This window comes from Leopardus geoffroyi, chromosome C1, assembly GCF_018350155.1.
Source record: "Leopardus geoffroyi isolate Oge1 chromosome C1, O.geoffroyi_Oge1_pat1.0, whole genome shotgun sequence".
Lineage (NCBI taxonomy): Eukaryota > Metazoa > Chordata > Mammalia > Carnivora > Felidae > Leopardus > Leopardus geoffroyi.
The window spans coordinates 38,282,391-38,570,748 of NC_059328.1; the positions used below are offsets into that span (position 1 = coordinate 38,282,391).

Genomic DNA, 288,358 nt, shown 5'->3' on the forward strand with positions numbered 1-288,358 from the left:
CCTCTCCAAATTATGCAGTTTCTATGCCAAAACACATTCTTTATGTGGCACAGTTGTAGGATTATATCGCATGTGAACAACTGCTGGGCCACAAAGGAGAATCAGGATAGCTTATTTTTGCTATCCTTTAGGAAAATGTGAAATTAAAAAAATTTTTTTTTAATGTTTATTTATTTCTGAGAGAGACAGAGAGAGAGTGAACAAGTGGGCGGGGGGGGGGGGTGCACAGAGAAAGACAGAGACACAAAATCTGAAGCAGGCTCCAGGCTCTGAGCTGTCAGCACAGAGCCTGACGTGGGGCTTGAACCCACAGACTGTGAGATCATGACCTGAGCTGAAGTTGGATGCTTAACCGACTGAACCACCCAGGCACCCCAATTTTTTTTTTAATTTTTTTTTTCAACGTTTATTTATTTTTGGGACAGAGACAGACAGAGCATGAACAGGGAAGGGGCAGAGAGAGAGGGAGACACAGAATCGGAAACAGGCTCCAGGCTCTGAGCCACCAGCCCAGAGCCTGACGCGGGGCTCGAACTCACGGACCGCGAGATCGTGACCTGGCTGAAGTCGGACGCTTAACCGACTGCGCCACCCAGGTGCCCCTGCACCCCAATTTTTAACATGTCCTTGTCGAGTGGTAGTTTCCTTTTCAATTTAACTTCTTAAAAAATTTTCTTAGCTTTTATTGATTTATTGATTGAGAGTGTAAGTGGGGGAGGGGCAGAGAGAGAGGGAAGAGAGAATCTTAGGCCCAACTTGGGGCTTCACCTCACGACCCTGAGAGATCATGAACTAAGCCAAAATCAAGAGTAGGATGCTTAGCCAACTGAGCCCCCAGGCACCCCTCAATATAGCATTTTTATTTAATAGGACCATATTATTAAAAACAGGGAAGAGGGGCACCTGGGTGGCGCAGTCGGTTAAGCGTCCGACTTCAGCCAGGTCATGATCTCATGGTCCCTGAGTTCGAGCCCCGCGTCGGGCTCTGGGCTGATGGCTCAGAGCCTGGAGTCTGTTTCCGATTCTGTGTCTCCCTCTCTCTCTGCCCCTCCCCCGTTCATGCTCTGTCTCTCTCTGTCCCAAAAATAAATAAACGTTGGGAAAAAAAATTAAAAACAAAAAACAAAACAAAACAAACAAAAAAAAAAAACAGGGAAGAAAGGACCTCTACTAATTGTTTTAGAAAACATGTTTCAGATGAGTTCAACTGTTAGCTAGCATTATCATCATAGTAAATATCATTTATAGAGTCCTTAACATATGCTAGGCAGGTTTTAAGCCCTTTATATTTGTTAACTAACTTAATCTTCATAATGACCCTATGAGATCGGTAATATTATCTTCATTTTACAGATAGAAACCTAAGATGAAAAGAAATGAGGTAATTTTTCTAAAGTAACACAGTTATTAGGTGATTGAAATGGAATCTGAATCTAGCAGTGTGACTCCAGAGACCGTGTCTAACCACTAGACTATTTTTCTGGGCAGTGAATAATTCAGATGCAGTTAAGATCAACAGCAAAATATTCATTGGCCAGCAATTCCCCAAAAAAAGTATATTTAAAAATCTACTTCATTTATATCTTAGGTTGAGATCCCTAAAGGAAAGTTTTGTAATTAAAAAATTTTTAATTTAACACTTCTAAAAAAATATCTGGTAAACCTAAGATGGGTCTACTTAAGAAAAGTATGTTGTATGTGTATGCATGTGTGTGTGCATACATACACCTCTGTGACTGGTATCAGTGCATCTTCTAAAGATAACTGCTCAATCCCATTCATTACAATTTTTTTAAATTTTTTAATGTTTGTTTATTTTTGAGAGAGAGAGAGACAGAGACAGAGAGAGAGACAGAGTGAGAATGGGGGAGGGGCAAAGAGAGAGGGAGAAAGAATCCCAAGCAGGTTCCAGGCTCTGAGCTGTCAGCATAGAGCCACAGAGTTCCAACTCATGAACCGTGAGATCACGACCTAAGCCAAAGTCGGATGCTCAACTGACTGAGCCACCCCGGCACCCCTACAAATTCTTAAGAGCTATAGAGTTGTTCATCTGGCTGAGATGATCTAGGGTTCCTTCTGTTGAATTAGGGTAATTTACTCAAGCTTCTACCTCTAACATCCCCCAAATAAAAAAATATAAATGTGGTTAATTTATAAAACATATCTGTGCTAAATCTAAAATAAACAAAGGACAAAATAAACTTCCTAGGATCAGAACTAGTTTTATAGAACATACACTCAAACTAAATTTATTCTTATTTCAAAAATAATACCTTAACAAGTGAGAGAAGCCACACATAAAGTTGAAATGGGTAATACTGTCAGAGACTGAAGTCATGTGTTTAGTTTCATTGTTAAAGCCTCATAAAACCTTTACCAAATGCACATTTGTATACAAGGTTAATAGGATTTTAGAAAATAGAAATAATGATGCTAAGGCAGCTGTCTATGCCTGGACGGATTTATGCACAAAACAATAAAATAATGACAGGGAAAGGGTACTAAATCATTTTTAAGCATCTACTGCTTGTCAGGTACAATGCTAGTCACTTTGCATCATTTATCTAATATATTTGCATCATTTACTTAATGTATTCTTCATAGTAACCATCCCAGATAGGTATCATTCCCATTTTATTAATCATAAAAATAATACCTCCAGATAGCATCACAGTAGAGAATTCAAACCCACGTATATATGGCTCTTTCCATATAGTGTATAAGTTACATAAATTAAATGACTAGTAAATTTATAAGCCATGCCAAAAATCTGAGAAATTTGGTTTCATGTCTTAAAATAATTTTGAATATTTTTTTTACATTTATTCACATAGCTCGTATTTTACTTTTTTTCTCCAATCCAATCAAGATTTTTCAAAATACTACCTGTATATATATTGGCTTGGAATTTTAGTTATTATAGTTACTCCTTTTGAACACCATGCATTTTATAAAGGTACGCTACACGCATTCACTCTTTAAATTATCGTAACAACTAGGACACCTAGCTGGTTAAGTCAGTAGAGCATGCAACTCTTGATCTTGGGGTTGTGAGTGTGAGCCTCACATTAGGCATGGAGATTACCTTAAAAAATTCTTTTTAAATGATCATAACTCTATGAAAATATCTTCCATTTTACAAGTGAGAAAACGAGTTCAGAGAGGTTAAGTAACACAGAGGTGACAAATTCAAAGAAAGACATCTAAGGTCTGTTCAACTTTCAGACCAACAGTATTGCTATTATGCTGGACGGAATATTTTTTCAAATTGCAAATTCCTTTTCCTAGATCATTTCCAAAAAGCAATTATGATAGTGCTTCAGGTATGTCAAAGAATGTCCACACTTATTTTCCTATTTAATTCTAACACTTCTCTGAGGAGTGGAGGGCAATGTTTATTAAGATTATTTCATAGGGGGAAAAAAATGAGGTTCAGAAAAAGTTGTACTATGCAATGTTGCTGTGAATCTCCTGGAAATAGATCTTTCTGAAAGCATACATATATACCCTTCTTCAACACTTTGCATGTATCACTAATTTTACTAAAAAATACACAAAAAACTCCAGTGAACAATGAGTTTCATTGATAAAAGTCTCTAACAGAATACACCTCTTCTCAATTCTATTACATATGCTCAAAGACATTAAAGGTTTTTGCTCATCTTATTTCTGAACTGGATCATAAACTAAATAAACATCTTTAAACTTCTACTGCAACAGAAATCTAGTGATGCTCATGACAGTTTTTGACTTCATGTCTACTTTGTTCCTCATATTAATATAACCACCTATGCTCTATTTTGTTTAGTATTTATTTGGAATGTCATTTCATTTCTCCATTCCTTCACTTTTAGCCTGGGCGTGTCCTTAAATATAAAGTGGGTCTCTTGTAGGGGCGCCTGGCTGGCTTAGTTGGTGGAGCATGTGACTCTTGATCTCGGGGTTATGAGTTTGAGTCTCACATTGGGTATAGAGATTCCTTAAAAATAAAATCTTAAAAATAAAGTGGGCCTCCTGTAGATAGCATATAGTTGGGTCTTGTTTTATTATCCATTCAGCCACTCTGCCTTTTAATTTAAGAGTTCAATCCATTTATACTTAAGGTAATTACTGATAGGAAAAGACTTTGCCATTTTGTTCATAGTTTTTTTATTCCTTTATTCCTCCCTTGATGTCTTCCTTTGTGTTTTGCTGATTTTTTAAAAATATATATAGGGATATGCTTTGATTCCTTTATGTGTATATTTTTTTTGTTTTTGGTTACCATGTGGCTTGTTAGGATGTCCATACCACCTAAAGTGATCTACAAATTCATTGCTATACCCATAAAAATCTTAATGGCATTTTTTACAGAAATAGAAAAATAATCATAAAATTCTTATGGAACCACAAAAGACCCAGAACATCTGAAGTGTTCTTAAGAAAGAACAAAGAGAGGCACTTGGGTGGCTCAGTCAAGTAAGCATCTGACTCTTGAATTCGGCTCAGGTCATGATCTCATGGTTGGTGAGTTGGAGCCCTGCATTGGCCTCTTCATTGATGGTGGTGGAGCCTGCTTGGGATTCTGTCTCCCTCTCTCTCTGCCCCTCCCCTGCTTACACTTGCTCTTTCTCTCTCTCTCTCTCAAAAATAAACTTTTAAAAATAAATAAAAAGAACAAAGAAACTGGAGGCATCATACTTCCTGATTTCAAACTAAACTACAAAGGCACAGTGATTAAAACATTATGGTATTGACATAAAGAATACAATAGAGAGCCCAGAAATAAACCAACACATATATAGTCAACCGATCTTTGATAAGGATGCCAAGAACACACAGTGGGAAAAGGACAGTTTCTTCAATAAATGGTTCTGGGAAAACTGCATATCCACATGCAAAAAGAGAGAAAAGAAAGAAAGGGAGGAACTAGAATCCCTACCTTACAGTAAACACACACAAAAATATTTAAACATAAGACCTGAAACTGAAAAACTCCCAATAGAAAACAGGGAAAAATCTTTCTGACCTTTGTCTTGGCAAGGATTTTTTTGTTTTAATTTTTTAAATATTTATTTTTGAGAGAGACAGAGTGCAAGTGGGGGAGGGGCAGAGAGAGAGGGAGACACAGAATCCAAGTCGGCCTCCAGGCTCTGAGCTGTCAGCACAGACGTGGGGCTTGAACTCAAAAACCATGAGATCATGACCTGAGCTGAAGTCGGATGCTTAACTGACTGAATCACCCAGGCACCCTGGCAATGATTTCTTAGGTATGACACCAAAAGCACAGGAAAAAAAGTAAAAACAGACAAGTAGAACTACATCAAATTAAAAAGAATCTGCATGGTAAAGGATACAGTCAACGGAATGAGAAATACAACGTACAAAATGGGAGGAAATATCTGCAAACCAGTTATCTGATAATATCTTTGGTAATAACAAAGTTTCAGTTGTAAAGATCGTTAAGTCCAAGAGAAATACTGTATGGTATGGTGCCTACAGTTCACACATAAAGGGACACAAGGAAACTGATACGCGCTGGACACGTCTATTACATCATGTTGATGGTATCATGGGGTTCACATATGTCCAAACTCATCAAATTGTACATATAGGTGCAGTTTTTTGTATACCAATTATACCTCAATAAAGCTATTTAAAAAAAGGGAAATGTAGTGATGCTTGAATGCGTGGTTACATGATCAAAGAGGGTAACTAGTGCTCCACAGAAAGCACATCGTAAGTCCTTTACCTGGAACTATTCCATACGTCAACTCTGGTTACCATGAAACCTTGGATCAGTTAAAAATCAATCTTTGGTTGTGTTCCTTTCATACATTTCCACCAACTTTTGCCTTAGCTCATGAAATAATCTCTTTATTTACTTTCAGTGTTTGGATGTTGGAAATTTGCCCTAGGTTTTACTGCATTAATATTAAATACATTTGGGTTATAATCTACTGCAGTTAGTTCTCTCTGAAGAGACTCTAGCTCCACCATTTAAAAATGTTACGGATTGTAACAAGCTGAGTTTTTTAAACCACTTGCGAGTTGAAAGGCAGAATTGGATTTAGATTCAAATTCAAGCTTCACCACTTATTGGCTATGTTTATCACTAGTCAATCATAGCAGTTTGATCCTTGGTTACTCAGTCTGTAAAACTGAGATTGCTCATATCTAACCGAGCTCACAGGGTTATTGTGAAGATCAAATAATACAATGTATATAAATCACCAAGTACAAATGGTGGCCCTAAATAAGTATTACTTTAGTTTCCTTGTTTTAAGACCTTTAAAGATGACACTTAGGTGGAGATGAGAAGTAAAAGAACAAAAAATTATCCTCATCCTTGCCCCCTCCCTCCACCAAAAGACCGTGCAAACATTCATATAGTATACAAATTAGAGCAGAACACGTTTTCTCACATCAGGCTCATTTACTTGAATTAGCATAACTTGAATGCAACATACTAAGTTTAAGGTATTAGTTTTAAAAAACTGCATTTCATTGAGATAGTTTTGCTTAAATATTCATATAAACACCTTACTTATTATATTCTTAATTAATCAAGAGAGCCAAAGTTTCTAGATTGAGTAGCTTGGTTACATCTGAAGGCTAGAAGACGGAGAATTCAATCCCTTGGTCAAAAATATACTGCTTTAATGAATGACAAAACATAAGACACTGGGAAAGAACATTTAAGGCTCTTCTTGGGAACCATGAAACTTGCATTTCATAAAAGGGATTTTAACTCCACTGGAATAGAAGGTGCTCGAAACAATTGAGGCAATTGCTCCCTGGGTCCATTGCCTAACCCTGTATTCATCATCAGCCCTTGCAGGAGCAGCACAGGAGCTGGCCCTCGTCACCTGAACGTTGTACATCTCAGTTGGCGAGCCAAGTAACAGGTAAAGAGACAGACCATCATAGGATCTCTTTTTTCTTAATTTAAAAGTACTTTATGAAAACTAGATTGCACTACACAAAACACTTTCTCAACTGATGACCCATTTCTTTCTTCTTGAGGACTATTGTACAACTAAAATTTTTCTCTTCTCTTTTCTTTTGTTATCTTTTTTGGCTACAGGTATAAACTAGCTGAAAGTAACAGTCTTATCAGGTCTTCTTATTTCTTCTGTCCAGATAGTTAGGCTTTGTATTGTTTTTAGTAGCCTTTCATGTATTTTTTCTTTCATGCTGTCACTCAACGAATGTTGTATATCTACTCTATGCCACAGAAACAGAAGTAAACAAGGCCCAAGACCAGCAGAAAAAGACACACGAGAAAGGCACTGACGATTTAGTTTGTTAAGTGCTATAATAAAGATATGCCAGGGGTGCCTGGGTGGCTCAGTTGTTCAGGCGTCCAACTCTTTGATTTTGACTCAGGTCATAATCTCACGTTTGTTGAGTTTAAGCCCAGCACTGGGCTCTACACTGATAGCTCGGAGCCTACTTGGGATCCTCTCTCTCCCTCTCTCTCTCTGCCCCTCCCCTGCTTGTGCTCTCTCTCAAAATAAAAACTTAAATAATCATAACAAAAATATGTTCAGATTGTTCTGCTGGAAACACAAAGATGAAGAAATACTCCTGAGCTAGAAAAGCTTACATCAAACAAAAGAGAGTAAATATAAGGAAATCCAAAGATATTGTACTATCATTGTTTGTTTGACCCTCCATCAACAGTTCAGATAAGCTCCTTGAATTCAGGAATCCTGATTTATCTCACAAACTCATGTTCAGTACTTTTGTGGAGGTGGTCTATAGAAATATAGCAAAATGCACTTGAATATCTTACACACACACATTTTCCCCTCAAAAGTAGTGTTATTTTTGGTAAAGAGAATAAGGCCTTAACTAATGTTATTAGGGAACAAGGTAGGTGTGGCAGGATATAAGCTCCTATCTTTTCTGTGTTGGGTTATTTCCCTCCTACTTTAAAAATCCTAGTCATTTTCTAAGGCTTATGTTCTCCAGGCCATCTAGATAGTTACCAGCTAATTTCAGTTGTCATCCCTGCCTGAAGCATATGACACCTTTAAGAATTGGGACTTCCTTTTCATCTTTGGAGCACTTCTGTCATCTATTACAGTGCATACTTCTCTCAGTGTAATAAGTAAATGTCAGTACCGCCCCACCCCCCAAACTCAGGTCAGGAACTGTTTTTGTTTATCTCTGAACAAGCAGTCAGTGCTCTACGGATTGCATGGAACAGAGTTGACCTTCAATAATATTTGTTAAATGGGGTGCCTGCGTGGCTCAGTTCTTTAAACATCCAACTCAACTTTGGCTCAGGTCTTGATCTAACGGCTCAGGTCTTGCTCTGTGCTGACAGCTCAGAGCCTGGAGCCTGCTTCAGATTCTGTGTCTCCCTCTCTCTCTGTCCCTTCCCCGCTCACACTCTGTCTCTCCCTCTCAAAAATAAACATGAAAAAAATTAATAAAAAATAATATTTGTTAAATGGATGAATACTCACCAGTTCTGGTTGTCTAAGAAACTTCATATAATTAAATGAAGTGTATTCAGAGATAAATCATATACTCATAGTAACTCATAACAAAAGTTGGGTTTCCTCTTACCACTTCATTTTGTTGTTGTTGTTGTTGTTGTTTTTTACCTCTTCATTTTGTTTCCGAATTTCTAGCTAGTTAGAAAATCTGGGAATGGGAGAAGGATATTTTTCTTAATTTCTAAAAGGGTGGCCCTTTAACACACTAACCATCACAGCCTCAACAGTAAGCAAAAAGTGCAATTGCTCAGAGCCCACTCCCGTCAGGGTGCTTATTACGGTCATGAGCAAATTAGGACAAGGACAACATAGGGCTTTGATTTGTTTTTCTCTCACTTCATTATTTTTATCTGACTTCAAAAGTCCACTTTCTATTCTTGAGTTCTCTCAAGTTCTAGATCTTTATTTTTAACTGATTACTGGATATTTCCCTCTATCCCACCTCCACCCTCATAAAACCTGATGAGTATTTACTTTTTCCATCTTGGTTTCCTATTCTCAAGTCATTCCCATCATTCAGTGTCCGGCTCAAAGGTCACCTCTTCCAACGCTGCTCCAGGCAATCATTCTCTTTGCAGTTCTCGTATGGCATTCAACATATCCTCTCCAAACTTTCGCATCCCTGCGCACAATCTCCAGTGAAAGCACTTGAAGTTCCTGAACAATCATGCTCTCCCCCATTTTCATGCTTTTGCAAGTTCTGCACCAAGCTAGAATGTCCTATTCCCATTCTTGTATTCCTACACCACAGAAGTTACAATACTGTAAATGTGGAAATACACTGTTACCTGTCTTTTTCAATAGACTCTTCACACTTGTGGGAAGACACATTTAAAAAACTTACAGGCTTTAAAAAATTTATACACTTTACATGTAACACGTGCTCAATAAATATGTGACAGATGGGTGGATGAATGTTTGAATGTGTAACTAGCCTAAGATCCTAAGGTAAAATTAAAAAACACACACACACACAAAAATTGTAAAATGGCAGAGTCACTTTGGAAAACAGTTTGGCAGTTCTTCAAAATGTCAAACATAGAGTTTCCATATGACTCAGCAATTCCTTATCTAGGTTTATACTTCAGAGAAATGGAAGAAGTCCCCACAAAAACTTGTACACAAAAATTTATACCAATGCTTTTCATAATATCCCCAAAGTGGAAATGATGAAAATGCCCATCAAATGAATGGATAAACAAAATACTGTATATCCATGCAATGATTACTATTTAATGAAGAGGAATGAAATACTGATACACATTACAACATAGATGAACCATGAAAAAATTATGCTAAGTCAAAGGAGCCAGGAACAAAATGTCACATACTGCATGATTCCATTTATATGAAATGCCAGAATAAGCATAGAGACTGAAAGCAGATTAGTGCTTGCTAGGAGTTGAGGACAGAAGGGAATGAGGAGTGACTGCTAAGGGGTTCAGGATTTCTCCTGGAGTCATGAAATAGTTTACAATTAGCTGGTGCTTATAGCTGCACAACTCTGTGAATATACTAAAACCATGCAACTGTATACTTTTAAAGGGTAAATTTAATACTACATGAGTTATTTCTCAATAAAACTATTATTGGTGGGACGTGCCTGGGTGGCTCAGTTGGTTAACGGTCTGACAGCCCAGAGCCTGCAGCGTGCTTTGGATTCTGTGTGTCTCTCTCTGTCCCACCCTCACTCGTGCTCTCTCTCTCTCTCTCAAAAATAAATACGGATTACAAAAATTAAAAAATATAAAGCTATTATTGGAAAACGAACACAATAATGAGAATGTTGTATCTGCTCCAGATTTTTATTTTATTTAAAAAAAATTTTTTTTAACGTTTATTTATTTTTGAGACAGAGAGAGACAGAGCATGAACGGGGGAGGGGCAGAGAGAGAGGGAGACAGAGCAGACAGAGCAGACAGAGCAGGCTCCAGGCTCTGAGCTGTCAGCAGAGAGCCCGATACGGGGCTCGAACTCACAGACCGCGAGATTGTGACCTGAGTCGAAGTTGGACGCTTAACCGACCGAGCCACCCAGGCTCCCCTGCTCCAGATTTTTAATCAGGGGCTTAATCTTTGAAGTCACAACACAACTCTGCTGCCTAGAACTTTCTTACCCTCCATTTTAATCAATTAAACAATCATACAAATGTTGGAACATTTAAAAGAGCCTTCTCAATTAACCCCTTCCTCACCTTATAGATAAGAAAACTGAGCTCCAACAAGGACAAATGACTTAAACAAGGTTATGTAACTGGTAGTGGTGCCAGGGAGACCTCGCTCTCAGTCCAATCACACGTCTTTTTTTCTTAGTTAAATTGACATCTTCCTTCCTGAAACTCCCAGTTTTTTTTTTTATTTAAAGAACAAAAATACATTAAAAAGAAGATCCATTTATCTTTCACATTAAGTCCTATAACTATTACTAGATTGTAAGAAATGTTTTTAAAAGGCTAAAAAAAATAAACAACTGCATCTTTCTGTTTCTTAGTGAAAAAGATAATTATTAGTATTTAAAGGTTTTACTCCTCAAAAATAATACTACATGAGAATTCATAGTAAAAGAGATAGCAACAAAGACCATTCCTTCCCCCAGGAAATGGAAATAGACAGTCAAAATACTACATATCTGGAAACTTGCATCTGATCCTTCAGAGAGAGGTCAAATGTAATCCACAAGAAAATGTCTTTCAGAATATCATATTCTGAAGTTCCCTCTTGGGACCCATTTTTTGTGGCCTTTGTCATAGCCAATGGCAGATATAGGTACAATAAGGTAAATTTTTATGTACTTATTCACTCGGGAGATTTTCTATGACAGTGAAATTTCCTTTGAAGTTCATATTTGTTCTTTTCACAACAAGCAGGACCTTTAAAAAAATTTTTTTTAAACATTAAAAATTGTTAATGTTTATTTATTTTTGAGGGAGGGAGAGAGAGAGAGAGAGCGAGCAGGGGAGGGGCAGAGAGAGGAGGAGACAGAATCTGAAGCAGGCTCCAGGCTCCAAGCTGTCAACATAGAGCCTGACGTGGGGCTCAAACCCACCAACTGTGAGATCATGACCTGAGCCAAGTTGGACTCTTAACCGACTGAGCCACCAAGGCACCCCCAAGCAGGGCCTTTTAAATGGAAGAATTTTTCATTTGTTTCCACACATAAAACAAAACCAAAACCAAAACATACTAAGTTCCACTGATGATATATATATATATATATATATATTTTGTTGTTGTTGTTGTTGTTGCATTTTTAATGCATTATTCAGTGTTGACCTTCAAAAGCTCATTGTACAAAACATCATCATACAACTTACAGCCAGAGGGTTAACTCAGTGATTGTGTAGTGTACCATTTCCCCAACTGGCGTCCACATGTAGGCTGCGGATGGCACTTTTGAAAGGGAGTGTGGGGAGCTAAGGATGCAGAATTGGAGGAGAAAGATGGCCATGATGACAGATACTGCTACACACTCAATTTAATTTAGGAAATTCTGGGCCCACATAAACAGGCTTATGCCAGGATTTCTCAGAGCTTCTAACATGCTAGTGTTTACTATGACTATATCGACCATACAAACTAGTTTGCTCGGACAGCTCCAGTTTGGAACTGCTGTCGATTGATGTTTCAGCATCAATAGCACTGTCCTTCATTTCTGCCATCCTACCTATGGTTCTCTCAGTCGGGGAGTGTGAATATAGTGCAAAGATTTTCCTCAACTTATATGACCAAGGAAATACCTGTATCTACATTCCTATATCCATCTCTTAGAACAAGTGCACAGAACACACAGTTCAGGAAAAGCTGATCCACTCCATTCTCATTTGATAGGCTGAGGAAACTAGGGACAGAGAATTGAAGAGACTCAGCCACAGAACGGCAGGACGGAGCTAAAGCCTAGACTGCCTGGCCCCTTTCTCTGATACACTTTCCTACATCACAGGTTGCTATACCAGAACACTCTTAACATGAAGTTTAAATGTCCCATTATTAGATAGCAAGTATTATATATTTTCTCCTAATACAAAAGCAAGTCACCCAATTTCACGTTAATTTTTTTTTTTTAATCGTAACTATAGAATGAACCACAGGTGCAGCCAATGAGAAAACAGTACCTCGTAGTCAACTCTCCAAGCCTGTAAGCCAAGTTCACTTATTTCCTATTCTCTGCTTTCCCTCCACTGACTGGCAAATATAAGGTGACCGATTTCTTCATATCTTCAAAGATTCACTGGTCTCATAGGTGTGTCTATGGGGGCTAATTTTATCAACTACCAGACTTGCCGGTACAAAGTACTCTGTATACTGTTTTAGTCCTATTTATGGTCCCAAGTGTGCTCTAACTAAGGATACTACTTTCTTGGGCCATTTGGTACCTATGACAACTCTAAAGAGTTTAAAATTACAACAAAACCCCTTTATTTTTTCTGAGTCTCTACTTGCTTACTAACAAAAGCTATCTTCTGATTCTGGTTGCACCACAAGATATGGCCTTAAGTGAAAATCATGCAAAGAATTCTATCTTTAAAAATCAGTTATTCACACTTTGGGTCACACATGGCCACTGCTATTTCTAGCTAACTGTTATATATTGTAGGTAACTTAGGTACTTGTTTTAGAGAAGAGGAAGTGAATGATTATATAAACTTTAAAAATAAAGTTATTTCTTATTAGCTAAGAAGTATAAATTTTCTGCAGGGAGAAGTAAATAAAAATACTAGTTAAAATGAGGTTTAAAATCAGGAAATTCATTTCACTTCTATACAGTATATCATTTTGGTCATTATCAAGAAAAGGGAGTAATATTAATCTTAGACAAGATAACTAATCAAACAGATGAAAATAAAATCATAAGGTGATTAAGGCAGGAGAGCATTTCCAGAGGGAATCTATTCTTGGATGTGTGGGTGGAGACAGGAGGTTACGGGGCAAAACAGCCTTTTCTCATAACCAGATTGGAAGTTGTGATGCAGTGTGGAGCTTTGACTTTTGGGACAGAGCACTCTCTTCTATGATGAAGAAAAGGATTGCCTACAATCATTTACCACATGAAGTAATGAACTTACTCACATCTAACTACTGTACTCAGAACCACCTTTAAAAAAAAAAAAAAAAGAATACAGATATTGATCACATCAAACGTTTTCATTGAGAAGTTGACACAGACACCCACACAGTTTATCATGGATGGTCTCAGAAGCTTTCCTGGGTATGAGAAACAGAACTACAGGCCTTTTTGTATAAGTTCCTGTATATCTTGTCCATGCTGTTCTCAAAGAGGGGTCGGTGGGATTTTCCTTTATAAGACGCTGCCCTGTTGGACCAGTATTCACCGTCATCCAAATGGAGAGTGTCATGTGGCTGCTGAAATGAGCTATAAAAAGGATATAAAGTATTAAAACTGGTGAAACACAATGAGAGGTAGTATTATATAAATCAAATATTTACTGAGTACTTTACAGGTGTGTGATACTCTGGGCTATGAGAAATAAAATACAATAAGGTCTGCGGCTTCAAAGAGTGACCTATTTGTATGAAACTATTACAATACAATAAAATGAAAATTGTGCATAAGAGACAGAGTTGCAAAGAATTCAGAGGAGAGAGATAGGTGTGGTGTGGTAAAAGTAGAGTGCAGATGCTGTGGTGTGGCCAGTCATGAGAGCACCTGGCCTCTAAAGTCAGGCACGCCTAAAACTGAGTAACATCTCAATCCTTTATAAGCTGGGGGACCTTGGGCAATTTATTTAATCATCCAGAGTCTAGGCTTCCTTTATTTTTGCAGTATTCGTTTAAAAATCAAAGATAATATGTGCAAAGTGCATAGTACAGCACTTACTTTGCACATGGAAGTTATTAAGTATGAGGCACTAAACTACTAGGTACTTTATAGATATTTATCTAACAATCTTAGGAAATGCTGAAGTTGGTAACTGTGGAAACTAAGATTCAGTGAAGTCAAGTTAACTTGCCTATGACCACTCAGCTAGTAACTGGCAGAACAGAAAGGAATATCATGTCTGTGGCCCTACGGCCCCTTCCACTATGGCATACTGCTACTGTCTTCAAGGAGGTGTAGAAAATTACCCTAAATATGAACCATTTTTGGAAAATGGAAAACAAGGTGGAAGAGTCTGTATTTGAAGTGATAAGGATCCAATCTTGAGGGTCTTGAAGAAAAAAGAACAGATAGGAAGCTATGAAATAGACCAGGACTAGGCTAGTTTTAATAAGAATAGAGAAGAAAAAGGCACTGCTTTCGAAGGTTTGATAGTGCTTTTTAAAACATACCAAAGTTACAATTTTACTATCATAAACATTAAGTTCTGGGCTTAACATATTATTTGCTAGGAATAAAATGCTGACTTTTTCAAGGACTGAGTTTATTTTTTAATAAACAATTTACCTACTTCAATAAATTAATTGTTATAGATGAGACTCTCAGGCATGTTAGAGATTGTGACATTTGTGTCATATAAAACTGTATGTTCTGGGGTGCCTGAACTGGGGCTCAGTCAGTTAAGCGTCTGACTTAGGCTCAGGTCATGATTTCATGTTTCATGAGTTCGAGCCCCGCGTCCGGCTCTGTGTTGACAGCTCAGAGCCTGGAGCCTGCTTCAGATTTCGTGTCTCCCTCTCTCTCTGCCCCTCCCCCACTCATGCTCACTCTCTTTCTCTCTTAAAAATAAATAAAACATTTTAAAAAATAAAAAAAAATTTAAAAACCTCTATGTTCTGGTTATTAAATGCCACAGATATATTTTCTTCATAGATTTGGAATCTCACTTCAAACAATTTCTTCCTTGACTTAGCAGTCCAATGATGTTACTTCTATTGTCAACTGTGAAACAGGAACTCTTAGGGCTATATATCTGCAAGAAGAATTGGCTATTCTACCTGAATAGCACCAGGTTCTAACACCTGAACACAAAGTGACCACAAAAAAAGGCATGGAGTAACCGGGTTATCATTTTTGGAACTTGACATGGTGTCAGTGAGGATGTAAAGTCATGAGAACCTTTACACACTTACTTTGGAAGAGTTTGGCATGACCCGATAAGGTTGAATATGCAACTTCAAGCCAGTAATACCACTCCTGGCTACCCCAGTGAAATTCTTGCACATGTGTACCATGAGACATGTGCAAACTTGTTCATAACAACACTCTTTGTAACAAAGCTAAGAACTGGAAGCAACCTTAAATACCCATCTACATTAGAACACATGTGCATACCATGGTATATGCATACAATGGTACAGTATGCAGCAGAGAAAATAGGGAAAATTAATGATCTATAGCTACATGCATCAGTTGGGATGAAACTGAAAAACCGAGTGGGGGAAAAAAGCAAATTTCACACAATTACAGTTGTACTTACATTTATATAAAGTTTAAAACAAGAAAAATTAAACAACTTATTGCCTAAGGATAGATTCATGTGTGGTATAACTACAAAGGAAAAAAAGGATTAACAGAAAAGCTACACTAACAGTTATCTCCATGGAAAGAGAAGCAATTGGTTGGGAGCATAAGGTGGCCTTGTAGGTATGGATTGTGTTCTATAAAGCTGGATGGTGAGTAATAATTCATTTATTATTATTACTATTATTATTTATGATGCACAAACCTTAAACATATTTCTCGGTTACAGTTACTGTACAAGTTCTTAAAAATTCACTTCTGTGAACCATGACAATAGGTTTCTCTACTTCCTGATGGCTTTGCTAAAATGAAATTCCACCTCATATCTCCTAGTAACATTTACTAGGTCTTGTGAAACTTTCTTTATACTTGGTGTAAAAAATTTCATGCTGGAAAATTTTGAAAGTGATATAGTCTCTGGGATAACAAAGGCATTTTAAAACATGATTATGATTACTTCTATCTTGTCCATTCAGTTAATGAGGGGTAATTAAGACAATTTTTAATAATGTCAGTATAATATTTAAAATTTTTCAGAAGGCTTTAGCCAAGTCTTAGTGCTACTGCTTTGATACAGAGATCACATTTCTTTCATTAGCTCTGCTCAAGAAATAGTCTACCCACTGAATACAATTTCTGATTTCATACATTTTTCACCAAGCCTAATTCCTGTTGTCACTTACAACTTACTTTTTTTTTTTTTTGACAGTTTGAGTCAAGTGATAAAGAAATCACACACACAAATATGTTACCGGAAACATTTCTGCATCTCTTGTGCCTCTGCAACTGTACCTCCCAGCCTAGGCCCCCACATTTGCCTGTGTCCCCTCAGACTATGTTAGGGGTCCCACCAGGTTTTGTTCTGTTTGCTCGGTTTTTCTTTGTTGTTGTTTATTTGTTGTTTTGTTTTGCAACAAGTCATGAGCTAATTAAAATTTCACAAAATGCAGGTCTGTCCCTTATCTCCTTGTCCACAAACATCAACTTTACCACATGCTGAAGGCCAGATAATAACGTTTTTTTCCAAGCTCTACATTGTGTTTAGCAGCCAGGCTAGCTCACTACAGAAAACCCACTCAACAGAAATTTGAATTTCCGACACACACCGCTACCTGGCTCTCAGAGGGTAAGCAGTGGTAGGACCTGCTAACTTTAAAAATCATTGTGTAGACTATTTCTGAGATTGTAGACCAAATTCCTACCCCGATCATAAATTACTATATTTAATGTTATCTGGCATAGATCTGCAACGGCGGTGGTTCCATTAGACGATACTTTTTTTTTTCATGTCTCAAAGTTGCCTTAAAGTATCACCTCAGTGGCTTGCAATGAATAAATAAAATTCAGAAAGCTTTTTAGAAGCAAATGTGAACCCGATAAGGGTTTGTAAAGAAGAGCTAAAGCAGCCAAAATACACATTCTAATGCTTTTTGATCTTGTAAAATTTGGCAGGGAGTTTATTTCTATTTAAAACTGCAAAATTTTCAATTTAGTAAACAATATTGTGATTGTATGGAGAGAATGTGGGAATTAGTTCAGTTTGGGAGTCTGCACTGCAAAACATACATATGAACACATAATAGGGCCTAATACGGTCCACAGGTGCAAAAAGTATCAGAATCCTAAAGATGATATTTACTTCCAGACATGAAAGCATTAGCTTTCTAATGAACTATCAACATACTGAGTCAATTCTGATTTTCCATTACTGGGTACATTAATAAGTTTAAAATGTGTAAGTGACACTAAAAAGTTTTATTATAGTAGTAGGCTTTTAAAAACTATACTTCTCTATTTTACCATGAGTATCTTCAGCATTCATTCATTCGAAGCATTTAGTGAGTTCCTACTAAACTCTAAAAAGTACTGCATTAATGCTATAGTAAAATGGTTACTTTCAAAGTAGCAATGATATTTTATTAGTGGAGTGCATTTTGTTTTTATTAACTTACTCTTGCTACTTAAGTAGAAGCCCTGTATTTAATTATGACAATACTATTAAGAAAAAAAAGACAAAAAACAACAGACCAGGATAATCCAAGAACTGGGCAGTTTCAAATCCTAAGTGTTGACAGAGCCTAGTTTATATGCCAAGAACAGAAAGGTCTTAGGTAGTTTAACATGAACTAGGAGACAAAGGACATTACTAATTTTTTGCTTAGAGAAGGGTAAACTCACTTGAAACCCTGATGTTTTCTACGTCAGTATCAAATGAAGACCAAGCATATACTATTCTACACACAGTCTTCATAAAAAGTATCTATAAGGTGATATTCACTGAAAAGAAGGTCAAAGGTAAGATGGACATGCTACCCCCAAAATATTAATTCTAAGAAATAAATGGAAGGTCATGAGAATTATAAAATTTGCCATTTATACTCAGAGAACCAGTGTTAAAAGTGACTTTAGGGGCCCCTGGGTGGCTCAGTTGGTTAAGCGTCCGACTTCTCAGGTCATGATCGCACGGCCCGTGAGTTCGAGCCCCACGCCAGGCTCTGTGCTGACAGCTCAGAGCCTGGAGCCTGCTTCAGATTCTGTGTCTCCCTCTTTCTTTGCCCCTCCCCTGCTCATGCTCTGTCTCCCTCTGTCTCTCAAAAATAAATAGACGTTAAAAAAATTAAATACATAAAAGAAGTATACTCAAAGAAATTTATTGAAGACTAATTACTTATAGGTCACTTATTTCTCTCCATGACTAAGAATGTGTAGAAATGAGCCACTGACAACAAATAAAGTCTGACAGCTTTCACTACTATTAATTCCTCTGTTGATTCCTTATCTAGAGATGCTATTAAATATCACAATCAAAAAATGACTTTACTTAAATAATAGTTTTAGCAATGTAACTGATCACTTTAATTAAGAACCCTATCTTAATATTTGAACTATTTTTCTAAGTTCAGCTCCTACTACACGTCAGAAACCTTGACGGCCAGTCAAAACCAAAGATAAGTAACATATCTGTGCCCTCAAGGAGCTCACATTTAATAAAAGAAGGCAAGATAAACACATAATGAAATAGTTATCATGAGAAAAATATTGCTAATTGAAATGAAATATATGAGAAGTAGTGGCAGCATAAGGAGAAAATGCCTAACAGTCTGCTGAGGTCATGAAAGATACCTCAGAAGAGAGAAAGACTTGACCTTAGTTCTAGAGAATAAGAGAATAAGCAGGCATTCACTAGATAAAGAAGACAGAGGTTACTCCAGGCATCATATTATATAACAGAATCAAGGCATAAAACAGCCTGGAATATCATGAAATGCCAGGCATATCTGGAGAGGTAAGAATAAAGTAAGATTTAACTGTTAGAAGTAATACAGAATTTTGTCCTAGAGGGAATAATCAGCCTATAATGGAGGGATACAGAAGGGATTTCTACTATGAGTGGGAGATTGAATCAAGATTACTCTAAAGTCTTAGCCTCAAGTATTATTTTTTCCCAACTATTATTTTTAATAATATGTGTATAGGATACAAGTGGTCTTTATTTAAACACAAAATATAGTATTTTAAACTGATATTTTAAGTCATCCCTGTGGTTTCATGAATACAGGTTAAATTCAGTATCATTATCATGTCCATAGAGAATGTCTCACTTGTTTTTATTATTCTTTTCTGAATTCCTCCCCATACTTTGAGTAAAAAGAACTAGACATAAAGTTGATCTAATGTAGACAGAGTACAGCTGTAATACTTTAGGATATTTGCATGTTTTGCCCTGGTTAAATAAAATAATGAACATATTTTTTACTCCTAAATTATCACTAAAGCTTAAACACCTGCAATTCAAGCATAATATGAAATACTACTTATTATGGCTCTCAGACCTAACTTGGGATTGCTGTTAGTGATCTATTCCATGTCATCATTCGGTCAGCAGTACACCTATCTAACCTTATCTAGTTAAGACCATAATTACCTACTTGTTTATGAGAATGTCATAAAATCACAATTCTTACTGAAAGTTATATTTAATGTATTACTTTCTTATGACTTATTTAAAAAATTAAATTAGTCTGCCAAGAATTGCTAGTCACAAAACCATTCTAGTTGTTTAGTAGTATTCTTTAAGGGGGCAACAAGTTGAACTCTGGGCATGCCGTGGCATCAATATTAAGTCCAATTACCAAGGTCATATTTTTGTTTTAAAAAATGAATACAGGGGCGCCTGGGTGGCTCAGTCTGTTAAGCGTCTGACTTCGGCTCAGGTCATGATCTCACAGTTCGTGGGTTTGAGCCCCATATCGGGCTGTGTGCTGACAGCTGGGAGCCTGGAGCCTGCTTCAGATTCTGTGTCTCCCTCGCTCTCTGCCCTCCCCGACCCATGCTCTGTCTCTCTGTCTCTCAAAAATAAACATTAAAAAAATAAATAAACATTAAAAAAAAGTTTTTTAGATGAATACAACACTGCCCTGTCCTAATCATCAGAAACTTTTCTAGACCCCCTAAGCTACAAATTTTACACTTTGAAAAATCACATAAATATGCGGCACCCCTAATATTTCTGAATATAACAGAACTTCTAGACAAAAAGAAATTTTAAAGAAAAAGAAAAATTAAATTTCAAGTATTTAATGAAAAAGGATTTTATGATCCTTGACTTAATAACACAAGATCCAATGAATTCAAATTAGATCAAGCAACATTTTCTCACTTGAAAATGAAAGCTTGTTCTTATTTAAGAGATTTTAAGTCTGTATATTATTTAGATTTTTTTCTTCCACTTGTTAACACTAAAGATAACTTTTTGGCTATTTATTACATCTTAGTAGATGCATCAGATTAATCAGAAAGTGACCAATAGGGGAGAGATGAAAACTACCGTCAAGCCTGTATTATTTAAAAACATATAGTCAACTGATGGTTACCAGAGGGGAGGTGCTAGAGGGGATGGGTTAAATAGATGATGGGTTAAGCAGTGCACTTGTGATGAACACTGGGTGTTATGTGGAAGTGTTCAATCACTATATTGTACACCTGAAACTAATATTACACAGTATGTTAACTAACTGGAATCTAAATAAAACCTTAAAATATATACACATAGTCAAAATTTACTCAGTTCTGTCACAAATAATTTCACAATTAAAACATTATATTGAGCATATTTCTGCTGTTAGTATCCTGAAAAATATGCAGAAGTAAATAGAAAACAGCTTATATCAATAGCTAGTTCCATAAAAGAAAAATATGGTTAAAAATGTCAGGCGATAGTCATAAAAGGCCAATTCATATTCTAACCATGAACTTAAAATTATTTTTATGCTTACTTCTCTCTTTTTGTGACCAACCCCCATCTATATGAAACATCATTTATGCTTGGTCTTTAATTAGGATTAATGTTCAAATAAAATAGTGATGACAGAAGTACACAACAAATATGGAGAATTTTCAACATCCTGAAAACTGAAGAAATTTTAAATATACATAGCAGGTACTAAAAAACATCCCAGGACCTTGGGAACTGGCAAGGCTACCATTGCGAATGTCTAAAATTTTCTTAAAGACAGGTAATATGCAAAAGAGAAGGAAGCTGGCACGGTAGTAGATTGTTTCCAAAATCTAGCTCCAAATTCCAAAGAACTTAAAGTAAAAGGTCACCTAAACAACTCCCTGATAAGAGATTTCTTCAATATGAATTTCATACTCAAAGATGATGGAAGATATAGGACAATGAGCATGTATAGGCTGATGTGTACAAGGTAACAGCACTCCAATTTCCCATTATGCTTTTCCTGCAGAAAACACTGAATCTCTGCTATACTCCATGGATGATAATCACAATATATATCGGATCACAACACAAAGTATTGAGTCCTGGGCATAATTTTTAGGCAAAACATGAAAGAAATTATTTTTATCTATCAATATTCTCTATTTCATGAATCCCTATCATTATATATCCCTTTAATTCTTTTTTTAACATGATTTTATTATTATTATTTTATTTTTATTGTAAGTAGGTTCCACACCCAGCATGGGGCTTGAACTCATGACCCTGAGATCAAGGGAGGCATGCTCTACAGACTGAGACAGATAGGTGCCCCTCCCTTTAATTATTTAGACATGATTTCCTTTAGTTCTTTGAACATAGCTGCTAAATCCAATATCTGGGTCTCTTCAAAGTCAGTTTATAGCAACTTGTCCTTCAATTGTATGGGTTAGATTTTTCTATTTCTTACGTGTCTCATAATTTTTTGATGAAAACAACATTTTAGATAAAAATTGCAACAACTCTGGATTTTGACCTTACCAGGGTTTTGTTTTTGATTATCTGCTGCATGTCCTGTCTGGATTAAGGCTTGAAATCTGTTTCCCTTGCCCTGTGTAGTTTCTGGTGTTCCTTGTTACTTTTCTTTTTTTAAAAAAATTATTGTTTCAACTTTTAAGCCTGGCCTCATAGGAACTGCCCTTGGGTCAGCATAGCTTGGTGACCAGCAAATGATTGGTCAGAAAGGCTTCCATCCTGGGGCGCGTGGGTGGCTCAGTCAGTTGCGCCTCTGACTTTGGCTCAGGTCGTGATCTCCCTGTTCCCAGGTTCGAGCCCTGTGTCAGGCTCTGTGCTGACAGCTCAGAGCCTGGAGACTGTTTCAGATTTTGTGTTTCCCTCTTTGTCTGTGCCCCTCTGCCACTAGTGCTCTGTCTCTCTCTCTCTCTCTCAAAAATTAACATGGAAGAAAGAAAGAAAGAAAGAAAGAAAGAAAGAAAGAAAGAAAGAAAGAAAGAAAAAGAAAAGAAAGAAAGAAAGGCTTCTATCTTTTTGCCAATGGATCTATGTGTGGCTTGGAACATACATTCAAAATTTATCCAGTTTACAAGCTTGCCCTGGGTATTACTTTCTGTCTTCAAAAGGGCTCATATTTAGCTGTGGACTAGTGGCTCCCTAAGGCCCCTCCAGTTTCTCCTGAACATATTTGCAGCCTTATACATGCACATAATGTTCCAGACTACCAGGGATAATTACAACTTTATCAAGACCAATCTGGCTACCTGGTCGCTGGATCTTTGATGTCTGTCCCCACAAGTAGTCAGACCTCAAGTCTTCTCTTATTGTTTGCCAGTGGGATAATTATTGTTTATTAACCTCCTTGCATATGGGATTTCCCATGCTCTGCTTCATACAGTTAGTCTTCTCTGGCAGCAGAGATGCTGGTCTTTCAGCATGACTGCCCCAAGGAGCTAGGGACTGGGAGTTCCAGGCAAAATGCCACTGAGTCCTACTGCCCTTATTGAGACTCAGTAGATTTTCTTGATAAATGCTTCTCAATTTGTTATATATGCCTTTGGTCAATTTCCAGAGTCCTAAAATTGTTGTTTTTGACAATTCTGTCTAGTTGTTGTCTAGATGAGTTGGGGAAAGGATTTGCTGAGCTCCTCACTTAGCCATTCCAAGGGTCCATGCAGACTTCCTCTCAACCTCTGTGTCAATGTGTGTCTTCAAAGGGGTGATATTAAGCCAAGACCCCCAAACTTCCTCTTGATATCTGCTGATGGAAGCCTTAAGGCAAGCAAATGGGTGATTACTTTGAGTGTGGGTTCTCTCATCTTTGAGATGGAAAGTAGAATGAGAGGGACACCTTAGCCTAATATATATAATATGATTGAGGGATAAAACCAAAATAATACCCTGATTGTTTCAGTAGCTTCTGGAGCTAATATCACATATGTTCTTATAAAAGACCTTGAAGGCCTGATAACTCTGTCCTATCCTATCAGTCTAAATGTGTGTGTATATATATATATATATATGTGTGTGTGTGTGTGTGTGTGTGTGTGTGTGTATACACACACACACACACACACACACACACACACACACACACACACACATATATATATGAGAAGTAACAAGGAATATAAAGAAATCTCCAAAATGTGTAAACAGAACTTTTCTGATACTCTGCTTAACTCTTTCTTGAGAGGTACCAAAACAATCTCAGGTATTCAAAAGCTTAGCCATTAACATTGCTTGGTGAATTGGATAAAGAACCAATATGAGGTTTACAGCAAACTTTAAATAGACCACTGTTTTTCAAAATGTGGTCCTTACACAAGTTGCATTAGAAGCATCTATGATATTTCTTAAAATGTAGATTTCTAGGTCTCACCCTCTATAGGTAAGGAATCAGAATCTATGGGGTATAAAGAAGAAATCTATATTTTAAAGAGGCAACCCAGGTAAATATTGTGCATACAAAAGCATGAAAATCAGGTACTTTTCTTTATCAACCCTATCCATTCTTACCCAAATTAGAATTAAATATATGGATTAAGAACCAAAATTGGGATGCTAAATACATATAGTAGTAATCTAGAGCATAGAACTTTAAGTAAATAATAATAACAAAAGATAAAAATTCTTCTTTCTCAAGGTGTGGACTTTCTTGGATCTTCTTTTTCCTGTTTGGATTGCTTCTCCAAACTCACCTATAATATACTACTTCCCTTGATGAGATGTCCAGGTTGCCTCTTGGTTGGGAAGCAGTAGCTTTGGGAAAGGAGTTCACATTTATATTCTGTGTAATGGGCAAAAGAAGTCCTCACATGTTCACAGAATGTTTAGCCTAACTTACCAGGGTAAAAATCAGAAACTTCAGTCCAAAACTCAAATTAGCAATAAAACATATTCCATTATCTGGAGCTTGTTTCTTATACTGGCTTTTCAGCAAACTCAGGAAGGTAGAAGCCATATGGTAATCAGTGGTATAACACCAAAGGATTCAGAGAACCTTCAGTTACATAAACTCACAATTTACATTCAATTTTTAATAGCACATTCTATGGCAACTGACATAGAGATTTTAAAAATCTTCATGAAATTTGCTACCATAATCTTGCAAAAATTTTACTATTACTAACACTTCTGAAATATTAGGCTAGAAGAACAACTTTTCTTAGGTTATTAAAAAAAAAAGCTTAGTCATTTCCCAAAATTATGGAAACTATTGTTTGAATGAGAATGTGCTTGAAAATAAGTCCTGGACAGACAAATATACTATAAATCTTAAGTAAAATGGAAAATATCACCCTTAATAAAATATATTTGTTTTCCTTGAAAAGTTGCAGTAATGCAATCATTAAAATATTTTGTTGTTGTCGTTAAAGAGAGAGCATGCATGCAAGCAAGGCAGGGGCAGAGGGAGAGAGAATCCGAAACAGGTTCCATGCTCAGCACAGAGCCAGACATGGGGTTCAATCCCACGACCCCAGGATCATGACCTGAGCCGAAATCAAGAGCTGGAAGCTCAACCGACCTAACCACTCAGCCTCCCCAGTAATTTAAGTATTTTAATAAGTTTTATGTAGGTAAACATAAAAATAAATAATAATTATCAATTTATGTCTAAGTTTCCCACAAATCCAGCAGATTAAAAAGCAGGTTATTTTTATAGAAACTGTGAGAAAGATCTCTACATGCTGCATTAGTCCAGCTCATACCTATACTCTGGGTCACTGTCATAGGCAGAGTCTCTGTATAAAAGACCTCTTTTCAGCTCCAGTTCATCTTCTTTCTCTGGGTCTCTCTCATCCTGAAAAATTTAAAGATTTCCATTAATTCATTTTGCAATTAAAATGATCTCTATGTTTCTTTGGGAAATGCTCTCCCTCTCCCCCATTATAAGAAATGAATTGAATGCTTGGATTTCTTAAAAAGAAACAAAAGGGGAGGTGAGAATTTGTTATTCTGTCCAATAAAACAAATATGATTTTATTCTATTTATGCTAATATGGCTTATCAAAGACTAGACACTGGTAGATATTTCTTGCATCAATAAATGAACAGGAGTGGGTACTGTGTCAAGATATGTAGTAAGATATGTAGTAATGTCTTACATATTGTCATGTGAACTCCTAAAAGATTGCACCTGCACTCTGAAGAATAAGTACCTGGGAAACTTATGTAGATGTAAGCATTCTAATACGTACCTACTATTCATAAGCCAAAATGCACTAACAAGCCACAAGAATAAAAATGAAAGTCAAGGCAGTTAGAATCAACATACATAGCTACTGCGGCGCCTGAGTGGTTCAGTCGGTTAGGCGTCCAACTTCGGCTCAGGTCATGATCTCACAGTTTTTGAGTTCAAGCCCTGCATAGGCTCTCTGCTGTCAGTGCAGAGCTTGCTTTGGATCCTCTGTCCCCTTCTCTCCCCCCAACTCCCACCTGCTCCTGCTGTCTGTCTCTCTCAAAAAATAAATAAACATTAAAATAATAAATAAAAAAAAAGACATCGGGTTTTGAATCCCAGCTGAGCACCCAGGAGGCACAGGAGAACTGTGGAGCAGGACAGGATCACCATTGGCACTACTCTGCACAGGCTGCCTGAATAGCATGGTTTGAGACTCCCAGTCCGGGGAGGAGAGATTGGGGTGTCACCAATACCAACACAGCAGGGCTTCAAGAACAGGACAGTGGCCCCCAGTGGAGGTGGGACCCACTTACACCAAACCCCACCCCTCCATGCCTGGTAACTGCTTATCTACTGGAGCAGGACTGACACTGATTGAACTAGACAGTCTCTCATCCAGACCAGCACAGTCGCCAATACCAGGTACCAATAGACAAGTGTCCTATAGTTTTATATATTAGTCTGTTTTTTTTTTCAATTTTTAAATTTTTTTCTTTTCTTTCCTACTCTTCTATTTTTCCTTCTTTTTCTTTCTACCCTCCTCTTTCTTTCTTTTTTTTCCCCTTTGGAATCGGACTCATAGTTTCTGGTCAAGTCTTACTTTACATATATATTTTTTTCTTTCTTTCTTCTTTCTTTTTCTTTCTTTTCTCTTTCTTTTTCTTTCTTTCTTTCTTTCTTTCTTTCTTTCTTTCTTTCCCTTTTCTGGTTGTTTGTTTCATCAGGCATTTTTACTCTATTCTTTTTATACCTTTTCTGTAACTCCTTCTTCTTCATTTTCCTATCTCTCACTGGATTAAGCCTTCTAGTTTTTCTAATTCTCTGACTGGTCTTTTTTTTCCTTCACCCTCTTCATTTCTGTCTTTGTATGAGATAAGGTTCCTCCCATTTCCTTTTTTCCAAGGTTACTTCAATGAACAAATCAAAGCACAGCTGGTGGAAGGTCCAAACAATCCACCACTATGAGCAGTGGGACAGAGCAGACAAATTTGCAACAACAAAGTCCATGCCAACACATTCCAAAAACACTTCCTGAAAGCCAGGTGCTGGATGGTGTATGACCCCTTTTTAATACAGCAGGACTCGCAGGTGCAGGACACATAACAAGCTATTAAAACATGTAAAAGACAGAAACCTAGCCAAAATGATAAAACAGAAGAATTCTCATCAAAAGAAATTCCAGGAAGAAATGACAGCCAGGGAATTGCTCAAAACAGACATAAACAATATGTCTGAACAAGAATTTAGAATAAAAGTCATAAGACTAATAGATGGGCTTGGAAAAAATAAGCATAGAAGAAGAGATCTACTGCTGCAGGGATCAAAGACCTAAGAAATAGTCATGATGAATTAAGAAATGTTGTAAATGAGATACAAATAAACTAGATGCAGTGACAGCAAGGATGGAAGAAGTAGAGGACAGAATAGGTGAAATAGAAGATAATATTGTGGAAAATGATGAAGCTGAAAAAAAGAGGGAAAGGAAATTACTAGACCATGAGGAAAGAATTAGAGACCTAAGTGATTCAATGAAACGAAATAATATCTGTATCATAGGAGTTCCAGAGAAGAGAGAGAGAAAGGGGCAGGTTTATTTGAACAAATTATAGCTAAAAACTTCCCTAATCTGGGGAAGGAAACAGGCATCCAACTCCAAGAGGCACAAAGAACTCCCTTCAAAGAGAGAATTCTGAAAGCAGCTAGGGACAAACAGGCCTTAACCTACAAGGGTAGACACATAAGGGTAGAAGCAGACCTGTCCACTGAAACTTGGCAGGCCAGAAGGAAGTGGCAGGAAATATTCAATGTGCTGAATAGGAAAACTATGCAGCCAAGAATCCTTCATCCAGCAAGGCTGTCATTCAGAATAGAAGGAGAGATAAAGGCTTTCCCAGACAAACAAAAACTAGAGGAGTTCATGACCACTAAACCAGCCCTGCAGGAGATCCTAAGGGGGGTACTCTGTGAGTGGAAAGCAGCAAAGACTATAAAGGTCCAGAGATATCACCACAAACACAAAACGTACAGATAACACAATGGGACTAAATCCGTATCTTTCAATAATCACTCTGAATGTAAATGGACTAAATGCCCCAATCAAAAGACATGGGGTATCAGAATGGATAAAAAAACAATATCCATCTATATGCTGCCTACAAGAGACTCATTTAAGACATGAGGACACCTGCAGATTGAAAGTGATGGGATGGAGAACCATTTACCATGCTACTGGATGTTAAAAGCAAGCTGGAGTAGCCATACTTATATCAGACAAAGACTGTAACAAGAGATGAAGAAGGGCATTATATCATTAAGGGGTCTATCCACCAAGAGCAGCTAGCAATTGTAAATGTTTATGCCCCCAATGTGAGAGAACACAAAAATATAAATCAATTAATCACAAACATAAATAAATGTATAGAAAATAATACTGTGATTGTAGGGGACTTTAATACTCCACTGACAACAATGGACAGATCATCTAAGCGGAAAAACAATAAGAAAACAATGGCTCTGAGTGACACATTGGGCCAGATGGACTTAACAGATATATTCAAAACTTTTCAACCAAAAGCAGAATATACATTCTTCTTGAGTTCACATGGAACATTCTCCAAAACAGATAACATACTCGGTCACAAAACAGCTCTCAACAAATATAAAAGGATTGAGATCATACCATTCATATTTTCAACCACAATGCTATGAAACTTGAAATCAACCAAAAGAAAAAATTTGGAAAGCCCCCAAATACATGGAGGTTAAAGAACATCCTACTAAAGAATGAATGGCTCAACCAGGATATTAAAGAAATTAAAAAATATACAGAAGCAAATGCAAATGAAAATACAATAGTTCAAACTCTTTGGGATGCAGCAAAGGCAGTCCTAAGAGGAAAATACATTGCAACTTAGGGCTATATTAAGAGGCAAAACAATTAACGTGATTCATCACATCAATACAAGAAAGGACAAGAACGATATGATCTTCTCAATAGATGCAGAGAAAGCATTTGACAAAATACAGCATGCTTTCTTGATAAAAACCCTCAAGAAAGTAGGGATAGAAGGATCACACCTCAAGATCATAAAAGCCATATATGAACGACCAAATGCTGGTATCATCCTCAGTGGGGAAAAACTGTGAGCTTTCTCCCTAAGGTCAGGAACAAGACAGGGATGTCCACTCTCGCCACTGTTATTCAACATAGTATTGGAAGTCTTAGCCTCTGCAATCAGACAACACAAAGAAATAAACAGCATCCATATCGGCCGGGAGGAGGTCAAACTTTCACTCTTCGCAGATGACATGATACTCTACATGGAAAACCCTAAAGATTCCACCAAAAAACTGCTAGAACTGATTCATGAATTCAGCAAAGTTGCAGGATATAAAATAAACACACAGATATAGGTTGCATTCCTATACACCAACAATGAACTAACAGAAAAAGAAATCAAGAAATCAATCCCATTTACAATTGTACCAACAACCATTAAATACCTAGGAATAAATCTACCCAAAGAGGTGAAAAATCTATACACTGAAAACTATAGAAAGCTTATGAAAGAAATTGAAGAAGACACAAAAAAAATGGAAAAATATTCCATGCTCCTGGATAGGAAGAACAAATATTGTTAAAATATCAATACTACCCAAAGCAATCTACACAATCAATGCAATCCTAATCAAAATAGCACCAGCATTCTTCACAGAGCTAGAACAAATAATCCTAAACTTTGTATGGAACAAGCAAAGACCCCGAACAGCCAAAGCAATCTTGAAAAAGAAAACCAAAGCTGGAAGCATCACAATCCCAGACTTCAAACTATACTACAAAGCTGTAATCATCAAGACAGTATGGTACTGGCACAAGAACAGACACTCAGATCAATGGAACAGAATAGAGAACCCAGAAATGGACCCACAAACATATGGCCAACTAATCTTTGACAAAGCAGGAAATAATATCCAATGGAATAAAGACAGTCTCTTCAGCAAGTGGTGCTGGGAAAACTGGACAGCGACATGCAGAAGAATGAACCTGGGCCACTTTCTTACACCATTCACAAAAATAAACTCAAAATGGATGAGAGACCTAAATGTAAGACAGGAAGCCATCAAAATCCTTGAGGAGAAAGCAGGCAAAAACCTCTTTGATCTCGGCCGCAGCAACTTCTTACTCAACACGTCTCTGGAGGCAAGGGAAACAAAAGCAAAAATGAACTACTGGGACCTCCTCAAAATAAAAAGCTTCTGCACAGTGAAGGAAACAATCAGCAAAATTAAAAGGCAACTGACAGAATGGGAGAAGATATTTGCAAATGACATATTAGATAAAGGGTTAGTAACCAAAATCTATAAAGAACATATCAAACTCAACACCCAAAAAACAAATAATCAGTGAAGAAATAGGCAAAAGACATGAATAGACACTTCCCCAAAGAAGACATCCAGATGGCCAACTGACACATGAAAAAATGCTCAACTTCACTCATCATCAGGGAAATACAAATCAAAACCACAATGAGATACCACCTCACACCTGTCAGAATGGCTAACATTAACAACTCAGGCAACAACGGATGTTGGTGAGGATGGGGAGAAAAAGGAACTCTTTTGCATTGTTGGTGGGAATGCAAGCTGGTGCAGCCACTCTGGAAAACAGTATGGAGGTTCCTCAAAAAACTAAAAATAGAACTACCCTACGACCCAGCAACTGTACTACTAGGTATTTATCCAAGGGATATAGGTGTGCTGTTTCAAAGGGACACACGCACCCCCATGTTTATAGCAGCACTATCAACAATAGCCAAAGTATGGAAAGAGCCCAAATGTCCATCGACGGATGAATGGATAAAGAAGATGTGGTATATATATACAATGGAGTGTTACTCGGCAATCAAAAATAATGAAATCTTGCCATTTGCAACTACGTGGATGGAACTGGAGGGTATTATGCGAAGTGAAATTAGTCAGTCAGAGAAAGGCAAATATCACATGACTTCACGCACATGAGGACTTTAAGAGACAAAACTGATGAACATAAGGGAAGGGAAACAAAAATAATATAAAAACAGGGAGGAGAACCAAACATAAGAGACTCATGGAGAACAAACAGAGGGTTACTGGAGGGGGTGTGGGAGGGGGGATGGGCTAAATGGGTAAGGGGCACTAAGGAATCTACTCCTGAAATCATTGTTGCACTATATGCTAACTAATTTAGATGTAAATTTAAAAATAATAAAATTTTTAAAAAAGTATGTATGATGGATAATTATATATGTCAATTTGGCTCAGTCTTGGTGCCTAGATATTTGGCTGAACATTATTCTGGACATTTCTGTGAGGCTTTTATGGTTGAGGTTAACAGTGCATGAATGGACTTCCATAATGTGGGTGGGCCTCATCCAGTCAGTTGAAGGCCTTAATGGGCCAAAGACTGCCCTCCCCCAGGGAAAAAGGAATTCTGCTAGTAGACTGCCTTTGGATTTGAACTACAACTTCCCCGAGCATCGGGCCTATCTCATCAGATTTTGGACTCACCAAGCTCACAATTGCATGAGCCAATTCTTTAAAATTCCTCTTTGTCTCTCCATATATGCACATATGTATATACATATGTATATATATGTCTACACACACACACACACACACACACACACACACACACACACAATGTTCTGTTGTTTCTGTTTCCCTGGAGAATCCTGATTCACACACTATGAGAATGAGAAACTCCTACAACATACTAGTTCAGAGACTTCAGTACTTTACTTCCACCATGGATAGAACAGTCAAGACAGAAGATCAACAAAGAAATAGAAGACTTGAATCAACTAGACTTAACATCTATAAACACGCTACCAGAGAATAGCAGAATATACATTTTTCTCAAGTACACATGAAAAATTCTTCAGCAGAGACCTTACATTAAACCATAAAGTGAGTTTCAATAAATTTAAAAGGGCTTAAATCATACAAAGTATGTTATCTAGCCATAGTGAAATAAAATTAACAAATTAAAATCTTTATTGAAAACTCTCCTATAAAGATGGGCTTATTTAAAATAGTTAAGATATGGGGCACATAGGTGGCTCAGTCGGTTAAGCATCCAACTTTGGCTCAGGTCATGATCTCACAGTTTGTGGGTTTGAGCCCCACTTCGGGCTCTGTGCTGACAGACAGCTCAGAGTCTGAAGCCTGCTTCAGATTCTGTGTCTCCCTCTCTCTCTGTCCCTCCCCGCTTGTGTGCTCTCTCTCAAAAATAAATAAACATTAAATAAATAAATAAATAAAATAAAATATTTAAGAAATAATCTCACACAAACTCTTCTAGAGAATGATTAGGAATATTTCCCAAATCAGTTTTATGAGGCCAGCCAAAACTTAAGGAAGACATTACAAGAAAGGAAACTTACAGACCAATCACAATCACTAACTTAGATGTAAAAATACTCGGTAAAGCATTAGCAAATTGAAACCAGGGATATATATATTTTAAAAAGTTATGACCAAGAGTTTTGTTCCAAACATGCAAGCATGGTTTAACACTTGAATAATCAAGTAAGCAATTTACCACATTTAAATAAACCTAATTTTTTAAAACCTTTATTTATTTATTTTGAGAGAGAGACAGAAAATGAGCTGGGGAGGAGCAGAGAGAGAGAAGGAGACAGAGAATACCAAGCAGACTCTGCTGAGAACGAGGAGCCCAATGTGGGGCTCGATCCCCACCATGACCTGAGTTGAAATCAAGAGTCGGATGCTTAACTGACTGAGCCACCCAGATGCCCCTTACCACATTAAATAAAGAGGAATAGCATATAATGACTCCCACAGATGCAGTGTCATAAAATCCATATACTTACAGTAAAAAAAAATTTTTTTAACTTACAGAAAACAAAGAATAGAAGGAACTTCTGTAACGTGGCAAAGAATACCCACAAAAAATGTACAGCATGCTTCATACTTAATGTTTAATTATAAAAAGCTTCCTCTTTGGGTGGCAAACAAGAAAGGATGCCCTGTATCACCACTTCTGTTTGATATTGCTTTGGAAACCCTAGATAGTGTAATAAGGCAAGAAAAAGAAATAAAAAGCATTAAGACTAAAGAGGGAGAAATAAAAATGTCACTATTTACATTATATATATATACACATACTTAAAAAACAAAAACTACTGTCTATTAACATTAATATGTGAATGTAAGGTCACTGGATACAAGATTGCTGTATAAAAATATAATATAGTCATTATACCAAGAACGAATGGAAGATACAATTTTAAAGTATACAACTTATAATAGTATTAAAGTATCAAACATCTAAGAACAAATCTACCAAAAGAAATATAAGAATTCTAAAACTACAACATAATCAGGAGAAATTTAATATCTAAATTAATTTAAAAAGACACCACTATTGGAAGACTCAATATTGGTAAGATGTCAGTTCTCCCCTAGTGAAAGCACACATTCAATAAAATCCTAGCCAAAATCATAGCATGTTTTTTAAAACAGACCAGCTGATTTTGGAATGCAAATGGAAATTCAAAGAACAAGGAACAGTAAGCAAGAACACAGCTGAAAAACCTCTGCTTTAGATATCAAAAGTTATCATAAACGTATAGCAATTGAGAGAATATGATGTTAGTACAAAATGAGTCAAATGAACACAACAGAAGAAAATCCAGAAACAGACGCACATATATACAGTCCTAATGGAATAGACTAGAATCCAGGACCATCTCCCTGTAAACAGGGTAAGGAAAAAATGGTCATTTGAAAAAAAGATGATGGACCATAAACATAGGGGAAAAAAATAAACCTTCATCCAAATCTCACATTATACATACAAATCAAATCCACATGCATTGTAGATCTAATGTAAAAGGCAACATGACAAAAGATTTTTTTAAATAGGGAAATATATTCAGAATCATAGTTGGCCTAAGTTTTCCTATACGAATGTAAAGAAAGCACTAATCAAAATACGAACCAAAAGGAGAGGAAAATTGGGCTACATTAAATTAAGAACTTCTAATCACATAAGGACTCTTACTAAGAAAACTAACATACATGTCACAGACTGGAATATATTCATAACATAGCACATGCCCATCAGAAAATGTCCAGGAATTAAAAGACTTTAAGAGGTATATGGTACACAGACAACAAGTCTAACATGTGCTTTTTGAGAAGCACTACAAAGGCCAAACTGGATAAAAACAAGAGACAATCACAGCTAAGTGTATAATAGTAAACTGTTGAAAAGAAATGACAAGGAAAAAAAATCTTAAGGGAATTCTAGGAAGATGCTGGTGACAATGTGTGGTATGCAGAATAATGGTTCCCAAAGATGTCCATGCCTTAATTCTCAGAATCAGTAAACATATTACCCTATGTAACAGTAGGGAATTTTGCAGATTTGATTAAGGTTAAGGATCTTGAGAAAGGAAGATTACATTGGATCATCTATGTGGACCCAATCTAATCAAATGAGTTCTTAAAAGCAGAAAAATCTTTCATGGTTATGGTCATACAGAGGGAGATGTGATTAAGAATAAGGGTAAAGGATGGAGTGCCTGGGTGGCTCAGTAGGTTAACATCCAACTCTTGATTCTGGCTTAGGTCATGATCTCACGGTTCGTAGGACCAAGCCCCATGTCAGGCTCTGTGCTGTCAGCATGGAGACTGCTTGGGATTCTCTGTCTCCCTATCTCTCTATCTCTCCCCTGCTCTCTCACTCTTTCTCAAAAATAAATAAACAAATATTAAGGAAAAAAAGAATATAGCCATTTGCTGGCTTTGCAAATGGAGGTAATGGCCGCATGCCAAGGAATACGAGTGGTCACCAGAAATTGATCCTTCCTTGGAAACTCTATAAAGAAAACAGCTCTGCTGATACCTTGATTTTAGCCCAGTGAGACCTATGTCAGGTCTATAGAAATGTAAGATAATCAATTTGAACTACTAAGTTTGTGGCAATTTGTTATGGTAGCAATAAAAAAATAATACTTAGCACAAATCCCCTCATAAAAACATACAAAAATGGTTTTGGGGTTAGATGGAATAATTCATGACAGACAAATACTCATGCTGAAAACTAGAAAAGACAGAAAAAGGGGCTCCTGGGTGGTTCAGTCAGTTAAGCGTCCAACTTCGGCTCAGGTCATGATCTCATGGTTACTGGGTTCGAGTCCCGGGTCAGGCTCTGTGCTGACAGCTATGAGCCTGGAGCCTGCTTCAGATTCTGTGTCTCCCTCTCTCTCTGCCCCTCCCCTGCTTGTGCTCTGTCTCTTTCTCTCTCAAAAATAAACATTAAATTTTTTTTTAAACAAGACAGAAAAAAATAAAAATTTATGTTTTAAGTTATTAGAAAGGTACAGAATAAAAGAAGGCTAGTGATACATTTCAGAGGAGAGAAACTTTCACATGTGGACTGATGATCTGCACTTCCATTTTTCTTCAAAGCATTTGCACATCCTGAGCATGGGCTAGATGCTGAGAACCAGGACTTAGATTAGATTAGAACAAGGGTCAATGCTGTGATGCAGAAAAACCAATAACATTTTTGATGGTTGTACGAGAGTGGAATGATGTAACTAGAGTATTACAAGGCCTCAGATGCACAATCAGTTTCTCAATTATGACATTTATTGATTTATGAAGCTGTGTAAAACTAGAGGGTATGAAGTTAACCCCAAAATATTGGAAAAGTAGAGTGAATGTTCCTACAGTTTCATGGTACTTAAGAGAGAAAGACCGACCAGAGTTAGAGGCCCTAAAACACAAGCAGCAAAAACCCTGGAGATAGTATGAACACTTAAGAACCTGTAACTGTTTTTAAACTGGAAACACTTGGGGCGCCTGGGTGGCGCAGTCGGTTAAGCGTCCGACTTCAGCCAGGTCACGATCTCGCGGTCTGTGAGTTCGAGCCCCGCGTCGGGCTCTGGGCTGATGGCTCAGAGCCTGGAGCCTGTTTCCGATTCTGTGTCTCCCTCTCTCTCTGCCCCTCCCCCGTTCATGCTCTGTCTCTCTCTGTCCCAAAAATAAATAAAACGTTGAAAAAAAAAAAAATAAACTGGAAACACTTGACAATCTGGGACTAGCTAGGCTAAAAAAAAAATCTGGTCTTGGCTCAGGCAAAGGCTATTTCTGGGGATGGAGCATCCAGCAGAACTTTTTGTAAATCACATCAAGCTCAAGAAGTAAAATTGAGAACTGGAAGAACCTCAAACACAGAAGTGTCTTGTCACAGTATTTGCCAAATTATGAAGCTATGCCAGGTTGGGAGCAATAAGCTAATCCAAAAATGACTGAAAAGTGAAAGATCCATGCCATACATTTAGATGGTAATTAAAAGACAAATATCTGTCAGGAAAAAAAACAACATCATCTATCCTGAGGGCACCTGACTTCTGGGAGGAGCTAGAACCAGTCACAGAGCTGGTGCTGGCAGACAGACATCTTGGTGACTATGTAGAGCTGATGTCACAAACACAGAGATGAGAGGGGACTCAAATACATGAATATTTTCTGATGGTTCCTGGTATGGAAGTACAAGGCACTGAGCCTAAACTTTCTGAGAAGCAGGACACAAATTGCCTCAGTTTTTTGGTACTGAGAAGACAAAGACCTGAAAAACTCCCAACTTGAAAGCACCATAGGCTAATGACCAAAAACAAGGGCTGCTGAAGTGAGATTTAGCAAAAGTTTGATTAAGGATAAACTGAGATTTCCCAAAACATCAATATTGCCTCAACCCAGTTTGATCTCTTTTGAACAAGTTTAGCCCTGATGTTCCCTGCCTAGGAAAGGAAAGAGGGAACCCTCTCATCACTTGGAAAGATCTTAAGTTCTTTTAAAAACTGGGGCACCTGGGTGGCTTAGTCAATTGAGTGTCCGACTTGGGCTCAGGTCATGATCTCACAGTTTGTGTCTTCGAGCCCCACAACGGGCTCTGTGCTGACAGCTCAGATCCTGGAACCTGTTTCTGATTCTGTGTCTCCCTCTCTCTCTGCTCCTCCCCTGCTCACACTCTATCTCTCTGTCTCTTAAAAATAAATAAATGTCAAAAAGATTTTTAAAAATGTCTAGAATTTAATTATGAAATAAATGGTACAGTCACGACAGTACAACTGGTAAGCAAGGGTAAAAAAGACAAAGAAAGCAGATCACAAATATAATCCAGGTACTGGAATTAGGAGATTAAGCACTTTAAAGTAACCTTGATCAATATGTTCAAGAAAATAGATAAAAAACTGGACAAAATAGACACAAAGGTTAAGGGTTTCCAAAAACACTGACATGTATAAAAATTAATCAGAAAAACATTTGATATCTAAACATAAATAGTAGAAATAAAGAATTTAGTAGTTGGGCTTAACAATGTATTGGAAACAGTAGAAGACAAGATCCATGAACTAGAATATATGTTTCTAGGAAATGCTAATAAAAGAGGAAATAAAATGACAAATACAGAAAGAAGTGCAAGAAACTGAGGGAGATAATCAAAAGGTCTAACAGATGTAACTGGACCAAGAAGTAAGGAATAAAGGTATAGCACATTTGAAGAAATAAAGGGCTAGAGTTTCCAAAATTAATTTAAGTCATGAATTTAGATTCAAGAAACTCTGATCAGGGTTAATACATAAACCAAATCTTTCAAAACCAAGGACAAGAGAAAATACTAAAAGAAGCCACAGATAAAAGACATTACTTTCAAAGAAGCAAGAGTAAGACTGACAACAGACTTCTCAAGGAAATAATGGAAGTCATAAGATAACAAAATGATATTTTTATATTTATTTATTTATTCATTCATTCATTCATTCATTCATTCATTCATTCGTTTATTTGTTTATTCATTCATTTATTTATTTAGTGGGCTTCATGCCCAGTGTGGAGCCCAATTCAGGGCTTGAACTCACGACCCCGAGATCAAGACCTAAGCGGAAATCAAGAGTCAGACGCTTAGCTTCTGAGCCACCCAGGTGCCCCACAAAATGTTATTTTTAAAGTAAGGGAAGAAAAACATCTGCCCACATATACATCTATGCCCAGTGAAGAAAAATCCAACATAGATTTAGTGGATATGTAAATAAACAAGTAAGTACTAAAAAGAAGTAAATAAAAATGAGAAAATTCTCCAACAGCAGGCCCATACAAAAAGCCCTAAGGGGAATTCTTAGGGCAAATGGGAAATGATTCAAAATGAAAACAGAATTCAAAACTAAAATGCAACCAAAAAAGGATGAATATGTAGGCAAATGTAAGTGAAGATTTCTATACAAAATAATAGTATCAACGCACTGTGGAATCTAAAATACATATAGATAAAATGTATCACAACAATAACTTTAAAGAAGCAAGGGATTTAAATGGAGTGCAAATGTTCTAAAATTATCAAAAAACTGGTAAAGAAAACATTGTATGAGATTACAATAGAGGATACAAGTATTTAATATATATACATATATTTTGAAAGAATAGTAAGCAAATATATACCCTATGAGTTAAAAGAAGGAGAAAAGGGAATAAAAATATCTTAGTTGAGGGAGACATGCAGGAGATTTAAAAATAAACATGAACATGGGGCGCCTGGGTGGCGCAGTCGGTTAAGCGTCCGACTTCAGCCAGGTCACGATCTCGCGGTCCGTGAGTTCGAGCCCCGCGTCAGGCTCTGGGCTGATGGCTCAGAGCCTGGAGCCTGTTTCCGATTCTGTGTCTCCCTCTCTCTCTGCCCCTCCCCCGTTCATGCTCTGTCTCTCTCTGTCCCAAAAATAAATAAACGTTGAAAAAAAAAAAAAAAAATAAACATGAACAGATCTGTCAAATAGAAAAATAGTAAGATAATGATACAAACCCAACAATATCAGTAATTAAATGATAACAGTAATTAAATGATAAAGGGAAAGACTGACTACTATAAAACCCAACTATAAAAGACACACATCTTCAATATAAGGATACAGAAAGGGTGATTGTAAAAGAGTGAAAAATACCAATTAACATTAACCAAAAGAAAGTTGATAGGACTATAATAATATCAGACTAACTACATTTGAAGGCAAGAAGCTTTCCTAGAGGTAAAGACATTTCACAATAATAATAGGTCGATTAACCAGAACAAAAAACACAATCTAAACCTGTATGCATCCAAAACAGTTTCAGCATATGCAAAGCAAAACCATACTACATTACCAATTCATACCCTCTGGAATACCTATAATGGGAAAATAAAACCCAGAAAATACAGTGTGTTAACAAGGATGTAGAAAACCAGAACTCTCAACCATACTGAGACACTTTGAAAATGTGTTTCAATACTGAAACACTTTGAAAAACTCTTTGGCAGCATCTTCTACAGAAGAATACACATTCTGTAGGACCCAGCAATTCCATTTTAGGTATATATCCAACAGGAATACATATATATGTTCATCAAGGAACATATACAGTAATGGTGATAGCAGTACTATTAGTATTAGCCTCAAAAAGTAGAATTAACTGATAAATTTTGCTACTCTTATTGGAATACTGTAAGGCAAGGGGTGGCAAACTATAAGGACCAAATAGTATTTATGTTCAGCTTTGCAAGTTATGTGCTCTTTGTCACAATTACTCCCCTCTGCTGTTGTAGCTTGAGAACAGCCATAAATAATACATAAGTAAATGGGTCTATCTATGTTCCAATTAAACTTTATTTAAAATTTAAAAGTCTGGAATTCACCAGTGGGCCATAGTTTGCTGACTCCTGCTATACAGTAATAAAAATGAAACACATGCATGTCACAAACATAATAATCAGCCAAAGAGACCAAATATAAAAGAATATATACCATATGATTCCACTTCTGAAATGTTCAAAAACACGTAAAACTAGCCTATATGTTGTTAGATATTATAATAATAGGTTTCGTAGTGACTGAGAAGAGGCACCAGAGGCATTTCTGGGGGGCTGGTAATGTCATGTCTCTGACCTGGATGCTATTCACCCACGAGGGTTCACTTTTTATTTTTTATTTATTTATTTATTTTTTAGAGCATGTATCAGAATTTTATTCCATTTTAAGGCTGAATAATATTCCATTGTTAGGACATTTTTTGATTATTGATTCTTTTTTTTTCAATATATGAAATTTATTGTCAAATTGGTTTCCATACAACACCCAGTGCTCATTCCAAAAGATGCCCTCTTCAATACCCATCACCCACCCTTCCCTGCCTCCCACCCCCCATCAACCCTTAGTTTGTTCTCAGTTTTTAAGAGTCTCTTATGCTTTGGCTTTCTCCCACTCAAACCTCTTTTTCTTTTTTCCTTCCCCTCCCCCATGGATTTCTGTTAAGTTTCTCAGGGTCCACATAAGAGTGAAAACATATGGTATCTGTCTTTCTCTGTATGGCTTATTTCACTTACCATAACACTCTCCAGTTCCATCCACGTTGCTACAAAGGGCCATATTTCATTCTTTCTCATTGCCACGTAGTACTCCATTGTGTTTTTTAAAGACTCACTGTGCCACAAAACTTAGAATTAAAGTACATTATACTGAAATAAAATTTTAAAAATTACCTAGAAGAGCAGTACTAAAAAAATCCATGGGAAACATCTGCAACAAAATTAAGGGACAAGATATTCCCATGAACCCAAAATATCAGGAGACATGCATAAATCTCCAGTAGATAATAGAGATGGTAACACCATCTGTTGAAATCAGAGGAAAGCATTGAGGCATCTGATAAACCAAATAACTTCAAAGTAACAAAATGGAGTATTCACTCAAAAGGCTGGTGGGCCAATTTAAGAACAGAAACTGAAATTGGAAGAGGTTTTCTCACTTTCATAGCGATGAGTACAAAGGATTTACAATAAATTCTGAAGGAGCTGGAGCAGTGAGATCCATTAACTCTCAAAACTAACACTCCAAAGTCACCTTCCAAGATAAAACTTTACATTGAGTATAAACATTTGGAAAAAGAATACACACTGAAAAGGGGAAAAAAGCAAAGGAAAGAAAAATTCTATATAAAAGTTGGGAAGAAAAAGAAAGCCAGGAAATCTCAGAAACTAAGCTGCCATGCGTATTCTAGAATAAATGATGAGACAGAAAAAAGAGCTCTCAAACTACATATTTAGAAAAGTTAATCTAAATCATGTATCTCTTTCTAAAAGTTCAAAATAATCATTATAAATGGTTTAAATTTCATAAAAAGCTTTAAGGGGGGTAGGGGGAGGCCAAATAAGATGCCTTCAATGAAAACATGCCAGAAGACATGTTCACAAAACAGATGGCAGGCAAATGTATTACCTGTATCCTCATAACTTGACAATTTGTCTTCCCAAGAGTAAATGATCTTATGAGAGAAAAAGACAGAAGCTTCAATGTCTTTTTAATCTAGTCTCAGAAGTCATACACTGTTATTTTTGCAAAGGTCTATTATTTACACAGATTAGCCCCATTCATGTGTGGTGGGAGGTAACTACACAGGGGTGGTAATACTAGTAGGCAAAAAAATCACTGGTAGCCATCTAAAAGGTTTATTATAACCCAGAAGTAAAAGAACAAAGCTAAAAGTCCTTAAAAATAGTATATTTTAAGAAATCAGAAAAAAAATTTAATGAGATGATAAAAGTCAGAAAAATAAGAAATTAAAGAAAAATAAGTTTGGAAAGGAAAAGTAAACTAAAAGATATATAAAATGGATGAATAATAATGTCATAAGAGAAAATGATGAAAAGGAAAAAATCATTTGATTTTAAGAAAAATAAAAGTATGAAAAGAATTTGAGACAGGGAAAAATACATATCATTTGCAAATAAGATCCAACATACATATAATGGAAGTTCCAGAAAGAAAGGCGAAAGAAAGAAAGAAAGAAAGAAAGAAAGAAAGAAAGAAAGAAAGAAAGAAAAAGAAAGAGGAGGAGAGGAGAGGATACAGGAGAGGAGAAGGAAACAGAATATATACAAAAAGTTATCATTTAAGAGAATATTCATAAAAATATTGAAAATATAACAAAAGACACATGATGTACAATGGAAAAAAATCAATCCAGAATAATCAACACCATCATGTATGCTGCTATTATTACTAAACTTTAAAAATGAAGGAAGGGGCGCCTGGGTGGCGCAGTCGGTTAAGCGTCCGACTTCAGCCAGGTCACGATCTCGCAGTCCGTGAGTTCGAGCCCCGCGTCGGGCTCTGGGCTGATGGCTCAGAGCCTGGAGCCTGTTTCCGATTCTGTGTCTCCCTCTCTCTCTGCCCCTCCCCCGTTCATGCTCTGTCTCTCTCTGTCCCCAAAATAAATAAACGTTGAAAAAAAAAATTTAAAAATGAAGGAAAAAAAAAAAAACCCTGAATTTCCAGGCTAAAAAACCAAGTCACTCACAAAGGAAAGAAAATTGGATTTTACGTAGATTTGGACAACAAGATTCTGTATCACAATCAAGTAACATATTTATAATAAAGAAAATGTAAGCCAAGGATTTTTATATCTAGCCAAAGTAACTTTGAGGCATAAAGACTACAAACAAAATATTATCATGCAACTCAGGTGACATTTATCCCATGAGCCTTTCCTTAGTAATCTATTAGAGAATGAGTTTCAGACAACTAATTGGAGAAGACACTGCCATAAAAGAGTAAACATTAAGTATTTAGATGTAGAACTCTAAATGAAATATATAAAGGAGAGAATATAGTATATAATGGAATATATATATAATATAATGGAATGTGCTCTGAAAATGTAGATGAGTACAGTTGTGAAAAAGTGGAACGCAGAAAATGTGGAAGGCATATGTAAAAAAATTCTTTAACTGTCTTCAATAATTACATCTTTGATGGTAATTTGCTATTTTTGTTCTGAGATCATTTTGTTAACAAAGTCAATAAGGACTTGGGTTAGATTCTAATTTTATTACCTTGAATGCATCTGAATTCATGACTCCTGGATTCCGGGATAAAGTCTAAATATCTTAGTCTGCCTTTCCATGATTTGGCCCAACAAGGACCTTCTGCTCTACCTGGATTATTCCTTACAATTTCCACATGGAGTTTTGTCTAAAAAAAATGCATTTCTGTACAGGACAGCCTGATAAGATTAAGTCACATTTACTCTTATTTTTTACTCTTATTTCTGCTATTTAAAGCATCTAGGCATTGGAATGGCTACACAGAGTGAGCAAGTGAGAGAGAATATGAATGAATCAGGAATTATGTGCCTGATGATGAAAGACATAGCATGACTCTACCTTTGCTTATATTTAAAAGGGATTTTTAAATAACTACATATTGTCATTTGTACTCAATATGGCAATCACTGTGTTTAATTGTAATGTTTACTTTATTCAATGTACCTACTGATGTGGTTGGGTATTAATTTACTGTTTTCTATTTATCCTACCTATCCTATATTCTGTGTTTCCCTCTAGTACCTTATTTCTGTCAAAAGGCACTAGAGTCTGGAATTTTTAGATACACTAGCAAAAGGACTGGGGTCTTTGTTGAAGTGATCTTACATTTTCTTGAATAAATGTGAAAATCAAAATGGTGGGTGTTTGCTACCTTTTTAACTAGATTTTATTTTCAACTGAATCTTTCCTGATCAGACTTTCATTAGCTTGTTTGAAATAAGTTCTCTTAATTTTTTAATGATTACCAAACTTCCAACACATTATGTTTTACCTCTCCTCTGTACTAGTCAAATGTTTAGTGATTCATAAAGGACTTTTTCACAGTCTCAGAAGAGGTTGATATTTAAATAAAATCTTTGTGAAGTAAAAAAACCAAAAAACACACCCTTTTTTTGTAAATTGTAAAATTCTTTGTGAAGTAAAAAAATAAAATTTAAAAACCCTGATATTTACTTTTAAGATGGTATATCTTTGTCTATGAGTATCCTTCAAGTAGGACCAAACTGTGTTTTGATCTGACCTGTGTCCAGAGTGTGGCCACAATGTCTACGTCTAGTATGTTGGTGTTTATTTGTTTCTGAACATGTATTCTGTTGACAGAGCTTATATTTGCATATTTTACATGTTTATGTTTGGGCATATTATCGAACTAATGTGTGTCAGATTGTATTCTGTGTGTTTATTTCTTTAGATCTTAGTGGTTAAGATCAAAGACTATTACTATTAATCTAGATTCAAATCTCGGTTCCAATCATCTTAAATGGCTACATGACCTTATACAAGTCACTCAACTTTTCTGAGCCTCAGCTCATCTTTAAAATAGTAATTACTTTGTAAGATTATTGTGATGATAAAATGGAAACACATACAGAGTGCCTGGGACGTAGTGAACATTTAGTAAACAGTTATTCCTATGTAATCAATTTATTTCTCTCTGGAAGAACAATGGCATTATTTATTTATGCTTTTTATTCTTATACTTAATCATATACTGTGCCACAGGTTTTTTTACTTTTATATTTATTTATTGGTTTATTAAATAATCATTGGATTATATAAGTTCCTTATGGGCAGGAAATCTGATTTCATGAAAAAGACCCCTAGTGCTGTGCATAATGCCAGACACACAGCATGCCGGTATTTGGTGGAAAAAGCTCGATTATACCATATGAATTAACACAGGCGGAAAAATATGACTAATTTTAAGAGCTTGTGTTCAGGCCACTCTTAGTGTAAAGCAATTTAAGATATTGACATTAGTGCCCAGTTTAAGCCAACATGAGCAACTTTACTGCATATATATTGTTTTTGTTTAAAGGCATTAGGAAGCTGCTTAAACAGTGGTATGAACAGTGCCACTAGTACTTCTGAGAGAAGAGGTGAACTGAAGGTCTGCAGCTCTGCAGCTGGTGTTTTCCTGGGGGCATTTGTGTTCTGAGCATAGAACAAAAATGTTGGGGATCGATGCTTTGTTCAACCACAGGTCCACTCCTGGAGCACAAAGAAACCAGCAGGATTTTGGCAGTCTTACTATGCTAGATGTACAAAACTAAAAGCCTGAGAGGCCAAAATCCATTGAGACATGATGGGTGCAAAACCAAGCTAACTGTTCCCTCAAGACACTAGCAGAATGTGTGAAACAGTGCAGGATAAAAGGACAAAAAGCTAAGCAGAAAGTGTTTGAAAAGCAGAAGAGATTTTCTGCTGTCTTGCCTAAGAAGAATTATACATAGTACCCTTTGAGAGGGAAGGGCCTATAATCACACTAGTTCTCAGTTAAAAGCCCAAAGAGCTGAAATTAAGAACTTAAAACAATTGACCCTTGAACATGGGTTTGAGCTGTGTAGGTCCACTTATAATGCAGATTTTTTACAGTACTGTAAATATATTTTCTCTTCCTTATGATTTTTTTTTGTTTTCTTAGTTAAGTTTCAGGGGAGTCAAAAAAATTATATGTAGATTTCTGACTGTGTGAAGGGGGTGTGGTGCCTCTAACCCCCACATTGTTCAAGGATCAACCATAGTTTAACTTTTTATTTTTGAATATTTAGATATACAACACAGTTGAAAGATAAAAGAGTTCTTATACACAGGAACTTCACCCCTCACCCAGGTTGTCTTAATGTTAACATCTTATGTAACCACCATTCATTTTGCAAAACTAAGACATTAACATTGGTACAGTAATTATCTAAACTGAAATTTTATTTGCATTGCACCAGTTTTGCCAGTGACGCACTTCTGTTCCAGGATCCAATACAGGATATCATGTTGCTTTTAGTCATTATTTCTCTATACTCTCTTCTAATCTGTGACAAGTTTCTGTCCTTCCTCGTTTCTCATGACCTTGATAGTTTGGAAGAGTACTGGTCAGGAATTTTGTAGGAAGTTTCTCAATTTGATTTTGTCTGATGTTTTTTCATGTTTAGGCCAGGGTTATGGGTTTTGAGGAACAACCCTTCACATTACCTGATATCAAGGAATACAGGATATCAGCATGAGTTAATGATTACTGATGTTAAACTCGATCACTTTGTAAAGGTGGTGTCTTCCAGATATCTCCAAGTTACACTTTCTTTCTATTTTAAAAACAAATCATTAAGTTTAGCCCACCCTCAAAGGAAGAGGAATTAAGCTCCACCTCCTGGAGGGGGCAGTATCCTCAATTATTATTTACAAATCTTCTGTAAGGAAGATGTGTCCATTTTCATCCTTGGTCATTCATTGTTTCGCTTATGTCAATATATACTCATGGATATTTATTTTATTCTTTGGGTCATAATCCAAATATTTTATTTATTTTGTTGCTCAAATTATTCTGACAACGGCCACAGGGACTTAAGATTGGCTCCTGTGTTCTTCTTATATGCCCCTATTCTCCTCACTCACTCCCCTCAGCCTTTTCTTTTTTATGCAATTCCTCACTTCCCATACTACAAGATGTTCCATCCTAATCTTGTGTTTTCCCTGTCCTAGCCCCAGAGTCAGCTATTTCTCTAAGAGTCCTGATAACTTTTATTGAGTGTCGGTATTTAGAAACCAAGATCTGGAAGCTGGGTGTGCTCACTGCTATTGGATTGTCACTCCTTTTAGGCCCTTTTGGAGGGCAACACTAGGAACCATGGATGTGTATTAACCCAAATATACAATCAGCTCTGTATTTCTGAACCAATTTCTCTATATATATTAAAATAAACATGAATTAAACTGTTATTTTAGACAACAAATAACATCATGCAGTTCATTCCACCCCTCACCCACCTTGTTTCTTTGTCACTTATTTTCTGACACTGAAAAACCTGGCTGTCTTTATCTATGATATATTTACTTACTTGTCCAACTCTCATATATATATGTAAAGTCTTTTCATAATTGCTAATCCAATACCCTGTATAAAACACACTTATCTAGTAAAATGGGGGTTAGCAAACTTCAATTCCCAGGCTAATTCTGACCCTTTGTCTGTTTTGGTAAGGCCTTAAGATAAAAGTAATTTTTACCTTTAAAAAAATTTTTTTAATGTAAATCCAAGTTAGCTAACATATAGTGTAATAATGGTTTCAGGAGAAGAATTTAGTGATTCATCACTTACATATAATACCTAATGCTCATCCCAACAACTGCCCTCCTTAATGCCCATTACCCATTTAGCCCATACCCCTACCCAACACCCCTCCAGCAACCTTCAGTTTGTTCTCTGTATTTAAGTCTCTTATGGTTTGCCTCCCTCTCTCTTTTTATCTTATTCTTCCTTCCCTTCCCCTATGTTCATCTTGTTTCTTAAATTCCACATGAATGAAATCATATGATATCTATCTTTCTCCAACTGACTTTTTTTGCTTAACATAATACATTCTAGTTCCATCCAGGTTGTTGCAGATGGCAAGATTTCATTCTTTTTGATCGCTGAGTAATAGGCCGTTGTATATATACACCAAATCTTCATCCACTCATCAGTTGATGGACATTTGGGCTCTTTGCATTATTTGACTATTATTGATAGTGCTGCTATAAACATTGGGGTGCATGTGCCCCTTTGAATCAGCACTCCTGTATCCTTTGGACAAATTCCTAGTAGTGCAATTGCTAGATAAAAGGGTAGTTCTATTTAATTTTTTTGAGGAACCTCCATACTATTCTCCAGAATGGCTGCAGCAGTTTGCATTCCTACCAGCAGTGCAAAAAGTATTTCCTTTTCTCCACATCCCTGCCAATATCTATTGTTTCCTGAATTGTTCATTTTAGCCATGCTGACAGGTGTGAGGTGGTATCTCACTGTGATTTTGATTTGTATTTCCCTGATGATGAGTGATGTCAACACATTTTCATGTGTCTGTCTGCCATATGGATGTCTTCTTTGTCTGTTCATGTCTTCTGCCCATTGCTTCACTGGATTATTTGTTTTTTGGGTGTTGAGTTGGATAAGTTCTTTATAGATCTTCAATATTAACTCTTTATCCAATGTCACTTGCAAATATTGTCTCCCATTCTGTTGGTTGCCTTTTAGTTGATTATTTCCTTCACTATGCAGAAGACTTCAATCTTGATGAAGTCCCAATAGTTAATGCTTGCTTTTGTTTCCCTTGCCTCTGGAGACATGTCTAATAAGAAGATGCTGTGGCCGAGGTCACAGAGGTTGTTGCCTGTTTTCCCCTCTAGGATTTTGATGGTTTCCTGTCTTAAATTTAGGTCTTTCATCCATTTTGAATTTATTTTTGTGTATGGTATAAGAAAGTGGCCCAGGTTCATTCTTCTGCATGTTGCTGTCCAGTTTTCCTAACACCATTTACTAAATAGATTGTCTTTTTTCCACTGGATATTCTTTCCTGCTTTGTCAAAGATTAGTTGGCCATACATTTATGGGTCCATTTCCAGGTTCTCTATTCTGTTCCATTCATCTATGTGTCTTTTCTTATGCCAGTACCATACTGTCTTGATGATTGCAGCTTTGTAATACAGCTTGAAGTCTGGAATTGTGATGCCTCCAGCTTTGGTTTTCTTTTTAAACACTACATTGGTTATTCAGGGTCTTTTCTGGTCCCATACAAATTTTAGAATTTTTGTGCTAGCTCTGTGAAGAATGCTGGTGTTATTTTTATAGAGATTGCATTGAATGTGTAGATTGCTTTGGGTAGTATTGACATTTTAACAGTATTTGTTCTTCCGATCCATAAGCATGGAATGTCTTTCCATTTCTTTATGTCTTCTTCAATTTCTTTCATAAGCTTTGTATAGTTTTGAGTACAGATCTTTTACCTCTTTGGTTAGGCTTATTCCTAGGTTATTTTATTTTATTTTTTTTTAAAAAAGGTTTTTTTTAACGTTTATTTATTATTGAGAGACAGAAAGAGACAGAGCATGAGCATGGGAAGGGCAGAGAGAGGGACACAGAATCTGAAGGAGGCTCCAGGCTCTGAGCTGTCAGCACAGAGCCCAACATGGGGCTCAAACCCAACAAACCCCAAGATCATGACCTGAGCCAAAGTCAGATGCTTAACCAACTGAGCCACCCAGGTGCCCCTCCTAGGTTATTTTATGGTTTTTTTGGTGCAATTGTAAATGGGACTAATTCCTTGATTTCTCTTGCTGCTGCTTAATTACTGGTGTATATAAATGCAACTGATTTCTGTACACTGATTTTATATCCTGCAACTTTGCTGAATTCATGTATCAGTTCTAACAATTTTTGGTGTAGTCTTTTGGGTTTTCCATGTAGATTATCATGTTGTCTGGGAAGAGTGAAAGTTTGACTTCTTCCTGGCCAGTCTGTATGCCTTTTATTTCTTTTTGTTGTCTGATTGCTGAGGCCAGGACTTCCATAACTATGTTGAACAACACTGGTGAGAGTAGACAACCCTGTCGTGTTCCTGACCTTAGCAGAGAAGCTCTCAGTTTTTCCCCATTGAGGGTGATATTAGCTGTCAGTATTTTGTATATGGCCCTTATGATCTAGAGGTATATTCCTTCTATCCCTACTTTCTTAATTTTTATCTTTTTAAATGGGAGGGGGAGAGGTTTCATGAATATCATATGAAATTCACATTTTAGTGCACATGGATAAAGTTTTACTGAAATACAGACACATTCACCTGTTTACCTATTGCCTATGTGTGCTTTAGTGCTACAACAGCAGAACTGAGTCGTGTGACAGGGACCCTATGGTACCAAAAATATTTACTCTCTGGCTCTTTGCAGAAAATGTTTGCAAATCCCTGCAAAAGAATATAGTAATTAGTTCTTTTTATCTGTAGCCTCACAGCTTTTTTATTTAGCAAACTGAATTTAAGGCTCTCCATGTTGTTGTATGAATTTATAGCTCACTCTTTTTTATTGCTGAGTTATATTCCCCATTGAGTGGCTGTACCATAGTTTGTTCATCATTTGCTTTTGAGGAGCATATAGATTGTTTCTAATTTGGGATAATTATGAATAAATTTTCTATAAACATTCACATATAGGTCTTTGTGTGAATGTAAGTTTTCAGTTAATTTGGGTAAATACTTTAAAGTAGGATTGCTAGGTCACATAAGTGTATTTAAACTTATACAAAACTGCCAAACTATCCCGTAGCTGTATCATTGGGCATTCCCACTAGCACTGAATGAGAATTCCTGTTGCTCCATATCCTTGACAGCATTTACTAGTCTAAGGCAAAGAGAGAGACAGGGAGACACAGAATCTGAAGTAGGCTCCAGGCTCCAAGCTGTCAGCACAGAGCCCGACACAGGGCTCGGACTCACAAACTGTGAGATCATGACATGAGCGAAGTCGGACGTTTAACCAACTGAGCCACCCAGATGCCCCACTAGAGGACATTTCTAAAGAAAATATCAAACTAGACAGAGAGAGAGGAAAAGAAAAAAATTAAAAATATCAAAATAAGCATAAGATATATATGAGATACAGTCTAAAAATCTTATATAACTGGGAGTCCAGAGGAATGGGAAACAGATAATGGGGCAGAAGCAATGTTGAAAGAAATAATGGCTACAGGTTTTCTAAAACTGATGAAAAATGTCAACCTACAAATTTAGGAAGCTCTGAAAACTTAACATAGATTAACCCAAGAATACCACATCTAGGTATATAATGGTAAAATTACTAAACACAAAGTGGAAGAGTGAATTTTAAATATAACGGGAGTAGGAGGAGAAATACCTACATTACTTCAAAAGTGTAGGAGCTGACTTTTCAAGACATAAAAGAAGCCAGATGATGATGGAATAGCTTCTTTAAAATGACAAAGAGGTTGCCTGGGTGGCTCAGTGGGTTTGGATCCTGGAGCCTGCTTTGGATTCTGTGTCTCCCTGTCTCTCTCTTTGCCTCTCCCCCACTCACGCTGTCTCTCTGAAAAATAAACGTTAAAAAAATAAATAAATAAAAGAGAAGAAAATAACTACCAACCTAGAGTTTTATATCCAGTAAAACCATCCCACATAAAAGTGAAAACAAGATGTTTTCAAACAAAATCAGAATTCACAGCCAGGAGAATGTCATGAAAGAAGAATTAAAGGACGCTCTTCAGGCAGAAGGAAAATGACTCCAGAATCCATATGGGAACATGGAATTGCAGGAAAGAATGAACAATAATAGAACAGATAAATAAGTGATTAGTATGAATAAACATCATATAAACAAAATTAATTTCTTGTGTGTTTTATACATGTAGAATTAAAAGTACAAAATCAAAATGCAAAATATGAAAAAAAGGAGACGGGTTAAATGTTTTTAGGCCCCAATACTGGTAGAGAGGTCAACAAAAAATAATTTGTCAAGTGTACAAGCTGAAATCTCCAGGGCAGCCAATAATAGAAGAGTTAGAAGATGAATTAACAAGTTAATAAAAAGGAAAATAAGTTATAAAAATGCTTGCTAATTCCAACCAAAGACAATCTACATAAAAATCCTAGATTTTAATTCTTCAAAAACAAAAACAAAACGTGCTACTCACAATATATACACTTTAAGTACAATGATAAAAAGAAAAAAAGAAAAAAATATATACCATTCATAGACTAGCCAAAATAAAGCCATTCTAACTATACAAATATCAGATAAAACGTACTACCCTCAAGCAAGGAGATGAATAGGGGCATTCACAATAAAAGGCTCATATCACAGTCTGAAGTCTATATCCAACCAATGACACAGCTTCAAAATACATAAAATTAATAAAACTAGAAAGAAATGTGGAGGCTTAAACCTTTCTTGGGATTTGAGATCTATCTACCATGATACAGAAAAAATAATTTTAACCAGAACATACATTTAAATGTGAAAAAAAAAAAACAAAAACCCATTAGAGGAAAACATAGGAGAAAGTCTCAAAGTACACAAAATTTCTAAAAATGCTGATCAACAAATTAAAAATAATGAAATAGATTCATTAGGATCAAGAATTTTTTTTCATCAAAGACGTCACTAAGAAAATAAAAAGATGAGGCATAGAGTGAGAAAAGACAATTACAAAATATATATCTAAGAATTCATATCAAGGATCTATGTGGAACTCTGAACAAAAAACCAAAAGGAGACAATTCAGTACAAAAATTCACAAATAACCTGAACAAGCATTCACAAAAGAGAATATCCAATGGCCAATAAACATATACATTAGTCATCAGGAAATAGCAAATTAAAACCATTATATGATACACTACCTCTTAGCAAATGCCAAAAGGAAAACTCACATAAGCACATACACACACACGTCAATCAAGTACCAGTGAGGATGTGCAGCAAGTACAACTCTCACACACAGGTAGTTAAAATCACTTGAAAAATTCTTCTGACAGCGCCTTCTAGGGCTGAGTGTACACATAACCCATGACTGGGCAATTCCAGATAAGAATACATACTCAATACAATGATACCTTCATTGCATCATTGTATTCTACATACGCATCAAGGTATACATACAATGCTTATAGCAGCTTTATAAGAGCCCAAACCAGAAACAACCCAAATGTCCATTAACAGAGGAATGAATAAATCAACAGTAGCAGCTTCATAAAATAAAATACTGTATAGCAGCAAAAGTGAAGAACTGTTTCTAAATATAACAAGATGTCTGTAGCGCACGATAGTCTGAATTGCAAAATCAAAGTGAAACAAGTCAGAGAAAAAAAGTACATACTGAAGGATGTCACTTATACAAAGATTAAAACACGTAAGACTAATCTTGCCATTAGAACTTAGGATAATGTTTACCCTTGAAGTGGCGGCAGCTGAGAGGAAATGCGAGAGAGAGGAAATGTCAGATTCCCAACATGACACTCATGATAAATGATTGTTTTTTAAACTGCTGAAACAAAAAAATCACAAAAAGAATGCACTGTAATTATTTCCCAGCTGCCCGTCATATATATGTTTATTTGCCTTACCTCAGAAAATATTCTCATATTGATGGTCTCTAATATTAAACCTAGTAAACCTGACTGGCTCTTTTCCTCTTTTAAACAACATAAAAATCAGCTGGGAAGCTTCTTCAAAATAATTATTTCTCACCCCACCTCCCCTCATTCTACCATTTAGAATACAATCTATTTGCAAGAAATGGAATTGTTTCATACTGGGCCATAAAACAAGAGCCCCCATACTTGGAAGGCAATGAAATAATTATCATAAAGTCACTACTTACTACGAGATGTGATCAATAACACTGTTTAGAGTTCAGATGATGTCAAACATTTTGCACAATGACTCAGGTCAAGAGGAAGTTAGAGATGTTGCCTTTAGCAAAACCACTGACTTCCACCAAATGGAGGTTGTATCTTTTTTTCTTCTCTTTCAGTGATTAACTATTACAGGCTTAAGCATCTGGAGTGGTTCTCTTGCCCAATTAGAAAAGGCCTTCAAGAGGAAATTTTAGAAACTAACATATAAATGTCTTTGATGAGCCTGATGTGATTTCAAGACATTTTTTACCCGGTCATGGATCTCATCGCAGTTTGAAGGTGAACACCAATCAGAATGGAATCTGTAGGCATAAAAAACAAAGGTGACTTGTAGCCAGAGGGAGAGAAAGAAATCTGTCCAAATGCCAGACACCAAAAGTCATTGTTTTTTCTTATCCCGGTGTGATGACACAGAAAGATTTAAATAGCATATTTTCTTCTTTGACCAAAGATGAGAGGCAGATGTAAAATCAGGCAGTGATTCTCCACGGAAATATTACGCCTTCATAATATGTGCAATAATCAGTAATAATAACGTTTGATGTGAATTAGGGAGAGCACACCTAAGCAGTTAATCATTTTAATGATTTCCATACACAATTCTTTAGAGCTTTATCTCTAAATAAAGATACAGATTTTCAGATTAGAACAATAATTCCATGTACAGTGCCTTTAAAATTAGTTCTTATTTTCCAGTAATTTAATCACACTCTCTCAAATTATGTGGATAAAATGCCTTTATGTATACAGAACAATAAAACTAATTTTATGAAACGAAACAAAATGTTCAAATAGATGAAAATATTATTTAGAATACAATCATGCTCTTACTCCTTCAGAAGATAGGGGGTATCAAAATTGAAGGATTCCCTCTCAGCACAGATATCAATCACTTCTCTAGTCTCTCCTATAAATGTGCTTTTTAAGTGAATATTGTAAAAAGAAAGGAAAATGAGACTTTTATGAAAATCTGAGTTTTGGAGTTAAAGAAGACATAAAACAACCATTCCTCTTTCTTATTCCCGCTCAAACTCAAAACTGGCATTAGTATTCTGAAGTTACTTTATTTTATACAAGTAATAATGAAAATTTCCAGGTCCATCTGATTATAATTCATCTATACGAAGTGTTATTGATAATTCCTTCATAAAGGAATGGGTACTAAAATGCTACTAGATTGCTTACATCTTTGCCTTTTTTCCTCCTAGCTTTTTCTTACAAAGTTACAATTTTATATATTTACACAAGGTATAAACTCTTTAACAGGATAAATGATTTACATAACCTGTTTTAAAATTTTTTTTTTCAACGTTTTTTATTTATTTTTGGGACAGAGAGAGACAGAGCATGAACGGGGGAGGGGCAGAGAGAGAGGGAGACACAGAATCGGAAACAGGCTCCAGGCTCTGAGCCATCAGCCCAGAGCCTGAGGCGGGGCTCGAACCCACGGACCGCGAGATCGTGACCTGGCTGAAGTCGGACGCTCAACCGACTGCGCCACCCAGGCGCCCCTTACATAACCTGTTTTAAAGAATGTAATCACTAATGGATGATCAACTATATCTAAATTTTCATCTCCCATATTTGTAAAAGGAAGTGTTATTGAAGCTACACAAATATATGGCCAACTTTGTTATATTTGCTACATATGCAACACATCTTGAAAATCTGAGATCCAAATGTGCAGTTCCAAGAGGGTGTCTTCAGTGTGCTATGAGAGGGTCCACTAGTCTGTGCTGTGGTATAAGAAATGATTGCCTAACAATCTTTAACTTCATTTACAAAATTCAAAATGGTAAGCATGATTAAAAAGAGTATCAGCTCCTTTTTAATTAAATTTGCTAGTATTTCTTAGTCTGTTTTTAGTAATAACTTTACAGCCTAATACAAATTATAAGTCATAATATTAATATTTATACTTTGAGGAGAAAACTGTTTCTGAAATATAAGACTTATAATAAAGATTGAAACCATTTTATGTGTGTTAACTCTACTGAAGATATTTTTTAAATGGGCTTCAAGCAAAAGCCCACTATACACCTTCACTATAAATAAAGAAATTTATTTGCTTACAGTCACTAATAAGAGTTTTATTTTTGAGAGAGAGAGAAACAGAGAGAGAGTATACGGCACGCAGGGGATGGGCACAGAAAAAGGGAGAGAAAGAATCCCAAGCAGGCTCTGCACTGACAGCATAGAGCCCGACACAGGGCTTGATCCCACGAACCGTAAGATCATGACCTGAGCCAAAATGAAGAGTCAGACACTTAACTGACAGAGCTACCCAGGAGCCCCACTAATAGTTTTTGAAAGTCTGTTTATTCATATACATGATTTAGGAGTCAACACTTCACACAAATCTTAAAGGAAAACTTATTTCGTCTTAATGAATATTTAACCCAGATAACTTCTATAGCTTTATGTTTTGTCATGCTCCCAATTTGCCTGGGACATACAATCTATTTTTACATCAGTTTAAATTGTTTATTGATTCTGTTGGATTTTATAAATGCCCTGTAAGTATATTGTTCAGTAATCTAAAAGAGCCATTATCAGAGAATGTCTTATATTTAAAGGTGTGGTACTGAGTGTGCTAAAAAGAACAAAATGTTTTTGTTCCCAGTAATATGTCTTAAAGACATTTTATTTTCCTTTATAACCAAATCTAAATCTTTTGCAAAACATACACTCAAAGTAGAAGTGTTCCACCTTAGCAAAAGTAAAACAGTTTATCTACCCTAAAGAGTACCCCAATAAAGTTATATTACTTTACTTAGATGAATTTAAAACTGAATTGCTATTATATTATTTTAAAAGCACCTCAACCTTGCTCTAGTCATGTAGGTAATGTTTAATATTAGAACCACTCATTTCCTTCTAGCAAAGACCTTACTGCATCTACTACCAAGCATCAGAATAGATGTGTAAATGCCACTTGCTACTGGAAGCCATCACCTGCACTGGGATATGAAAAAGGGACAGTTGAGTTTAGCTGTCTTCAGTGAAGAATTTTTGAATACAGCCTCAGTGAAGAATTTGTCAACTTGGAAAAACAGACTTCAAAAGCCGGGATGAAATTAGACCTCAGGATACAATTACACAAGACTAAAATTTATATTGTACTACAGTGGTAGTCAACTGGAGAGTTCTGCAAAATCTGTGAAAAAGCAGGAAAATAAAACAATATTCATAAAAACATTTCCAAGGAGATATAGATAAAAAATGTCTTGAAAACCTACAGAGATGGCAAAGAACCTAATCAACAAAACCACAAGTGCTTAATTCTGAAAGTCAGCAAAAAGAGAGTATCTGAACATCTGACCACTGGAGCAGATGTGGAAATTAAAGTCCCCTGGCAACTGCGACACAGGTTACCAGACTTCAGCAGAAAAATCTCTCTTCAAGACTTTCTCTGGAACTTTTAAAGCCTATAGAAACATAGGTACATATCCCTCTATATAAACATGGAGATATATCTTTTTATCTATCCATCTGTCTGCGAACTCGATGATCCCACAGGCATCATTCCAAAGATTGGAGGCAACATTAAGCAAAATTCCCTATCTCAGGGTCTCCAGCAGACCTCCATACATCCATTTGAACATTTATAGGGCTACTGGGGAAAGAAATCTATCTGTTTAGAATAGGGACTTTTTTTTCTTTCAGAATAAGGATGGTTTTTTTTTTTTGTTTTTTTTTTTTTTTATTTATTTTTTTTTTCAACGTTTATTTTATTTTTGGGACAGAGAGAGACAGAGCATGAACGGGGGAGGGGCAGAGAGAGAGGGAGACACAGAATCGGAAACAGGCTCCAGGCTCTGAGCCATCAGCCCAGAGCCCGATGTGGGGCTCGAACTCACGGACCGCGAGATCGTGACCTGGCTGAAGTCGGACGCTTAACCGACTGCGCCACCCAGGCGCCCCCAGAATAAGGATGTTTTAATACAGCTTCCAAACTGATACACTCTTGCTCAAACCATCAGTTTTGAGATGAACTTTTGACAGACTATACAGTTAGTGTAAATTTTATCAATTAATGTCTGGTGGTCATAATATGCTATACAAACTGGGTGTGCTACTTCAGATTTTTGACACCACCTAAAGATAGATTTCATTTCCATGTTGTTGATAGAATGTGTGGCTTTCAAATTTCTTTTTTTTTTTAATATGAAATTCATTGTCAAATTGGTTTCCATACAACACCCAGTGCTGATCACAACAGGTGTCCTCCTCAATGCCCATCACCCATTTTCCCCTCCCTCCCACCCCCATCAACCTTTAGTTTATTCTCAGTTTTTGAGTCTCTTATGGTTTGCCTCCCTCCCTCTCTTTTTTTTTTTTTTTTTCTTCCCTTCTCCTCCCCCATGATCTTCTGTTAAGTTGCAAGGACCATGAGGCATTCAAATTTCTATAAAAGTTTTAAACTAGGGGCGCCTGGGTGGCGCAGTCGGTTAAGCGTCCGACTTCAGCCAGGTCACGATCTCGCGGTCTGTGAGTTCGAGCCCCGCGTCAGGCTCTGGGCTGATGGCTCAGAGCCTGGAGCCTGTTTCCGATTCTGTGTCTCCCTCTCTCTCTGCCCCTCCCCCGTTCATGCTCTGTCTCTCTCTCTGTCCCAAAAATAAATAAACGTTGAAAAAAAAAAATTAAAAAAAAAAAAAGTTTTAAACTACCTAGGGTAGGGTTGTTTTTTGGGTTTTTTTCAATTTATGACAACTGTTTTCTATGTTACTATTAGTGAATGAGGCAACGAATTTCCAATTTGAATTCAACAACAACAAAAACAGATAAAGAGGAATTATTTCTTTCACATTCAAATTATAACAAGTATCTAACTTCAGTTGCCAAAGCTTTTTTAGAGGGAGGGCTGGAATCTTTACATGATTAAAATTCTCTTGGGGAGTTGGGGAGAGGTTATTTGAGGAAAATAAATACCATATACCAACAATATATAGCAGCATCATTATCACTAAAAGGAAAGTATAACCTATGCTATTTTTATACATAAGCCATGCCTATAATGTTAAATCCCTATGGATCTATTGAAAATAAACCATCATGCACTATTTTTCACTTTTAAAAACCATAGTATTGAATTAGGGTTAAAGTGATCCTAATTAATAAACCCATTAATAGTTAATAACTCACTTCAAGAGGACTGGGCTCGGGAGAAATATCTAATGCTACGTAATATGTACTATATTCTAAACAAAAACAAGTAAGCCTTTTAAAATCAAATTATAGGGGCGCCTGGGTGGCGCAGTCGGTTAAGTGTCCGACTTCAGCCAGGTCACGATCTCGCGGTCCGTGAGTTCGAGCCCCGCGTCAGGCTCTGGGCTGATGGCTCAGAGCCTGGAGCCTGTTTCCGATTCTGTGTCTCCATCTTTCTCTGCCCCTCCCCCGTTCATGCTCTGTCTCTCTCTGTCCCAAAAATAAATAAACGTTGAAAAAAAAAAAAATTAAAAAAATAAATAAATAAATAAATAAAATCAAATTATACTTGTACAAATAATCAGTTCACATACATTATTTCTGCCTTCTCTTTTCTAATGATGATTATTCAAAAAATCAGTACAGTAGGAAAGACTAAGTATTACCTTTCCCTGAGAGAAGCTCGATTAAGCACAGGACTGGGAGAATGCTTCGGCATTGTTGAGGGTGCTGAATGGACTAGTAGGGTCCTTGCTGAATTCTGGGGCTTGCTACATGACCTTGAGCTTAAATACTCATCACACCTTTCCAAGGAGTCATCGTAGTCTCTCCCATGGGGTGTCCTGATAACCTGTTTAAAAAATTATATTTGTATACACATAATAAATGTGCTATACATTTATTACATACACACACACATATACACACTACCTTAGAACATTTATAAGAATTAAAAAAAAAAACCAAACACGTATAATGCCACAGCCATATATGAAGGTAAATTTTAGAATGTAGCAGTAATCGTTACCACCATAAGAATAAATATTAGGGGCACCTGGGTGGCTCAGTCAGTTAAGCGCCTGACTTCGACTCAGGTCATGATCTCGCATCTCACGATCTGTGAGTTCAAGCCCCGCATCAGGCTCTGTGACAGCTCAGAGCCTGGAGCCTGCTTCAGATTCTGTGTCTCCCTCTCTCTCTGCCCCTCCCCCACTCATGCTCTGTCTTTCTCAAAAATATATAAACATTAAAAAAAATATTAAATACATCTAGATTGTTCATTCCACGTCTAAAATTTACAATTATCAATTCCAAAGGCTTCTGAGTAGTGGTAGGGTAAAGGTAGGGGTGTATATATGAAACAAAGGACAGTACACAGAAACTAATGACAGCCTAGTTTAGCTATCAGGCCAACCAGAACAGAATTCTACCCTAATACTCATTCATTGATTCATTTGTTCCGAGGACAAATGAATGAATCAGGATAAAAACATTATATAACTACCTTTATATGAGGAACTTATATTCTAGTAAAGTTTACATACTACTATGGAGAGGGACTTTTAAACACACACCCTAAGATAAATAGGTAAAATACATAGTATGTTAAAGGATGGTGAATATCATAAGAAGAAAATAAAACAGGAAAGGAGATAAGAGGTACTGATGGGTGGTGTGGGAGGGGTATATAGGGAAGGAGATGCAATTTTATTTTATTTCATTTCATTTCACTTTATTTTATTTTTTTATTTATTTGAGAGAGAGCGAGCATGAGAGAGAGCAGGGGACGGACAGAAAAAGAGGGAAAGAGAGAATCCCAGCAAGTTCCACATTGCCAGTGCGAAGAACGAAAAAGGGCTCGATTTCATGAAATGAACGTGAGATCATGACCTGAGCCAAAATCAAGAATCAGACACTTAACCTATTGAGCCACCCAGGCATCCCAGGAGCTGCAATTTGAAATAAGATAATCAAGGGGGACCTCACGGAGAAAGAGAATATCTTAGTAAAGACCTAAGGAGTAAAGGCCTGAAGATCTTACTAAAGACCACAAGACCTAAGTCATGGGGACATCTGTGGGAAGATCATTCCAGAAGGAGAGAAAAATAAACACAAAGATCCTGTGGGATGGGGTGGAAAGCACGCCTGATGTATTAGAAATAGCAAGGAAGGGGCAACTGGGTGGCTCAGGTAGTTAAGCATCCAACTTCGGCTCAGGTCATGATCTCACAATTCATGAGTATGAGCCCCACGTTGGGCTCTGTGCTGACAGCTCAGAGCCTGGAGCCTGGAACCTGTCTTCGAATTCTATGTCTCCCTCTCTCTCTGTCCCTCCCCTGCTTGTACTGTCTCTCTCTCTCTCTCAAAAAATAAATTAAAAAAAAACACTTAAAGAATTAAAAAAAAAAAAAAGAAATAGCAAGGAAACCAATAGGGCTGAACTAAATAGTAGGTAATGAGGTCAAAAAGGTAGTTTTAAGGATTTAGGATTCTATGCTGTAACTTTTTTTTTTTTTTTAAATAAGATCTCACTGGCTACTTTGTTAAGAACTGTCTATAGAGTGGCAGAGACAGGGAAATCAGCTAGGAAATGATTATAACAAAATATGGAAAAGGATGCTGGCTTGAATAAGAATATCAATGGAGGTGAAAAGTGATCAGATTGAAAAAGCATTTGAAAGATAGGGCCAACAGGATTCGCTAATGGACTGGATGTCAAAGATAACACCAGTTTTTTGGCCTAATCAACCAGAAGAATTGGGTTTATATGATTTAGTTACACCCTTCCAACTGGAAGGATAGAAGAGTAAATATTAGGAGCCTGTTTCTGCACATGTTGAGCTGCTTATACCTATTAATTTATTAATCACCCAACATATTAGAGTAGAATTCAGGAGAAGAGTCCAGGATAAAGATATAAATGGTATTTAAAGATAGGGCACTAGGTGATATCACCAAGGAAGTGAGCATAAGTAGAAAGAAGAATACATCTGAAGACAGAGCCCTGGGGAATACTCCACTACTGAAAGGCTGAGAAGATAGCAAGGAAACATCAGACTGAGGAGTGGGCAGGGAAGAAGGGGAAGAAACAGGAGAATGTGTGGTCAGTTGAAGAATGCATTTCAAGTAAGGGGAGTAACTAAGTTAAATACGCTGATAAATCAAATTGGAAAAGACTGAGAATGGAACTTTGGATTTTAGCAATTGGAGAGTCATCAGTAACATCAACAAGAGTAGCACTGATGGAGTGATGGGAGTGATAATCTGGAGTTGAGTTCAAGAGAGAATGAGAGAGAGAAATTGCACTCATTTAATAAATATTTAATCTCCAGTCATTATTTTAAGTGTTGGGACTACAACAGTGAACACAACTAAGTCCCTGCCTTTATAAGCAAATGTTCTAGCAGTACTATTTGGTAAATATCTGGCCTTTAAGAAAGATACCTTATCTTTCTCAGACTTATTTCCCTCATATGTAGAGTTAATAGTAACTATCATATAGATTTTCCATAATTTAAAGTATGTTATAGAATATCTAGGTGTGTGAATTAGTTATACAATAAATATAAGTCATTTATTATTAAAACACCGGTCCAACACAACTTTTTGCTTCAACACTACCACAATTTTCACTGCTTTCCAGAATTAGAGCAACATGTGGTGACTCAGCAATCAGCTAAGAGAACCAAGCTTTCATCCCAGAACCAAATAGCACATGGTTCAAACGGCTCAGTTACAGTCCCAAATAACTGACCAAGAAATATATGATCTAGATTGAATAAAAATTGGAAATTATTTCAATGTTAGTTGTTCACATAAAGTAAAAGCACAGTCAATGTCAAAAACAAGATCAAAGATGTCCGTAGTCAACAAATGTTAAGCACACATGTGAAGAGACTGATAGGAAAGAAAAAAAGTGCTGTAATGCTGTTTCTAGAATTCTATCCAAATATGAGTCTCTTGGCTTATGGTACAGATTATTTTCTCTTCATTAACTTCAATGCCAACTGAGTCATGTTGGTTAGCAGACCACTTCATTTTTCTTCCCCCCCCCTTTTTTTTTTACTGAATTTTCTCCCCAAACTAGTCAGCAATATTTTAAACACAGCCATACTCCTCTATTTATAAGAATATTCACTGACAATCTCTTGCACCACATGTTAGCTAATACTCATATCTAGAAAGGTATAGGGGTTTGAACTTACAATCCAGATGAGATGGGGCATAAACACAAAGATAACTGACAACAAGATAACCTGCATCAAATACATCATAATGACAACACAGAAGGATATTCAAAGATTTTGGTCTAAATGGTGGAAGTCTCATGGAGAAGGTGGGACTGGAATCAAGGCCATTAGTAGAGAAAAGGAAAAAGGGCAGTCAGAATGGGGGAAAAGGCACAAGGAAAGAGGACCACAGACGACAATAACTTGGCTATCTCTATAGGAAACTAATAGGAGAGACAGTATCTTAGAGGTGGAAAGGAGCACATTGTAGAGAAACTTAAGTGCTGTAACTCAATACTATTCAACATTTTTTAAGCATATTCTATGTACCAAGTACTAAACAAGGGAGGAGACAACAATCACAAATAAATGTAACAGAAGACCTCAAAGAAGTTATAATCCATGAGGGCAGACATGAAAAAACAAGTAATGATAAAATAATGAGGAAGGAAATTAGAACTGAATAGATATATAATAAGTGTGCCATGGGACCACAGCTAGGATATATTCTTTCCATGGAATTACAGCAAATATTTGTTTGGTAAAGTTTTATATCTGCATGGGGGACTAAAGGTATAATGAGGGAGTAAGTCTTGGATAAGAATCCATTTCAAACTTTCAATCTTAAGCCTTAGCTTAAGACATTTCCATAGCTCTTGTGAGTTTTCCATAGGTTACTTATTTACTTCAAAACCACATGGAATATTATCTCTTTGGCTCATTACAGAAGAGTTCCATCTCTTGGACAATTCTTCAAGAACACTGGCTTACAGTCCAAAGACCTGGGTTCAAATCCCTACCAATTATGTGACCCTGAGCAGGTCATTTCTTTCCAAGCTTTAGTTTCCTTATATACAAACTGGGGAAATAACCTTGCAGATTTGCCACAAAAATGTGGTAAAATTGTGAAAACACAAAGCAGAGGGCTTAGTTTATGAAGAATAATAGTTATTTCCTCTGTTTACAGTAATCTTCATATTTCAGCAAAAAGACTTTTTTTCTTTTTCTTTTTTTTTTTTTATTAAATTTTTTTTTTCAACGTTTATTTTTGGGACAGAGAGAGACAGAGCATGAACGGGGGAGGGGCAGAGAGAGAGGGAGACACAGAATCGGAAACAGGCTCCAGGCTCTGAGCCATCAGCCCAGAGCCCGACGCGGGGCTCGAACTCACGGACCGCAAGATCGTGACCTGGCTGAAGTCGGACGCTTAACCGACTGCGCCACCCAGGCGCCCCTCTTTTTCTTTTTACATTTATGGAAATCTTTAAATGTCTGTTCTAAGATCTCCAGTATGTAACAATTCCAACATTACAAATGTTAAAATGTATTGAGATAAAAAATCTAGTATTTTTAAACCACTCTAAAACTGTTACAAGTAGAAAAGTTTCATACACAAAATTCATTGTAATTCCATATATGCAATTATACAAATGACACACTTCTCAAATTTGTGATATATAATGGTTTGGTTATACCATACTTATGAAATAAGATTCCTGAAAAGTTGTTTACATGATAAGCTGATAAGTCATATTTATGGCCATAAAATTTTATGGGAACTTCAAGGTCCAATTAATAGAAGGAATAATTAACTACTGAGTATAATGGGAAACAGGAAATCACTTATCCAACAAGTATCTGTTGAACTGACTTAATGCCTGGTATAAACACCATGCTCTAAAACTTTTTTGTCATGGAGCATAAAATTTAAGAAACAAATACAAATAATTCTAATGGAATTAGCTGGGAAGTAGTTGAGACTAAAGATTGTAGGGGGAAAGTGCAGTATAGGTACTACTTTTAGGATGATAAGAAGAAAGTATGGTTCTCATTCAAAAGAGAGAGAAGCAATTTCTCAGTTTTGCCAAGAACATTCCTTAGTGAATCCTATTTCAAGTGAATAATCAATTCCTATCTTACCCAGTTTAAAAATCCATATGCTCAGCTATCTGGATTGGTTTTAGAAAGATGTACTTTCTTTACACTGGAGAGAATTCAAGAAATTCCAAAAAAATGCAATGAAAATGATAAGTAATTCCTAAATAGATCAATCCTTGTGTGTATGTGTGTGTATGGAGGGTTCCCTTCTTAGACCACTGTTCTATGCATTTATATAAATAACTTGTTTAATCGCCACAACAACCTTATGAAATATTTTGATTCTGTCCACTTCATAGGAGAGGAAACTGAAGCAAAGTTAAATAGCTATTAAGTGAGGGTGTCTCAGGCTAGTGACACATGAGAGATCTACGGCAGATCTCTCAAGTGGAAAACTCCAGAGCCCAAGCCTCCCAGGATGCCTGAAAGGAAAGTCTCACAGAAGATGGTCTCAAAATTTGATTTACTACCAACCCAAACTACAGACCTCAGGAACAAACTGACAAACTGTTCTCAAAGAAGAAAGAAAGCATACCCAATTAATTTTATGATGTGATCATAATAATGCTACCAAACCACTCATGGAAAGTAGAAGGGTAATTACAGACCACCCTCACTAGAAACCATATGTGGGAAAGTGTTAAATAAAATATTAACAAATTAAATTCAGTAATGTTAAAAATATATATATATAACATGACCAAGTTGGGTTTATTCAAAGAATACAAAGATAGGTGAGCATTAGAAAATCTATTAATTCACTATGAAAAAAATCAGTATCAAATCAATAGATGCTGAAAAAAATCCGTTTGATAATATTCAACACCCATTCATAATTAAAAAATATTCTTTGCAAACAAGAAATCTCAAAAGGAACTTAGTTAACTTGCAAAAGGATATTTAACAAAAATCTACTGCAAATAACATTCATAGGTGTGAAACCTCAGACATGATCCTATCTATCAAAGACAGGATCAAGACAAGAAAACACTGTACTAGGCTATGCTGCAGTAGCAAATTAAATTTGAAAATCAGTGGCTTAACATAATAAAGTTCATTTTTCCCCGTGCTTTATGGTAACAGAGGTTAGCAAGAAAAATTACACTTTACAAAAACTGTCTAAGAACTGTTTTGATGAGACACACTGAGCAACTTACAGCTGTATGATCTAGAACGTGAGGCCTCATTGTCACTGAAACAAGAGAGGGTTCAGATCAATTCATCTATGCTTCACCCTGGAAGGGATCCACATAACTTTCATTCATAGCCCATCGGCTAGAGTAGGTCCTAAATAACTGCAAAAGGGCTTGAAAAGCTGGAAGAGGATACGAACAGCCAATAAGCAGTAACTGTCCCTGCCACGTCCCCTATCACCACTTTTATTCACACTGTACTGAAGATATTAGAAAGTTAAGACAAAGAAATATCTCGAATGGCATAAATAAAATTCATTTCGCAAATGACAGTTTCTTCTATTAAAAAATTCAAGAATATGACAAAAATGTTATACAAAATCAGCTTCAAACCTATATATCAGTAAAACACACAAAAAATGTAGTTTACATTACATTCCTATTTACAGTAGGAACCAAAACTATAAGGTTTCTAGGAATAAATCTAACTATGTGTAACAGATTAATGGAAAAGCATACATATCTTTACTGAGACACGTGAGAACTGAGACCACCTGCATTCACATGGCTTAAATATCAGATCTAAGAACTGAGACCCACCTACCTCAATGTGACTTTACCATGAGTTCAAGGAAATTCTTGCCCAAGAAAACAATGCTACAAACCAGTAAATACCATCATTTGCTTCAGGACATTCCCATAAATCATTTACCTGAACAAACGGTCTGCTCAATCATCAATCAGCTCTCTTCTTGAAACAACAGATGCTTAATCTGGGCAAATAATTCCCTTCTCAGAAGAAAAGATCACTCAACTGGACAAATTCTTCCTTATCAAATCAAGTGTTTACTTATCAAGACTCGCTTTAAGAACCCAATCTTTGTGTTCATTAATCCCAAACTTTTATATCACAAACTTTGTCAATTAGATTCCCTCATTAAAAGCCCTACCTTAAAACACTGGAGCTCAGACCCCAAAACCCTATACATATCTGCCCCTAACCCTCTCCTTTCAGAGACACTACTCAGACTGTCCAAGTGGTGGCGCTACCTTAAAGCATTATGTCAGAAACTCAGCTCTGCTTGATATCAACAGATTATTTAGTTATTCTGGTGGTTTTGGTGAGTTGGCAGTTGACAATCCTAACAGTCTACTAAGATATAAATAGACACCCACATGCTGCCACAGCTAAAACCTTCAACTTAGAAATTGTACTCTTCTGAGACTTCGTGAGCTTCCCTACTGTGAGTCTCTGACTGCAGTAGTAAGGTGAATGAACTTTGGTGTTGAGTCTGGGCTCTGATTTCCTTTTGTTAAACTTCCCAAGTGCTTAGTTACTTCGTCTCCTAGGATGCAGAACCCTTTACTAATCTTGTCATTATATGATCGGATTGGAAAATTTGTATCCCGGTGGATGTCTGTCTTTTTATCAACAATACTAATATATCTCTATCTTTGTGACTTTTTGTTGTGAGTCTGTGAGAAGAAGATCATAGGAAAATGAAAAAATGTCGAGCTACCAAATCCATCCTCGAGTTAGGCCCATGGATGAGCAGGCTCTGAAATTCTCATCACACCACAATCCTCATAATAAAAACTCTGCCGTGGGTCACTTGTCAAAGTATCATGAAAACTTCTTCAGTGTTTCCTTGTTCTCTCCATGGGAAAAAACTGCTGTAGAAGAGATTGCTTCCAAACCTTCCATCCTCCTAGAAGTGCAGACTTGTCAGGTCTCCCATTTGAGACAACCGCTAGGTTGGGGCACAAGACACAAAGCATGCAAGCGGCACACGGACCAACATTACCAGACTTGTATATTGGTTTCCATTTAGGTCCATGTCCCCTCCAAGTTAGATTCAAGCTTCTTACACCTATTCACACTATAATTTTAAGTCATACAGTTACTATTCTAAGCAACATAATTTCACCAATGTCTATGCAAAGAAATACCTCTGCTGTCAGGGCAGCAAGGTATTCACAAAGCTCACCTGGCAGGATTCAGCACTGTTGCAGACTGAGAACTCCTCTTTACCCTCTAGTTTTCCCTTGTTCAAGTCAGGGCACCCAGGTCCCCAGCTATCCTGCTCCTGCTCTAACAAAGTAGATTAGAAATGGCATTCAGGTAGGGTGGGAATGTGAGATAGGGGAGAGATCATGCCAATTCACAGGTAACCGGATCATAAGAAGTCCTATCTACATCTGATGGACTAGCCTGTCCATCACCTCAAGATCCTGGCCTTCAAGCTACATTCAAGTGACTGCAGGGAACTCTGAGTGGTCTTTCTCGAGGAGGACATGATTATGTTCTATGTGAGGGAAGAAAGGTATGCAAAGATATTTGGGGGCCAGAGGGGCAGACTGTGTCAGATATGGTTAGCTGTCCACTAAAATTTGTGTCCCCTCTTATGAAGCATAAGATTAGTGGGAATTGGCTGCCTACTCAGGATCCCTACTTACTAGCCACTCTCCTCCCTGTGCTTCTAGATATGGCCACGTGACCAGTTCTTGTCAATGGAACATAAGTGACTTAGAGCACTTCCAGGCTTTTAAGAAACAGATGCACTGGACTGTTAATGAGAAATAAAACTTACGTTGTGTTAAAACATTGTAATAGTAAAGTTTCAGAACATCTGGCATTACCCTAATACATTGAGTGAGTTAAAATCCAGAAGTAGAAATGTAGACATGACCTAGATAAGAAAGACAGTGACGACATAATGGGAACACAAGAAGTAGGAGCAGCCAGATTATAGGCAATACAAAAATCTAAGCAGAAAACTCTGACTTTGATGTGATATTCATTCATAAATTGAAACACGAGTTAAGTATCCACCAGATACCACACACCTAGCTATCAAAACATTAAATTTACTTTCACGAGTTTAGGAAGACATATAAAATCCATATTCTGCCAAATGAAAGAGGCACCCAGTGTAATAAGACAATGCTAAGGCATGTGAGGATGTTAAAAGTGATGTTAAGGCTACCAGAAATCAACCATACATCCCACGTGTATTTCACAATTTTGCCTAAAGCAAGGTCTGCTTCTTCAATTCCACAAAGGTGATTTCCTATCTCTTTTAAAGAAACAGAAGGGCTCTTCAGTTTTGAGAGTTCTCATAAAATTCATTGTCTCCAAATAGTTTAGGAGTAATGGATAAAAAAATGGAAGCAATGTTCACTTGAATGTCTAACAGTGAAAGGAGGGAGAGAGGATGATAAAGACACAGGGGTGCAGACTGAGCTCTTTCTCAGATTTGCAAAATTTGTTTTCTGTCATTTAAGATGGGGGTAAAAATTCCTGTTCAATTTAGAAGTCTGCATATAATCCAATTATATAATAAATATGAAAAGCTTTAACATTGGAACCCATTATACAAATTTAAGTTGTTTTTTATTATTATGTTTTATGGTCAAAATAAATGCAAAGGTGTTCGCATGATTAAGAAGGCAGAGTAGAAGGAAAAACAAAGTGGAGATTAATAGGAAGACTGAAGTAGAGATGAAGACAACTGAGAAAAATTCCATCCACAACTGACATTTTCTTTGACGAAGTAGAATATGAAGTCATGTATAGAAAATGAGAAGTAGAACTTAGAAAGTCTAGACTATGTTATAGAATCAACAAGAGAACAAAATGATCAAGCAGCACTGAAGGCCAAACTGAAGCTAGAAAGGATGTATTTTTAAAGGCCCAAGTAAAATGGGTTCTATAAAGCTTTCCAGAAATATTCTGTTATTAGATATACAGCCATTCATTTATTCAGATACTGATTATACATGGCATCATTGATTTTTCAACCTTTAGTCCAAAAGCCCCTGCAAAGGACAGAACTGTGTCTCCCCAAAATTCCTATGTCAAAGCTCTAACTCCCACTGCGACTGCATTTGAAGTAAGGAATTAAGTAAGGTTCAATGAGGTCACATAGGTGAGGTTCCAATCTGAAAGGATTGGCGCTCTCATAAGGAGACCCCAGACTTTGTGCTCACATGTGCACACACACTCTCACTCTCTCTGCTATGTGAGGATGCAGTGAAAAGCAGCTGTCTGCAAGCTAGGAAGAGAGCTCTCACAAGATACCAGAATGCCTGGCACCCAGAGCTTTTCTACTGTCCAGCCTCCAGAACTGTGAGAAAACAAATTTCTGTTGTTTAAGGCACCCAGTCTATGGTATTTATTACGGTAGCCCAAACTAAGACAGCCCTCATGTTAAAAATGAATACTTTGTATTGCCGTCTTTTATATACCGATATTAAACGTATTAAAAATGTAACTTACAGGGGCACCTGGGTGGCTCAGTCGGTTGAGCGACCGACTTCAGCTCAGGTCATGATCTCACGGTTTGTGAGTTTGAGCCCCGCGTTGGGCTCTGTGCTGACAGCTCAGAGCCTGGAGTCTGCTTCTGATTCTGTGTCTCCCTCTCTCTCTGCCCCTCCCTCACTCGTGCTCGGTCTCTGTCTCAGAAATAAATAAACATTTAAAAAAAATTTTTTTTTAATGTAACTTATGGAGTGCCTGGGTAGCTCAGTTGGTTTGATTTCGGCTTAGGTCTGATCTCATAGTTTGTGAGTTCAAGCCCCACATCGGGCTCTGTGCAGACAGTGTGGAGCCTACTTGGGATTCTGTCTCCCTCTCTCTCTGCCCCTCCCCTGCTTGCTCTCTCTCTCCCTCTCTCAAAAATAAATAAAACTAAACTTAAAAATATTTTTAAAAATTAAAAAAATAAAAATGTAACTTCTTACATACCCGCTTTCCAAAAAAATAAATCAATGAATTGCCTTAATTGTAGTATAGAGAAATTAATGGAACATGACTTAATTTTTTTTAATGTTTATTTATTTTTGAGAGACAGAGTGAGAGTGGGGGAGGGGCAGAGAGAGAGGGAGACACAGAATCCGAAGCAGGCTCCAGGCTCTGAGCTGTCAGCACAGAGCCTGACATGGGGATCCAACTCACAAACCGTGAGATCATGACCTGAGCTGAAGTCCGGCGCTTAACCAATGGAGCCTCCCAGGCACCCCTATGGAACATGGCTTAAAATACACACTTCAATACATAAATGCCAAGTATGACTATTCTAAAAAATATAAAGGATGTTTGCACTCACATAAATAAGTTTGAAGTTGAAAAAAAAATTCTTTTTAACATTTATTTATTATTGAGAGACAGAGAGAGACAGAGCATGAGTGGGGCAGAGAGAGGAGGAGACACAGAATCTGAAGGAGGCTCCAGGCTCTGAGCTGTCAGCACAGAGCCCGACATGGGGCTCAAACTCACAAACCCAGAGAGATCATGACCTGAGCCAAAGTCAGACACTCAACCGACTGAGCCACCCAGGCGCCCCAATAAGTTTGAAGTTTTAAAATGTAAGTAGATCATGGGGAGCCTGGGCGGCTCAGTCGGTTGAGCATCCAACTCTTGACTTTGGCTCAGGTCAGGATCTCACAGTTCGTGAGTTCAAGCCCTGCATCGGGCTCTGTACTGCAAGCTTGGTATTCTCTGTTTCCTTCTCTCTCTCTCTCTGCCCCTACCCTGCTCACGCTCTCTCTCTCTCTCTCTCTCTCTCTCTCTCTCTCAAAAATAAATGAACATTTAAAAAGATATTAATAAAATGTAAGAAGATCATAAGCCATTCCATACAAGAAAACCAGGAAAATAAATAAGCTGCTGTACACTTCATCATGGTATAATACTACACCATATATTTTTAACAAAACAAAGTATAATCTTTATAATATATTTGTATTCCTACAATATATTCTGTATCTCAAAACAATGTAAAGGTACTCTTGTTTTATGTAGAGTTAGACTGGTTCTAATAATTATGAACATGTTTTTCACCTCCATTATGGTTGGTGAAACAGCTGAAAGCCATGTAGGACATAAGAATTCCTCATTGTTTGGAACGGTCCCATTATTGGTAGAATACCTCATGTCCCTGATCATCAAATATTAAGAGTACTTCCCCTCAATGACTGTAATAACAGTCCCTGTTAATGTCTAAAATGCCACCTTGAGAGTGGTACAATGTCTACTGAGAACCAGTGTATTAAATGAATGCCTATTATACACAGGCACATGGAAGTACACATGGGGAGAGAAGCAGCCAATGATTCAGGTGGAATGATGGTAGAACAGAGGAGACATGAAACTAAAAGAACAGGAGTGGTTATGAGAACAGCTGGTTATAATGCATTCAGGGTAAAGAGAGTTGAGTTTGGCCAAAAGAATATACAATGACCAAGCAACTACAAATATTAAAAAGGGAAGCAGCAGATTTAAAAGATAAAGAAAAGTAGGAAAATAGAAAATAAGGATGTTAAAAAGCCAATATCCCTCAGTATACACCTTCCACTCAAACGAGACTAGTAGTTTCTCTTTTCTCCCAGGACACTGCACTTATTCCAAATCCCAAGATGTTTCCGCATTGCTTTCCTTCTCTTGCCTATGCAAAATATAGTTCTCAACAGAATTTAGGCAAAGTTCCATTTTTCTAGAAATTTTTTTGCAAGCACTCCCACATTTATGACATTTTTCCTTGTAGAAATCCAAGTGCTCTACTACCTGAATATTTATTAACCAGCTACTATGTGCCTATAAGAAGAGCCTTTATTCTTTCCATAGAGAAGATAGCAGTGCTCAAGACTATATATACATTTCTATGAAAATCTACCCCTTAAATACGAAAATAATCCTGTGACCTTACTTACCACCCACTGCCTTACAAGGGTAGTATGAATGATCAATTTCTACTCTAACCCTAAAAGTAAAGAATCCAGAGGTGAAAGTGGGACAGAATTAAGAAGTTCAGTTCTTTCAAAGAATTCATTTGGAAAAGAAGATTGCAAACATATACACCCAACTTTAAATGGACCAGCCAACATACAGCTTACTTTATAAGCCAACATATAGTTACTTTAGGATAAATACTGGTAACCTGTAACTTTATCCCTGTCTCTTCATTCTGTATTTTTATATATTTGGTTTGCTTATTTTCTGTTAATAATCCACTCACACAATACACATTTTTAGGAATCCACACCATACATCAGATAATATGCTAGGTACTAGCAATTATCGATAAACTAGATCAATAAGGTCCCTATCATCCTGGAACTTAGAGATTAGTAAAACAAGCGGATTTTAAACAAAGATGCAAATAAAGATGAAAATAAATATATAATTATAAATCGTGAAGCATAACTTGAAGGAAATGTACAAAGACAGGCTTATCCCTTAAGTAGGCCAACTAAAGTGACTTCCCTGAGCCCCATACAAGACAATGAATATTATACTTTTTGACTTACATGTGTGTGCACATACACATATATAACACACATCAGTGTGCATGTACATGAGTGTGTGTGTGTGTGTGTGTGTGTGTGTGTGTGTGTGTGTGTGTGTTTGAATATATTCCACATAACAGAGCAGGTCTGCATCAGGTGAATTATGCACAACTATACATAAATGCTATACAAAGGTCAGTTCCACCAATACAAATGCTATTATATTCATAGTCATACTAGTGGTTCTCAAATGCCAAAATTTGGATTGATGGCCAAGAGAACTGCATCAAAACCACCTGGAAACTTGTCAAAAATAAAAAATGTCCCACTCTCCATTGTCAATAATTTCAATTTAGTACCTAGAATGAATTTTTATAAAGTTCCGTCTACATAATTATGATACTGTTAGATGTGAGCCTTTAGTCAGACAGTGCCTTGACTCATTACTTAACTGTTCCATAGTTCTTTTATCATGCTCAAAGCCTGGCAAAGTACTCAAACTATGCTATTCAGTGCCAGTAAGCACAAAATAAATTATTTTCAAATAAATAAGCAAAGATATTGTAAGGAAAGTTATGATTTTTTTGTTTTTGTTGTTTTCTCAAATACAATGACACGCCTTATCAAGAAGCTTTCACTTAGGAAGAGAAACGACAAACTCTGAGACAATGCTTCTCAAAATGGAGGACACAAACTACGAGTGGTATAGCAGATAATTTAATATGGTACCCCAAGTGATTTTAGATGATATACAAGATTATTTTACATGGCACATGGACATACACTAAATTACACTGAATTACAAAGAAAAAAATGTATTATCTTTTCAATTCTCTTTCAGTTAGTTATTGTTGTGTCTTCCACACCTATCACTGCTTATCTCATTTTAAGAAATAGAGAACATGCCTCCAAGCCTTTGGAAAACAACTGTTATCTAGCCTGAACTTAGTAACATTGTTTTGTTCATTGTATCCTTTAGGACTATCATCCATTTAAAACATAGGATACTGATTTTTCATTTATAATAGTGAGATAAATACAAAAGTGAATTTAAAGAGAATAGCATAAATTGCATGGAGATCCTGTAAAAATTATAAGGATGCTCTACAGATGACTGAAGTTTAGAAACAGTACTGTGTGGGGGCGCCTGGGTGGCTCGGTTAAGCGGCCAACTTCGGCTCAGGTCATGATCTCGCGGTCCGTGAGTTCAAGCCCCGCATCGGGCTCTGTGCTGACAGCTCAGAGCCTGAAGCCTGTTTCAGATTCTCTGTCTCCCTCTCTCTCTCTCTCTCTCTCTCTGACCCTCCCCCATTCATGCTCTGTCTCTCTCTGTCTCAAAAATAAATAAACGTTAAAAAAAAATTAAAAAAAAAAAAAAAGAAACAGTACTGTGTGAGGTATTACTAAAAGTTACAATCAATTTCTCTAGGTCTCTCTCACACACATATATACATATACATACACAAACACATTTAATAAGTAATTAATCTAAATGAATAATCAAAAGCCACAAACTGTTACAGTAAGACAGTCAATGAAAAGTCGATTCTACCACTTAACAATGTAGCCAAAATAATGATATTCCATGATATGACAATTACTGTTTGTATATTTTCTCGACGAAATGATTATGATAATCTTTGACTACACATATAAATAATGTACATATGCTTTTATGTGAAGCCAGGAGAATTACCATTCAGTAATTTATACTACATACCTTATAATCCTTGGGTCGGTAGCAACCAAGATGAGAATGATCTGTAAAAGGGTGTATCAAAGAATTAAACAATAAATATTCCATACTAAAAAGAAGAAAATTTGGGTTCATTTTTGGTTTTTGCAATTCTATTTCTATGATTATAATTTCATACAGCAGTTTTCAGAAATACCTTAAAGTCCATTAACAATGTTATATAAGTACAGGTGATATAACACAAGTTAAAATCTGTATCAGTTCTTGGGGCACCTGGGTGGCTCCTACAGTTAGGCATCTGACTCGATTTTAGCTTGGGTCATGATCTCACAGTTTGTGGGATCAAGCCCCACATGGGGCTCTGTGCTGGCAGCATGGAGTCTGCTTGGGATTCTCACTCCCTGTCTCTTTGCCCCTCCCCTGCTTGTGCATGCTTGTGCTCCCTCTCTCTCAAAATAAATAAACTTTATTTTAAAAATCTGTATCAGTTCTTCAATAATTAAGTGATTTCACAAATACTATTTTCATTAGAGTAGGATATATCAGAATATAGACCGGAATAATTTTTTTGTTGCTAATCCAATTTGCCTATATGAAATGGATAATCTTTAATTGATAAACCAGTTTATGACAAAATATAATTTGAATGTATATATTTGATAGATATTATCAAACTGTATGTGAGTCCATGCTTGATTTGAGTGAGTATAATGGAAACAGGACCGGCTTCAGAGTGTGGTAGCTCATGTGGTAGCATAAGCGTATAGACCTTGCTGACAAATAGATCTGCATTATGGTCCAGTCCCCAGCACCTCTTGCATAACTTCAGCCTCATTATTCAACCTTTCTAAGTCTCAGATTCCTCATCTATCTCATCATAATTTGCTTTAAATATTATATTAGAGATCACATGTAAGGCATTAAAATAAATGTTAGCTACTATTATTAACACCATCATCAACATCATTACTGTCAAATTCTAAGTCAACAAGCCTAGCTGCAATTTCTGACTCTACCACTTATCGAACATATTGCCTTGATCAAGTTATAGAATTAATCTGTGTTTCATTCCTCATTTTAAAAGTATGAAGATGGGGCGCCTGGGTGGCTCAGTCGGTTGAGCGTCCGACTTCGGCTCAGGTCGTGATCTCGCGGTCCGTGAGTTCAAGCCCCCCGTCGGGCTCTGTGCTGACAGCTCAGAGCCTGGATCCTGCTTCAGATTCTGTGTCTCCCTCTCTCTCTCTGACCCTCCCCCCACTCATGCTCTGTCTCTCTCTGTCTCAAAAATAAATAAACGTTAAAAAAAATTTTTTTTTTAAAAAGTATGAAGACAATGGCTACTTTGCTTCACAGAGTCATAGTAATGATTAAATTACACAGTTTATAAAAGTTTCTAGCACAGTATCTGCAACAAAGTGGATTATAAAACTATTCTAAATCTCTCCCAGGGTAAGGACCACTATATTACACATGCAGATTTTGGGTTTTTACTCATTGCTTAAAGAAGTCAACATTTAACTACTATAATCTCTATATATTGACATTCAAGCACATCATGACCACCACTTCTCATACATTCTAGTCAAAAGCACTCTAACATTCTATATTTTACTTTCCCGTGCCATCATATCAAAAAAAAAAAAAGACTATAGAGAGACCTAGTCTATGTTCAGTCAATTAATCACCTATCTTTTACGGCACAAGATCTTGTTTGTTTTCCAAGTGTCCTGAATCATCATAGAGAATAGCTGAAACATCAATGTCTTTCACACAAGGCCAATTTCACCATGTAATTCAGTAAGACTCAACTTACTTCAAGAGCTTTTCAAAATTACAAATAAAATAAATCCCATCTCAACTCCTCTTCCATAAAGTCTAATAATGTACAGCATGGCCACAGGAGCAGGAGAAATAAAAGAATAAGGACATAATGAACCTAATTCTCCACACATGTTAACTTTGAAAATTAAGGTAATAATTTCCGTACTTGGTATATGTTCTTTCTTGCAGCTAATGTAATATGAAAAGTATCAGTGTATTAAAACATTTATAAACTTACCCTAATACGACAGATTTGTAACTTTTTTATTTTTAGAAATCAAGCTGTTACTGAGGTTCCCAATGTTTGCTCTAAATCACTCTTACCAATAATTACTCACTAACTATCTTCTAAAAGCAGAAGATAAAGGACATAAAAAGTCATGGCCCACAGTCCTAAAATGCTTGTACTTTACTTGGGTTAAGTTATACAAAGTTGAATAACAGCATCATATAAGAAGAGGTGAAGTCAGAATGGTACAAGCAATTAATGCAATTAGTAAGTCCTATCAGAGATAAATCTCTCAAAACTAAAGCAATCAGAAAAAAATTCCTAAAGTACGAGAAAGCTAACCTGGACCTTAATGCATGGGCCACACTTAAGAAAACTATGAAGAAAAATTAAAAGCTAATTCAGATTAGTGCGTGTAATGTGATGTGTGTGTGTGATCTTGACCAACTTTGACTTTACTTCTTTAAACCTCTTCATCTGTAAAATAATAGTTTCTAACATTCTTGAGGTTATCTTAACTAACCAATAAAATAGTAGTACTTAAAATAGAGGCCAGCAGAAAATACACATGCAATAAATGTTAACTATTATTTGATTCTCTAATAACCTCATGAAATAGGTGTTATGAACTAAATGCTATAACCTCCCAAAATTGATATGTTGAAGGTGATGGTATGTGGAGATGGGACTTTTGGGTAGTCATTAGGATTAGACTGGTCACAAAGGTAGGTCCCTCATGGTAGAAAGAGTGCCCTTATAAGAAGAGACACCAGAGAGCTTGCACACATGCATGTGCTTGCTTAAGCAAGCTTTGTGCTTGCTTTATTTATTTATCTGCATGTGCAGAGCTTGCAACTCTGTATCAGCTAATTCCTTCTATCAACTTAATTCTTGAGCCCCATTCTGATGGTTACTGCCAACATGTGTTCCCTATGAGTCAATCCCTATCTTGGCAACCTGTATACTATCCTACGTTGAAGGGTACTATCATCTTCCTTTTTCCTAATTTCAAGGAATTGAACTCCATTCTGGTAGTTAGTGCTACTCTATTGCAAAACATTCCTGTTGACAAATATGTGTACCTATGAACCTTCAAAGAGCATGCCCCTGGAGTCCTTTATCAGCAATTACCCTACTGCTATCCCAATGCCCACACAACACCCTAAGGTTGGCTTCTGCTCTCCTGTGAATCTTCATGGAGCACACAGCCATGCATTTGCTATATGCCAGTCTCTATTACTGGAAGCAAAGCTAAGAAGTCCAGCTTTATAAAATAAAACCAGCATTTAATATCCCTCAGGGGATCCAACCTTCTAAAAAGGAAAGACACATAACATGTGTTTTCTATCTCTGGTTCACTTGTGATACATTGACCGGAAACTGTTTACTCTGACCTCTGATGTTCTCATCTTTCTTATTACTAATTTTGTCTGAAGTCTCAGTAGCAAAAGTCTCAGACTTTCCCCCTCACTATTTTTTTCTTGTCTGAAGTTTAGCAAACAGCAAACTTATCAGTGATTGGAAGGGTGATGGTCATCAAAAAAGATAAATAAATACCTAATAAGCACATGAAGAAAACATTAAATGCTATTCGTTAAATATAAATTACAATTGCAGTGAGACAAAGGGAATAACAAGTGTTGTCAAAGATGTGGAGAAATTGGACCATCATACACTGCCGGTGGGAATGGAAAATGGTACAGTCATGTTGGAAAACAGTTCGCCATTTCTTAAAAAGTTAAACATAAATTTACCAGATGAACTGGCAATTCCATTCCTAGGTATCTATTCCAAAGAAATAGAATGATGTATCTATGCAAAGACTTCAATGCAAACGTTCAAAATAGCATCCTCCATAATAGCCAAAAAGTGGAAACAATCCAGGGACTCAGGTTGGGAATATACATTTACTGCCAATGGGTATGAGGAAACTCTTTTGGATGATTAAAATATTCTAAAAATGGATTGTGGAGATTTTACAATGGTGCAAATTCAAAATCCTTCAGTTTTGTGCTCAAAACAGCTGAATTTTATGATCTATAAGGTATAGCTTACTAAAGCTGTTAAAGATGTTTAATAAATAATAGAGAAATGAAGAAACTAAAAAAGGAGTTCCCAAAAATGCCACAGTTCAGATGCCCACTGGTCTATGAGAGGAGGAGGCACACATGTAATTAAAGACAAAACAAAATATTTTGTTAATAAGTATAAACATGATGATGATATGCTATTTTACTCAGAACAGTAAAATGTTACCATTTATTGCTATCTATTCAAATTATGACATATTAGGATTTGGAATGTAATTTCCAATTTATTTTACAAACAAAAACCATCAAACATAGGGATTAGTGAAAGCTCATAAAGGATTACAATTTTAGGTAGAAATGAAACTCAGAAAAGAATCTTCAAATGAAGGTAATAAGAGAAGTTTCCTCCAAGGAGGAGACAGAATCTAACGGCTTTTCAAATTCCAAGCAAATAAAAAAGGGACCAGGATGATGCCTTCAATTTCCTTTTCAAAAACATCAATGATTAGATAAAGCTTAGAAACATTCTTGCAGCACAAGACATGTTGCATCTCTTCAAAGGGACTGCACAAATTACAATTAGAATGATCCACTATGGAAATGCCAAAGAAAGAAAAAATGTGCTTGAAAAATGTATCTTAAAAACAAAACAAAACACCTGAGTGGAAGTAGAGAAAGTAGTAGGAGGGTGGGAGGAAGGAAGTTGTGGTGAGAAGCCCTGGACCCCAGACTGACCAGGGCTGTTCTGGAACTCTTTAATAAGCCACTTAACCTGTCCAGGCCTCTCTGTCATTTTTCTTGATCAAATATAGTTAAATTCATCCTCACGCAATTATTATGATGACTAAAATAGTCAATGGTGGTGAAATGGTATCCTATAAAAACTTAAAAATTTTTAGGCAAGATAATTTGGCAAGAAAATGTTTAAGAATTTCCATTAAAGAGGGGCGCCTGGGTGGCTTAGTTGGTTAAGCGTCCGACTTCAGCTCAGGTCATGATCTCGTGGTCCGCGAGTTCGAGCCCTGCGTCGGGCTCTGGGCTGATGGCTCAGAGCCTGGAGCCTGCTTCCGATTCTGTGTCTCCCTCTCTCTCTGCCCCTCCCCCGTTCATGCTGTGTCTCTCTCTGTCTCAAAAATAAATAAACGTTAAAAAAAAATTAAAAAAAAAAAAGAATTTCCATTAAAGTAATATTAGTCATTAGTGAAAATTCACTCTTTCTTAAGAGACTCTATCATAAGAAATTCCCACATGTATTTAAATAGTGGATGAGACCCCAAAACACAACCACTCAATTGTCAGAAAGGGGGGAAAAAAAAGGCAGTCAAAAGAATAGGGACTTTAAAGTAGAGAAATGAAATGGAAAAACCCTTTCTTTAAAAGACAAGTAATAAATGTACAAAGAATAGAATTTTTAAAAATCACTGTTTGGCAAACTTTCCAGTAATAAATTATTTCAAGCAAGAATCATCAGTATATGCTACAGGGGTCAAAGTTGAGGAGTAACAGGATATAATAGTCTCAGAGTATCTCCCCATTAATTACAAAGAGAAGAAATAGCACCTTTGTGACAGAGAAATCTAGCAGACCCCATCTTAATTAAGTAAGCAAATGAATATCACCAGTAACAAAGCAATGTGACATACTTCCTGGCATGTTGCACGCATCGCTTCTGTTCTATTCTCGGGGGAATGAATAACCTAAATCTAATCATGAGGAAAAATCAAACAAACCCAAATTGAGAGACATTCTATCAAATAACTGTCCTGAACTCTTCAAAATTATCAATGTCAAACACAAAAAAAGATAAGAACTGATCCATTTTAAAGAAAACTAAAGACACACGGCGACTTAAGGCCATGCGTGATGTGGAATTTCTTTTGCTATAAAGATATTATTAGGACAAGCGGCCAAATGTGATTTAGGTTTATAGATTAGCCTATTATTATTATTATTATTATTATTATTATTATTATTATATCACTGTTAATTTTCTGCTTTTCATAATTGCATCACATAAGATAATATCTGTATGAGTCTCCTCGGGCTGCCATGACAAAATGCCACAGACCAAAGGGATTACACAACAGACATCTATCTCTCCGTTCTGGAGGCTGGAAGTCTGAAATCCAGGTGCCAGTGCAGTCAGGTTCCATGAAGAGCTCTGGCTCTGGCTTGAAGGTAGCCATCTACCTACTGCCTGTGTCCTCACAAGGCAGAGAGAAAAAGCAAGATCTCTGGTTTCTCTTCTTATAAGGGCATTGATCCTATCATGACAGCCCCAACCTCCTAACCTTATCTAAATGTAATTACCTTCCAAAGGCCCTATCTCCAAATACCAGCACATTTAGGGTTAGAGTTTCAGCATAAAAATCTTGGAGGGACACAATTCTGTCCATAGCAATGTACTTGTCAAAAGAAAGTTAATACACAAACATACATACAGATATGGAGGCAGGGAGGGGAAGGAGATAGAGAGGAAGAGGGAAAGCAAATATTAACATTTGAGGATTCTGAAGGGTATAATGGGGATCTTTTATATTATTTCAACTTTTCTTTAAGTCTGAAATTATGTCTAAATAGAAAGTTAAAGGAAAAAATGCGGACCTCACTAATGACCTCTCTGATTGTACTTCACATAGGTAGCTGGCTGCGTCGATCAAAAGTCACTGAAACTTTAACAGTTCTGCTGGCAAATATAATTGTCAAGAGACATCAGACGCTTCAGTGCATTCTAAAAACATCTTCCAAAGAAACATCTACATTGGAGTTATTTTCAATTTTCTTAAACCTTATTTTCCATGGCCATAAATTTCTTCCAAGAGGGGAAACAAAGTATAACATCTGTTCCTAATTTCATATAATCTGCTACCATGGTAATAAAAGACTTATTGATTACCACATCTATCTCCCTGTTAACGCTAAAAAAGCTAAATAAATGAGCACAAATTCTGCATGTTCTCAGAGAAGAATGTTTCATTTCAACATTAAAAAGGGAAAGAGAGAGAGAGATTATACACTACAGTTTAGAAACAGAAAGAGATGGGAGCTCACTATAAGTTATGATTGTGTTTTTTTTCACTCTGTCTCATTTTTCTTTTTCTATGCCTTCCTCACTGTGTAATGAATTCACTTAAAGGCTGCTGGGGAATGTTGCTGACTGACCAGTCAATGACTATAGATATGACACTCAAATATCCCTAATTATAAAATACTATTTAATCTTCTTCCTAAAAGTCATCTTCATTATCACATTGAACTTAAGTAGTAATTTATCTAACCCTTAGAACCAGGGCCTACGATAAAAAAGATTCTTACAAATTAAACATAAAAGACATTATCTCTTCCTAAATATAATAATAAATAATTATTATATTGACAGCTGAAATTTACTAAGGCCTGTGTGCTAGGGCATTTTACATGCTCACATTTACTGGGTTATCTTCACTCTTTTTTTTTTTTTTTTTTAATGTTTTTATTTATTTATTTTTGGGAGGACAGAGAGACACAGCATGAGCCAGGGAGGGGCAGAGAGAAAGGGAGACACAGATTCTGAAGCAGGCTCCAGGCTCTGAGCTGTCAGCACAGAGCCCAATGCAGGGCTCAAACCCACAAACCGTGAGATCGTGACCTGAGCCAAAGTCAGATGCTTAACCGACTGAGCCACCCAGGCGCCCCTCTTCATTCTTTAATATACTGATTATCAAAGTAGCTAAAATGATTTGTTCAAGAATGCCCAATCTATAAATAAGTGACAGAGCAAGTATTCAAATATATGTGTAATTTTATGTCTAAAACCCATAACCTTGAACTTTTTACTATGGTGCTTCCTAAATCTTTTCTACAAACTAAGGGGTATATGTTAAGGTAGGAAAATAGTTCCATAGTCAAATAATTTTAGAAATTGTTGAGCAAAACAAAATCAAGTTGTTTTTTTTTTCCACTAAAAGGTATTAGTCTTTAATATGCTACTCTGTATGTTGAATCTCAAAGAGAGAGATTAGTTTATAGCAGCACAAAAATTCTATTATTTTTAAAGTACCTATATGGGTGTCCCACAAGTTGTAAAAAAAGTAGCATATGCCTTACTACCCAATAATACAGCAAAGGTTCTATTTTAGTTCACTGATGTCAAGTTAAAGGCTTGACTGTAGCCAAGGCAAGTAAAGCAATGAAGAGAAATAACTTTTTTTTTTTTTTTCCAACGTTTATTTATTTTTGGGACAGAGAGAGACAGAGCATGAACGGGGGAGGGGCAGAGAGAGAGGAAGACACAGAATCTGAAACAGGCTCCAGGCTCTGAGCCATCAGCCCAGAGCCCGACGCGGGGCTCGAACTCACGGACCGCAAGATCATGACCTGGCTGAAGTCGGACGCTTAACCGACTGCGCCACCCAGGCGCCCCGAGAAATAACTTTTAGCTTACCATTGTGCATCCTGGACCATCCATCTCTTTCACAGTCTCTGCCTGAAGAACCAAATAAAGCATCAGCCCTGGGACTTGAAGGGTCGACCTAGAAGAAGAAGGATTTCATAAAGTCAAAAAGAACTTAAATGTTCTTCCAGTCTCATGGCACCAGAAAATCAACTCAAGTACATAGACTATTAGTCATCAGGTTAATGTGACAGTGCCTATTATGGTTCAGGCATATCCCAAAGCCAGAGCTTAGTTGAGTATTTTGCTGTTCATGTTTAAATAAAATTGAAATTAAACTTCAGAAATCTCTATATACTGAGTCTACTTTCAAACGAACAGATTTATAGCTAAAATGCCCACTACCCCATTGTGTAGGTGGCTTTCCATTACAAAGTTACAAAAAGAGGAATCTATTTTGCCACATTTAAAAATTTGCCACATTTGCTACTTATATAGATGTTGAATCCAAACAGTGTCATTATTTGGCTGTGTTCAGAGCCCAGCATGCGGAGTGCTTCATAGCCTACAGTTAATAACAGTTAAGCATGTTTTCTAATGAAGAATAAAAAAGTCAGAGTGATGTAAATAATAAAAAAGATAGCTCTATTCATCAAAATTAAAAACTTAGTACATTAAAAGGACGATATTAAGAGAGTGAAAAGCAACCCTTGGAATAAAAGTAACTTGCAAATAATTATCTATTAAGGCATTAATATCCAAAATATATGAAGAAACTTCTACAACTTAAAAAAAAAAAACCCTCAATTAAAAGTGAGCAGAGAACTTAAATACACATTTCTCCAAAAGATATACAAATGACTAATAAACACAAGAAAAAATGTTCGATATCACTAATCATTAGGGAAATGCAAATCAAAATCATAGTGAAAGATACTACTTCATGATATAAACATACTTAACACCACTGAGTTATACTTGAGTTTTAACTATGGTGCTTCCCAAATCTTTTCCACAAACTAAGGAGTATATGTTAAGGTAGGAATACAGTTTCACTTAATCACTTAAAAATGATTAAAATAGTAAATTTTATATTGTGTATATCTTACCATAATCTAAAAAAATTAATTTTTAAAAAGGAGAGTGAAAAGACAAATATTTATAAATTATATAAGTATCTAGAACCCTAATATATAAAGAAAATTTACAATTCAACAACAAAAAGATAAACAACCCAATTAAAAATGGACAAAGGACCTGAATGAATGTTTCTCCAAAGGAAATACAGAAATGCCTAACAAGCACATGAAAAGATGCTCAAGATCATTACTTATCAGGAAATTTAAATCAAAACCACAATGAGAAAAAAAAAAACCCACACTGAGAGACCACTCCACACCCCCTAGGATGGCTATAATAAAAACAAAACAAAACAAAATAATAAGTGTTAGTGAGAAGGTGGATAAAGTAAAGCCTGAAACACTGCTGGGGACAAGGTAAAATGGGACTGCCACTGTGGAAAACAGTTTGACAATTTCTCAACAAGTTAGAAACATGCATAGCACATACCATGTGACCCAGCAATTCCACTCCTAGGTATTAAAACAATAGGCACTAAAACAGGTACTCAAGTTGAAACTTGTGTATTAACATGCCTAGAAGCACTATGCACATAACCCAAAGGTGAAAAAAGCCCATCCATCAACAGATGACCGGAAAAACAAAATGCGGTACATGTCCATACGATGAAATATTAGTCGACCAAAAAAGGATCAAGTACTGATACATGCTATACCATGAATGAAAGAAAACACTGTGCTAAATAGAAAAAGCCAGACAGAAAAGTCTACATTTTGTAGGATTCCACTTAGGTGAAATGACAGAAGAGGAAAATCTACTTCCTGATAGAAAGTAGATTAATGGCTGCCAGGGGCTGAGGAAAGGGAGAAATGGTGAGTGAATACTTAATGAGTACAGGGTTTCTGTTTGGGATGATGAAAAAGTTCTGGAACTAGATAGGAGTGACAGTTGCACAATATGAATGCATTTAATGCCACTAAATCATATACTTTAAAATGGTTGAAATGGTAAATTTTATGTTACAAGTAATTGACCACAACAGAAAAAAAAAAGATCCTATTCTGTATAAATGAAAAAGAAAATAATTCCATTTAACTTTTCTGGAATGGTTGTGCCAGTTAGTTTGGGAGCATGTTAGTTGCCTTCTTGAAACTGCCCCTTACTCTTTATGACTATTTTTCACACAATGTATGTAAAACTAGAATGTCTTTCCTAAAAGTATTAACTTTTTACATGTGCATGTATGAAATTAAAATGTTATCAATTTGTTAAAATGCTTTTATTTATTTATTTATTTATTTATTTATTTATTTATTTATTTATTTTAATGTTTTATTTTTGAGAGAGAGACAGAGACAGAGACAGAGTGTGAGCAGGGGAGAGGCAGAGAGAGAGGGAGACACAGAATCCGAAGCAGGCTTCAGGCTCTGAGCTGTCAGTACGTGGGACTCGAATCCATGAACTGTAAGATCATGACGTGAACTGAAGTCAGATGCTTAACTGACTGAGCCACCCTGGCACTCCTGTTAAGTGCTCTTAAAATCATAAATGGTTATGGGGGAAAAGAGACATCTCTATGCAAACACAACTGGAAAACTCCAGTTTCCTATATAATAATGTAAGCAATTTTCTAACTGTAGGCGTAGAAGTATGCATTTTTTTCCTGTCTATTGAAAAGCTGCAAGGGAAATCTCTTAAATAAAAACATTAAAGTTTATACCAAGCAGGATTAGGATTATTCCATTTTGAACACTGATGTGAAAAACAATAATTTAGTAAGCATTTCAAGAGCAGTTATTTCCCTAAACAATTTTGTTTTGTGGCTAACTCCCAATAAATATTACTGGTTATCTTTGTACATACGCATTTTAATTAAAATGCTACTATTCCTTCAGATTAGAATTTTTTTTTAATTTTCTTTTAACGTTTATTTATTTTTGAGACAGAGAGAGACAGAGCATGAACGGGGGAGGGTCAGAGAGAGAGGGAGACACAGAATCCGAAACAGGCTCCAGGCTCTGAGCTGTCAGCACAGAGCCCGACGCGGGGCTCGAACTCACGGACCGTGAGATCGTGACATGAGCCGAAGTCGGCCGCTTAACCAACTGAGCCACCCAGGTGCCCCTCCTTCAGATTAGAATTTAATATATCCTTTCTTTTCAAAATAATTTACAACTGTAAGCAGTCATAAAATTAAAGGTTTTCTGAAACTGCCATCAAACAAGCAAATAAATCTTATCTGGATATTGTTCAAAAAATAACAAAAAATGTGACCAGAACCTATAAACAAATTCTATAGAAATAAGACAAATGTAATCACAATCATCTCAATAAAATATTTGCATTTAAAAGTAACCATTGTAAAATTTAAAAAATCTGTTACACTGGGGCGCCTGGGTGGCTCAGTTGGTTGAGCGTCCGACTTCGGCTCAGGTCATAATCTCACGGTTATGGGTTCGAGCCCCGCATCAGGCTCTGTGCTGACAGCTCAGAGCCTGGAGCCTGCTTAGGATTCTGTGTCTCCCTCTCTCTCTCTGTCCCTCCCCTGCTCATGCTCTGTCTCTGTCTCAAAAATAAATATAAACATTAAAAAAATTTTTTTTAAATCTGTTAGTTTAAAAGAATAAAGGATTCATAGTCAAAATATAAAAATGGAATGAAATGTTGCTTAAATGTAATTCACTTAATTTTTTTTTAGATGTCACACACAAAAAACTAACCTTTCAGGTGGTGTACTTTTAAAAAACCCATTAGACCATCAAAGGAGCATATTTACATGTTTACATTTATATTTACATATTAGAATTAAAAAAAAATGAATTAAAGTCAGAAATAACTTTAGGCACACTGAGGTGGCTCAGATGGTTAAGCGTCCAACTCTTGATTTTGGCTCAGGTCATGACTTCACGATTCTTGAGTCCGAGCCCTGTATCAGACTCTTGTGCTGGCAGCACAGAGACTGCGTGGGATTCTCCCTCTCCTCCCCCTCACTCCCCTCTCTGCCCCTTCCCTGTTCGTGCTCTCTCTTTCTCTCCCTCTCTCAAAAATTAATAAATAAACATTTTTAAAGAAAAGAGATAACTTTATATATAATCCCAAAAGGCATTTTGCTTCTACAGGCACTTAAACCTTAATGTTCATTACTATTATTAGATATATTCATGAGTAATTTTTATTAATTTGTAGGTCTTTGTTAAAGAAACACTTTTAAGATAAAAATTCTTTGCAAAAATTCAAGAAACTATGAGAATTCTAAGAAGGTCCTTTATTACATATTCTGAAATATTACAGACTCTTAAAATTAGCCAAAGTCTACTTAACTATCACATGAACACAAGTTCTAAGCTTAAACCATATCAAAAGGCTTCTGTGCGGAAAGATTAGAACTATACAACCCTAAGTTAACTCTCTTCACTTTCAAAGGCCTTCCCATCCTCATCAAATAATGATTTGCTTCAAAGATCCATTATATAAGGTTTATCCAAGGGACATAATATCAAAGGAAACTTACTTGCCATTATAATTTTCAAAAAGGCTAGAAAAAGGGAGTCTTCTTTTTTCATAACGAAAAGTTGGTCCTCTTTTAACACCCTCCTCTGCCATTTTAGTCCTAATGTCAATTATATCTAAGTTCAATTTGTACAGTTATTACACTGTCCAGTGTATAAGAAGAAAGGAAATGGGTACTTAAAAGACTTAACACGGCATTCATAATGGAACTTGATCTCTGTCAGGTTTAAAGACTGACAAAAGAATGTTCTTTTACTCTAAGCTAATTTTCCATTTTAGATTGCTAGGCTAACAGTTCAGGAAAAAAAAATTATTAATAGAAGGTAGAAGTGAAAGAAGTTTCAAGAATAATATTTTAGTGAAAGAATAGATTAGATCAGTTTCCAATGGAAATGTTTAAGAGAACACATACATGTCTAATCACAAATGGAGGTTTATCTGTTTCTTTTTTGAATTCATAGGGTCCCAGATTTAAATGGGCCAGCCGCCGCCTGGTGTCTTCAGATAGCTCACACATGCGTCTTTTTGTGTAGGGAGATGGAGAGTGTGATTTTGAAGAAATTGTAGGCTGTTCGTAGTTTTTTGCATTTATGCAATATTTATTTCTCTCAGGTGACTTGGATTTTTTCTTCTGTGATCTTGATGTTCTGCTTTGCAGTCTGCCGTGTGATTTTTCAACTGGAGCCGTATGGTAAATAAATTTATCCTAAATATACAAAATAAAAGTTAACTTAGGCAGAAGACATATGTAGAAATATATGTAGATATATCTATCTATATATAAACTACAGGTAGTAAAAAATTTAAAAATTAATTTAAAGCACATATAATCTATCAAAGCCAACTACATTAGTCTTTCCTATCTATCCTAGATAACTCTTTGTCTAGTAGTTAATAAAGTATATGGTATTAAGTCTAGCAAGTCCAATATTTAATCATTTGAAAAATCTAAGAAACAAGGTCAGAAAAATTAGTTTTCAGTATATTAAAAAATGAATGTAAACATTGGTTTATCATTTATAATTAAAAGCATCCAAGTAACTGACTATATAGTTTAAGAGGACTCTCTTTAGTAATGTTACAAATACGCATGGCTAATTAGTTGCTTATGACATCTTTATGGAGAAAACATAAAATAAGTTTCACTTATACTGCTATGATTATATACATATGTATAATGTAAACATCTGAAAAAGAGCTTTATACATGTTTTCATGAAATGTATTGTTTGGATTATACAAGGTGATTAGTATTTTAAGATCTCTTTCAAACCAAAACTTTACGATTTAATGACCAATAGTCATTCCATCTTAATTCTGATTCCATATTTTTATAAATGTAAGAAGACATGAAAGACACATATAAATGTTAATGACTAGTATTCTGCTAGTAAAATTGGTTAGCAGTCTAAGTTTTTAAAAACAAATGTTATATTTCCAAACTTTTTTGTGTTATTAGGATAACATTTCATTTAGTCCCTGCCTTATAAGTCCCTTAAAATTTGGATTACTAGTGGGGCGCCTGGGTGGCGCAGTCGGTTAAGCGTCCGACTTCAGCCAGGTCACGATCTCGCGGTCCATGAGTTCGAGCCCCGCGTCGGGCTCTGGGCTGATGGCTCAGAGCCTGGAGCCTGTTTCTGATTCTGTGTCTCCCTCTCTCTCTGCCCCTCCCCCGTTCATGCTCTGTCTCTCTCTGTCCCAAAAATAAATAAACGTTGAAAAAAAAATTAAAAAAAAAAAAATTTGGATTACTAGTAAATAACATAAGACCTCTTGACTTGTTATCTACAATTATAAGATTTCCAATATTAGAGAAAATGGACAGTGAGAGAATCTTTGTACTTCTAACTTTAATCATTTTAAAAACCTATCAATCCTACCTCCCTCTCTACTTTCTCAACCCCTCCCTTCCCTGCTCGTTAAGGGTATTTATTCTAATAAAATACAAATGTGACAGAGAAGGGAAGAGTCAAATATTTTTAAAAAGTAAACAGGAAAAAAATGTATTTTTCCAACTGGAAAAATAAGCCCATGGGTTTCATACAAACCAGCACCATCCGATTATTTCTTCATCTTCCTTCTGCAGCTATTAATATGCTCCCACCTTCTCCCACCTTGTTCAATGACTTCAACAAGTCATTCAGAATTTTTCTACCTTATCACATTTCATCCATCTCTATGACATCACACTGATGCACAGAAGCAGGAATGTTAGCACAGGCAAGGACCTTTGAGGTTTAATAGAATGTTCAAGTAGTGAAGATTTCCACGACCTTGGACTCAGACTTCTGTTTCGCAGCTTTAATTACTTTTACTCACCTCATCTTAGATTTCATCATTGTGCAGATCCACTGCATTCCAAACTCTGAAATCCCTTGCTGACCAAAACTACTTTTCCTCATGGTACTTCTTTTATTCTCGCTGAATCTGCTACTTGCCCTCATCACGTCCTCACTCCCTGGACTCTTTTCTTCAAATCTTCACACATTTTTAATATCTCTTACCTCCAGACACAGATGAACCATAATCATCTCTTTCAACAGTGCTATAAAGTTGCTTTGATTATACCAAATCTAAAATAACTAACCTCATCTTTCTTGGTTACAGTTTTCGAATGTTGAATACTAGCAGAGGAAGTTATAAACTAAGATATATCTAGTACAGATACATGCTGTCTAACTCTATCCAATCCTTAATGCATCCTGTTCCTTCCCAGTAGAGCTGAAAATAGTGGTTGTTATATGCTGTTAACACAGTGGGTCCCTCTGACCAACAGGGTAATAGCATGTGACATAAGGAGAGTCTTGAAAAGTGCTCAAGTCTTTTACTCCTTTTTGACAACCATCCTGCCTCCATGTGAATGAGCCAAAATTAGGCTACTAGAAGACGAAAGTATTGTGGCCACCATTCCGGCTAAAATCAAGCCAATTACCAGGAATATAAAGTCCTTCCCAGACCAGAAACTCAGCCAACTGCCAGACAGAGTGAAGCTATCCTAGATCAGTCAGCCCCAGCCTTGCCAGTTCAAACCAAAAGAACCACTCAACCAATACACAGAACTGTGAGAAACATTTTATTTTAAGCCACCAAGTTAGCGTTGCTTTTTACACAGCAAAACCTACCCGATATAGCAGACTAACACACATATTAATAAAACTACTACTGACATTTAACTAATTCATAATAAAGTCTACCTTTAGTAAGTAAAAAGTGTAAGTAGAAAACTAGTTTTATTTCAGAAAGTCACAATAATATGCTTAATTTTTTCAATCCATTCAACTGGTGACAAAACATCAATTTGAAAATAATGTGCCAAAAGGAATAGAGATCATTACAAGTATTGGTAAACTTAAATAATTTTATAGTTTCTTTCACTCATTCTCTCTTAAAAACCAAAATGGTTTGTCTTATTCTTATGTTTGAACCTGCAAATGCTGCTTTACAGCCATTAACATTTTAATTTTAACCAATATTCAGTTTTCAAAAAGTAGATTTATCACATTTTCAAATAAGGGCAAGTAAGATTAAAATTCTGGCTGATAACATTCAAAATTTTAATGTGTAAGTATAGACTCTGTTGTGCCTACCAGACAATGTTTTCTATCTTGTATTTTACCTATTGTCTTCCCTCCCAATTATCTTTAAAAAAAACTTCAGTAGCAGTCACCAAATTAATTAGTTATATGTTATGTGCCAGACACACTGCATATATTCTCTAATTTAATATTTAAGGCAGCCTGATGAGGAACTTGAACCCAGATCTGATTCTGAGGCATATTTTCTTAAACAATGTCTGACACTGAAGCCTATCCTATTATATCTGTTCAATGAATAACACATGACAAACACTGAAATAGCAAGTTAAAAAACTTCACAGAGGAAAATGTGAATTCCTAAGTCTGATGAAAGTCCTAATGGGGGGATAATTTTACATTTCGAAAGGACTCTTCACCAAGCTGTGCACTTAGAACGTGTGTACCTTTCTGAGCATATGCTCTACTTCATACTTTTCTACCCACCCACCAGAAGGGCAGACCCCGATGAGGAGAGAAAAAATTTGTCTGAGTCCGGGTAAAACATTTTTAACAATTTACAAAAATGCACAGTACATATCTCAGAACAAGTCAGTAACATCTCTGCATCTGGCAAGCATAGGTTGTTAGACCTCTACTAGCTGCATTTCAAAGACAAATAACTATAGCCATACTATGTATCTTGTCAAACAACGTAAGAATGATCCCCTTAATAATTTCATATAAACCATGCTTTACCTTCTTAGCTTACGTCACAGTTATCATCCTTAGCAAATTTACTCTAAAACTGAGAGTACAGTAAATTAACACTCCGCTCTTGCCACCATGGGCCCAGTCCTGCCTCGTTTGGATCCTCAGGGCTTTATATGCTCCTGGCTCCTCATCCATCACAGGCTGTTCATTGTTACCTAATCATAATGCAACTGCATATGAGTGATGCCTAGACATTATTAGATAATTTGTGGACAAAGCAGTAAGATGATCTTGGGGACTCAGTGAAAAGTTAGACTGGAATGAAATACCAGGTCCATATAACTTAGTTGACTAAAGGCAGTTTTTACAAATATACAAGGTACTTAGGTTGAAGTGTCCAAGCTTCCCTCAGTCTGATACCATCAGTGTGGCCACCAAACTGAGCAAGAATCATTTAAGGAATGAGAGAGACTCAGGAAACCATACTTACTAAACACCAATATCCCCGCATGAAAACCTCTGGTCACATTTGCTAAAAAGAATCCTCTGAACTTTTTGCAGTCATCTGTAACTCCTATAAGATTTATAGAAGCCTCCCATCTAGCTTTCTGTAAGGCTTCTTGATCTCAACATCTTTCTGGCAGACTGATTTCTTTGCATTAAAAAAAAAAAAAAAAAAGGCCCATGGCATTACAAATGATAATTGCATCGTGGCACCACCTATCATGTGTACCAAACTCTTCACTCTCACATTTAAGATGCAACTGAACTGCTAAATACCTTTGATAATTGTTTTGCTTACACTCCAGATTGACTCAAAAAAATGAAGTGAGCTACGGTCAAAATAAAAGCATAATTCTCTCCAAATGCCCATAACTATCAACAAATAAGTTAAACCATTAAATAATTTAAATAAATGATTTGAAGGGTTGCCTGGGTGGCTCAGTGGGTTAAGTGTCCGACTTTGGCTCAGGTCATGATCTCACGGTTTGTGAGTTCGAGCCCCGCGTCAGGCTCTGTGCTGACAGCTTGGCGGAGCCCAGAGCCTGCTTTGTATTCTGTGTCTCTCTCTCTCTCTGGCCCTCCCCTGCTCACACTTTGTCTCTCTCTGTCTCTCAAAAGAAATGAATAAACGTTAAAAAAAAATTTATAAATAAATAAATAAATAAATAGATAGATAAATAAAAGATTTGAACCTGAGTGCGGCACTTCCTCGAGCTTATCAGACATTCAGTTATCACTGAGGTCGTAGAAAATTCCAGCTTTGGAGCAATTCCCTGAGTAAAAAAATAATAAAAAAAGGTATTACTAATTATTTCAATTTCTGAAAAAATAGAACTATTAGTGATAAAACCATGACCTGAAGTAACAAACACTTATCAAGACTTAGCCACTTCATTTGTTAGTTTGACCTTCCTACTAAAACTAAAGACAACACAGTGATGCTAAATGTTAGCAAGTAACAGTTTCATTGCTGATGATTCCCTTACAAGTGATTATATTACCTTTATGTAAAACATAATGCTTTTTCCATTTTCTAGTATTTCCCTGTCAAATTATTCTAAGATTTTTAAACTATGATACAATAATACTAAAGTCAGAAATATATAAAAACACTTAATGGATTTGAGCTCTTTTTACTTTTACAAATTAACTTACTTAACTACACAATCAAGAAATACTTTGGTGGTGCTTAGGTGGGTTAGTTGGTTAAGCATCTGACTCTTGATTTCGGCTCAGGTCGTGACCTCATTGTTCGTGAGATCCAGACCCACACTGGGGCTCTGCGCTATTAGCTTGCAATGCTTGGGATTCTCCCTCTCCTCTATCTCTCTGCCCCTCCCTCCTCCTCCTCCTGCTTGTGCTCTCTCTCTCTCTCTTTTTCAAAATAAATAAACTTAAAAAAAATACTTTGGACACTCTCCTCATGTTAAAAAAAATTACACCTTGTAGATATGCAGTTCTTGAAACAGAAGAGAGATAAGTCTCTACCAACTCCGCCAACATTTCTCCCCTTAATGTATGAGTTACATTCAGATCTATGAATGAATCTGGCTTCTATTGCTTGCAACATTTCAAACATCAGCTTTAACACTGTTTTGAAATAAGTGGAGACAAATGGTAAAATTCAAAGAAACAGTCACAAAGCACCTGCCGAAATATTTGGAAGCACACAAATCACACATTCACCAAAACATGAAAAGATATTGTGTATGCCCAGTGCAACTTCATTCTAATGTAGAAGTCAGATATTCGTCCTCTACAAACCCAGCCTTTGACCTACTAACTTGAGAATTTCAAACATCACACATTACAGAAAAGGTAAATATGAGTTGCCTGACAATTAACCAAATGATTGTTTTTCTGCAATCCTCTTTTATTAATGATGCCCACCATGCCTATTTATTAGTTATCTATTGCTACACAGCATATTACTTAGTAGTTTATAACGAATGTACGTGCTTATTATTCACATACTTTCTATGGGGCAGGAATCTGGCAGAAGCTGAACTGGGTGGTTCTCGGCTCAAAATCTCTCATGAGATTGCAGTCAAGATCTGAAGGTTTACCGGGGGCAAGAGGATCTGCTTCCTAAGAAGGCTCATTCACACAGCTGTTGGCTGGAGGCCTCAGTTCTTTTCTAGTTTTTAGCAAGAGGACTCAGCTCCTCAACACATAAACATCCTGAGTGTCTTCATGACACGGCAGCTAAGTTCTCCCAAAGCAAAGCAAGGAAAAAGCCACAATCGTTATTATGACTTACTCACCTAAGACTAACACTGTCACATCTATCTCATTGTATTCATTACAGCCCTGAAGTACAGCCCACACTCAAGGACAAAGGAGTTAGACTTCCTTTTCAGCAGAGGAATATCAAACATTTGTGGACATATTTTATTTCATTTAAAAAAAACATTTTAAATGTTTATTTTTGAGAGAGAGAGAGAGAGAAAAAGAGAGACAGAGCGAGCAGGGAAGGGGCAGAGAGAGGAGACACAGAGTCAGAAGCAGGCTCCAGGCTCTCAGCTATCAGCATGGAGCACGACACAGGGCTCAAACTCACAAATAGTGAGATCACGACCTGAGCCAAAGTCAGACACTTAACCAACTGAGCCACCCAGGCGCCCCTTATTTCATTTTTAATGTTTTTATTTATTTTTGAGAGAAAGAGAGACAGAGTGTGAGCAGGGGAGGGACACAGAGGGAGGGAGACACAGAATCCGAAACAGGATCCAGGCTCTGAGCAGCTATCAGCACAGAGCCCGACTCGGGGCTCAAACCCACAAACCATGAGATCATGACCTGAACCGAAGTCAGATGCCACCCAGGTGTCCCATGGTGGACTTATTTTAAAACCACCAGTCTACCCTCTGACCACAAGTTACTTAGACTCCTTTCATGTGTAAACTAAACTCATGCCCTACAAAGAAAAAAGAAAAAAAGGAAAGGGAAAGAAAGAAAGCAAAGCAAAGCAAAGTCTCATCCTTTTACAACTTCAGCTTGAAATCCAGGATGTTGGCGTCTAAGTCAAGTCCTTATTCAACCTCCACAGATGTGGTTCTTTAAGAGCAGTTCTGACAATACAGTCCCTCACAGTTGGAAGACTTGTGAACCAAAGAGACAAGATGTCTGCCCCACACATACCCAAAATACACACGTACAGCAGGCACAGGATAACCACTACAGATATTCTTATTCACAAAAGGAGAAAACAAGAGGCAAACAGGAATCACTGGTCCATTGAAATTCTAAAATCCAGCCAGGAAAATGTTAGAAGTTCCTTGATTAGAAGTTTAGCCCTGTTCCTGATCAGAAATAACTATTCTCTGGGCTCCTCTGGGCTCTTGCTTCCATCCTCTAAATTATCATTCCTTCTCAATGAGAGGTAGACCATGTGTTAGAGCTGCACAGTGTTCTGAGTGTGAGTCCTGTCAACAGAATTCTGGGGGTCCAATTTTCATCTTGTGAGGTCTCTCTGCATTTCAGACCAAGCTGGCGGTATTTCCAACAACATAATGCTCTTTTTTTAAAAATTTTTTTTTTTTAACATTTATTTATTTTTGAGAGACAGAGAGAGAGAGAGCATGAACAGGGGAGGGTCAGAGAAAGAGGGAGACACAGAATCTGAAACAGGCTCCAGGCTCTGAGCTGTCAGCACAGGGCCCAACGCGGGGCTCGAACCCACGGACCGCGAGATCGTGACCTGAGCCGAAGTGGGACGTTTAACTGACTGAGCCACCCAGGCGCCCCAATATAATGCTCTTTAAAAACATGTGTGGTTAGGGGCACCTGGGTGGCGCAGTCGGTTGAGCGTCCAACTTCAGCCAGGTCACGATCTCGCGGTCCGTGAGTTCAAGCCCCGCGTCAGGCTCTGGGCTGATGGCTCAGAGCCTGGAGCCTGTTTCCGATTCTGTGTCTCCCTCTCTCTCCGCCCCACCCCCGTTCATGCTCTGTCTCTCTCTGTCCCAAAAATAAATAAACATTGAAAAAAAAATTAAAAAAAAAAAAAAAACATGTGTGGTTCTCCTATGAATCTTACTGCATGCAGTTCACTCCATTAGACCAAAGCTGCACGCTTCTCTCCACTGGGCTTCTGCTGAGACTGCCCTTAGGCATCTTCAAAAAAAACCTGATATTTGATTAAATTATTTTCTAAGACAACATCTTGGATCTTTCTGAGATTTTAATGAAGGATTATATAGTCATACCCTAGGTTTCACCATCAGACCACAATTTCCCAAAAGTGCCTGGAATGATTTTTGCTCAGAGGTCAACCCTTAATTTTAGCATTATCTGCCATTGGGAGAAGTGGGGAATCTTCAAAAACAGTAAGTTCCAACTCCTTTTTGCTAAACAGTCTTTCCTTTTGCTTATCTCTCTCCTCTCATACTTTGCTATAAAGCAGCAAGAGAAAACCAAGCAGACCCTCTAACAATCTATCTGAAAGTCTTAGACCACTCATTTCCTTAAATATTTCTCTACATTACTGCAGATGACTATATGGCTAAATTTTCTGCCATTACATCACAAAGATTCCTCTTTTTATTATTTATTATTTTTAATGTTTATTTATTTTTAGAGAGAGAGCATGAGCAGGGCAGGGGCAGAGAGAGAGAGTGAGACACAGAATCTGAAGCAGGCTCCAGGCTCCAAGCTTTCAGCACAGAGTCCGATGCAGGGCTCAAACTCATGAACGGTGAGATAATGACCTGAGCCAAAGTCAGATGCTTAGCCAACTGAGCCACCCAGGTGCCCCAATAAAGATTCCTTTTAACCCTAATTCCAATAACATTTACCTTACTTTCTGCAAACACGCATCTGACAGTTTCTTCAAGACCTTTCAAGCTTTTACAAACATTCTAGCAAAGCCTTCCCAGCTTCTGCCCTCTCTGTACAGTTGCTTGAGCATCTTCACACATGGCAGTTGGCTTAGCCCAAAGTAAGCGATACAAGGGTGAGTGCAAGAAGAAAGCCACAATGCACTTAAAGACCTGGTCTCCAAGGTCCAATACTGTCACTTCACCACATTTTATCTGTTAGTCACTAAGTATAGTCTGTAGAATTAGCTCCACCTTTGGAAGAGAGAAGTATCAAATCATTTGTGGACATATTTTATAACTACCATAGCCTGGATTGCAACTTACCACTTTACCCTTCCCCATATATTGCTGGTCACATAGTAAATACTCAGCGTTTTAGCCATTATTTTCACTGAGCATTCAAAACCATTGTGTATCAGCTGGGGTTCTCTGGGAAAACAGAACTATAGGAGAGGGAGGGAGAGAAAGAGAGAGAGAGAGAGCGCAAGATTTATTTTAAGGAATTGGCTCATGCAATTCTAAGAGTGGCAAGTCCAAAATCCAGAGGGCAATCCAGAGGCTAGCAACTCAGACAAAAGTTGATATCACAGTCTTGTGTGTGAAATCTGTATGCAAGCTAGCCGGGTAAAATTTAGGTTGTATCTCTACATTACAGTTTTGAGGCAGAATCCCTTATTGTTTGGGAAACCTTAGGTTTTGCTCTTCAGGCCTTCAACTAATTGGATGAGATCCACCTACATTGTCAATGGTAATCTCCTATACTTAAAGTCAACTGTTTGTAAACATTAATTACATCTACAAAATACTTTCACAGTAACATCTAGACTAGAGTTTGACGAAACAACTGGGCACCACAACCTAACCAAGTTGATGCATAAAATTAATCATCACTCCATCTCAAATGTCAGTTCCTCTGTGATGTCTACAAGATGTAATTCATTCATTCAATTCAATCAAGAGGCATTTGAGTACCTACTCCATGCAAAGTACTGTGTGAACAGTTAAATTTAAAGAAGAGAAAGCCACAGATCCTGTTTCTATGGAGTTCACAGTCTAAAGGAGACTATCATCATCATCACCACTGTCATGATCTCCACAGCCATCATCATATTACTAACATTTATTGAGTGTTCTCTGTGCCAGGTACTGCTATAACCATTTACAAGGTTTCATTAATCCACCCAACAGCCTTATGATATCTTAATATTATAGTGCTTTGCTCAAATTCAGTCAGGTAGTCTGTGAGAGTGCCAGGATTTAATCTCAGATGTGATTGAATTCTTGCCACAGCAATGGGTTCAGGAAGACAGCCTAAGACTCAGACAGATGTCATAAGAATTCTGAGGAAGGGTACACTGTTGTCTGCCAGGACAACAAACTACTGATTGGAGTGTTTTATCCATTCACATTTAAAAACACTGGATACGACTAGATTTATATCTGCAATTTTGCTGTTCAGTTTATACACATACCATGTATCTTTTGATTCTTCCATTCATTCTAGAGGTCTCACCTGTATATACATAGCTTAGTGGTCATCCTATGAACCTGTAAGGGTTCCACTCTGTTGATTATCCGTGTGTGGCTTGGGGAATACATTCAAAGACACAGCCAGATCTGTAGTTTCTACCGAGTTTCACTTTTTGCTGGGCTCGCACTGTCTCTCGTTGCATATGCATAGTTTCACAGTCAGCCAGGAATGAGTGGAGAGCTGACCTCAGCCCTCCCTTACTTCTCTGTGAAATTGCTCCCTTACTTCTGTGAACCTTCTGGCAGATGGCTGCTCAATAAAACTGGAACAGCCTTCGGCCTATCAAAACTATGTGGTTTCTTCATCCATTTGCATCCAAATCTACCACATTTAGTTGGTGAAGACACACTGTTTGCCCTTAGGATTCTGACACCAATTCCCATGTGTGGGTTTTCCAACATCAGCAAGCAATTCTCTGTGACACCAGATAGGGGTCCTATGATTTAACTCAGTTCTAACACTACATGGGGATAGTATCAGATCCCACAGGTTAAGGATCAGTCCTACGAGACTGTACCCACCCCAATTCAGATGTCATCCCAACTCTAGGTTGTCGCCTGTGTTTCTGACCAATCAGCTATAATTTGGAGGTCTCCATGCCCTTCTCCCCTGGTTCAATTAATTGGCTAGAGAGGCTCACAAAACCCAGGAAAATAGTTTACTGTTTACCAATTTATTATAAATGAATATGATAAAGGATACAGCTGAACATCCAGATGGAAGAGATTCATAGAGCAAAGTAGGTGGGAAGGGACATGGAGCTCCCATGCCCTCTCTAGGCACACAACTCTCGCAGCACCTGCCTCAGAAGTTCACCTAAGAGCTCTCTAAACCAAACCCCCATGGGTTTTTGTGGAGGCTTCAGTACTATATCCACAATTGATTAATTACTGGCCACTGGTGTTTTTTTTTTTTTTTTAATTTTTTTTTTCAACGTTTATTTATTTTTGGGACAGAGAGAGACAGAGCATGAACGGGGGAGGGGCAGAGAGAGAGGGAGACACAGAATCGGAAACAGGCTCCAGGCTCTGAGCCATCAGCCCAGAGCCTGACGCGGGGCTCGAACTCCCAGACCGCGAGATCGTGACCTGGCTGAAGTCGGACGCTTAACCAACTGCGCCACCCAGGCGCCCTGGCCATTGGTGTTTTAATGCAATCTCCAGCCTCATATATCCTCCCCACAGGTCAGGGTGCTGAAAGTTCCAACCCTCTAACCACATGTTTGTTCTCCCTGGCAATTAACCCTCATCCTTAGGCTATCTAGGGGCCTTTCAAAAGTTACCTCATTAACATAACAAGTAAAACACCTTTATTGCTCCTACCACTTAGAAAATTCCAAGGGTTTTGGAAGTTCTGTGCCAGAAAAAGGATAAAACCAAATATATATTTCTTAGATCAATGAAACAGAATAGAGAACCCAGAAATGGACCCACAAATGTATGGCCAACTAATCTTTCACAAAACAGGAAAGAATATCCAATGGAATAAAGACAGTCTCTTTAGCAAGTGGTGTTGGGAAAACTGGACAGCAACATGCAGAAAAATGAACCTGGCCACTTTCTTACACCATACAAAAATAAACTCAAAATAGATGAAAGACCTAAACGTAAGACAGGAAGCCATCAAAATTCTAGAGGAGAAAGTAGGTTAACAACCTCTCTGACCTCGTCCATAGAAACTTCTTGACATGTCTCCAGAAGCAAGGGAAACAAAAACAAAAAATGAACTATTGGGACCATCATCTGGACAGTGAAGGAAACAACCACAAAACTAAAAGGCAACCAACAGAATGGGAGAAGATATTTGCAAATGACATTTCAGATAAAGGGTTAGTATCCAATATCTATAAAGAACGTATCAAACTCAACACCCCAAAAATAAATAATCCAGTGAAGAAATGGGCAAAAGACAAGAATAGACACTTTTCCAAAGAAGACATCCAGATGGCCAACCAACACATGAAAAAATACTCAACATCACTCATCGTCAGGGAAATACAAATTAAAACCACAATGATGTATCACCTCATACCAGTTAGAATGGCTAAAATTAACAACTCAGGCAACAACAGATGCTGGTGAGGATGCAGAGAAAGAGGATCTCTTTTGCACTGCCAGTGGGAATGCAAACTAGTGCAGCCACTCTGGAAAACGGTATGGAGGTTCCTCAAAAAGTTAAAAATAGAACTACCCTACGACCCAGCAACTGCACTACTAGGTATTTATCCAAGGGATACAGGTGTGCACATGCACCCTGTACATCGAAGGGGCACATGCACCCCAATGTTTATAGCAGCACTATTGACAATAGCCAAAATATGGAAAGAGCCCAAATGTCCATCGACAGATGAATGGATAAAGAAGATGTGTTATAAAAAAAAAGAAGAAGAAGAAGATGTGGTATGTATATATACAATGGAGTATTACTCAGCAATCAAAAAGAATGAAATCTTGCCATTTGCAACTATGTGGATGGAACTAGAGGGTATTATGCTAAGCGAAATAAGTCAGAGAAAGACAAATATCATATGACTTCACTCATATGAGGAATTTAAAATACAAAACAGATGAACATAAGGGAAGGGAAGCAAAAATAATATAAAAGCAAGGATAGGGACAAAACATAAGAGACTCAAATATGGAGAACAAACAGAGGGTTACTGGAGGGGTTTGGAGGGGCAATGTGCTAAATGGGTAAGGGGCATTATGGAGGACACTTATTGGGAAGAGCACTGGGTGTTATACATAGGGAGGAATCACTGGAATCTACTCCTGAAATCATTATTGCACTATATGCTAACTGACTTGGATGTAAATTAAAAATAAATAAATATTTTTTAAAAATTACAATATCACAGTCTTACTGCCCAAACCTGATTCCGACCCCTCCGGCAGCAGAGCTGTTGATTTTTCTGCCCAACCCCAGGACTGGTGAAGCTACAATTTCTCACTGGCCAAGCAGGGTATGGAAGCTGTCTCAGGCAAGAAGGCCACATGTTCCTGCCATTTTTATCCAAATCTTTAGCCATTATTTAAGTATAAACACTTAATCTGTCTTTTTTTTTAATTCCAGTTAGTTAACATACAGTGTAATATTAGTCTCAGGTGTACAATACAGTGATTCAACACTTGCTTATAACCTTAAACAGGCTTAATCTGTCTTAATTGCCAGTTTTCAGTGTCCTAAAACTGGTGCTTATGACAATTTTGTCCAGTTTTATACTTATTTTGTATGGAGAGAGGAATAGTCAACCTCTTCATACCACCATTACCAGAAGTAATTATATATACATATATATATATATATATATATATATATATATATATATATATAAATGTAGTGTCTTAGTAATCCAACATCTGAATGTATGTAAAAGTAACCCAAAGTAAATGAAGAAGATACCTATTAATGGTCCATACTTTTATGTTTATATTGCCAATTTGGTATAATGTAGCCTTTTAAATTTCTTTCAAAACACCATAATTTTTTTTAAATGTTTATTTACCTTTGAGAGAGAGAAAGACAGAGCATGCATAGGGGAGGGGCAGAGAGAGAGGGAGACAGAATCTGAGGCAGGCTCCAGACTGCATGCTGTCAGCACAGAGCCTGACATGGGGCTTGAACTCACCAACCATCAGATAATGACCTGAGCTGAAGTCGGATGTTTAACCAATTGAGCCACCCAGGTGCCCTCAAAACACCATAATGTTAAAATCAGATTTTTTTTTCATTGCAGGCTTCCATACATTTGCTGAAACACTCTTTGAAGGTTTTTATAATAGAAGATAGCTAACTGACACTGAAAATATCTCAAAGGAAGTATATTTTCATAGATTTACTAGTCAACTTTTACACTTCTAGCAAGCTGAAGTTGCTATTTCCAAGGACAGAGTATATCATAAATCTAGACCTACAGGGAAAACTATTTAATTCACCATATTGGCTCATATATCACCCCATTTCCCTTACTCAAACAACTTAAACATTTTATAAAATTAGTAAAAAAATGTTTGCCCAAATTATTTGAACCTATACATCTTTTGCTTTTTTCTTCTTTGAAATAGCAGGGTCTTCTCTCAGCTTCTCTAAGTGGAAGACATTTTCAGGGATAAAAATATGTGTAAATCACCCAACAAAAGTTGAACGGAGTTGGAGGCAAGGATGGAAGAATTGGCTATCACATTGTAGCTTTCACATTTAGTTATATGAATATATATTTCCATGACATGAACATACAACAATCTATCCAAACTCCTACTAATGAACATTTAAATTATTGCAATTTTTCACTATTATGAACCATGCTATCAGTGAACACCCCTAGAAAATCTCTTAGTATACCAGACAGAATACACCCCCCAGGTACACACCTAGAAGGCAACAGGCTATGAGAATCTTTGCCTTTATTAGATAATTCTGAACTGTGGTAGTTTTCACACTTCTGATATGGTCAGATTTTATTAAATTTTACCAATCTTATGGCTACAAAAATGAAATCATACGGTTTTTTTCATTTGGATTTCCCCATATGCTGATGAGATTCAGCACCTTTTCAAATGTTTATTGGTCATCCTTCTGAGGGAATAATAAAGAAAAGAGAAAAGAGAGATAGGGAATGTGGGGAGGCAGGACGCAGGTGGCAGAAGGAAAAAAGAGAAATCTGAATAATACAAGGCAAAATAACACTTGTTAATTCTAGATGAAAGATGCATAGGTTCTGTTATATCATTTTCATTCAGATTTATGTTTAAAATAACATCATAATTTCATTAAAAAATATGTTTTGAACCAAATCAAACTTTGAATCAGCTCTTCACATTTCAGGTATTAAAGGCTATATGGTGCTTTTAACAGTGATACCATATCACAAATTGATTCCGAAAATAGTAAGCACTTACTCGAAGGCCAGAAATCCTCCTCATGGTAACCTGGCGGTTTGAATCATGGTGTCCAGAAATTTGGTTTGGACCCGGGAACATGAAATCTCGTGTATTTTCATCATATGTAGACAGTGTTTCACCCACTACAAAAAAGATATACTATCACTCAAACTATAACAAAATATTCTATTCAGAAGCAAAATCATCAGGTACAAAAATATATAGTGCCTGATGCTTTACTGAAATATCTGCTTCGTGTCATGTTTGTTTGTTTTCCTATGAAAGGAAAATTTAAAGCAAGTTATGTTAAATGGATTCCTTATTCAGAAATGTAGTACATAATGACATTCTCCTTTCCCTTTATAGAAGGGAGATGTTCATGTAAATTTTATGAGTACCTACATGTTTCTAGAGAAAAAAAGTCCTTGTAAACCTATCAAGTTGGTATGACATTTATACAAACCTGAAACTTAATTACTACCTCCACAAATTTTTTCTACCTTCCATTCCTTTCTACCTGACATTATAAGACATTACGGTACATGTTGGAAAAAAATGTAGACATTCTCTAGAATTTATGGTTACCTGAATTATGTATACATGTAATATTCAAAATCTTTAAGATTACTAATTTTCAATAACATATAGTTCTCCATTTTTCACATAAAATAATTATTTAAGGTAGATTTTTCCTATAATCATAGAAGTAAATAACAAAAATCAAACCAGTCTCCATATTTTAATTCTTCCTATTCCAGAGATTTGTAATATTTACTAAACAGTTAAGGTTTTATTCCCCTCCATTTAACAGTCAACACACAAAAAAAGGATAATTACTTTATCAACAAAAAAATAAAGTTTGGGAAAAATCACAAAAACTCAGAAAGAAGTCAGTTTTTATGAATGTCCCAAAATATGCTAGAATGATAGCATGTAATTTTCCATTTTCCATTATTACTATTTATTCAATCTTAGAACAATATGTTCAAATACTATTTATGTCAATCTTTCTGAATATATTATTTTCATCTATTGACATTTTACATTTATGGACCAATACTAGAAACTCAACATTGTTCTTAATTTGGGAAGGAGGGGAAAAGATGGTATTTTTAAGAAGCATTCTTTTAAATGGGTTTGCACATCAATTACCTTATCAAAATATAATACAGTACCTGGTGGAACTAGCTGAATCAACTCAAACAATGCAGTATCATCTGAAAGTTTAAAGAAAAATTTCCTTAGACAAATTAATAATAAACAAAAATTAGTTACTCTAATCACAAGTCTCTAAAAGTCAAAGTAATTGCCATATACATATATATATGTATACATATATTTTGGTTGCCATGTCTCTTAGGGCTTTACTATTCTATAGTGGAGATTAACCCTTCAACCTCTCTGGAGTTTTTCTGATTTTTTTTAATTTTATTTTTTTAGAGCAGTTTTAGGTTTACAACAAAACTAGAGAGGGAAGTACAGAGATTTCCCATATATCTCTGTCCCCACACATGCACAGCCTCCCTACTATCAACCTCACTCACAGGAATGGCATGTTTTTGTTTTGTTTTGTTTTGTTTTGTTTTTACCAAGGATAAACCCCCATAGTTCCATCATAATCACCCAAAGTCCATAGTTTACCTTAGGGTTCAGTCTTGGTGATGTATACTCTGTGGGTTTGGACAAATGTATAATGACATATTCCATCGTTATAGTATCACCCATAGTATTTTCACTTCCCTGATTTTCCTCTGTGCTCTTGCCTATTCATCTCTCTGTTCCACTTCAATTTGCCTCCACAAGCAACCACTGATCTTTTCATTGTCTCCAGTTTTGCCTTTTCCAGAATGTCATGTAGTTAGAATCATATAGCGTTCAGGTTTTTCCCATTGGCTTCTTTCACTCAGTAACACGCATTTCAGGGTCCTTCATGTTATTGATGGCTTGATAGCTCATTTCTTTTTCTTAAATGTTTATTTATTTATTTTTTTGGTCGGGGTGGGGGAGGTGGCACAGCGAGAGAAGGAGACAATCCCAAGCAGGTTCCGTGATCTCAGCACAGAGTCCAATGCAGGGCTCAAACTCACACACTGTGAGATCATGACCTGAGCCGAAATCAAGAATGGGATACTTAACCAACTGAGCTACCCAGGTGCCCTGATAGCTCATTTCTTTTAAGTGTTGAATAATATTCATTGTCTGGATATACCACACTTTATTTATCCATTCACCTACTAGGGGGCATCTTGGTTGCTTCCAAGTTTTGACAGTTATAAAAAAAGGCTTCTATAAACAAGCTTGTGGAGAAAGGAGTTCAGGTGGTGGAGGAGCAGGGAGACCTTCAGCTTGTCTCATCCCTCAAATAAAGCAAGTTATCGAATAACTCTGAACACCCAAGAAATCAATCAGAGGTCTGAGAGAACAAAAAGTGCAAATCTACAGGTAGAAAAATGACCACCTTCTGGAAGGAGAGAGTTTACTTGGGGGAGACATAGCTGTGGGTACAGAGGCTGTGAGGGAGCCTTACAGAGGCTTACAGAGCCTTACAGAGGCTACTGCAAAGTATTATAAGCAGCAGAGTACAAAATCTGAACTTTTAGAAGTCCACCACCATGCAGGATGTGCCTGGATTAAAGGTGCTCAGGTGGCAAACCAGGGCAGAGTCCCAGGAGTGACAGCATGGTCTGAGGATCCGCTGGGTCACAAGAAAGACAGGTCAGGCCAACCTGCTGCACTGTTCCCAAGCATAGGAGTGGGGACTCGGGCTGAGGGCAGTGAGCTAAGGCAGGGTGCTGGCTTTCTGCTCTGTTTTGACATAAACTCTGAACCACTGCGGGGTCTGTGACTGCTTTCCTCACACTGGCTGGCAAAGGGCAAAAGCACAGCAAGATGCTCCCCCAGGGGAACAGCATGGGTCCCTGTGCAGGATTCCCTAAAATTTGTGTAGTTTTGAAACTTAGTCGTGTGCCTGAGATAAAAAAGCTCAGATCAGGCAGGGTGAACGCATGGTTCTCATGAAAACCAGGTACACAAGAGGGGTGACTACTCTTCTGTGAGGGTTTGTTGAAGAGTGGGAGGTGCGAACTTTGATCTCCAGGGCTAGGGAGCTGTGCATCCTGTCCATCTGAACTGAAAGCCTTCAGGGAGCAAAACAGCGCCACCTAGTGGAGGATGGAGCCACGTACACAAAGCACAACCCCCTCCTTTTCCAGTCCCGGCCCATTTTCACTGAAACAAGTCAGCCTGAAAATCAGCGCAGAAGGTCGGTCCCCCAGAAGACCAGCACAAACAACTCAACACCAAGTCTACTGATCATAGAATGCTGCAAAACTTCAGCTCTAGGGGAAACGGGATCTAACTTCCTTTTTACTTTCATCCCTTTTTATTATTATTTATTTTCTCAAGTATCTTCTTAGTTTTTCTCAAGTTCTTTTTTCTGTTATCTATTTTCTCTATTCTGTTCTATTTTATATTACTTATACTTTTGGATCTAGATTCTTTTTTTAAAATGTTTATTTATTTTTGAGAGAGAGAGACAGAGCATGAGAGAGAGAAGGGCAAAGAGAGAGGGAGACACAAAATTCGAAGCAGGCTCCAGGCTCTGAGCTGTCATCACAGAGCCTGATGCGGCGCTCAAACCTAACCCATGGACCGCGAGATCGTGACCTGAACTGAAGTCAGACACTTAACCAACTGAGCCACCCAGGCACCCCTAGATCTAGATTCTTTTAACAAGCAGAACAAAACACACCACGGATCTAGTTTTTTGGTTTTTGTTTTTGTTTTTTTGTCTTGGTTTTTTTTTTTCTTTCTTCTATTCTTTTCCGGACAAAATGATGAGACAGAAAAATTCACTCCAAAAGAAAGAACAGGAAGTAGAACTCACGGCCAGGATTTAATCAGTACAGATATAAGATGTCTGAACTAGAATTTAAAACAATGATTATGAGGGGCGCCTGGGTGGCGCAGTCGGTTAAGCGTCAGACTTCAGCCAGGTCACGATCTCGCGGTCCGGGAGTTCGAGCCCCGCGTCAGGCTCTGGGCTGATGGCTCAGAGCCTGGAGCCTGTTTCCGATTCTGTGTCTCCCTCTCTCTCTGCCCCTCCCCCGTTCATGCTCTGTCTCTCTCTGTCCCAAAAATAAATAAACGTTGAAAAAAAAAATTAAAAAAAAAAAAATAAAAAAAATAAAACAATGATTATGAGAAATAAATAAATAAATAAATAATAAACAAGTAAAACAATGATTATGAGGATACTAGCTGAGCTTGAAAAAAGCATACAAGACACCAGAGAATCCCTTTCTGCAGAGATAAAAGAACTAAAATCTAGTCAGGCTAAAATAAAAAATGGTAAAACCAAGATGTAAACCCAAATGAAGGCCATAAAAATGAGGATGGACGAAGCAGAGGAGCAGAGTAATACAGAAGGTAAAATTATGGAAAATAATGAAGATGAAAAGAGGGAAAGAAAAGTAATGGATCACAAAGGTATACTCAGGGAATTCAGCAAGTTAGTAAAATGTGACAAAATTCATACAGAAGGAATCCCAGAACATGAAGAGAGAGAAAAGGCGGCAGAAGGTTTATTCATAAAAATTATAGCTGAAGATTTCCCTAATCTGAGGAAGACACAGACATCAAAATCCAAAAAGACAGAGAACTCCCATTAAATTCCACAAAAGCCGACCACTGCCAAGGCATACAGTCAAATTCACAAAATACACAGACAAGGAAAGAATCCCAAAAGAAGCAAGGGAAAAAAGTCCCTAACCTACAAGGGAAGAAAAATCAGGTTCACAGCAGATCTATCCATAGAAATTTGGCAGGCCAGAAAGGAGTGGCAGGATATATTCAACGTGCTGAATTGGAAAAATATGCAGCCAAAAATTCTTTATCCGGCAAGGCTGTCATTCAGAATAGAAGGAGAGATAAAGAGTTTCCCAGACAAACAAAAACTAAAGAGGTTTGTGACCACTAAACCAACGCAGCAAGAAATTTTAAGGGGGACTCTTTGAGTGGAGGAAAAAGACCAAAAGCAACAAAGACAAGAAAAGACCAGGGGCGCCTGGGTGGCTCAGTCAGTTAAGCGTCCTACTTCGGCTCAGGTCATGATATCATGGTCCATGAGTTCAAGCCCCACGTCGAGCTCTGTGTTGACAGCTCAGAGCCTGGAGCCTGCTTCAGATTCTGTGTCTCCCTCTCTCTCTGACTTCCCCCGTTCATGCTCTGTCTCTCTCTGTCTCAAAAATAAATAAACATTAAAAAAAATTAAAAAAGAGAAGACCAGAGAATGCCACCAGAAACACCAATTCTATAGGTAACACAATGGCACTAAATTCATACCTTTCCATAATCACTCTGAATGTAAAAGTTCTAAATCAAAAGACCTAGGGTAACAGAATGGATAAAAACACAAGATCCATATATATGTGTGTATGTGTGTATGGGTGTGTGTGTGTGTGTGTGTGTGTATACATACATATATATTCCCTCTAAGCAGAAAACCAACAAGGAAACGATGTCTTTGAATGGCACACTGGACCAGACAGACTTAACATATATTTGGAACATTCCATCCTAGGGCCATGTGGGTGGCTCAGTCAGTTAAGCATCTGACTCTTGATTTCAGCTCAGGCCATGATCTCATAGTTCATGGTATCAAGCCCTGTATCAGGCTCAGTGCTGACAGCATGGAGCCTAGTAGGCTCTTGGCAGGGATTCTCTCTCACCATCTCTACCCCTCCCCCATTCATATTCTCTCTCTCTCTCTCTCTCTCTGTCTCTCTCTCTCTCTCAAAATAAATAAATAAACTTAAAAAAATAAAGAACATTCCATCCTAAAGAAGCAGAATACATATTATTTTCTAGTGCCCATGGAACATTCTCCAGAATAGATCACATTCTGGGTCAGAAATCAGCCCTCAACAAGTACAAAAAGATTGAGATCGTACCATGCATATTTTCAGATCACAACACTATGAAACTTGAAATCTACCACAAGAAAAAAATTGGAAAGCCCTCAAATACATGGTGGTTAAAGAACATCTTATTAAACAATGAACAGGTTAACCAGGAAATTAAAGAAGAAATAAAGAAATATATGGAAGCAAACGAAAATGAAAACATGACAGTCCAAAACCTTTGGAATACAGCAAAGGCAGTCCTAAGAGGGAAGTATATTGCAATTTAGGCCTATCTCAAAAAGCAAGAAAGGTCTCAAATATACAACCTAACCTTTTACCTAAAGGAGCTAGAAAAGGAACAGCAAATAAAGCCCTAGTCAGCAGAAGAAGGGAACTAATAAAGATTAGAGCAGAAATAAATGATATGGAGAGCCTTTCCCCTACAGTGAGGAACGAGACAAAGATGTCCACTCTCATTATTACTATTTAACACAGTACTGAAAGTCTTAGCCTCAGCAATCAGACAACAAAAAGAAAAGAACAGCATCCAAATTGGCAAGGAAGAAGTCAAATTTTCACTATCTGAAGAAAACATAATATTCTATGTAGAAACCTGAGCAATTCCTATCAAAATAACACCAGCATTCTTCACAGAGCTAGAACAAACAAACCTAAAATTTGCATGGAACCAGAAAAGCCCCTGAACAGCCAAAGTAATCTTGAAAAAGAAAACCAAAGCATCACAATCCTGGACTTCAAGCTGTAATTATCAAGACAGTATGGCACTGGCACAAAAACAGACACGCATATCAATGGAACAGAACAGACAACCCAGAAATGGACCCACAAACGTATGGCCAACTAATCTTTGACAAAGCAGGAAAGAATATCCAGTGGAATAAAGACAATCTCTTCAGCAAGTGGTCCTGGGAAAACTGGACAGCGACATGCAGAAAAATGAACCTGGACCACTTTCTTATACCGTACACAAAAATAAACTCAAAATGGAAGAAAGACCTAAATGTAAGACACGAAGCCATCAAAATCCTAGAGGGGAAAACAGGCAAAAACCTCTTTGACCTTGGCCACAGCAACTTCTTACTCAACACGTCTCTGGAGGCAAGGGAAACACAAGCAAAAATGAACTATTGGGACCTCATCAAAATTAAAAGCTTCTGCACAGCAAAGGAAACAATCAGCAAAACTAAAGTCAACCAACAGAATTGGAGAAGATCTTTGCAAATGACATATCAAATAAAGGGTTAGGATCCAAAATCTATAAAGAACGTATCAAACTCAACACCCAAAACACAAATAATCCAGTGAAAGAATGGGCAAAAGACATGAACAGGCACTTTTCCAAAGAAGACATCCCAATGGCTAACAGACACATGAAAAAATGCTCAACATCACTCATCATCAGAGAAATACAAATCAAAACCAAAATGAGATACCACCTCACACCTGTCACAATGGCTAATGTTAACAACTCAGGCAACAACAGATGTTGGCGAGGATGCAGAGAAAGAGGATCTCTTTTGCACTGTGGTGGGAATGCAAGCTGGTGCAGCCACTCTGGAAAACAGTATGGAGGTTCCTCAAAAAGTTAAAAATAGAACTACCCTACGACCCAGCAATTGCACTACTAGGTATTTATCCAAGGGATACAGATGTGCTGTTTTGAAGGGGCACATGCACCCCAATGTTTATAGCAGTGCTATTGACAATAGCCAAAGTATGGAAAGAGCTCAAATGTCCATCGACAGATGAATGGATAAAGAAGATGTGGTATGGTACATATATATAATGGAGTATTACTTGGCAATCAAAAAGAATGAAATCTTGCCATTTGCAACTATGTGGATGGAACTAGAAGGTATTATGCTAAGTGAAATTAGTCAGAGAAAGACAAATATAATATGACTTCACTCATATGAGGAATTTAAGATTCAAAATAGATAAATACAAGGGAAGGGAAGCAAAAATAATATAAAAGCAGGGAGGGGACAAAACATATGAGACTTAAATACAGAGAACAGAGGGCTGCTGGAGGGATTGTAGGGGGGGTGGGCTAAATGGATGAGGGACATTAGGAATTTATAAATAAAAATAAACATTAAAACATTTTTAAAAATTAAAAATAAATAAAACTAAAAAAAAAAAAAGAAACCTGAAAGATTCCACCAATAAATTGCCAGAACTGATACATGAATTCAGCAAAGTCGCAGGCTATAAACCAATGCAGAAATCTGTTGCATTTTTATACATCAATAATGAAGCAGCAGAAAAAGAAATCAAGGGCTCTATCCCATTTACAATTGCACCAAAAAACATAAAATACCTAGGAATAAACCTAACTAAACAGGTAAAAGATCTGTACTCTGAAAACTAGAGAGCACTTATGAAAGAAATGGAAAAACATTCCATGCACATGGATCAGAAGAACAAACATTGTTGAAATGTCTATATTATCCAAAGCAATCTACATATTCAATACAATCCCTATCAAAATGCCACAAGTATTTTTGCAGAGCTAGAACAAACAATCTTAAAATTTGTACGGAATCACAGAAGACCCTGAATAGCCAAAGCAATCCAAAAAAAGTAAAGCAAAGCTAGAGGCATCATGGTTCTAGGCTTCAAGCTATATTACAAAGCTGTAGTCATCAAAACAGTATGGTACTAGCACAAACACAGACACTTAGACAAATGGAACAGAATAGAAAATCCAGAAATGGACCCACAACTATATGGTCAACTAATCTTTGACAAAGCAGCAAAGAATGTCTAGTGGAAAAAAGACAGTCTCTTCCACAAATGGTGTTAGGAAAACTGAACAGCGAAGTGCAGAAGAATGAACCTGGGCCAGTTTCTTACACCACACAAAATAAATTCAAAATGGATGAAAGACCTAAATGTGAGACAGGAAACCATCAAAACATTACAGGAGAAAACAGGTAGAACTCATCATCAGGGAAATACAAATCAAAACCATGATGAGATACCAGCTTACACCTTTCAAAATGGCTAGAATTAACAACACAAGAAACAACAGGTGCTTGCGAGGATGCGGAGAAAGGGGAACCCTATTTGCACTGGTGTAGTGCAAACTGGTGTAGCCACTCTGGAGAACAGAGTTGAGGTTCCTCAAAAAACTAAAAATAGACCTACCCTATGATCCAACAATTGCACTTCTAAGTATTTACTTACCCAAAGGATACAACAACACAGATTCAAAAGGGTACATGCACCACAACATTTATAGCAGCGTTATCAGCAATAGCCTAACTATGGAGAAAGCCCAAATGTCCATCAAATGAATAAAGACATTGTATCCACACAAACACACACACAATGTATATATATGTACACACATACAGTGAATATTACTCAGCCAACAAAAAGAATAAAATCTTGCCATTTTCAACGATGTGGATGGAGCGAGAATGTATTATGCTAAGCAAAAAAGGTCAATCAGATAAAGACAAATACCATATGATTTCACTCATATATGGAATTTAAGAAACAAAACAGATGAACAACATTTGGGAGAGGGGGTAAAAAAGAGAAGAAAGGGAAACAAACCAGAAGATACTCCTTTTTTTCTTTGATTTTTTTTTTTTTTTTTGATAGAAAGAGCACACGTGGTGGGGGAGGGGCAGAGAGAGGGAGAGAATCCCAAGCAGGCTCTGTGCTACAGCACAAAGCCCGGGCAGGACTTGATGCAACCAAAAACACAAGAGACTCTTTTTTTTAATGTTTATCTTATAGACAGAGAGAAAGAGAGCATGCTCACGTGTGCGAAGGACTGGGGGAGGGGCAGAGACAGAGAGGAAGTCACAGAATCTGAAGCAGGCTCCAGGCTCCGAGCTGACAGCACAGAGCCTGACACAAGGGTCGAACTCATGAACCATGAGATCATGACCTGAACCAAAGTGGAACACTTAACTGACTGAGCCACCCAGGTACCCCACCACAAGAGACTTGTGAGAGACTATCTTAAGGATAGAGAACAAACTGAGGTTGGTGGAGGGAGGTGGGTAGGGGACAAGCTAGATGGGTGATGGCTGTTAAAGAGGGTACTTATGTGATGAGCACTGGGTGTTGTATAAAGTGACGAATCACTGAATTGTACTCCTGAAACCAATACTGTACTGTATATTAACTGACTAAAATTAAAAACAAACAAACAAACAAACAAACAAAACCTTGTGCAGGCTATTGTGCAGGTTTTTATGTGGACATAAGTTTTCAACTCCTTTGGGTAAATACCAAAAGGAGTAGCTGCTGGATTGTATGTTAAGAGTGTGTTTAGTTTTGTAATAAACTGCCAGACTGTCTTCTAAATTGCTGTTCCATTATGCATTCCCACCAGCAGTATATAAGAAGAGTTCTTGTTGCTCAGTATCCCCACCAACATTTGGTGCTGTCAGTGTTTTGGATTTTGGCCACTCTAGGTTTTTGGTGATAACTTGTTTTAATTTGAATTTCCCCAAAGACATATGATGTGGAGCATATTTCCATATGCTTATTTGCCATCTTTATATCTTCTCTGGTGAAGTATCTGCTAAGGTCTTTGGCCCATTTTTAAATTAATGTTGTTATTTTATTACTGAATTTTAAAAGTCCTTGGGGTGCCTGGGTGGCTCAGTTGGTTGAGCGTCCAACTTTTGGTTTCAGCTCGGGTCATGATCTCACAGTGGATGGGACTGAGCCCCACGTCAAGCTCTGCACTGACAGCATGCAGCCTACTTGGCATTCTCTCTCTCCCTCTCTCTCTGCCCCTCTCCCTCACTCTCTCTCTCTCTCTCTCTTTCTCAAAATAAATAAATATTGAAAAAAATGACTGGATACAAGATAAACATTTTTTGGTCACTTTCCTGTATATCAACCACACACACACACACACACACACACACACACACAAGAAAAAAAGAAAGAAAAGTGGGTGAAGAGCTTTATTCCCCAAAGTCACATAATATATAACCAGTTAGAAATATAATGTATGGCAAGTACATACACACATACCCCCAAAACCTTAATGTTATACACAAGGAAAACGTAAGTTTAAAAAGTCAATATACATTGCATATCTAAGTGGGAAGAATGAATAACGTAAAAATGCCAATTCCCCCAAAATATAATTGAAATTAAAATTCAAAGAGATTTATTTTAGACCTGAAACATGATTCTAAGTTCACTTACAAAACTAAACATGTAGGAATATGAATATGTGTATATCAAATGAAAATATGGATTACACAAATCTGTGATAATTAACCATGCAATATCAACCAAATAATAGCTACTTAGAATAAACAGACATAATGAAGGGAAAAAGGAATGGGAGACTACACAGAGACAAGATGAGGGTAGAAAGAATATTAATGGGGCACAGACTTCTGCTTCAGATAATGAGGATATATACCAAGCACACCAATCGTCCTACTAGGAACATTTTAAAAATCTGGTCAAATGATTTTTAAAAATCTGCTTGCAGGCACAGAGAAGCAAATAAGACAGTTTAGAATTAGAGTTTAGAATCCTGAAGAAGAAAAAGCCAGGAAGATGAACCAGACATTGGAGCTGTTTTCTCTCTAGGGGCATCTGCTAATTTCAGAAAAGACAAATGAAGGATTGATAAATTTAGCTGAGGTTTTTATGGTCTCACAGACCTAGAAGCAAAATATGACTTCAGGGCCTACCCAGAAGGAGAGATATTCATAAATTCTCCACACTTTAGATAGTCCCCTGAAAGAGCCCGGGAATAGAGATGAACTGTAAATAACCTGGCTTTTACAAGAACTGAAATCTGGCTTCAAATCACCTTAATCTGTAACATTAGACTGACATGATCAAGGATTGCTAGTGTACTAGCAGCCTAGAACAGGCAAATAAAAACAAAATAAAACCTATCTGGAGAACGAGAGCATAATTCCATGCCCCCAATTATTTCTGCAATTTTTCGCATAAAATGTTCAATATCCTGAAACAACAAAGAATGGTTACAATTATTTTGGGGGAACTGTTAACCACTATTAACTAAAGCTAATTATACATGCACTCTATGACCCAGAAACTCCACCACTAAGAATATACCAAGAGAACTGAGTATATACGATTACCAAAAGATACTTATAAAAATATCCATAGTCATGTTATTCATAATAATCCAAGGCTAAAAACAATCCTCATCAACAGGGAAGTAAATAAATTATAGTATATTCATATAATGGAATACCAAAGAGCAATAAAAAAAGAATGGTTTACTGAGATACAACAACACAGGTACTTCTGACAGACATGAGCCATACTCAAATGAATACTTATTCTATGATTTAATTTACATGAAGGTCAAGAAGAGACAAAAGTAATCAATGTTGATAAAAGTCAGAATAGTGATTATCTTGAGGGGAGTATTGACTGGTAGAGACACAAGGAAACTTTTCTGAGCAATGGAAACACTCTGTGTCTTGGTGAATGGTGATTACTGATATACACAAAAGTGACTAATCAATGATGAGCACACAGGGTTAAAATTATACGTTAGACACTTTTGACACAAAAAAATAGCTAAGACAATTTCCAAAAGAAATAAATCTGGAGGGCTCAAACTACCAGATATAAAAACTGAAGTTACAGTAATTAAGAAAGCATAGTATTTATGCAAGAATGAACAAACGGGGTGCCTGGGTGGCTCAGTCAGTTAAGTGTCCAACTTCAGCTCAGGTCATGATCTCACGGTTCCTGAGTTCGAGCCCCGCGTCGGGCTCTGTGCTGACAGCTCAGAGCCTGGAGCCTACTTCGGATTCTGTGTCTCCCTCTCTCTCTGCCCCACCCCTGCTTGTACTCTGTCCCTCTCTGTCTCTCAAAAAATGAATAAACGTTAAAAAAACTTTTTTTTAAAAAAGAATGGACAAACAGACCCATGACACAGAAGAAAGACTAGAAAAAAATTCACATATATGTAGGCACTTAACTTATGACAAAGTAACATTACAGACTGATTATAATAAGGAAAGTCTTTTCGCCAAATAGCATTGCACACAAAGATATACATAAAAAATGAAATTTTATCCCTATTTCATACCATATATAAAAATGAAATCCAGGTGGACCATAAATCTAAATATAAAAATTAAAGAAATAAGGCTTTTAGATTATATAAAAGAGTATCTTCATAACTTGGGGCAGGGAAAGAATTCTTAAACATGACCAAAATTAGCACTAAGCATAAAGAAAAAGATTAATAAATCAAACTACATTATTAAATTAGACTATATTAAAAATAACTTGCTCATCATAAGCACAAGAACCACTAATAAATGAAAAATGCAAGCCACAGAATGGGAGAAGATATTTGCAACACATATAATTGACAGAGAGTTTGTAACTAGAAAATATAGAAAATTCATACAAATGAATAAGAAAGTAACAACCTGATACAGAATTGAGCAAAAGACAAACATTTCACACCCATTATAAAAAGATGTCCCGAAAGATTGATAAACGTATGAATTCTTAGTCTACTTCATTTGTCTTCAGGGAAAAAACAAATAAAAGCATTATTCACCCATCATAATGATAAAATTTTTAAAAATCCAGCAATCCCAGGAGTTGGGAAGGATGTAGAGAATAAAACTTTCAAAGGCAGAATACATATTGGTAGAGCAACACTGGAAACTGTTTGCATTGCCTATTCATGCTGACCCTAAGACTTAGCAATTTCATTTCTATGTATCTACCCAATAGGAATGGGTGCTCATGAGCATCAAGTCATATAATCAGGAATGTTCAGAGCAACATTATCCATAATAGCAAAAACTATAAACAACCTAAATGTCTACCGATGTCCATAAATAACAGAATAAATAAACTGGAGTATAGTTGCATAATGAAATACTACACAGCAATAAGGATGAATGGATTAGTTACTCACAACAACACAAGGCAAATATCTCCAGCAAAATGCTGAAAAAAAAAGTCAGGCACAAAAGATTTTGCACAGTATGATTCCATTTATTTAGTGTTCAAAAATAGGCAAAGCTAAATTACAACATTAGACATTAAAAGGGGAATTCTTTCGTGGAACAGAGAGGAAACAGTGATTAGAAGAGGGTATGGGGGACTTTCTGAAGTTCTAGCAAGGTGTTCTATTTCTTGACGTAGGCTTTAGTTACATAGGTGTTCACACTGATATATTTCAATGAGTATAAACAAATACTTGAGTTAAATGGTAGGTTAAATATGCATTAGCTATGGTCACCTTCCGAACTCTCACTAAAAGAACAAATAATTAAACACACACACACACACACACACACACACACACACACAAACACACACTCACAATGGCAAAATCTGAGAGGAAACAATTTGAACAGAAATGGTAACTTAGTTAACAGGAAAAAGGGTCTTAAGCCAATAGACCGGAAAGCTTAGGAGCAACCCCTTTTGTATTCGAATTCCTAACAGGTTTAGTGATTGGTAGTGCCAGCTACCTCTGCAAATGACAGAAATCAATGGGGCTAAAAGCCAGAGCAGTTGAAAATTTAAGAAGCAGTCAAACCCCAGATCCTCCCTCCAGTTTACAGTGCTAGGAAACTGCCTTTCCCCATACCCAAGCAGGTGGTTGGAAGTTCATTCTCTGGAGGAGGTGGGACAGGGAGAAGCAGGGGGGTGGGGGCGGGGGCCGCTGGGAAGGGAGGGAAAAGGAGGAGAAGAAGGAGGTATAGTAATCTTCATCTTTGTCACTGTTGTCCTTGGAATGGAAATAGTAGGTACGGTTGACAGCAGGGGTACTATATGAAAACAGGGAGATTAAGAGTCTGGGCTACATACTGATACTTTACCACAGCTTCTTCTTCCACAAGGTTCTAAAATCAGTAGTAGCCAAGTTTATAACCTCCAGGAGAAAGATGGGACTGATTTTTCTACTGAATATGATCTGCCGAAGTCAAAATACATAAAAAGATGCTGACATCCTAAGCTTTTCAGTAAGATGGCCCAGAGAAACCACCCTACAAAAAAGTCCATACTGACAATTTCTATCCAAGAGGAATCCCCAATAGATTTAGTAATTAGTAGTGCCAGGCACCTCTGGCACATAATTTCTAAAAGCATTTTAGTGTTCTGCTATTAAATATGAACAGATGGGGGCACCTGGGTGGCTCAGTCAGTTAAGTGTCCGACTTCAGCTCAGGTCATGATCTCGCGGTTCGTGACTTCAAGTCCCACGTCGGGCTCTGTGCTAATAGCTTGGAGCCTGGAGCCTGTTTCAGATTCTGTGTCTCCCTCTCTATCTGCCCCTCCTCCGCGCGCGCACACACACACACACACACACTCACTCACTCTCTCTGTCTCTCAAAAATAAACATTAAAAAAATTTTAAATATGAACAGATGGCCAATAATTTGATGGCATCCTCTAACACGAAAGACAAGCAAAATCACAAAATAGAAAATAAAAGTAGAAACAGCAGAGTTTATCTCCCCAGATCTCCCCTTAAAAACAGACATAGCAATTAAATAGCAAAACCATAAACCTATGGACAACATCTATAATAAAATAAGGGGATAAGATATCCCTACAAACCCCAAAATAAAACATATGGTGACAAACAACTCACAGTCACAGAACCTATGGGTACCAGCATCCACGCAGGAAGAAACAGAAGGAATGAAGAGGCTATTGAATGACCTGGGAAGAGAACTCCAAAACAGCCAACAGTATTCACTAGGAGGCACAGGTCAATTTGAGAAAGGCAGCTGAAACTGGGAGAAGGTCTGCCCATTCCAATAGCAGGTAATTCAAAAGATTTAAGTGAAGTTCCAAAGGTGGTAGTCTGGTGACCTGTAAGAACTATAGAAACTGACCATCCAGGGTTCCCAGGCAGAACAGAGCCCAAGAAACCAGGAAAAACTATAGAGAAGAGAATACAAATTAAACAGGATTTTTAAAAAATAGAAAAGAGAAACCAGAAAAAAGTAGAATGGAACAAAGGCAGAAAATCCCAGAAGGCAAGCCACCATATACGTATGCTAAACACTATAAAAGGAAGCTCAGTGAGCCTAAAAAGTTTTCTTCAATCATGCTTCCTTCTAAACATTTAGGAAAAAACTAAATTCAATTAATAATGAGCAGAGAGGGGTGCCTGGGTAGCTCAGTTGATTAAGAATCTGACTCTTGGGGGGCGCCTGGGTGGCGCAGTCGGTTAACCGTCCGACTTCAGCCAGGTCACGTTCTCGCGGTCCGTGAGTTCGAGCCCCGCGTCGGGCTCTGGGCTGATGGCTCAGAGCCTGGAGCCTGTTTCCGATTCTGTGTCTCCCTCTCTCTCTGCCCCTCCCCCGTTCATGCTCTGTCTCTCTCTGTCCCAAAAATAAATAAACGTTGAAAAAAAAAAAAATTTAAAAAAAACAAAAAAAAAAAAGAATCTGACTCTTGGTTTCAGCTCAGGTCATGATCTCAGTTTGTGAGTTACAGCCCAGTGTCAGGCCCTGCACCGACAGATAGAGCCTTCTTAAGATTCTCTCTCTCCCTCTCTCTCTGCCCTTCCTCCACTCTCTCTCTGTCTCTCTCTCTCTCTCTCTCTCTCTCAAAATAAATAAACTTAAAAAAAAAATAAAGAATGAGTTGGGGCACCTGGGTGGTTCAGTCAGTTAACCATCAGACTTTGGCTCAGGTCATGATCTCACTGTTTGTAGGTTCAAGCCCCGTGTCAAGCTCTGAGCTAATAGCTCAGAGCCTGGAGCCTGCTTTGGATTCTCTGTCTCCCTCTCTCTCTGTACCCCTCCCCTGCTCATGGTCTGTCTCTGTCTCTCTCTCTCTCAAAAATAAACTTAAAAAAAATTTTTTTAAAAGAATGAGTAAAGAAAAGGTTAAAGGTCAGATGTACACCAGGTTCTTATATAAAAAAATAATAGTGAGAAAAGAAAAAAATTCCTACAATGAAAGTAGCCAAAAAGATATTTCAAAAACAGATCATAATTATAATCTACTACTTGAAAAATTTTAAAGTAATACAAGGTATTGAAGAACTAACTAAATCAAAACAAAATCAGAAACAAAAAAGTGAGATGGTATAACTCAGGAAAGAAGCAGAAATAGGGAAAGTCATTTCAGAAATGAAGATTAAACTAAAACAACAGAAAATACCTTAAAAGAAATAAAAGGAGATTTTTTTTAATCAAAAGGAAACCAAAAAATATTTTTAATGAGAGAAAATAACAAATACTAAACAAACAAAAATATCCAACATACAATAATAGCATTATTCAGGAAACTTCACAGGAATGAAAATGGATTAGAAACTACAAATAAGAAACACACACTGTACTTAAGAATAGCAAGTGTCTGGGTGGCTCAGTCGTTAAGCATCTGACTTCAGCTCAGATCATGATCTCACAGTTTGTGAGTTTGAGCCCCACCTTGGGTAAGCATGAGTCTGTCCCTCTTTGGATGAACACAAGCCCCACTTCGGGTAAAAACATGAGCCCTGCTTCGGGAGAGTCCTGCTTTTCTCTCCCTCTCCCCCTCTCTCTGCCCCTCCTGGCATTCTCTCTCTCTCTGTCCCTCACTCACTTGTGCCCTCTTTCTCTCAAAAGAAAAAAAAAAAAAAAAGAATAAGAAACAACTTCAGGATATATTCTAGTAAAACTACTAGACTTTAAGGATAAATAAAAAATATTTTAGGTATTTAGGCAAAAAAAAAAGACAAGTGAAATAACATTAAACTTTAAGAAAATGATTTAAATATCTGAGGAAGAACTGGGTTAAGCCAAAACTAAAATAAACTACAAAACTAAGCAAAGTAAAGAAAATATTAAATTCAAGTGACAACAGAATTCTTGCCAAGAAAAGTAACCGTAATATATTCACCACGATTCAGCTAAAAATACTTTTTACATGGTCATAATATACAAAACAAAATTGTGATTATAACTCTATTAAGAGGAGAGAAAGACAGAAAAAGGGCATATATATGTTTTTAGCACAAGCAGAGAATATATGAAAAGTACTTACATCCTCATATTCCATAAGGAAAAGTAGAGATAATGTCTAAAACTGAAAAAAATCAAAATGTTTCGAATGCAATATAAGTATGTTAGAGATATGTAGGTGAGTACAAAGAAAAACAATAAAAAATAATAATAATAAACTAGTTCCTTGGGGAGTCAGAAATGATGGAAGAGAGGGATGTTACAGGATCACTGTTTTGGGAATAAGTTTTGTAGACTATATGTAATTCCAATATTAAAGAAAAAAAATAACATAATTATATAACCAATTAAAATAATTTCAATGTAAGTAAAAATCAAATTTAAAAAGATATCACATTAATAGTTACATATATGCATGTATTTACATATGTATATATATGCATGTATATGTATGTATGTATACATCTTGTCTGAGAGCAAGTCCTAGCAAACAATAAAATTGCTTTATGTGCATAATATGAGCTACCCCTTCCATTTCAAAGAACCTGCCTTGTTTTGACAGTGTAAACTCAGTCTTTGCAAATTTGAAAGAAAAAGAAGTTACACTTCCTTTTCAAATAAATAACACAATTAAAAATAAAAATCAGGGGCGCCTGGGTGGCTCAGTCGGTTGAGCGTCCGACTTCAGCCCAGGTCACGATCTCACGGACCGTGAGTTCGAGCCCCGCGTCGGGCTCTGGGCTGATGGGTCAGAGCCTGGAGCCTGCTTCCAGTTCTGTGTCTCCCTCTCTCTCTGCCCCTCCCCCGTTCGTGCTCTGTTTCTCTCTGTCTCAAAAATAAATAAACGTTAAAAAAAATTTTTTTTTTAATAAAAATCATTTCACAAAGAAAAGTAAAAGGTTAAAAGTAAAGTCAAGGAAAGAGGTGCCTGAGTGGCTCAGTTGGTTAAGCGTCCAATTCTTGATCTTAGCTCAGGTCTTGATCTCAGGGTCATGAGTTCAAGCCCCATGTTGGGCTCCACGCTGGGCGTGAAGCCTACTTCAAAAAAAAAACAGGGGCGCCTGGGTGGCGCAGTCGGTTAAGTGTCCGATTTCAGCCAGGTCATAATCTCGCGGTCCGTGAGTTCGAGCCCGTGTCAGGCTCTGGGCTGATGGCTCGGAGCCTGGAGCCTGTTTCCGCTTCTGTGTCTCCCTCTCTCTCTGCCCCTCCCCCGTTCATGCTCTGTCTCTCTCTGTCCCTAAAAAAAAATAAAATAAAAAACGTTGAAAAAAAACAAAAAAACAAACAAACAAAAAAAAACAGCCAAGGAAGGAAACACTCTTTCATAAGGGATCTAAGTAAAAAAAAAAAAAAAAAAAAAGTACCCCACACTAGCCAGAATCATTCTGGAATGGGCCAAACATGTAAGCAGAAAATGGCCAATAATACATTCATGAAAATATCGCATGGGTATTTAGCATGGTCAGTTATTATTTCTGTGAACCATTTTCAGTGAAGAAAGGAAAACAAATGCAGCTGTTAGCAGAGTAATTCCAGTTGGTTCCCTAAAGATATCAACGGTCTCAGAAGTAAAAATGATCTTGGAAGGAATATAAAGTTTAAAAACAAAGGGTTTAAATAGAAAACAAATCTAAGATTTATGTCAACATACTAGATACCTTGCGAATCTACCATCGACTCCATGAATAACTGCCACACAAAGTGAAATAATGAAATAAACCATCCAGGTGGCACTGTTACTGCAACTCCTCAGCTGTAAAGACATGGCCTAAAAAGTAACTGGGTTTGTCTGATTTATATTTTATCATAAGAACCTAGATTAACGTTTACTGAGAAAAGCTATTTGCTAGTTTCTATAAACAATTTTCTATTCTTTTATACTTAAAAAGTATATTTTGGCAAAAATACTTCAGGAAGAGAGACCTTAAATTATTAAAGGGAAAGTTAAGTAATGCTGCTAAAAAACCAAATAGCAAGTTAATGTAATTACATGTACTGAAACATGTAGCATAATTAACCTCAATTCATAGATGCCCTTTATCTTGTAACTAAATAAAGACAAATTTCCTCATTCCTCTATAAATATTCTCATTTTCACATGCACTTTTAGCGTGAGTTACGAAGTAAAAGCACTGCAACACTGCAGAAATACTACTCACATATAGCAAATCGAAAGCTACAGTAAATACCTTGAGAGTGCCAGAATGCTGTTAGCCTCTGCACCAGCAAGAACAATTACTATAATAATATCCTCTGAATGCCTATTTACCTGCCCTAACTACAAAGATGAATTGGTGGAAGGCATTTGTCACTATGGATTTAAAATATGAATCCTGAGTCTTACAAGCCTCCTTGAGGATTGAGGCAGGGACACTCCCATTCATAGCCTTTGAAGGATATATTCTCAGCCTTTAAATCTTCACCTGAAAGCATTTTCAATACCCCAGACACCAGGTAAGCACTAATTCCCAGGAGCTTGAAAAGCAGGAGCTGTAATGAAACTGCAGTGTTTCTCTACAGGCAAGAGAAAACAATATGGACAACTACTAATCCATTACAATATAAATAAAAATCGTATCTGTTCTGTATCCAAGTGTTGAAGGGAATGAGGTCAGAGAAGGTATTAATTATAAATTTTTAAATACAAAATACATTTCCTAACCAAAGGATTATAACACTACAAATAGCTATCTCTCAATTGGATAGTTCCAACAGTCATAAAAATAGTAATGAGGCAGTTATATAATGCACTATGATATTTTATTAACTCCCAACTATCAGATACCTAGTATGTGCCAGGTATTGCCATATGCATCAGAGATATGGCGGTAAACAAAACAGAAAAAAAATCTCTACTCTTATGAAACTGCCACTCTGTTGAAAGAAAAAAGAAAAAAGAAATAATATATCAGTGCTAGAAAGAAAAACAGGAGGACCATTCATTCCTATTTGCCCTATGCAAATACCTGTTGTCTTGGTGGAACTATTAAAAGCATATTCTTTTACTCAAAATATCCTGGGTATATAATAACTCTAAAGATAATGGGATAGGTACATAGCAAAAGGTGCTATTTTAGATACTTTGGTAAGAAAAGGCCTCTTATTATGATGATAAATTTCAGCAGTGACTGGAAAGAAGTGAGGGAGCAAGCAATATGTTTATATGTAAGAGGATCTTTTCAGACAGGATATACTGTGTGTGTGTGTGTGTGTGTGTGTGTGTGTGCGCGCTCGCGCGTATAGAAGAGAATCTGTAAAACTTCACCGAGAAAGGATGAAAATCCATAGTTTCAATAAAGAAGTCTATGAAGTAGAAAATTTTTCAGTCATTTCTTGCCTAAAAATGGTTGTGAGAGTACAGTTTCAGCCATCAATCAGTTAATTCTGGTAAATTCCAGAATTAGAATAGTTTCCCTAAAGAGAATGCCTTCTCTATGAATATAAAATTACCTTATTATGGTTTTTAATACCATTGACACTTAATGTCATTTTATATATCATATATTTCCCTAGACCATAGGTGATTCTGGACCTCTGGTGTTTCCTTAGAAGTGCAGATATGGTGTGAAATGGAATTGGTAAATTCCCTAGTAATAACACTAGTAATGATAACAACACACCATCAACAATAATAAACAAGGGACATTTTAAGTGTTTAGTGTGTGCCCAAAACTGTTCTAAGCATCTTAACTGAGTTACTCATAGATCTGGCCATTTATCAGATTGTCCAGTTAAGGGGTTCCTTGGATCTCCCTGGGCATTTTGACCATGCTCAATTTGCTCTTAGATGACATAATCTTAATTAACAAATATTGGATTTTAGACAAACAAGTACATGTTAGTTTTATATGTTACACAATGGAAAATGATATATGTGACTCACAATCCCAAAAGTAGAATACTACTGGTAAGTGGAAATTCTGGAACAGTCCACAATTGTTTCAATCATTTCAATTCAATTCATTACTTGAAGTTCTTCTCTTTGCTTCCATTGACAAAAAGTCTACTTTACTTCTATGGATTCAATTTTATATCTTATTTAAAGGATCTGTTTCTACCATTTCTACCATCATTCTGTGTTTAAGTTTAAAGGCTTGGCACTGTGGAGCCTCACTGTACGGACACCTATGAGAAGTCTCTACAGCTTTCCCCTCCTTTCCCCTTCCATTAGAGACCTATGTGGCTTTTAGAAAGGTTACACATGTACCACTTGAACCAAAGTACATGTGTGAGTTAAGTAAACAGCATATTGTATTTCCCCACCCAACTGTCATTAGAATAAATCTCAAAATTTGATGAAAATTATGGAACACAGACCTCCTATTCTTAAGAATATCATAGGAAGATATGAGGCCTGAAGCTACTGTAATTTTGCTACCATGAATTTTACTACCATAAATGAGGTGAAGATTCAAAAAGATATAATGATTATGAATGTACAAACAATTAAAACAGAGCTTCAAAATAAATATATCAATATGGGTCCAATTATGAGAGAGAAACCACACAAGGATAATTAATATAAAGAACTATTAACTATAATGGGAATTAAAATAATGAGGGATTATCTAGCTATAAAGATGTAAAGAGAACTTAAAAGAACTTAGGAATAGGGCACCTGGGTGGCTCTGTTGGTTAAGCGTCCAACTTTGGCTTGGGTCATGACCTGTGCTGACAGCTCAGAGCCTGGAGCCTATTTCAGATTCTGTGTCTCCGTCTCTCTCTCTCTCTCTGCCCCTCCCCTCCCTCTCTGCTCAAACTGTCTCTCTCTCTCTCTCTCTCTCTCTCTCTCTCAAAAATATAAATGAAAACATTTAAAACATTTTAAAAAAAAGAACATAGGAATGACAGATAAAAGAAACAGTCATTATTCCTGAGGCTCAGAGGACCCAATGAAGGGTTCTTTCTCCCCAAGCTCTCCTCTCCAGTGCTGAGATCCAGAACTTGTTAGAGAGCAAACAGCCTTTGCTCACTGAAAGAAGAAAAGTTGCTCACTTACTAGGAATCTACCTAAGGAACTTGCCAGAAATCTTCAACTAGGGTGCCAGGGAGGTTATTCACAGAGGTGTTTAACCAGAGGCACTTCAATACAAAATGACAAACAATACACATTACAAACAGGGACAGCTAGAGGAAGCTGCTGACAGCCACCCTGTACTGTAACACTAGAGCACCAGGGAAGTTTCAAGGGCCTCAGGAGTCTGGTGCTGGAAAAAGCCAAGCTCAGCACAAGATAAACAAGCACACCAGCACCTGGAAGCAAAACCATTTTCCTCTGTACTTTACTCCAGGGCCCTCTACTGCATGAAGCTTCAGTGCCAGCTGAGGGGGCGGGGGGGGGGGGGATTAAAGTTACCAGATCAGGGAAAGGAGTTAAGATGGTGGTGCAGCATGGAGACCCTGAACCTGTCTCATCCTTGAAGCACAGCCAGATCAGCACCAAACCATTTTGAACACCTAGAAATTGATCTAAGGATTAACACAACAATCTGCATAAGTTGAGCAATGGAACTCGGCAGGTACGCAGTGCAGAGAGGTGAGGTGAACCGGGGGAGAGAAAAGCCATGGACTATAGGGAGCTGTTCCTGTGGAGAGAGGACAGAGAAAGAGAAAGGGGGCGAGAGCAGCACTCTGGGATAGTGCAAGAAAAGCACTCCCCTGAAAGTAGCTGGAGATAAAGAGAGAAAAAGAGTGAAAACATATGCAAGGGACTGAACAAGAAATCTGTTCCCCAAAATCATTGACAGGAAGAAAGGAGTGGGTTTCAATACCACCCAGATTCTATAAAGAGTAGAGCACAGAGTCTGAAGTTGCAGAGCTCAGTGCCTGGTGGTGCTCTGGTAAGGAAGTAGGGTGAATCCCCAGGAGCAGGTAGTGGGTTCTGAGGGGTCCATGGGCCACATGGTGAGAAGCAGTTCACCAGCTTGGAGTGCATTTGGTAGAGGCCATACAGCCTCCCAAAAAGCAAAGGCCCCAGCAGACCCTGGAGAGCAACCACGTTTGCTGGTATTGGGACAAAGACACAAGAATGCGGTGAAACCTGGTGTCGGCTATGTGTGGTGATTTGCCATAATCTCTGAACCTCTGCCACTGCAAGACCCCATGAACATTTTCTGGAGTAAGCCAGCACCAGCCATTGCTCAGTGAGACCCTCCCCCAGAGAGTCAGCATGGGCCCAAGCCATGAGGGTCTCTGAAGTGAGGGGTTTTGAAACAACCCCATCTGAGATAAAACTGGAGAGAGGTGCCACCTGGCAGGCAGACAGCTCAGACACAGGCAGGGTAGAGGTGGGGAGTGGATGGAGGCCTGAGACAAAGGAGGGGTGCTTGATCATGGGGCAGTGAGAGCATGAAGTTTCTGTGCCAGAGACTAGGGAATTGGGTGAAGCCATTTCCACCCTCTGCACACATGCAAGCTTACATGCACGCCGTACTTATCTACCCCAGTAAGCTAAGCAGAACCGCCTAGTGGAGAATGGAGCCGTTACACCAAACCCCACCCAACTGCGCCCTCCAAGCACATCGCTTACAAGACCAGCACAAGACACTCCACCTGTTTAGTGTACGGACTATAGAAGGAATCATAGTTTCAGTTCTAGGAGAAACTTAACTTCATTAAGGTTTCATTCTGTTTGCTGGTTCATTTATTCGTTATCTTTGCTTCTGTTTTTGCTTAAATTGTTTTTTTTCTTTTTTTTCTTTATTTTCTTCCTTATTCTTGGATACAGAAAGAGAAAAATTTATTTCTATTTTTATTATTTTTTCACGTTATTTTTTGTTTTGATTTTTATTCTATTCCATTTTCCTTATTCATTTTTTCTATTATATAAGTTTTTTTAAGTTTTAAACTTTTTTACCTTTTTGTTCTTTTGTTTCCCTATTTTCTCCATTCAATCCAGCTTCTTTACACAAGCAGACCAAAATAAATCTAGGATATAGCTTCCTTCATTTGAATTTGTGTTTTGTTTTTAATTTATTAATTTTTTTCTTCCTCCAAAATGAAAAACAAAGGAATTCACTCCAAAAGAAGAGGAAGAAATTACAACCAGAGGCTTAATCAACACAGATATAAGCAAGATGTCTGAACTGGAATTTAGAACCATGATAATAAGAATACTAGCTGGGGTTGAAAAAAGCATAGAATCCCTTCCTGTGGAGATAAAAGAAATAAAATCTAATCAGGATGAAATTAAAAATGCTATAAAGATGCAATCTCAAATAAATGCCACAACAGCAAGGATGGATGAAGCAGAGCAGCGAAACAGCAATTTAGAAGATAAACAGCAATTTAGAAGATAAAATTATGGAGCATAATGAAGCAGAAAAAAAAATAGGGAAACAAAGGCAAAGAGTACAATACAAGACTTAGAGAACTTAGTGACTTATTAAAAAGAAATAACATCCAAATCATGAGAATCCCAGAAGATGAAGAAAGAGAAAAAGGGGCAGAAGGTTTATGTGAGCAAATTATAGTGGAAAACTTTCCTAATCTGGGGAAGGACTCAGACATCAAAATCCAAGAAGCACACAGATCTCCCATTAAATTCAACAAAAAGCAACAATCACCAAGGCATTTTCATAGTCGAATTCACAACTATACAGATAAGGAAAGAATTATGAAAGCATCAAGGAAAAAAAAAAGTTCTTAACCTGTAAATTAAACAGATCAGGTTCTCAGCAGACCTATCCACAGATACTTGGCAGTCCAGAAAGGAGTGCCAGGATATATTTGATGTGCTGAATCAGAAAAAATATGTGGCCAAGAATTCTTTATCCAGCAAGGCTGTCTTTTATTCAAAATAGGAGAGATAAAGAGTTTCCTAGAAAACCAAAAACTGGGAATTCATGACCACTGAATCAGCTCTGCAAGAAATTTTAAGGGGGACCCTTTGAATGGAGAAAAGACAAAACAAAACAAAAAAGACCAAAGCAACAAAGACTAGAAAGAACCAGAGAACATCACCAGAAACACCAACTCTACAGGCAACACAATGGTGCTAAATTCATATCTTATAGTACTCACTTTAAATTTCAAAGGACTAAACATTCCAACCAAAAGACACGGGGTATCAGAATGGATAAGAAAACAAGACCCATCTATATGCTGCTTACAAGAGACTCATTTTAGACCTACAGACACCTTCAGATTGAAAGTAAATGGATGGAGAACCATCTATCAACACAGTATTCACGGTCTTTTCAAAAGACCAAAAAGTCTTTGACATTCCAAAAGGTCAAAAGGAAAGTGGTATAGCCATACTTATATCAGACAACTAGATTTAAAAATGAAGACTACAAGAGATGAAGAAGGGCATTATATCTTAACTAAAGGGTCTATCCACCAAGATCTAACAATTAAAAATATTTATGCCCCCAACGTGGAATAACCCAAAAATATAAATCAATTAATCACAAACATAAAGAAACTCATTGATAATAATACCATAATACTAGAGGACTACAACACCCCACTTACAGCAATGGACAGATAATCTAAGCAGAAAATCAACAAGGAAACAATGGCTCTGAATGACACAATGGACCAGATGTACTTAACAGATATATTCAGAACATTTCATCCTAAAGCATCAGAAGACACTTCTTCTCAAGTGCACATGGAACATTCTCCAGAAGGGATCACATACTGGGTCACAAATCAGCCCTCAACAAGTAGAAAAAGACTGAGATCATACTGTGCATATTTTCAGGCCACAATGCTATGAAACTCGAAATCAACAACGAGAAAAAATTTGGAAAAACCATGAATACTTGGAGATTAAAGAATATCCTACTATAGAATGAATGGGTTAACCAATAAATTAAAGAAGAAATTAAAAAGTTCATGGAAGCCAACGAAAATGAAAATACGACAATCCAAAACCTTTGGGATGCAGCAAAGGTGGTCATAAGAGTGAAGTATACAGCAATCCAGGCCGTCCTAAAAAAAAGAAGAAAGGTCTCAAATACACAACCTAACCTTACACCTAAAAGAGCTGGAAAAAGAACAGCAAATAAAGCCCAAAACCAACAGAAGAAGGGAAATAATAAAGATTAGAGCAGATATCAATGATATCAAAATAAAAAAAAACAACAACAACAAAACCCAAAACAGAACAGATCAATGAAACCAGGAGCTGGTTCTTTGAAAGAATTAAAAAAATTGATAAATTCCTAGCCAGACTGATCAAAAAAAAAGGACCCAAATAAATAAAATCACAAATGAAAGAGGAGAGATCACAACCAACACCACAGAAATACAAACAATAGTAAGAGAATATTATGAGCAATTACATGCCAACAAATTGGGAAATCTGGAAGAAATGGATAGATTCCTAGAAACATACCATTCCTAGTTCACTACCAAAACTGAAACAGGAAGAAATAGAAAATTTGACCAGACCCATAACCAGTAAAGAAATTGAATCAGTAATCAAAAATCTCCCGACAAGCAAGAGTCCAGGGCCAGACGGCTTTCCAGGGGAATTCTACCAAACATTTAAAGAAGAGTTAACACCTATTCTTTGAAACTGTTTCAAAAAATAGAAATGGAAAGAAAACTTCCAAACTCATTCTACGAGGCCAACATTACTTTGACTCCAGAACCAGACAAAGACCTCACTAAAAAGGAAAACTACAGACCAATTTCCCTGATGAACATGGATGTAAAAATTCTCAATAAGATATTAGCAAACCAGATCTAGCAATTCATTAAAAGAATTATTCACCATGATCATGTGGGATTTATTCCTAGGATGCAGGGCTGGTTCAATATCCACAAATAAATCAATGTGATACATAACATTAATAAAAGAAAGGATAAGAATCACATGATTGTCTCAATAATAGATGCTGAAAACGCATATGACAAAATACAGCATCCTTTCTTGATAAAAACCTTCAAAAAAGTAGGGATAGAGGATCATAACTTAAAATCATAAAGGTCATATATGAAAGCACCACTGCTAATAATATCCTCAATAGGGAAAAACTGAGAGATTTCCCCCTAAGGTAAGGAACACGACAAGGATGTCCACTCTCACCATTGTTATTCAACATAATGTTGGAAGTCCTGGCCTCTGCAATCAGACAACACAAAGAAATAAAAGGCATCACAAAGAGCAAGGAGGAAGTCAAACTTTTCACTCTTCGCAGACTACATGATACTCTATGTGGAAAACCCAAAACACTCCACCAAAATCCTATGACTGATACATGAATTCAGCAAAGTAGCAGGCTATAAAATCAATGTTCAGGGAAACAAAAATAATATAAAAGTAGAGAGGGAGACACACCATAAGAGACTCTTAAATACAGAGAACCATTAATGAGGGTCGCTGTTGGGGTGTTGGGAGGGGGTAGAGGTTAAAGGGGTGAGGAGCATTAAGGAAGATACTGGTTGGGATGAGCACTGGGTGGTTATATGTAAGTGATGAATCACTGAATTCTATTCCTGAAAATTAATTAATTAATTTTCATAATTTACAGAATTTACAGAAATCGGTTGCATTTCTATACACCAATAATGAAGCAGCAGAAAGAGAAATCAAGGAATTGATCCCATTTACAATTGCACCAAAAACCATAAAATACCTAGGTATAAATCTAACCAAAGAGGTGAAAAATCTATACACTGAAAACTATAGAAAGCTTATGAAAGAAATTGAAGAAGACACAAAAAAATGGAAAAACATTCCCATGCTCATGGATTGGAAGAACAATATTATTAAAATATCTATACTACCCAAAGCAATCCACATATTCAATGCAATCTCTCTCAAAATAACACCAGCATTCTTCACAGAGCTAGAACAAACAATCCTAAAATTTGTATGGAACCAGCAAAGACCCTGAATAGCCAAAGCAATCTTGAAAAAGAAAACCAAAGCTGGAAGCATCACAATTCTGGGCTTCAAGCAGTATTACAAAGCTGTAATCATCAAGACAGTATGGTACTGGCACAAGAATAGACACATGGATCAATGGAACAGAATAGAAAACCCAGAAATGGACCCACAAACGTATGGCCAACTAATCTTTGACAAAGCAGGAAAGAATATCCAATGGAACACTCTCTTCAGCAAGTGGTACTGGGAAAACTGGACAGCGACATGCAGAAGAATTAATCTGGACGCACTTTCTTATACCATACACAAAAATAAACTCAAAATGGATGAAAGACCTAAATGTAAGACAGGAAACCATCAAAATCCTAGAGGAAAAAACTGGCAACAACCTCTAAGACGTTGGTCGCAGCAACTTCTTACTCAACATGTCTCTGGAAGCAAGGAAAACAAAAGCAAAAATGAAGTATTGGGACCTCATCAAGATAAAAAGCTTCTGCACAGCAAAAGAAACAATCAACAAAACTACAAGGCAACTCATGGAATGGGAGAAGATATTTGCAAATGACACATCAGATAAAAGGTTAGTATCCAAAATCTATAAAGAACGTATCAAATTCAACACCCAAAAAAAACAATCCAGTGAAGAAATAGGCAAAAGACATGAATAGACACTTTTCCAAAGAAGACACCCAGATAGATGGTTAACAGACACATGGAAAAATGCTACCATTCATCATCAGGGAAACACAAATCAAAACCACAATGAGATATCACCTCACACCTGTCACATTGGCTAAAATTAACAACTCAGGCAACAAGAGATGTTGGCGAGGATGCAGAGAAAGAAGAGCCCTTTTGGGGCACATGGGTGACAGTCAGGTTAGTGTCTGACTTTGGCTCAGGAGTTCGAACCCCGTGTCAGGCTCTGTTCTGACAGCTCAGAGTCTAGAGCCTGCTTCAGATTCTGTCTCCATCGCTCTCTGCCCCTCCCCCACTCACACATCGTCTCTTCTCTCTCTCAAATACAAATAACATTAAAAAAAATTTTTTTTTAAAGAGGAACACTTTTGCACTGCTGGTGGGAATGCAAACTGGTGCAGCCACTCTGGAAAACAGAGGCTATGGAAGTTCCCTCAAAAATTAAAAACAGAACTACCCTGCGATTCTACCCCTAGTAGAATTTCACTACTAGGTATTTATCCAAAGGCTACACGAGGGCTGATTTGAAGGGCACATGCACCCCAATGTTCATAGCAGCACCACTGACAATAGCCAAAGTATGGAAAGAGCCCAAATGTCCATCAACTGATGAATGGATAAGGATGATGTGGTATATATATATATATATATATATATATATATATACACACACACACACACACACACACAATGGAATATTACTCAGCAATCAAAAAGAATGAAATCTTGCCATTTGCAACCACGTAGTTGGAACTAGAGTGTATTACACTAAGCAAAATAAGTCAGTCAGAGAAAGACAAATAACATACGATTTCACTCATATGTGGAATTTAAGATAGAAAACAGATGAACATAAGGGAAGGGAAGCAAAAATAACTGCACGTTTAGTATGTTTTTAATTTTTCATATTAATAAGGTATTGGGCCTTGAGAGAAACTAACACAAAAAAAAGTAAAAGAAAAAGGGGGCCACAGCTCACAAGGGAGGTCAGAGATAGACTCAGGTGGAAGTCATCAGAATATAGGAAATACATGAAGCCATGTCTTAGGTGAGCAGAATATAAGGAGAAAGTAGAAAATAAATAAATTAAGAGATCAGAGAGGTAAAGCCAGTGGAATAATAATACTTAAAGACAGAGAAGAGAAAGATGAGTTTGAGAAAGATACCAAAAAGTGGAATCAGTAAGGTACAAAGAGACCTAAGAGAAAAACCAAATCAGGAAAAGCAAGGCAAGAAAGTTTCCAAATAATAAAAACCAATAAGTACACTTATAGACCCAAAATTTCAAATCAAATAGAAAGAAAGGATTATGTTTTTAACAAGACAATTTCAGAATCATGAAATTACTACCTCATATTTATATATAACAATATGCACATGGTACTAGATAATACTAGAGTTTATATTTTCTAGGATACACAACACAATTGCCCAGATACTGAAGAAGATGTTCAAGAAATATTAAAAAGGCATTTACCCACTGGCACCAAATTGCCACCTAGCTAATCTGCCACAGTGAAAGAATATCAAGAACTAGAACATCTATAAAAAAATAAATAAGATGTTAACATTGGCCATAAAGAGTTCTCCGGAGAATAATTATTAAACTGTAAGTTTCATGAAGATAAGACAATAAGCTGGCCCTATTCCTCCCCATATGCCTAGATTCCAGCATGGTGCCGGGTTCCATGTTTCTACACAGCTAACATCCCAATGGATGAAGGGGGGAAGAACAGGTGACACTGATGATGCCCAATTTTGTCAGTGTTTTGATCCACAGTTCCATGTTAGACCAAACTGGTGATCCCAGATCTCTAATTACAAGGATAAATAACAGAGCTTTTCATTTCATACCCAGAGCTTGAATAACTTATTCCCAAGTATGTATACATGCATTGCTGCTCTCAAAAATAGTTGCATCTTTTTATAGTTGAATCCTAACACTTTGAGGAATTTACTATTATCCACAGCCTTGAAAATGTCACTTCAAATAATTTATTAACATATTGGATGCAATATAAAACACAAATCATATATAGTTCAAGCTACCATTACTTCAATCTTCTATTATTTACTCTATGAATTTGTAATACATTGAGGTTACAGGCATATGCTTGTTTACAGGGCAAAGCCCCACACAATGTGAATCACTATCTTTACATCAAAAACACTTCATATCATCTAAATCAATATAAAGTTCAAGTAAGTCTCTTTGATTTCCACACACCTAACATAGAAAAAGGAAAAATTCCTAGTCACTCTGCAGCACGTGTACATTTTATTATTTCCAGGTATATTCTGAAAAACATGTAAAAAGTGTTTTAGAAGTCTCAGCTCAAGATTTCTAAAATCCTTCATGGACTCTTTTTTTAACTTTTATCTAACCCAGGATTAAGCAGAATTCTAAAATGTCCTAGAAACAGGAATTAAAAGTTACAAACTTACATTCAAGCTGTGCAACCACATCTCCAGGGTCTACTGCTTCAGGGAACACCTACAGTGGGAGAACACAGAGGGAAGCAAGGTGGAGAAGAGGAAGTGAAAGGAACATACACATAAAATAGTCTTTGTAATTCCCCTCTCATTCCCAAAATATTCCTTTCTCATCCATAGAAACTTTGGACATTATTGAGAACTGTCACTTCCTCTCTGCTTCCCACGATCACTATGGAAGCTCTGACAATCAAACAAACACACATTATGGCTGGCTGGCTCTCCCTCTCCAACTTCACCAGGGCTGCTTCTTCATCTCAACTCCTCCCCTGTTGGTCACCATGGTCATACTGGCCTTCTTGGTGCCCCTCCAACTCATCAAGCTTATTCCCAGCAAGAAGTCTTTATATTTGCTATTCCTCTGCTTAGAACGCTTTTCCACTAGACCTTCAAATAACTGGTAACTGTCTCATAATTCAGTTCAGCTTAAATGTTATCATCTTCTCTGACCACCCTTTAAAACAGATAATCCCCTGAATCCCTCAATTCCTCTCTGTTCCCTCACCCTCCCTTTATTCTTTTCATGACACTTATCACTATCTAAAATTATTCTATTCCTGTGTTTACTTCATTATTGTCGGTTTCTCCTATTACAGGGAAAGTTCCAGGTGGGGAGGCTGTTTGTCTTGTTTACCCAGTGCCTAGAATAGTGCATGAAACAGAGCAGGAAGTGGGTAATTATCAGAAAAGGAAAAGGAAAAGGGAAAGGAGAAGGAAAAGGAAGGAAGGAAGGGGAGGACAGGGAAAGAAGGAAGGGGAGGAGAGGGAAGGAAGGAGGAAAGTAGAGAAGGAAAGAAGGAAATAAAATGAAGAATATGATTGGTAATAACCAAAAGCAGCAGTTTTAGGGAAAAACAGAAAAGAAACTCATAGAAAGAAGTACCAGAAGATAGCCAAAAGTAAAATAAAATCTATTTTTACCTATTAATGTCTCCTCTTTCTCTTTGTTGTGAAAATTATTATTTAATATTCAAGATGCTCTATTTTATATAGAGCCCACTAACACAATTTTAGAAATAAACTGATCCATTATGAAAATGAGGCAACTCATTTCATGAATAATACAGTGCATATTTCTTTTCAAGCTTCCAGATTTAAGTTACAAATCTCCTTTTCAATGAAATCAAAGTATATATAGTCAGTAGTAATTTGTCTTTAGGGCTTTTATTAAAAATTTGGAAGTACACTGATTATTTGTTAATATTTGATCTCACTTGAACTCACCTTTTCAAACACCATTCTGGCATTGAAGACCAGTGGAAAATTGGCTGGGACACATTGTGTCTTTTTGTATTGGCCAAACACACAGATGCTAAGATAGATGTCCTCCTTGTCTTTCAGCACCACTCCTGGACAAGTTACCTGAACAAAATTAGATAGAGAGATGTAAATGCTTTATGAATTCCCTGAACTATCCTACTGAAATAACTTACATGGCATTACATAAAAACACTAGTCTGCTAAGCCAATAAAAAGACGCACAAATTAAAAGAAAAGAGATTCTCGTGTTTACAGAGTTAAATGAAATGCCTTTATAACTTCCATCCCTCTGAGAAATCTATGATTCTCCATTTGGTTATTTGTTCCACATTTGAAGCTCTGTGTACTGGCTCTTGGGACAGATACTAACAGTTTTAAACAGTCAGCCTTAGGCACCCACTTTATGCTGAATGCTGACATAAACTTATTCAGCATCATTTAATCACAAAGGATTAAGACTCAGCAGAAACAAAGCACTATCCTAGAGGACAAAAATAATAGCAATAAAAACCACAAATATGACCTGTATAACCCTAAATAGCAGCCCATATACACCCTCATCAAACGCAATATGACGGAATTTCAAAGCTAGTGAATTATAAATTTCTAGTCCAATGATACATTTTTTTTTAATTTTTTTTAACGTTTATTTACTTTTGAGACAGAGAGAGACAGAGCATGAACGGGGGGAGGGTCAGAGAGAGAGGGAGACACAGAATCCGAAGCAGGCTCCAGGCTCTGTGCCGTCAGCACAGAGCCCAACGCGGGGCTTGAACTCACGGACCATGAGATCATGACCTGAGCCGAAGTCGGCCGCCCAACTGACTGAGCCACCCAGGTGCCCCAACATTTTTTAAACATGAAATTGCACTTCATTATCCTCATGACTGACACAAAGTATAGGCACAAAATACGGTGTTTCTAAAAAGTCCACAGCACAGATTCCCCAGTCCCAGTCATATTTCACTGTCAGTGATCAACCACACCCTTAAAGAAATATTAAAGGCTCTCTAAGATTTGAATCCAACCCACCCACATAGTAACATTACTCAACATCTCCCAATAATACAATCAAAGTATATTTTTATTGTTCTCTAAACATACACATTACTGTCCTACCTTACATTCTTCCATTATCTGGATTACTACTCCTTACTACTCCATTCCATCTCTGCCTCATTTATACTCACCACCTTCCAAGGCTTACATCAACTGCGTCTCCTACACAAAATTCTGGACTCACCAGCTACCATTATTCAATTCAATCTAATTCAAACATTTATTATGAATTTACCATATTCAAATAAATACGTTTTAGATTCTCATAGCATTTTGTAGTTCTCTTAAGGCCTAATTATTATCTCCCTGCATTTTAATTAAGTAGGTACAACTCACCTCTTTTATTTAATTATAAATTCCCTGAGGATAGAAATTTTATTTTCTCATCAATGTATCCAAAACACAGACTTTCAGTATTAAGAAGCTCCGAGATTATCAAATAGCTTCAGATTTTTTACGTACAATAACCACAGAGCCCCAAGAAAGTATAGGTGATTTACTTACTTAAAGTGACACAGAAAATCAATCAATACAATACTTTCAAAAGTGCTTAGAAAAGTGCCTAACAGAGCATTCAACCAATACCAGCTATAGTTATTGTTAGGCTGAAAATCACTACATCTGTCATCTCAACACAAATTACTGCATTGAATAAATGACCAAGACTTCAGGTCTCTTTGTATGTAGCAGTTAAGATTATTTTCCATGCCAGATATTTATACTCCATCTCCCTCTTATTCTATTTTCCAATTTCCATTCTGATATATTCCCTACTGATTATTAAAATCTATTAAAATCAAGGTCCTCAGCAAATATAATGTTGTCCATCACCTTCATTTCCTACTCTGCCTCATTAAAATCAAACCTGTTAGAATCCCTCTAAATCCATGTTATCCAATGTGGTAGCTGCTAGCCACTTATGTCTATAGTTGTAGCTAGTCCAAACTGAGATGGACAATGAGTATAAAATACAAGATTTTGAAGACTTGTTCAGAAAGATTTTGAAAACTCATTATAAAAACAGCATAAAATATCTCATTAATAACTAACACTTTGAAAACATTGATTTAAATAAAATTATTGTTAAAATTAATTTATCTACTCCTTTTAACTTTTTTAATATAGCTGTAAAAATTTTTAAATTGCATCTTTGGCTTAAATTTGTGGTGCATATTATATTTCTACTGAGTAGTGCACCGGCTCTAATTGTCCTACTGGAAACTACGGACTCTCTTTCCAATGTGTAATATATGCAAGAAGGCATGGCTTTTTCTCATCCACAATTCTACAAATTCTGCCATGCTTTAAAGAACACCCAGTAGCTTCCCAAAAAGAAAGCAAGAGAGGGGGGTGGGGGTAAAGAAAATCAAATAAAACAAATAGAAAATAAAAAGCAAAGAAGTTGACTTAAAACACCCATATGGATAATTATACGAATGCAAATATTCTAAGCATTCTAATTAAATGGCAGAAATTGTCAGATTGGATAAAAAAGCAAGACACAATATGCTGTCTGAAAAAAAAAAAAAAACCACGTTAAAGACACACATAGAAAAAGTGCTTTCAGAATGGTGGAGCAAATATCTCCAAAATTCAGTCCCTCTATAAAAGCAAAGAGAACACTACGAAAAACTGTCAAAATCAACTTTTTTACAGCTCTAGAAATTAACCAGAGATTTGCAAAAATATGAAGAGCATTTGGTCAGCTAACCAAATAGATGAATTTTGGTTAAAATAGTGATTGTGGTATGTTAACATATTCTACTCCCAACTCCCTCTACTCAGGTCTTCTGTAATCTTGAAAACCAAAATCCTTACAATCAGAGTAGTCATAAAAACTAGCAACCCCACAGATACTGGAGGAGAACAGGTTCCGTGCTACCCAAAAGTCCCATCTCCAGGGAATTGCCATTATTTGTTCTGTCTCAGAGTATCCTGGAAACCCTCATTCACAGGAATTCTCTACTTGACCTGAATTAGAGTTTACTCAAACAGCCTTTCTCCCCAAGGCAATTGTCAAAAACAATCAGCAGCAATTGTTTAACACCACAGATGCCTGAGGCAGTGATCCCAATTGAGGCACACCACAAGCTGATCAAAATACTTAAAAGGCAAAGCTGGAAAATCATGTGTATGGGTGTATGGGGGGAGGCTGTTTTTGACAAGCTATAATATATTCTTTGCAATTCAGAAGATCATGCACATGTACAGGGCTGTGCACATTTGCAGAAATGACCTGATGAAACCCTAATCTCTTACTTCTGGATGACCTTGAGGCTTTGAGATAGTTGGAAATGAAGGCTAAGACAGAGTTGTAAATTGCCGGCGGTACATAGAAAGCATGCCCCAACAAGCACACAGAGATCCTCAGCAAAGACTGGGAGACTTCAAGATATTTAAGGATATATATATCCTTAATACCATCATTAGCAAGCCATGAAGCTAACCAGAGACTTTGGTGGCCACACGTGACAAAGAATACAGACTTTAACTCAGTAAAGTAACTAAACAAACAAAAAGCAACAGCAAACAACAGCAAACAATAAACCCTGAGAAATAGGGAGTCTGATTTACAGAGTTCCTTATTATATTACTCAAAATGTTCAATTTTCAATAAAAAATATCACATGCAAAGAAACAAGAGTATAAACCATACACGCAGGAAAAGGTAATCAATAGAAACTGTCTTTGAGGAAGCCTAGAAGTTGGGCTTACTAAACAAAGACTTTAAATCTATTATAAATATGTACAAAGAGCTAAAGGAAACCTTGTCTAAAGATCTAAAGGCAAGTATGGCAACATAGCAATGATGTCTCATCAAAGAAAGAATATCAACAAATAAATAGAAATTATTTTTTGAAAGAATCAAATAGAAATTCTAGAGTTGAAAGTATATGACATGGAAAAAATCACTAGAGAAGCTAGCAGAAGTAAGAATAAGTGAACCTGAAAATATGGCAATTGAGATTCTTCAGCCTGAGGAACAGAAAGAAAAAATAAAAATGAACAGAATCTCAGAGACCTGTGGGATACCATCAAGTACAACAACATAGATATAATAGGATCCACAGAATGAAAGGAGAAAGGGCCAGAAATATTTGAAATAATGGACAAAAACTTCCATAATTTAAAGAAAAGCAATCTACATCCAACAAGCTCAAAGAACTCCAAACCACATACATCATAATCAAACTTTCAAAAGACAAAGATGAAGAGAGAATCTTAAATGCAACACAAGAGAAGTGATTCAGTAGGTACCAAAAATCCTCAATAGAATTTACAGGTGCTTTTGTATCAGAAACATGAAGCCAGAAGGAAGTGGGATGACTGATTCAAAAATGCTGAAAGAAGGCTTTCTTGAAATAAGAATCAATATTGAGAAAAATTTCCCTTCAAAAAAAAGGAAAATTAAGACATCCTTGGATAAACACAGATAATTCATCATTAGCAGAACTTCCCTACAAAATATACTAAAGAGAATCCTTCATTGGAAATGCAAGGACACTAGACAGTAACTCAAATCCACATGAAAAAATACAGAGCATCAGGAAAGGAACTGCATATATAAATATAACAACAGTACAAAAATTTTATGTCTTATTTCTCTATCCTTGTTTAAAATAAAATTACATAGGGGTGCCTTGATGGCTCAGTTGGTTAAGCATCTGACTCTTGATTTCAGCTCAGGTCATGACCTCACAGTTCTTGAGATCAAGCCCCACGTTGGGCTCTGTGTTGACAGTGCAGAGCCTGCATGGGGTTCTCTCTCTCCCTTTCTCTCTGATGCTCACATGCATCCTCTCTCAAAATAAATAAATATTTTAAAAAATAAAATTAGATAAAATTACGTAAGGCAGCAAATATTAAGCTACATTGGTGAGGCTTGTATGTATAAAGATATAAATTGTATGACAATAAAGTCATGAAGAAGATGAGAATGGAACTCAACAGAAACAAAAATTTTGTGTACCATTGAAATTAAATTGATATCAATCCATACTAGATTGCTATAATAAATGGAGATGTTAATTGTGAGCCCCAAAACAATCATCACTAATAACTAAAAAAATATAGTAATAGAAACAAAGGAATTAAAATGGTACACTAGAAAACAGTTAACTGAAAAGACATCAAGGCAGAAACATAGAAACAGACATAAGACATGCAGAAAACAAACAGTAAAATGAAAGAGGCAAATCCTACCTTATCTGTGATGATGTAAATTAAAGGTAAATTGACCAACTACTCCAGTCAAAGGGAGAACCTGGTAAAATGGATAAAAACTATAATCCAACTATACATTGTCTATAAGAGACACACTTTAAATATTTTATTTTTAATTTTACTTGAGAGAGAGAGAGGGAGAGAGAATGAACAGGGGAGGTGCAGACAGAGAGGCACCTCCAAGCCTCTCTGTAAGCAGGCTCGTAAGCAGGCTCCAAGCTCAGTGCACAGCCCAACATGGGGTTCAATCCCATGACCCTGAGTCATGACCTGAGCTGAAATCAAGAGTCAGACACTCAAGCAACTGAGCTACCCAAGGGCACTCTTGTAGGTGCCCCTACAGGAGTCACACTTTAGATTCAAAGAAACAAATGACTTGATAGTAAAAGAATGGAAAAAATTAAGCAGCAATCAGAGAAGAGCAGCAGTGGTTATGCTAATATCAGACAAAATAGACATTAAAACAAAAATCGATTCTAGAAACAAAAGGACATTTTATAATGACATAACAATTAAAAATACATATGACATATATTTCAAGAAAACATAACAATTACAAACATATGTACACTTAACAGAGCTCCAAAATACATGAAGCAAAAAAAGACAGCCATCTCTCCAAAGAAGATAAACAAATGGCCAACAAACTCATGAAAAATGTTCAACATCATTAGCCATTAGGGAAATATAAATCAAAACCATAATGAGATACCTCCTCGTATCTGCTATGATGACTACAATAAAAAATATAAGACAAAAACAAGTGTGGGGGAGCACAACAAAAAAATTGGAACCCTCACACTTTGCTGACGGAAATGTATTGAAGGCATAGCCACTGTGGAAAAAAGTCCAGCAGTTTATGAAAAAAACTAAACAGAGTTAGTATAAGATTCAGCAATTCCTAGGTATACATCCAAGAGTGCTGAAAACATATGGCAACCCCAAAATACATACAAGAGTATAGCAGCATTATTCACAATAGCCACATAGATAGATACACAATAGCCACAAAATAGATACAATCCAAATGTCCATCAACTTAAGAATGGATTAGCAAAATGTAGTATACCCATACAACGGAATATTATCTGACCATAAAAATAAAGTACTGACAGATGCTACATGAATGAATCTTACAAACACACTAAGAAGCCAGACACAAAAGGCCACATATTGTATGATTGATTCCATTTATATAAATGTCAGAAAATCAACTAGTGGTATCCAGGGCCTCAAGGAAGAGGGAGAATGAGGAATGACAGCTCACAAGTATGGGATTTCTTTATAGGGTGCTGAAAATGCTCTGCAATTAGTGGTGATTGTTTTACAACTTTGTGAATATGTTAAAATTCACTGAATTTACACTTTATTTTTTTACTTTTTATTTGAGAAAGAGGGTGAGCACAAGTGGGGAAGAAGGGCAGAGGGATACAGAGAGAGAATCTTAAGAAGTCTCCACACTGAGTGTAGAGCTCTATCGGCATGGGGCTCGATCCCACAACTCTGGGATCGTGACCTGAGCCAAAATCAAGAGTTGGATATTCAACCGACTGAGTCATCCAGGCATCTGTGATTTTACACTTTAAATGGGTGCATTTTATATATGTGGATTATATCTTAATTTTTTTTAATTTAAAGATTCATGATAAAAGCGAAATGATATAAAAAGGTATACCATGCATTCACTAGTCATAATAAAGCTGGAGTGATAGTCTTTTTTAAAAAATTGTATTGATTTTGGGACAGATATAGAGAGCAAGTGGGGGAGGGGCAGAGAGAAAGGGAGACAATCCCAAACAAGCCCTGTGCTATAGGCACAGAGCCCCAGGCAGGGCTTGAACTCACAAACCATGAGATCATGATGCTTCACTGAATGAGCCATCCAGGCGCCCCAGTAACAGCCTTAATGTGACATAAAGTAGACTTCAGAAAAAGAGAAAGATTACCAAGGTTAAAGTGAAACATTACATACTGATTAAAAAATTTGATTTATCAAGAAGATATAACAAAATTAAATGTGTAAGCAATTAATAATACAGTATCAAAGTAAAGGAAGTAAAAAGTACAGTATATAACTGAATTTCAATACCTTACTCTCAGTAACTGATAAAATAAGCAGTCAAAAAAATCATTAAAGGGGCGGCTGGGTGGTTCAGGCAGTTAAGTGTTTGACATCAGCTCAGGTCATGACCTCAAGAGTCTGAGCCCCACATGGGGCTCTGGGATAACAGCACAGACTCTGTTTTGGATACCTGGTCTCTCTCTCTCCCTCCACACCCCACTCCTCAATTATGCTATCTCTCAAAAATAAACATTTTAAAAAGTTTTTGAAAAGATTATTAGGGGTGCCTAACCAGCTCAGTTGGTTGAGCATCCGACTTCGGCTCAGGTCATGATCTTGCATTCATAGGTACAAGCCTTTCATCACGCTCTGTACTGACAGCTCAGAGCCTGGAGCCTGCTTCCTCTCCCTCTCTCTCTGCCCCTCCCCTGCTAGTGATCTATCTCTGTCTCTCAAAAAATAAAATAAAACGTCAAAAAAAATTTTTTTAGTTAAAAAAAAGATCATTAAAGGTATAGAAAATGTGAATAACATTCAAGTAATTTGACCTAGTGACGTTTACTTAATATTCCAGCCAACAGCAGAAGGATACACATTTTTTTCCAAGTGCACATGAAAACATTCATCAAGAAAGAGGATATTGCGAGCCATATAAATCTCAATAAACATAAAATGACTGAAATCATGCAGATTATTTTCTGTAACCCCATTAAACTGGAAATAAATAAGAGGAAAAATATCTGGAAAAAATCTGAATATTTGGAAATCAAACAACATATTCCTAAATCACTTCTATGAGTCAGAGAAGAAATTATAAGACAAATTAAAAAATACTTTGAACTGCATGAAAGTGAAAAGACAAACATATAAAAATGTGTTAGATATAATTAAATCACTTCTAAAAAGTGTATTATAGCTTTAATCTTGAAATTTCCTTCAGTTCTTCTTCTGCAGAAAAAGCATTTGACACAATTAAGCCCCATTTATGATGAAAGCTCTAGCAAACTAAGAACTGAAGGAAATTTCTTCAATTGATAAAGAATATGAAAAAGCCTGAATTTGATGCCACACATAATGTTGAAAAACTGAATGCTTCCCCAATATCAGCAAAAAGGTTAGTATGTCCATGCTCAACACTTCTATTCAACAGTGTACAATAAATAGGTCCTGGCTACTGCAAGAAGACAAGAAAAAGAAATTTTAAAATAAAAGAAATAAGGGGCAGCTGGGTGGCTCAGTTGGTTGAGCGTCTGACTTCGGCTCAGGTCATGATCTCGCAGTTCATGAGTTCGAGCCCCACACCAGGCTCTGTGCTGACAGCTCAGAGCCTGGAGCCTGCTTTGGATTCTGTGTCTCCCTCTCTCTACCCCTTCCTTGCTCATGCTCTGTCTCTCTCTCTCTGTCTCTCAAAGATGAATAAATGTTAAAAAAATAATAATAATTAAAAAATAAAAATTAAAAAAAGAAAAGAAATAAAAGGTACACGGATTGAAAAGTAAAAAGTGAAACAGTATTTGTAGACCACCTAACTGTAGTCTACAATCTACAAATAAACTACTAGAAATAAGGAAGGAATCTGATGTCACAGGATAGAAGTTCAATATGCAAAAATCAACGTTATTTCTCTGTACCAGCAACACTTACAAAATGAAATTTTTTAAAACAGCATTTACAATTTGATAATAAAGTATATTTAAAAAATTAAAAATAAATTAAAAAAACAGCATGTACAATAACATTAAAACCTTAAGTATGTAGTACTTAGGTATAAATTTAACAAAGTATGTGTGAGGAATGTCCACTGAAAAAGTTCATACCGTGGAGAGAGAGAAAGATTTCAAACATTCAAATTACAGTAAAACCTTGGATTAAGAGTAACTTGCTCTACAAGTGTTCTTCAAGATAAGCAAACATTTATAATAAATTCTAAGTTGACAAACAAGCCATGTTTGTATTTATAATACAAGTAGTACATGATGTTGCATGTCACATGATCACAACTGGGCCAACGGTTCATCTCTCTCTCTCTCTCTCAGTCTCTCTCATTACGGGATTATGGGTGATTGTCTCCCATGCTCAAATGCTCAGTCTCAGGCTGCAGTGTTGGGCAGAAATCAGTGATTTTTCAGAACACTGGAAGATGCCCACAACTGGCACTAGTGTATTATTTGTCACTTCAAAGCACCTATGGACAGTCCTTTGCTTTTCCATACAAGAGTAAAGTGAGGAATGCTTTGCTTCATTCTAGGTCAGGCTGCTTACAGATATAGACCCTTTCCTCTGCTGCCTTATTGCCAGTTTCATTAAATATGGTATATGACAAGAGTTTATTAATGCTGTACTGTAGTTAACATTCATGCAAGCATATACAATGGCCCCCCATATACAATGGCAGGAAAAGATTTCATTAAGCCAACAGATAGCAGTGACTCCATTAGTGACAGTGAAAGTCATCTTACAGAGTGACCCTCCTCTCTCATCTCCCTCACACCAGCCATGAAGGTTTTCAAAGGTAACTACAGGTTAATTTCTTTATTTTTCTTTATATTTTGTATTTTCTTTATTATTTTGTATTATATTACAGCATTGTAATCATTTCTATATGAATATTTTTGGGTTGTGGAACGAATCATCTAAGTTTCCATTATTTCTTATGGGGAAATTCGCTTTGATATACAAGTGCTTTGGATTACAAGCATGTTTCCAGAACAAATTATGCTCGCAAACCAAGAGTTTACTATATATTGTGATAGAAGTCATGATAGTGGTTACCTTTGGGAGAGGAGGTGACAGGAGGAATGGCTGAGAGGGATGGAGCACAAGGGCACAATCTGGGGTGCTGATGATATTCTAATTATTGATCCAGGTGGTAATTACACAATAGGATTTGTGCACTTGCTGAACACAGAGTTCCATAAACAGTTAACTTAAAAAAATCAATAGCATTCTTTGTTTTCCAGTGACAAAGAAGAAAAGAAAAGAAAAGAAGAGAAAAGAAGAGAAGAGCAGAGAAGAGAAAAGAAAAGAAAAAAGAAAAGAAAAGAAAAGAGAAAAGAAAGGAAAAAGCTATTGCTAAAGACAGGAAAAACAAAGTAAAAAAGTTCAACTAGAAGATCTTTGAAATTTACATTACATATAACCAATAGGCTACTATCCAAGATATATTCAACAAGATGGAAACAAAAGAAAAAAACCTCTGGGATTGCTAAAGGCAAAGGATATAAACTGGCTATTCACAGAAAATGAAAACGCTGGGATTGGAGGTTGGAGTTATACAATTGTAATCCAAGAAATGCCTAGAGCCATCAGAAACTGGAAGAACAACCTTCCCCCAACCCCACCTCCACTTCCAGATCCTTCTGAAGGAGTACTGGGCCCTGCTGATAATTTTATTTTGGACTTCTGCCCTCCAGAAATGTGAGCAATGTGAAGACAAACTTGGCTTAAGACACCAAGTTTGTGGACATGTGTTATAGCACCCTATGAAACTAACACAATTTCCTAAGCCCCCGTAGTTCCATTTCTAAATCTAGTGCCTAGAGCACTGGGCCTGTATCTGTAAGATTCAAAACCCTCCTGGGGTGTCTGGGGGACTCAGTCAGTTGGGCGTCTGACTTCGGCTCAGGTCATGATCTCATAGTTCGTGAGTTCAAGCCCCATGTCTGGCTCTGTGCTGACAGCTCGGAGCCTGGAGCCTGCTTCAGATTCTGTCTCCTTCTCTCTCTGCCCCTCCTCTGCTCATGCTCTGTCTCTCTCTCAGTCAAAAATAAATAAACATTAAGAAAAAAATTTTTAAAGATTCAAAACCCTCCTGTGCAACACTGTGCAATTTACCTATACGTGTGACTAAAAAAATAAACCAATGCCCTAACTGAAAAAAAAAATTATATGTATAGAAAAATAATTTATAATAAAATATCTATTTCTACATGTCAATGCTCAGGCAGGACTAAGCTAGAATATATAATATTTACACCTATACACTGAGTCTACATAATACGGATAGTTTCAAAAGCAGAATGATAGGCGCCCATGTTGGCAACTCAAACACAAGCAGTGCTGCTGTTGGTGCCTTGATTTTCCAAAAAAAGTAAACTCTTCACAGAGTTCCAAACAAAACAAAGTATACTGTCCTCAATATACACTACAATTGTATTCCTGGAAAATTCACTGTATTTTACCACCTTTCAAAAAAAAAAGAAAAAAGATTTTGTGTTTATACGTAAAACAAAGTTAGATTCTTTTTTTTTTTAATTTTTTTTTTTTTTAACATTTATTTATTTTTGAGACAGAGAGAGAGACAGCATGAACAGGGGAGGGTCAGAGAGAGAGGGAGACACAGAATCGGAAGCAGGCTCCAGGCTCCGAGCTGTCAGCACAGAGCCTGACGCAGGGCTCGAACCCACAGACCGCGAGATCATGACCTGAGCGAAGTCGGACACTTAACCGACTGAGCCACCCAGGCGCCCCAACAAAGTTAGATTCTTAACTTCCAATAATTATATACAGGTTTTCATCTACATATTCAATAGGACATTCAAGTCATGCAGAATACTAGACAATGAACACCAACAGGACCCCCAACTACTAAGGCAAACAAAGGTAGCCCAACAAATTTCACTGGCATTTAAAAGTCTATCAATAATAGACGGAGGGGCGCTTGGGTGGCTCACTCGGTTGGGCGTCCAACTTCCACTCAGGTCATGATCTCGCGGTTTGTGAGTTCGAGCCCTGCATCAGGTTCTGTGCTGACAGCTCAGAGTCTGGAGCCTGCTAAGGATTCTGTGTCTCCCTCTTCCTCTCTGCCCCTCCCCGACTCACACTCTGTCTCTCTCTCCTTCAAAAATAAATAAACATTAAAAAAAATTTTACAATAATAATAGATGGAAAAAAGACAGTCTCTTCAGCAAACGATGTTGGGAAAACTGGACGGCGACACACAGAAGAATGAACCTGGACCACTTTCTTACACCATACACAAAAATAAACTCAAAATGGATGAAAGACCTAAATGTAAGACAGGAAGCCATCAAAATCCTAGAGGAGAAAACAGGCAACAATCTCTCTGACCTCAGCCGCAGCAACTTCTTACTTGACATGTCTCCAGAGGCCAGGGAAACAAAAGCAAAAATAAATTATTGGGATCTCATCAAGATAAAAAGCTTCTGCACAGTGAAGGAAACAATCAGCAAAACTAAAAGGCAACCAACAGAATGGGAAAAGATCTTTGCAAATGACACATCAGATAAAGGGTTAGTATTCAAAATCTATAAAGAACTTATCAAACTCAACACCCAAAAAAACAAATAATCCAATGAAGGAATGGGTAAAAGACATGAATAGACACTTTTCCACAAAAGACATCCAGGTGGCTAACAGACACATGAAAAGATGCTCAACATCACTCATCACCAGGGAAATACAAATCAAAAGCACAATGAGATACCACCTCACACCTTTCACAATGGCTAAAATTAACACCTCAGGCAACAACAGATGTTGGCAAGGATGCTAAGAGGAACACTTTTGCACTGCTGGTGGGAATGCAAATTGGTGCAGTTACTCTGGAAAACAGTATGGAGGTTCCTCAAAAAATTAAAAATAGAATTATCCTATAACCCAGCAATTGCACTACTAGGTATTTATCCAAAGGATACGGTTTCGAAGGGGCACATGCACCCCAATGTTTATAGCAGCATTCTCGACAATAGCCAAAGTACGGAAAGAGCCCAAATGTCCATCGACTGATGAATGGATAAAGAAAATGTGATATCACACACACACACACACACACACACACACACACACACACACACACACACAATGGAATATTACTCAGTCATCAAAAAGAATGAAATCTTGCCATTTGCAACTACATGGCTGGAACTAGCACTGGCATGTATTATGCTAAGCTAAGTAAGTCAGAGTCAGTCAGAGAAAGACAAATTATCATATGATTTCACTCATATGTGGAATTTAGATACAAACCAGATGAACATAAGGAAGGGAAGCAAAAATAATAAAATTTAAAAAAAAATAGAGGGGAGACAACAAAAGACTCTTAAATACAGAGAACAAACTGAGGGTTGCTGGGGGGGGTGGTGGTTGTTGGGTGTGGGGAAGAGGTAAATGGGTGAGGGGGCTAAATTAAGGAGGACACTTGTTGTGATGAGCACTGGGTGTTATATGTAAGTGATGAATCACTAAATTCTATTCCTGAAATTATCAAAAATGAATAAACATTAAATTAACTAATTAATAATAAAAGTTATTTATTCATTTATTTACTTAAAAATTTTTTAATGTTTACTTATTTTTGAGAGAGAGAGAGAGAGACAGAATGTGAAATGGGGAGGGACAGAGAGAGAGAGAGGGAGACACAGAATCCAAAGCAGGCTCCAGGCTCCAAGCTGTCAACACAGAGCCCAATGGGGGGCTTGAACCCATGAACTACAAGATCATCACCTGAGCCGAAGTCAGACGCTTTATCAACTGAGCCACCCAGGCGCCCAATAATAAAATTTTAAAAAGTCTATTAATAAAGGAATAAAAATTAATCACCATCATAAAAATAAACAGTATTATATAGCAATTAAGGAAATGAACTTGATCTGAAAGAATCAACACTGACAAATTTTAAAAACTGAACTGGATGGGGCGCCTGGGTGGCGCAGTCGGTTAAGCGTCCGACTTCAGCCAGGTCACGATCTCGCGGTCCGTGAGTTCGAGCCCCAGAGCCTGGAGCCTGTTTCCGATTCTGTGTCTCCCTCTCTCTCTGCCCCTCCCCCGTTCATGCTCTGTCTCTCTCTGTCCCAAAAATAAATAAACGTTGAAAAAAAAAAAAATTTAAAAACTGAACTGGAAAAAACAGGTATGCAGGATACATAGTAAAATACCATTTGTGTAAAGTTTTAAAACAAAACAATAGTATAAGTAGCACATAGACATACACAAATATATAGTAAAAGTACAAAACCAGAATGAAAAGAATACGCTCCAACTTCAGGATATTGATTACGTTACCTTTAGGAAGGGAAGGAGAAAAACAGGAGTCAGAAAGATATACAAAGGGGGCCTTAACTATATCTGTAACATTTTATTTCTTAAAAATGAAATCTGCAGCAAACATGTAAAATGTAGCATTTGTTAAATCAGGGTGTGGAGAGGGTGGAATCATAGTATTCAGTTTTATTTTTCCTGTAAGTTTGAAGTATTTCTTACTTAAAGTTTTTAAAAGTCTATATTCCAGGGAAATTTCCCCCAACTGTAGCACAATTGTGAGACACCACTCCACAGAAACTTAGATGAGGATCACAAATGTTTAGATACGTAGCGATTGAGAAGGAAGGACCCAAATCTGTTTGCCCCAATGTTCTCTATAATTTGAGTGCGGTAAAGAGGTGAAGAGAATACGGAGAAGAAATATATATATAATATATAATATAATATAGATATATATATAATATATGTATTATATATAATATATAAACTAACCCCAAACTGACACTATTCACGTAAAGCAAACTGGCTGGTTTCACTGCCCAGAAATTGGGCTTTATTTTTCACTCTCCAATTTCTTCCCTTCTCCCAAATAATCTCATGAAAATTGAACTACTAAATAACAAAAAGAAGGTAGACAGAAGCAGCAGCACATATACTTCCTATATCATAGAAAGGATGTTTCAACTATTAAAAATGTAACTGGTGGGAAATATAATTATTTTGCTGTTCTTTAAAAACAAGTTACTTGGCCTATTATACCATTCTCCAAAAATTCATTGAGAAAAGTCACACTTTCTTTCCAGCAATATATTTTCTCTCTAGTCATACGGCTCTGTGGAGCAACATAAGATGTGTTATACACCAAAACCTTTCATGTTTACTATGTTCTTGCTCTCATATTACCACCGTATTAAACATGAGGTTGCTACTAATACAAGACTGCAGCAAAAAAAACACTTGTGGAGGGGGTGGGGGAAGAGGAAAATGTAGTTTCACACTTTCAAAAGACAAGGAAAGATAAAACATCTGATTTCCAGTTTATAGGATCTGGGAACAAATTAAGTGTCACCACAAAAGGAAACAATTCAGACAATAACACTACATGGGATATTCAATATCTGAGTATGGGCTCTTCAAAAGGTAATGTGCACAGAAAGATTTTTACAAGAATGAATGTTCATAGATTTATCCATGACAACCACCACCTGGTAACAATCCAAATAATCATCAGTAAAAAGAATGGCTAAAAAATGTTGCAGTATACACATACAATAGAATACAACTCCTCAATATAAAGGAACAAACTACTGATACACACAGTCACATGGATGAATCTCAAAAATATGCTGAGCAAAAGAAGCCAGACACAAAATTTACAAACTATATGGCTCCATTTAATACGAAGTTCACGTACTGGCAAACTCATCTATAGTAACAGAAATCAGAATAGTAGTTCCCTCTGCAGGGGGCTTGACAGGCACAAAGGAATTTCATGGCTTGATAGAAGTATTCTAAATCTTGACCCAAGTATGATTACATGAGTGTATACATTTACCTAAATCCACTAGAGGGGAAGAAAGGAAAGATCACGGGGAATGAAAAAGTACAACAGTTCTATACTAAAATGGACTTAAAAGACCTAACAACCAAATGTAACATGTAAACCTTGATTGGATGCCGGTTTTTAAAAATTAACTATGCAAGTTATTTTTGGGACAACTGGGAAGACTTGAATATGGGCTAGATATTAAGAAATTGTCACTCATTGTTTTAGGTGTGATAGATAATAGCATGGTGGTTATGCAGAACAACGTCCTTGTTTTTAGAAGATGTTGAAGTGATTAGGAGTGGCGTACCATGATACCAACAATTTACTTCCAAATTTTCAGCAAAAGAGCCACATTTATTTTATACATACACACACATACGTACAGATAAATCAAATTAATGTTCATAGGTCGTGGCATAGGTTTTCATTGTACTATTCTTTCAACTACCCTGTATTCTTGAAAAATGTCAATAAAAAGCTGGAAAGTAAAGATGACAACTTTTATAGATAACAGAGTGATCTCTGAGATATATTACGTGAAGGAAAAAAAAGCAAATGTGCAGAATAGTTTATGTAATATGCTACCTACTATATTAAGAACCAAAGGAAAAAATATATGTGAGGGGAATGGTATGTGTGTATGTGTATATGTATGTGTATCTGTTTGGTTATATTATAAAAGGAGATACTAGAAGAATAAATCTGAAACCAGTAAAAATGATTACCTACAGCAGATGAGTATGGATGGGAAGTAGGTTTGAGGAGACAGGGCTGGATGTGAAACTGCTCTGAGTATATCGTTTTATGGGTCTTGACTTTTATACCATGTAAACATAAAAAATTAAGTTGAAAAGAAAAAATTAAAATGTAAAAGATGTTAAAAATATCTCTGGTCATATAATTCATCTATTCAATCAAAGCCAAATTAATCAAGCTTAACTTGAATGGTTGCTAATGATCATTTTTGCTCCTTCTGAGCATCAGAGCTATTTAATAGCTTTTTGCTGGTCAGAAAAATTAGCATCTTGTTGCAGATCTGCCCCTAAATAGTTGTGCAACTGTAAACAAATAACTAGCCATGCTAAGCTTCACCTGTACAAAGGAATAAATCGAATGATATCTGGGATCTTTGGAACTGTAAAATTCTGTGACTCAAGTGTTTGATGAAAAAAGTTACATAGGGATGTTTCCACCTGCCTAATTTCTTTAGCCTCAATGAACACAAGGTCCGTTACACAGTCATTCACCTCCTGCAGTACAACCAATACCAAGAAAGAAAGGGTACTGAAATTAAATATATTTCTGCAACTCCTTCAGGCAGTAATCAGTCACAACAAAGTACTTCCTCCTAAAGATGGGTACTGTCAAAGGAAGGGGAGCAGCAGCCAGTCGGTGGGGCAACTGCACTTGCTGGGCATCTACACCCCATTGGTTAGCAGCAGAGGAAGCAGCAGCCAGTAACAAAGTCTGGTGAGGCTGCACGGCCGAGCGAGCAGTTTAGGAAGCTAGGACGCTTCTTATATTCTTTTGCTAAAGGAATCTTACTTTACAAAAAAGTTGCTCGACTTTGGCAGCTGTGGGATGAAAACATCTGCAGCTAGGGCTGTGGCTTCCCACACAGCAAAGTAAAATCTCTGCAGGCTTAGATAAACCAAGAGTGCCAGAAACTTTCTTTCCCTCCACCCTCTGCCTCACACTTTGCCCTACCCAGGCTTGCCTTCTTTAAGACCTAACAAAAGACTTAGAAGAGTCTTGTGACTTGGAGTTTCAGGGACAGTGTTGCAGAGGCCTCATTCTAATTCGAGGAAGGACAGCCAGGAGAGCAGGGGTGGCCAAGGGTGGGTTAAGTCCAGAGAGAGGCCTGCAGGCAGGGTGTGCAGGGTGTGCAGGAAGCAAGTGGGGAGGGCTTCTCCGGCAGCACTCAGAGGCCTGGTGTTGGATATTTAAAGACACTCACATACACATACCTGCCCCCAGTGTTGCTGGGAGATCAGAGTTGAGACATAAGAGGGCTTAGGAGGGGTGGAAGGAGAGAAAGGGGGCTGAGTGGGGAAGTCTGGTTCCAAGCTGCTTGCAGGTCTAAAATGGGGGTATGGAAAGGCTCTCTGGGATTTCCTCTAAAAGAGACAAGCTGGAGCTTTCATCTGAAGACGAAAACGAGAGGACTCTGTAAAGAATGAAGAGGAAGTAGTTTTAAAACCTGCGGAAGGGTCTTCTGAGAATGGAGTTTTCTCATACCAAGGAGAGATCCAAGCCCCTTCCCCTGAGGAAGCACAAGGGGGTTCAATGCCTCAGCTGGATTTCCACAGCAGGTTGGGGGACAGGATCCTCTCAAGCCAATCTGGAGAGTGACTGGGGGTGGGGTTGCTGCTCCTCTCCAGCAAGTTCACAGAGTGAGCAGTTTCTCTGTAAAAGCTGTTGCGTTTCTTGGTGTGACAGGAAGGACAAGGGATAAGGGATCCCTCTCACAGCCAGGCGGGTCCTGAAATGATTTCTGAGGACAAGGCAGGGTGCTTTGTGCAGTGCTGACACAGTTTGGTTGCTGGGTGTGAGAATTCCACACTGAAGACTGAGAGTAAAGGCCCCTTCACGAATCAGAAGCTTGAAATTTGTCCGAAAGAACCTGCCTGCCGTGATTTGAGAGGAAACGTACCCCCTTGGAGACTGGGGAGAGAGGGGGCCAGTAATACTCTTTCTAAGAGAAGAGGAATGTAAAGAGAAGCCTACCACCCGATTCACTGGAAAGTCAGGGGCAGGGCGAGGAGGCCTTTGGAAGAGGAAGTGGTTTGTAAATGATCTGAAGGAACCCCAACTGGAAGCTGGGATACAGCGAGGAGAACGGAGGTGGGGGTGGGGACGGTCAGAGCTCTGCGTGGCTGGAGTGGGAGGGCGTTCAGGATTTTGCAGAGGGAGGAGACCCAGGGGCCACGGGTCAAGGCTCCCGAGGGATGATTCAGAGGCTAACGTAGGTTTTGAGGTGACTCGGGCTTCAAGGAGATGAACGAGGGAAGCGTCCCCGAGTAAACGCCGGAGACTCGGTGACACCTAGGCGGCGGGGGTTGTGGGGGCGACCGGTACTCACGGAGCGGATCTCCAGCGCCAGAGCGCATTGCAGCGCCTTCACCTTCGGCATCCGCGCGGGGTGGGGCGGCGGGGACGGACCCCGGCCGCGGGCCCGAGTGAGGCGAGGAGACGCGGGGCGGGGAGGGGACGGGGAGCAGACGAGGTGGCGGCGGTGGCAGCTGTGGCCCCCAGGCCGGGGCCCGCGGTCCAGCCTGGGTCCCGCCGGAGCAGAAGCTGTGCGCGGGGCGCGGACTCGTTGTCATGGCAGCCAAGAGGGGCGGGGCCGGAAGAGAGGCCGGACGGGGACGCGCGGGAGCCGCCACTCCTCGGCGAGCGGCTGGGGGCGGGGCTCGGAGAACGCCTGAGGCGGGGCCACGCGAGGAGGCGTGGCTTCCGAAGGAGTGGGGTGGGGCGGGGCTGTTCTGTGACATCAAAAGATGGGCGCACAGCTGGACAAAGGCGAGATTAGCCTGGGGTTTGTGTAGTGAGACAGTGCCGAGGTCAGGGAGCTGGACTCAGGAGCCCTGAGTTCCAACGTGGCGATGACACCTTGGGCTACTGGAGTCCCAGTGAGGCCTCAGTTTCCACAACTGTAAAAGAATAATAATGTTGGTTTTCTTTTTTTTTTTTTAATGTTGGTTTTCTATTTGAATTTCACAGTACAGTTTACAAAGCCAGCATGAGGAAATTGAGGATTAGAGAAGAGGCTTGCCCAAGTTGAAGAGAGAACCAGGACTGGAACTCAGAACCTTTCATGTAAAACCCCAATTGCGTCCCTGACAATTGGGGCTTGAATCAGATCATCATGTTCCTCTTCCTAGACTCCTACTCTATGATTCTATTAGTGCCTCCCCCTCTCTCTTCAAGGTTCCCTAATCCACTGTGTATGCTTAAATTGAACTGTCAATGCAGGGCCAACAATAAATCCAGTTGGGAAGGGCTTGGACCATAAACCATCAAAGATTAAAAGAACTGAAGAGATTGGCCCAATCCAGTCATTTTAAAAATCATTTTTAGTGTGAAATATATTACACATACAGAAATGTATAAAACACGTTCATCTTAAACAATAAAGCAAATCACTGTGCAGCTAATACCTAGATTAAGAAATAAAACATTACTAGAACCTTAGAAATGCCCCCAACCATTGCATTGCCTTCCCTGCCCTGGAAGTAACTGCTACCCTGACTTTTGTTACAATAATTCCCTTCTCTTTCTAAGTACTTTTGCTATTCAAGTATGCATTCCTAAACTAGACGTTTTTGTTTCCTGTTATTGATGCTTTATCAGTGAAATTAACACTACTCGTGTTTTCCTGTGACTTGCTTCTGTCATTTTCTATTATGTTGTGAGACTCACCCAATATTGATGCTGTATAACAGATTTTTTCCATTGTTGGCTAGTACTCCAATATATGAATATTTATTTATTTATTCTTTTAACTATTGATGGTCACTTGCACTGATTCCATTTTTAGCTATTATTCACGTGTTGTTATGAACATTCTAATACATGTCTACTAGAGCGCATGCATGCTCCAGTGGGAGTGGATTGACTCGGTATTAGGTTTTGCACATGGGATTTTAATTAGTGATGCCACACCGTTTTCCAAAGTAGTTGTACCAATTTATGTTCCTGCCGAGAGTGTGTAAGAGTTCTTATTTTCCCACATCTTCACCAACATTTGGTATTGTTTAGGTGTTTAATGTTTGTATATTTGGGTGTATGTAGTCCAAGTATCTCATTGTGGATTTACTTTGCATCTCTTCTTACTATTGAGATTCAGCATCTTTTCATGGTTTTATTAGTCTTGCCATGTTCTCTTCGTGAACTGCCTACTAGTTCTCTTGCTATTTTATTAGATGGTCTCTCACTCACTCTCTCTTGCTTTTTTGTTCTCTCTGTCTCTCTCTTTCTCACTGATTTATAGGAGTTCTTTATATATCCTGGATGCTAATTCTTCATCTATATTACATGTGTTACAAATATCTTCCCCAGTTTGTGCTTAAGTTTTTAAATTTTCCATATAGGGTGTGATGAACAGAAGAGAAACTACATCAAGGAGTATGAATATTCTTAGTTTGACCAAATAATTCCAAGTTGCTATCCAGAATGCCACACCAGTCTACACTCCCACCATCCAGTGAATCTTCCATTTCAGTTAACATATTACTCAGTTCTAAAATTTCCGTGTTGTCTTTTTCATTAGTTTTCACATGACTGCTGAGATTCCCTATTTGTTTACTCATTAGGGCTCTATTTTCCTATGCCCTTTGACTACATCTTTATTTCTTTGAAAATATTTACAATAGCTGCCTTAAAGTCTGTATATGTTATATCCAACATCTGTGCCATTTCTGCTTCTCCTAACTACATGCTTTCATAACTATACATTGTATTTTCCTGTTTCTTTCTATGTCTAGTGCTTTTTATTATTGAATACTAGATATTTAATAATGCCCTATAAGAACATGGATTCTATGATCTTTCTCTAAAGGCTATTGATTCTTATTTTAGTAGGCAGTTTAATTATGGGGTGATTACCTCAAACTTGTGCAGACTTAGTGATATACTTTGCTAGTGCAGATATGTGGAAAGCCCAAGATGTTCTTAAAGCCCATCTACCTTGGTAGGTCCCAACTTCCAAACTCTGTCTCTCCCAAACTTTGTCAGCCTTCGTTGTAGACTTTGTTAACGTGAGTCTAGTGCAGGCCTAACTATAGGATATGGTTCTTTCTGCTAGAGTGCAGACTTTCTGATGTATCAGCTGGATTCCAGGAGTGTTATACAAAGTGTTAAAAAGATCTCTCCACAGTGGAATGTTCAGCACTCCAATGTCCCCAGTACTGTCTGATCCCAAGCATCTCTGTTCTGCTCCCAACCCTAAAGCAGCTGCTGACTGGCATGTCTCTGGTCATCTCATCCTGTGTATGTAAAGCTCACCCCTCAGCCTTGAAGTTTTGGGGAAACACCTCATAGGTTTCTGGGCTCTCTCTGCACAGTGCCTGTCTTTGTCAGTTTGGGCTGCTATAACAGAACACCATAGCCACCACAGTGCCTTATAAACAATAGAAATTTATTTCTCACAGTTCTGGAAGCTGGAAGTCAAGATCAGGGTGCCAGCACACTTGAGTTCTGGTGAGAGCCCTCTTCTGAGCTGCAGATGGCCCTTTTCTCATTTTATCCTCACAAAGTGAAGAGGGTGAGAAAGCTCTCTGGGGTGTCTCTTATAAGAACACTAACTTCATGAGAGCTCCACCTTCATGACCTAATTACCAATCCAAGGCCCCACCCACAGCTACCACCACCTTGGGGGGCAGGATTCCAACATATGAATTTGGAAGTCTATAGCAACTAATTTAAAGATGTTCTCCCTCCATTATAGCCTTCAAGTTTCAGCCTCATAGAAAAATTCAGCTGCCAATTTCTAAACCCCAAGGATGAAATTTTGGGTAAAAATTCTAATTGGCCTGAATGGCAGCATTGTGAATGGCATCACTATAATTAATGATGTCCCAGGAAGATTTATAATCACAGGTTACAGATAAAACAGAAATAGTACACTTCTGCACTTCCCCTCCTTTTATCCTTTACTAATTTTATGGGAAATAAGTCCAATAAAAAATATAAGCTCTTAATCTTTCCCAGAAATCCTACCTCATTTGATGAATACTTTGAGGGAATAAATTAGAGTCTTTTTTTTCTTTTATACAGTCTACTTTGCATTTATGAAGCGAGAATGGTAACTCAGGTTCCCTGGCCAAATGGTCAGAGGGTTAGAAGCCTTTTTAAAGACTTCTATTGTCTTTCCTTCATGTTCAGTCTCCATAAGGTAATTGATTTCCAACAAAGTCAGTGTCTTCATTAGTCATAAGACTATTAACAATAATAACAGCCACAGTAACCATTCGGTGACAGTTCATTATATATCAGGCATTGTACAAGTTACTTTAAGTAGATAAGTATACACCTTACACATCTCTACAAGCAAAGTATTGGTATCCCCATTCAATAAATGAGGAAACAAGGTCACAGTAAATTAACGTGCCCACACTCACCCAGATAGTACCTGGCACAGCAGGAACTTGAACCTAAGTCTGCTCTTCTCCTGCTATAAAATGCTGCCTCTCGTTATTTATTGCTTTAATATTATCAGTAACAAAATACCAATCGGTTTAAGAAACAATACAACCCAATAAATATAATAGCAATAATTGTTATATTAATAGAGGTTGTATATAATATGTCATTATCTTGCATTTGAAAAGATATTTCTGTTCCTGAAAGCATGTTTCTGTCATTTAAATTGATTCTCAGGATGATTCTATATATTTTAAAGTGCAACTATTTCTAAACTTCTAACACTTGACGGTGGGCTTATTTGTCACTGAGAAAGGTATGGAAAGTTTAAGAGAAATAAGACTTTAAAAATCTCTGATATAGTTTGAAATAAAAACATAAAGCAGGAATCACCCTATAATAAGAATTTTCTTATATTGGGTAAACTATAATTAAAAAAAAAAGAATTTTCTTTTATGAATGTACCTCTTGGAATAATGTTCGAGCTTGAAATGTACTATGTAACTCAAATAACACATACCCAGAAGACCATTTTGTTTTATTAATCTTGTCTCTCTATGTATGATATGCTAGTCCAGTCAATAATAACTAAGTCTCCATTCTTCTGATTGAGTCTTAGAAAGTAACAAGTAAATGAGGAATCCTTTCCCATTTCTTGTATAACATCTTTATGGAATATGGATGTGTAATAGGCCAGCTTGCTGGGAGGAGGGAGTATGAGGATGTACTATAAAAGTTCTGAGCCCTAGTTGCAAACTGGGTCTGCTGGAATTGGGCATTGCTTCTAGCCTAGCGGATGGCCTCCTGAGATTCGACCCTACTGTCTCCATTTCAGGAAAGAAAGGGCCTAGGCCCTCTGCACAAGGCCGCCTAGAGGGCTAGAAGCATTGCAATGACTGTAAGCTACATCCATCCTAGGGAAGAGTTTCTGCATGAAGGGTCCTTTCGTGGTGTTGGAGCCACATAGTTGTGGGAGGAAGGTGATTCCGACGTAGGTACCATTTATTTCTTTCCATAACTAATAAGCTGTAAGCACCTGGAATACTGACTACTTGTGCTAAACTGACCAATGGTCTCCTGAAAATGTCTATATCCGAATTCCCAGAACCTGTGAATCCTACTCTCTATGGCAAAAAAAGGATTTTATAGATGTGAACAAGATAATGACCTTGAAATGGGGAGCTTATCCTGGTTTATACAGGTGGCCTTGGTGTAATCACAAGAGAACCAGGAGGAGTCAGCATCAGAAAGAGGGTGACGTGATAATGGAAGCAGAGGGAGAGAGATGATGTGATGTGGGGCCATGAGTCAAAAAATGAGGACAGCCTTGAGAGACTGGGGAAGGCAAGGAATGGATTCTCACCTAGAGACTCCAGAGGAACCAGTTTTAGCTAACCAATTTTAGCTCCGTGAGATTCGTTTCAGACTTCTGACCTCCAGAAGATAATTATATTATTATAAGATTATAATTATAATTATTATAAGATATGAAGTTGTGTGTTAATCCACTAAGTTTGTGGTAATTTGTTACAGCAGCATTGGGAAACTACTTGACCTAGTAAGAATCTGCAGGTGAGTTAGAAGTTAAACAAGCTGATTGTAAGTTTCGTAAACTAGTCCAGAATTAATTTTGCAACAGAAATTACAAATTTAAAAATCATGACACAAATAGTGACCTCAGAGGACTTTTTTTTTTCCTTTCCCCTCAGAGGCCTTCTTAGATCATGCTCAGGAAATGAACTAGTCCTCTGCAATGTCTGTTGGGGATGGGTTTCTCAGCACACTGATAAGCAGCCCCTCTCAGTCCTTTCTGGGCCACCTGCAAATTTCAACAAAATTAAATTCTAATACCAGTCCTTGAAAATGTATCAGGGCTATGAATTGAGAGTGAGCACAAAAAACATGAGGGCATATTGGCACCAAGTGACTCCCACCCCTGGGTATTCCATTCTGGACATTCTTCCCCAAACAGCTGTGGCTGCCAATGCCTTTGTGCATCTCCATTTCCCATTGTTGTTTTAGGGAGGAAGAGTGCAGATGAGTTGGGTCTCTCCCCATTTTCTGGACAAAATAGGAAGCCTGAGCCCTATACTGAAGACCCCCTTTGACATTACTCCTCTCTCAGCTTCAACCCATCAGAACAAGTTTGGCTTCTCATCTCTCCCTCAAAGTTCCAAGACTTTTTAAAAAAAAATGTTTATTTATTTATTTTTGAGAGAGAGAGAGGGTGTGCAAATGGAAGAGGGGCAGAGAGAGAGAGAGAGAGAGAGAACCCCAAGCAGCCTCCGTGCTGTCAGTGCAAAGCCCAACGTGGGGCTCCATCCCACAAACCTCTGAGATCATGACCTGAGCTGGTATTAAGAGTTGGACCCTTAAACCGCTGAGCCACCCAGGCACCTTGCCCCTAGGGGCTTTTTAAATAATGAAAGTAAGAAGTTTTTCTTTAACTGGCTTAACCAACTCTTAGAGAAATCATGGTTGACAACACCTAAAATTAAAAGCATATCTGGTCCCACCCCATACTGATTAAATCAGCACCTTTGGGAGTGAGGCCTAAGCACCTATAGTTTTAAGATTTTTCCAAGTGTTTATAGTCAGGATTGAGAACCACTGGTTCAAGCCAGCCATGAACAGCCTATTCTTGGCCAAATTTTAATCACCAGTATTATTGGCTGAATTGTGTCCCCTAAGATTCATTCATTGAAGTCTTACCCCCCAGTACCTCGAAATGTGACTGTATTTGGAAACAGGATCTTTAAAGAGGTCATTCAGGTTAAATGAAATGATTGGGGTGAGTCCCAATCAATCCAATGACACCTTTATAAAAAGAGGGGATGAGGTGGAGGCACCTGGCTGGCTTAGCCATTTAAGCCTCAAACTCTTGATTTTGGCTCAGGTCATGATTTCACAGTTTGTGAGTTTGAGCCCTGTGTCGGGCTCCACACTGACAGCATGGAGCCTGCTGGGGGTTATCTGTCTCCCTCTCTCTCTGCCCCTCTCCCACTAAACACTTAAAAAGAGAGAGAGAGAGAGAGAGAGATGAGGGCACACACACACACACACACACACAGAAAAGACCAAGTGAACGCAGGGAGAGAAGACGGCCACCTATAAGCTAAGGAGAGAGAGGAGGGCATCAGAAGAAAGCAACCTTGCTGGTCCTGGGCTTCTAGCCTCCAGAACTGCAAGAAAATAAGTTCCTATAGCTGAAGCCACCCAGTCTGTGATACTTTGTTACGGCCGCCGGAGCCACTTAGTACAATCAGTAAAAAAATTGATCTCACATCCATTGCACATTTTCATTCTAGAGACACTCATTTTCAGAGCTCTGAACACAAGCATGGGCTGTACTTCTCTTTATTCGAGGGGATAAAAAATCATAATAGCTTTCATCATAAGAAGATATACCCAGGTAAATTGCTTTTACTCGCAAATAACAGAAAACTCAATTATTGATGGCTTAAAAAGTAAAGATTTTTAATTATCCCATATACCCAGACGTCTGGAGGGAATTGGAGGGAGGGGATGCTGCTGAAGCTCACCTGGTTTGAAAGGCCAGGTCCTTCCTATTGTTCCATTTCACCACTTTTTTTTTCTTGTGATGCTGATTGTCTTTAGACTGGTTGTCCACATTCCCACCAGGAAAAAATAGAAAGGGCAGCACCAACAAACTGGAAACTTTTTATAGAAAATATAAACTTTTTATAGAAAAATAAAAGCTTTCCGGAAGCCTTCCAACAGACCTCTGCTTCTAGGTCACATGACCTCCTGCAGCTATAGAGGAGGCCAGAAGCATAATATTTCACGAATGGGAAAAGGATGTTCATGACTGAGAACCAGTGGTCTCAATCCTAACCAGATTCATCTGGGGAAATTCAAAAACTATAGCTACCTGGGCTTCATTCCCAAGGGTTCTGATTATATGTATATGCACGCATGTATATATAGATTCTGACTATTACACATATAATGATTATATTATATACATATGATGTATACACACTATTATACATGTATATTTTCACATACAATAATACATAGTATAAATATACCTTTATTTTATATATATTACATATTTTATTTACATTTAAATATATATGTTAACTATACAGGTGATTCCACTATGCAGCCAGGTTGAAAACCACTGGTGTAGACCACACACGGTTTATAGCATGATACCACCTGAAACAAAGCTGGGACTTTGCTCAGCAAGCAAGACAGGAAAAATAATAGGATGAGGATTGACATCTTATGGCGGCCACAGCTAGAAAGTATTTGCTCATAAAGCCGGGAAGATGCATCTGGATTTGGGCATGTGTGGACACAAGCTTAAAATGAGCAGTGTCCTCTGCTCTCCCCCTTCCTCCTCCACCTCCCTTCCCTCTCCTCTCTCTCCTCCTCACCTTCCTCTCTCTCCATCTCTCAGCCTCCTACTCCATTTATTTCTCCCCTTCCCCTCTTCTCCATCTCTAACACATCTTTATAACCCAGGTTAGATCATTATAACCAGGATTATTTCCTACAAAATCAAAAGCGATTCTCCAGTCATTGGTTGAATGCTTCCAGTAACAGAAATCTCACTGTCTTACACAGAGTTACTGCATTAAGACAGTGGGAGTTATGCTCTGCACTAGGGCACCAGCCTGAAGTAGGGAGCTGGGTTGTGTCAGGTGTCGGCCAGCTAGGAAGAAGCACACTTTTTTCTAATTCACACGAAGATGCCCTATGGGCTAACTGGTGTTAGGAGGTTACCCTTCTCACTGTCACATGACTGTGGCTATACGAAGTCCTCTTTTACGATGGGACAAAATCGCCCTCCTCAAAGATTCCATTCAGTGATCCATTTGATGGTTTGGAGCCACTTAGAACACATTTGCTCCCTCCTCTGTGGTCCGCATGGCAGCTCCCTCCTCTGTGGTCCCCATGGCATCTTTTCTCTTCTGGCTTTCTCAGCCTTGGCTCCCCTGGATGTCCTGCTCCAACATGACTCCGACTTCCCCCTGCATTCCCCCTTGCTCATGTTTAGATACACTGTTGAGTGGCCCTCTTATGCTGCAGTGCTGTAACCTGAGCATTGTAAATGGGAGAGTCTGCCTAGAGAAGGGGTGACTTTATTGTCCTTGACAGGGAGAAAGAGGATGTGGAAAACAAAATCCTCTATTTGCAGAAATCACCTTGCTGCCAGCCATGACAGAGACAGACATGGGTAGGCACAAGAACAGGTGACAGAGCTTAATGTCACGGAAGCCAAGGGAGAAAAGAATTTCAGCGATAGGGTGGTGACCATCAGTGCCCCATGCTGTTATGAGTTGGGTAAGATAAGTACTGAAAGTGCTTAATGGATTTGGAAACCAGTCATCGGTGACCTTCGTTAGATGAGTTTCTCTTAATGGATGGATGGAGAGACACAGCAAGTGCAGAAGAAAAGAGAGTGTGCAGATGGCAGTTATAGGGGAATACAGTCCAGGAGGTGGTGGTCAGGGGATGGGGAGGGGAATGTGTTCTAAAGGACGGGAGAAGTTTGAATATGGTCACGGGCTGAGCAAAAAGAGGAAGTAGGTAGTTAGAGGCTGAAACCCAGGAGCAGGAAGAGAATTATTGGAGATCTGTTCAGGGGGACTCGGGAGGCAGACGTGGAGGGATTGGGCTGGAACAGGTAGACTAACACATCTTCCTTAGAGCCTGAGGGAAGGAGAATAACATGTACACACAAAAGTGGAAAATTCCTTTGAAATGAAGACACAGAAAGGTTTGGGGAGATGGCTTTTAGACAATGAAGTAATCTCAGTGCTAATATGTCCTTCCATCTCTTTCTATCCTCCCTTCATGGAATATTTATTGAATTCCTGCCACCTAGCATTGTGGATACTGAGAAGAAGACAAAGCCTTCAGACTTTGGACAGAGATGGCTCTGGTCTTCACCTGGTCACTCTCCACCACCAACAGCACCCAGACCAGCACCACACATCAGCCAAAGAGCAGAGAACTCCCTTCCTCACAGCCCACCATTGCCTTTAAATTTTCTGTATGTTCTCAATTTCCTGATCATTTTGTCTAAGCCGCACAGGAGAGCACAGCTCACTTGGGATGGTCAGCTGCAGGAAGAGAAAAAAGAATCAGGGATAAATCAAATGGGGGAGAAATAAATGATCTTAAAGCATTTGGCCTAATTCCTCTTCTGGAAAGAACTGTGTTTGGAAATAATTTTAAGACATCTCTACAGGTATGAACAGGGAAACCCAGAGGACATAAGCAGGAGAGCCTAGTGCAATTGTGAACTGCACACTGGAGTGGAATGAGTCCTGAGGTTTCGGTGTGGGCAGGAGGGAAGTCTGAAAATGCCTCAGATGTGAGAGGGAGAAGTGAGAGTTGAAGGCACCACGAGAAAAAGAAAGGTACATAAGCCCGGAAAAATATCTGAATAAAAAGAAAAACTGAGTTGGAGGTAGGAAGTGAGGTAAGGCCCCTAACTTCCTGGTGACACTTTGTGTGATCATTGTTTACGTATCTGACTGGCCCAGTGGCTTGTGATCGCCTTGAAGCCCAGAGCCAGGTGTTGGCAATTCTATGCCGACTAGCCATCAGGTTTTGTGGAACCTGAAGCTAATATAATTTGGGGAGGGTCCTTTAAGAATTTATTAATGGAAAATTAAGTAATTTAAAAGTGAATATTTATTTAAAAAGAGGGAACAGAGGTGCCTGGGTGGTTCAGTCAGTTGAGTGACCGACTTCGGCTCAGATCATGATCTCACAGTTCATGGGTTCCAGCCCCATGTTAGGCTCTGGGCTGACAGCTCAGAGCCTGGAGCCGGCTTCGGATTCTGTGTCTCATTCTCTCTCTGCCCCTCCCCACTCGTGCTCTGTCTCTCTCTGTCTCTCAAAAATAAATAAATGTAAAAAAATTAAATTTAATTAAAAAAATCTCAAAATCCAGAAAAATCACATTATATGAACTGCCTGAGATACTGCTATCAATCTTCTTGCATTTCCTATATTTTCTCTGTTTATTTTAGCTTCCCAGCTCCTCATTGGTTATGTCTGGGAGATTTTTCAGGCTCTTTTTTTTTTTTGGAAACCTTTGTCAAGTTTCTGCCCTAAGAATTCAGGCCATTTTGCATTGCCTTGTGCAGTACTAATCCTTTATACTCTGAACTGACAGTACTCACTCACTGATTTGTTGCCGATGTCTCTGTTGTAGAGGCCTCACACCTTTGGGTCACAGCGCTGGGTGAGTCAGTACTATGGGCAGTAGCAATATTCATGGAAGCCATTCCTTCACCAGAGATGGCTAGCAATAACTGAATTTTACTTGGGAAGTGACTGTGAATCGCAAACAAAACCCACTAAACCCAAACTTCAACATGACTGCCCTTTAGGTGGATGCCCCAAATTCCTGTGGCCGCCATAGGTAAAGGCAAGTGAGGTGGAGGGGAAATTGGAGTGGAAAGAGACCAGGGTCTTCGAAGACCGCTATTAAAATCTCACCTGGGGAATTTGCAAAAACTTGTGACCAGTACTCAGGGCAGGGCTGGTGCAAGTCAGAGTCCTGAAGCCTCCTGAACTTTGTCAGATATTGGGCACTCAGTGAATGAAAACACATGAAAGGGAGGGAAAGGAAGAGAAGTGAGCAGAAAACATAGCACTCTTGCCTGAAAAGGAGATTCCTGATAGTACTGGTTGTTGGTGAAGTATCATCAGTACCCCAGCCTGACCTCAGCCGGAAAATTCGCTTTGCTCGGCCACTGGGGTTTCTGGCCTCCTGGGTAGGCTGCCTGTGTTCCTCCTTCCTCTTTACCCCTAGCTTTCCTAGCCACACAAAGGGCTATATTCTCATCACTGTAGCAGGAAGTTTGCCAATCACCAAGCTTCCCTGTGTGCCTCTTTGATTTGCAACATTTAAAGGGCATGAAGAGATACATTCAGAGGCAGGCTTTTAAATCTGAAGTTACCCTAGTGTGAGTCCCAACTGAAACATCCTCACTGGCAGTAACCGCTGAGCACAGCTGGGCGGATGGCAGCTTTTGCCCTATAAAACATTTGATACTTTGCCAATAAACTATAAAGAGGAAAAGAAAGCCCCTGTCTAGTTGGAAGTTACAGGGCAGCTTTGGAATGCGCTGACCAAAGCAAAATGTGCCGCTTGTTCCTTCAGTTTCTAAGTACCCCAGCCCTGCTGATGAATATATTAGAGCGTATTTATCAGTAATTCAGGCCTCTGACTCAACGGCCCCCTCAGCAAAGCCACTGGGATTTCAAGGCCTGCCCCAGTCCCTTCCTTCCCCACTGGGGCTGGGTGGTTAAGGGAGTCCCCAGGATCCACCGAAGCTGTCCGGCCACGGATGCTGCACTAACTTACTCTCTACTCGTCTTTGTGGTCTTGTCACTGGTGCTACTATCTGGCGAAAGAATGAGCGTCTGCTGCCATTACTGTCATTCTTCAGAGCTGTTTCTTCCCTTGCACCCTGCATCTCTGTTCTCCCTGTGACAAGGATCCCCGGAAGGGAGTCTCTCCGGCCAGGGAAAACACCCGCTCCGCCAGACTTCAGAGGGTCTGGCAACCTACTAAGAAAGGTTAGTTATTTATAAAGCTTACCAAAGGTAAATGCCCTTTCTGATTTTCATATCCATTCTTGACAAGCGTAGGTCATGTTTTCCAGGGCCAAGGTGGAAGACAGTTGAACGGTAGAATCCAGTATCAAGTGCAAAACATGATTCCTCCCTTCCAACCCACAAACGTACAGAAATTCCAAGACAGGAGTCATAGGCCTCCTACTTTAGAATGAGTTCCTCGGAAACCTGCGGAACCTGCGGAAACCTGCTTGAAGCCATCCTGTGATATCCATTTTACCTCAGGGTCAAGCTCCACTCACTCTCTTTCCCCAGGAGGCCTAGGAGATCTTATGCAAAAAGGATTCTGGAAAGTTCTGTTCTCTCTGAGTTGCTTTTGGGTTCCTCCAGAACCCTCAGACAATTATTTGAGTAAAGTGGTTTACTAAGGTGATGATCCCAGAAACACTTCTCAGAAAGGGGCGCCTGGGTGTCTCAGTCAGTTAAGCGTCCAACTTCAGCTGAGGTCATGGTCTCACAGTTCGTGAGTTCGAGCCCAGTGTCAGGCTCTGTACTGACAGCTCAGATCCTGAAGCCTGCTTCCGATTCTGTGTCTCCCTCTCTCTCTGCTCTTCCCCCATTCATGTTCTGCCTTTCTCTCTCAAATATAAATAAACATTTTAAAAAATATCTTAAACACTTATCAGAGAAGGAGGCCAATAAAAGGCACATTATGAAGCCAATTACCATTGTGGGAGACTGGAGTTTAATCCCACTCAGACCCAGTGTGGAATATATACCTTAGCATTATTCCATCCCATCTTAGGTCTTTATCTGTGCATTCCCCTCAGCCATTGGTTGAGTGTTAATTCCAGTCTTTCTTTCCATGTGGTGGAGTGGGCTTCAGCAGCTGGGGAAAGCAGAAAATCAGGTGCTGGCAGGTGTAAGTCCAGCCAGCGAGTACAGACATGGTACGTACCAGGTAATAGGAGTGGGGCACTGGCATTGGAGACCACAGTTCCCCAAGTGGACAACCAGGACCTTCTCATGATCAGTGGGGAGATCCACAACCAAGGAACAGCAGTTTGCCTGATCTCCAGAGTGGGAAGATAGTTTGTGTGAGAGCCCTGAGTAATCTGTGCAGTCAGGAGCAGCTGTGAAGACAGATGTAGGGTCCTACATCCCTAGGCCACAGGGCACTGGTAAGAGGAAGGCAGGGAGCTGGGGTTCGGGACAGAATTCTTAATTCCCAATGGAATTGGGGTCAGAAGAAAGGGAAACTAAAGCATAAATCTTCATTGCTCTAAGAAGAGTTTATCACGTTGTAGGTGTTTCAGAAATATGTGGGTCTTTTAAAAATGGCTGTCACAATAATTGGGGAGGTGCTACTGGCATTAATGGAAAATATTCAGAAATGCCAGGTGGTCCTACACAATGAAGAATTGTCCAGCCTCCCCCAAATCCTATCCGTTCGCATATTCTCACGAGTGAAAAACTTACTTGTAAATATCTGAGTCTGTAGCCTAACTTCATTTCACACATAAACTTGAAGACTTCTTTGTGTAATTTATATACAGGGTAGTTTATCCACAATAATGCAGCTTTTTTTTTAAATGAAGAGAAGACTATACTTTATTTTGTCCAGAACTCTACTGAGAGTTGTACCAAAAGGAAAAAAAAAAGAAAAGTTGTCGACAGGAGTTTAGAAAAGCACATCAGTCTCAGCTAGTGGTAGTGTTTGAATCACCGGTTCAACATCCCTGACTGAGCCAGTTTCATTTGCAGTGCTTCCATTCAGGTAATTTTACTTATTATTATGATTTTTTTTAATGTTTATTTTTTAGAGTGAGAGAGACAGAGTGTGAGCTGGGGAGGGTCAGAGAGAGAAGGAGACACAGAATCCGAAGCAGGCTCCAGGCTCCCAGCTGTCAGCACAGAGCCCTACATGGGGCTCGAACTCAAGTACTGTGAGATCATGACCTGAGCTGAAGTCGGAGGCCTAACGGACTGAGCCACCCAGGCGCCCCTATTCAGGTAATTTTATATGGCTTCATTACATCTTTTTATGTGCCAGCACATTGACATATGGAAATACATATTATTCTATTATACATTACTTCTCTTATTTCTCCTTTATCTTACACATCGACTTATAAGATGTATTTGTAAAAGTTGTACATGTAGGCAAGTTACATTTTCTGCGAATTTCATATGAAAAGGAAGTTTTACAAAATATATGTAATAAAAAAGGAGCACTGGATCTGGTAGGGCTGAGACTCACTGCTCCAAACTTATCAGATAAATACCAAGAAATGCAAGTGAGGTGAGGTGAGGACCAGTTATTGCTATCTGATTTCCTCCTTCACCTTGCCTTGTGTTGACCAGTTCTGGAGTTTGCCTTCAGATTTTGGTATCTGCTTTTAAAAGACCATGGATAAGTCTGATAACTTCCAGACAAGAGTGGCTAAGGTGTCAATGGATCCGAAAACCTCCACACCACAACCACCGCCCCCCTCCAAAAAAAAAAAAAAGAAGAAGAAAGAGGGATTAGAGGTATTTACCTTGAAAATGAGCTTCAGGAAGGAGCAAAGGTAGACCAAGGGGCCTACATCCTATCACTTGCTTTCTAAAGGGCTGACATGAAGCAGAGTGGTTCTAGTGGGAGAGAGGGGAAAGCTAGGACCAGTGATCATGTAACTGGAATGAACACTTCTAAAATGTTAGGCTGCACATATGGTCACTTTTTTTCCCAATTAAATAATCAAAAAATTCTCCCTTCCTTCGCCTCTTAGATGAGTTATTTTCTGGAAGTCCAGTATTTCTTTCCTGAATCTTCCTTTCATTCTTCTAAGGATCAAATTCAAACCGGGGTCTTGCAGGCTTTCACAGTCAAATGGAGACCCAACCAAGGGCCTGTATTCGTCTCCTGCTGTTGCGTCTTGCTCCCACATGGTGGCACTGTTGAAGACAGCCCGACAGAGCACAAAAACTGCTGCCGGCCAGCTGCGGAGTTGATTGATAGTAATGATTGCCATGGTTCTCTGAGGAAAGATGACCGTAACCTAGAGGAACCCTATACTTTGGCCCTAAAGTTTTCAATTCTCAGCATTTGCTCTTCCAGCTTAAACACCCAGCCACTTTTCAAGGAACAAGCCAGCCCCATTTGCACTGTGACTGGTGTCTGACTCTTCAGACCTGAACCCCTCCCCTCCCCTCCCCTAGTATTCAACTTGGGATATGGCACTTTTCCTCTTGAACCCTCAAAAGATAGAGTCTCATTCTCCCCATTTCTCAGACCATTTTTCTTTCCTTTTTACAGTTCCCACCTCATTTCTATTTCTGTCTTTTCTGTGTGTCTTTTCTGTCTTTTCTGTCTTTTCTGTGGTCAGTTTCTCATACCGCACAATTATAGTTATATAATAATTATAAGCCTGGCAAAACATCTTCTTGAGCGGGCACCTACCACAATTGGTTCAAAGAGGGGGGCATATTTTAACATAAGAAAGAACTTTTAAAATCTAGAGCTCATAATGTCTGCCTCAAGAGATGGTGAGCTCTTCTCATCTCCGGAAATACTTAGAAGAGGCTTTTTGTACAACCCTCAGACCAATATTCCAACAGGCGTGCTGCTATCATGATGTGGCTTAGAGAGGACAAAGCTTGCCTATATTAACTGTCAAATCCCCCGAAACCCCAAAATGTGCCCATGATCACCGATCACCGGTTTCCCTCTTTTGTTAAAACTAATGCATCACGATTCGAGTAATGTTTTTCTGTGACTCTAAAACCATTTTGCTTAATGAGGTACTAAGTCTTTATAATTAGGCCCAGAAGGAAACGAGGACGTGGCCCTTAAGAGCAATAATTATTTCAGTTATTTATGGTAATAAAAAATTGAAAATAGGAATTCTTCCTCAGAATGTGACTATTTATTCTTTTACATATTGCCTAACAGGCAATTACCCTATTAAGGCAGCGTTTTGTTGCTAAAGACATTAATTGAAATGTAAATTAAATGTAAATCAGCTAATTAAATTGATCTGTAATGAACTTGTCAGGCGGGCCTCTCTGATCAGATGCATTCCACTAATAACTGAGCAGTGCAGCCGGCCCAACACACAGCTGGGGCAAAGGGGGCCTGAGCCGTTCCCCACCAGACACTCTGATGAAGAAGGGAGGCTCTACATCATGCAGATCTTCAGGAAGAAAGGACAACAGTTCAGTCAGGCCCTCCGAAACATTTTCCTTGGAAGATTTTCCTTATGGTACTCTCTGGGCCTCTTTTCATGGTTTCAGATGCAAAACCCAGAAAATTCAACTCAAATTGAGTCAGGTGAATGGAGTACCCAGAGCAGGATGAGTTGGAAAGACTCCTTCAGGGATGCAGCTCCATTTGCCTCTGATTCTTTCATTTGTGTGTTTTTCCCTGAGTTGGCTTCATCTTTAGGTTGATGTCTTCCTGGATTACACACTTACCACATGCAGGGCTTGGGGGAGAGTCGGCCTGTTGTCTCTATAGTTACTGAAGGGAGATGTTGAGGATTGTGCCAGTTAACCTAGGGCAGCTTTGCAGTTGGTGTGCACTGGTACAGCTGTACCCGTTGTTAAACTAGTGAAACACTTCCATATGTTGGGGAGGAAAAATTTCCCTCTATCCTTCAAGGGTATTCTGGCTGGTCTAAGAATTAAATCGACATAAAACAGATTAACAGTAGAAAAATAAGCAAAAGTTTAATAACCTGTACACCTCTTGTATACATGGGAGAGACCCAGGAAAACCGAGTGACTCTGCAAAATGTCTAAAGACAAGGAAGATGTTAGGGGCTGAGGTGAAGAGTCAGTTTTGAGAGATTACCAGGAAAAGCACAATAAACAAGAGTAAGGTTGTTATGCAAATTTAAGCCCCTGCCTTCTCTACTGATAAGAGTTCCTGGAGATTTAGTTATCCTTTTCTTCCTGGTATAGTGAGAGAGACACCCTTACTACACCCTTTATATAAGTAAATGTCTCTTACAAAAAAGGATAACTTATACTTAATTTTCAGAGCTTCTCCTGTGTTAGCAGCTCCCTAAAAATAACCAGCTTAAAAAAAAATAATTACTATGCCAAAAATAATTACTATGCCAAAGAGATGCAACTTGGGTGGCAAAATTTGCTCCTCTCCATATGCAGTTGGTAAATAGCTACTTCCCCAATAACTGCTTCCCCCATACACATCTCTCCCTACCTGGTGTCTCTGGTTCTTCCCCCAGAACTCTGTAGACTTTTCCATGATTTAGCCGGGAAAGGATTAGTGCCTGGTATAAGAAGAAGCCTTTAGAACCCTGCTCTGGTGCCATGGCTGGCACCTATTCTCATTGGTTGGAGTCCTTGCTCTGCTGGTTCTTCAATATTTTGAAAATTTTCCCCATATTGGATTATTTCCAAACCAATCCTTGTGATTAGGGCAATTCTATTTCCTGATTAGCTACACCCCTGAATTTAACTATACCCCCCGTGGCAAAGGGAAGAATTTTTCTTGATTAGTCAAGACTCTAGAGCAATGGTGCTCAAACTTGAGTGTACAGAATCTTCTTGAGGGCTCATTAAAATGCAGACTGCTGAGTCCCACTTCTGAGTTTCTGATTCAGGCTTTGGTCCTGAGACTTTACAATTCTATCAATTTCCCAGATGAAGTTGATGAAGCAGGACTAAGGACCACACTTTGAGAATCATTGCTCTAGACCTTTGACATACTTGGAAGAATTGAGAGCATAGCCATTCAAATCATTTTTTTTGTTGGGTAGTTCAAATGAGGAATGTGATTGAGAAAGGCTGGTCTAAGTTAGGGGTCAGCAAACTATTGGCCACAGACCTACCACATGATTTTGTAAATAGAGTTGTTTTGGAACACAGCCATATTCATTTGTGTATGGATTGTCTATAGCTGATTTCATGCTACACTGAGAGAGTTGAGTAACTGGGACAGAGATCTTATGGCCTGAAAGGCCTAAACTATTTACTAACTGGCTCTCTCAGAAAGAGATTTGCCCATCCTAGACTAATCATCACCCATCTCTAGAATTGAAAGTGGGGGTAAATCATCCATTAGCCTGGCTGCTACACAGCTGAAGACACATGAAATGTGATGTGGGGAGCAAAGGCAGAAAGAAATGCAGATAAAATTAAATTTCCTTATAACCTGCAGACTATTGACAAATACTTGAAACAGGCAGAATAGGATATTCCTCCAGGAACTCCCAACAGTCTTAACGTTAATGCCTTGGTAGAGGGAAAAACAACCTTAGCTTGACAGTAGCTAGGCCTCTAGGATCCTATGTCTTCTTTAATATACGAAAGTCCTTTTGGAAACTTCCCTGTGCCTTTACCTCCCTCAACACCCAAGTATACAATCAGTCACTCCTCACAATTCCAGGGAAGCTCTTTATGCCTATAGGTCCTGACCCCATGCTTTAATAAAATCACCATTTTGCACTGTAGATGTCTCACAAATTCTTTCTTGGCCTGTTGGCTCCAAACCCCAATGCTTCAAACCACATCAAAATGAACGGGAAGAGGGCCACCCAGTTGGCTCAGTCGATTGAGCCCCAGACTTCAGCTCAGGTCATGATCTCACAGTTCTTGAATTTAAGCCCCATGCTGGGCTTTGCACTGACAGCGTGGAGCCTGCTTAGGATTCTCTGTCTCCCTCTCTCTGCCCCTCTCCCACTCGCATGCACTCTCTCTCTCAAAAATAAATAGACATTTAAAAAAAGGAATGGAGGGGCGCCTGGGTGGCGCAGTCGGTTAAGCGTCCGACTTCAGCCAGGTCACGATCTCGCGGTCCGGGAGTTCGAGCCCCGCGTCAGGCTCTGGGCTGATGGCTCAGAGCCTGGAGCCTGTTTCCGATTCTGTGTCTCCCTCTCTCTCTGCCCCTCCCCCGTTCATGCTCTGTCTCTCTCTGTCCCAAAAATAAATAAACGGGGAAAAAAAAAAAAAAAAAAAGGAATGGAAAGAAAACAAAACATGTCCACCATAGTCCTCATCTATTAAATGGGTATAATCCTTGCTGTAAAGAAGTTTTATTATTGATGTGCCTGGGTAGCTTGGTCGAGTGTCCAGCTTTGGCTCAAGTCATGATCTCACAGTTCTTCATGAGTTTGAACCCCACACAGGGCTTGCTGCTGTCTGTGCAGAGCCCACATGGGATCCTCTGTCCCCCTCTTTCTCTGCCCCTCCCCAACTCACACTCTCTCAAAAAAAATAATAAAACGGTTTATTATTTTTCAATCAAATGATCAAGTTTACGCAAATATTAGCAGAAACAAACAGGCTTATTTAGCATTGAGAATACAGCTATGAAATGTAGCATTTTTTAGTATAGTACCCTTGGCTATCTGAGAGACCCGTTCACCAAAAGACCAAACTCTCAGCTGTATCTGCAAATCTAGAGTCTCTCAAGCTGTAAGCTGAAAGAGTTAGGGGTCCCCAGGAAAAGAAAGCTGAGACAGAGATTTCATGACAGAAAAGAAGTTGTTTTAGGCCCCTAGCTGTTTTCCCTATCTATGCCCTACGGGCTCTACTTGCCTAAGCACAACTTCCTTGGAGGTGTCAGAATTACAAAGAAATGCAAAACCTCAGTAGTTAAGGATTTTAAGGGAACAAAGGGAATGCAAAAACTATCTCTACCAGGCCAGAAATAGCCTAACCATATCAGACACAACAAATCAGTGGTGAAACTCCCAGTGCTATTTCAAAAATAAGCAATGCCCTGCATTCCTTACCCCAGATAATGAGCCCAGGACCCCATCCGGTTTATACTGGCTCTCAGAACATGCCTATAAGCCCTTTCCCCTCATCCAATGTTACCTCTACCTCATTATATTGCTAAAATCTTCTCCCAAGGAGGGCAAACGTCATTAACATAACACACAATGTATGGATAGGCATGTATCCTTAAGATGCATTCGTGACTTTATGCCCACCTCTACAGGTAATGACAGAGCTCCCCTTTCTGAATATTCATCCTAAACCCTAAATAAAAAGAACCCACTCACCCCTGCTTGGGGAGTCATGGCTTTGGAAGTTATTCTCCCATGACCTCCTTATTTGTTGCAAATAAAGTTTCCTTTGATACAACTCCATGGGGTATAGTCTCCACCTTTAAGTCACCAAGGAGCAAACTTATGTTTGGTTTCAAAGGTCCAGGGAACCTAAAAATCTCTCCCAGCCTTCTCCTATATATCATGTTGTGGGGAGTGAGACACAATGGTTCTAATCAAGACAAGACATATTCTGAATACATTCATTCATTCATTCAATCAATCATTTAACAAATATTTACTGAACACCGACTTCAAGTAAAAACCATTCAAGGGACTAGGGACTTGGCAGTGAACAAACTGGATCATCCTACAGTAAAATTCACTAGCATTTGAGCTTTGCCCATGCCCGTAGACCTTCTAATCCATCTTTTAGTTGCCACCTCTCTTAAACTTTTTTCTTTTATATAAAATATAACACATCCTTATAAAGAAACAGAACATTTCCAGCATCTCAAGAGCAGCCTCAAAACCTCCCACCCCTGGGTTCTTGCATCTAACACTCTCCTCTCCTTAGAGGTAACCATTATTCTGCCTTTTGTGAAATCACTGTCTTGCTTTGTTTTATATGTTTCCCACCTACATATACCCGCCTAAACTATTTAATTTAGTTTTCCTTGTTTTGTAACTTTATGTAAATATAATCACACATTAGGTAATTTTTTTTGTCACTCGGTGCTTTCAATTGGCAATATGTTAAGATTCATCCATATCTTGTGAGTAGCAACATTATCATTGTTGAATAGCATTTCACCATGCATATATGCTACATTTGAAATATCCATTCCATGGATGGTGAACACTTGGGGTGTTTCCAGCTTGAGGCTATGGCAAAAAAAAAGTGCTGTTCTGAGCATGCTTGCTCATGCCTCCTGGTGCCCTTGGGTATGAGTTTCTGTAGGGTATATACCCAGGAGAGCAATTGCTGGGTCACAGCATAAGAGTAACCACAACAGTATTAGATAATGCCAAATTGATTTTCAAAGTTGTACCAATTGACATACTCACTTAACAGCTGGAGAGCATTTCTATTACTCCACATCCTTGCCAACACTAGATATTATCAGACTTTTTTTAAAAGTTTATTTATTTATTTTGAGAGAGAGAGAGTGTGTGTGTGAGTAGGGGAGGGGCAGAGGGAGAGGGAGAGAGAATCCCAAGCAGGCTCTGCACTGCCAGCATAGAGCCCTATGCAGGGCTCGAGCTCACGAACTGTGAGATCATGACCTGAGCCAAAATCAAGAGTCAGATGCTTAACCAAACTGAATTACTCACCTGCCACAATAGATTTTATCATACTTTTAAATTCTTGCTTATTTGATACGTGTGTTAAGAGTCATCTCATGCAATTTTCAGTAGCATTTTTCTGATTACAAGTGAAATTCAGCTTTTCATATGGGTTTTGGCCATTAGATTTCCTTCTTTGTGAATTGCCTGTTTAATTAAGTCTCTTGACCATTTGTTTACCAGGCTGAAGTGCTGGACATCTTTTCCTTGCCCCTCCAGATTCACTCATAACTTCTTCACTGTGCTCCGTGTCCCCAGAGGCCAGCCCGTATGGAGCAGCAAGGAGCAACCCGATCCTCTGACTTCAGCCAATGGGGAGCATTGGAGGCATGTGGCAGAAGGAAGTTGGGGTACTTAGATCCCCACTTCTCTCTCTGCAGAGTCACTAGGGGCTGACTGCATTCTGTAACCCAAGACCACAGTTCCCGGCAGGGAGCTCTCTCCAATAACTCTTTCCATTTCTGAGTTCTAGGAACTGTTACTTCTCCATGTCCTTTCAGATATAGAGGGGTACAGATATATTGTGGTGTCCCTACACCCTATTCTCAACTCTGTAAATTGTCCATAAGGCTCTTCACAAATTTACCAATATGAATTTGCCAGTTCTTTCCCAACATAGATTACTATCATTTTATAAGGAATTTTCAGGTGTTTTTTTTTATTGTGTTTTGGATTTACACTTTTTTTGGTTGTATGTGTACAAATATCTTCTCCCACTCAAATCCTTTTATTCATAGGGGCTTAAAAAAAAGCTATTACAAAATAAAACACAGATACAGAAAATTACATAAAATAAGAAAGAGCTTAAATGATTGTTTGAGGCAAACATCCTCATGAACACTATCAAGTCAAGTAATAGAATTTCACCAGCTAACTCAAAAGCCCTCCATCCCAATCAGCCTCTTCCTTCCCATCTCAAACTAACTGTTATCTTTATTTTTCATAGTTATCACTCCCTTGCCTTTTTTATAATTTTATCACTTAGGATGAAACCCTAAATAATACAGATTAGTTTTGCCAGTTTCATAACTTTCTAATCTAAATTCTTTCCCTCCTCCCCTACCTTTTTACATGTAATTTACTCATGGAAGAGCCTAGGTTATTTGGCCTTTAAGTGATGTAAGCCTGGCTTTTCCCTGCTTCCTCATGGTACAGGTAAATATGTTCCTCTGTCCTCTGTATTTCATGGAAATTGGTAGTTGAATCTAGGGGCTTGATCAAATTCAGGTTAAAAAAAGTTGTTGTTATTGTTGTTGTTTTTCAAAATTTAAGTGGTGGTGTATTCTTTCAACAGAAGGCACATAATGTCTGTTTTTCTCTCCTTTTGATGTGAACACATTTTCCAGCTCACACAGAAAAGACAAAATACATTTTTCATTTCTTCCCTCTATTTACCAGTTTTCAAGATAATGAGTTTTCTTAGATAATGAAGTTTCCTATTGTTCTACAAAAGTGGGCTAGTTTTGCTTTGTTTTTTAATGAGTAAATAATGTACTTAAACATATTTGCTGTTTTCCAGCCATTATAGTTGTTATCCCATTGAAGCTCAAACTGTCCCTGTTTGGCAGCCTCATAAGTTGACTCCTGAGTCCTTTTGACTGGATCCTAGCAGTATTTGATGGCATTCTTTTCTCTGGTATGACAAGATGTTCCAGGCTCATCTAGTACATGTCCTGCCTCCACCCCAGGATCAGCCATTTATCTAAAAAGGACTGATTGCTCTTAATAAGAAATGGTATTTCAAGACCACAATATATAAGCACCAGGGATACTCATTGTTACTGGGTCTGTCGTTGTCTAGGTCTATTTGGTGAAGAAAAAAAAATCCACACTAGATGCTCTTTATCAGGTTTGCTAATAGTTTGCTGAGAGGTTTTTATTTTTTGGTTTTAATGATGAACAGGTGTTGAATTTTTGTCAGTGCTTTCCCTGTATCCAATAAGAGGATCATACAGATTATCTCTTTTTTTTCTACTAATATAGTGAGTTATACTGATTTCAAATGTTAAAAACCAAGCTTGTATTCCAGGCATATACTTGACTTGATCAAAAGGGCTCATCCTTTTTATATAGTGCTGTGCTTGATTTGCTAAACTCTCATTAGGGATATTTATGTCTGTATTCAAAAGACATATTGATCTGTAGTTTTCTTTCCTTAAATATCTTTGTGCTGTTTGTTTTTTGAAATCGGGGTAAGATTACCTGCATGAGTGAATTGAGAAGTATTGCTTCCACTTCTACTTTCTAGTGGAGTTGGTGGACAACTGGTATTATCTCTTCCCGAAATGTTTGATAGAATTCACCAGTGAAACCACCCTAGCCCGCAGTGTTTTTGTGGCCAGGTTTTTAACTATAAATTTGATTTAATAAGATACAGAACTAGTTGGGTGATCTGGTTTTCTCTTGAGTAAGTTTTGGTAGTTTATGTTTCTCACAAAAATTTTTGGATTTCATCTAGTTTGTCAAATTTGTTGATATAAAGTGGTTCATAATATTTCCTTATTATCCTTTATTATTTCAAGAATCTGTCCTCATATCCTCTTCTTCAGTCCTGATATTGATAGTTTGTATCTTCTCGACTTTTCTTTTTCTGATGAGTCTAGCCAGAGGTTTATCAATTTTATTGATTATTTTCAAAGGGCCAGCTTCAGGAAACAAAAAGATTATTCACTTGGTTAATATGTGCCACCACAAACTGAAAGAACATAACTGAAATGCATCCTAAAGGACTAGTGTGATGGGGGTTCAGTGGTAGTTGAGTATAAGACTGGATAAGAGAGGTTTTATCAGTATGGAGAATTAACCTGTGACTTAAGATTTAGCAACCTCAGAAGACACTGAAGCCAGTCCTAATATGCTGCTTATGGCTCCTTTAGTCTTGAAAACACACACACACACACACACACACACATACATACACATACACTGGCCTGCAGTAAATGAGGAAAGACCCTACGAGTACCCTGGCAGAGTATTGAAAAGGGCCAAAAGGTGCGAAGAAGTGATCAACGCCAAAATGGATTTATCATAGAAATAAATTACCTATGAGGGCCCTGAAGATGGTCTTCCCTAATGCAGTAAGAAATGTGCTGGTGAAAGGGACCCCAGCATCCCTAAGTGTTCAGTGTTGGCTATCCTCTGTTGGCTGAGGTAACAGTAGGGGACACTGCTATGAAACTGTTCCTAATATTAATGAGCATCACAGAATTCTGGAAGAACAGACCAGGTTAATACGTGACTATTCAAAGTGAAGGTAGATGTTTTTGCATAATGGACACCAAAGCCACAGTGGTGACTACATGGTCTTGACCCACTGGAATCTGTGGCAAAGAAGTGAGATGAATGGACAGTCAGTAAGGGTTTTTCTTGACTTAGGCAAAAAAGATTGAGAGCACATGTGCAGAAGGCTGACGTGAGCTGCCAGAAGGAAAAGTGATAATTCCTCACTCAGTTTCTGGGCTTCAGCCAGTTCTCAAATCCAGAGCTCACTGATGAAAGCTGAAGCCGGGTTCCCTTTAGGAAGGACCCTATATCACCACTGAAAGTGTTTACCCCAATCTTTGTCCAAAGGGACCTGTGGCCATTTTCCAGGGTACTGAATACCAGAGAATGAGGAGTACTCAGCTCTTTTTAGGGCTCCTAAATACTGATCTGAACTGATGTGTTTCCAGGAAACCCCAAATACCAATGTGGCTTCTTAGAGTAGAGGCCTAGGGAAGCCAGGAATTAGTAGAGTTCTGATCCATTTCATGGTAAATGCAATGTGGTCATTTCCTAAGTACACGATTGAGATGGATATACTCAGAAGCCTGCAGAAATCTCACGTTCATTTCATGACCTGGAGAGCAAGAGTCATTATGGTGGGAAAGGGGAAGTTGATGCTCCTAAAATTGTATCCCACCCCAGCAAGGTAATAAACCTAAAGCAATGCTGCTTCTAGTGGAATGGTAGATCCTAGAAGATGTAGGAGTAGTAGTCCTCATCATATTCTAATTTAAGTCACCATTCTGACTCCTGGAAAAAAAGAGATGATTGTGGAGGAAGATGGATCACTGTAAACATAAGCAAATGATAGTCTAATAGTGGTTGTGCAGGATGCGGTGTTTACTAGAACAGGTCAAAACAGTCTCTGGCATTTGGTATGGGATACGGACCTGATAAATGTATTCTTTTCATCTCCACCGGAGAAAAGAATCAGAAGCAAGTACATTCACTTAGGACAGCAGTACATATTCAGTCTTGCCTCAGAGCTACATTAATGCTCTCATTCTCCATTACAGTATAGTTAGGAGGGGCCCTGAGTGTTTAGACAGTCCATGGAAAGTCACATTAGTCCACTATATTTGTGACATCACAGTAAACAGACCCAAAGAGCAAAAAATGTCAAGCAGTATGAAAACCATGGTAATATACATGTGCTGAAGTAGACTAGGTAGCCACAGTTGGTTAGTTGGTGTTGGGTGTTCAGGGAAAGGCTCTCTGAGGAGGAAACACATAAGCAGCAACCAGGGGAGGGAATAACTAGTGTAATAGTTGTAAATCCTAATGAATATGACATGTTTGAGAAACAGAAGGCCAATGTGGCTGGAGCACAGAAGACAAAGGGTGTGGGGGATAGTGAGAGTAGATGTTGAGAGGTGGTTAGGGGACCACATCATGTAGGGTCATGGGTCCCAAGCTAAGATATGAAAGTTGTAACTGATCCATTTGAATTTGTTCTTGATCTAAGCATAATGGGGGGGTGGAGGGGGAATGAAAGGCTTTCAGGAAGGAAATGATAATGTCTCAAGTCTGTTCATGTTGCTATAACAAAATGCCATAAACTGGGTAACTGATAAACAACAGATTTATTTCTAACAGTTCTAGAGGCTGGGAAGTCCAAGATCAAGACGTTAGCAGATTCGAGGGCTGGTGAGAGCCTACTTCTCAGTTCGTAGATGGGATTTCTGGTTGTGTGCTTACATGGTGGAAAGAGACGAGGCAGCTTTGTGGGTCTTTTGAGAAGGCACTAATCCCATTCATGAGGGCTCCACCCTCAGGACCTAAGCACCTGCCAAAAAGCCTCACCTCCTGACACCATCCCATTGGGCATTAGATTTCAACATATGAATGGGGGGGGGAACACTTTCAATCTGTGGTAGATGATATGATTTATGGTTTTTTTACAATACTTTTTTAAGAAGTAATCTTTACACCCAATATGAGGCTCAAACTCATGACCCTGAGATCAATAGTCAGATACTCTACTGACTGAACCAGCCAGGCACCCTGATTTATGTTTTTTAACAAGAGCACTTTGGCTGTGTGTGGAGAATGGATTGCAGGGGTATGGAAGTGCACGCAGGATCCTTTGGAAGGTTTTTTTTTTTTTTTTTTTTAATTTTTTTTAACGTTTATTTATTTTTGAGACAGAGAGAGACAGAGCATGAATGGGGGAGGGGCAGAGAGAGAGGGAGACACAGAATCGGAAGCAGGCTCCAGGCTCTGAGCCATCAGCCCCGAGCCCGACGCGGGGCTCGAACTCACGGACTGCAAGATCGTGACCTGAGCTGAAGTCGGCCGCTTAACCGACTGAGCCACCCAGGCGCCCCAGGATCCTTTGGAAGGTTTTGCATTCACACAGGCTGGAGATCTTGGCGCTTGCTCTAATGGCCATAATGGAGACTGAGAGATGTGGATGGACTTAGGGTGTCTTTTATAGGCTATTACTATATTAAGTATCTTCATTAGGTATCAAAAGGGAAGCATCATGTATAACAACATTTTTGGTCTGGGAAACCAGATGGCAATGCCTTTTGGATGGATAAGAAGGATTGAAAGAGGAGGAAATTTGGGGCAGAGATAAAAAATATGTGAAAATAAAAAATTCTAAGTTTGAAATGCTTGGTAATTGCCTCGTTATATAAATCTGAATTTCTGGGATGATATTAGGCCAGAGATGAGTATCTGGAATTGTTGGCCCAATTCATGTTTTTCTTTTCTTTTTTTTTTTTTTTAAGATGTCAAATGGTTTGTTTGTTTCTTTGTTTTCTTCCAAGATTTTATTTCAATTCAAGTTAGTTAACATACAGTGTAGTATTGGTTTCAGGAGTAGAACCTAGTGATTAACCACCTACATATAACACCCAGTGCTCATCACAAATGCCCTCCTTAATGCCCATCATCCCCTTAGCCTATCTCCCCACCCACCTGCCCTCCAGCAACTCTCAGCTTGTTCTCTGTATTTAAAAGTCTCTTATGGTTTGCCTCCTTCTCTGTTTTTATCTTATTTTATTCTCATTCATGGGTTTTATTATCATTCACGAGGTTGAGGAACATCTAGACAGTTGGAGGTGGTGCTCTGGTGTCAGAGTGTTTGGACTTTGAAGCCAGACCGAAGTGAGTTTGAATCCTCTTTCTACCACTTATTAGTGATGCGGCCCTGGTTATGTCACTCTGTGTCTCCAACTCCTCTTTTATAACATGGGGACTGTAGTACCTTTCTCTTCCTCTTAGGGTTGCTGGGAGGATTAAGAGCATATGTGAATCTCCTGGCATTAGTAGTAATAGTGTTGGAAACACTGACACCATCATTCATCAGTGAAAGCTACTTGAATTACAGTCTTAGTGCCTAGGAGTAAACATGCCCATTGTATAGACCCAAATCTTTGGAATATGAACTCATGTTCCATACTATTAAAAACAATCTAGGTAAATGCTTATACCGGCCTGGGCTAGGGTGGGGCAGGGTGTAGAAATCTTGAGGTAGGTAGTACCACGTAGGAATGGTTCTGGGCAACTCATTCACACTTGCTTTCCAGTGGTTGGTAAAGCTGCAAAACATCGTCAGCAGATGAACACTTACGTGATCTTCTGGAACGAAATGGATTTTGACGTCAGGGTTCAAATCTCCAGTCTGTCTTAACCTTACCCTTAAGTGTGAACTTCAGCCATGTGGGAGGGCTGCAGCAACACGGACTTCGCATCTGGAACTTCACTGGCATGAGCAACCCACATTGGCTCCTTCGGGATCCACATATTTAATAAATACGTCAAATGCCATCTTTGTCATTTTTACTTTAATGCAGCTCGTCAGGAGCTTAGCATTGAGGAGCCCTTGAATTTGAAGCTTACAGAGCAACTAAACTCCCTCCTGGGACAATCCAGACTTGGAGACTGTCAGTGCGTAGGGATGATTAATTGTGTATCTGTTTTCCCCTCACCAGAACAACGGAACACTCCATTGTTCACCACAGACTTATACTGTACTTCGATGAGCCACGTGTACCTCGCATACTATGCAGTGAAATCTGAGAAACTACTCATCTAATAAACTCAGGGACCGGCCCATCTTCTATTAATTTCTTTTCATTAGCCATCCTCAGGAAAGCACTCAATGGCTGCCTGATGTGATTCCTGCCCACCTTATGGGAATGGTCAGTACTGCTGAACCAACGATGGCCTTGCTGGTAATCAAAGTGCCGACACATCCATGCTGTCATCTTATGACAGCACTTTGAGTAAGAAATGGCCGATAGCATTATCCCCATCAGATCCTGGAGCTTAGAGAGATGAAGTGACATGCCCAAGGTCACTTTGTTTCTCTGCAAAGCCAAATCATTAAAGGAAAGGGCTCTGGAATTAGGCATACCTGCATTCAAATCCCAGCTCTGTCAGTTACAACCATGTGACTGACCTTAGAGGCCCTGCTCAATGTCACCCTCATCCCCTTTCCCTCATTGCTGTGGGCAGCACTGCCTAACTTGTGACTGCCAGCACCTGCATTGATGTGCCCCCCAGAGCCTGCTTAGCTCCCTCCCTGACAGCAGTTCAGAAGTAACCGGGAGAAGTGACAGGGCTCCTTGGGAACAGCTGTGACCAAGACTGATTGGAGTTTGTGAAAACAACCCAGCTCCCTCATCCCTCGTGTGGGATAATTCCGAGAGGAGAGTACACTGGCTTCTCAAGTTTCCCCAGCACAATTAGGCTCCGCTTCTCCACAGTGGCAGCTTGCTTGGTAACAAACATGTCATTGGCTGTCCTGCCTTCCTCGTCTCATTTCCTCATTTTCTTCCTCTTAGCTTGAGACTCTTTTTAATTTTGTTTAATGTTTACTCATTTTTGAAAGACAGGGAGAGACAGAGTGTGCAGGGGAGGCACAGAGAGAGGGAGGCACAGAATCCAAAGCAGGTTCCAGGCTCTGAGCTGTCAGCACAGAGCCCGACGTGGGGCTCAAACTCATGGACTGTGAAATCATGACCTGAGCTGAAGTCGGCTCCTTAACCGACCAAGTCACCCAGGCGCCCCAAGATCTCATTTTAAATAAATCCATTGCATTGAAACCATATTTTTTTGGGTTCTGCTTCTGGGGAAACTGAACCAAGACTGTAACCTTTAACAAATCACTGAACTCCTCTGGAATCTTCAGTTTCCTCATCTGTAAAAAGAGTCTATACACTACTCACTCCCCTCACAGGCTTGTAGGGAAGTTTAAAGGACATATTGCATATTAAGGGTTTTGTACAGTTCTGTTCAAAATTTATAACAAAAAATTGGGACCAAAATGTCCAACAAGAAGGGAATGAGCAAATAAATTAGATTCTAATGGTAGAATATTACATAATCAGTAAAAATTAATGTTTTCAAAGCATAGTCAAAACATGAGAGCTGTATAAGAAAATTATACATTACACAAACCAGCTGAAAAGCTCAGTGGGGGGGAAATATCTAAAACTATACATATATATATATATATATATATATATATAAAATTATCTCAGTTTTGTTTAAAATGTATTAAAAATACATTAAAAGTTATTTATCTCTTGGTGGTGGTGTTACTTTCCTTACCCTTTTTCCTTCCTTTTGGATTTCAATATCTTATTTTTTTTTAAGTGTATTTATTTTGAGAAAGAGTGTGTGCACGAAAGCAGGGGAGGGGCAGAGGGAGAGGGAGAGTCCTATGCAGGCTCCACGCTCAGTACAGAGCCAGGCGTGATCTTACAACCATGAGATCATGACCTGAGCCAAAACCAAGTCTGACACTTAACTGACTGAGCCACGCAGGTGCCTCTCAAATTTCAAAATTTTCTAAGTGAACAATATTATCAGGAAAAAGAAAATGTTAATCATAGAAATTGATGTTAACCTCAAGATTTCAACTATAATAAGAAATAAAGATGGTTGAAACGAAAATATGTATAAAATCTCAAACACTTTGCTTTTGTTTTCCCTTTTCCTGGTCAAATGCACCAATTATTAAAAGGCAATTCAGCTCTTATGAAATATCAACGCAGACCGTTTAGTAAGGGTAAGGTTTTGCAAAGGCCTGAGGAGTTTAAAACTCGAGTCCTTTGAGTCAAAGCCTAGACTACTGGGTCTTCCTGGGCCCTCTCCATGTTCGTCCTGCTCTGAGACTATTTTTCCTCACAATTTCAGTTCAGGTGTTCTCCTGGCTTCCATTTGTGCTGTCGAGTCCAAGCTGAAGTACCAGTTTGGGGCAACTCCATCAATAAACCAGCATCAATGACTTGTTTGGCCCCACTTGCTTGAGCCAGCTCTAGAGTGATTTCTTCTGAGGACTTCTTGCTTTACCTGCCCCTGCCCCATGTTGAATACCCTTGCACATCAAACTCCATCTGCACACCCAACCTTCCACAACCTCCATTCTTCCCCCACATCTGTAGGCAGAAATTTTTCTTACAAAGGAGAAAACTGATCCACCACCCATACATCCATCCAACCATCCACCTATCCTTCCATCTTTGCACTCAGCAAATAATCACTGGGTGTGCAACTCTGTGCAGGCACTGTGCCAGATCCTTGGGAGGCCGAGTTAACTTGGCCACTGTTCCTACCAAACTTCCTAGCCACGAGATAGCAAAGACAAGGCACTCATGCCTCACTTGGCTCTCCTGTGCCCGTGTGGAGCAGATGCTTGTACTGCCTGTCCCCCATCTCCTCAGCCCATCTGATTTCAGTGCAGCCTTAGAGGACAGTTCTGTGTATTTGGCCAGCATCTTTTTTAAAAGCTTATTTACTTTTGAGAGAGAGAGACACAGAGACAGAGTGTGAGTGGGAGAGGGGCAGAGAGAGAAGGAGACACAGAATCTGAAGCAGCTCCAGGCTGTAAGCTGTCAGCACAGAGCCCGACACGGAATTCAAACCCACGAGCCATGAGATCATGACCTGAGCTGAAATTGGACGCTTAGCCCACTGAGCCACTCAGGTGCCCCAAGGGGGGGGGGGTCATTTTACACTATTTCTAAGACCCCTAGAGGGATTGAGTCCCCTTTCCCTTCAGTGGTAATTAGCTTATTAGGACACCTTTTACTGCATTTTCTCCCTTTTCTGTCTCAGTTTAAGCTTTTCCTTACTTCTGCTTCCAGGTATCACCTGGAAAGTACATGCTTGCTCTCAGTTGCTTGTCCTAGTCTCTGCTTTTGGAAGAACCCAAAACTAAGGTACATTGTACCTTTTACAATGGTAGACATTATGAATGAATAAATGAATGAATGAATGAATGATGATATTATAATGAGAGGGGAGGAGGACGCTGCTGGAGGTGAACAAATGACCACCAGCTGTTGATAAAGAAAGACCCTGTTACCCCACCATCCATTTACAATGACAGACCATAGCTTCCAAGTATATGTACCAGGGTGGTCGCTTGACTGACCACCTTAGAAATACTGAGCACACGAGTAATGTGAATGTGGCAAATAATAATAGCTATCCTTGAAGCCACACTTCCATTTGTTCACATCGTGTTATTTATTCTTCACAAACCTCCTGTGACCCAGGCATTAATTAATCCTATTTTGTAAGTAAAGAGACCGAAGTTCACAGAGGTGGCTCAAGGTCACATGGTGGCAGAGCTGATCTCAGCCGGATCTGTAAGACACCAGAGCCACACTCTTGTGCCCACCTCTTCACACAGGTCTATTACAACACCCAGGCTGGGTCCCAATACTCCAGTTGCTTGGCAAGCAATTTATAATGCACACCCTTGAAATCAGGGTGTGCCTTCTCACGGGGTCTAGGGCCGCCATAGCAGGTCTGTGCAGTGAAGTGTAGTAAATAATGCACAAGTCTGTTACTCACTGTTAACCAAGACTTAAGATAAAGCATTGCTTTATTTATTCTGTCAGGCAGCTCAAGCGTGCTCCAGGGTGTCTATTACCCGGTGATGTTAATTAGGTCCGCAGCACTGCACCTTCTGTATGCAAGGTTTGCCGTGTCACCCGCTGGTCTCATCTCTCCAGAGGTGTCTGGTTCAGCATCAGGTCTGAGGGCAGAGAGAATCTTTGGGAAGCCGGCATCACCACCATGCTGCTGAGCCAAGTATGAAAATTTACTACCTAGACATCCTGCCTATAGCATTAGTATCTAGCAACTTGATGTGTTTCCAAGGTCACTATGAGACCATCTTTCAGGGTAGGAGATTGGATTAGGAGGAGGAGTTCCTAGAATCCCCAAATGGCAAAACTCCTCAGTGATCGTCTACTTCAACAGGTTTGCCCATTTTATAGATGGGCAAACAGGCTTAGAGAGGGAGAGTGACTTTTCTAAAGGTGTGTAAATGCTAGGGGACTGGAATTAGATATTTTTTGCTTCCATTTCTGGCTCTATCTAATGCATCATTTCAAAGTCCCTTGCCCTCCTCCCCTCCTATTGTATGTAGAATGGCTGTATACAGAGGATGTTCACTACAGCCATTTCCCCTGAAGTTCCTGAATGTAATCCTGTGGATCAGGAAGAGCAATCAGTCCTTTTTTTTTTTTTTTTTTTTTAATGTAGGCTTCATGCCCATTGTGGAGCCCAACGTGGGGCTTGAACTCAAGACCTGAGCTCAAGACCTGGGCTGAGATCAAGAGTCAAACGCTTAACTGACTGAGCCACCCAGGCTCCCCAGAAATCATTCTTTCATTCCATTCCACAGGTAAGATTGAGGCTCGGAGGGCAAAGATGACGGCCGCTAACTCAGGCTTGAATCCAGGCTTCTGGGTTTCTAACAAACCACTTGGCCTGCCTAAGGGTGAATGAATGAATGAATGGACAAAAGAATGAAAGAATAAATGTTAAACTTTACTAAAGAATGAATTTAGGCATGCGTGATGAACGAGGCTTCATGCAGGAAAGTCCCCATCCTGCGTATTTGCATTTCAACAAAGTCAGAGTCTCCAGCCTCCTGGAGCTGCTCTATGGGCCAGAGCAATGAAGTATTTATTTCACAGCTGTGTACCTCCATTCGGACCACCACTCAGTATTCAGCTCTGCTTAGAGCAGACCCTGAGTGAGTGCTTCTAAAATGGAACAGAAACGAGCGTGCTGGAGCCACAGCATTCAGCAGTCCGGGAGAAATTTGGAGAGGTGCCGGGAGGGGGGAGTTAAGGGAGCAGCCTCTTCCTTCCTAACACCACACCACACCAGCGTTGTTTTGTTTTGTTTACCTTTAATCAAGGCTGGCCTGAAGAAGGAGAAAGAGAGAAACAGGAACACCAAGGCTGAGATACAGGGAAGAGATCTAAACATGAGCTCACCCCCTGACAGGGTCAGGCAAAGGGATCTTGGCGAGCTTCCCATCCCAGGGACTGGCCTGGCTGGGATCCACATCAGCCTTCCCTGCGACTGGGAAGGAAAGGTGGCCTTGACATCCTGCTGGGCACAGTCCCAGGGAGGCTGGGCATAGGCGGTGACCCATTAATATGAATGAAATGTTGAGAGATTAGATAGAATTTCAAACAGAAACTTAACCTAGGACCTCTGAGTAGGAGTTGATGTAAAAATGTGCTTAGAATCTGCAATGATATGTCACTTATATTCAGTAAAGCACGCATAAACATTCACAACTATGAAAAACCATGCATTTTCATACCCAAACATTAAAAAGTTATAAAAGCCTTACACACAATGTAAATATATAAGTACTCTCTCTCTCTCTCTCTCAAATCCTACATAATTGATTTCTCTCTTTCACCTCTCCCAGCCTCTCCCCATCCCTCTTTCTTTTTCTCTTTCTCATGGACGCCCTTAGCCTTAAAGTCCGACAGTTTCCTGTATGGGCCTGTAAGCTAGGTTTGTTCCACTCTGCCCAGAGGTGTCAGGGCTTGCCCTTATTTACGAGCTTCTAGAGGAAGGGAGAAGGGGTGGGCATCAGCCTTACAGAAATGTTCTGCTCAGAGAAGCCACCCCCAGCTTCATTCCCAGCAGCAGCAGCAGCAGCAGCATACTGCAAACTCTCAGGGAAGGGTTACTCTCTGCCTGGCCTTGTGCTTGGCCTTGGGACCTGAGCAACGAGTGAGACCCCAAGAACAATGCAAAGTTGAGCTGGGAAGATAGAGCTGATACACAAGAAAAGTGAAATACAAAGCTATTACTAAGTGCCAGATGAGATGTTTAGACAATAGTTCTCTAGCAGCTCAGAGGAAGAGTTATCTATGAGGGTTGGAAGATCAGGGAAGACTTCCTGGAGGAGGAGTCTTGAAGGATAGGTAGGCATCAGGGCTGCAGAGGAATGGGAAACGACTGGTAAACATAACGTGTTTGGTATATTTTGTTGGATGAATGAAAGGCAGGATGACCCAGGTCAAAGGCAAGGCATAGACCAAGAGGGAAACTTTATAAGATGTTAGTTCTTAGAAGGGGAGAAAATAGTAGGAAATATTTTTTCACAATACTGTACTTTCCCATTCTTCCTGTCCGGATCCTCACAATACCCAAGGGTAGGTTGATTGAGGACTATGCTCCCATATCAAAGAATATGAAACTGAAACCAGTCGAAGCTCCGGGATAACTCAAGACAGGGCAAGACGTTTATGTAAAGTCACACGGCCAGACAGTATCAGAGCTGGGAGCAGAACCGGTTTCCTAATGGCTGTGTCTTTAAAGCCTTCTGACTTTACAGTTTGATTTCTGGGGGTGGGGAGTAGGTTGGGATGGAGGGAGAGGAAGTCTTTGGGATATTTAGAAGGACAAATGCTTGTCGCTGGTGACCAGTCCCTGCTTTTTAATGCAGGAATAGGGTCAGGGGTGTGCTAACAGAGGGGCTAGGCCTCCTCTCTACTACCCCAGGCCGACATCTCTCCTGCCATTACAAGTCCAAGGGTAGCTCCCTCTCTGCCTGTTAAGACATTTCGGCAGTTGTTCAAACGAAGAGCCTCCGGCCTGGAGGACACGCAGGGACATCCAGCTATGGAGGAGAATGCTAGAGCTGGGCTCAGAGGAATAGGCAAAAGGAGGCCAGACGGGAACAAACACGAGCCAGTGAGCTCCCGGAGGCTTTTTATAAACCAACACTTTACGTAATTAAATATCCATTGTCTTGTCAGTCTTGGGACAGCACACAAAAAGGTGGAGGGAAAATGGAAAGAACAGAAGCCCCGGAGGCTGGTGACATCCAGGCGCTGCCACTTCGGCCAGATTCCTTCACCTCCTGAGCTTCTCCTGGGAGTTGTTGTGAGACCGCGGAAGACAAAGCAACCGTGCAGGGCCTGGGACTGAGCAGGTGCTCGGTAAGGGCAGAGCAGCGGCAGCAGAGACAGTAGCCCTCGCCGTAGATCGGCCACGGCAGTACCTGCAGTGGTGGTGGGAGTAGTAGTCACAGTCGTCATCACAGTAGTAGTTATCGTAGTAGTAGTAGGTGAACAAGAATAGCAGTTGCAGTAGTAGGAGCAGCAGCACCAATAGTAGCAGGAGCAGCAGCAGCAGCGGTGGTGGTGGTGGTAGTAGTGGTAGTAGTGGTAGTAGTAGTAGTACTAGTGGTAGTAGCAGTAGTAGTAGATGGTGGTAGTAGCAGTAGCAGCAGCAGCAGTAGCGGTGTGGTGGTGGTGGTGGCGGTGGTGGTGGTAGTGTTGGTGGTAGTAGTAGATGATGGTAGTAGTAGATGGTTGTAGCAGCAGCAGTAGTGGTGTGGTGGTGGTGGTGGTAGTGGTGGTGGTAGTAGTAGTAGCAGTAGTAGTAGATGGTGGTAGTAGTAGATGGTGGTAGTAGCAGCAGTACTGGTGGTGGTGGTTGTAGCAGTAGCAGTAGTAGCTGGTGTTAGTAGTAGTAGCAGCAGCGGCAGTAGTGGTGGTGGTAGTAGTAGTTGTAGCAGCAGTAGTACTAGTGGTAGTAGCAGTAGTAGTAGTGGATGGTGGTAGTAGCAGTAGCAGCAGCAGCAGTAGCGGTGTGGTGGTGGTGGTGGTAGTAGTAGCAGCAGCAGTAGTAGATGGTGGTAGTAGTAGATGGTGGTAGTAGTGACAGCAGTAGCAGCAGCAACAATAGTTGTCTTTGTTGCTGTAAGAAAAAATGGTCCAATTGCCTTGAGCTCTGAACAAGAATCTGGCCATCAAGAAAGGACTAGAGACGAAGTAAATCTATTTCCTCCATCTTCCCCCAGTGAGTATGGCCTTGAAGACTGTCCAGGACTCCAGGTCCAAAGCACTTACTCCACCACACCACGCCGCCCTTCGTGCTGAGTTGGAACTCTGTCCCACAGGTAAAGGGAGCCATGGAGGAAGTCTGAGCAGCGGAACGTCTCCAAGAGCTCAGTGCTTTGGGAAGAGGAGTCTGGAGTCAGGATCCAGTTATGAGGAGACGCTCAGGATGGTGTTTGGGATTTGAGACTCGTTCTCTCTTTTATTCTGCTACACTCATGCTGAGTGCCTCTGATGTGTCTGGAACTGTGGTAGGCGCTACAAGGGGTACAGAGATGAGAAAAACCCAATCTCTGCTCTCCAAGAAATGAAACGATACTGGGGGAGAGGACAGTCGTGGTAGTGGAATAACTGATAAATAGAGACATAAGTGCTGGGGACACAAGGAAAGGAGGGACTTAATTCCAGCTGAGGGGACTGGGGTGGATGCCACGGAGCTGGGATATCCGAGCTAAGTCTTGAATGACGAGAAGAATTTTCTTTAGTTAAGAAGAGTAGCAATGGTGGATGGATCTGAGAGACACTGAACAGACTGAACCATCAGGATGTGGCAGCTGATCAGAAGGGAGGTTGAAAGGCACAAAATTAGGATGACATCCAGGTTCCTTAGACAATTGATCTGAAAGAGGTGCCACAAACGTGGGGTCACATTTTATAGAGATCCTGTAAGCACCTCTGGAGAGAGAGTGAGGAAGTTAGCAGGACAGCATGGGGAGGCAGGATGGGGAAAGAGGGGCTGTTACAGCAATTCAGGTAGGACATGAGGGCGGGAGTGAACGGGAGGGAGTGAGTGGGAAGGCAAGGGGAGTGGAAGGAAGATGCACAGCAAGCCTGTCGGAAGTGTTTCTCCATTTTAATGATGAGGAAAGTAAACTGCTTTAAATGACTCACAAGGCAAAAATTGCAAGTGGTGGAGCTGAGGTTAAATCTCAAGTCTAGGGACTCCAGAGTCACTCCCTTACACCGCTTGCAGGCAGACATATCACAGAGGCAGAAGCAGCGGGCTTTGGGGCCTGGCTGGCTGCGCGGGGAGAGGAAACGAAGGGAGTTGAGCCAATGGCAAGGCTCTGGCTGGGGCGACTAGGTGGGAGAAGACATTAACCCAGACAGACGATGCCAGGGAGAGAGAAGCAGATTTGGATTTAAGATTGACATAAGGTCAGCCAAAAATAGATCCCAGGTCTTTGGGGACAAGCAAATTCTGAGCATCAAGGAGCTAGAAGAGGCGTCACAAGGATAACTTTCTGAACTGGCCAGGCTTAGCGCTGAGGTTTGGCATTGAACCAAAGGACAGTGGGGTGTGGCAGAGGCGGGCTGCTGCCTTGGGCCTGTCCTACTTATTTCCCAGCTGTGGACCACAGTCAGGGGACTTTACTGCACTGATCTGTTTCTTCATCTGCAAGATGGGGAGTAAGCCCTGTGCTTACCGCAAGTGCCAGGAGCTGGGTGACAGCGGGAAGAGCTAACAGAGGGGAGAATGCTCAGGGAGGTCTGAGTTGCAGCCAGCACAGCACATCGGTGTGAACTTCAGAGACCATCCCTGAGAAGGTGCGTGCAAATCACAGACAACACAGAAAGGGCCTCTAATAAATCCTGCTAAAAATCTTTTGTTATTTTAATAAAACAAGGTATCTCGCAGAACCTATACTCCTTTCTCTTTTTAGTTTTGACGGTCCTGCCTCAATTCAGGTTTGGGACCGTTGTGCCCAACACTATCTTCCCCTCTTTTCAGAGCCCCAACTTACAAAGCCTCTCTCCTCTTCCTCACGGGTTCAGGGCCCTTGCCACTACCCCACTCCCAACATTTGTTCATTCCACACTCAGTGAGCACAGCCCTTGGTGCATGATCTCTGTTAATGCTGAAGCCACGATGATGAATAAAACCTAGGTCCCTGGCCTGACGCTGATCCCTCAGCGTGACTGTCACTTTTCTGGACACTTCTCTCACCCCTGTCCTCTACTCAGGAAGAATTTTTACCCCTGTCTGTATGTCAGTGGAGCATAAACAGAATTTTTGGCTCCAAGAAAAGGGGTTTTCAACCTTAGCAAGCAAGTAAGGGGCAAATAGGGATGGAGGTGTTTTGGGGAAAGAGTTCTACTCTATGCCAGGTATTTTATAGATGTTATTATAGTTTTTAGACAACTTTCACTGAGGTATAATTGATATATAAAAACTGCACAAATTTAATGTATACTATGTGACGAGTTTGCACATATGCAAGCATCTGTGATACCAGCTCCAATCAAGGTAATGGACATGTCTGTTGCCTTTAAAAGTTTCCTTGTGCCTCTTTTTTGTTGTTTTTTGTTTTTGTTGTTGTTGTTACTGTTGCTATAAGAACTTAACATGAGCTCTACTGTCTTAACAAATGTCTAGGTGCACAATACAGTATTAACTACAGACATTCTGTTGTACATAGATTTCATTACATTAATCCTCACAATAACTAGGGGGGTTAGATTATCCTTCCCAGGGCTTAAAGAGGTTAAATTCTTTTCCCAAAGCCATACAGCTAGTTAATAGAAGAGCTGGGATTCACATTTGGTTTATCTGAGTTTTTAAACCCAGGCTGCTCTTATGACATTATAACGTCTCCCTTCTTCTGTCTGCTCTGGTGCCCCTCTGGCTAAGCTGAGCCATGAGGAAAGGATCTCTACTCTTGGTGCCCTTAAAATGCTCAGGAGGCAGGACTCAGTGGAAGAATTCTGAACAACAATTGGGGGACACTGTAGGGTCAGCTCACACACTCCAGAAGAAAGGAGATTATCTGCATGGGGTTAGTAACCCAGAGGGTGCCTGGATGGGTCCTGCAATGACTACCTAGCTGAGCTTCCAGAAGCCCTGGGAGATATAGAAGTCTCTGCATGTCAAGTGATAAATGGGCCACTTGCCCAAACCCTACCTTGTTGGGTGTGCTTAGCATGAACTCAGGCAGGTGTGTGGGAGTGAGAGACAGGAAGAAGACAAGGTTTCAGCAACAGGTGCTAAAAAGTCCTAAAATTCTTACTCACACACCCGACCTAGAAACTTACGTATTTCCTGCCTCTCTCCCCATTCCCTGCTACATCTAAGTGATGCCATTGGTCACTTGTTATTCTGCTTCCACCTGTTCTCCTGTTTTGACCTGATTTTCCCTAGAGACCAATGGAGAGGGCCCAGTATAGAGCAGTAGAAAGGGAGCTGGTTTTGAATCCAGATTTTCACTAGCCAAGATGAATGGCAACAAAGGATTTTACTTTTAGGAGCCTCAATTTTCTCACCTGGGCAAAGTGAAAAAATGATACCTCAAGGGACCGTTGGGAAAATTAAATAAGACAATGGATGCAAAGGCATCTAGCACAATGCGTGGCACACAGCAAATGCCCAATAAATACTCGGCAGGTGTATGAATTGAGGCTCAATGAATGTTAATCACTCCAGACTTCCATGGTTGGCATTACTCTTACTACTTAGGAAAATGAGCCAGAGTCCTCTTACGTAGGTCTTAGGTATGTCATTTATCATTGGAAAGGACTCAAGCTCATCCCGTGCCCCTGCCCCAAAGGCAACCGGGAAATCTGTGAGCTAAACGTCCCCTCCTGCCGCGGGCATTGTCACCAGAGGCAGGTGACTCAGCATCTGCTGTGAGCTTCTGCACAATGAATCTGGGTGGCCTCTGGCTTGCCTACCATAGCTTTTGACAATAAATAGACCTTTAGTCCTGTCTCTGAGCCTCTGGTCTAGAGGAGAACAAAGTTGGCAGTGTTCATGGAAAAATGTGTGAGGGCCAGGTAGAAGACCAGTATGTCTCTCCCTCTCCACCCTTCCTTTTGGCAGAGATATCTCACTTTCCTCAGAACACTGGGTCGGTAGCCTTTTCTACCCACTTGTGTCTGGATGCAGAGATGAGGGTGAGCAGGCAAGAAGAGAGGCTGGAGCGCCCCCTGCTGGGGGCTGGGGCAGCTAGTAGCTTCTGGCTGGTTCACCTGCCAGATGGCTGCTGTCTTCTGTCTATCTCCTTGCTGAAAACCTTCCTGTGTAACGTGAGACCATAGGTATAACTTGGTCCAAGAAAGCTGGGGAGTTGCTAAACAGGCCAAGGCCACAGGGAGGTCCACTGGCAACCCCTGGTCTCTTGGATAGCCCTTTCCTTTCTGATCCACCAATGGAAAGAAGCAGTAATCCTATTGCAAACATATCCTACAGTCTGCCTCATAGCTATGAGTTTTTCCCTCTTAAGGAATTATAAATGTTAGCAGGGTACATATGCTGTAATTCAGAGACATTTAATATCATTTGTTTAGCATTAGATGATACTTTTTATACTGTAAACTCCATTCTTTGACATCAAGAATGTAACCACCTGCCTCGTGCCATTCCCCTCCAGAGTTATAGACCAGGAGATGATGTCACAGAGCATCCAGCATCCTCCCAGGGAAGGAGCCCTTTCCATTTCTTCCATGAAAGATGTTCATTAAGACTGTTTGCACACATCTGATAACGGCAAGCTTGCTGTCTCCCTACAAAGCCCATCCATTGGCCAGAAACTATTCGCTAGAAAGTTTCCCTCATATTTTGAGCTGACATCTGTCTTATTGAGACTACCTCCCTGGATTTGGTTCCTACCTTTGGCAACACAGAACAGGTTTGTTTCTTTTGGACAAAAAGAACGTCCAAGATGTTCTTTCCGCTTTTTAGACATTGTGATCTCACTTTCCTACTTCCGCTCCCTCTTATTTTTCATCTCAGGGATAAACAGCTCATCTCCTCATCTGTTTTCAATGGGAAATTATTTGCAGACACCTCACCATCTTGGTCATATCCCAAATAATACAGCTGTCTCTTATTGACCACCCTTGCTGACACTTCCCAGCCCTCAGTTTGTTAAACCTACGTAACAACTGTAATAAGGCAGGTCTCACTGTTACCGTCTTACAGGTGAGGAAACTAAGATTCAGACAGATAAAATAGCTTGCCCAAGATCACACAGACGTTAAAAGACAGAAACAGGGTTTGGATGCAGAGTTAGATCCCAGAGTTTTAACCCGCCAGCATGCCTGGGGTTGTGAGGCCTGTGATCCAATTAATGAACGCAGTTTTTAAAAAGTGGGGGGCCTAAATATGGCCACAACATTATGGAAACAGTCTGACCAGGAAAAATAGATCTGGACTGTCACCATGCCTATTTTCTGCAGCCTGCCTCTGTTCATGCTGTCTCCAGAGACGCTATCATTTCTGAAAGACCTGCCATGCTCTTGGCTCACATTGAGCTGGTTGCACTCAGCTAAACTCCCCAGGACTCTGACACAGGAACTGCTGGAAAGTCAAGTCTTGACTGTTCATCCTCATCCTGATGACAGAGACCCTGACAGCAAAGTGCAAGTTACACCAGATTGGGTTGGCTGGCTGGTTCTTGCGGGAGTGGAAGACCTAAAGGGAAGGGCGCCAAGAACGTTCAGAGCAACAGAAGAGCTGCATAAACCACTTTATTTGTGTCCCTCTGGATAATAAGAACCCAGAGGAGAAGCTGTATATACAACACAACATTTGTAGCCAACTAACATGTGGTTCTTTGTTATCATTTCTGAAAACCAATAAGCAAAGAGAGAATAAGCTTTGCTTTCCATTTTTGCAACAAACTTTAAAACTCTCCAACCCAAAGCAAAAGAATGCTTAACTGGAGCTTTGTGCTAAAGGCCCTATCTCCCTTGAGCCTCCCTTCCTCTCCCTATCTCCAAATCCTCATTTCCGGGAGGTCATTTTAATTAGCAGGCTGTCATGGTGACTCAGCCTGCTGCTTCACAGACAGGAAGGGAGCAGACTCCCCTGGACCCATTCATCATACAAAGGCACTTTACTCTTTAGAAAAATGCACAAGATTTAGCTTTCCCACCTTGGGAATTGCTACTGCTGCTGATTTATTTTATCATCCCCTTGCCTTGGCGGGGGCGGGGGGGGGAGGCATTCTCTTGCCTTCTACATCTCCTTTACCTGGCGACCAGCCTCCCCCCATCGCAGAGTATCCATGCCCACGTCTTCAGTGGCCAGGTGTGACACTGGAATCTGGCGATGTGAACCATGATAGACCTTTTGGAAGCAGTGACCAATACTTTTTGTCTTTGGAGCTAAGGTTTCAGTTAAGCTCCCCAGGTCACTGGGAGATGCATGCAGCTGATAGGCACAGTGACAATATGCCCCAGACTGCTGCGATTTCAAAAATTCTGTCCCATCGTTCCCAGCAGTACATTCGTCTTTGGGTTGTATGTGTTGTTGATGGTGTTTTGGATCAGTGAGCACGGACAGTGCACTTCTAAAACTGTAAACAACCGTCACCTAGTCCCAAAGTAGCTCTACAACTTTAAAAGGTAAAGGGGCTTCAAAAGCACTGACCTGAGATGTGACAAACCTCTCAAAAGGGGTGTGTAGCTTTTCCTCTTCCTGTGAGGATCTCTGTGTTGTGGAAAATAGCATCTGTATTTGAGTGGTTTGAGCCTCCTGTTTTGTTCCTGAACCTTATGCTGAAGTCCCACAATTGATTTTCCATTGGTAAAAGGGAAAACTGATGATGAAATTTCTCATATTTTCCTTCCCTTTCCCTAGCTTATTCATTATCACACACCCCTTATTTTGGAAACTAGAGAAGGGTGATTAATTTCATGCCCCAGCAGAAAATGCATGCTCCCGCCTCCACAAGACCTCCCTGGACTCCATGTCCTTAAAAAGAGTTTGAAGGGTCTTTGTGGTTCACTGAGCTCTTCTTGTCCCCTTTGCCGTTGGGGTGGTTCCTGGCTGGGCCCCGCGTGAGTGGGTACTTGTAGGGAGGGGGCTTTTCTTTCCTGCAAAGAGGAGATAACAGAAAGAGAGAAGAAAGACAGCACATACATACACCAGATTGAAATCTTTTCTGTGCGTGTCTATCTCCCCCACTGAATTTTCACTTCCTGGGAGCAGTGGCTTGTCTTCCTCTTTTCTGTGTCCCAGAAACCCAACCCAGGGTCTGGTTCAAAGCAGGCATCAAAACTCAACAAAGGACTGCTAGATGGATGGATGCATACTTGAGTCTCAGGACCGAGCACCCAACACAATGCCCTTAACACTACTCTTCAGTCCCTGCCTTCTCTCTGTTAGGCTCACCTGCTAGACTATGAGCTCCTTTGCAGACAGGGACCAAGTTTTATCCATTTTTGCATTTTCCCTCATATAGGACCTTGTTTGTTATGTTGTTGGCTGATGAGCTGATGTGGCATTCATTCATGTATTGGACTAAGATTTGTTTGCAGTGGAAAGGGTAGGCTTTAGAGCCAGGAAGAACTCACCAGAGTTCCCAGGTCGGCTATGTATGAGAGGTGTTATCTTGGGAAAGTTATTTAACCTCAATGGGCTTTATTTGTAAAATGGGGATATAATATTGCAATCTTGCAGGGCTGTTGTGAGGTGAAATGATATGAGCAAATGTACCTACAGCAGTCTCTCTTTGCCTGCTGTAATTTACAAAGTCATGGTGCTGGATATTAGGTATGGTCTCATGGCCTCTGGAGACGACAAAGATGAGTCAGACATTGATGTTGTCATCAAGTTGCTTACAATTTAGTAAAGGAGACAGTTGCACAAAATACACAAAATAATAAGAGTTACAAAGCACGAAAAGAAAGTGGTGAACGCCATATATACGGAATCTCTCTTGGGCTGTTTGAGTTAGGACTGAAGAAGCAACTTTCTGGAGCCCCTCACACTCTGACCTTGGGGTATCCATTTTCCTTCATTGTTGAGGAGTCATGAATAAGGTAAAAATGTAAAAGGTGGCAGTACACAAAAGGGACACCTTGCCCCAACATCTCTCCCCGACCAGGAGGCCTCGCTGTTGGAAATTCCACTCACTGCAGGACCCAGCTAACCTGCCAAAGCTGTCCAGCATGGACGAGATACTCCTAGGCCTCAGGACCCATTTACAACCCAGAGCACACGCTTGTAATGTTGTTTACAGGCAATGTGCTCTTGAAGTCCCCTCCCTTCTCTCTATCTTCCGTTTCTTCATTTCTAAAATAGGGAAAAGAGCCCATGTCCTTCCTGCCTCATAGACTCTGGTAAATGGGTGTTAGGGGAGAGCTTTGCAAATTACAGGGTGCCATTCATATGTCATTGAGGGCTGTGGTTCTCAATACCAAAGGGAGCATGAGAAGTAGATGGGTATGTTTTCATGGGGGTAAAGGAGGGTGTACTTCCCCTAGAGAGGCAAGCTCAGTACAATCACAAGCGGGGCAGCCCTAGGTAGATGGTGGCATGAGAGAAGGCATGCAGTGGCCATGGAGGAGTGTGAATGTGCAAATGACTGATAAAGAGCTTCTGTAACGGAAGATGGGGGCAAAGAGAGAGAAAAGGCATTGGAAGGCAAATACCCCATACATCCGGGCCTCTGTTCCTCTTCCTATAATGCCTACTTCCACCTCTCCAGACTCACTTGGGAAGCAGACTTCCCAGACAATAAGCTTCTTCCTCCTCAAGGCTCCTGCAGTACTTTGTGTCTCACCCTTGGTACACCATTTTCTAGGTAGTTCTTTTCCTATCTGTTTTTCTCACTAGATTGTGAGTTTAATGCATTTGCTCTTTCTCTAGAACTCCTGAGCAAAATTCAGGCCTGGCATGGATTAGGAGCTTGGGGAGTGTTGGATGAGTAAAAATGAACTTTTGGTCTTCTCCTTACCATCTCCATTGCTCTAAACATCAGAATGTCATTGCCTCAGAATGTGTCTTTTTAGGCCCCACCTCCTACCTTCCACCCTATCTCCAACATGGAATACCCTCTCTCCTTTTTCTGTTTCACCCGTTTAAGAGCTATATGTCCTTTAAAAGCAAGTTCAAACCCCACTTCCTCCCTGAAGCCTCCTTGGGATAGTCCTACCGGCTGCAAATGCTGGCCAGATGGGAAGGGAATTTCTGGTTGGCTGTCACTGTTCTTTCCTAAACGTGAAGGGGCTGAAGTCAATAATTCTTAGGGGCTTCTTCAGTTTTACCATTCTAGAATTCATACATTTGGGGCTTACTTAGGGTTTACTCCCTGCTAGGCTGTGCACTGTGCACTAAAGATACAGGAGTGACCCAACATAGCCCCTTAAGGAGAAACGTGTCTAGTGGAGAAGCCAGATGTGCAAAGTGCCATGACAATACTCTATGGGACATGCAATGCTACAGGTGTGCAAAATGCAGTTAGGTATCCAGTAAAGAGGAAGCAGGTCTATCTAAGGTGGAGAACAGGGACAGTGAAGCAGAGGTGTGATGTTTCCACTGGACTTGAAAAGTATATAGGAATTCACCATCTAGAGACAAAATGGAAGAACATTCCAGGAAGAGAAAAAAAAAAGGATGAACAAAGACATAGAAGCATGGACGCAGTTGATCTGTTCATACTGAAGCATGAGGTGTAAAGTGGTAGGAAGCAGATGGGGTGGAGAGGGTGCTCACAGGGGAAGAGGTGTGCTGGCAAGCTGTGAATGAAACTCAAGTTGTAAGCCAGAGCTTTGAATGGCAAGAAGAGGAACTGGAACATTACCCTGAAGGTAATGGGGAGCCTTGGAAGGTTTTTGAGAGGGAGTATAACCTGATATGTAGCTGAGCACTTTCCCACGCTGTTTGGTATCTTGTCATGTTACATGCTTTTCTCTGTAATCTAGGCTCCTGATGGGTAGGGGCTCTCTATGTCCCCTAATACCCAGGGCACAGCCTGGCACATGGTGGGCTCCAGTGTGTTGAATAGCTGATCATTCCCACCCATCAACATACACATTAAAACTCCACCATGGATCCAGCCTTCCCGGCCTGTCCCTGAGCCTGAGCCCACCCCATACTCAGAGACCAGCCCACCTTCCACACTCATGCTCTGTCTCCCCACAGAGGCTCACCTGTCCTGTTCATTTTTTTCTGATTTTCATCCACCTTGATGGGACCTTCTCAGCTTTAGCTCTGTAGCTATGTTACTGTGGTCCAGAGAAGTGTGTGGTCTCAGCTTTGGTCATCAAGGCCACATCCCTGAGGCTATGCTTTTGGGCCCACACTGCTGACCCACCCAAGGGACCCTCTCTGAAGGGTGGCCTGGCACCCAATAGGCTCCCACCAGCACATGGGTGTAAACTGACATATTATGATTATCCACAGAGATGAGAGAAAACAAAGATTAATTTTGAGTCAAAACATGTAATTTTCCTTTAAAATCAGAACTACTCTTCCACTTATATTATTTGATGCTTGGGTGGAAAATAATACCAAAAAAGGGGACAAGCTCAAGTCCCAAATCAGAGCCTGTGTCCTCCTGGCAATTCATTTCTCAAGGCCTGCTGACCAACTGAGAGTTCAGTGATACTCATAGTTTGATGAGATCGAGGTGTGAGATGTGAGGATGGAGAGGGAGTTTGTTTTGTTTTAAATTTAAGGGTGGGTGCGTTTACCTCAAGTCTTCAAGGCTGGGAATTTTGAGGAGTGAATCTCCAGCTGTTTTCTAAAGAGGCTCCAAAGCTTAGAGCAAAGAGGTCCAGTGAAACGTTGAACCCAGGGCCCCGAGAGTTCCTTGCATCCTTTCCATCCAGTTTCAGGTTCCCACGTCCTGGCCATCTGGAGGAACTCTTTGCTAACTGATGCTGAGAACAGCAGCCTGGGGGTCGTGGGGCTGGGGCTCTCGTCCTGGTTGTGACCAGTGCTGTGTGCCCCCTGGGCCTCAGCTTCCTCATCTGCATTATGAAGAGGGCCTGAACGATTGCTAGTCTCCCCCAGTGTCAACACCATTTCACCGACAGTGCAACAAGCTAGAAAGAAGTCTAAGGGATCAAAATAATTTTATTCAGGCTGACAGAGGACCTGAAAGAGACAATCCCCAAATTAACTTGTAAATGAGATTCTAAGAATTCTTTTGAGTGTTCTAAAGCTTTGAATTTTTGAGAACTTTAACCAATCAAGAATGACTTCTAAGAATGAACTGAGCACTTTACTCTAGAGGTGAGCTCCTCAAAGGCAGGCAGGGTCATGCCCTAATCACTTACTCATTCAAGCACCTCTCTCCCACCAGGGCCTGGCATAAAGTGCTGGTTTTCCTGAGTGAATGAATGAGGGAATGAATACAGGCTTAGCATGCAGGCTCTGTGGTCTAGGCACTGTGGAAGCACAGAGAAGAAACAGACATGATCCTCCTGAAGGAGTTTTTAATCCACCAGGAATAGGATGGGGGGCACAAATACCCTAGATGATTAGCGAATAATCTGAGACACAGTATGAGCCAGAGTGCGTTGTTCTGTAGACTCTCTGTGGAGACATGGGACTCACATCATGGTGGAAGGTAGCCCTGAGAGAGATCTTCCAGCCCAACCAGAGGAGTCCAGGGACTTGCCCCAGGCCATGATAAACTGGTTGGACATCTGGGGTTGCAACCCAGAAGCCAGAGGAGACGGAAACATTTATTGAGCAGCTATGGACTGCCAGGCACAACACCAAGCTTGCATCTAATTTTTAAAACCATCTTGAGAGACTTCAGTTATTGCCCCCACTTTATGGTAGAGAGAGGTTTCAAGAGGCCAAGAAACTTGCCTAAGATCCCACAGTTAGGATGAGCCTGAGACAGAATTTGAACCCACACTGATAGTGACAAAGACTTCCTGCTTAAGCTGGAACTTAACCCGATTTTAGTCTAGCTTTGGAATGAAAAAAAATCCTAGGTCAAATCCTGCCTCTGCCAAAATCTCTTTGACCTCAGACAATTCTCTTCACCTTTCTGAGCTTTCTTTTCCTCATTTGTAATATGGGGAATATAATATATATGAGGAATAAATAAGATCATGTACAAAAAGTGCTTTGCTCAATAGATAACAGTGATTAATATTGTTTTTCTTAATAATAGGGTGTGGAGGAAGGTGCATCAGTGCAAAGGCCCCGAGGCAGCAGAGCATATGGACAAGGTCATGGGCAAGGTCAGTGGGAAGACTGGTCTGGCAGAAGTAAGTTGGACATCATTCTGTCCTTTAGGGAGGCTGGATCACTAGAGAGTAGGAAATGAGGCCAAGAGGTAAGGCAGGGCCAACACAATTCCAGATGCCATTGGATGTCACTGTCCAAATGCTCACTGGGCTTACTTCCAGGAAGCATGGGAATGCCCGGCACTTTGGGCTCTGGTCTAGCTCCCCAGAAGGATACTTATCCCCTGACCTTCTGTCCTCACTGGCCCAAAATATTGACTCCATCAGAAGACCTGATGTAAAACATCTTAGGCGTATGTCCTTCCCAGCCCTAAACCTTCGCATCTTGAGGGACTATCATGTTCTAAGGGGATATGTGTATGTCTGACAATATGTAGGGTGTTTTAACACACATCTCATAATAACCTTCCAGGTGAGTGCCACCGTCCCCACTGTACAGATGTGAAAATGGAAGGATCAGAGACTTTATGAGCCTAGATGAAATAGGAATTCTAGAGGATGAGCAACCAGATGAAGTAGCACATGGAGACACCCAGACTAACTCAGAACAATAACTGCGCTGAGCTCCCCAGCAACTCCCATCCCCGTGGACTCCCATGTTAGACCCGGAAACGCGACCACCCCACACTGTCTGACACTGTGACGATACTTTATAGTCAGAAAACATGCTGTTAAATTCTTCTGCCCCATACCCTCTGTGGCAGAGCAGGGATTATCTTTCCCATGCCACCGATAGGAAACCGAGGGCCAGAGAGAAGCCAAGGGAAGTCGACCCTGGACACAAAGCTGGTTCAACAGAACGTGAGCCACACAGTTCTGCCCTGTCACTTACCGCAGCCTCGGCATGGGAATTGCCACTTTCTCGACCAGGGGGTTCAGCCGATAATAATCCAAAAATGTTCTTGCCACATTCCGTCCCAGCTTCATATCTGCAATAGTGTGCGTCAAGGAGCAACTTTGAAAGGAGACCGAGTCAGAAAAAAGAGGGCTGGTAATAAAAATGATAACAGTAATAGAGGCAGCAATACCACCTAGAATCACCATTCTAAGCTTTTTCTATGTACTGCCTTTTTTGATCTTCACACAATTTTCCACACTATTCTTTTCCTCATTTCACAGATGAGGAAATCAAGGTACAAAGAAGTTAAATAATTTGCCCGAGGTCACAGGACTAGAAAGGAGAGGAACCAGGATATGGGTCTGGGTCATCTTACCTCAAAGCTCTCTTCCTGGCTTTTGGAACATACTGTGTCCCTCTGGGGCTCACTGGGCTTCTGCGCTCTGACTAGTGTTCGTGGAACAGTGAAATGAGTTTCACCACCGTCTTCAAGAAGTCCCCAGGCTGGGGTAGGACATGGCCCAGGACATGGAAAGTAGCATTTATGGAGCACCTACTATGTTCCTGGCATGGCACTACTACTTTGTTTACTTATACACTTTAAACAGTCCTGTGGGGAAGGCATCTTAATCTCCCTTTTGCTCTGGGAGGTTAAGGTACTTGTCCAAGGCTGCCTAACTTAGGCAATGGTAGAGCCAGGACTCCAGTTCAGGAATGTCTGACTCCAGAGCAGTGAACGTTCCACCACCCTGGGCTGTTTCCCATCCTGAAGGCACCTTTTCTGTCCAGGGCTGAGTCATCCCAGGCCAGTGCCTGGTGGGAGGAGGAAAAACACCAGACAAGTCGTTTATGACACTGAGATGTGCCGCAGGCTGGCTGTGCTCTGGGGCCGCCACCTGCTTTCTTCCTCTGCATGTGACCGACCTTCTCTGTCCCCTTCTTTAAAGAGTTCACAAGCTGGCATTAGGCATGGCCTCTCCAACCAGCAGACCCTGGTCTGCTCCTTTTAACCTAGTCAGGCTCCAGCTGGCTTGGGGAGACCAAATCACCACTGTGTGTGCTGACAGTAAGACTACAGGGGTGCAGAGGAGAGGAGAGGTCCCTGTGGACTGGACTAAAAAAGTATAGCAGAAATCTTGGAATCAGATGCATCTACTCCAAATCCTGGCTCTGCCACATTCTGCGTATGGCACATTGTATTTTTTAAAAATGTCTGCAATGATATTTCCTAGCTCACGTGTTATTCTATGCTATGACTTTGACCTTCCTTCCACCGAGAAGTGTGGTCTATGTCTCCTCTCTTTGGATCTGGGTGGGCTTGTGACTCACTTGTGACCACAAGAATGGCAGAAGCGGTCAAAGTGACACTGTGGGCCTTCTGAGGCAAGGTCAGTAAAGGAGATGTCACTTGTCCCTGGCCTGCTGGACTACTCCAGCTAGGGTCCTGCACCTCCATGCAAGCAGTCCTGCTGCGCTGAGGCCACCATGCTGTGAGGCAGCCCAGACTAGCTCACAGAGGGGTTGCAGGTGGAGGCCCTGCCACTGTGCAGAGACCCAGCCAAAGGGAGACTCCTGCCAGCCCACGGTGCCACCAGCACACTGCTGTTCCCGCTCCAGCAACTGCGCCGCAGGCTCCAAACTAAGACCACTCGATGGCGCCCTCTGCAAATTTTGGACGCACAGAAAGCATGGGGGAAGAGCTGGTGTTTTAAATGCTCCATCTGGGGGAAGTGTGTTACACAGCAGGAGAGCCCTAGAACAGTCTCCTGTAAGCAACTCCATCCTCCTGAGCCTGGGTCCCTGCACCCATGAAATGTGAGCAAGAGCCACCTCACGGGGCCTGTGCTGCGGTGCGTGACTGACACGTGGGTGCTGACGAAATAAGCGAGACAGTGGGGGACGAGGGAAGCGTGAGCCCATCCTCCCCAGCCTGCCTTGGCAGCCAGACTCAAAGCCACCCTAGAAGAAATCTGCGTTAGCAAAACTCTTGAACCTTGCAAGGAGACGGAGTCAGGCTGCCAGTAAAATGTTCCCCTGTGAAGTGCTGATCGTTTTCAGATGAGCCCTGTTTGAAAGACAGGGTTTTAAAGGTGGACTTGCCTGGGGCACCCTCTTCCCTTTGCCTCTCCTACCATGTTACAGATCCCTCAAATCCTGAAGGTCTCATGCCAGGCTACTTACTGCAACGGCCCTGTTTGAGTCAAGCAAGATATGGGACCTGGGTGGGAGGAGGGGAGAGACGAATCAAACATCTGCAGTTAAAACAAGCTGTCTTTGGACAAGGATTTAGGACCCAGACAAGGAGAGGGCACTAACTCTTCTGGTTGAAGCCTTTCCAATATATTGCCCAGTAGAGAGAGAGAATGCGGAGCTCCCGACTTTGCATTGCCAACAAACATCGCCGGATAGCCTAGACGCTGACAATGTCATCTTCCGCATATTCTTCTGTGGCTCACTGATCTGTTTCTGGTGGGGGGTCGGAACAGACGGCAGGTGGGGTCAGGACCCCCAAATCACAGAAGCAGGGGGGCTTGGCTGGGATGGTGTGAAACCCAGACTGATTTGGGGACTTCCACTCAGAGCTGTTTGAACTAAGGGGCACGTGTCAGTAACTCTGGTACTTCCGGGACCCTGTAACAGGTAACAAGGGTTTGGGCATATACTGTTCACTCCCATTCATTCATTCATTCATTCTAACATTCGTTGGGCTCCTCCTATATGTATGCTGGGAGGAAGAGTGACAGGGATGGGGTTAGAGAAAGAAGAATTAGATGAGCACAGTGGCCAGTCGGGAGGAGGAAACTAGCATGTCCCACTGACTATATCACCGAGCGGGCTGCTGCCTTGTCATCTTCACAACCGTTTATTTTAGCGCTCTCCCCGTGCGCTGCACAGTGTAGTTACTATCGCCAGTCCCCACCACAACCCTGCAAGGTCAAAGTACCATTCTACACATATTTTGCAGAAGAGGACACTGTAAACAAGGAAAATCTGCATAAGTGACCTGGAATCCTGTGGCCTGAGAGTGAGGTAGGTAGCATGTGAACCTGAGGGTCTTTTAACAAGGTGCATGTGGTTTCCCCTCTCTTGAGCGTGATTATACATTCCAACACTAAACTCCGTGGACATGTAGAAGGAGATTGAATCCCAACTGGGGGAATTGTGGAAGGCTTCATGGAAGTGGGTATATAACAGAGATTTGAAGCACAAGGATGAATCGCAAGGGGGAGGAAGAGAGAGATGGGATCAGTGGCAGCACGGAGTGTGGCCGGGGCATGTGATCCCGGGCCATAAAAAAGACAGAGAGGGATCAAGGGCCCAGGCCACCTCAGTGTAGAGCAAAAGGTGAGGCTGCAAGGCAAGGCTGTGGACAGATCAGGAGAGGCTTTGAATGCCAAATTAAGGAATTTAAACTTCTATTCCATAGGCAATTCAAAATAGTTGATATGGGTGTCTGTGGTCGTATCTATCATTTGTCCACTCAATATATAGTTATTGATCAACTGCTATTTTCAGGCTGTCTGGAAGTCTCATGGTATACTGTGGTAAACAATAATAAATAAATAAAACAAAACAAAACAACCAAGACAATGGTTCTTAAGTCTAGAAGTGGAGACAGATAACAAAGCAATAAAAACCCAAAGATATAATTGCGATTGTACTAGCGTAGGATGAAAATGCGCAGGGTCTGTAAGAGGGAGTGATGGGGTGCTGCTTCAGACAGGGGATGTGGGCAGGCCTCCCTGAGGAGGACGTGTGAAAGAGCGGACAGGGGCAGTGGGAAAAAGTCCTTGGGTCGGGAAGAGGGTCTGAGAGCATGCTGGCATAGAGGGACAGGCAGGGGAGAGATCACGTGGAGCCTTATTCTGGGTCACCTGAAGGAGTCTAGATTTTCTAAGAGAATGGGAAGCTGCTGAAGAATTTTAAGCAGAAAAATGAGACGGTCTGATTTATAATTTTAAAAGGTCACTGCTGTGCTAAAAATAAGGCAGCAAGAGTGGGAGCAGGGCAGATGGGCCAGGAGACTACTGCAGCGGGTCCGGGGAATAAACGAGGGAGGTCTGGACCAGGACAGAGGCAGTGGCGATGGGCATATATGTTTTGGGAGAGGAGCTGCCAGGTTGGCCATGGGGCCTGCGGAGAGGGAGGGCTGAACGGCGACCTCCTGTGCACTTAGCCAGAGCAGCCGGGTGGATGGGGTGCGGTGACTGGGAATGCAGAAGTCTGAGGGTGGTGGAGCAGGCTCAGGGAAGAGAACTAGGAGTCAGTTTGAGTTCAAGATGCCACTGAGACACTAAGCAGCCGTGTCCTACGGCAGAAACAGGGAAAGAAGCAGATCATGGAAATGGTTTCTGAACTGCCAGTCCTCTGGGATCATGCAAGCCGCAAACTTGCTGACTGTATGGCATGAATGTCCCACTCTGCCCAGCTCCCCACCTCCTGTTCCTCCTGTCAGCATCCCGAGGTCTCTCGGAGAGGGGCAGTGGCTGCAGGACCCTCCGTTCTCCTGTCTCAGGGCCTGGATCTGGTGCATCGAATGAGCACGTAAGTGGGAATCAAGAGACCAACCTGGTTTCAGTCAGTGACTTGCCATGTGACCGTGGCCATTTCCCTGCTCTGGGCTTAACTCCTCTGTGGTAAAAAGTACAGTCTCTCAGGTCCTTTCTAGAATTAATGTGGTATGTTCGATACAATAAACTTATGAAAAATCCCATCCCAATTCTTTCATTCAACAAATGTTTACCGAGAACTTGCTCTATGCCAAGTAGTTTTAGGCACTTGGGATAGACAGCAAACAAAACTCACAAGGATCCCTGTCTTCATGGAGCTCTTGTTCCAGTTATGGGAGACAAACTGTCAATCCTACACATTTGTAAATTATTGAGAATGCCAGAAAGTGAAAGTGATAAGTGCTATAAAGTAAAGATAAAGGACAGTGTAAGGGGAGTACAGCGGGCAGGGGGCACATTGTTGTACTAGGCACAGTGGTCAGAGGAGCCTCACTGAAAAGGTGGGGTTTGAGCGGGCTTGGAGGAGGTGAAGGAGCTGGCCAGCACCCAGGATCAGGATCCCCCTCATCAGAAACACAAGCCCTGACCAGCAATTTCATTTTTGGCCTCTTGCTTGGCCCAGCCCAATCCCACTACTAGGGACAGTAGTCAGCCTTGGGGATGAGTTCCCCCTGAAGGGAGTCAGAAAACACCTCCTTCGTGACACATGGCAGCTTCCTGAGGAAGGTCCTCCCTACGTCCCTGAGCAGTCCCAGAGGGAACGCATCTCACACACGCCTTCCTGCCTGGCCTGTGGCTTCCCTTCCCCATCCTGTTCCTTCCCCTTCATCTCTGCTACCATCTCCACACTTCTCACTCTCTGCAGCTCTTCCAGAACCGTCAGTGAGCCCACCTGGCCTGGCCGGCCCTGAAGGGAGCCAAGGTCCAGCCCCACTCATCAGATACCATATTTCACTCCCTCTTTCCCCATAGCTGTGTGCTGCGGGCAGGTCTGATTACCGTCCCCATTTTGCAGATGAGAACTTGGAAGTGACTTCTCCAGTGAGGCCCATCAAGAACTGGCACAATGAGGACTGAAGCCCATTCATTCATTCATATATTTAGCAAGTGTCTTTTCCATGCCAGATGCTGTTCTGGGACACAGGGAAGAGAAAAAGTCCTAGTCCTCATGAAATCTTTCCTTGCTATCATCCTGCCTCCAAATAAGAAAATTTAACTCCTACTGGCTCCCTGTTTTAAAAGCCCCACCTGGATAGCCCGGCTCATACTCCTGCCCTTGCCAGCAACAGATGATCATCGTTAAAGGGGAAAGATTAATTCTGCAGAGCGGTAGGCCAAGGAAACGTGATTTCTCCTCGGCAAGGCTGACAGCACTGCTGGAATGTTAAGAGGCACCTGTCTAGGGGCCTGTAGGTAAAGCCAGAAGAACAATGCGACAGTGAAATATCTTTTGCCTCTGCCTCCTTCCCCCATCCTCCCATGGTGGCGGACAGGTGCGTGATAAACAGATGAATCCTTCTCCGAAGTGTAGCGTGGGGGCCGCAGAGGTCATTGCAGAGTTCTTTCCAATAGCAGGCGAGTCCTGATGCACCCCTAGGTGAGGACGCCTGTGAATGTGGGAGGGAGACAGAGACAGAGAGACAGAGAGAGGGAGGACATGGAGACAAAGCAAGAGGGAGGAAGAGACATAGAAAGAGGCAGAGGCAGAGACCAAAAGAGAAAGAGATGTGAACAGCCAGGAAGATATGAAGAGAAACCCATCAGGATGGAGCAGAAAGGAAAATCATCGGAGGGGCTGAGAACAGCTTGAACTTGAAAAGTGGAGAGAAATGGAGGGAGGGGCAGAGAGAAGAATAGGAAGCGACTGGCAAAGGGAGAGAATCAGAGAGAGAGAGAGAGAGAGAAAGAGAAATGTAGACAACGGGGAGGGAGAAAGAGAAAGGCAGAGTGGAACAGAAAGAGTCAAAAGCAAGCAGGGCAGGGCGCCTGGGTGGCTCAGTTGGTTGAGTGTCTGACTTCGGCTCAGGTCATGATCTCGCGCTCAGTGAGTTCGAGCCCCACGTCGGGCTCTGTGCTGACAGCTCAGAGCCTGGAGCCTGCTTCGGATTCTGTGTCTCCCTGTCTCTGCCCCTTCCCCACTCATGCTCTGTCTCTCTCTGTCTCTCAAAGATGAATACACCTTAAAAAAAAATTAAAAAAAAAAACAAGCAGGGCTACACAGGCTTTGGAGGAGAGACAGCACATGACAACAGGGAGACTGAAATAGAGGCAGAGACAGAGGAGGGGAGAGACAGGTGACAGGAGGGGGGGGGCCTCCTCTCTGACACATGAGAAGCAACTCAGGAGGGTAGGAATTTCGTGAGAGGAGAGGGGAGATGAGCACATACACAAATGGTGGGGAGGATGCCCAAATCCTCCAAGAGGGAACCCAAGGTGGGGATAAAGGAGGCTCCGGACTGGATTCCTACAGCCACTATAATTCACCACCAACTCGGTGCCTTAAAACAATGGACATGTATTCTCTCACAGTTCTGGAGGCCAGAAGTCTGAAATCAGTTTCAATGGGGGCAAAAGTAAGGTGCTAATGGGGCCACACTCCCTCCAAAGGCTGCAGGGGAGAAGCTGTTTCTGGCCTCTCCCAGCTTCTGGTGGCCGCTCTGCACCTTGACTTATGACCTCATCACTCCAGTGTCTGCCTCGTGGCCACACTGCCTTCTCCTGTTGTGTGTCCAGTCTCCCTCTGCGTCCCCCTTATAAGGACACGTGTGACTGCATATTGGGCCCACCCCAAGAATCCAGGATAAACTTCTCCCTCAAGATCCTTAACAATAACATCTTCAGAGGCCTTGTTTCCATGTAAGCAGACATGGATAGGTTCCAGGGGTTAGGATCTGGATCTGTTTGGGGGGTCCTCATCCAGCCTCCTGCATGTCTCAGAGCTCATCTGGGTGGCTAAGAGCAGAGGATGAAGACACTGCCCGGGTGTCGGGAGTGCAGTTCTGGCTCTGTGCTGGACATCTCTCTGGGCGCTCACCCCCCATCCCTCCCCACTGCCCCTCAGTGCCTCCTGCACAAGCAGCAAGTGCATTTCATTCACCAGATTGGGACCCAGACACGCCCAACTCCAGAGTCCTTTTTATGTACAGTATTTGCTCCAGAGTCCTTTTAATTTACATTATTTGCAGGAAATACCTGTATTGGACTATACGCTGCCTATTTTGCCTCCTAAACATATTGCAGACCTGCCCTTCCTCCTCTCCACTACTATTCCTTTACTTGAGATCCTTTTCTCTCATCTGAACTACGGCTCCAGCCTCCTAATTGGTCTTCCTGACTCTAGTCTTCTTGACTCCATTTTCACTGAGAGAGATGTTCTCATAATTGCTGACCTTGTGACTTTCTGACTCATGACTCTATGCCAATTTCCTGCCACCTATAGGGTAACAACTAAACTTTTAAATCTGGCATTGACATCCTTCCATAAGCTAGTCTAAGCCTTGTCCCCTGACACTAGATTCCACTGTGCATCTATTTGGAATGTGGGGTTAAAGTCCAAAAAGCATGGGTTTTAATATTGACTCCTACACATTTAGCTGTATGATTTTGGGCAAGATATTGAACTTCTCTGAGCCTTAGTTTTCACATCTCTAAAAATGGATAATACTACCTACCTCGCAGGACTCTCATGTTGATTAGAAATGATATATCCAAAGCACTTAGCACAATACTGGCAGGTAGTAGGTCTCTTTATTATCATTATTATTTATGAACCTGTCATCTTCAACAAAGCCTAAGCTCTTCAAGGACAAGAGTGTGTCACATTCAAACTTGTTTCCAGAGCCATTTAACACAGGTTAGGACTATAACAGAGACAAGGAAGAAACAAACAAACCAAAAAAACCAAGATAAGGTAAGAGGGAGACAAACAGGAAATAAGAGATAGGGAGACAGAGAGATGAAATTATTTTTTTTAATTTTCTGGATGTTTAGGGATAAGGTCTTACAGGTCCCTTCCATACTGTGTGCCTCAGTTTCCTTTCTGTAAAATTGGCTAGAGGGTGATCTCTGGTTCTAATCTAGTTCTCACTCTCTCTGCCCCTCCCTAGGAGGAGAGGATACCCTTTCAGGCCACCCAGAGCAGTGCAGACTTCTCAGGCATGGGAGCAGTACCCATCACTCTGGTGGGGTATTTGGAAAAGAAATCAGGCTGGAGGCTGGCTAGGCTAGAACAGATGGAGATCTGACCTTAGGAATAATGTGCCTGAGTCTGGACAGGATGTCCTTGGGGGATTTTTTTTTTTTTTTTTTTTTTTTTCAACGTTTATTTATTTTGGGGACAGAGAGAGACAGAGCATGAACGGGGGAGGGGCAGAGAGAGAGGGAGACACAGAATCAGAAACAGGCTCCAGGCTCTGAGCCATCAGCCCAGAGCCTGACGCGGGGCTCGAACTCCCGGACCGCGAGATCGTGACCTGGCTGAAGTCGGACGCTTAACCGACTGCGCCACCCAGGCGCCCCTTCCTTGGGGGATTTTTGAACTTCAGACCACGTTAGGCAGGTTGTCATTCATTCATTATTTGTTACTCGTTTATTCATTCAACAGACACTTTTCAAGCACCCCTGTGTGTTGAGCCATGTAATAGGAATATAGACTACACTGGGCAGATAGAGTAAACAAAACAGGAATGGTTCTGCCTTCACGCTGCTCACAGTCCAGGCACTATTGAGATCTTGGGCTGGATGATTCTGTTGCAAGGAGGATCCTTGGCTTTTCCCACTAGATACCAGCAGAACCTTCCACCCTGCTGTGACAACCCAGAATGCCTTCAGACATTGCCAAACATTCCCTGGGGTGTGGGTGTGGGTGTGTGTGGAATTCACCCCTGAGTTAGAGACACTGGTCTAAGGGGTGCACGATATCTGGTGGAGTGCAGCAGGTGAAATGGGGGTGGGGCACAAGCAGGAGTTTTAGAAGCGGGTGAGAGCTTGACTGGGAGAGGCCCTGGTTCCCCAACCTGGGGAAATGTCATCCCCGAGTGCTCCTTGGAGACAGGCGAAGGGGAAAGGAACGTGACTTCACAGGCTGTATTGACCTACTAGGATGGTTGCTTCAGCACCTCTACCCACCACTTGGGCAGGAAGAGTGGCCTCCCTCTGTGTCCCGCACCCCTCGGCCTCTGAGATACCTCTCACTTCCCTACTTGCCCTGGACTACTGGTATTTACGGCCCATCTATCTGAGAGCCATTCCTCACTGAAGAGGAAAGTTCGTTTCTCCCCACCACCTCCCACACTCCAGCTTGTTTTGTGACTCGCCCGCTCTCCCTCCGTTCCATGCCGGGAACTAGCAGTTTCCCAGCAGTGCCTCCCTTTGCCCACTGATGGCTGACCTCAGCTCTGGAAATTTGCTCACGAAGTCTGCTGTGCCTGCCCAGCTGGGCCCCACTCAGCAAATGGGGGGGGCTTGGATGCGGTTCAGTGCTAGAGGAGGCTCTGCTTCTCTGAGATGCTCCTAGATATTTTCAGAAGCTTCCACTGACACACAATATAAAAACAAGACTAAAGACCAAAGTCAATATTTGTGCAGCAGCATCTTGGAGCAAGCGGGAGGCAGGGACAAGAAGCATAATAAGTGGGAAAAGCTCCAATGAGTCCTGGCTCTGGGCCTGTCTGGGAGGTTAGGGGGAGGGGCTGAGTGGCCTTGTGTGGGACAAGTGTCAGTTTTCCAATCTGGAAAGTCGGGGGAGGGGCAGACTTGCTGATGTTTTGAAACTTTCAGCTCTGTGATGTTTTGGGAGCCTCTAGATTCCAAGTTCCCACCTGGGGAATTAGGGGCTTCCTGGCCCCTCCTGTATTACGGGCAAAAATTTACGTGTATGTGTGAATTTTCCTAGGGAGGATATTCATAATTTTGCATAATTTTCAAAGAAATCTGCATCCTTCCAAATGTTAAGAATCTCTGCTCTAAATTTGGACAGTGATCCTTGAGTTTATCATCACCTTTAGATAATAATATTCCTTCTCATCTTCTGACTCATTCACTTTTTATACCGTGACTCTTCTGGGATTAGTGAGAATCTGGTGGTGCTGGGGAGTGCAATCAAGTTAGGCTTGGAGCACAGTTAATAGTAGGTAGACTCTGTCCTCAGTACACCTGCATTACCTTAGAGGAGCTCAGAGATTCTGGTGGTGCCAGTCCACTGGAGGGGCCAAAGGAACAGCTCAGCTAAGCAATGGGGGAGCAAAGTAATAATCACAACTAGCCTAGAATTTAAGAGGCCCACTAAACGGTTTGCTGAAGGGACAGACTATAGGGTTCTTGATCTTTAAAAGAAGGTCCTTCCCGGTTCCTTGTTTCTTCATTCCTGACTCAGCCTGAATCTGAATCTGAAGCACTTACATGCATTAAGGGAATGAACAATATCCTGTGAGTCAAGAGACCCATAAAAGAATGTCAGCTTTAACCAAATTGCTGTATGACCTGGGCTGGGTCACTCACCCCCTCCTGGGCCTCACTTTCCCCATTTGTATAATTAGGAGGAATTCAGCTTTTTGCACGATTTCACCTGGGGATGGCTAGAGTACAGTGAAACTCCATTACAATACCTTACTCTTGGCTACCTCCTTACATTTAATCCTCATTTGGGGACATTTTTGTTCCATCTTAAGCAAAATAGAAATGATCCCATCCTTTAAATTCCAATCTTTAGGGCCCTACTGGCTCCAATGTTTTATGATTTTCTTTCCTGCCCTTGTGTTATTTTCTTTTTAACTGTTATCTCAAACCTGAAACTCAGGGGATGGAGCTCATGTTTATGATCATTTACTATCTTCTGAGCACCGTGCTATTTACTATGTGCAAACGAGGTAGATTTTATTATTCCCATGTTACAGGTTAGAAAACTGAGGTACAGAGATATCACTTGTCTAACATCACTCAGTTAGCAATTGGAGGTGAAGACTCAACTCAGGTCTGTCCAACTGCAAGGCCTAAGGTTTTTGAGAATTATTATCATGCTATACTTATATAATTAACCGTCTTAAGATGGATTTATTCACTTATTCAATATTTATTATCTGCTGTGTAAGGCTCTGGGCCGAATGCTATGGATTTGGAAATGATAAGTCAGTCTCGGTCCTGAGCAGCCCTTAGGGAAGACATGTAAATAAAAACTGCAGTGCAGGGCAATGGTCTCGATGGCAGGGGGAAGTAAGGGAATCGGGAAACAGAAAGTAAGACTTAACGTTGGAAGGACCCCAGAAGACTTCTCAGAGAAGGTAACACTTGTGCTGAACTGAGTGGGGGGCTTTTAACTGAGATGAATCTGCATTAAGTAATTCAGTCAACAAGTAATTGAGAATTTACTATGCACCAGGTACTTTTCTAGATGCTGAGATACAACAGTGCACATGTGCTCATGGAGCTCACATCCCAGTAGGGGAGATAGTCAATAAAAAAAACAAATGTAGAATGAGGTTGGAATCTGGGGGACTTGACAAAAGAGTAGGAGCTGCCCAGGCAAAGAGGGGATGACGGCATGGGAAGGGGTCTCTGAAGATAGGCAGAGGCATGTGCATGTTTCCTGAGGCACAGTGATCCCCTCAAAAACTGTAAGACATTTGGTTTGGCTGGAATATCTTCTACAAGATGAAGAAGGAAGCAAGATAAATACACAAAGACAGGTCATGAGTGGCTTGTGTGATGTAATGAACGTGAACTTTATGCTGTAGGTAATAAGGAACCATGGCAAAGTTTTAAGGGAGGGAGAGAGAATGTTAGATTTGGCTTCATAATGATCATTCCTGTGGCCCTGGTAGAAGATGGTTTGGAAGGGACAAAGACTGGAGGCAAGGATACGTCTGGTCTGGGGAGGATGAGGAGGACCTAAGCTGGGACTCTAACAGCGGGGCAAGAAGGAAGGGACAGAATTAGAAATACTTGTCACATAAAATGAATGTGAGCTGGGCATTTAATGTGGGGTAATCTGGGAATGTGGGGTTCTGGCAGAGGTGGCTGGACTAGAAAAAGCATCAAGGATAGCACACTAGGTTCCTATCTTGGGGAATCAGATGCTGGTGTCACCAGTGATCCTGGATATGAAGTCTGAATGTGGCTCCTAGAATCCAGGGAGCTCTGTGTTCCTTAGAGTCCCTTCCATGGCACTCTTCTCAATAGGACAGTTGCGTAATTTTATTTTGCTGCACATTTGCGTCAAGTGACTCATGATTCCTACTTTGAAGCTCCACTGTGATGCCTAGTTACTGGCATTTCCTTACATCTCATGCTCTTTGGGGGACATCTTGGTTTCTTGTCAGGCAAACCCAAAGTGAGCCCACAGACAGGATGGGTAAGAAGCTGGGCTTGAACTCCCCACGAGACTAACACATTTACCCAAATTTTAAAGGATAGAATCTATTTTCTCTGGAACTTTTCTTTTCTATTCTCACTCTCCCACACCTCTGATGGGCCAGCTGGCCTGTCTGCTTGTCTGCCTGACTGCATCCCTCCCTCTGACAAACACTAATCAGGATCTGCTCCGTGTCAGGATATAAAACATGCCTGTTCCACGTCTCATTCAATCCTGCTCTATTTTACTAACAATAAGACAACAAGTCATATTGTAACCCATGCTGTCATTGAGACCCTTGAGAATAGGACTTCCTCAACCAGGTAGATGCCACTTCACACCCTCCCTTCACAGCCTGTGCCTGAGAGGCTGTCATAGACCGTCTGCCTTGCTGCCTCTAGGTAATGTCTGCTCATGCGTCAGCCCTCAGCTCAAATTCCACTTCTTCCAGAAAGCCTTCCCTGACCTCTGCTGTCATATACTTCCCAGGGCCCCTGGCACCCCTTCATATAGGCCTCTCGTGTGTGTAACTTTACACACCAGTGTGGTTTTTGATAAAACCTCTTCTACTAGACTACCAAGTTCCATGATTGCAAAAACTGTGTCTGTCTTGTTCACCATAATCCCCCCTCTGCCTGGCAGTGTATGACACACGTGGTGTTCAATCAATATTTTGCTGCTAATTGTGGGAATTTGGGGAGAAATCTAGGTGTTTGAGGACTTTATTAGGAGGAGAAACAGCGGTTACTTCCTAGTGGCTAATGGTGAATGCGATTTTAAGAATAGAGATGCTAAGGGGTGCCTGGGTGGCTCAGTTAGGTGTCTGACTTCAGTTCAGGTCATGATCTCACGGCTTGTGGTTTTGAGCCCTGGGTTGGGCTCTGTGCTGACAGCTCAGAGCCTGGAACTTGCTTCTGATTCTGTGTCTCCCTCTCTCTCTGCCCCTCCCCTGCTCATGCTCTGTCTCTCTCTCTCACAAATAAATAAACTGTCAAAAAAAAAAAAAAAAAAAGAATAGAGATGCTAAGCTGTGGGAGTTTGGCACAAGGAAGATTGGAAGCAAGCAACACAAACTCCAGAAGGTAAAGTGGCTTTGTTCTTCTGTCACTCCTAGGAAAGCAGGGTCCCTGGAAGAGGGACTATCTGATGAAGAGAAGAAGGAAACTATCACCGTACGATACATATTTCCAAGGAGCCCATGTAAGGTCAAAGATTCAGAGATGAAAAGGTTTTGTGGATGAAACGATTCCCCTCTAGTCCCAGGCAGGTGGATCCTGGGGTCAAGGGGTCAAGGGGTCATGACCCCTTCCACAACTAGCTACTTATAGCTAGAAGGTGAAAACAAATGAATACTTCTGGGCCTCCAGGGACACACCCTCCTCTTGAGCCAAAGATTCTCAGAACAATATCCCACCTAGGCAGAGCTGGGAGCCCTGGCCCTGGCCCTGGTCCTGGAGGGGACAAAAAAGGAGGAATGCCTGGGAGCCAGCGGGAAGAGCTGGGTGTCAGAACTGAGCTAACTCCCACCAGGCTGGGACTGACCGATTACATCCAGAATCTGCACAGCTCTTGGCCTCTCTCTTTCCCGCTAGACCATGAGCTCCCAGAGGGCAGAGCCTGTATCTTCCTCGGTTCCCCACCTCGGTTCCCCATCCTCGGTTCCCCACAGCCTAAGATGACTCCACTAAAGAATGTTTGTAGGAAGAATAAGTAAATGAATGAACACATAAAGCCTGGGCAAGCGTGCACCCCCTAATCCTACATTTTCTTATCTGTGAAGTGGTAATGACTCCTAACTAGAGTATTGTGAAGACCGAATGACATAATGAATGTGAAAGCACGCGGTCAATACGGACTCTCACATAAAGTAGATGTTCAAACATACTTTATCCTCTCTTTTGCCTTTAACCACACCTCCTGACTTCAAGTACTCCCGGAACTTCACTGGCCTTCATATATTATAGGATGAACTTGACAGTGCACCAAATGGCTAGAGAATCATAAAATACCTGAGCAGGGGGTACCAACAGCAGCCATGGGTCTTGTTTTGTTTTCCTGCTCTTAATCAATTCCCCTTTCACAACACCCTGTTTTCCCATATTGAGCCCCCAATCTCAGTCTCTGTGTCTCAGGAGGAGTTGACCTCACCCAGACTGTCCAGGAGGATATAGGGTCAATCTGATTGGGGCCAATCTGAGTACTGAATGACTCTTGCCACAGTGATCAGTCGGGTGTACATATGTCCAAGGTGACTCAACTCTGGGACTTGTGAAAGAGGGAATCAGGGAATCCCCCTTAACCCTGAGAGGATGGGATGTCCACCGGGAGCTGCTGGCAGTCATTTTGCTTCCACAGGGGAGAGAGCCTGTCAGAGAATGGTATCAATGCTCAGGGAGCAGCTGCAAACCCTGTCCTGACGACACTGTCTCTAGATCCAGGCATGCTTAAAACCAATATTCCTTTGGACTTTAAAGTTTTGCATGCAAATTAATTCTCCTTTTTACTTAAGTAGGTTTGAATTGGGTTTTCTGTCACTTGCAACAAAGAAATTTGACTAATACAAGACCTTGACGTTTACCTCATCAAACCTCCTCATTTTACATGTGGGGAAGAGATTTGCAAAATCACATGGCCAGTTTTTACACACAGCCAATTTTCCAAATAAATCTATTGCCTCACTTCCTTTTATCTTTACTGCTGACCGGAACAGGAGCTGCTTGTCCTTCTGCCTGGGTAGGGTCATAGAATATTGATTTTGGTCACAGAACGCCTAATCTTTCTCTAACAGAGAGAATTTCCTAATTCAAGTCCTCAGCAACCACTTTTGTTTTGCATTACAATGTTTTTATCCCCCAAGCGGAACTGCTGATGACCGTCCTTTCCCTTCCACACAGTGTAATCAGCAGCAATTAATTCTAATCACAAAGAGACAGCACGAATGAACAGAGCATTAATTGGACGGAAGTAATCAGAATCTCCTTAGCCTGCAGTTGGTACCTGTATGGAAGTATATGTGATCAGGCTCATGCATTCGTGTGTACACACACACACACACACACACACACACACACACATGCACTCCTCCCCCCTCCACTCCAATCAACCAGGGCACAGGAGAGGGTATAGACTGAGTATACTGTCTGGTCACCATGGTGTAGTATTAAAAAATCAAGGACTTTGGAGTCACAAAGATTCTACCAGCAACCAGTTGCTTAAAATTGGCCTCCTCATTTGTAAAACAAGGATACACAGACCTACTTCAAAGTGGTTTGGAAGATTAAATAAGTATATTGTATATAAAGCACTTCTTACTGGTTTTTAGCAGGAGCTCAGTAAGTGCTAGTTTTCTTTCCTTCCACATCAAACACCTTTTATAGCTGGTAGAGAATAAAGGCCTAATGTGACCTGAAATTTTAGATAGTTGACTGTTCTGGACTGGGTCAAACAAACTTGATAGTCCCTTCTGATCTCCCTTTAATCCTATACCACGACTCTCCCCCATGTGTCTACCCCAACACACACACACACACACACACACACACACACACACACTTAGTCTGGTCATTCTTCAAGGCTTAGCCTAGACTGCACCACATACATCCTTCATGAAAATTTTGAAATTTGTTCCTGAGAGCACTATTTTCTTTGAACTCCATTCCTTTTTCACGATATAAAGTGTATATGGTGATATAAAGTGATATATGGTGTCTTTGCTTCCCTATCTCCTCAAGTTCCTTCACTCCATCATTGAACCAACTTCTTGAGCCAGTAGATGCATGGGCATATGACTTGGTCTGTGTCCTAAGACATTCAGGTTCAAACTAGTCCTTGAGCACAGCAACTGTGTCTGACTCATTTTGCTATCCCCCAGGCCTTGAGCCATGGTTATCCTTAAATATGTGATAATGACAATGGGTTGCCCAGGAGAAAACATCTGGGCTGGGACATCAATAGGTCTTATGAGGATACCCAAGGCCAATGAGCTTTTTAAGATTGGGCATGGATTCTGCTGAGCTTTCTGTGGGAAAGGATTCAGTATTACAGAGAGAGATCTGGGGTTAATTAGCCATGTCCCTAGATCATGTCACACAGGATGCATTCAAATCCAAAACCTTGAATCAGCTGAGACCTGGTGTCCAAGGATATATGATTTAGTAATATACCTGCAGAAGCTCTTGCCTGGGATCAGGCCCACCTTTGCCACAAGGTTTCACAGTGATGTTGAACAGTTATTTACCCCTTCTGGGTATCAGTTTAGCCACCTCAATTTTAGTCAGCCAACAACTGTGAACACCTACTGTGTTCCTCATCCTGGAGATATAGAGATAAATCTGATATCATTAGCTCCTTTCAAGAGCTCATTGTCTAGCAGGAATTATGAAAAGGAAAATCAAAGAGAGATGTTGTAACCTCTTTATATTGTGTAGTTCTTTGTTTTTAAAACCTGAAGAAGGCTCCTTAGTGCCTGCAGGATAAATTGCCAATCTCCTTTACCTGGAATCACAGCCTCTTGTGATGTGGCCTCCACCTACCTATCTAGTCTCTCCTTCTCCCATACTGATCCTGTGCCCTGGCCACACTCTAGTGCCCATCACTCTCAATGCTCCTTTATCATTTGTGCCTTTACCCATGTGATGTTCTTCCAAAATTCTCTTTCTGCTAAATTTCTGATGATCCTTTAATACAAAGTGAAAGTATGAAGTATGCACAGAAGTAGCATCACATCTGTAAACTGGAAATAGTTCCAAATGTTATGGTTTTATGAAAGCTTTCTTTTTTCTTTTTTCTCTTCCCTTCCCTTCCTTTCCTTTTTATTCTCTTCTCTTCTCTTCTCTTCTCTTCTCTTCTCTTCTCTTCTCTTCTTTTTCTCTTTTCTTTTAAAGGGAAGATTAGATTAGCTCTACCAATACTTTTAAGATGCAATCACTCACTAATCTTCGTATTGCATCTTTGGAACTCATGATCAATCTGCTCGAGCTGTACCTCTCCTCATGGTGTTTGAAAACATCCCAAGTGCCAATTAACTAGACTGCAGGCTATGGGCTTGTCTTCCTAAAGAAAGTTCCTTTCAATGGTGAGTGAGGTATCAAGTCAACTTCACCGCACCCAAACTTCCTATTCCTAGATTTCTATTCCTGACCTTGATAATAGTTTTCTCCCTTATTTTTTTAAAGAGATTTTTAATTTTTTTAAGTTTATTTATTTATTTGGAGAGAGAGAGAGAGAGAGAAAGAGAGCATGTGTGCGTGAGCAGGGGAGGAGCAGAGAGAGAGGGAGATAGAATCCCAAGCAGGTTCTGTGCTGTCAGTGCAGAGCCCAGCTCAGGGCTTGATCCCACGAACTGTGAGATCATGACCTGAGCCAAAACCAAGAGTCAAATGCTCAACCCACTGAGCCACCCAGGTGCCCCAAGATTTTAATTTTTTTTTTATTAATCTCTACACCCACTGTGGGGCTTGAACTCACAACTCTGAGATCAAGAGTTATATGTTCTATCAACAGGCAGCAAGGGGCCCCTAAAGTTTCTCTCTTAAAAGATGCTGTAAGAGATCACTTAGGTCTCTTATTTCAGAGCATTGAGGTGCTCATCCACAGCTCTGGGCTTTCAGGCCCTTGTGGAATGTCTTCCTCTTCCCCTCTTGGTGAATGCTTAACCACCCTTGTAAACTCAGCTCAAAATCTGTCCCATTTAGGAAGCCTTCTCAGATTCCTTAAGGCTGAGTTAGTTGCTTACTTAATCTGTTCTCTGTGTTCTCATGGAATCCTGAACCCATCTTTTCTTTAACTTTAATTACACCGTTTTATAATCCAAACCAGGTAAAGAGACAAGTTAGGCAGATTACGTACCAGGTACCATGTGTGATGGGATGATAAAACATCAATGAAAATATAGCAAGCTGAAGAAAATTATATTTATCAGAACTGTTTACTAAGATGTAGTTGGAAGGAAATTTGAGGTGTTCAGGTGACAGAACTTGCTCAAGTCATCAAGCTAGACAATGATCTAGAATGGTTTAAATGGTTTGAATCCAACTCCAAAATCAAGGCTTGTGTTGGTTATTCACTCAGTCATATGTGTTGGATGCTGACTGTGTGTCAGGCACTGTGCTAGGCACCGGGGTACAACATTTCAAACATGGCAGACAATGGCAGAGCAGAGCCTAATTCCTTATGTTGGTTTCCAGTGTTAAGATCTGAGATTCTTCTGAGCACCTGGGTGGCTCAGTTGGTTAAGGATCTGACTTTAGCTCAGGTCATGATCTCACAGTTTGTAGGTTTGAGCCCCGTGTCGGGTTCTGTGCTGACAGCTCAGAGCTTGGGGCCTGCTTCGGATTCTGTGTCTCCCTCTCTCTCTCTCTGCCCATCCCCCACGTGTGCTCTGTCTCTGTCTTTCTCAAATATAAACAAGCATTAAAAAAAAAAAAAAAAGATTTGAGATTCTTCAGTCCCAGTGTGTGATTTCACCAGTTGGAAGCTCCACAGCCAGCTTCCCAGCTTCACCCCCCTCTCCAGGAACAGGCAAGAAACTTCCTCATAACAACCCCTGCCTCTGCCCCCAAATCTTTGGCTGTGCCCACTGTGGAAAGAGAGCCAAGGCTGCTTCCAAGTTCATTAATAATTTTGGCTTTCTGGAGGAAGGAATTGGATTGCTTTGCTCTTCAAATATCAAAACATCCAATTAACACAGCTAATTAGCATCACTAGCAGCAGTCAAAAGAATGGCAATTTAGATGCAGGATTTCAAAGGTTTCCTAGTTGTAGGCCAAGGCAACCCATCACTTGCTAATGACAAGAGTTCCTTGCTTAGGCAATTCTATAGCAGCCATCAATTAGCCTAGCCACCAGGCAGAGATTGGCCCCATCCCTGAGTCATTTGTCTAATCAGAACTGTGAGGAGAGAGAAAGAGACAGAGTTGGGGAGCAGGAGCGAGGGGGAGGGAAAGAATGAATTAGGAAAAAAGGGAAGCACAGAGAGAGAGATAGAGAGAGAAACAACACACAAAGACATAGAAATTCTCAGAGACAAAAAGAGACACTGTGTGAGAGAGATGAACAAAAAGGCAGCTTATAAATAGACAGCAATCATAGAGGCACAGAGAAACAGAAATAAACATCTTAAGTATAGAAAAGATAGGACAAAAACTTCCGGCCACCAGTAGCCTTGGGAAAGCGGCTGATCTCTGGGCAGCCCAGCACTCTGATTGATAATATTGGGCTGAGCTGTGAGAACAGATTACAATTTGGCAAAATTTGGCTGCTATGGTGAGACTTAAAGATAAGACACTGAAAGACCCCACCTGAACTTCTTGTTCCCCCTCACACTGAATGTTGGCCTTTCATGAGCCTTGGTTTCTCTTTAGAAGGTGGGGTATGAGGTCAATGTTCCTCTGTTTGTGTACTTTCTCCTGTGATCAACACCCACCACACCCCCCTTCCCTGCTCCTGGCACCGACAACCAGGCCTATGATCAACTGGGAGTTCTGTTGTCTCCCTCAAGGAAGGAAACAGATGGATCTCCTACTGAATTCACTTCAGAACTGACTTTGGAGTCTTTCCTCCTCCCCACTGCACTGCCTCTGCCCTGGTTCAGGCTTTATGGTCACACTTCTAGAATGTCACAACAGCCTCTGCTCTCTTCTTGCTGCTGTCCATACAATTCATGTCACTGTTGCCAGAGTGTCATTTCTTTTTTTTTTTAATTTTTTTTAATGTTTATTTATTTTTGACAGAGAGAGAGAGAGACAGAGCATGAGTGGGGGAGGGGCAGAGAGAGAGGGAGACACAGGATCTGAAGCAGGCTCCAGGCTCTGAGCTGTCAGCACAGAGCCCGACGCAGGGCTCGAACTCACGAACCGTGAGATCATAATCTGAGCCGAAGTTGGACGTTCAACCAACTGAGCCACCCAGGTGCCCCTGGAGTACATTTCTAAGACTTGGGTAGGACTATGTTTCTGACTTAACCCGCGCCCCCCCCCCTCCCTTTTTAAATGTTTTTATTTATTTTGAGAGAGAGAGAGAGAGAGAGCTTGAGTTGGGGAGGGACAGAGAGACAGGGAGACACAGAATCCAGAGCAGGCTCCAGGCTGCTAGCTGTCAGCACAGAACCTGATTGGGGGCTAGAACTCATGAACAATGAGATCATGACCTGAGCTGAAGTTGGATGCTTAACAGCCTGAGCCACCCAAGCACATCTGACTTAAACACCTTTTTAATGGGTTCCATATTTTCTCTAGGTCAAGCCCAAGCCTGTTAAACATGGTATTTAAGGCCTCCTTCTGGGTGCTGGCTTCTGCTGTCTCCTCTGCAGCCTCTCCTGACCCTCCTCTCTCACCCCCCTCTACACTCACACTCCAACCACTCGAGATGACATGGGGACCCCTGGACACTCCACACTGCCTTTACCTCTGGGCTACACTTCATCCTGTCTGGCCCCTGCAGTACCTAACTGATTCCTACTCTTGCTCTGTATCTTTCTATGTCTTTGTTCACACCCTTTCTCTGCCTTTAAATTTGTTCTTTTCACCACCTCGTCTCTTACCTATCAGGTATACAAGGGTCACAAACTCAAAAGTCTTCAGAGGGCAGGCTCATAATAGAAATATGTGCAATGATAGTTGTAAACCAATAGGGGGATTAGTGGCAAATTGGACAGTAAATGCCATGCTCAAAGCCCCTCAAACTCAACATTAAACCAACCAACCTACCAAGTCACCAGCCAGCAGACATGCTCCTGGCCAAACCCACCATCTGCAGAAAAGAATCAGCCGCGGGCCACCAGTTGGTGACGCTCCATCCGTATCTTAGACTGGGAGTTTAGCTTGGCCTACTAGGCCCTCCATGTTCAGACTCCCTTCCATCCCTTGCCATCTCCTTGCATCCGGTTTCTGTGTGCAGGGGTATTTTAGCAGCCTGTGCCTCTCCTTCCCTTTGGGCCCTGCAGGGGTGTTAACTGTGTGTAAATAGCTGCAAAGAGCCCTAATGGTTACAGTGACTAGGCCAATCCCATCACAAGCCTGGCCCAGGCAAGATGTTATTAATCAGCATTTTAATGAAACCTAATTACAGCAGACAATACCTCCCACCAGGTAAGACAATGGTTACAGATGGGAGCAAACCAGGAAATCTCTGCCCTCTCCTGGGCTTACTCAAATCATAGTATGGAGGGTTAACTCGGGAAGGACTGGACAGCTGTAGGGACGAGAGTCCAGCAGAGGGCCCTGCTAGCAGTAAGAAGTGCCTCCTCTCCCAGTGCCAATATAAACAGTCGGGACAGTGAGTGGAGCTGGGCTTCTGGCTTGGGATGGGTCTGGCACATGATGATGATCTCTTCTGAGATCTCTTCTGGCTGACATTCTGTTTTTCTAGATATGACTATGTCTCTGCTTCCAGCACCTATTCCTGAGTCAGACCTTGGGTAAGGCATCCAAGTCTTCCAAAAATGACCATTGTTTCCTCAACTCTTTGTTTTCTCTTTGTCCCTCCATTTACTCTTCTTTTCTCCTTACTACACTCCTTACAACAGGACCCCTCCTAATCCACTGGCTCCTGTCACACAGAGATAATCTGGACTCTGAGATCAGATAGTCTCAGCTGTGTGACCTTGGGAAAGTTATTTTCAGCGTCCTCATCAGTCAAATGAAAACAGTAATCCTGTCCTATCTTCTTCACATGGTTGTTCAGGGAAAACACCTAGGGCAATGCCTGCCGCTTAGCCAAGTCTCTTTCTTTTCTTCTTTTTTTTTTAAATTTTTAATGTTTATTCATGTTTGGAGAGAGAGAGGGAGAAAGAGAAGGAGGGAGGGAGGGAGGGGCAGAAAGAGAGGGACACAAAATCCAACGCAGGCTCCAGGCTCTGAGCTGTCAGCACAGAGCCCAATATGGGGCTTGAACTCACGAACTGTGAGATCATGACCTGAGCTGAAGTTGGATGTTTAACCCATTGAGCCATTCAGGTGTCTCCCAAGTCTCTTTCTTAATTCTGTGCCTTCACTGAATAGTCAGTAGGTGGGAGAAACATTGGGCCCTTGCTGGTTGTTTCTTGACTGGGGAATGAGTATGAGGTCTACAATACTCCCAAAATCATTCTAAGGGGAAGGAACACTGGTCTAGGGTAAACTAACCTGGCTCCCCCTTTCTATCTCCTCCTACACACACCATCAGTTTCTCCTGTTAATACAATTATTTCCTCATGCTATTTTCTTGCTCAAGAACCTTCTCTGGCTACTCATTGCCTATAAGCTAAAACCTCAAATTAGTACTATGGCCCTCAAGGCTATTATCTGGCTCCAAAGGACTATTCCAGCTTTACTTCCTGGGCCTCTCTTGTATGAACTTGCCACTCTAGACAGGCTGATTCCTGAACATGCTCAGTTCTAGCACTGCGGCTTCCTTTATTCATGCTGATCTTGTCTCTGGAGGGCCTTCCTTGTGTCACCACTAGACTGTAAGTTCCTTCACCAGACTGAGAGTGGATGCCATTTTGTTTCGTTTTGTTTTAAATCTCAGTATTAACAGAGCTAGATACAACGAAGACCCTCAATAAATATTTGTTAACTTGGACTAAATGACATCCCTTCAAATTCTTCTTTTTTAAAGTCTGGGATATTTCCCTTTATGTGCCATGATGTAATCAAGTTCAAGATCTGAAGCCAACAGACCTGGCGTCAAACTCAAGCTATGCCACCGTGATGGCTAATTTTATATATCAGCATGGCTGTGACATGATGACCAGATAAGTGGTTAAACATTATTCCAGATGTTTCTGTGAGGGATGTTTTGAAAGGGATTATCACTTAACGTGGTGAACTTTGAATAAAGCAGATGATTCTCCATAATGTGAGTGGGCTTCATCCAATCAATTGAAGGCCTGAGTGGAACAAAAAACTGACTTGCCTCGGAGCAAGAGTGAATTCTGCAATGGATAGTCTTCAGATCTGAACTGTTAAATCTGCTCTTCCCTGGGTCTCCAGCCTGTTCACCTACCCTGCAGACTTTGGATTTGCCAGCCTCCATCATCATATGAGCCAATTCCTTAAAAGAAATCCCCCTCTCTCTATATCCTATTAGTTCCATTTCTCTGGAGAACCTTGGCTTATACAACCATGTTATGCATTTCTGTCAAGTTGTTCTACCTCACTGAGCCTTTGTTTTCTAAACTGTAAAATGGGGATAATTGTTTCTCCTTCACAGAATTGTTGTGACGACTCATTGTGACCCTGTATGTGTGAAAGCCCTGGAAACTGTGAGCTACTGCACCATGCTAAATCTTACTGCAAGGCTCACCACCCTCTAGGAAGGCAGCCCCACCTGATCTAGCCCTCTTTACACTCAGACATTCCTGTGCTCTGAGAGTAGTCTACGCCCATACAAGCTGACTCTGTCCTTTTACTATCTAAGTACGTGTGAGGCCCAGAACTGGAGGGAGATGGAGTGGGTGGGGAAAGGGGTCCCAGTAGAGGCGAGTCTGGGGCAGCTCTCAAAGCTAGCGCAGAGGCTGCTATAAAGGATTCAGACATGATGCTGCAGTCGGTTGGGTCCTGAATTTAAATGCAGCCCATTGCTCTTTGTCTTGACAAGGTAATAAAAAAAATCCTCAGACAGTATATTATGGATGCAAAGGTGCAATGCAGGCTCTCAGCTCTCTGTACGCCATCTGAGAGACGGAAGACATGTCTGGGCCTAGGGGGGCAGACCTTGTGGGGAGGGAAACAGGTCAGAGCTGATGGCACATCCTTGGCAGCACAGGGAGGGCCTAGACCCCCTCACACTAGGCCAGTACTTCACGATCCTTCATGCTGTGACTCACAGAGAAGATGCTATTTGTTTGCACAGCGAAGGGAGAAGTGAGGGGCTGCTTTCTGCTTGAGGTTACAGGCCCCAGAGCCTGGGCCACTCCAGCCTTGTGAGGCTGTGCACAGGCTGAGGTATCAGTATCTTGGTGTAGCAGCAACTCACCCAAGCACCGAGGGAAGGAGTCCCTGGGATACACTTTCCTTCTCAGCTGGGAACACAGAAGATGCTATGGTGCTTATAGTAGACCTGATGGAAAACTCAGCTAGGAAGTCATAATTGGGCCCCCAAACTCCAGTGGGTCTTGTGATTGCTGTCTCTCTCGGTGGGTGGAGAATCCCGCAAATCTGATCACGTTGTTCCTCAGTCAGAATGACTAGCACATGCACTCCTCAGTAGGGTACATAAAACAAGGCCCCCACCCTCCGTGCAGCCCCATCGTTAAGCACTCCCTACCTTAATAATTTTATCTATTTTTCAAACAACATCCGGTTTTTCTCATTCTTTCTTTCCCAGGTATGGATGTGACTGATTTGACTGCCCTAGGATAAACTTGGCCAAAAAGTAGGTCTCCAGGCTGCCTTGGCTGCAGGATGCAGGTGGGCCCCCAGTGTTCATTCTAGGGCTGGGGTGAGGTGACAGTGGCTCCCTATGACGTGATGTTTCCTGGAGGACCACTGCAATAGCCGGTGTCAAGCCAAATTGTACAGGCACAATGAAGACCTCCATCCAAGTCAGTTTTGTTAGTATCACATTCACCAAAGCAAGTCACCCAGATACACCTTACAGCAGGGGGCAAGAAAGAATACTCTGTCCACTGCCATTTCCAGCACTTGAAGCTCTAGACATTTCCAGCTCCCGAGCCACCATGTTGTGTCATGTCTCTGGGCCTTGGCCTGGAATGTTCAGCAATTGTAACATCTGCACGTCAACTTTTCCATCAGATTGTACCTTGGAACACAGGGGCCTCACTTGATCCATTTCTGGGTCCCCAGCCATCCAGTATGGGACCTGACACAGAAGGAATGCTCAGAAAGACCCATCATCTGTACTACGGTTGCAATTTCAGTTCACAGAAATGCGTAACCGGAAAGGACAATAGAGATTCCTTAGTTCAACTGTCCCCTTCAGCAAAGATGCAATGTCTATTAATCTTTGATCCCCAATGCCCAGCACAGGACCTGGAACAGAGTGCGTGCTTGATAAATATTTTTGCATGAATCCCCCTAACACTTCTATAGATAAGAAAATGAAAGACCAGAGATGCAAAATGAAGTCCCTCGGTCACACAAGAAGTTTCTGGAAGTCTGGATTCCCCGATTCCCAGGATGCCAGAACCCAACGGACCTTTTCTAAGGCCTTGTTTCTTGACACAGACGTAAGGTTATGTGAAGGAGGACTTTACTTCTTCCAAATTTGTCTCTGATCATTGACGGATCCAACATAGATGAGTTTCTATTGATTTAAAGCCATGAAGGCAAAAGGCAATTGCTGTAACAGCAACAGAGCTGGCTTTGGAGGCTGAGAGACCTGAGTTTGGGAATCAGCAGAAGCACTTGCTGACTACATGACCTTGTGTAAATCCCCTGTTTACTCTGTGCGTCAGTCTCCTCCCCCTACTTCCTGCACCCCGGGGACCAGGATGCCTATATTTCAGGGTTAGAGTCGAGATCCCCGCTAATGTGTGCGCTTACCTAGAACATATTAATCATAGGTGGCCTCTCACAATGAAATGACATTGTTTCAAACTGTGCTTCAAAGCCGGCCTGCAAGCACTAGCCGTCACCTTTGGAGATGGTTTGCCCTGACAAAGACTCCCAGTCTCGATGCCCTGCCATCCCGGTATTTTAATATTCACAGTGCCACTGCTCGCTCTGGAATAGCCACTGACCATAAAGTTTGACATTTTGAAGATTAAAGTGCTTTGAATTAGTCATGCACATGTGATGTCATTGTTCCTCCTCATCCTGCTCCGGAATCTAAAAATGACTTTCAGCAGAGCCCAGTAACTTTCCCTCAACAATTACCCTCTAGTGCAGAGAGGTATGCAGGAGTTTCGGCCAAGTGAATACTCTCTGTCACTTGGGAGAGAGCCAGACCAGAGGAGAGATGGTGTGAGTCCACATATTTGGAGGGAGGGGTCTGCTCTGCCAGGCCTTGGTGCCCTGCTTCCCTCTGGAAGGGGTGGGGTGAGGCGGGGCAGGTGAAATCTCACAGCAGTCTGGCTGAGAGCACAGAAGCAGAGCAGGGGCTGTGAGATTACAGGGCTCGGGTTTGGAGCCTGGCTCTGCCCCTCACAGGTTGTGTGACCCTGGCTAAGTTAACATCTTGAGCAACATTTTCTCACTTCAAGACAGGAATGGTGGCTCCTTCATAAGGCTGCTGTGAGAATTACATAAGCTAATAGAACACTTAGCACAGTGCCTACCACATGGTAGGCAATCCGTAAATATTTTCCTTCTTTTAAGAGCTTTCCAACTTTCCAAGACTCGGATATCTCGTCATGCTTTAAATGCTGTGCGTTCCCAGAATCCCAGAGACATCCACTGGCACATATTACTAAAACACTTAGGCAAAGGGAAGTGAGTTTGGGATTTTCCAGCCTGCCCTTACTACAAATAAGTAGGGGCAGACTCAAGTCACAGTTTCCTTGTGAGAGAAATCAAACGAAGAATCCCCTTTGTTTTAAAACTAGACTATGGTTTTACAGATGGTGTGGATGATTCTCCATCTAGACAGGAAGTCTGATCTCCAACCAGCTAACCCCCCAACTACCTACTCAGCAGGCTCCTGACCTACTGGGACGGCCATGAAGTGATCATACAGAATTGTAATGTGTGAAAATAGTATCCCTTACTAGGAGCCAGTCAGGGTGTTAAATACTTACATATGTTCTCATTTAACCTCACACAAACCCTGGGAAGTTTGTACCATTATCTCTATTCTCCAGGTAAGGAGTCTGAGGTCCTGAAAGGTGAAGGAATTTGCCCAAAGTTGCACAGGGCTTAGAAATGCCGCAGCAAGGATCTGAAACCAGACATGCATGATTGCAGAGAATGTGGGCTCCTAACCACTGAACCATACCAGCTCAAATATATGCAGTACTGGCCCTTGCCTGAGTCTGGACCAGTTAGCTGTCCTGGCTTCCATATAGCTGGACTGAGAGACACCATATTCCCTGAGGATGGTATAGAAGATGCAACCTGTGTTCGTGTAGCAGCCAGCTAGACCTCAGACAGCTGCAGGTTTGGAGCCAGTTTTGGGATTGTGCCTTTGGTTCTCACCAGGCAACAATATGAGAAGCGACCCCATGATGCTGGTCCTGGCATATGTGGAAGGAATGCTTAAGAGGCCAGACAAAGGTCATTCCTCCCAACATGGGTCCCTGGGTGAGATGTTTCCTTGAGAGTTCAGTGCTAGGAAATGCTTTGAGGAGCTTTATTGAGGCATGTGCCTTTGTGGCAATTAGCGCAAATGGTAAATAAATGAGCAAGCAAATTAGAAGCTAGCCCATGGACACATACACCAGGATATCATGTGGGGCCTCAGGGGATGACTCCTTTCTTGCCACAAACCTTCCACCTTGGATGCTCTGGGAAGGGAGACTCTCCTTGACATTCTCACACCCTCTGGTTGTCCTTAGCTCAGTTCACATGCCCGGATCACACACTTCATCAAGAAGCCATTCTGCCTGCCGCCATGGAGGAGGCAGAAGAGAGAAACAGTGATCCCTGCAAGACAGTTTCTTCAAGGTAAAGGTCAAGTCCTTGTTTTTTTGAAAATCTCAATAAATGGCATTTGAATCTGAATCTGAACTGAGGTTTGAGGAGAGGAGAAAGAGGAAGGAGAGAGAGGACAGAGGACTGAAGAAGAAAGGAGAACAACAGAAAGGGCCAGCTGGCACGATGGGGCTGTTGGCAGGCTGGAAGGGGAGGGCATTCTGAGGCAGGCCCTGGGCAGCCACCTGTTCAGCCCCTGCACAGGGCAGAGCACTGAGCACCCCCTCAAGATGCTACGAATGGAGAATACCGGACTCAGATGTGGCTTTGGGTGCAAAATATTTCCACTTTTTGCCACTATTTGCCTTAAGACAGGAGGGAGCTAAGGAGGAAGAGGAAGGGAGAAAGGAAAAGTGGGAGTGGGAGGAAGAGAGGCCGGAGGGGGAGGAGGGAAGAGAGGGCATACTGGAGATATGTGTGTGTCTGTGTATATGTATATGAGAGTGAAATAGACACATGGACAAAAAGAGAAAGAAAAAATGGAGAATGAGAGGGAAGAAGAAAGAAATGGGTAGGGAGGATTGATGTTCACGGGGAGAGAAACCTGGGAGAAGGGAAGGTGATGTCCCCCTCCCCCTTTGCCCCACCAAGGTGGCTCAGGCCCCTCAGAGCTCAGATTCCAGCCCAGACAAAAGACTTGGTGGCCTCCCAGTCCTCTGCCAGGAGGAAGCTAGACTCTCAAAGGCAGCCATGCACCCTGGGGGCCAGGAGAGGGCACTTCAACCTCAGGCAACAGCAGCAGAACTGCAGCTGGCGGTCCCGCAGAGCAGGCAGCAGGAGGCAGAGAGCCGGGAGAAGAGGCCAGCCTCTTATCAGGCTGGTGGGTTACCAGCACTTCTCCAATGCAGCCAGGTCCCCATGCACAACCCTGTGGACACGGGACCGGCAATGAATTGGCTTGGGTGTCCCTTGGCTGCCTCTACACTAGCCCAGCACCTGCTCCTGCCTTCCCCTGCTCTGATCCTATTCCAGATTTCTGCCTTGAAGAGCAACATGCCTCCAGCTTCCTCCCACGTCCCCTCCTCCTCCCCCTCACCAAGAATCACCCCTTCCATGAGTGCAGGCGGACTAGTCTTCAAAACCATTCCTTACACACTATGCCCTTTGATTTACACAGCCATTCACAAAGTGGGCACAGCAGGGAGAATGGGAAACTGAGGCACAGAGATGGAATGTTAGTGGTCTGACATCACATTAAACAAGTAAAAATCACTGTGCTTTCCAGTTGTTATATTCCATGAGGAGAACCTAAATATCTTAGCTGTTGACTGTGATGTTGCTTCAAGACCAGTGTCAAGGAAGGCTTATGAATGTTGTCTCTGACTACCAAATTCTTAACTTTGTTCCAGACTGAGTCTTGGCCTCAGTCACACATCCTGACTACAGACCAAGCCCTGCCTGATCATTAATGACTATGTTCTGGTAAGAAGTTTTGAATTATGCACGGGAGCAGAGATAATGGAGTCTGATTCCACTGGGGTATCTGAGAACTCCAAACACTTTTAAGAGGATTGCTCTTTAAGAATCTTAGGAATCCCTTAAGAATCTTAAGAACCCTTCAAGGAAGTTTCCATCCCACTCAAGTCTACACTGATTTCATCTTTTCCTGATGGCCCAGAAATTTATTACTTAGATTTCACCCAATTCAGTACTTCACTGGTAACAGTAATAATAAAGCTATCATTTATTGAGTGCCTACCATGTTCCAGGTAATCTATTAGGCACCTGAGAATTTTGTTGTTTCCATCTACTTGAAACAACCCTATGAGGTAAGTTTCATAATCATCATTGCTATGAAAGGGCAAAGTGAGGCTCAGAGAGATCAGGTCATTTGCCCAAGGTCATAAAACTAGCAGATAGCAGAGCGGAGATCTATACCCAGGTGAGTCTGGCTTTAAAGGCCATGTCCCTTTTTATCCTACTACTGCATAATGGCAGCTGTTACAACTCAGCTATTATAGCTCCTCGGCCACATGACTGGTTTCTTTAAAGAAAGTGTCCTCTAGAGGGGCAATAAAGTTTGGATTTGATATCAAAAGAAATAAATCCAAGCTCCTGGGAGGGCATTGCTCCACCACCTACAGACTGTATCACCTGACACAGGCTGCCTCCATCTGACTCTCACTTTGCATACTTCGGGAGTTGGGGGCTGGTTGTTTCTTTGAGTAGGCATTCAGGGTCAAGATGTACCTCCTGTGTTTATAAAACACAGATAATAGTACTCACCTCTCTGGGTGGTTGTGGAGGATCAAACAAGATGATGGCTCTGAATGCACTTTATATACTGGTAAATGCCATTCACTTCCTGATAGTCTACCCAGGGCTCAGCATTCTGTAGGAGCTCCGTAAATACCATGAATATATTTTTGCTTTGAATTGAAATCTAATCATTCTCTGTCTCCTCACGCCTCTCCACAGACACAGGGCAAAATCTGCATATAATGAGAGCAGGTCCTGACCCTCAGGTTTTTCATCCTCCCAGCCATGACTCCTACCTCCTGCCTCTTGAGACACATCAACAAGCCAAGCACGGCCACAACCCCAGCTAAAGGCCCTTGTCTCAGACAAACTTGGCAGCTGCCTCCTCTTATTGGCAGGACATTTATCATCTTGAGGAAAATATTGATGGATAAGAAACCCCAGATAGGCAGTGCGTCTCACTGGGCATGCAGCCTGCTGCTTGGGAAGTGAGATTTGAGGTGCTGGTTCCAGGGCTTTCTGGAAGAAAAGGAGGGTTGGTGATCCTGTGGAGAATGGCCCATGCTCTCTAGGGATGACTGTGTCCAGTACATAGTAGATGTTCAATAACTGAGTTAGATCCGGGTTCAGTAGGTTCTTATACGAGATCTGGAGGTTGGAAGACCTTGGTCCAAACTCTTAATTTCCCAGATAGGAAAGTGGGATCAGGGAAGGCTAGTGACTTGCTCAAGATCACATAGCAGGTCAGTGGCACAGACCATATTACCAAAGTCCATGGCTCACGAATCTCCCATGGGAACACTGACCATTACACATGATGCTACCAGGAGATATCTCAAAACCTCCGGTCAGATTGAGTAGTCTGGGAAGCTGGAACTCTAGGTTACCTAGGGAATCCAGAAGAAGGGGATTCCCTTAATTACATGCAGAGCTGTTCCCAGGGAGCACATCTTTTTAAAGATGAGAAGAATGGGAATAAGGCAGGGTGGTGTGTTATTTGGAGAGGTGGTGTGACATTGGTCTGTGCTGTAGTCTATCTCCAGTTGTCTCAAGCCACCATGTGTCATGGCACTCTCCCTGAAACCACCTACTGGTTCCCACAGCCTTCTCTAGCCTCATTGCCTCTTACTCCCTACCTTGCACCCCAAGGCCTAGACTTGTCCAAAGGAGGGAAGCAACTCTCCTGGTACTCTGGACTCTGCACACGCTGTTCTCTCAGCCTGTGAGGCCCTTGCATAGTACCTTCCTCACTCCACCTACTCCCATTACTGAGGCTGGGATTGATGCTCCTTCTAGCCACTGCCTGTGTCCCCCTCTGTCACAGCACTATACTGCGGTCACTCTCCTGCCTGTCTATACCATCATACTGGGAACTTCTCTAGGCAGAGGCCATGACCACTTGATTCTGCCTCCCTAGAAACCAAGCCAGACCCTGGTGCACAGTAGATGCTCAGTGAGTGTGGCCCTGCCATCTTCCACATAGAGCTTCAAGATGACACTGCTCCCCCTCCCCACCCACCCCCCCCCGGCCTGCCACGGTTCTTGTTCTGACCTCTAGGGCCACATAGAATGGATCTACTCCCTCTGCTCCATGATGGCTCTTTAGAAATTTGACCAAAGCAAGGCCTCTGAATGTCTTCTTTCCAAGGAAAATACTCCCAACTCCTTGACAAGTTCTTCACAAGTCATAGCTTTGGGTAGGGTAACCAACCATCTTGGTTTGCTTAGGACTCTCCTGGTTTTACCACTGGAAGTCCCCTACCTCAGGAAACCCCTAGGTCATAGGCAAACCTGAATAGTTGGCAAACCTCGTTTTGTCTTTCTTTCCCATGTCAGTCCTTCAGAGGCCTTGCACTATTTTCTCAATGTCCTGTATAGAGTGGTGGCCAGAAAAAAACATAGGGTTCCAGGAGTCCGATGACACAACAGAACAAAGAAAGTCTAGCACCTCCTTGTTCCTGACATCTGCTTCTGTTAATGCAGCCAGTAAACATCAATTTTGGCAGGACAGTATGTGGTGGATGTGGGGGTTGATACATTTGCCTTGTTGACCAATATCAAGCTTAATAGTGTCAATTAAGATGCCTCAACCATTTTACTACACAGAAAACCTCATTTCCCTGAATCAGTACTTTTCAAAGCTGCTTTTGTTTTGTTTTACACTAAAGGCAGAAATTAACACCTTTGTTCTTAATATTGCCTAAGTCCTCCAAGTGTTCAAGGCATTTGTCCATTCAACAATTATTTGTTAAACACCTACAGTGTGGCACACAGTCTTTGGCCTTTGAGCTGTCAAAGTTATGTGCAACTCTGCAACTGATGTGAACTGATCTTGGGTAAAATTCTTCCACTCTGGGGGCTGTCCCCACATTTGTAAGAACAAGGGGGATGGGAACACAAGTAAGTGTGTATGTAAGTGTGCAAATGACTAGGAGTATAAACAAACAGGTTCAAGTTACTTAAGAACTAGCCAGCTAACAGCCATAATCCTGAAACAATATCAACTCTTTTTATCATCAACTTGGTTTCCATGGAGGCTCACAGTGCTATTAGTGAAGGCTGACAGTTATCACCATAAAGAAACTTTACAACTTTGTAATTTGTAGCTCTCTCTGTCAGTAATATTAACAGCATTTCGAATTATGGCTATAAACTTGACAACAGCAGATAAAACCCTTAGAAACCTCATTTGTGGGGATGAGGGAGGATGGGGGAAGGTAATGACATTTTGGTTTCTAGCCCTGGAGAGGAGGCACACTTTGATATGGAGGTGGGAGGCAATAGGGCCAAGGCAAGACTCACAAAAGGCAAGGCAGCTCAGCTTAGGCACTGCAGAGTGGGGGCCTGGGTGGCATTTGGGTGATCAGGAATTACAGACACGTCAAGGCCAGGGGTGAGGGTTACAGAAAGCAGGGCTAGCAGATGGACAGGGCTGGCTGGTAGGTCCCAACCTCTGTGGGGTTCAGCAAAGGGCTTTTGTCCTACAGGAAATGGGAGGGAATCTGGGCCAAGTGTAGAGCAGGGAGGAAGGTGAGACAAAGCCTACCAGGCAGGATTGAGAGAACAACCTTGGGCATGTTATTTGACTTTTCTGGACTTTAGTTTCCCTACTATAAAATGGAAGTGCTTATCTCAAAGGCAAAAAATGAAATGATTCTTTCCGTTTCTGTCTGTCTATCGATCGATCGATCGATTGAGAAATCCTATAATTTCATCTTCTAATCTAAAGATAAGAAAACTTGAACCCAGAATGGGGAACATATCTTTCCAAACCAGCACAATCCTCCAGTACAGGGATCCTGACCCGTCCCATGATAAACATCACAATATTATTATTTTTATCATGACTACTGCTACTATTAGCCAGTCATTCATTCAGCCAGTCATTCAGCAAGCATTCATGTTTAAAGATCAAATTCTAGTCTATATCTGCATGGGGGAGAAAAAGAAACTCACAGGCCTGAGTTCAGTGTTGTTTTCTGTTCCCAAAGCTCTCTGATTGAAGCATTTTTTGCTTATGAATTTTAACAAAGGCTTGATCCTGGGCATGACAATCAGGGACTGGGAAGTACCTAGGTATTTATACATGCGAACCAACAGGTCAGACCTGACTGCTGCTTACTCTTCTGTCTAAAAAGTGAAGCCTTCTTACCAAGAAAGAAAACCCAGGCAGTACCCATACCACCCCCCCCCCCCAGCACCCTCCCTCCAACAGCCCTAATACACACTTCTATTCTGATAATTCCTCTGAGCAACACAGATCACATCACCCATTGTCCTATTACTGAGCCAGCTACCCGATGCTGGTGAGGTTGCTTCCATTGCATTAATTAATTAATTAACTCATTCATTCATTCATTCATTCATTCATTCATTCATCCATCCATTCATTCATTGGCATTCCCTGAGATTCTACCTAGTATCAGACTTTAAGGCAGAGAGATGAAGTGATTTAACCAAGGTCACACAGCTTTATGAGGGACACAAGGGGCAAAAGGCCACACTAGAATGGGAATCCTGACTCCCAGTTCAGCATTCTTTTCTCCAACTCATCAAGGGGGAGTCTACCTTCACTGTGCACACCAAGAAAAATTCCTCCCTTCATTATGACTCTACAGTACCTTATAGAAAAATCTATTATGACCCTGCCCAAAGCTCAGGCCTCTCTCCAGAACTTCAGGGTCATATAGCCATCTGCCTAATAAGCTTCTCCGTTTGTATATCACATGAGCCTCCTACACTCAATACATCCCAGAGCTCAAAATATCCCCCTCCTCAATCCTTTTCTCCAATTTAAGTGATTGGCCCCACCATCCACCATGTTGTTCAAGTCAAGAAAATTGGGTATCTTCCTTGACTTCTTCCTTTACCAAGCAATCACCAAAAATACTCAATCCTACCTGTTAGATATCATAACATGTTGCTAAGATGGAAGTATCTTTGTGTTTTTAGTCTTAGTGCTCAGTTTTAGCGAAGATCTCAAGTCTATAGCTACTACATTTCAATGTAAGGCATGAAATCACCAGGCAGGACTTGCAAAGGGAAACAAGAAAGCCACTTTTGCACTCTTTAGCTCACCTTAAGACAAGAGGGCTACTGGAGGGGTATAGTGACCCAACAGAAGTAACCACCAGATCATCAGGGACTGAAGAAGGATCATAAACAACTGGCCTGAGGAGAGGGACTTGGCCAACATCAACAGATATCCAGCACAAGGGAAGGTATGTCTGAAGAAGCTGACAAGGGCTTGCTAATGCCATCTCACAAAAGTACCCATCACCCAAGACCTTTCCTGTTCCTTTCTTCCTCTCCTTCATCCCGCTCAACTTTGGAGGGCTGAACATCTGGGGTTAGCCAGATGGGGGAAAGGGCTGCAAGGAAAGCTGGAGAAACACAAGTCACCTTGAGCTTATTTGAGACAAGGCTGAGCTAGAGGATGGGGTGGTTTTTACTTTGAAGAGCTTTTATGGCTTTGACTGGATCAGATCTGGTCATTGCTGAACTGAGACTTTTTTGTGACCAGAGTTAATCAGAAAACTTTTAATTTCCTGAGACTTATTAGAAAGTCATGGGGCCTGCCAGAGTTTTTACGCATCTAGATCTAGATCTATAATTTATGTACATCTATCTGTAGGGTCAACGGGGGACAAAAAAATACTTTATAATAGCACCCTGTGGGCACTGCTTATTCACTGTACCTGTTACATAGTTCCCATCTTCACCATCTGGGTCTGCCTATGTTTCTTTATCACCTGCTGCTTCTGGCACAGCCTCAACTACCCTCCAATACCCTGGACACACATCCTCTCTCTGGCATTAGGGTCGTTCCCTGTATGCCTACCTCTGCAGGAAGGTTCCCCCCACCCTTTCTCCTACCTGCGTGCCTTTTGTCCTGGAGGTTTGAGACTTAGTTTTTCTTTCTTCCTTCTGCCTCCCTTCCACTCCCAAAGGGTTAGGTGACTCCCATGTGCTTCCCTGACCAGAACTCCCCTCTGCCAGAGCATTTATCCTCTGATACTGCTGTCTCTACCTTTTCCCCTCCTTCCAAACTGTCTCCTCCTTGAAGGCAGTGCCTGGGCCTTATCCATCTATTTCTAGTGTCCAATGAGTGCTGTTTGGTGGACAAGTAAATAAATGATATCTTTAATGTCTGATGCATATTTCAGAGGACCCAGTGCAAGGCTTATAGTAGGCTCTGAATTCAGATCAAGCCAATTAACTGAATTCTGTATCTCTGCATCTTCTCTGGGCCATACCAGCCATGCTCTTCTCCCAGAGCCAGCATTTTCTGATTTCAAGGTGCCCACAGCTTATAAGCCTGTGTGGAAACCAGTCTACTCAGGACCCAAGGTCTCTGTTCCCAGTGTTTTCCTCATCCATTATGTCAAAGAGCTATTTCTTTAGCTTGTAGCCAAACCATAAACAAAGGCCAGAGGAGCTCTGGGTTATTTTACGATTCCAGTTTAGCTTTTCTCTCTCTCTTTCTTCCTCTTCTTCAACTGCTTCTGCTGCTTCTTTTTTGTAAATTGTTTCAACAAAGCATATTTATTATCCGGCAGGCCAGTAAATTGTAAATAGGGTTTGTTGAAGAATGGTACAAAATTCTCAGGAATTTATCATTTCACAACAACACAAACAACAAACCACATGAAGGAAAGGAAAGGGAACTAATATTTAATGGCACTGAACTTTTTTTGTTAATTTGTCTGCATTCTTCCATGTAACCCTCAAAACAACCCTGTGAAGCAAGTAATATCCTCACTTTACAGATGAAGAAGCTGAGGTTCAGAGTGGTTACATAACTGGGTTAGGGCCCTCAGCCAGAATGATGCAAAGCAGAACTGACACCTAAGACTCTGACACCAGAGACGGGAACAGAGACCATCAGTCAGGGCAGAAGCCTCTGGGATGTTCCTCTTTTAGATTCTGTTAAAAGCTATGTGTCTTTTGGGGCACCTGGGTGGCTCAGTTGGCTGAGCATCTCTTGATTTCAGCCCAGGTCATGATCTCACAGTTTGTGGGTTTGAGCCTCACGTCAGAGTCCTTGCTGAGTATGGAGACTGTTTGGGATTCTCTCTCTCCTTCTCTCTCTGTCTCTCCCCTACTCATGCTCTCTCTCTCAAAATAAATAAACGTAAACAAAAGTTATGAGTCTTCCTTCCAGAAAATGACCTATGCGTCTTTACTCACAGTTTACATAAACCATAAATAGTTCATAGGCTCTTCTTGAAGCCCATCCATAAGCCCCTCAGTTAAGAACCCTTAACTAAAAGAATGAAAGTAGCTATGGGCTTAGCCTGATTGGCTGTCTAGGACACTTTTGTATTGATTTTCCTTATTAGATTGAACTCTTACACTCATGGAATCACTCCATATTAAGACTCTTCCAACCACAGAATTGTGGATTGTTAATTTTATAAACTCATCTAAGCATGGAATTATAAAATTTTAGATTTTAGATTTCAGAATCAGAAAAATCTTAGAACATCATAGCTGGATGGGACCACAGTAGAGATCAAGTCCACCCATGATTTCGTTCCATGGCTCTGACAGGTGGAAGTACTTACTGGACAATGAGGCTAAGAGATGGTCAGGACTCGCTCAAGGTTACCTAGTAATGGTGATGGAGTCAAAATTCAAACCCCGGATGCTGACTTCAGAGCCAGATCATCAGGTTAAAGCCTCACCCAATAAAAGGAAAGCCATGCAGTCTTCATGATGAGGGGAGGGGAGAAAAATGGGGGCAGGAGGAACATCTGTTGAGTACCTATCATGTGCCAGCATTGCCTATGGGTTGGAGACACAATGCATCATCTCACTTTCCCATGAATCCTGCAGCATGAGTATCATTACTATTTTCATTTTACAAGTGGGTAATTGGCTCAGACTGGTGAGGTAACAGTCCAACGTCACACGGCTAGGGAAGGATCGGTGACTGCATCCATTGTTGTATTTCTCTGAAGGAGTGGAGGAGGAAAGTCAGAGAACAACACCCTGATAAAGTTTAGCTGGTGCTTTTCCAGGGAGAAAAATTAAACTGACAAATACATATGTTCTGGTGGGTGGAGAGGCAGACACTATTGCTGGCCTGAATGAAATACCCCTCAGGCCTCCCGTAGTCCTTCTCTGGTCTTATTCTCTCATCCAGCATGCCCCGGATAACTAACGTGTCCTCCACGTACCCTGATGCTGACAAGGGCTGTTCTAGATAGCAGACATAAAAACCGTGCCATGGGAACTACACAACTGCTACTCTGTGAACCGTTGGTGTTGTGAGGTCGGGGCTGTCAACTGTGGTGACTCCACTGAGACTTTGCCCCATGAACCCTACCAACACAGCCACAGCTCTCTTGTTCTAACAACCCCTTCTTAACATAAATGCAGGTCCCCATTCACAGTCACGTAAGCTTTATGATGTTTTAACCAACAGTCACTTAATATTTAGAGCTGACAGTACATGCTCATATACATTATTTCATTTTAACTCCTTGCAGCTCAGTGAGGTTAAGTGTTATGTTCTCCTGTTACAGATGAGGACACTGAGGCCCAATCAGGTGACGAAACTGGACCAAGGTGACACATCTAGCAAGTGGCTGAGCCAGGATTCAAACTCAGATTTGTTTCAATTGAAAGTCTGCTCTTTGCTTAATAACCACACTTCTTCATGACTGTCTCTATTTAATTCCCATAAAGGGGATTAGGAAAGCAAAGGTTTGTAGTCCCTCTGTGAAGGTGATGGGCTCACCTTGGGGAGGTGAGGACTTGCTGAAGGACACTCTTTGAGATGGCGCTGGTGCTGTCATCAGAATCCAGGTCTCCTGACTCTCAGTGTGGAGGACACTTCCTCCCAGACCATATTGCCATTGCCATCAGACTGTGTAATTTCTCTTTCTGATCAGGACGTGGAGCCAGCAGCCAGCGAAGATCAAACTCCGTCTGCCTGAAGTCTCCCTCTCATATGAGAGGAGACACACATTTCAAACAAGAACCAGGTTAAATCGCTCTTAGGTGGTGAGCTGGTCTGGCTTCCCTGGTGCAACTCCTGGGTCCTCTTCTTGTACCCAGATGACGGGACAAGGCAGGGTGGCTCTGATGGCATTTGGTCCACTTGGCTCATGCACCACCTCACTGTTCACTCCGAACTCCTCCCAGTCACTAGCTCCTGCTCCTCACTGACACCCCCATCCAATCCCTTACCAAATCTACATGTATGTGGTTCCCCATTCTACATACTCCCTGGAAGCACCCAGATTTAGGCCAGAATCATCTCCCACCTGGATTGTCAGAACAGCCTCCTATGTGTGTCCTTGCCCAAAGTCTTGGCCCCTTCCAATCTATTCTTCCCACTGTAGTCAGAGTGGCTTTCCACCGTGGTGTGAAACCCTTCTATCGTTCTCCATTGCCTTCATATTCAAGTTCAAATTCCTCACAGTCTGCCACTTCAGTGTCATCTCTTATATCTGAAGTCCTACAGCCATCCTGGACCACCTTCTTCCTCCTGCACACCTTCCTTCCTCCCCTCTATCTGTCATGTCCTCCCTCCAACAGACCCTAGTCCAGTCTGGCTAATTTCTACTCAACCTTAAAAACTCAGCTTAGATGTCACTTCTATTGCGAAGCCTTCCTTGACCTCCCCAAATTGTGCTTGGGTCTCCTTTTACTCCCATACAAAGACATATTTGTCATTAATATGTTCACTGCTATATCCACCATGCCTAGAACTTACCCTAGCTTCTGACAGACACTCATATGTACTTGTTAAGGGAAGTTCCCCATGGCTCTCTGGAATCCCTCCACTACAAGACTCACCATGCTCTATTATAATTGTCTCTTTCCTTTTCTGTCTCCCCAAAAGCTCTGTGAGCCAGGGACCATGCCTTTTGGTTAGTATTTTACCCTGGGTGCCTAGTATGATTCCGGGCACATACTGACAATGTGGTTATTTTGATGCACAAGGACTGGGTGTTGAAGAGAAAACCTGGGCCTGGGGCAAGGGAGGGGCATTCTACTAAGAAACACATTTTCTTTCAACACAAAAGCAGGCGAGGTGCTAAGAAAGCACCTCTGACATCAGAAATCAACAGCAGACTAAGTGCAGGTCTCCTCTGGAGGGACCTACGGCTCACTGGGAACAAGTATGTGGAATCCCTTTGGTACTCATGCTCAGATACTTCTTCCAGGCAACCCTCTCGATCTCCTTTGATCATCCCGGGAGAACAAAGCAAGTGTGGTGTGGAACGCCACCTATACATGTATTACAGTTGTTAGCAGGTCCTGGAGAAGTCATGGGCACACACCAAGTGTGTGTGTGGGGAGGGGCAACGTGACACATAGAAGTGGCCAGGATCCTCTGTCTCACAGCAGAGCCTACTCCCTTGGCCTTGCTAGGCCAAGTAGTTATCAAAGCAGATTTCAAGGTGACTGTCTCAATCTTGGTGACTGCAGGGAAGGGACTCTCAGTTCTTATGATCTCTCCAGTGCTCCACTGGATCCAGAACACTGCTCTAACACCTGGCCTACCTGCTTCTCACCCTTTGGTCAGGGGCCATCGCCCTGCCTCCATGTTCTCAGCAAGGTAACTGGACCCCCCAGGGCCACCAGGCTGCAACCGACTGGGTGGACTAGTCCTGAGTCATGCCCCGACCAGAAAGGATGCTTTCCTGAACGAAATATGGCAGGAACTCCATGAACACTCATCAAGGGTTGAACAAGGGCTAAAAGGAACACTTCTACTTCTAGGGAGAGAGAAATTATACATATATAGAGTTAATATCATCCCTTTCCATTTTGTTCCATCAACTATAATGCTTTCTCTAAGAAAACTAAGTGTTAGGAAAGGAGAAATGGGTCGATCCAAAAACAAAAAGATAAAGGGAAGCAAAAACTGTCACAATCTGTCACAATCCTTATGTATGGACCTTGACATTAAAATCAATACCCAGGGAACTAGAATGACTAAATAATCTCTAGAAATTCAAGGAAGCTAGAAAGTAACCTCTAATAGTTTCATTATGACAAGCGTGGGGGATTTTGGAGAAATTGTAAGAGGAAGCCAAGAGGAAAAGCAAATTGGGGAATGTCAAAGCAGAGAGAAAGATGTGCAGAGGATGGGAAGGAAGGCAGGGAAGACACAGGGGAGGCATGGGGAGAGAAGGAGAGGAGAGGAGGGTGGGGAGAAGAGAGAATCCAGGAGTGGGGGGGGGGGTGGACATAAGAAGCAGGAAGAGAAAAACACAGGACAGGAACGGAGGGGGAGCTAGAGGAGAGAGGACAAGGGGAGGAAAATGGGTGAACAGAGAGAAGAGAAAGATGACACAAGCGTAAAAAGGCGGGAGGTGAAAAGACAAGATATAGTTTTACATGTTCAGGGTTAGAAGGAGTCCAGACCACCCAGGTCTTCTTCAGCAACCAGGGGGATGATCATTCTCCAGCCCATGTGCTTACATACCTTAGATGGTAGAAGACGTACTCCCTCGTGAGGGTGTGGAGGGGAGATAGAGATGGGAGCAGCAGAAGGCCGTCGCGGAGCCAGTTGGGATGGGGTGTGTCCATTAGAAGGGCAAGGGGCAAACAGGACAATCCAAAGATGCCACCAGCATAACCAGCCTCCATTCTCACCCCAGAGCCTCAGCCCTCGCCCAAGCTGAATGTCGGATTCCTGCCTGCCCATTAAATGTTGCCAGACCTGGATACTCGTGGCTAGATGAGGGCTGGCCCAGGCCTGGGGTGGGGGTGGGGGGAACCTGCCAAGGATACAGGCTTCTTCAGTGTAGGGCACAGCAGCTGTAGTGCCCCCGATGATGTAGCTGTAGAAGGAGACTTCGAGGGTGTAGCAATAGGAAGTATGGTCCAGTAGCCCACCAAGGAAGCGACGGCCAGTTCCTGCTTTGACAGCATCCCGGTTAAAGGATGTGCTGGACTGGGAAAGACAAAGTAGGGAGGAGAGAATCAGGGCCAGGCACCTGCTGGCTATCGGATCTTGGGTCTTACTACACCTTTGGGTCTCAGCCTCCTCATCTGAAAAGTGGATATTAACCACACATCACAGAGTTATTATGGGGACTGATTACATAAACAAACAGAATTAAATGAAAGCATCCAGCAGAGTTCTTTGGATAGTAACTGCCATTTAACAAATATTTGTGGGAATTTGAATGGGGACAGATGGAGCAAGGAAACGTAGACAGAGAACAATAAGCAATTATATTGTGATGATAATCAAAATGAAAATTTGGGCAATGCTTGCAACTTTGTAATGTTGCTTCCTACATGGCGTCTCATTTACACTTCAAAATAACCCCTTGACATAGGTGTTGCAATTTTGCCCCTCTGGGTGCGAAAATGAGGCTCACAGAGATGGAGCAGGCAAGTGATACAGCACAGAGTTGAACCGAGGAGTAAGTAACTCCAGAAGCGCTGACACTCCTTCACAATGGCTCCCTCCGCTGGGGGCAGCCGAACTCCAGCTGGATATCACCAGAGGGTAGGGATCATGGTTGTTTCTCCACAAGAGTGTTAGCTTCACCCATGGAGGTGGACAGAGAGAGGACAGAGCCAGCGGGTCAACATCTCAAGTCCTCTGTTCAAAGACAGGCGAGATGTTGGGCAACTTGCCTTACTTGGTTTAGCCTCAGTTTTCTCATCTGTAAAGTGGAGGTGATAATACCATCTCTTTCACAGAACTGTGAGGTAATTCATCTGAGGTTAAAGGACATTCCCTGCTAACCCACAGAGATCTAAGGAAATAAAGAGACTGTGGTTTTAACAAGAGAATGTGTGTCTTGTTCAGCAGAGTATAAGAGAAGAAGGAAAAGAGGGAGAAAGAAAATAGCAAGACAAGGCAGAGATTTAAAGACACATTTAAAGGAAGAGAAACTATGTGCATGCACGTGCATGTGTACATGATACGTGTGCATGTGTGTGCGTGCGTGAATTCTGAGATAAAGCAAGGGACCAGAAAATTAGAACGTCACGTCTGAAAGGACCCTTGAAGTCCATGCAGTGAAATCATTTTAACGTTGGGTACTGAGGATCAGAGAAGAGACAGGGACGGGTGAGGACAGATTACTTTGACCCTGGTCTTGAGCTCTTAAGATGGCTGCAGTGCAGGAACACCATCAGCCAAGGCCAGAAATAAAGCTCCTAGACCGAGCCCCTTTTGTTTGCCCTGGAAACCTCACCCCTGTGAGGGTCTCTGAGGCCTGTGGCCCAGCCTCCCAGGGAATGTGGATCCAGGAGACCACAGCCTGCTCTGAAATTGGAGTGGTTTCAAAAAGCCTGGGGCTAGCCATCCTATGGATTCCTACAGAAACAAGCGTGGTTGTTTCTACCCCAGAGATGTAAATGGGGAGCCACCTGGGTATCTCTTGGGTGCAAAGAGGAGACTGGTCCAGTTCCTTCCGGGTCTGGCATTCAGAACTTCTGAGATTCAAAGCATCTTATCTCATGGAGAAATTCATCATCTCCACTAATGTCCAGGCCTGGAGTAATGGGCAGGCAAGCCTTCAGCTCATCAACTCAAAAATTGCTATGACCTTTGTGGGCCTCTCCCACTCTGGCCATACAGAAATAATAGGCCTTAGAGAATTAGTATCAGAATAAAGGAAAATGTGCAGAAACTCTCTCCCATGTCCCCACACCACATGCTGACTCTACTCCTCATCCTCTCTCCAATACTGCTTCTTGCTGCAAATTATTCTAGCTGCCAGTCCACGGCCGCTGCAGTCTTCTCGGTGTGTGAGGTGGGTAGCAACAACCAGCCTCTGGAGTCTGCTGAGTCCTTACTGTCTGCAGACTCCTTTGCCGTCTATTGCTGTGTTTGTGCTCCCAGGAAGCTGTGATGCAGGCAGGGCAGAACATTATCACCCATGAATTACTGACAAGGAAATTGAGACCCGGAAAGGGTCATGGAGGGAGACAATGGGGAGCATACACTGCCCTCCCTGCTTCAGCAGGTATGTTAGGCTCCTACTAAAAGGGCTGGTGAAAGTAGGCCCTGGGGCAGGGTCCGGTCTGGCACGTGGTGGTGGGCGGGGGGGGGGGGGGGGGGGGCTTGGTGAGTCCCTTGTCTTGCTACTGCTGGGGTCAGACCAACTGAACAAAAAATGCCAGCTCCTCAGAAAGACCACGTGCTGCCTTGGAGTCTCCCTCCTGACGCAATGGGCTGCTTGAGGGCATGGGCGAAGCTCGTTCACCTCTATCTTTATCGCCCACACAGGGCCTGGCACAGAGCTGGCTGGTGGTCTGTGAATGTTAAACCCAGCTGAAGTGAGTGAAGAGGAAGAGAGGTAGGCAGTAAAAGGGAGGGGGCTGGGCAGGAGAGGGGGCGTGCTGAGAGAGAACCCTCAACTTACATAGGAGAAGTCTTCAGCATTCTGGCAGAGGAGCTTGGGGAAAATGGCCTGCCTCTGGAACCGTTCCTCATCCTCAAAGATGTTGCCATACATGAAGCCATTCATCATGGTGGAGTGGGCGTGTATGTCAATATAAAACTCCAGGCTTGTTTTCTGTTGAGAGAAAGGATGACAAATGAGAAGTCTGGGGTCACAGAGCTTGCCTTAAAGGATCAGACACTAAACATGGTGCATGAACGTACTCACACACACACACACACACACACACGCTCACATACTTCCTTCTGAGCCGGGCCTACGTGTCAGCAGATTTAGCAGCCGTCTGCAATGTGATTGGAGGGGTTGAGAGCCGTGAGGATCAATTTCTCCCCACTTTTAACACCATCTGCCCCCAAGGTCTGAGAACACTATAGTTAGTAGCATCCTTCTTCAAGAGGTGAGGGCTTTGTTGGGTTAAGGCTTAATGTTGCTTACCCAGAACAGTTAATACATTCATGACTAAAGGCACTAGCAGACTTTGTTTTTCGGATCAATGAGAAATACGTTTTAGGTAACATAATTGCATTTACATTGGGCTTGCTTATAGTTTTGGCCTGACTGGGCCATTTCTAGCTGAGGAGGTCTGGGGTAGATCACTGCCCTACTCTGAGTCTCAGCTTTCTTTTTTTTTTTTAATTTTTTTTTTTCAACGTTTATTTATTTTTGGGACAGAGAGAGACAGAGCATGAATGGGGGAGGGGCAGAGAGAGAGGGAGACACAGAATCGGAAACAGGCTCCAGGCTCTGAGCCATCAGCCCAGAGCCCGACGCGGGGCTTGAACTCACGGACCGCGAGATCGTGACCTGGCTGAAGTTGGACGCTTAACTGACTGCGCCACCCAGGCGCCCCGTGAGTCTCAGCTTTCTTATTTAGACAAATGGGTATTTTAACTCCAACCTCAGAGAAGTTATACTGGGAACCAAGCACTGCAATAAAAATTACTATCATTTACTGCATATTTAATGCATGCCAAGCACGATTCTGGGAGCTTTATGTACGACATATTAGTTAATTCTTTTATTTAACCTCATTAGATGTTACCACACCTACTCTCCAATAATATATAAATAGTGCATGGAAAAAAAACAATACACACTATGCTCTGTAATCTGTAAAGATGACTTTGACTAGTCTTTCTCTGCTCTCCACTTATACATATTTAAGGCATTCCCTAGCCTGAAACGGTATTATTTGCTAGTGTTTCCACCAAGGAACTCCCTGAAGGTAGGGAGATGTCTCTAAACAGCCCAGTGCCTGGACGTGAAGGATGATACTCAGGCGCTGTATGCAGAATGACTGCACAGGCAACCCCAGGGAGATTGCCCTAGACACCAGAATGGACTAGCAAGAATTAGGGAATTTTTTTGGCCCATAAATCTTTCATGTTCCTCAAATCTGACTTTCTCTTCCAAGATATCAGCACAGTGTATACCTGATCATCCTTTCTGAGAGTAGCAGAGGCTCCAAGTATGAAAGAGACTTGTCCAACCTGGCATAACTAAGACTAAAAAAGCCCAGGTCTCCTGATCCCTGGTGCAGTTAACTTATCGCCATCAATGGCCAACTCTAGAAACAGTCATGGAAAAATCTGGCCACCTTTCCATCCCTTTTCTAGTGTGTGTTCCTGGGAAAGAAAGTCCACACTTAGAAGAGCTCTCTCTCTTTGGGACACTTTGAAACGAAGTTAGCACCAAATGAAAACCATGTTGCTTCTAGAATGTGGGCCTGGTGACTGTCATTTCATTTGCCTCAGAGTTGGAGTGAAAAATTACCTCTTGCTGAGCTCCCAACTCTCTGGGTAGCATAAGCTGTCTTTTGAGAGATACAAGATGCACTGCTCTGTGTGATATTAAACTCATCATTTTCAGCTTTGGAGGTGGAATACACAACGATTCAACAGGAGCCCTATAAAAGTCATCTTCACAATTTTATTTTCTTCAATTGTCTGTCTTTTCCTCTGAGCTTTTGATGAGTTGCAGAGGAAAGGAGGAGGTAGAGAGATGACTTAAGAAATGTGTAAGGAGAGGCTGCAGTTTATATCTCTGAACACCCAAACTGGAGAGGGTCTTAGACACCAGCTGCTTTGACCTTGTCTGGCTCGGCGCTGTGTGGGGAGCTTGCTTGTGTAGGGCTGGCCAGCGAGTTAGCGAAGGAGTAAGAATTAGAACCTGGTTCTTCTGATAACATTCTAGAGTGGCTTTTACTGCCCTATTCTGACACCTGGCACCTAATGTGATTTCACTTTAAAAAACCAGCAAGTACTATTGATTGATTTACATGGTTCAAAAGTCAAAAAGACATGAAAGAATTTATAGGGAGAAACCTCCGTATCGCCCCTATGAATCTCCAGGCACCTGGTTTCACTCCCCAGAGGCAATTCATGTTACTAGGTTCTCACATATGCCTTTCAGAGATACTTTATGCACAAACAAGAAAATATCCACCCTCTCCCCGACATTCTCAATACACACACATGGTAACACGCTAAACACACTCTTCAGATCTGCTCCTTTCTCTTAACATGTCTTGGAGGTATTTTTTCTCAGTACATAAACAATTACTTCATTCTTTTGAAAAGCCCTATATAAACTATTTAGCCAGCCTCCTATTGGCAGGCATTTAAATTATTTCCAACCTTTTCCTGTTACCAGCAATGTCTTGGTGGTTCACTCTGTATATACGCTAGCTCACCTATGTAATTGTATGTAAGATAAATTTCAAGAAGCAGAATTTCTGGGCCCCTGTGCATTTGCAGTGCTGATTAACACTGACAGACTGACTCTCTCAGAAGGACCAATTTATACCCCTAGCAAAATATTCAATGTTTCTTTTGCAATTACACTGACAACAAGGGTGGAATGAAACTTTTTGATATTCATCAATTTGGTGGGTGAAAAATGATATTGAAGATTAGCTTTAATCTGAATTTCTCTTAGTATAATTCTCTTTTATTACATGGTTAAGTGTCTTTTCATATGTTTATGAACTATTTGCATTTTATTTTCTTTGAATTGTTAATTTTATCTGCCCATTTTGAAAGCTGGATTGTTGGCTTTTATGTGTGGTATAAAAATATTTTTGCTCAGTTTGTCATTGTTCTTTGACTTTACTTCTACTAGTACTTTTTTCCATGCGGAAGTTTTTAAATGCTAATTTAAAAAAAAAATTTTTTTTTAACGTTTATTTATTTTTGAGACAGAGAGAGACAGAGCATGAACGGGGGAGGGTCAGAGAGAGGGAGACACAGAATCTGAAACAGGCTCCAGGCTCTGAGCCGTCAGCCCAGAGCCCGACGCGGGGCTCGAACTCACGGACCACGAGATTGTGACCTGAGCCGAAGTCGGCCGCTTAACTGACTGAGCCACCCAGGAGCCCCTTTAAACGCTAATTTTTTAGGGGCACCTGGGTGGCTCAGTCGGTTGAGCGTCCGACTTCGGCTCAGGTCGCGATCTCACTGTCAGTGAGTTCGAGCCCCGCGTCGGGCTCTGGGCTGATGGCTCAGAGCCTGGAGCCTGCTTCCATTCTGTGTCTCCCCCTCTCTCTGCCCCTCCCCCGTTCATGCTCTGTCTCTCTCTGTCTCAAAAATAAATAAAACGTTAAAAAAAAAATTAAAAAAAAATAAATGCTAATTTTTTATACAGATTTATCAATCTTTTCTTTTGTGGTTTCTGGGTTGAACTCTTTCATTGTTTCTTCTATTATTTTTATCGTTCTACTTTTTATAGTTAAAAATTTCATTTCAATTTTGATTTATGTGGAAGTAGGCTGTGAGGTAAGATTACACTTTATTGTCCCACAGTATTTATGAAATTGTGTATCTTTTCTCCACTGACTTGAAAAGCCATCTTTACCATATACATTTTTTTGGTACGTATTTGGGTTTATTTTTGGACTTTTCATTCTTGTCTAATCATTTCTCTATTCATTATAACACAGTTTTAATTATATTAAGTTTATAATGTATCTTATTTCATTTATATGTTTAAGTGTAGTTATCACCTGTCACTATGCGACACTATTACAATACCATTGACTATATTCCTGATGCAGTACCTTTCCTCCTCATTACTTACTTATTCCATAACTGGAAGCCTGTATTTCCCACTCCCCTTCACTCATTTTGCTCACCCCCTGCCCCAGGCAACCACCACTAGTTTGTTCTCTATATTCATGGGTCTGTTTCTGGGTTTTTTTTTTGTTTTGATTTTTAGATTCCATATATAAAGTGAAATCATGTGGTATGAGCTCTGACTTATTTCACTTACATAATGCCCTCTAGATCTACCCATGTTATCATCTGTTATCACAAATCCCAAGATCTCAAGATCCCATTCCTTTCTATGACTAAGTAATATACCAATTTATATATATATATATATATATATATATATATATATATATATATCTTAAAAGATATATTAAAAGATTAGCTTTTAATCTTAAATATTAAAAGATTAGCTTTTAAAACACGCACTCGGCATGTTTGAATATATATATCTTAAAAGATATATATATATATATATATATATATATATATATATATATATCTTAAAACTTTTTTTAATGTTTATTTTTGAGAGAGACAGAGACAGAATGCGAGTGGGTTAGGGGCAGAGAGAGAGGGAGTCACAGAATATGAAGCATGCTCCAGGCTCCAAGCTGTCAGCACAGAGACAGACGCGGGGTTGGAACTCACGAGCTTGAGATCATGACCTGAGCTGAAGTCAGACACTCAACCGACTGAGCCACCCAGGCGCCCCTATATATATATATCTTTATCCATTCATTTATTCATGGACACTTGGGCTGCTTCCATACCTTAGCTATTATAAATTAATGCTGCAATAAACACAGGGTGTACATATCTTTTCAACTTAGTGTTTTATAATGCATTTTAATATTTGAAAGGCTATTATCACCTCACTATGCTTCTTTTCCCAAATTTTCTTTACTGTCTTGCATATTTTTCTATGTGATCTTTATAATCAGCTTGTTTAGTTTTTTCTCCCCAAACCCTGTCAATATTCTCAATATTTGAGAATACTATTCTCAAAAATATAATCATATAGGATTTTTGTATTACCATACGAAGAATTGACTTAGAAGTTGGAGCCTTCTAATCCACGAATATGTTTTGACTTTCCATTTATTCAAATTTTCTCTTGGGTACAGTAGGAAATTTTCAAAGTTTTTGTTTTTGTTTTCATATAGACCCTGAACATTTATTTTTGATGCCAAGGCAGTTTATATTTTCACTCTCTGCTGTAATTACGATGCTTTCTTCCATTAACTCTTCTAACTGATGGTTCTTTATAAATATAAAGGCTCTTGTTCTCGATATATTAAATTTATATCCGACCCCTCACTAATTCTATTATTATTTGCAGTAATTTGTTGTTTAATTTTTTTGGATTTTCATTTGTTTATTCAACAAATAATCACTGGGTGCCTACGATGTGTCAGACAGTGTTCTAGGCATTGGGGTATGCACCAGGGAATGTGCTGGGTGCTAGGGATAGAGCAATGAACACAACAGAAAGTTCTTGAACTTGAAGAGTTTATATTCTTTGAGGAGAGAAAGGGAATAAACAAATCAATTAAGAAATATACAGGATGTCAGGAGGCATTAGGGCCACGGAGACAAGTAAAGTAAAGAAATGGAATAGAGGTCTTGAAAACTAGCAACATGAATGGAGCAGGAGAGGTAGTCTTGAGGCTATCAGTTAGAAGAGTCTTTCAGGTAGAAGGAGAAGTCAATGCAACATGCCACATAATGTGACACGCACTTGGCATGTTTGAAGAACAGCGAGGAGGTGAGGATGCCTGGAAAGAGGGAGTGAGTGAAGAAAGGGGACATACTTTCCAGGTTTGTAAACTTATTACTTGCACATAGGAATTCTATCTCATTTCCCCCGTAGTTTTTATGCTTCTAATTTCTTGTTCATGTACTACATTGAGTAGTACTTACAAAACAATGGTAAAAGATTAGTTTCTAAGACCACTTCCCACTCTGAGACTCTAGGGGCTAGAACTGGAGTAAAAAAAAAAAAAAAAAAAAAAAAGGAAATTTATCTGAATAGGGGTCTAAGTTTGAGGTCTTAGTTTTTTTTCCTCTCCACTGCACATATCCACCACTTTGTTGGGAATACCAAAGACCACAAATACTAATTCCAGCCATGTCCTTATTATGTTCTCTATCTAAACTGGCTTTATGGACTCATGTGGTCCAGTTAGATGGAACATGGAAGGCAGGGGCAGGGTTTCTACACAATCTGTGCCTATGGAGAAGTGGAAACTCTTCACTGTGCCTCAATTTCCTTATTTTATTTTTAACTTTTTTAATGTTTATTTATTTTTAAGAGAGAGGCAGAGTTCAAGCGGGGGAGGGGCAGAGAGAGTGGGAGACACAGGATCTGAAGCAGGCTCCAGGCTCTGAGTTGTCAGCACAGAACGCAAAGAGGGGCTTGAACTCATCAACTGTGAGATTTTGGCCTGAGCTGAAGTTGGATGCTTAACTGACTGAGCCACCCAGGCGCCCCTCAATTTCCTTATTTTACAGGTGGTTGTTGGATGAGACAGAGGCGCTATGACTTCCTTAAACTTGTCATGATTTCTTCTTGTCCTCAGTTAAAATAAATCCCTCATTCTTCTTCAAACAGCTGCTTGCTTGGGCCTTGGTATCAGCACTTGTTATTCTATACCTAATCTGGCTGATAAGTATGTCTGTGAGTCTATGAGGACAGGGACCACGTTGGATCCAGGTGTCATCACCTTTACCTGTTCCACTACAATAGCTTCTTACCTGGCTCCCTTGCTGTTCAGAGTGACTTTTTAAAATGCAAATAAATGTCACTTCCCTAGTTAAAACTGTTCTGTATTTTGGGGAAGCCGGGTGACTTAGTAGGTTAAGTATATGACTTTCGATTTCAGCTCAGGTTACATGAAGCCCCACGTTGGGCTCTGCACTGACAGTATGGAGCCTGCTTGGGATTCTCTCTCTCCCTTGTCTCTGCTCCCTCCTCACGCACACATGTGCGCGCGCGTGCACACACACACACACACACACACACACACTCTAAAAATAAATAAACTTAAAAAAAAAACTGTTCTGTATTTCTCTACTGCTCACATGATAGAGTCCAAGCCCCTTAATAGATTTTATTTTATTTATTTAAAAAAAAAATTTTTTTTAACGTTTATTTATTTTTGGGACAGAGAGACACAGAGCATGAACGGGGGAGGGGCAGAGAGAGAGGGAGACACAGAATCGGAAGCAGGCTCCAGGCTCCGAGCCATCAGCCCAGAGCCCTACGCGGGGCTCGAACTCACGAACCGCGAGATCATGACCTGAGCTGAAGTCGGACGCTTAACCGACTGAGCCACCCAGGTGCCCCCCTTAATAGATTTTAAAAGGGCCTGTGTGATCCAGTCGCTGTCCCCTGTCTAGTCTCAGCTCTTGACATTTCTGGTCTCACACTGTCCGCTCCAGTCCTGTGGAATGACCGGCAGTACCTCGCACTGCTATGCTCATGACTCCGGCTTCACATTTACACACAATAAATATCTCCTTTGCCCAGGATACAGTTTCTCTTTATCTGGCTAACTTTGATACAAGCTTAAAATGTGAAGCAGAAACTGAATGGATGCTCATCAGTCTCATTTCCTTTTCCTGGACCACGGAGGACACTTCCCAGTCTCCTTTGCTATTTGGCTGGGATCAAATGGGATGTCAGCAGTGGTGACAATTGCCACTTCCAGACCTGACCATAACACTCATACACAATCACCCACATTCTCTCTTGTTCTTATGCATGGAAGTTACATGTAAAAACAATGGTGTCATAAGAAGGAAGAAGCCTATGTCCCTGAGTCACCACTGGGAGGAAAGTGGCCAGGAAAGCCTTTTGACCTGCATCAGACTATGATGACATTTCATTGTATTAAGCCACTGAAATTTGGGGATTGCTTATTATAGCAGCTAATATTATTCATCTGACTAGTATAAAATCTCAGTTCAGGGGCACATGGGTGTCTCAGTGGGTTAAGCATTTGACTTCGACACAGGTCATGATCTCAACGGATCATGGGTTTGAGCCCCGCGTGGGGCTCTGTGCCGACAGCTTAGAGCCTGGAGCCTGCTTCGGATTCTGTGTCTCTCTCTCTCTCTGCCCCTCCCCTACTTGTGTGTGTGCTCTCTCTCTTTCTCTTTCTCTCTCAAAAATAAATAAACATTAAAAAATAAAAATAAAATCTCAATTCAAATAGCCTATTTTATTCCTCTGGATGAGGTAACAGCCTCCTTTGTGCTCTCATAATTCAAGGTACAGCTCTCTCTCTCTCTGAGACAGTGGCATACAAATGCTTTGTTTATTCCCATCTCCCATTCAGGGCAGGGACCATACATTGTTGGGTTTTTAAATCCACAGGACTAGAACAAGGCCTGGTGTATGGTAGGTTATCTTTAAAGGGTCGGCAAAAGAATGAATAGAAAATAAAGTGATGGAAGAATGAGTGAATTATATGACCAAACAGGTGCATCTTAAGTTTTTCCCAACAGTCAAATGAGGTACCTTTCTGTGGCCAAGCCAGAGCACAGGGTGTGTTGCTAATACAGGGCCCTTAATTACAACCTGGGACTGAGATTAGAAGTGAAAGAAAGCATCTCTGTTCTTTCCTTCCAAACTTAAGAACCTTAATTAAAACCAAGTGATGAAGGGCCATCCCCTTGCCAGCAGCCAACAGCTCATCCTGCTATCAGGGGCTTGAAGAGTAAATTAAAATCAGTACCAATAAAATTAAAACTACCTTAGGGCATATTTGCAACATAATTTAGTGTGGGGTTTGCTTCCTCCTAGACACCAGGGAGGAAATGGGTTGTTTCTTCCCCCCTACATTCTGAGCTGCTTCCCTGCTTCTCAAATCTGAGCTTGGTGCTGTGCTGTGGTGCTGACTCCTTCACATTTGAACAGCTCTTCAGGGTTTATCACATATTCAACCCAGCAAAGGAAGGGAAATCGGACCCAGGAAGGGCAGCGGGGTTTCTCTCAGGCTTGGCGAGCAGAAAGGAACTGAAGCTTGGCAGGGATAAGGACAAATGGGAAGGGTGAGCTGCTTTGTTATCCCTACTCAAGGAGGAGGGGGCTGAAGCTCGGAGAGCAGGGAGCGTAAGTAGCCAGCCCTGCATTATGCAGCAGGAAGTGGCAGAGCAGGGGCCTGGGTCCTTCTGGTTTCCAGACCGTGCTCTGCATCCTGCTGTGCTCTCAGGGGCTTATAGTCTAGCAAGGCAATCACGCTGATCTTAGGAGGGCAAGACCTCCTAAGACTATGCAGTTTCCTTCATCCCTGGGCTGAGGGGCTGGGAGGTCTGCGGACTGATCCTCACAGGCTTGGCCTCTAGAATGGCACTGGGAGGCTGGGTGGAGGGGCAAGCAGCATTCCAGACCTTCCAGACAGCTTCCTCGCTGAGATGTGCCCCAGGGAGCTGTTTCCCCATGGGCCTCAGGCAAAAAAAAACACCCCAAATCTATTTATTATCAACGAAAGTATTTCCCTGTGTTTTTTAAAGTCAAAGTAGGAAAAAAAAATTCAGCACAATAAATATGAAGCTAAAGGAAAATAAAAAAGGTAAAGCAGATGCTTATGGAAGTCAGGGTACATGTCCTAAGGCAGAAGAATTTTTCAGAAAAACTGAGAACTTTTTCTTTAAAAACAACTGAGCAAATCAAGCAAACAAAACAGTGTCACTGTTTATCATGCATAATCTTGATCTCTGAAGCAGCACATTTAAGGCTTCTCTGCTCAGGTGCACCCTGAATATGGCTGGACAGCACTTCTAGTCACAAAAACAGGATTGGTGAGTCAATGGGGGGCAATAAGAAGAACAGGTGTATAGGACGCCTGGAGAGCTAGCCTAGGGCATGGGGGATGGGCTCCGGTACTTCCTTTCCTGCCTTTCTCCATCTTCTGCTCCCACCCTACCTGCAACTTCCCCAGCACACATTCTCCTACTCCATGCTTCTGTGCCTGCCATTCCTGCAGGTGGGAATGCCTGTCCCTCCCATCCCTTTCCCCCTGATGGTAACAGCTTGCTCATCTTTCACTACTAGGCCCAATGGCTCTTTGTCCAAGAAGCCTTCTTTGACCCTCTCAGGGACAGCAGTTCTCTTTTCTGGACTCCCATAGATTTTAGAAATATCCCTGTGATAAAGTATTTGTCATCCAGTTTATTCATTCATTCATTTATTCATTCATTCATCTGACAAATATTTGCTGTGAACTTACTGTTTCTAGGACCCAGAGTTGAACAAAACAGACAAGGTTCCTGACTTCGAGGAGCTAATGGGGATGAAGACCGTGAACAGCAACTAAACAAGGTGATCCCAGATTTGTAATACATGCTCAGAATGCACTAAGGGGAGCCGCAGGATGGCGAGTAACCGAGTGGATGGGGACCGGGTCTATTTTAGTTGGTGTGATCAGGAAAGACCTCTGACATGTGAGCTGAGCCTTGAAGGATGATAAGAATGAGCTGTTCAATGAGGCTGGTGGGAGAGTTCTGGGCAAATAAGGACCTGCAAGCAAGGACGAGTGTGGCACTTCCAAAGACCAGAGGGATGGCTCACGGAGGGATTGTGATGAACACTGAAGGTGTGCCTGGGGAGGTTCATAGGATGCAGCTCACTCAGAGCTTTGTAGCCTGGGGTCAGAGTTTGGAGCTTGTCCTATGTACAATGAAAAGCCATTTTAACAGGGAATGTTTAACAGGGATTCCCTTCCCTGTAGTGCAGATAATGGATTTGAGGGACCTGTGTGGAAGCTTTTGAACAGCTCCCTCTAGAAACCATAGGAGCTTAAATGAGAGTGCGCTGGTGGTGATGAAAAGAGAAGGGAATATTTGATCAATCTGTTGGCCTCACCTCTGTAGGACCTGTGCATGGATTGTATGCAGGAGAATCAAAGACAGATATAGGGTTTGTGACTTGAGCAACTGAGAGATGGAGAAGACTGGGACGGAGACCAGCTGGGCTGGTTGTCAGAGATATCTCTGCTGTTTGAAGCGGCTGGTGGACACCAGACTGGGCGTGTCAAGTAGGCAGTTACACATAAGACCCTGGGGCCCTGGAGAGAGGGCTGTCCTAGAGGTATGAACATAGGCCTGGTTAGCACAGCGGTGTCTCTGGGGCCCCTTAAGCTGAGAGTTTAGGTAGATGATGAAGTGAAGGAGACTATGGAGTAGCAGGGAAATAGGAGGGAACATGGACAGTGTGGTTTCAAGAAAACCAAGAGCAAAAAAAAAAATGGTTTTAAGAAGGAGGGAGTAGTTTGTGAAGAACCCACTAAGGTCTAAGACCATGTCTGGTTCACTCCTGTATCCCCAGGGTGTATCATAGGGCCTACCACACAGTAGGTACTCAGGGGACATTTGCTGAGTGACTAAGTACATCATGAATGAATGAATCCAGGTATCCTGGCCTCAGAGAAAGGGGCAGAGGAAGAGATATGGTATTAGGAGTTTTAGGGCCTAGATTCTAACTCAAGGAGGTATGAAAGGAAGATAGTAATAACAACATAGTGCTTACCACCACCCGTTTACTCCTGCCACAACCCCCTCAGATAGAAACATCATTTACAAATGAGGAAACTGATGAATAGCAAAGTTGAGGTAACCTGCAAAAGAACCCCCAGGTTACACAGTGGGAACTGGCAGAACCCAAGCTGACTGGCTCTGTGGTCCATGTTCTTAACCATGACATCATCAAAAGCAACTGACATTTATTGAGTGCTTCCTATTTGTGGCCTTGTAGCAATTCTGGTAACAATCCTATGAGTTAAGTACTGTTATAATCTCAGGAGGAAAACAAAGCAAAAAGCTTGCAAGTGGCAGGGTTGAGATTCAAACTCAAGTCTTTCTGACCCTAGGGCTAAGCTCTTCATCTCTAAGCTACTTATAAAGGCCCAGCCTCTCCATCTGAGGCCTCTTTCAGGACAAAGGAAATTTGTGAGTCATGCACGCGTGTAGGGAAAAATCACCAGTAGCAGCAAGATGAGGAATAAAAACATTTTCCTACTTCCAATTTGTCTCTTACAATCCTACCCTCCTTAGAAGTGAAAAGTAGGATCTGCATGTAAATAGAGCCATTTCTGCATCTCCTCCTTCTAATAAGCTAGGAGGAAGCTTTCCTCTTTTTCTACCTCCTCCTTCACCTTTGCCCTAAAAAAGGGAGAGAGACCAGAGGCTCAGCACAGATGGTCTGGGTTCATAACAGATCTTCCCAGGGCAAAAAAGTCCTGGTCTGTCTCCTACTCTCCATAGCAGTGATTGGTGAACCCAACGTTGACCGTCACAATGATGATGATGACAGAAGAAGTGTAGTCATGGAGTAGGGTGGTTTGGGGTTCTGTAGACTTGGCTTTAAGTGTCAGCTTAGCCATGGGTGAGCTTTAGGACCTGTAGAAGTTACTTTCCCTCTCTGAGCCTCAGTTTCCTTGACTAAAAAGTGAGGATAATAATTCCAACCTCAAAGGATTGTCATGAAGTTAAATGAAGTACCTGGTTTTGTGCCTAGCAAAATGTCTGGCAGTTTATACACTTTCAATACATATTTTTCAATTATACAGTGATAGATACTATGAGGAGGTGCTGTGCATGGCACCACAGATATGGACCTCCTTGAGCTCAAAACCCTGCAAGGAGGATGGACATTTTAAAACTGTGTATACAATGGAAGATTTGAAGAGACATACAGGATTTATAGGAACACAGAGCTGAGTGGTGGTTGGGGACCCAGTTTACATAAATGTAAATTTCTTCCCTGTTCAATGGGATGTCTATTGACGATAACCATTGTCTTACACATTTGTAGAGTTTATAAACCATTCTCACACCAATTAGCTCATGTGATTCTCTCAACAATCCACTGAAGTAAATGGGAGCTTGGTTTCTCAGAGAATCTCAGAGCCAGGCTTTTCAAGATCTCATAGCAAAAAAGGAACTCAGCTGGATTCTAAGTTACATCTCACTGCATCCAAAGCCTTTGCTTGCTCCTTACCCTTGGGGGTCACCCCAGGTGCTCACACCTACATCAAGAGTGGACACAGATACAAGTGGAAAAGCCAGACCTCCCTGCAGAAAGCCCCAGTCTGAGCAGAAAGACGAACTAAGAAGAGAATGGAGATATAATATGTAAGCTTGTGAGAGCCGAGGGACATTTTAATTTCATAATTAAAAGTTAATGTTGCTTCATTATAAATCAAAGGCTGATGAAACTAGGGCACCCCCAGGAACATGTTAGGAACTCAATAAATATGTGTGGCCTGAATGCTTGGAGACATCTCCTGTAGGAGGTTGTTAGCTGATCCAGGGAGATAAAAATATACGTCTAATCACTGAGCTGGGGTTTGGGAAGTCCTCAGTAAATCTTAATTCTTTTCTTGCCAGGAAACTCATCTTGGCTCTCCTACTAACCTGCTCTGTGACCCTAGAGAAGTTTCTTTCCCTCTCTTCAATTCATTCATCCCTCTTCTTCATTCATTTAGAGAATGGATTTGGTGACTTTTTGTGGCCCATTATACCCTGAGAGTCATATCTTTCAATTGTCTGATCTTTCTGCTTTGCACTGTTTTTTTGTTTTTTGTTTTCCTCTCCTTCCTTTGGCCTCTGAGGACAGATTCTGTCAGTTTCCCACCTTATCTGCTTCAAGACCTGAGTCCATGGTCCTTTTCCTTGGCATGGCCGTGTGGTGAGAGCCTACTGTAAGACTGAAGTTCAATTATTTCCCCATTAAAATGAAATCTTCCCCTTTGGCAGGGTAGGCATTGCTGTTATTCAAAGAAGTGTTCAGGGGTGCCAGCATTCCTGCTGTAACTATGTACTTTATCTTGGAGAAAAATAAAGTGGTTCCTGGCTGCTTTATTCAGTGTGGGTAGCTGAGGATGGGGTGGTGGGGAGAAAGGTGCAGACAGATCCTGTATTTGCTCCTCTGTTCCTTCTCCCCCTCTCTCATCTTGCCCCTCTTTCTTCTCTCTTTTCATCCCTTCTCTCCTCTGGTCCCCCCTTCCCACCTCTTCCTTTCCATAGTGTGGTTGGGGGGAAGACAGGCAAGGGAACAAGTACATCAGTCTTTCTTTCAGGGACTCAGAGAGATATATGTGGAGACTGGGTGAAGATACAGCTGAAGGAACCATCAACTTATTGGGTGGTCAGGAAAGACTGTGCAGAGGAGGTAGCTGTTGAGCAAGGTATTGAAACACAAGAAGGTGTTCACCAAGTGGATGAAAAGGAAAAGAGCCCCCAATGGGAAGAAAGACATTTTAGACAAAGGGAGCTATGTGAGCAAAACTCACAGGACCCAAACCACCGGGCCCACTAAGGGACATATAACGTGTTTGGCATGATGGAAGAGTATGATGAAGAGGCTTCCTTGGAGTCATCATGGAAGGCCTTGTAAGCCACTAAGGACTTTTCCTATAAAGTAGAAAATATAGAGAAGTATTTTATGAAAGTACAACTTGATTATGTTTGCACTGCATTCTAGAAAGATTTTTCCGGAGGCTTTGTTGAGGAAGAATAAGAGGTTATAAGACTCAAAAGCATGTGCAATAGTTAGGGCATTTCTGTTATAGTCCAAGTGGGAACTGACTGAAAAATAATAAGCTTCTGAATTCAAGCAGGGGCAGGGAGGGAGAGAAGAAGGGTACGTATTTGAAACCTATGGTAAAATAAGACTGACAATGCTGGACATGGGACCTAAATTCAGACAGAAACCTAAATTCAGGTTTCCGGCTTGGGTGGCTGAGTGGAAGGTGGGGCCATTCCCTGAGATTTGTGCTGCCATCATCTTTTGGTGTGATGGAGGTTTGCCTCCTAGGTACTTGTCTGCAGTTGGAGGAAGATGCTGTCAGAAGGTCTATGGTCTTGGATTGTGACATTTTGATACAAATGAATTGATTTTTCCCTAAGCATGGCTATTTGAGCAAAAGTAACATATTTCTCCATGTAATCTATGTGTTGCCTATAAATCTGGAGCTCCTTATCAATACAGGTAAACATAAGCATTGTGCATTTTCATTGTATATAAAATCAGAACAAGAGTTTTTAAAAAAACCAAACACCTAAATACACATATTCAAACACTTGGGTGCCCCAAATGGGATGAGAGCAGGGGTGTTCTCAAGCCATTCCTTTGCTACAGGTTTTCTTTCCCTCTGAACAGAAGATTTTGGTTGTTACGGACCACATCACTCAGCCAGAGAGCAGCAAGGAGGGAGGGGGCAGTTTGAGAGTCAAGCAATGGTTGGACAAGGAGGTGTGGGGACAAACCAGGCTTTATCTCCTGGTTTGAAGGCAAATGCCAGAACAGGGCAGGCTCCTTCACCCACATCTATATCCACATGAAAAGCCTTGATTAAAATCACATAGAATTAGTTTATGGCTTCTCTGGTTTTTGAATGGTCTGGAGTTTTGCTGGGTGGATCCTTTTCTTTGACACAAGAAATACTATACAAGCGACACAACTTGTTTACAGTCATTGGCTCATTTTGTCTCATTGTCTCATTTCCATTTTACAGATGAACACACTGCTCGAGATTACACAGCGAGGAAGCAGCAGAGTCAAGGATAAAACCCGTATCTTCTGGCCACAGTACAAGTTACTCTGCTATATCATTATGCTTTGATCCTCTAATTTTAGGGTCTTAGGGGAGCCCAAAGGGTGAATTAACACAAGGCATGGGAGGTATCTGGGTGTATGAGTATCCAATCCTCAATGACCTGCCTCCACCTCCAACCTCATTTCCTGCCATCTGCTAACAGGAATCCAATGCTTTCACCATGCCGAACTGACAGCTTCCAGACATGCTCTTCTGTGCCTTCCAATGTTTCCTTATGTTGTTCCTCCAGCTGAGAAGGCCTTGCTCTACCTAGCCATTCTCCAGGGCCCGGTACAAGCTTCTCTTTTGCTGTAGAGACTTCCTTAACCCATCTGGATATGTCTGACCATGCCCTCTTTCATTGACATCTCACTCGGCCCTACATTTTTATTATACTCATCTCATGATGTCATTCTTATGGTGGTGGCACCTATATCGTCCACTGGGCCAGGCAGTGGTCAAGACCGGAAATCTCTGTGCTTCTAACCCCCAGCACAGTGCCTGGCACATAGTAAGTGCTGAGGAAATCCTTGATGAATGAGTAGATGGTTGAGTTAAGGATGGAGAAGAAAACATTCCTGAGCAGAGACCACCCCCACCTTTGATCTTCTGGGAGAACTGCCTTTGTAGAATAGGGAACAAAAAAGGCAGGCATCAAAGGGATACAATGGATAAAACATTCTTTCCTGTTCTCTCTGGTTCCTTCCTTTTTATTTTTCTTCTTGCTATTGGAACAAAAATGAAGAGTACATCATAAGCAAAGCTGTATTTTCTGTTTATTGCCACCAGGTTAATAACAGTAATGGTGCAGGAAGAAAATGAGGTGTTATGTAAAATCCTGCATTGCAGATTTTGCTGCTGATGTAAAGAACTCAATAAAGTGTAACACTTTAATCATAGAGATAAAAATCACACAGCAGCTTTCCCACAGGCTCCAGGAGCCCAAGACAAAATAGTTGTGGGGAAATGAGAGATGAGAGAAGAATATTATCAGCCATCGGAAAAATTATGTTTGGGCTTTTGTGTGTGTGTGTTTTTCCTTCATCTCTAAAAAATGGAATAAGATTTTTCTATCTTCTTCTAAGACATCTTGTATGAATTTCTGTATTCTCTGGAGGCTATACTCAGATTTCTGGGGGAAGATTTGCTCATTCTTTGTAAAAATTGATTTGTTTAGGGAGAACTGAATTCCTGCCTTTTAGGTGATTCTGTGGCCTTTAAGAAAACAGGGGCTGTCTCTAAAAAATGAAAGCAGGATTGGGATGGAGGCAAGAAGGTTGGTGATAGTAAAATCTCTATTTTTACGATGGTCTTGCAATGCAGAGAAAATATCATAGCAGTGGACAGAAGCTCTTGTTAGGGAACTTGGCCAAACTTCCAAAATGACCTTCTTGCCTCTGTGCCCCAGTTTTATCCTTCTTCAAACAAGGACTCTCACTAGATGCAAAGAACACTCTAAAGGTTGTTCCAGCTCTGATGCTTAACTATCTGTGAGGCTCTGGGCAAGGAGGCCACCAGTTTGGCTTACTGACATTGGCTATTGTGGTTCTGAACTCCTGAGTAGCCACCCAGCTGACCTGTTTGCACTCCAACACCTCCTTCCCTCCCTTAGCACCCAGATCCACTCTCCATCCTGTAGCCAGAATGATCAATTTATAATGAGAGAAAATGATACATACACCTTGGAGTGAGACTGGGGTAAGTGCCAATAGGAAGCCCATCAGGCAGGAGCATGCCTAGAGAGTTCACTGAAGAACAAGCTAGCCAGTGTCCCCGGAGAAGAGTGAGTAGAGTCATGGGAGACATGTAGACAGATAATGGAGAGCCAGATCAAGTGGGTCTCACAGGCCATTGAAAGGGTTTCACTGCCCCATGTGTAGTCCCTGAGTGCCCTTGGAGACAAAGGGGGTGTAGCTGATGTCTGCATATAGGAGACACTGCTATGAGGCAGCATGAGCAGAGGTCATGAAAAAAGAAGCGTTTTGGAATTTGAGATCTAGGCTCAAACCCTGAACTGGCTGTGTGACATTGAAGGAGTCTCTTCATTTCTCCAAGTCTCAGTGTCCCCTTGTCGGCAAACAGGAGGTAATGATAAGACCACTTCCCTCACAGGGCTGACCTGGGTTAAATGAGTTAGTGTGTGTCCAAGTGCCTGAAACGCCGTAGGTGCTCAGTAATTTTTTTTCATCCCATCGTAATTACTTCAAACCACAAACAATATTCTATTTGATTGTTTGATTGTTTGATTGATTGATTGTTTGATACTACAAACAATATTCTAGGGCCACACTGTCCAATATAGCAGTCACATGTGACTATTTAAATTTAAAATAATTTAAATTAACTTAATAAGAAGTCAGTTTCTCAGTTGCACTAGTCACACTACAAATGCTCAATGGCCACATGTGGCCAGTAGCTAGTGTCAACGGACGGTGCAGAAGAACATGGCCATCATTACAGAAAAAATGCTATAATCTTAGCAGTCATAAGTGGTACATTAGAATTTAAAATATGTATCCATATACAACTACACTTGCACAAGCACGTCTGATTTCATACACACAAAACACACACACATACAAAACCACAAACGCAGGGTGTGTAGGTTAGCAACAATATGTTTCATCACTAAGGAAAAATAAATCTGACTCTTGTCATGAGCCAATTTAATGAGCATACAAGAGGTCAGGTACTGTGCTAAACACTCTGGACATCATATCACTACATCCTTACAACAACCCTAATAGGAAAGATTATCCTGATCTTGTTGATTCTGACATTGACGCCCAGACTGCCTGTGTAACGTGATTATAGTCACAGAGCCTCTAAGCAGCAGAGCAGGACTTGCTCCCTGTGCCACAATACTTCTTCTTAGAGGACATTTCAGAGACAAAGGGCTTGCAGAGCAAAGGCACCACTCACTCTTTACAGTCTTTGTTAAAGATGAGGATGTTTGGAATTGCCTGAGGACTATCTGGGGACTAGCTGGCGATGAGTCACAGAAACTGTAAAATTCAATGAAATAAGTTCCTTAAGGTTTTCAACCTAGCTTTCTTGGCTTATGGAAAGTGGCAGTGTCCAATCCATGTAGGATCAGCTCAAATCTTCAGGAGAGTCCTGGAAGTCAAATGACTGGGTAAAGAATACACCCTCCAAGTCATCTAGAGCAGTGGTCTCCTTGCAGCTCATTCTTCTCTCTTCATAGACAAGGGCTCTCTAACACTTCACGGTGAAAGGTGGTCCACAATAGGGGTGGGGGTCACATGGGGGAGCCAACATGACCTAGATGGTTCTGAATCAGTGACTATCTGTGAATACATATGTAAGCACAACTAGAGAGCCAAAACAACCAGCGATCCAGAGAGAGAGATAAGGATGGATGGATGGATGGATGGATGGATGGATGGATAGATGGTTGGATGGATGAACAGGCAACTAGACAGATAGATAGGCAGCAAGTTAGAAACATACAACAAAGCTTCTATTTTAGCTTTTTGTGTGCTTCTACTACACTCTGATCCCCTAGAAGGATGGTATTGTTTCTGATTTATTGTAAACTCCCCCTCTCACCAGATATACAAAAAGGTGCCCAGCCTAGACTGGATACTCAATGAATGTTTGTTCAAAAATAAATAAACAAACAAACAAACAAAATGTAACACCTGACTGAGACATAGCTAGATAATAATAATCCTTCACGTTTGTATGGTACTTTGTAATATAACGTGCAGTATCAGACTTAATCCTAATCTAACTTTTTGAGGCTGTCATTATGATCCTCATTTTATTGATGAGCGATGCTTGTCTCAGAGTGGTGAGGTGTCTTGCCTAGGGTTACACAGAGAAGCTGAGGACCTGGATAAACAGGCAGGTCAGATAGAGGTAGAGAATGATAATGGGATATAGGCAAACAGAGACAAGACAGACCAGAGGAGACCAAGGCATGGAGAAATGATGGAGACAAATGGAGGTGGATGGACAGATGCTGAGAGTACCTCCAAGCTCTCCACCTTCCACTCAGCCTCTTCACATGGCTGGAGACAACTTTCCTAAGCACAAGTGTGACCCTGTCCTGTACCCACTCTATAAAGCTTTGTTACTTCTCCCAAAGACTTCAGGATAATGCTCTACCATGAAGAGCCTTCTTGACTTGGCCCTACCCATTTCTCTACCTTATATCATATCACTTTTCTCTAGCACTGTTCACTCTAGTCACAGGACCCTCTTCAAGCCCTACAAAAGCCATGACATTGTCACCAGTGCACGTTTATCACCTGATCTTCCCCCTGCTTGTGGATGCCTGGCCAACCTCTGCTTATCCTCTAAGACTCAACATAACTGTTGCTCCCTTTGGAGAGCCTTTCCTGACCACCCTTCCAGCATGGGTTCATTTTCTGCCCTCTTAGGTCACCCTCTTCTGTACAGGAGTCAAGAGAGTAGGATGAACCTGGACTTGGAAATAAGAGATGTTTATTTAAACCCTGTTCACCCACCTATCAGCTGCAGGACTTAGGGCAAGTCATGTACCTGCTTAGCCTTGGTTTTCTCATCTCTGCAACATACCTGATCATATCTGTTCTAGGATTATTTGGGGATTAGGGATAATGTAACAAAACAAAACACCTGGCATAGAGTATGTGTCCTACACGTGGAAGCTGCTGCTGTCCCTGCCTGACTGCTGCGGGGGCCACAATAATCTTCTATTGGATCTGCCTCACCCATTGGACTATGAGCTGCCTGAGGGTAGAGGCTGGGTCCACCAGCCTCTACACCCCCAGTGCTCAGTGCCTAACCCATGACTGAGCGTGCTGAATCTTCCCTACCCACACTGAGGCTGCTGGGTTGGATGTGCTTCCAGGCACCAGAAGGCACCACCTATAGTGACTCTCCAGAACCGCTGAGGCTGGGGAGGACAGCTGGAGAGGTGGTGTGGGGGTGCATCCCTGAAGGGAGATGATTGAGACCTTTGACAGGTTCATGTTGCATGTTGAGGTTTTGGTTGTATGTATTTTGAAGATAAAGATAACGTTTAAATAAAATTAAGAGGCTGCTTTGTTCCCTCACCTACAAACCTCTGGAGCAACTTTGTGCAGTTTTGACTGTCACCAAGCATGTTTAGGGGGAAAGTGTCAGATTAGGTGGTCAAAAGTATTCTATACACTTTCTTTTCTCTCTCCAGTTTCCTTCATTTCCCTCTTTTATTTTCCCAGTGGATTCAGATTCCTTGTAATTCTCTTCCTTATCCTCCCTTCTCTCCCCACACTCCCTCCCTGTTGGCCCCATTCTCTACCCCAGGAAACCAGCTTCCAGGTGGATGATGAGAGATCCCTCCTTTCCCCTACACACATGCACCTACACGTGCACACACAATCTGGAAGAGGGGGGCATCAAATGTAACTAAACAGCTCTCCACATGCTTGAGGACAGGGAACCAGCCCAGATCAGAGGAGCAGGGGCTGGCAGCTGGGCCCTGAGCCAGCAGTATTGACTCTCCTCCCTGACTGCCAGGGCAGCACCCCCGCCAACCCCCCCCTCCCCCAACCCCCCGCCAGGTCATAAACACCCACTATGAGTTGGGCCAGAGCCTTCATTGAGATTCTGTTCACAGGGAACGCCCATTGCCAAGCCTGCCCAGCTCTGTCAGCTGCCCTGATATCTGTGTGTGAAAAACTGATGGCCGCCGGGCCCTCTGGCAGCCTGACAAATGGCTTAGAAGCAGGCCTGAGGCTCCCTGGCAGAGGCCCAGGGCTGCGAGCTTCAGTGAAGGGTGGGAGGGAAGGGACTCTCCTGTCAGATGGCCTGACTTCAAGGCAGGGAGCAGAGAGAGCAAGAAAGAGCAGGGGGCGAGGAGAGGGTGGTAGGGGAAGGGCCCCAGACTTGCCAATGCCTACCTCGCCCCAAGGGTAGAGAGCTGTAGGGACTAAGTGCACACTCTGGTGACAAGTGTTGTCTGTAGGACTACAGGGATAATGCATTTGTTTCCTCACTCATAAAATGGGGATAGTAATCCTAATATCTATCTTGTAGTGGTGAGAATGCTAAACACACACACACACACACACACACATATATATATATATATATATATATACATGCATTTTTATATATATATATGCATAATATATATATAATACTATATATATATATATATATATATATATATATATATATATATATGCATGTTTACTATATATATAGGTGTGTGTGTGTGTTGTAAACCAGCAATCCTCACCATTTTATGAGACTGTCAGGTATTGTTCTATGTTTTACATGCATTACTCATTTCATTTTCACGTCAGTTAGAGATTTACATATTGTCCTCATTTAAAAGATAAAGTTTCAGAGCGGGTGCCTCACATGCCCAAGGTTACACAGCTGAACGAGAGAAAGGATTTAAAACCAATCTGCAAGACTGCAAAGCATACGCCCTTCATCAGTAGGCTGTACTATAGATGAGCATTTTGTGTGCCTCTTTGCCTCTATGTATCTTTACTGATGTAAGGGGAATAAGAATCTTTTAAAAAATTTTTAACATTTATTCATTTTGGAGAGACAGTGCATGAGCAGGAGAGGGACAGAGACAGAGACGGAGACATAGAATATGAAGCAGGCTCCAGGCTCTGAACTGTCAGCACAGAGCCCAATGCAGGGCTTGAGCTCACAAACTGAACCGTGAGATCATGACCTAAGCCGAAGCTGGATGCTTCGGCGCCCCAGGAATAAGAATGTTTTTAAACTCTCTACTCAGAAAGAAGCAAACACAAACTCAAGATAAAAATCAATCCCCTTATTTTTAAAGTTTAAGTGCTGCAACATTCCACAATGGGGAAAAGAAAAATAAACAGCTAGGCTCAGAAACAGGGAGCTCTCTTAGCCCCAGGGAGGCAGAGAGAAGCAGGAGGCAGTGGGAGCTGCAGGGGACTGAAACCAGCAAACACAGTGTGGAGACAGCCCAGGCTCCATGCCCTGTCAGGGGGTCTGAGGGTTGGCTGCCTAGCTGCTGCAAGGCTGCTCTTTGTGGGAATCGGCCGCTTGCTTGGACGGAACAGAACCCACAGAACCGCATTCATTAATTCATTCAACAAATGCTCACTGAGCACTTTTGTGCGGCAGACCTGAGCTGAGTGCTGGAATAAACAGATAAAGAAGCTCCAGTTCCTGCAGCAGGGAGGTGCACTCTCAGGCAAGAGAGAGGCAAAAATCAGGCAACTCCACTGCAGGGGGATCAAGGCTGTGACAGCTTGCACAAGGGCGGAGAGCGCAGGGGAAAGCTGCCTGGGGATGGCTGGGGCACGAAAGGCTCCCTGGAGAAGTGGGGTCTACAAGGACAGCATGGGATCCACTGAGTTATATAGATGAAGGTGAGGAAAGGCATTCTGTAGGTGTCATTCCCTACAGAAGCTCAGAGCCGAGATCTGAACACAGTTGCTGGTCAAAGGTGAAAGTTAAATCACTTGAAATCCTATAACCCAGAAGCAACGATTATTAACAGCTTCCCATATGCACAGACAAAACAATATATAGCTGCTGGCCAAATAGATGCCTAAATTAAAAAGCTTTTACAAAAACAGAATATACTATAAATATTTCTATTTAAAGAGGTACTGAATTCAATTTTTCTTAAATTTAACAGAACTAAAAAACTGTTCCCTCACATGAAACATTATTTTCTAAAAGATATTTCTAAGGTTAAAAAAAGGAGAGATTATGAGAAATATTAAGAGGTTGAGGCCATTCTGGCTTTTTTTAATGCCAGACTTGAATTTTAGTAGAAACACATGAAGACATGGGGAGAGGTTAAATAACTTACCTATGATCACACAGCTAGTCTGTGGTATAACTGGAACTTGAACCCAGATATATCTGATTCTTTCTATTACATTCTTTGCTTCCCTAAGCCAACATCCTCATTTTAAAGATAAGAAACTGGGGCACCAAAAAGGGCAAGTGCTATATTTTGATTGGGCAACAAGGTAATTTCAGTCCTTGTTCTTGACTCTCTCTCTTGCTGTAACAAGGGATCTCCTGTTGTCATTTATTTGCCTAAGAATCCAAGAGGAGTCTACATATATCCCCACCTCACTGACTTTGGCCTTGGCCTTGGGATATGCTTTGGCCAACGGAATATGAACAGCCGTGACATTTGCCACTCCTGTGTGGAAGCCTTGAGCGGGATTGTATTTCTGCCCTCTGCCATGAAAATGGCCCATCCCAGATGGATAAATACTCAGCCTGGGCCCCGGATGAAAAGCAAGGATGGGGGTGTGCACAGCCTGGCAGAGCTGCGGCTGACTCCCTCACAGCCCTCGTGTAGCACGGGCATGGAATAAATGTTTGCTGTGATAAGCTCCCAAGCTCTTGGGGTCGTTACCACAGCAAAGGTGATGCAAAGAGCACAGTTTCTTGTAGAAGTCTGTTCTTCTCATGGTTGAAATTGCGTCTAATGGTGCAATGATTATGAATTCAGACCATGCAAGTAAGGGCTGTGTTTGTGAGCATTTTAAGCAGTCAATGGATTCAAAATAATTAGAGAAAGAGTTGAAAAGTATATGGTACGGGAGGAAAAACCAGCACCTTCTGATGAAAAGAAAATGGCGGTGGAAGTCCACCTTTTGGCAGAGAGACAAAGATGAATCAGACGTGGCAGTTTCTTTCTCGGACTTCTGCCCCATGAAGAACCAATGGCACTAACTACAATATGTATTCACCCATAGGCACCTAGTTCTGAAATAGAAGATGCTACAGGAAAAAGATGCAGTAAATGCCAAAAATCAATCTATGCCACCAAATTGCTATGTGACCTTGAGGAGGTCACTTTCCTTCTGGCATTAATTTTCTCATTTGTAAAACGAAGAGATTTGAATGAGGATCTCTCATTTTCCTTTTGGCTCTGACATGCTAGGATTTGATTGCCTCTAACTCATCAGTCTCAACTGGCTTGAATGGGACCCAGTAGTATTGAGAATAATCATAGGAATCCATTAAAACATAGCCCAAAGAAGGTAATCTTGAGACTCAAGTGAGATAACCCAGGGAAAGTGTTTTGCATACACTGAAGGGCTCTAGTGCTTACTCTTCCATGGAAAAGAGGTGCACAAATGTGCGTCTGGTCCCCTAACTTGCGTTCCCCTAGCATCCTTCCCCCCACTTACATCTAGCAGTCGTCCGGGCCATTCTGCCCACCTCACCCTCTTTCCTCTCACCATGAAGAAAAGTAGCTCTAAACCAAAGGAGGGTATGATGATACAGTTGGAGACATAAATAACATGCTGGGGGAGGGCAAAGGACTTTGGAATGCAACAGATCTGGGTTGGAATCCCCCTATCTCTTTTTGCTCATATATAAAATGGGGGTGACTCTTCCTTCATGTGGTTTTTCTTGGAATTGAAGGATATAAAAAAGCTTGTGGGCTCACATAAGCACTCATTTATATCTGGGACAATGACAGAGGTCTTCCTGGGAGTGGTGGTGCAAAGACAAAGCTGAAAGCTACATAGAATCCTGAGAGCTGGGAAGAGAGAGGGAAGGTAATCACTCAGTTAGAGAGGAGTGTGTGGGGTGAGGGTGCAGGGGTGGGTATGGATGTGACAAGGGTGGCCTGTGAATGTGGGTGAGTCAAGTGTCCTTTAGTAAAGGAGGAACAGGCAGTTAGAATAAGAGTAGAAGTTTCATGCAAAGGAACATAAAGGAAGGAGTCTAAAACTTTGAATGTCAAGCTGGAGGCTCTTAACCCAGAAGGTAATGAGGGTCCCTGAAGGGCTTTGGGAAATTATACCTTAGGAAGTTGTAAGTGTGCTGATGCATCTTGGTAAAGAAGCTGCAACCCCACACAAACCACAGTGTGGGGAGGGAAGGAGATTGTCACCTCCCCAGAGGAGCTCTGTTGCTACACTCCTCTGACATGGAAATCTGAGCTATGGGGAAAACATCAGACTGCACCTTGAACTAAAACAGATGTGGTTACGACAGATAAAATGTTTTCAAGATTTTAAAAGTTCAATTTTCTTCCTTTTACTCTCTCAGGAGAATCACTGGTTTTAAACCCAGTGAAAATCCTAGGTAGCAAAATGAATGCAGAACTCCATTTGCTGACCAGATCTGAGTTAGACTGCTTTTATTGCTTGCTTTTCTTTCAGGAACCCTAACCCCACAACCTCAGTGGGTCTACCCTGGGCCCAAAAGTTTGGTCCTACCATAGGTCATGCCCTTGCTACTCAAAGCAGAGTCCTTGAACTAGTAACATCAGCATCACCTGGCAGTTTATTAGAAATGTAGATTCTCAGATCCCACTCCAGACCTTCAGAACAGAATTTGAATTTTAAGAGTTTGAATAAGAATACCCAGATGTTTCCCACACATTAGGTTTGGGAAGCACTGACTTACACCATGCCTTCAGATTGCAAGAGTTTCCTTATAGCCAGAGGAGGTCAGGGTTGGTCCAATCTCTTCATTGAACTAACAGGGACCTAAGATCCAGACAGAGAAAAGAACTGGGCTTTCCAAGGTTACCCAAGAAATAAGTATAATTGGTATAGTAAAGTTAATAACAGTAGACCATGTAATATAATAAAAAAGAAAGAACTCTCTCTAGCTAGCCAGAGATGAAGCACAGTATGTTTCAGGCCACTCCAATTTTGGAGTCAACTCAATGTGCAAGATTTACAACCCAGGTGGGCCAAATTATTTCATCTCTCTGAGCCTCCTTTTCCTCTTTCGAGCAAGTGGGAACAATACGAGGCTCTTGATAAGGATGTGAAGGTTAGGTGAAATAATGTACGTGGAATACTTACTACAATCAAGGCGCTCACTAGCTAGTAACTGTGCTATTTCAGAGATGCAGCCAGAATCCAAGGTTTCAGGATCCTACCTACTGTCTTTTCTCCTAATCACAGAGTCAACCCAAGTCCTACTAATGGGCATGGTTTCCTAATTTAAAAAGAGTTCCCTCTGCAGAATGGATAGCCCCTTCTGTTTGCCCCCTTGGCTTTCCTTTCATGGCATTTAGACACATACAATGGCTGGTTTCCTTCTCTGACTTCCACACTAGAGTGTGTCTTGTCTTAGAGCAGGGACCATGTCTTTTATCTCTGTCTCCCCAGAGCACATTATCATGGATATGGTAGCAGACGGAAGAAGTGAGGGATAGAAGAGAGAAGGGAGGAAAGAAAGAAGGAGGAAGGGAAGGAGGGAAAGAGGGAGGGAGCTGAGAAGATGTTGGGTTTTGGAAGCATTTTACAGCATGATGGATTCATTCAGAGAGTAGCTTGACAGCACAGAATTCATCTTTTTATGACTGTGACAACACTAATACATTTATTTCCCTTCTGAAATTAACTTTCTAATATTAAGAAAGGTCAAGATGAACTGCAGGAAAATGAGACATTTTGTCATTTTTAACAAATTATACCAAAGCAGACTGTCAGATTAAAGGGGTCACCGTTTTGAGGTCTAAACGCTGGTCCTGATTGCATAATCAGAGCTAATGCTTGTCTTTCCACACTTTCCCTGCCCACAGACCTCCAATAGTTCCCTTTGGCCCAAATGATAAAACTCAAATATCTCAGCCTGGTGTTCTGAGGCCCTTTAGAATCTGATGACTTTTTAAAAAATCCATTCCTTCCCCAAAGGGACATCCTACATCAGCCAGACCCAGCTCCTTCCTGCTATTCTCTTCTTCCTATGTGCCTTTGCCCATGTAATATTTCTTGTCTTAACTGTCATCTCTCCTACTGATGCCCACAGAAAGTCTCTCTGCCCTTTCTCTGCCCATAGCCATCCAACCCACTGGCTGGCCCTTTGTTGCTCAGGATTTGACTTGTTCTGGCCTTGAGCCTGCTACTTCTGCAAGGCAACTTTTTAGCCTTGAGTTGGCCCTGCCCATTGCTTGGACCCTGAGCTCCCACCCTCACCCACTCATGCTCTACCCTCCTTCAGAGGCTTTTGGGGAAACCTTGGAGGTCTGTGAGAGGACACTGAATGTGGGTGTTTTGAAAGGAAGAAAAGAGCCATAACCTTTTTTCCTGTTCCTCCTGCTCTCTTCTTCCTTTGATATTTGTGTGCTTGGCCCTGGGCTGGACTGAGGGCCATCTGGACTTGGAAGAATGAAAATTAAACCCTGACTCTGTCTCTTCAGAAAATTACTTAATAATTGTAGGCCTTAGTTTCCCCATTTGCAAAACAAAACACATCATCTCTACCTCACAACACTGTAGCCACCATCAAATGAATGCTTATATGTGACTGTGCTCTGAAGACTATACATTTCTGTGACAAATCAGTGAAAATAATTATAACAAGACCCATGTGCTAGTGATTCATCCCTAGCCTACAGTACATGTGCTCCAATCTGACACAAGTCATGAGGACCTGAGTGTGAGTCCCAGCTCCACAGTACTCTCACTGTGCAACCTTGGGCAAGCCAGTTTCCTGCCCTGGGCTTATGTGTTCTCTCTATATATTCTCTTCCTATGGAAGATTAGTTTGGAGCACCTCTTTGGTTTTTGCAGCTTGAGTTTCTCTGGCTCCACAAAGGGCAAAGTAAGCTCTGAGGCCCCAGAAGGCCAGAATTAAGTTACTAATTCAAGGTCAAAAGTGGCCAAATCAGAGGTTAGGAATGTGGACATCCTCAGGTGGTGCCCACACCCTGTGGATAAAGAGGAGACATCCTGAGGTGCAAACCTCTTGACTGCATTGGTATCAGCCAGCCCCATTTAAGACCTCAACTTCTGGGGCACCTGGGTGGCTCAGCCGGTTAAGCATCCGACTTTGGCTCAGGTCATGGTCTTGCGGTCTGTGAGTTTGAGTCCTACATCGGGCTCTGTGTTGACAGCTCAGAGCCTGGAGCCCGCTTCAGATTCTGTGTGTCCTTCTCTCTGCCTCTCCCCTGCTCACACTCTGTCTCTCTGTGTGTCTCTCTTTCTTTCTTTTTTTTTTTTTTTTTTTTTATTTTTTTTTTTTTCAACGTTTATTTATTTTTGGGACAGAGAGAGACAGAGCATGAACGGGGGAGGGGCAGAGAGAGAGGGAGACACAGAATCGGAAACAGGCTCCAGGCTCTGAGCCATCAGCCCAGAGCCCGACGCGGGGCTCGAACTCACGGACCGCGAGATCGTGACCTGGCTGAAGTCGGACGCTTAACCGACTGCGCCACCCAGGCGCCCCTGTGTGTCTCTCTTTCTTAAAAATAAATGAACATTAAAAATTTTTTTTAATTTTTTTTTTTTAATAAGACCCCGACTCCTAATTCACCTGTCATGTTCAACCCATGGAGTTCATTTTGGATTTCTCAAACTAAGTGCTCCTCAGGGAGGGGCAGGGTATCCAAAGTAATGGACTAAATCTGGAATTCCATTTACAACATCAACAGAATCAAGACAATGGGGACGATTCTGAACATTTGCTACTAAAAGGTGTCATCATATTCAAGAAAAAAGTAAATCAATAGAATGCCTCTCTTCTAGGTTCTCCATTTACATGTGTTTTAAAAATGAAAGAGGAGACCCCCTGGGAAATGTTGAGCCTCCTGCAGGCTGCTCTTCCCCTGGGGAGCAGCTCACCCGAGGCACTACAGAAGTCGGCCCTGGGCTCCTGCAGATCTTCTGTTTCCAACTGCTACTACCAGTTGCCACGACCTTGCAGGTTCTGACCGCTTTTCATTTGTTCCTTCTTGCGACTGACATTTTACTAACGTGTTAGGTACTGTGCCCTGGGCAAGAGACCACAGAGGTGAGAGATACAGTTTTATCCTTCAAGGAGTTCACAGCCGAGTAGAGAAAACAAGCACATAAACCAATCAGTGTGCTGTGGAGTGATAAATGTGTGCAACAGGGGAGATTATGGTTGGGGTGGGGAGTTGTGGAAGGTGTCATTCACTTTGAGCCTCAGTCTCCTCACCTGAGAAACAGGGATAATGATGCCCATTTCATATGGTTGTTCTATGGATTACATGAGACAATGACTAAGCACTTAATACCTGCTCAATAAATGACAGCGCCTTCCCTCTTTCCTACTCCCACCCCCACCCCAAGGTCCTGAAAAGCTGTCTTCATTTGTCCCATCCACTCCAGAAAACCCAGTCACATAGCAAAGATGTCTATGAAAGAACATGCCTTGGCAGGTAGAGGATTTTTCAAGGTTACAGCCTGGAGCTAATCTCCAGCAGAAAGAAAGTATCCATTTGTGAATGGGAGCCTGAGTAAGTCAACTTTTCTGACTGCTGAGTGTGTGCTGGTCGTGCCAGGAGTTTAAAGAAAAGCTTTAGCCTCGACAGGCCCTGTAGACACAGCCAGAGAGAGGCCATTTCGTCAAGTAGACTTAGCTGCCAATCAGGGTCCAAACTCCACCTTCCAGCAAGCCCAGGTCCTGAGCCTCAGCCGCCGAAACCAGCTCCAGGCCACACTCAGGGTCTGGAATTGCCCCGGAGGGTTCCTGAGGGTCACGTTTCCGGTATTCATTTTGGAACCATCCTTGCTGTTGTCATCCCTTAGGGATTATACACAGACATGCGCACATACCCAAACCCTAGAAGTGACAGAAATCTTGCCTTCTTGCCTTCTGAAGGTTAAACTGTAAAATTCACCCAGAATGGATTAGAACGGACCAATACAGGAAGCCCTGAGAGAGAAAGGCTCTCACCCCTGGAACTGAGCTTACTGTCATGCAATTAAAGGTATTAGCTCAAGCTGAAGAAAAGACTCACAGATGGGAGGGAGTTGGGGAGTGGTCAGAGAAGCCCAGAGAAAAGTGAGGGCTTGCTCTCTTTTAAGACCTACTTGCAATGCTCTTTTAATAACCAGAGCTATAGCTATTTTTTAAATACTACAGTTTATAGATGGTGATAATGTTCTGAAATTAACATCGAAATTGTGAAATTAACATTGAAATATCAGTTACCATATACTACTAGATTTGAGTTTATAATAAGAATAAACGCTAACATTTATCGGGTGCTTATAATTTACCAGCCTTAGAAAATACCACACTACGTGTAGTGTCATTTTCTAACCTTATAATGCCTCCATGAGGAAAGACTATTATCCCATTTCACAGATTGGGCCACAGAGTCTGAGAGAGGTGAGATGGTAGGTAGTGCAGGAGCTGGAGGCTGGTCCAGCTAACTGCTCAGTCCTTGCTCTAAGTCCCTAGGAGAGTACAGGGTCTGCCCCCTGTCCTTCCTGCTTACAGGGTGGTGCTTAAAGGCCAAGGTACTTAGCAGAATGAGAACAAAGTAGGAAGAAAGGGCACAATCTGAGGTTTGCTCTGGGGTGGTGAGGTCCCTGTTACACTTACCAAGAGGGCCAAGAGTTGGCAGACTTCCTAGGATGTTAGAAGCCTGGACGTGGGTGCCTCTGGGATAGGAGTTGTGAGCAAAGGGTAGTAGAGGTACAATGGATGGATGGTTGTGTGGAAAGACAGACAAAAGGATGGCTAGTCAGAAGACAGATGCATAGATAGGTATCAACTGACCCCAGTTTCCTTCTCTAATGTGGGCTGGGCTGGCTTCCTCAGGCTCTAACCCTAGGGACTGGCCCAGCACCAAGTAGCTGCCTCTGAGGGTTATTTTATTTTATTTTATAAAATGAGGTCCCTCCTCATATCTGGGGGGCCAGCCTCCCTCCTCATTCCATACATTTTTTTCCAGTTTTAAAGTTAAAATATACTTGTGGAAAATTGCTGGGAAATATACAAAAGCAGAGAGGAAGGAAACAACCCTAGTACCCAGAAATGCCACTGTTAACATCTACTTTACATCCATTCCTTTGTGTGTGTGTTAAACCTAGTTGTTATATGTCTTAACACCTAATACACATGTAATTTTGTCTTCTGATTCTTTTCATTTAAAATTATAGCATAAGCATTTTTATAATATTGTACACTCTTCATAAACATCCATTATATGAATGTATCGTGATTCACTTAATCAGTTTCCCACTGTTAGGCATTTGGATTTTTTTCTTGGTTTTTCACTGTTTATAAATAATGATTTGGTAGACTTTTTTTTTTTTTTTTGCATAAATCATTATTCACACTTCAAATTATTTTAGTCTAGGTTTGTAGTACTACAATTGCTGGCTCAAGGCTACAAACAGAACAATGTATTTAAAACCCCAGAAAGTCAGAGTAACATTTTTTTTTCCTCTCCCTTTTGAATTCCGCGTCCTTTCTACTCTCTAATAGGGAGCTCCCTGGATTTCAGGATGAAGCCCAAGCTTCCTGGGCTTTATGACTGGCCTCTGCCTACCCCCTCTCCTCACCTCCCACTTCTTTTCCATATGCTCCCCCAGTCCAGCTCACCAAACTCCTTAGAATTCTGAGTATAGTCACCTGATAGGTTTATGCTCACACACGCTGTTGCCTCCGCCTGTAACACTTCCCCAGTCTGTCTAAACAGCTCCTCGTCTATCTTCAAAACTCACCTCGGAGGTCACCTTCCCCAGAAAGCCTGGCCTGACCCCAAGTCCAGTGGCGATGACCTGTTTCTCCCACGTGGCACCCAGGCCCCTCGCCTGTCAGAGTGCTCAATACCCTGGCCTGCGGTCCTCAGCCTGAGGCGGAAGTCCTAGACCAGGGGTTTGTGAACTTTCTCTGGCCATGGAATCCTTTATTCAAACACGTTTGTCATAAACTGATAAAGGTTAACATCTGTTGAGAATATCTATCCCTGGCAAAGTGCCTTCAGCAAGTCACAGGAATCACTTCTGTTAACCCTCACAACAACGTCTTACAAGGAGGAAGCAGCTGCTTGCAAAGGTAAGGGACGTGCCCAAGATAGCAAAGCTATAGAATGTTGAAATGAGATTTAAACCCCAGGCCTGAACCTGAGCCCTTAATCACAAAATTCTACCGCGCAGGTGAAAATGGAGAGGAGCTACCCATGGGAGCCCCAGACCTCTTGCAGTTTTTCTGAAAACAGTTTGAAAACCACTCTCTATTCTGGATCATCGGTTCCTTGAGGGAAGCGACTGTTTCCTGTTTGCCTTTGTCTTCCAGTATATGGTGCCTGGGCTCTGAAAATGTTTTTTGAATGGATAAATGAACAACCTTTTTCTTTTGAAGATTGCAGGGAAGTTACTCTTTTATCTATATACTTTACTAGTCTTGGAGTGAGAACAAGAATATGAACCTGGAATGGCTTGCTGAGTGGGATAGCACGAAGCCTCATTGGCCAGAAGGTCAGGCTGTGTCCGGGCTGATAAGACGTCTCACAGCCAGACACCTGGGACCAGGACAGGGCTTGGGAGGTGGGCATCAGAACTTCTGGAGGATAGGGGCAATTTCTGGATGAAAGGTTAAACAGTTCACCTCTTGCTGGAAGCAGTGATTAGTCTGGTTCCTTTCATCAGAATTCAGCTCTCTCCACCACGGTAAATAATGGACTAATTAGGCATCTGGCTTACTTGATTTCCCATGGCTAAGGCCAATTTCTGAAATGCAATATGCTATTTGATGTACCAGCATGAATTCTTCCTGGGCTTGAGAGCCTCCCAACAGCAACAGCCAAAAATAACGCTCTGAGAAGTTCCTCACACATCGAACACAAAACATCTTAAATGTGACTTGTAAGTGGTAATAGGATGGTCAGGCTGAGAGTCTAAGGTGGTAACAGGCTGTATGCTGATCCTAACCTGCTCAAACCAGGGGCCCTAAGGGGAGGAGTTTTCTGGGGGGTGAGAAATGGATGGGATAGGTTACTGGGAACTCCTGGAAGAGATAACATGGAGGTATACCAGACGAGAAGGGTAAATGAAAAGAGATTATTCTGGGACTGTCCACAGAGACTCCTTTTCAGCTCATTGTGGCTGGATAATTGGGTGATCATGGGATAGGGAAAATGGAGAAGCAAGCTTGGTCTAATTTAGAAATCAGGGTAAGTTAAACAGATATTGGTAGCAAATCCTACATGACTAGATTCTAACATTCTAGAATTTCTGAATTTGTGAGCTTGAGAACAAAATTCCACACATGGGAGCTCTTAGTGACAAGGGATCAGCAGGGGCAAAAAATGAAGGAAAGAAGGTGAGTCAACAGAAATGCAATGCAGTGAGAGAGAAGTGTAGGGATTTGAAAGTCGAGGGTGCCATGGATTTCCCTGGGATGCTTTCGTGCTATCGTTCTGGGAAACACTGTGTCAGATGAGGTGGCTAACAAGATTTCCCTAAACGTTCATCAAGGGCCTACTAAGTAAGGGTGGGTCTCTGCCAGGTAACTGAGGTATAAGCTGAAAAAGACAGAATTTCTGTCCTTGAGAAGCTCAGTCTAAAGGAGGCAGGAAAACCACCACAAGAACACAGCAGGATGTGTGCTTAACCAGGGGTGTACCCAGCGCTGTGGGATGCATATAGAAATCCTAACAACCACCCTCTAGAGAGACTGCATTTTAATCAGTGCTGAAGAGGTTCTCACTGAGCTACCAGTGAGTGGCCAGCCCTGCCCAGGGGAGCAGGGAGGTAAAGGCAGATCCTTGGCTCTGAAAGGGTTTGCGGTTTAGCTGAGAAACTGGAATCCAGAGGAAGTCAGAGGAGATGCTACTATGGCACCAAGCCTACAGAATATACCCCTTGTGTGTTTATGGAATAAACTACTAGATTAAAGAAGCAAAGTCTGATGATAGAAGAACAAAGCAACAAAAAGCGTTGTGGGCCAAAGGGTTCAGGGAAATCTTAGAGAAAGTGGGCCTGGAGGTGGGTTCTGAGGATTAAGTAGGATTTGGAGAGTGACTTAGTGTGTCTCTTGACTTGAAATACTCTTCCTGCTCTTGACTCAGCAAATTCCCATCCATTCTTCAGAACCCTGTTCAGATGTTAATTCTAGGTCTTGCTGAGCAGATTTCTTCTTCCCTGCCTGTCTTTCCTCTCTCTCTCACCCAACACACATTCATGGAAGGCCCGTGCCCTGGGTATCAGGGATCACAAATGGCTAAGGTGAAGTCTAAGACCTCAAGGGAATCAGTCTGTGGTGGGGTATGGGAGCTGGGGACAGTGGGAACAGTGAGGTAAGTGCTGTAATGGCCAAATGCATAAAATACTAGTGGCTCCATTTCTCATATACCTACCATTGACGGCTATTTATATACATATTATCTTATCCTGAGAGAAATCCCAGGGGATGGGCATTGCTAATCCCAGTTTACAAATAAGGAAAATGAGATACAAGAGTTTAGTTGAGCTGGCTCAAAGGGAAACTTCTGGAAGCTTTGCTGATCTCCGTGCCATTGAAACAATATGTACCTAGTTACTTGATGAGAAGTATCCGGAGTCTTTCAGGATGAAAAGATGTTAGAGAAATTGAAGGAAACAACCACCCTGACAGGAATATTACTCTGAAGTGAGAGATCCCTCTCTACCCTGCTTGCCGCCAGAGTCAAAGTTATGATCTAGAGAGATAGAAAAACCATGCCTTTTATCACAGATGGGAGAAGTTGCCCTTTAGAAAAATAATGATTTTCCCTTAAAATTTCCTAAAGTTTCAAAACCGTCTCAGACTATTGTAGGAAAAAACTGTAAAATTTTCATGAACCCGAAGTCCCCTATGTTCTCAGAGCCCCGTGTACAGTATTATATTTACCTTCATTCTTTACTTCCACATTGAACCTTTCCCCTGGTGGCTATTTACTGATTTCCTGGGCCATGTTGGTAGGTGTGGAAAGACAGCTGAGTAGACTGGCATGTGTGATCTATGGCTGTGGTGTGAGTGCATCTAGTCTATCCCTTGTGAAACTTCTGGCAGCTGGCTGTAGTCTGGACACTTCAACAGGGCATTTCTCTTCACCCTACCCAGGGCAATAAATAGTCCTTCTTCACCTTGATAAAACGCTTTACATTCGCATACATCGGATCTTTCTCTCCATCCTGTGGGTAAACAGGCCAGGGCTTATTCTTCCCTTCTACCTGATGGACACACTGAGGCTCAGGAAACAAATGTTTACAGAACATCTGTCATGTGCTAAGCACCTTCAGAGGCATTCACTCCAGGCTGTCCTTCTCTGGCAGCAGCCAGACTTTTGTGCCTTGTCATGGAAATCTCACCCATCAGGGGAGCCTTCACAACCAACAGACAACTCCAAGATGATGCAGAGACATAGACTGTTGGAGCCAGATGGGCCCTGGGGAGTCTATCCTTCAACCCCTACAGTGTATAGACTGGGGTGGGGTGAGGTGGGGTGGGAGCGGGTGTGGGGAGTGAAAGGCCCAGAGAAGGGAAGAGACTTGCCTAAGAGCACCAAGCAAATTAGTGGTTCTGCCACTCTGGTGGGGGGTGGCTAGTATTCTCAGTCTCTCTTCACAGGCTTTAGCTGCTCCCTGCAGGGGATCTTTGGGGTAATATAGCCAGAGACATGTGGATGCAACAAAAGCTTGGGAACCTACAGTCCAGATTCCTGAGCTCCTGAGGCCTCAGGGAGATAGTCTGCAGATGCCCTAGGGATGTGGTACAGCCTCCTCCTAGGGGGTGATAAGCACCCTGCCACAGGGGGAGTATTTTCCCAGCCCAAGGCCATGGCTGTGGCCTCCTCTCCTGGTTTGCCCCTAAGTATGTATGTGCGTGGGGATGGAGTGCCCCCAACCTTCTACCCCCCTGCTTGCCAAGGTGGGTTTACCCTTTCCATCAGCAAGGCTCCTCTCCCAGGCTGTCAGGTATGAGCACACAGGCACCCCCTAGTTTCTAGTGAGGAGCTACCGTCTCAGGGCCTTCTGGTCTGGCGACCCTGTGAAACCTCTGCCCATGCGAAGAGCAGACCTCAAGGGCCGCTTCCTGCCATTTTGACTGGGTGGGGAGACTGTCTAGCTGTGTGTTTGTGTGTATGTTCCATGTGTGATCACGTATAACTTGACACCTATCTATGTGTCTGTCTTGTATGCACCGTGTCCATGGTGCTTTTATGCATATATTTTCTGTTTTTGGTATGTGAATGTAGGCATTTTCTGCACATCTCCACATTGTGTGACTGTGTGAGTGTGTGTGTGTGTTTTCTGTGGAGTATGAATGAGTGCCGGTTCTGTGTGTGTTAGATGACCATGCCACCGGCTGCTCTGTTTGTCATGCAGATGTGTTATAACTTATTTATTTATTTGACAGAAAGAGAGCAGCTTATCTTGAGGACTACAGGAGGCAAGCAAGGAAAAAAAAAAAAAAAAAAAAAACCCGGCCCTGTGTTGCTCTATTTTAAAAACTGCTCCATGTTGTTATGGCAGCTAATTTTCCTTAAATGATTTAAGGAAACAGATCTGTCTAAGAGCTACAGCCAAGTTGTTATAGCAACACAGGCCGTTCTCCTCCAGGAAAAAGGAGGAATCCCCACCACCACCCCCTGCCCCCCACCCCTGGAGCATAGAAGCCTCTCGCAAAAGCAACCCTTGGGTTCTTGGGGGACTCGGGGGGCAAAAGAAAGAGCAGGAGGGGACCCACTCACCTCCCACTGTCAGTCCTTAGGGAGTCTTCTTAGCAGCTGTGCTCACCACTCTCCAGTTCAGATCTCATTGTCCTTCACCTGCACTACTGGAATAAGCACCGAACGGGACTCTCTCCTTTCGTTTCGTCTCATCTCCTTTGATCCACTCTCCACACTGCAGCTTTCGTAAGTTTCTAAAGCGTATGTCATTCAACATAATATTCTCTCTGGTGCCATGTTCTCTGTTACGTGCTGGGTATGCATGAGGCATGTCTTTGAATAGCACTCCTGACGTTGGCCTTTATTCCCAAGTAATAGGGAGTCATTGAAAACTCTTAATCAGGCAGGGAGAGATCCAGTTGGATTTACATTTTAGAATGACTTAAGTTTTTAAATTGGGGGACTGAGTGGATGGAAATACTATTCATTGATCCCTGTCTCCCTTGCTCAAATGTTTTTGATGGCTCTCCATTGACTACACTGATCCTTAAGATTGAGAGAGGGTGTGTGCTTGGAATATTCCTAACAAGTGACGTTTTGTTCCATAGCTTTGATTTTTTTTAATTCAATCAAAAATCAATGCAAAAGAGGGCCTAAGACTTTGATTTTAATGAGAAGAGAGCACGGGGCCATAGGAAGAAGCCAAATTCCTTTGCTCCATGTTCACTCACCCATGAGCTTCTTCCCATCTGCCTCTCACACTGCCCTCTTGCGCTGCCTATCATAAATCCTGCATACCAGCTCAGCATCTGAGGCCTCTCTCACTTCTGTGAGAGCTTTCCCTGGAATGCCCTCTCCCCTTTCCCTGTAACCTCCCTCACCCCTAAACTACAGCCGCCATTGCTAGAGGCCCAGTCCAAAATCCTTGAGAAAACCATCCTTCAGACACCACACATATTCGATGAATCTCTCCCAACCCCATATTTCCAAAGCATTGCATTTTCTCTACCATAGCACACCTTCCTGGCTGCCTTGGATTAAAATTGTTCTTAAGAGTCTGGACTTCCCATCAGATTATGAGTTCTTCCTGACCTGAGATCCTGCCCCATTAATCTCTATGACCCCAGAAGTTACAGAGGGTCTTGCCCATGCATTGAGAAATGTGCATTTCATTCAATTAACTGAGCATTTTAAAGCAACACCTGCTTTTTTGTTTATCTTTGCCGAACACTTCTCTGGGTGTGCCTCTCAGATCGTTAGGTATTAGTAGACTTCTAGGTGGGTGGTCCTAGGAAGCTCATTCGTAAATGG

At 40.7% G+C, this 288,358-nt stretch overlaps 2 protein-coding genes and 1 long non-coding RNA gene across 7 annotated transcripts in view; 1 reads left to right on the forward strand and 2 right to left on the reverse strand.

Moving 5' to 3' along the window:
- Positions 1-13,611: 13,611 nt before the first annotated feature.
- SPATA6 (spermatogenesis associated 6) lies at positions 13,612-155,733 on the reverse strand. 2 transcript variants are annotated; one of them, XM_045477298.1, is made up of 13 exons: positions 155,413-155,733; positions 136,399-136,536; positions 135,127-135,175; positions 104,473-104,514; positions 103,316-103,440; positions 92,762-92,842; positions 87,753-88,046; positions 82,802-82,889; positions 74,323-74,363; positions 58,741-58,925; positions 53,397-53,448; positions 25,353-25,444; positions 13,612-13,859 (listed from the first exon to the last, which is right to left on the reverse strand). In XM_045477298.1, the coding sequence occupies exons 1-13, from the start codon at positions 155,461-155,463 to the stop codon at positions 13,679-13,681; spliced, it is 1,419 nt and encodes a 472-aa protein (XP_045333254.1). In that variant the 5' UTR covers positions 155,464-155,733; the 3' UTR covers positions 13,612-13,678. The 2 variants fall into 2 exon arrangements, with proteins under 2 accessions (XP_045333254.1, XP_045333251.1); XM_045477295.1 differs by having other exon boundaries at positions 53,349-53,448.
- Positions 155,734-155,818: 85 nt separating this feature from the next.
- Positions 155,819-156,487, forward strand: LOC123597853. Its single transcript, XR_006712283.1, has 2 exons — positions 155,819-155,962; positions 156,054-156,487. It is a non-coding gene; the product is annotated as an uncharacterized LOC123597853 (long non-coding RNA).
- A 32,011-nt stretch (positions 156,488-188,498) lies between these two features.
- Positions 188,499-288,358, reverse strand: part of LOC123597854 (BEN domain-containing protein 5) — a 1,446,709-nt gene continuing 1,346,849 nt past the window's right edge. The window contains exons 10-13 of one of the 4 annotated variants that reach the window (XM_045477303.1): positions 250,035-250,187; positions 247,438-247,600; positions 205,550-205,646; positions 188,499-188,654 (exon numbers count right to left, since the gene is read on the reverse strand). In XM_045477303.1, coding sequence (XP_045333259.1) covers positions 188,546-188,654; positions 205,550-205,646; positions 247,438-247,600; positions 250,035-250,187 — 522 coding nt within the window. In that variant the 3' untranslated portion in view covers positions 188,499-188,545. Of the gene's footprint in view, positions 188,699-198,231; positions 199,600-203,932; positions 204,163-205,549; positions 205,647-247,437; positions 247,601-250,034; positions 250,188-288,358 lie in introns of those variants that run through there. The other 3 variants (XM_045477305.1, XM_045477302.1, XM_045477304.1) reach the window with 3 other exon arrangements.

Excerpts from the sequence above, each read along its gene's own strand:
- SPATA6 (XM_045477295.1), bottom strand. The coding sequence starts at position 155,463 with ATGCCGAAGGTGAAGGCGCTGCAATGCGCTCTGGCGCTGGAGATCCGC. Across the intron at positions 88,047-92,761 it reads CGAGGAAGTGCCGCACTCAG|GATAAATTTATTTACCATAC; the intron begins GTTCAAATCTTT and ends TTGTATATTTAG. Across the intron at positions 53,449-58,740 it reads CGAGCTTCTCTCAGGGAAAG|ATTCCATTCTGATTGGTGTT; the intron begins GTAATACTTAGT and ends TTATGCCTACAG.